At 46.8% G+C, this 278,579-nt stretch overlaps 1 protein-coding gene across 3 annotated transcripts; it reads right to left on the bottom strand.

Moving 5' to 3' along the window:
* Nucleotides 1-47,817: 47,817 nt before the first annotated feature.
* On the bottom strand, nt 47,818-222,000 carry LOC146839625 (membrane-spanning 4-domains subfamily A member 4A-like). 3 transcript variants are annotated; one of them, XM_085651709.1, is made up of 7 exons: nt 221,865-222,000; nt 126,010-126,154; nt 110,993-111,106; nt 101,857-101,913; nt 81,378-81,554; nt 78,560-78,688; nt 47,818-48,708 (listed from the first exon to the last, which is right to left on the bottom strand). In XM_085651709.1, the coding sequence occupies exons 2-7, from the start codon at nt 126,139-126,141 to the stop codon at nt 48,586-48,588; spliced, it is 732 nt and encodes a 243-aa protein (XP_085507835.1). In that variant the 5' UTR covers nt 126,142-126,154; nt 221,865-222,000; the 3' UTR covers nt 47,818-48,585. The 3 variants fall into 3 exon arrangements, with proteins under 3 accessions (XP_085507835.1, XP_085507834.1, XP_085507836.1); XM_085651708.1 differs by lacking the exon at nt 221,865-222,000 and adding an exon at nt 200,672-200,815; XM_085651710.1 differs by lacking the exons at nt 47,818-48,708; nt 221,865-222,000 and adding exons at nt 60,669-60,786; nt 200,672-200,807.
* Nucleotides 222,001-278,579: the final 56,579 nt, after the last annotated feature.

Raw genomic sequence — 278,579 nt, 5'->3', positions numbered from 1 at the left:
CTAGAACAGTGAGGGGCCGGACTGGCAGTGTTACATCTTTAAAACCCAAGGGAGGTCCTACCTTGATTGACTCGATTGGCTCGGACACTGACTTATCCCTGTCACCCCCAGCATCAAAAGGGCCCACGACTCTGGAGCAGTTTCAGCCCGTGGGGGAGGCTAAGGGGGAGGACGATATCCTCATAGAGAGACTGGGGTCCTTATTAAAGATAGCGCTTGATCCGCTAGATCAGAGACTAGCTCGCATGGAATCTCAGCTCTCCCAGATACAACAGGCTATGGCTAGGAATGGGGTAAAAAGAAAGAAAAAAATGCAGTCGGCGGAAACAGCCCAAACCAGCTCTGTGCCCATTGGGGCCGCGAGTCTTGTTCATTCTCCTACTGCCGGGCCTTCTATCACAGCTGCAAACATGATAGCTGCGGCCGCAGGAGTCGGTGCTGGGGTAGTACCGGCAGTTAATTTGAGTACGTCCACCTTAGACGCGATAGCACCAGAGGAGGGAGAGTCTCTATCTAATTTTACATCCCAGGTTGTGAAAAGAATTGATTTACCGCCTGAAACCAGCCCGTATGTAGTGGTATTGACAGGTATACTTGAAATTAGCAATCCATGCCAGGAATCATTTATGTCCCTAAAAAATAAAGTGACCCACTGGCTCAATCATAATAGGCCCCTACCCCACAATGTCAAAAGTGAAGTACTGATGCTACGTAGGATAGCTTGGGTGGGACGCAGTAGAAAAACCATCCCAGGCGATTGTGTTCTGGTTAACTTTAGGGACCCGCGCATAGTAGAACACATTTGCAATTGGACTCACGACAGTGCAGCCTCAAGGATCAAACCCTATCCCCTGTCCTTCTTTTACCCCCGACCTGTAACGCCAGTTTGCGCATCGGATTGGTCACTGGTAATGCAAAGGCTGAGCAGGGGCGGTCACAGAGACCTAATCACGCAAAATTACCGTGTGACCTATTATAGGTTTAGTTCCCTCGAAATGGTGGATTGACTCCATGCGGATAGGGAACTGAGGGTGGGTAACTCCCAGATTATGGATCCTAAAAAGTCTATTGAAAGCGCAGAGGAATTTGAGGGTGGTCCAGAAAGTGCGTTTTCAATTATCCAGACCCGGGCACCTAAAACGGCAGAGGGGCTTGTGACCCAAGAAAATGTGGTGCTACAGCACCAAGCTCAACCTGATTGTGGGGCACAGAGTATAGGTGAGACACTAGGAAGTGCTGTAGCAACCAAAGCAGCCACGGTACTGTCATCAATTAATATACTGTCTTGGAACGTGGCGGGTATAACAAATAAGCTGCATTGCACAGAGTGGGGTGCCCTGGTTGATCAGATGGATTTATGTTTGTTCCAGGAGACTTGGGCCAGGGAGGAACACTCAAGAGTGGGATTTGCAACTTATCATGTACCTGCAAGGTGGGGAGGGAAAGGAAGACCTTCTGGGGGATTGGCTATATGGGTTGCATGGTGGAAAATATGCACACTCATTCAGAGGACGTGCAGTGTCTAGTGCTAAAATGGCCCAATGGGTATGGACTGGCGGTTGTGAATGTTTACTCGCGGCCAGTTCGGACAGGGTCGGAGTCATCCACAATTGATGATTTATCCCAATTCTTGAATACGTTGCCAGGGGATTCTAGGCTTTTGGTGGCAGGGGATGTGAATTGCCAATATGAGCCTTTTCTAGGAAGTAGCGAAGGTGCGCTTATGGGAGAGGATGATTACTAGGCGATCCCCCAATGTCAGTCCCCACGTCCTAAGGTGTGGTCCCCATTGGCTACTCAGATTACAGCCCTTGCATTAAATAATTCCCTTAGGGCTTGTAATGGCCGTTCAGCGTCCGATAGCCCGTCAGTATGCACCTATAACAAGAAGGGGCAAGAGTCCCGAATCGATTACATCATGGTGGAAACCCAGATTTGGCCGATGCTCATTGATTTCAGGTTAGTTGAGAGGGCTGATAGTGACCACAACGCGTTACGCCTGGAGTTGGTGAATCCAGGGCAACAAGATACAGACTTACTTAATGCAGGAGGAGATGGCGAGGGTACTGGTCTGATCTTAACAAGTAACAGCCGTAGGGTAAAGTGGGGGAGAATAGTGGGTTCGGAAGAGAACTTAGCTAAAGTCTATAACATAGTTCTATCACGACTCCTGGAGGTCGAAACTTTAATCTCCCAAGATGCTCCCAGTGACTTCAATGGAGTACTTAGTGTAATCCATTCAGATTTGGCCATTAATTGGGCTGAAGTCTTCTACCCCCAGGCACCCACGAGAAGGCCCAGACAACCTGTCTCATCCTGGTATAATTCAGCATGCAGGAGAGCAAACCGCAATCTTGTTATTGCAATTAAGGCAGGGCAAGGCAAAATGGCGATTTGAGATTGCAGATTGCAGTACAAAGAGGTCATGGGGCATGCAAGAAAAGAATGGGATATGGAAAGGTGGTTGAATTTAAAGCTAGCCCTGGACACAAAAGATGCGCGCAGATTTTGGTCACTTGTTAACTATGGTTCGGGTGACCCAAAATCTGCCATAGAACCGAATATTGTGGCATCAGCATGGGAGGCCCATTTTAAAGGTTTATATGGGGGGGAAACCGCGTTGTGTAGTTTGCCCGACTCACAAGTCCCAGAAGATCAGCAGGAGCCCCTGGAGTTTACCTTGGGGCAGGTGATAAGCGTAATAGGCAAACTTTCAGTGGGAAAGGCCCCGGGACTTGATAAACTACCGGGGGATCTCTTTAGACATCAACCTGGAATCTGGGGCCCCTATCTCCATGTCGTATTTAACGCTATCTCGAGAGGCATGGAAATTCCCAGTACTTGGCTGGGGGCAGAGATAGTCCCGATATTTAAGAAGGGGTCACCTCTGCTCCCAGTCAACTATAGGCCAATCAGTTTAATTGACGTTCAACAAAAAATATTTGCAAGACTGGTCTTTGACCATTTGTTGACGTGGATGGAGGATCATGACGTACTGAGCCCCTTCCAGGCGGGATTCAGAAGGAATACGTCCACTATGGACCAAATTTTCCAACTGATCCTATTGTACTGGAAGACGGTAAAGGTAGAGGGTGGCAGCCTCTATATGGTCTTCGTGGACCTCCGGTCCGCGTTTGACCTAGTTCCTAGGGGGAAACTGTGGGCTGTCCTTCAGGTTCTGGGCCTCCCGCATCAGATTTTAGTGCTACTCATGAGACTGCATGAGGGGAACTTCGCCCAGGTTCGTTGTGGTAAGAATGGGACGCTGTCACCAAGGTTCCCCGTTGCCAGAGGGGTGAGACAGGGTTGTGTCTTAGCACCGACCCTGTTCTGTCTTTATGTCAATGGGGTAATCTCACATCTGGACAGTGTCCCTGACAATGACGCACCAAGGCTGGCTGGTAGGAGGGTGCCGGCGATCATGTTCGCGGACGACACCCTCTTACTTTCCAAATCTCCCATGGGGATCGAGAGGATATTGAACGGCTTTGGGGAATTCTGTCGGAGCAGAGGCCTTGAGATCAACGCCGACAAGACCAAATTCATGATTTTCAACCCGCTAGTGTATACTCACGCAAATCCATCACTGGGCGATGTATGTCTGGAAAGGGTTATGACTTTCCAGTATCTGGGTGTTACAATTCATGAAAATTTGTCATGGGGTCCGCAAAAGGCCAAATCCCACATGAGACTTTCACAGCTGTCGGGTGCTATCTCAAAGGTTTCCAATTCATCTACCTTTGGACCGTTGAGTCCTGCCCTGGAGGTCTACAAGACTCAAGCAAGGGCAGCTGCTCTGGATGTATGACGTTACAACGCATACTTTTACAACGCATGCACTTACAACGCAATTTTTAAAACGCAACATCCACTACAACGCATTCCATTACATCGCATGACACTACAACGCATTTTTAAAAACTACCTTTACATCGCATACTACCTTTACAACGCATACCATTACAACGCATAATGTTACATTGCATTTAAGGTAAGTATTGGATAGTATAGGGGTAAAAATTACTATTCTTACTCCAGGGGGTGCAACAGTAGATTAAGTGTTGGATAGTATAGGGGTAAAAATTACTATTCTTACTCCAGGGGGTGCAACAGTAGGGTAAGTGTTGGATAGTATAGGGGTAAAAAATTACTATTCTAACTCCAGGGGGTGCAACAGTAGGGTAAGTGTTGGATAGTATAGGGGTAAAAATTACTATTCTAACTCCAGGGGGTGCAACAGTAGGGTAAGTGTTGGATAGTATAGGGGTAAAAATTACTATTCTAACTCCAGGGGGTGCAACAGTAGGGTAAGTGTTGGATAGTGTAGGGGTTAAAAATTACTATTCTAACTCCAGGTGGTGCAACAGTAGGGTAAGTGTTGGATAGTGTAGGGGTTAAAAATTAATATTCTAACTCCAATGGTATGCATTGTAATGGTATGCGTTGTAATGGTATGCGTTGTAATGCCTGCGTTGTAGTGACATGCGATGTAGTGTCTGCGTTGTAATGGTATGCGTTGTAAAGGTATGCGTTGTAGTGTCATGCGTTGTAAAGGATGTTCCGTTGTAATGCCTGCGTTGTAAGTGTAGTGCGTTGTAATAGTTGCGTTGTAAAGGTTGTTCCCCGCTGCTCTCTATGGGGGTGAGCTTTGGGGTCGTGTGCTGCCACTGAAATCACTAAAGTTGAGTCCAAATTTGTAAGGCGATTACTATCGCTTCCTCAGAGTACTCCACTAACACCGCTGAGGTTAGACCTGGCATTGACGCCTATTGCAAACAAGCTAGCAGTAAAACCCCTAAGGTTCTGGCACAGACTATGGACTACTCCAGATCTTCTAAACTACAGGGATGAACTTAAACAGATCCTTTTTTAAATTTTTTTTTGTTTATTCAGGTTAGCAAATCAATGACATTACAGTTGCGTACGTTCACGGCGTCATCAAACACATGTGAGCTCAAAACCAATTTGACGCTGTAAAATATCATGTACACAAGTATCGGTTTTCTTTTACACCCAAATTCACTTTTAGATGAACAGAAACAAAACAAACGATGGTACGAACGGAAAGCAGCATAGGATAAACCAAACTGATTTGTCTAGCAATAGAGGGTCAACACTTACAAAGGAGATATCCCAGAGTTAGTATGTGGACATGGATGCAAAGAAAAGAATACACATATAGACCTGACTGCGGTACATTTCAGGAGGCGCAGGACTACGCACAGTTGAATCCGGACTCCGAGTCAGGCCTGTCTTGGCAGTGCACCCCCCAGACAACGAGGCACGAGCTTAGTCCCACCGCCCTCAGCGGGTGTCAATGAAATGTGGAAGTGCACTGGGCTCAGCGGCACAGCAACCCCCCGCCTAACAGCGTCAACCCATGTCATCAGAGACCTCCCCAGACCCCAAATGTGTGGACTTAGGGGAGCCCGCTCTTTCTCGCGACCACTGCAGGAAGGGCTCCCAGATATCCCTGGGCCGGGAGGCAGCTGGCATCAAGTCCCAATATCGCTCGAGTTGTGTGTTACCATAAGTCACATACTTCACCCACTCAGAGAACTTAGGCAGCGATCTACGACCCCAGCGCACCGCCACCTGTCTCTTAGCATAAAGGAGCAATAGTGCATGTCATTTCCTATTCTTCGGTGCAGTATCTTAAACGTACTCCAATAACCCGCGGTGTGGAGTTGGCGTATCGGCTCTGAGTAAAATTTGATTAATAGCCACAAAAATGTTTGACCAGTACTCCTCGAGCCTCAGGCAACTCCATGCAACATGCATAAAAGAGGCATTTTCGGATCCGCATTTCCAGCACGTATCGTCTTCCCTAAGACCCATGCGGTGCAACGACTTTGGTGTACGATAGTATCTGTGTAAAAACTTGAAATGCACCAGTCGCAACCTGTAATTAGGCGATAGTTCCGTTAGCTGTCTGCAGCAGAAGGTCCACTGGTCTTCCGACAAGGGATCTTCCAATTCCGCATTCCATGCGTGCATGGAAGAAGGTACAACAACGGGGGACTGTTCCTGCATACAGTTATATAGCCGGGACACAAGTTTTTTGGGAGATGCCTTTGAGAGCAAGTTTTGTAACGCCAGTAACTGTGGGGGTTCTTCTGGAAACTGAGGCCACAGTGCTTTACAGGATTCTTTGAGCTTATAGTAAGTGAAGAGGTCAGAAAAGGACTCAGGTGGGTCCGCCCCTCCAGAACCGGGCTCCCTGAAGGTGCCCTTGGGGTAGATGTCTGCAAAAGTGTGTAGGGGCTTCCCCCTGATAGTGACGTCACCCCCGCTGTCCTGTAGGCAGGGCATCATTGGATTGCCTCGCAGGGGAATGGCCGGCGCGTAAAGAAGTGGGAGTTTTGCCCTCCTCTGCAGTTCCCGCCATGTCCATCGGAGTGTTAGAATCCGGGGTCTCTGGTTGGCGCAGGTATGCACTTGCGACAAGCAGGGACCCTTTCCTCTAAGTCAGGGCAAAGGGTCACCTCTTTAAAAATAACCCCTGCTCACCCTCTAGGTAACGTGGCGCGAGCAGTCAGGCTAAATTTCCAGAGGGCATAAGGTTAAGCGTTCAAGTTGTCCCACACAATAATCACCTCCCCACCACACAAAGACACAAGGCTGTATTTATAGTAAAATATATTTCTTTATATAAAAGGTTTTCTTTCAGGCAGGTTGCATAAATACAGTTCTCTTGGGGAAATAATCCAGTTACTCTTTAAATGCTCAAAGGTAGTCCACAGGTCTTAATAATGGCAAAGTTCTGATTAAAATCAAGTTCTTTAGGTCTTCTGCGCACTTCGTAGCGCCTTTGGGATGCTCTGGGCAAGGTTTTTGCAGTGCCTTGCCGTTTCTCACGCTTCTCGCGTGAGCCGGAATACGCTTGCCGAGTCTCACGCTTCTCGCGTGAGCACCGGCAATGGTTTTCAATGTAGTACGGCTCAAACAGTACGGCGCGAACCCCGAGCCTTCAACAGCCGTACCAGGCAACAATACGGTGCGAACCCAGGCTATTTGCAGGTCAATACGGTGCGAACAGGGAGCAGTAGGGGTGAACTACGCACCAGACACCCATATGCCAAAGGCAGGTACGGTTCCAAAGTAAACACAAGCTCCTCCAGATGTAAGTACGGTCGGTACGGCTCGTACTATGATGCACACAGTACGATTTAAACAGGATGCCTGTGTGTACACGGGCAGTATGATGCAATCCCAGGATATTGGCAAAGGCAGTACGGCTCAGTAGTACGTGCCAATAGTCCGGTGCAAACAGTGCGTGAAAACAGTACGGGCCAACAGTACGGTGCAATCCCAGGATACTGGCAAGGCAGGACGGCTCAAAACACGTCAGATGTAAGTACGGTCCGTACAAGGCAGGCACGGGCCGTACAAACAGCGCACTAAATCACAAATACTTCTAATGCTGGCACGGTTCGTACAAAGGCTAGTACGGGCCGGGATTTAGCGCGCGAAGCCACCAATACCTTTTTGTTCGCACGGGGATGGCCCCAGCGGCCTCGGGTTTCGACGGAGCGGTGTCCCACGTCGCGGTGTCGTCCCTCGCAGTCAGAGGGCGGCGGTGCTTCGTGGGGCACCCGAAAAAGGTCTCAGCCACACGACCAAGGGCAGAGGAGGGGGAAGCAGCTCCGGGGCAATCCACAGCGCTGTTGCAGCGCGATCAGCTTTTCAGGGGATCACAAGTGTGCACAGGGCCTCGCGGTGATCTTGACGGCGCAGGGTCGCCAGGGCTCGGTGCGCAGGCCTTCAGGTGCCTTTCTCCGCGTTGCGAGCAACGGCTCGGAGGGGCTGGTACTTGCGGTGCTTGGACCAGGTAGGTAGGTCCTTGCGGTGCTCGTGGTAGTCCCAGGTGGCAGATGTCGCGGTGTAGAGAAAGGGGGAGAGGCACACAGGTTCTCTGGGGATCAGCGTCACGGGATGGCGTCCAGCGACTTCTCCTCTTCTGGGGGTAGGTTGCGCCCACTGTTCCTGGGGCGCAGATCAGGGGGCAAGTTCACAAGCAAGCCCTTGGAGATTGTTCAGCACAAGTTGATTCAAAGTCTTTTTCCTTCAGTCTTTTCCTCTCCTTCCAGCAGACAGGCACCCACTGCAGGCCAGTCTCTCAGGCAGAGAGACAGTATTCCTCCTTCAGCTTCTCCAGGTCCTTCTCCTTCAGGCAGAGGTTCGTCGTTGCGTAAACAGGATCTGATTTCTTAGTAGCCAGGCTCCTACTTTTATACACCAATTCTTTTGTTCTTTAGCGCCAGGGGGCCTGGGCCTGGCTCAGTCCAGTTTTGGAGCACTTTGTTGTGGTGACTCTGCGCTTTCCTTTCAGCAGCAGGGCAGAGACATCAGCCGCTCCACAGGGGGCGGCGCCGGCTTTGTGCTGGCAGAGCACAGGTCTATTCAAGAGTCAGGGTGTACTCCTCCCACCCATCCTGGTGTAATCTCTCTACCCACCACCTGGCAGCCAACCTGTCTCTGGGGTTTCCCCAACCCTGCTCCTTACTGTTGCTAGGCAGAACACACACACACACAGCGCAGAGGCGGACTGAATGGCCAGATCAGTAAATACTAACTTTCTAAAAGTAGTATTTACAAACGCAGGATATTAAAATAAACTTTACTAAAAGAAGTATTTTATTATTCTGAGTTCAGGCATACTAAACATGACTTTCTACCATGCTCTATGAGTCCACTGGGGTCACAGCGTGTAGTGACTCCAGCAGCCCATACTGGCCTATGGAGAGCAGGTAGCCTTCAATAGTGAAAAACGAAAATGGCTGTAATTCACTATTAAGACATGCCACACACATCAGGGCATGTCCTACCTTATGCCTACAATGCACCCTGCCCCTGGGGCCTACCAGAGGGGTGACTAATATGTAGTTAAGGGAAGGTTTAGGGACTGGCAAGTGGGTGCACTTGCGCAGTCAGCGCGACGGTACCAGACCGCGCGCAGGTTCTGCAGTGGCAGACCCTAGACACATTTTACTAGGCCGCTTCTGTGGGTGGCACAACCAGTGCTGCAGGCCCACCAGCAGCATTTGTATTTACCAGCCCTGGCACTCCTGGTGCACTTTACTAGGGGCTGACAGTAAACCAAATAAACCAATCATGGACACCAATCAATGTATACACTTTACAAAAGGGAGCACTTGCACTGTGGCACTGATTAGCAGTGGCACAGTGCCCTGAGCAGCTAACACCAACAAAACACAATGAGGCACATCAGCAAAAAGTGGAAGGGAAACTCACGCCAAGGTGCCAGGTCTAACACGGAGCATGGCCACTGTGTCCACATCTTTTGATGGACGAGGCGCCCTCCCGTACAACGCCACACTCAGCGGTAACGGAGCCGCGGCAGCCAGTTCCACCGCAACATGCGGTTGACAAGGGGTGGGAAAAGCCCATAAATGTAGAAATTGTGCTTGCGCACATAGCGACTATAGTTGCATATCTGGGGCTCCCAGTCCACCCTGCCTCAACGGGAGTGTAAGCAGAGCCCAAGATGCTCTCGCCTGACCACCAGCCCAGACCAGCGTCACCAGCAGTGCCCGCACCCGGGCGTGAAAGTGCACAGTCAGGGGTATTGGAAGGTTTACAAATAGATATAAGAATTTGGGAAGGACCACCATTTTTGCTAGGGCTATTCTAGCGACCAAAGACAGGGGGAGCCTGTTCCACAGTTCTATCTTCCCTTCCAACCAGTCCACCGCCCTGCCAAAATCCAGAGTCCAGAGATCATTTAGGTTGCGGCTGATCCAGACCCCCTAGTATTTGACGACGTCAGCTTCCCAGCGCAGGGGATAATCAGACAGCACCTCCGATGTGGTATCTGTCAAAGGGAACGCGACAGACTTGGACCAGTTGATGGATACCCCTGCTAGACCTTCGAAACGGACAAACTCCCTCAACAATGGGTTTAAGTTCTCGGCGGGGTTGGTGACATACAGTGTGACATCATCCGCATATAGGGAAATCAGCAAGCTGCGAGAGCTGAATCCAATGCCCATTGCCGTGTGATGTTGTCTGACCCTGGCCGCAAGAGGCTCCATGGCAATGGCAAAGAGTAATGGGGATAAGGGGCAGCCCTGCCTAGTCCCGCGGGAGATAGCAAATGGCTGGGATATCAGACCGTTCACACACACCCGCGCCCTGGGCGCATCGTACAACAGTCTAATCGAGTTGATGAAGAGGGGGCTGAAACCCATCCTACCGAGGATCCTAAAAAGGTAGGGCCATTCCAGTGAGTCAAACGCTTTCGTAGCGTCTAAAAAATTGACCGCCGCCTGTATGGAAGGATGTAGATAGTTTAATATTGAAAATATCGTTCTAAGGTTGTGCGACGTGGCTCGGCCAGGGATAAACCCAGATTGATCGGGCAGTGCCACCATGGGGAGCAGGGGCTGCAGTCGGTCCTAGATGATTTTAGCGTAGATTTTAACATCAACGTTAATTAGTGATAAGGGGCGGTACGAGTCCAACACCTGGCTATCCTTGTCCGGTTTTAGCAGCGTTATTATTAATGCTTCGCGCATCGAGTCGGGCAGGGAGCCAGACTCCAGGGCCTCGGCAAAGACAGAGTGAAGTCTGGGGGCCAGTTCTTCAACATAGGCCTTATAAAAGGCCGTCGTCAGACCATCCGGACCCGGGGCCTTGTTTGCGGGCATACTCATTATTACCTGAGCTATATCCTTGGCAGTAAATGGGGCATCCATATACCGGCGATGGAAGTCGTTAAACCATAATATGGCTATTGAGTCCAGGAAACCTTCTAGGGATTCCGGAGCGGTAGCCTGTCTTGAGGTATATAGAATCGAGTAAAATTCTGTAAATGTGTTAAGAACCGCTTCCTGTCCAACAATGAGTGTCCCCTCTTTGCTTCTAATGAAGTGAATATAGTTTGATTGTGCGCGTGGAGATAGGAGCCTCGCTAGGGTTCTGCTCGGTCTGTCCCCCTCCCCGTATGTACGCGCCTCTGCGTGCTTGCCCAGGAATATCACCTCGCGCTGTGCCTCTTCGCTGAACGTCAGCAGTTTGGCCTTCATCTGTACCGCCAATTCGGGTGAAGGATCATTGCAGAAGTGCATGTCTAACTCTTGTAGCTCCCTCTCCAATTTGCCGAGGGTCTGGTGGAGTGCTTTTAGGACACCCGCCTGTCTCGAGATGCACTGGCCACGGATCACCACCTTAAACGCGTCCCACAGGACGGCCTCGGTGGACACTGACCCCGCGTTGTCTGCAAAATATTTCTCAATGTCTGCCCTGATCTCTTCAGTGAAGGCGGAGTCGGTAAGCGCATGAGGGGGTAACCGCCAGGAGAAAGCGCGTGTAGGGGCATCTGGCGCTTTTATCTCCAATAAGCAGGGGGCGTGATCTGAGAGCGACCTGGCCTGAATGTCCACCCCCACCACCCAGGAAGCCACATCTGGCGACACCAGCCAGTAGTCCAGGCGAGACCAAGCTGCATGTTGACTCGTTATGCATGTCCCCACAGTGACATTGGGGTGTCTGGATCTCCACACATCCGCCAACAGGCCCTCTTCCATAATATCTAAGATAGCCTGACGGGCTCTAGTGTGCGTGGGCCCCCCAGTGCCTCTATGATCCAACGCATCATTGAGCACCACATTGAAGTCCCCACCCAGGATAACTGTCGAACAATCCAGTAGCGTGATCTGGGCCCATGAAGCTCTGAAGAATTCTGGGTCATCTACATTAGGGCCGTATACGGCCACCAGCACCAGTGGTCTCCCCTGGAGTGTGCCATGTGTTATAACGTATCTACCCTCTTTGTCCAATATAGTGCGGTGTTCTGTCCAGTCCAGCCCACTGCGAATGAGGATCGCCACCCCTCTAGCGTAGTTAGAATAAATGGCGGAGTATACCCGTGCCCACCGTGAGTGTTTCAATCTAGGCGATGGAACGGAGCTAATATGCGTTTCCTGGAGGAAGCATATATCTACCTTATGTCTGGAGAGGAACCCATGCATTAATCTAGCCTTTTTGTAGTCCCCGAGACCTCTAATGTTCCATGTCAATATCCTAACGCCCATCATCACACCTCCCGCTCCGCGTAGTATGTATAGTGCTGCTGTACATCATAGTGTCCACCAACTGGGATGTGTACCCTGTGCAAGGATAAAGCGTAACCCTGACTCGTTGTAAGAAACCATTTCCATCGTACCAATACATGAGTAACTTGAAACTTCTCAACTTCCCCCCCCACCCGCACCAACCCCCCAATCAGGTTGTGGCAAATCCCTTCCAAATACATGCACCCTAAACACAAAAACAGTGGGAGACACCCCATGGGGGCGTGGTGCTCCTAGCGTACACCCCCGTTTGCACAGGGTGGCTGCACTATAACAGTCCATTCACAGCATCAGCGTTGGTCATTACACCCAGTTCACAACCCGCACCCCGGCAGAGCCTCACACTGTTAACCTAGTCCAGCAAGAGATCACCAAGAACAGCAGCATCATCTCCGCGCCCACCCGGAATCAAAAACAGGCCGTATGGGCAGCCTATGGGTATATTGCACACCACACATTCACAATGTGATCAGTCATTGTCACTCAGATGTCCGTCTCCTTCCTCTACTCTTGGTGACTTCCTTCTCGCCCCAGCACCCCCAATATGTTTTGCAAACTTCAGCGCCGATTTGGCGTCTGTGAAATGATGTGTGGTGCCTTTATGCGACACCCTCAATTTTGCAGGATAGAGCAGTGAGTACTGAACGCCTGCTTGAATTAACAGCTTTTTGGCAGGCAAGAATTCTTTCCGGGCGGCCTGCACCAGAGGCGTAAAGTCAGGGTAGAAGGAGATGCTGTTGCCCCTGTGCGTTATCTTTCCTTTCTCTCGGGCTAGGCGTAAGATAAGGTCTCTGTCCTGGAAATTCAGAATCTTAACAAGAATGGGGCGCGGCGCCGCTCCCACCGGTGGCTTCTTCCCAAGCGATCTGTGCGCCCTTTCGACCGTGAAGACCTGTGAGAGCGCAGGGTCAAAGAGTTCGTGAAGCAGGTCGGACACATACACCTCCATTTTGCCAGTGTTCGTTGTCTCCGGAATGCCTGTTATGCGGATGTTGGATCGACGAGAGCGTGCTTCCAAATCATCTGTCTTAGCCCGGAGGAACTCCAGCTCCTTCTCGACAGCGGTAAGAGTTCTTTTGGTATCTTGTTGGAACTCGCAGCACTCGGTGTGTCTGTTTTCCAGGCAGTCCAGTCTGGTTTCGTGAGTGTCCACCTGCTTTTTAACCGATTCCAGTTGTGAGGACATGGCGTCCAGCTTGGTATCGATGCTCTTGAGGCTCGATCGGACCTCCAGCATCAGAGCCCTGGAGTCCACATCCGAGTCAGTGCCCTGCGAGGAGGACTCCGCCGACTCCAGTTCCGCCGCGTGTTGTTTGGCATGGCGCTTGTGGTCAAAAGTGAGTTTGGGCTGCCTGGCATCGTTTCCCCCCCCCGTCGCGGCGCCTCAGGCGTGCCCACTGGCCGGATTACACTTTAGTTTCAGCTGTGCACCCAAGCTCGAGTGTCGCCTATCTCGGTGGCACTAGGCCCCTCAATGGGATGTGTGGCAGCGGGAGGTCGCCCCCTCTCTCGGCCACCAGGCCCGGTCAATAAGATGCAGATGACTCAGCACCCAGTGCCACAGGCTCGACTCTGTGTGCCACGGCAGGTCAGCCACGTCCGCGTCGCTGCAGGATCAATTATCAGTGTGCAGTATCGCAGCGCCGTCCCCGGAGCACCCGCACACAGGCGCCCCTCGAGGCCCGTGTCCCAGCCCCGCTGCTCCCTGGTCATACAACTCACATTCGTGTCCGCAACTTCGGCCAGCCTGCAGTTGATGTATATGCCTGCCGTGTCTCCCGCATCCAGTAGAATGATGCTGCGCCGCACAGCACTCGCGCTACATGGCGTAGGCGCCGTTCTCAGGAGGGAATCAGGGGTGCCTCCGTGTCATCCCGCCTATGTTAGGCATTCGCAAGGCATCGCCCCCAGCCAATGTACCGTAGGTATCAGAGACGCGCGTCTGTCATGGTGGGTACACCAGTGATGTCTCCAACGATAGGGCAGACGGAGCACAGTCAGCAGAGATCAACAGTATGCCCAGCCCAGGCCGCTAACAGGAGCACGTTACAGAGGGGACTCGATCTCACCCACAGCGGGGCGGGGATGGGCACCGCGCGGTCCCCCCCGCACAGGCGCCGCTCCCCACAGCCAGTCGCTAAGCCAGGGGGAATGTCGCACCCGCACCCCCCGCCCTCACCGTCAGGTCGCAGATCTCGGGAAGGCACCCGCCTACGGCAACCGTCTGTCCGGGTCCACAACAGCGCTTTACAGGCTTTCCCCGCCATGCGTGTGCTTCATTTTGGGGCCGTTCCTAGGCCTGACAGGGCAGATCGCCTCCGCGTGCAGCCGCCATCCTACCTCCGAGCTCCCACTTCAAATGGCGGCCTCGCCTGCAGGGCTCCACCAGATTAGGCCCGCTGGAAATCTCCGATGTCCGCGCCCGCGTTGGATGGGTGTAGCACTCTAGTGGCCCGCCAGTGCTGGTCCGGGGTGCTTCGCATACGCAGCTCGGCTGGTGAGTCGCGCTCCGGCGCCTGCCCTCAGGCCTCGCCTCCCGCGGGCCACAGTAGCCGCACACTCCCGCCTCGGGCTCCAAGGTGGCGGGCCGCCGACTCTATGAAGACTCGGCCCGGGCGTCCAGGCACATAGCTCAGCTCCCTCTCGTCCGGCAGCCGCCAGAGTCCGCTCGATGAGGCACCGGGGCGTCCGCCGCCAACTGGTGTGCAGAACGGAACGCAGAATTCACGATTTCTAAAGCCAAAAATTGCTTTATTTTTGCTGTCTCCCGCCTAAAATTGTCTCTGTTTCAATGTTAGTCAAAGAGGAAAATAAATTCTCTGATTTATTTCCATTATCTCCCTTTTTCTTGTTTCGAAATGTTGACATGTATGAAGCACATACATGAATGCAGATGTATGTGTATTAGTCTACCTATATTTAGATTCTCTTACAACAGAGTTAAAGTTTTGAACCCGTCTAAGAATCACATTATTGGGAATAGTTCAAAGTTATAATTATAAAATAAACCAAAAAAATGACTGAAATTCCCCAGTTAAGAATAGCTCTGCAAACCATAGCTCATACACCTGTCATGCAAATTACGATGCACCCACTGACTGATACTGATGCAACAGTTATAAGCTAATTACCACTTGGCCCTCCTTGACTGATCTGCAGAAAAGACAATATACTAAGAGGAAGCGAAACATGACAAGCGTCTGTTAAATATTATGCAAATTCATCAAAAGGTGCTAAGGTTCTAAGCAAAACCAAAAAAAACTATCAACTCTCACAATGTGTCAACAAAATATTGTGTGTTGTAATTCTTTATTGTAAAATCAAAGAAGCATTAAAGAGAACTAATACAGAATGGGGTAGAGAGGGGGCAGATGGGAGAGAACAGTGCAGTACATACATTGCATTCAGTGACCTCATAATCGCTATACATTGACATTTGATGAGGGTGTATTCGACTGGTGTTGAAGGGCTAGAAATACACAGTGCATGTCATACAGGGAGGTCACATATTCCCTAACCAGTGTGGGAGGGGTGCCCAATGTTGTCAGAGGTCGTGGTGTGTGTTGTGAGACAGGCAGTATGACTAGTAGAACTAGTAGATTAATTAGAATAAGTTGAATAAGCAGCATAGTGGGGCATGTCTGGCGAGACAGAGGGATATGAGAAAGGAGTGAAAGGAGGGGGGCAGCGTCCATAATATTAGGGGGGAGAGGGGAGGAGTGCGCAGGTTGTGGACATACCTTCTACCGTGGTGAGCTAGTCTCGGTGCCACCATCCGGTAGAACATCAAGGGGGGGGTGTGCTGTGCCCGTGTTCAATTCGCGGTGTCACGGAAAAAGGGCACCCAAGTCTTCAGGAATATCTCCACTTTGTCCTGGAGTTTGGATATTGTGTATTTGTGGGAAGCCGCCTGAAACATCGCCACTAGCCATTCCTCATGTGATGTTGGTCGGGGGAATGCCACTGGTGGAAAATTAATATCTTGTCTGTTGCCAGGGCCTTGTGCAAGAGGTGGTACTGAGGGTTGGAGAGGTCCAGGGATGTCCCACTGTCATGCAAAAGAATCTGAGTGTGGGGGAGAGGGGTCCTCAGTGACAGGGTCTGGATTGAGGGACATTCACATATGACATGCACAAGGTCGCAATGGGTAGCCAGGCTCCACCAGCAGATTGTGTGCTGCAGTAATCCCGCCTTATGCAGCTTCACCGGGGTCCAGTGCCGGTCATTCAGTATTTTAAGTAGGCCTCCTACGCCCCTCGATCAAGTGCCTCCAGGAGCTCTGTCCAGTCGTTCACCTTGTGCTCTGTCTGGAGGCAGGTTTGCCATCTGTTTCGGAAGTTGTTGAGAGGAAGCAAGAATGGGTGAATATCCATTAGGTCGTAGAGTTCCAACATGACCACCCCAGAAGCAGCCCCATGGTCAAGTAGGATATTACAGGTTGATGAGGGCTGAAAGCCCGAAACCGGTCCTAGGATGCTTATTTCCAGTCCAAGGAGGACCTGGCCTGGCAGTTCAGGCTGGACTGTTTCCATTGGGCGCAGGGTCAAGACTGATTTACATATGGCTAGGTCCAAACTGGAATGGCATAGTGAGCAAAAAAACTATGGATTTAGGCCCAGAGCTCTGTACTGGAGTGAATGTATGACTTTGTTCTGCATTCTGTCCATCAATTGTTCTTTTTGCATTTGTCACCCCGAGTGGGACAGGTATGCCCAGATGTGGGTCCCGTGCTCTCCATGCCCCCGGAGTCAAGCTATCCTGGCTGATGAGGGCTGAAAGCCAGAAACCAGTCCTAGGATGCTTGTTTACAGGTCCAGGGAGGATCTAGCCTGGCAGTTCGGGTTGGACTGTTTCCATTGGGTGCAGAGTTCCAACATGACCACCCCAGAAGCAGCCCCATGGTCAAGTAGAATATTACAGGTTGATGAGGGCTGAAAGCCCAAAACCGGTCCTAGGATGCTTATTTTCAGTCCAAGGAGGACCTGGCCTGGCAGTTCGGGCTGGACTGTTTCCATTGGGCGCAGGGTCAAGACTGATTTGCATATGGCTTGGTCCAAACTGGAATGGCATGGTGAGCAAAAAAAACGATTGATTTAGGCCAAGATCTCTGTACTGGAGTGCATGTATGACATTGTTCTGCATTCTGTCCATCAATTGTTCTTTTTGCATTTGTCACCCTGCGAGGGATGGGTATGGCCAGACGTGGGTCCCCTCCTCTCCATGCCACTGGAGTCAGGCTATCCTGGCTGATGAGGGCTGAAAGCTCGAAACCGGTCCTTGGATGCATGTTTCCAGTCCAGAGAGGACCAGGCCTGGCAGTTTGGGCTGGACTGTTCCCATTGGGGGCAGGGTCAAGACTGATTTGCATATGGCTGGGTCCAAACTGGAATGGCATGGTGAGCATAAAAACGATGGATTTAGGCCCAGATCTCTGTACTGGAGTGAATGTATGACATTGTTCTGCATTCTGTCCATCAATTTTTCTTTTTACATTACAGGTGAGGCCAGCAGGTCCCATGGCCACGCTCCCAGACTGCGTCGGAGGCAGCGCTGCAATTGGAGATGCTGCCATGACTTTTGAGGTTTGAGACCGTACTCCTTGCGGATCTTTTCGAAGAATTTGAGGTTCCCATCAGCAATGGCTTGACCTAGGGAGTGTATGCCTCCTGCTTGCCACTGTTTCCAGTTAAGGACCTCCCCTTCAATAGGTAGGCGAGTGTTGCCCCATAAGGGCATGTGCACATGAAGAAGGGCATTCACTCCAAAGAAACAATGCACCCCACTCCAGGATTTCAGCATGGCTGCAGCATCGGGTTGACTGAGGCAGCTGAGGGTCAAGTTCATGTCGACTTGACAATAGCGAGCATTCTGCCGACACCCACTGTGGCGGATCCGAAGTCCTAGGGATCACAGACTATCGGAGAGAGATGAAGGGCATGACGTAGTGTTCGACCAATAGTAGTCCAAGACCTCCACACGAGCTGCACGCCAGAGGTTTGGCGTATGCTATGCGTTGTGATAGAACCTCCAGACAAAGAACCGGATCTCGGCGTCCACTGAATTTAGCGTTGATAGGGGGACCAAAAGACGTAATTTGGCAAGGGCATAGGTAAACCACGGGAATTTGACCAGCCGTACTGCTTGCACTTCCTCCGCATACGGCTACGAAGTGAGCTATGAAGTCCAGCAGAGCCAGCAGTTAGCTTTGGATGTCCGTAAGAGTGAAGAGTATTTAATCCGCATATAAATAGATCCTGGATGCCCACATCTGGCATAGGTACATCAGTGAGGAGCAGCGTTTGGTGGATGGTGGCAGCAAGGGACTCAATGGCCAGTAGGAACAGCAGGAACAACAACGGGCTGCCCTGCTGTGTTCCTTTCTGGATTGGGAAAGGGTCTGAAAAGAATCCGCCTCAAGTGACCTGTGCAGTGCGGCAGCCGTAAAGCCTTTGGATCTTGGGGATAAAATGATCCCTGAAGCCAAATCTTTTTGAGGCAGTGAAAGGGTACTCGGTGTCGAGGGAGAGGGCAAGGGCCTCGTTCAATAGGTCTTTGGTCTTCCATAGGACATGAGCGATGGTAGGAAGGTGGTTCGTGAGGGGGTGAACAGGGATGAAATCTATCTGTATGTGGTGTATCAGGGAAGGGATCACCTTCCGGAGGCAGGCCACTGTTGGAGGGAGGACCACCGGGGAGTCAGGGGGCTCACTCCGGGGCACCTTCCTACCGCAAAGTTATAGCCGAGCACCGCTGAGAAGCCTCCTAGGAGAGGTCTTTCTCCTATGATCATACTAGGCCCAGTAACACCACCACACAGGACTCCGTATCAGTTGCTTATCTAGGTACTTTATCAACAGTAGCACATTCGAAATATTTACAGGGGGGTCGAGAGATCCAGAAAGAGTCTCAATGTCTTTGTAGGGACAGGGTAGCGGGACAGTCTTAGTACCAGCCTGGTACGGGGAAGCTCTGCGCCAGACCTTGCGTTAGGCCGAAGGTGGCTCCGGGGATTGGAGCGGCAGGTGCTGGTCTCAAAGCAGCTCGGACGTGGAGAGCCGCGACGGTGTCTGCAGGGCTCGGGTGGTAGTTCCGCTTGGGTCGAGCCGCGACACAGTCAGCAGGGCTCCGGTGGTAGGTCCGCTTCGGTCGAGCCACGACGAGGTCAGCTGGGCTCTGATGGCAAGTTCAACAAGGTTGGGCCGCGACAGCGTCAGCAGTGCCCCAAAGGTTCGTGAAGGTCTTTAAGCACGGTGGAGCCGCGACGTAGTCAGCAGGGCTCAGAGCGTGGTTCCAGGATGAGTCTTTCTCCGTAGGGTCAGCCGCGATCCGATCAGCAGGGCTCTTGACTCCGGGATACAACTGCAGTCCTGTTGCAGGGTCGCCCCAGATATAGGTCTGGAGCCCTTTGATGTCCGGACCCTTGCGCCCGGGGGAGTGGAGAGGCCGGGTCGGGAGCGGCCAGACGCTCAGCAGGAGAGGCGCCAGGCCCAGGAGAGCTGTGGGGCGATCGCACCTAGGTGTGGGAGGACGGTTGGGGGTCCCATCGATACTGCCCTCCACTGGGAGTGGGGGAGTGTTCACGTGGTACCCCCTGGCCAGTTGTTGGTGCCTTGATGTTGGGGCTTGCTGGGGCCGAGGCCGGGTTGAGCGGGGTCACGTAGGCTGGTGCGCAGAGTCACGTACAATCCAAAATGGAGGAGCCCCGAGGCGCAGGGGACCTCGTGCGGCTTGGCGAGAGGGAACAGGACCACGCCACGAGGCCGGCTCCAACAAGCGTCCCTCCCAGCTGAAGGCAGGGAGAGTCACCCAACTCCTTGGGGGTTCTCCTCGCCGAGGCGGAAGAATCTGGATAGGCCGTCGGCATTGGCGTGGTCGTTGCCAGGCCGGTGCTCTACGGTGAAGTCCATCCCTTGCAGCGAGATGGACCATCGCAACAATTTGGGGTTCTCGCCCCGCATCTGCATTAGCCACCGCAGGGGCCGGTGGTCAGTCTGGACTCGGAAGTGGGTGCCGAAAAGGTAGGGCCGGAGCTTTTTGAGAGCCCATACCACGGTGAAGGCCTCCCGCTCGATGGTGCTCCACCTCTGTTCTCGGGGCAGCAGTCGGCGGCTGATGAAGGCCACAGGTCTGTCGAGGCCCTCGGTGTCCATATGGGAGAGGACCGCCCCAACCCCGTACTCCGAGGCATCTGTCTGAACCACGAATTCCTTGCCGTAGTCAGGGGCCTGTAGTACAGGGGCAGCGCACATTGCCGCCTTGAGGGTTTCAAAAGCGGTCTGACAGCGGGGTATCCAGTGCACCGTCTTGGGCTGCTTTTTGGAAGTGAGCTCCGTGAGGGGGCCCACAATACTGCCATAGTCTTTGATAAATCACCGGTAGTAGCCTGTGAGGCCTAAGAAGGCCCGGACAGCTGTTTGGGTGGCGGGGGGCTCCCACGCCTGGATGGCATCGACCTTCAACTGGAGGGGCGCCACCTCGCCACTCCCCAACAGATGGCCCAGATAGGTCACTGATCCTTGACCGATCTGGCACTTGCTGGCCTTAATCGTGAGCCCGGCCCTTTGGAGAGCGGCCAGGACTTCTCTGAGGTGTCCTAGGTGCGCGGCCCAGTGGTTGCTGAAGACTGCAATGTCGTCTAAGTAGGCCGCGCTGAAGGCTTCTAGTCCGGCCAGGACCTTGTTCACCAGTCTCTGGAAGGTCGCTGGCACGTTCTTCATACCGAAGGGCATCACCCGAAAGTGGTAGTGCCCATCGGGGGTGGAGAAGGCGGATCGTTCCTGGGCGCCGGGGGGTGAGCCTGATCTGCCAGTACCCAGCGGTGAGATCAAAAGTGCTTAGGTAGCGGGCGGCCCCTAAGCGGTCGATCAGCTCGTCTGCCCGTGGCAGGGGGTGGGCATCGGTCTTGGTGACTGCGTTTAGGCCCCTGTAGTCCATACAAAATCTGAGTTCCGGGGGGGTGCCGGGGGCGGCGGCCTTCGGCACCAAGACCACAGGGCTGGCCCACGGGCTGTCGGATGGCTCGATGACTCCGAGGGCGAGCATCTTGGAGACCTCCGTTTGTATGCAGGCTCGGACCCGGTCGGGCACTCTGTAGGCGCGGTGTCGCACAGGGGGGCTGTCCCCGGTATCCACGTCGTGGACGCACCAGGGGGTCACCCCGGGCGTGAGAGAGAAGAGGGCAGCGAAGGGTAGCAGCAGCTGCCGGCAGTCATGGCGCTGTTCTGGGGTCAGGGTGGTGGAGAGTTTGACGCCCTCCAAGGAGACGTCTTGGTCCGAGGACCCCAGGGGGTCGGGTAGGGGCTCGGAGTCGCTTTCGCCCCCATCGTCGGTAGCCAGCAGCAGGCTTAGTTCGGTTCGGGCAAAGTGGGGCTTGAGCCGGTTGGCGTGTAGGACCCGGAGGGGGTTCCTTGGGGACTCCATGTCGACCAAGTAGGTGACGGGGCTCTTCTTCTCAACCACCTTGAAGGGCCCGGTCCATTTGTCCAGAAGGGCGCAGGGGTCCACGGGCGACATGACCCAGACTTGCTGGCCCGGCTCGAACTCGATGGTCGAGGCATTTTCGTCATACCAGCGTTTCATGTCTTCTTGGCTGGCTTCGAGGTTGGCTTTTGCCAGGGCCCGGAACTTCCGAGTCTGGTTCCGCAGGGTCAAGAGGTACCTGTAGACGTCGGGGGGGGGGCATCTTGGACGCTCGCCTCCCAGCCCTCTTTGACCAGGCTGAGGGGCCCTCGGACGGGGTGCCCATACAAGAGTTCGAAGGGGCTGAAGCCCAGGGATTTCTGTGGAACCTCTCGCTAGGCGAACAGGAGGCATGGCAGCAGGATGTCCCATCTCCTCCTCAGGGGCTCCTCCAGGCCCTTGATCATTCCTTTCAAGGTTCTGTTGAACCGCTCGACCAGTCCGTTCCCCTGGGGGTGGTAAGGGGTGGTGAACCTGTAGGTGACCCCACATTGTTGCCAGAGGGATCTCATGTATTTCGAGATGAAGTTCGTACCCCTGCCGCTCACCACTTCTCGGGGGAACCCCACCCTGGAGAAGATGCCCATCAGGGCCCGGCCCACCACTGGAGCTGTCACAGTTCGGACGGGTATGGCCTCTGGGTATCGGGTGGCGTGGTCGACCAGTACCAGGATGAAGCGGTGACCCAGGGCGGTTCGGGGGTCGAGGGGCCCCACGATGTCGATCCCTACCCGTTCGAACGGGGTGTGGACGGCTGGAAATGGTTGGAGGGGGGCCTTGACTCGACCCCCAGTCTTCCCGCTGGCTTGGCAGGTCTGGCAGGACCGGCAGTGGTGGTCCACGTCTCTCCGCATTCGGGGCCAATAAAAATGGGTCACCAAGCGGCTGTAGGTCTTGTCTCGCCCGAGGTGTCCGGCGAGGGGCACGTCATGCGCCAGGTTCAGGAGGAACTCTCGGAATCGGAGGGGAACCACCAACACACGGCCGGCTCCTAGTTCGGCGACTTTCTGTTCGCTATATAACAAGTCATTGTCCCAATAGATCCAGTGGGTTCCCGTGGGGTCCCCCGTGGCCTGGGCGGCCGCTTGCTGTCGTGCCCCCTCGAGGGACGAGCAGGCCTTCTGTTCTTGTTGGAACTGTTCGCGGGTGGGGCCCCCGTCGTGGCGCCACTGGGCCAGCTCGGGGATCTCGCTGAGGGAGGCGGCCTCGTCGGGGGAAAGTTCGGATGGCCCGGCCTCATCGTCAGGCTCCTCCGTGCCGGAGGAGGGTGGCAGTTCTGGACCCGCAGGCTCGACGGGGGCCGCTGCAGTGGCTGGTTGGGCGGTCATGGACCGGGTGGTGGCGCAGGCCCATTCGGGCAGCCCTAGCATCCCCAGATGCTCTCGGCGCTCCACCTGGGCCCAGGGGGAGCTCTCCAGGTCGTTCCCCAGGAGGCAGTCCACTGGAGCATCGTCGCGGACAGTTACTTTCAGGGTGCCTGACACTCCTCCCCACTCGAAGGGGATCCGGGCAATCCGGCACATGCTTTCGGTGTTGTCCGCGGTCCGGACAGGGCATAGGACATGCGGCAGGATCTGTTTGGGGGTCACCAGGTGGCAGCGGACAGCGGTCACACTGGTCCCAGTGTCACGGAGGGCTTCGGCCCATTGCCCATTGATGGTGACCCACTGCTGGTACTTCTGGGTGTTGCTCGGGATGGGGGCTCGGGGCACCATTTCTCGGGTGCCCAGGCATACGAGTGACATGGCAGCCGGTTCCCACTCGGGGGACCCAACGTCGCGGTTTTCCTCCTCTTCTTCTCCTTTCCCCAGGGCTGCGGCGGCTATTTGTCGGGGAGGGGGCCCAGCGGTCCCGTTTCGTCGGTTCACGGGGCAGGCCGGGTCGCTCACATAGTGGCCTGTCTGTTGGCAGCCGAAGCAGGTCACTGTTGGTCGGGGTCCAGGCCTGGCGATGGGGGTCCCCCTACGGACCAGGGTCGGGGACGTGTGGTTGGCGGCTTGGCCTCGTGGCGGGCTTCGGGGCGGCCCGGCTGGGAATTCTCTACTGTGGTGGGACCCTCCTCCTCCGCCCCGCTGGCGAGGAGGTCTCGTGGTACTCCGTTGGTAGTCCCCCACGGGGTTCCGGGGGACCCGGGTGTTGACCCATCGGTCGGCTTCGGCGGCGAGCTTCCGGGGCTCGGTCAGTTTGCTGTCAAGGAGGTGTTGCCTTAGTTCGACAAAGCAGTTGTTGGCGAGGTGCTCCCAGACAATGAGGTCGAACAGTTCGTTGTACGAGGTGACCTTGCTCCCTCTTATCCACCCTTCAAAGGCTCTGCTGAAGAAGTCCACGTATTCGACCCATGTGGTACCGGGGAGCTTCTTGCAGTCCCGGAAGCGCTGCCGGTACTTCTCGGCTGATAGTCCGTAGCGGGTGAGTAGGGCCTCTTTCATGTGGTCGTACGAGGTCATCACCACATCGGGGAGTTGCAGCAGGGTATCCCGGCCCTCGCTGAGGAACCTCCCCCATAGGCCGGCACCCCAGTCCTTCCGGGGTACCCGATGGGAGGTCATGGCTACCTCGTATGCTCGGAACCATTGCTGGATGTCGTCGTTTTTATAGTACTCCTTGACGACATACTTGGGGATATGAACCTTTGGCTGGGTCAGTGGCAGAGCGTCCCCGGATCCGGGGGTGCTGGTCTGCCCCGTTTTGGATTTCAGTTCGAGTTCCTTGAGGCCCCTCTCGTGCTTGAGGGTTAGCCGTTTCTCTTCTAGTTCTCAATGCCGTTTCTTTTCTTCGATTTCCTCCTGCAGCCGTAGTTGCTCCAAGGCCAACTTTTTCTCCGCCAGCAGGAGTTCACCGTCCAGCCGGAGTCGTGCGAGTTCCAATTCGTGTGTCCGGACCCTCTCCCGTTCTCGCATTTCTTCGTGGGATAGGCCGGCTTCCGGGATGCTTCGTCCCCCATCTGCCGGGGTCATGGTCGGCGGCAGGTTTTCGTCCCGGGCCGAGGTCCCTTCGCCTTGGGGTGGAGTGGCCTCGGATTCTGCCCAGGCTTTCAGGGCTTTCTGCATTTCTTCCTTGGTGCCCAATCCTGTGGTTGGGATCCCTTTGTCCTTGCAGAATTGTTTCAATTCTTTGTGGGTGTATTCTTCCAACCTTTCTTGCTGGAAGGTTGCGGCCACGGTTGTTTCTTGGCTGCTCATGGTTCTCTTTCTTTTTACGTCTGGTTAGGCAGCGGGTGCGTTACTTGCCTGTACGATTGCGTCTGGCTCGGATCCCGTCGCTGGCCACCAAATGTTGGAGGGAGGACCACCGGGGAGTCAGGGGGCTCACTCCGGGGCACCTTCCTACCGCAAAGTTATAGCCAAGCGCCGCTGAGAAGCCTCCTAGGAGAGGTCTTTCTCCTATGATCGTACTAGGCCCAGTAACACCACCACACAGGACTCCGTATCAGTTGCTTATCTAGGTACTTTATCAACAGTAGCACATTAGAAATATTTACAGGGGGATCGAGAGATCCAGAAAGAGTCTCAATGTCTTTGTAGGGACAGGGTAGCGGGACAGTCTTAGTACCAGCCTGGTACGGGGAAGCTCTGCGCCAGACCTTGCGTTAGGCCGAAGGTGGCTCCGGGGATCGGAGCGGCAGGTGCTGGTCTCAAAGCAGCTCGGACGTGGAGAGCCGCGACGGTGTCTGCAGGGCTCGGGTGGTAGTTCCGCTTGGGTCGAGCCGCGACACAGTCAGCAGGGCTCCAGTGGTAGGTCCGCTTCGGTTGAGCCACGACGAGGTCAGCTGGGCTCTGATGGCAAGTTCAACAAGGTCGGGCCGTGACAGCGTCAGCAGGGCCCCAAAGGTTCGTGAAGGTCTTTAAGCACGGTGGAGCCGCGACGTAGTCAGCAGGGCTCAGAGCGTGGTTCCAGGATGAGTCTTTCTCCGTAGGGTCAGCCGCGATCCGATCAGCAGGGCTCTTGACTCCGGGATACAACTGCAGTCCTGTTGCAGGGTCGCCCCAGATATAGGTCTGGAGCCCTTTGATGTCCGGACCCTTGCGCACGGGGGGGGCGGAGAGGCCGGGTCGGGAGCGGCCAGACGCTCAGCAGGAGAGGCGCCAGGCCCAGGAGAGCTGTGGGGCGATCGCACCTAGGTGTGGGAGGACGGTTGGGGGTCCCATCGATACTGCCCTCTGCCGGGAGTGGGGGAGTGCTCACGTGGTACCCCCTGGCCAGTTGTTGGTGCCTTGATGTCGGGGCTTGCTGGAGCCGAGGCCGGGTTGAGCGGGGTCACGTAGGCTGGTGCGCAGAGTCACGTACAATCCAAAATGGAGGAGCCCCGAGGCGCAGGGGACCTCGTGCGGCTTGGTGAGGGGGAACAGGACCACGCCACGAGGCCAGCTCCAACAGCCACTAATACATATTGGTGAGGATTCTTATGTCCCCTTCAAGTCAGAAGCTAGACCTGTAGCTGCCACACATGAGGGAGTCCTTCCTGGTTTGGGGAGGACAGCTATAACTCCCTGTCAGATATGGAGCATAGTGAACCTGTCTCATCAGCCTCATGGAAGGCGACATGTGGGGAGTCAACAATATCCTTGCCCTCCATTTGTAGAACTTCGAGGGGAAGCTGTCTTCCTCTGGAGCCTTGTAGTAGGGGAGTTTGTAGATATCTTGTGCTATCGCGGTCTTGCTGATTCCCCATCAAGTATGGCCCGGCCATCCTCGGTAAGACTAGGAAGGTGCATGCCCTCGAAGAAGGCCTACAATCCATCAGCGCAAGCCATCGTGTCTGGGGTATAAGGTGTCCAATAAAAGGCTGCAATTTCATTGACTATGTCTTGTGGGTGCATGAGGACCTTACCCCCTGTGGAGTGGATGACGTGGAAGGGAGGGCCAATGCAGCCTCCTGGTGATATAGTTGGGCAGGCAAGAGGTGGCCTGCCTTTTTTTACCCTGCTCATAGTGGCGACCTTTAAGTCTCTGTAATGCATATTCAGGCTTGGATGTGTATAATGCGTTGAGGTCCATGTAAGCCTTCTCTAGTGGATGGCACATGGAAGGTAAGGGTTTCGCGGTGCAGAGGCACGAGAGGACGTGATCGCCCCCTTTAATACCCTCTGATGAGTCACTTTCTGCACATTTGTTGGAACAGCTCCCTTCATGAGCTGACCATGGCTGGTCACCTTTGAGCTGCCCACAGGATCCTATTGGAGGATACCAATCACCTGTTGTCTTCTAGGTATGTAGAAATGTGCATCCGTATTTGGTCTTTACTCTGAGGGGTGCGGTAGCACAATATGTTCAGGCACCATGGCTTGCGGTCTGGAGAGGCGAGGACTAGGTCCAGGGAGAGCAAGACCGGTGCATGGTCGAAGAGTGCAGCTTCCATGTTCTGAGATTCCAGAGTGGTGGGAGACAAGAAAGTAGTCCAGTCTGGATTAGGTGCCATGTATCGGCGAAAAGGAAGGTATATTCCCTGGCCGCCAGGAGGTAAAGACACCAGTGATCTACCAGCCCATGGTCAGAGAGCATGTCTTCCAGAAGGGCCCTGTCTGCATTGTTGCCTGCCCTCAATGGCCCAGTTCAGTCCGGTGCTGTGTCCCACGCTAGCTTCCAGTCACCTCTGATTAATTAGTGGGAGGTCCTGATCTCGGTTAGGAGGCAGTTGAGCTGGAGGAGAAAGGGGCGCTTGTCACCTGTAGAGGCATCCACAAACCCACACGGAGCGTCTCTTCCCCGAGCTTCAGCTTGGCAAAAAAATACCGGCCTTCGGGGTCGGACCAAGACTTGACCACAGTGACAGGTAGCGACTTGCGCAGAATTTAAACTCTACATTTCCTGGCAGCCATCCCCAATCTCCATCGATGCTGGGCAAGTCCTGGAGACCATGCTTCTCACCACTCTTCAGAACCAATCCCAGCGTGGCTTTTCATATTCTAGTCCTGAGCGGTGCGTCCCTTTTAACAAGGCCTAATCCACCTGTTTGGACTGCAAGTAGGACAGCACCTTCTTGTACATTATAGTGCATTAGTCTGTTGACATTCCACGAGTTGGCATGTGGAAAGGACTCGGCAGGGGCTCATGCGGGCATTAGGTAGATCATGGGTCTGTCGGTGACATGGGTAGTGAAGTCCTAATAGGAGAGGTCTGGGAAGTGCGCTATAGCCTGGAGAGGGTGATGGGAGGAGGAGAGAAGAAAGGGATATACAAGAGGGAATGAGTCAGCAGCCGGAACGCACGGCCCCCTTGGACGCGTCCTGAGATAGGATGCTATGATGAAGAGAAGAGGGTCAAAAAAGTACGAAGCGGAGTGAGGGGAGATTAACTAATCAGCACTAAGCTGAGGTAAGACCTCAAGGGCTGGAGACTAGAGACGGTGGGACTAGGCATGTAGCGCTGACGCGCCGTGTGGGGCCTACAGGGAGGGGCAGGGCAGAAAGTGGATAGAAAATAACCAAGATGGGGACAGGGCTACAGCAGGAAGCAGCAGGCTAGATCACACCCCCGATGTCTATTAAACGGTCAAGGGCGTATTCCAGAATTGGTAATACATGTACTAGTAGTGTCTCCCTTCCAATGAGGGCACAGTGTTCGGCTGCAGGCTAACAGGCCAAATAATGGAGAATATCATAATACATCAAAATACATAAAAAAACTCCACAGTGTGTAATGGTAAAGACGCTTGCAGGTAGACAACAAGCAATGCAATGCAACGAAGAACAAAACGGCGCAGTTGCACATGAACAATCCTCCAATAACTGCCATTCTCAGGACAATCAAAAGAACTACAGGCATGCAACAGAGTACTCTTCCATCTGCTGCTGACAGGTCACGACCCCCAGTCGTCAGCGCTTAACCCACGTCTCGGCCATCAGGATGGGTAGACTTCGACAGTGACCAGGATTTGTCTCGGCCCTGGTCCTGATTGATGGCTGCCCCCTCTTTGAGGGCCAGATCTCTGTCATCCTGGTAGCGGTCCACCCTCTCTGGATCTCTGCCCCTATCTTGCTTCCCGCTGTTGCGCCATCGGCCACTAGATGCGGTGGAAGGAGGCTGCGTGGTGGGGGAAAGGGAGGCTGATTGTGAATCCATGAGTGAGTGTTCATAGCCTGAACAGTGAATCCTACCAGAAAAAGGTACAGAGCTTCCGGATCAAGAAAGCCTTTGGACCTGCCGTCTTTCGTGATATTTATTCGGGCTGGTTCAAACAGTCCATACTAGCTGTCCATGCAACGAAGTTGGGGTCGAAGAGTTAGGAATGCCTTTCTTTGGTCATTGTTTTCCCATGAAAAATCTGCGCTTATGTGGAATTCTTTGGCGCTCATGATCATAAGGGTAGTGTGAATTGACTGTGGTTAGGAGCTACCGCACATGTTCATGTTGGCGGAAGCAGGCTGTCATTGGGCGGGGCCATCCAATTTGGTTCTGGCTCACGGGGCACATTCGATGTGTCTGCTGGAGTTTCAGGTTTGGGGTGAAGGACCGGCTGGTGAGGGTGGGAAGAAACCTCTTGAGGAAACCCCTGATGTCTGCACCGTCGCATGCGCAGGAAAGCTGGTTGTCTCTGCGACTTCTGTCCCCCAGATCTGTGATCTTGTTCCTAAGGTATAGTAGCTTTTACTCACTTTCTGGAATGGTGTTGAGGGGATCCTGTACTGCTGTGAGCCATTGTTTTATCCCATACAACCTGTTCTGGAAGCCTGCTATGTCTGAGCAGATTGATTTAGTTTCGGCGCTAGGTCTGAGTCCACACCTTCCAGGCGGTGACCTACAGGCACAGCCACCTGCAGAATGCTCTCCATGTGGCCTCCTGCTGTGAGCTCGTAGGAGCCGCATCTGGTATGGCGGTCAGTATATGGTTCCTCATGGTGCAGCCATAGTGCAATTTTGGGTAACAGCTTCCGAGAAGAGCAGCTGTCTAGTGGATTTGCTGGTCATCTTGTCTGGGGTTATCCCCAGATCAGGGGTCCCAGGCGGAGGAGGGGGACCGTTCCCCCTTGCGGGAGGGGGAGTGAGTCGGGTGCCTCCTCTTGTTGGCTACCAGCCGGCGGTGCGGACCCAAGGAGGTGTAGGGCTCACCCTCAGTCCTAGCCGATACTGCAGCTGTTGTTGTGCGGTGCGGTAGATGGTCCCTGGCTCTGGTCTTTTGATCCACATCTCCCCTAGCTAGCCAAGGATACTGCAGTGTGGGTCTGGAAAAGGGCACCACTTCTCTGCAAGGAACCAGTTCATTAGCGTGGCATAGACGGTGTGGATTGCGCAGTCGATCAGGGCATCACCCCCCCAGCGTTGTCAGGGGGGAGGGGATGGCTGTATTGGGTCCTCCACCAGAAGCTCTACTCTACTCTAGGGCCCTAGACGGTGGTCGATGTGCAGGTCTTGGACGCGCAACGTGGTCCTAAGGGGTCACTAGTGAGATTAGGCCTCCTTCCCCCAGCCGCTTGTCACCAGTGCCAGCCTTTTGCTGAAGGTGGGAATTGGTGTGGCAGGCCCTGTGGGCACACATGGCCCCATGTGTGGCAGTGGAGCAGGTCTAATGTGGGCCACCAGTCTTCATGCACCTGGGCTGCTTTAGGGCGTGCCCCCAGTGTCTGCATTCTTCCACTCTGCTGCCAAGTGCAAGGAGTTTAAAGGCAGTGCAAGTGGGGGTGCCTCCAAGGACCGCATCCTAGAGGGGGTCATTAGTGAGGCTTCAGGTGTGATGATGGGCAACTGTAGGGCTCCTTTATGTAGTTGAAGCAGCCTCCATGCGCCTCACTCACTGTTGCCCGTATTGGATTTCTTGTCTTTCGACACAGGGCCTTCTGATCCACTTCAAAATGGCAGCCAGGAATTTTAAATCTGCTCTGTCAGCCCCAGCAGACCCATGTCTGCCGGTAAATAGTGGGCCTTGCAAGGCCAAGGGTGCATTGTGAAACGACAGCCAGTTTCCTACCGGCTGCTCAGCCTCCGCCTCCAGGCGTTGTGGCTCTGGGACGCCAAGTAGGGGTCAAAAGATGTTTCTGGAGACAGGGCTCTCAATGGGGGAAGAAAGCAGCCCAATGTGTCTCAGGCCTAGGGGTGGGGGCCTCGGCTGGGCTCCTGCACTGAATAACGGTAGGCCCCATGTACCTCGTGTGTGTGGGGGGAGGGTGCAGACGGCACACTACTCACTGGCATCCTTGTATGGGGTGGAGACTGGTCTCTTGCCGGGCTGCGGCGGGTGAGGTACCTCTGACCCATTGCTACAATGGCGGCCGGCTCTCTTCAGGCTGCTCGGCCTGACTCCACTTGTCCGCGTGTGAGCGGGCGGAGGAAGCCGTTCCCCCTCTGCTGGATCAGGCAATGAACTGTGCAGCTTTTGTGCCCTGTGCATCCACTTTGGGCAGGGATGCCAGGTCCGGCAGGGGGCAACCCTAGGGAAGTTGAGGAGAGGTGCCACCTGCCCTCACTCAAGGCTAGTGCTTCACCTCTTCCTGCAGGCCCAGCTCTTTAGCTCCAGCCCGGCTAGTCACCCCACTACTGATGCGTTAACAGCTACGGAAACTGGTCACTTACCGATTTACCAATGCAGTGGGCTATGTGTGGTGTCCCCCAGCGGCCTCCAATGGTCTGCCTCCTCCCTCAGGGCCCGCCGGCGCACAGAGCTCGGTATTCAAGCAGTCATATTCATACGTGACCAGACCATGCCCGATGTGTCTAAACTCTAACTCCATCAGTCAGTGTTGTCAGTTCTGCAGCCTCCAGCTTTGTCCATGTACCTGCAGTGTTTGATGAGAGCAAAAAGCTCCGTTGAGGAATAGGAGGCCTCCACTTTTAAAAAATAATTTTAGACCCCCTGCAGTGTGGACTAAAACAGACAAAATATATAAAATGTTAACTCTTCCATGCCCACCCAGCACCTTTTCTAATGCTTATCTCAGAAACTAGTCAACAGATTAACATCAAACCACTCTCTGAGTAAAGTTCTGCTTTGATGGGTGAATGTATGACATTGTTCTGCATTCTGTCCATCAACTGTTGTTTTTGCATTTGTCACCCCGAGTGGGACGGGTATGCTCAGGCGTGAGTCCCGTGCTCTCCATGCCACTGGAATCAAGCTATCCTGGCTGAAGAGGGGTGAAACCCCGAAACCGGTCCTAGGATGCTTGATTCCAGTCCAGGGAGGACATGGCCTGGTAGTTCGGGCTGGACTGTTCACTTGAGGCACAGGGTCAAGACTGATTTGCATATGGCTGGGTTCAAACTGGAATGGCATGGTGAGCAAAAAAACGATGGATTTAGGCCCAGATCTCTGTACTGGGGTGAATGTATGACATTGTTCTGCATTCTGTCCATCAATTGTTGTTTTTGCATTTGATGCAAAGCTTGGCACAAATCTCTTCACTATTTTATTGCTGTAGGTGCAAATGTTCCTATCGGAGCTAAAATAGAAAAACACATCTTTGCTTTCTTTTTGAAAACATTTTTCCTCCCGCACACATTTACACAAACATTATTATGTTGGTTCTTAGCTGACTATACTAAGCGATTGATGACTATTATCCACAACCTTCTATGTGGTACAAATTCATAAGCTAATAAAAACATTTCTTTTCAATAGAGTTCTTCTTAAACATAACTACACTGTTGCAACTGCCACTGTGCAGTACATAGCTGTTATGTACAGCTCTCACTAAGCAGATCCCACATATGGGTATTCACTGCTATGATGCAGCCACCCCACTAGCGCTGTGTCATAAAGGAATTCCAGTATGCTCGAAGAGGGCTCTCGGAAGGTCTGGCAGGGCAGCACTGGCTGCCTGCTCTGATAGAGTGGAGAGGGCACAGCTTCAGGCAGCCAGCGGGGTGGGACAATAAGGCACTGAAGGTTGTTGCCTTGGGTGGCGAATATGGGCAGCAGGAGGCATACTTTATTTACAATACAATTGGCACTGGGTGGAGTGGCCATGTTTTGTACGGCTCCCCCGTTACTCTGGGTTCTAAGTGATATTATTGACAGCTTGAACTTCACTCTCATCAATTTTATTTCATTCAGGACCCCAGTTTTAAAAACAAACCTTTTATTTACAGTTTCCAACCTATAATCTGTGTAATATAACAGTTTTGTTTGGCTCAGCGTTGAAAAGACAATTTTTATTTTGCTAAAATCTTTTGCACCATTTGATGAATCTTCACAAAACTTTAAAAAAAGATTTGTACAGTTTGGGGTTGTTATACCACGTTTCTTGCAAACATCTCAAAGGGACATGACAATAAAGTGGGGTGGCAATAGAAACTGAACAGAAACATACCACGTTTGTCATGAAACTAGGGGCCTTATTTACAAGAAGTATCGCATCGCTGCACTGCAGCAGCAATGCGTCAAAATCACGAAACGCTACATTAGTTGTTTATGACATGGATGTGCCATATTTATGGTATGGTGCCCCATGTCGTAAGCAGCACGCAACATGAAATAAAAGTGACAGTGACCCCGGCGTTATGGTGCAGATGAAACTGACGGATCTGCAGTAAAAGTGTTGTAAGGCAGATTTGCGTCACTTAAAGCAAACCAAACCACCTTAGCGTCACTTTACACTTTGTATAACGTGAAAGAAGCTACAAAAAACAACAGATATTCCACACAAAAAAAACATTTCTGAAGGCTGCCATGGAGGAGGGAGAAGAGCCCAGATGCCAGGGCAACAACCCCAACAACCCCAGGACCAGACAGGCTCCCAGGGGAAGGAGAAGTGCAACTTCAGTGAGGAGGAGAATGAAATCCTGAATACAGAGATGTCAGACCACCAACACCAGCTATTTGTCACTTCAAATATGCCTTTAGGTAAGAAAGAGGCTATTTGGCAGTCTATATTGGCCAAAGTCAACAGTGTGGGACAAGCGAAGAGGACTGTCACCAACTTGAAAAAATGCTGGCATGAAATAAAGCGCAAGATGGTAGAGAAAATGGCAAGCAACCTTTAGGCAGCAATGCAGACTGGAGGAAGGAGTCCAGTGCCCCAGGAGGAGCTGGATGCTCTGGAGGAGCGGGTGGCAGGACTCCCAAGGCAAGACAGTGCAGACCATGAGGGACATCAAGACCTACAGGGTAAGTCGCATCAAGGGGCAATGTGGGCAAAAAGGTCATGTTGTGCAGTGTAGTGAGCTAAGTACTAGCGCTCCCCTGCACTTTGTGCAGGGAAAAGGGCAGGTATGTGGGTCATGTACTGTTAAGCATCATATAAATGTAAGTCACACTGCCCAGTTCCAGTTGCACAGCTCACTAGTCCACGGTCACCTCTGTAAAGTTTCACTTGTAGTCATATGTACAACATATGTCACCAGTACGAGTACTTTTAATTACACTCTGGTGGTGTAGGCCTCTCAGTCATATTTGTGATGCGACGCTAAGCCAGCTTGTATGGCTTTGATAATCTTCATAGGTATGGTTTGAGGCAAAACAGAGCAAAGTGCAGCCATGCCTCACTCTACGTCCATCTTACTTAGCCTGGCCTCCCAGAGATGTGCCTGCACTGTGAGCCTCAGTAACATCATGAAAAGTGCTGTATAGAGGAGATGTGTGAAATACAGCCCCCCTGGCCACATGAAAGCACAATGTGCATGCAAGACAATACAACAAGACAGAATGCTGTGGTGTACTGTGTGAAAGGCCGACTAAAGGTACATAACTAATTACTTTTCAAAGCAACATCACTTCCACAGGAGCAAAGGGCTGAGCACAAGTCACGGGCAATGCAGGCTTCCTTGGGATTACGGTGAAATGTGCTTAGTAGTGGTGTCAAATCGTCTAAATACATGGGGGCATATTTACAATCCCAGTGGGCCGATGGGTCTTCACTTATAAAGACGTTGCTGCTATGCACTGGGCTTATCCATATCTATAATGCCACATTAAGTCACCCTGTGTGGCTTTTCACAGTCTTGTAGATATGGAGAGAGGCAACGCAGCGCATGTTGCTGATTGCCTCACACTACAATGGGGAGCTGTGCCATGGGCCGCATGGTGGGTGTACCCAGGTAACAGCCATGGTACTTCAGACATTCCCAGATTTGCAACAAGCTGGAAACCTGGGAATGTGCCAATATATGACACCTCCCCAGGGAGGAGTAGCGGAGGCGCCACAAGGAGAAATAACATAATTTATCCACAATGTTTCCTCTTCCTAAGTATGCTGCATTCAGCAGCACAAGCAGAAAGAGGACATTGCATTCATATCTTGTTTTTGTTCAGGAAAGTGCCCCTTCCTGTACAAAAACAACACAGGCACCCTTGCACCATGGTGCAAGGGTGCCTGCATTGGTGCATGTTAGCCATTTGTGCACCAGCTCTGTGGAAGAGGACAGGAATGTGTCTCATAGATGTGGGGCATTCATGCCCTTTTCTGTTTGATATAAGTCAGCGCAGCAGGAGGCCGTAAAATATATAAAAACACTAAAACTACCATAACCTACCACTATGCTAATAACTATAGTAAGCTATTGTAAAGTCTATACTATAAAAACACATAAAAAGGACTGGGGAGGATATGAAAGTTGGTGGGAAGGCCTACATCTTATAGTCTATGCAATCCGCAGTCTGCTGCAAAGTCTTGAACATTTGCATTAGTGTTGCAACTTGCAATTGAAGTCCTGTCAGCTTTAAATTATTGTCTTGCTGGCCCTTCTGCAACTGTTGTACAATACCCATTCATTGCTGTGCCTGTGTGGCACCTTGCTGTGGTGCCACTGCTGGTGGGGCTGTAGAGGGTCCTGGTAGTAGGGCTGAGAAGGGTCATGATAGTAGAGCTGGGGAGGGTCCTGCAACAGGTCCAGGAACCCCACCATTCAAGTGATCCCCAGGACAGATATGTCTTGCCCTGTTTGAAACTTCATGTCCCTGAGGTGGCAACATCCAGGTACCTGCTTCCCTGGCTCTTAAGTGTCCCTCATTTGCCTGAAGGCCTTTGCCACATATTGGATGTGCCTGCATCTCTCCAAGCAGAGCCAATAGGCATTTTCCTTTGCTGGGGTGATGTTGACTGTTGGAAAGGAAGGACACATGAATCAGGCCAAGCTTATTTGTCAGAATTGACCACATTTTCATGCATCAATCATTATTATTAACACAAGTGGCATGGGCTGCCTACAACACTTACTTACATTCACCTAACATCCAGTGATTAACCATCTTGAGAGGCAGGTACTTCAACTAAGATAACAATGATAACAATGGTAAATAACCTGGGTTTTGGCTGTGTGGATGCAGAAAAGGGCATTGATTGGCCTCATTAACATGTACCCATGTTTATTTGAGGACAGACTTTAATTTATGCTATTATGTACACATGGAATGGTGCACATAGTCCATCTATGTGGTTCCTGGGGACTGACATGAAACATTCCAGAGGGTTCAATCTATGGCTATTTAGCTAAGTGAAATGAATGATGTGTAGCAAGTACACGTATTGTGCCCCAGCAATGCTTCACTATTATGGCATATACACAGGCCACACACATAGCAGCATCGATTGCTTCCATGCCAGTACACGTATTGTGACCCAGCAATGCTTCATTGTTATAGCATATTCACAGGTCACACACATAGCAGCATCGATTGACTCAGTGCCATATAGCTGAAACAGACAGAGTGTTGCAATCTACCCCATATTCAACAGACCTGTTTTAAAATGTTATATGATTTACACATGGATATACCGGAACACTATACCATTGATAACCTATGGATATCTTTCTGGTAATTGACAAGAAATTGATGAATAGAGAGAAATCTAGGGGATAAAATATGGATACCCACAGCATTTAGAGGAATGTGGAAGGGCCTGTATGATGACAACACAGTGCAGACATGCCTGTGGTAATTTACAAATTGACCTTTTGTCTCACAAAACCCCACAAAGTTATGGAAATTACAGGCTGTTTGATCTGTAGGGTAGGAGTCAGGCATGTTACAGTATTGCCATGTGTGGACTGGTGACATGTCCCACATACACTCATACCTATTCAGGGCCTCATTTACATATATTTAGCATAGTGCAGTGCCGCAAGCTTTCATGCTGCACTGCCCTACAGCAAAGGAAAAGGGCAGGAATGTGCCCTATCTGTCAGATACTGTGCATTACTGTCCTTTTCCCCTGCACTGGCGCACAATGGGCTGCCGTGGATCAACACAGGCACCCTTGCATCATGATGCAAGGATGCCTGCATTGCAGGGATGAATGTTTTGGTGAAGCTGTCTTAAATGACAAAGTGTATTGTCTCATACACTCTCTCTTTTGTCTTTTATTGTGTGATATATTGTTATGATTGATGAATTAGTGTAATATTATCTTGTGATTGTTAGATAAACTTGTTTACAAACCAATGTACCAAGGCAGGGGTACTTTGACTGGTTTTTAATATAAAAAATCTTTTTGTAACAAAGTATCTGCATAGTGGCACTATATACATACAGGTTCATACATATATTTGGGGTTATGTTTGAGAATGAGTGGAAGCATGATGAATGTGGATTAGGGTGAATACATTTGCCAGAGGGAAAATATATATATACACTTACTGAATACTGGCGACGATCGGTGTACACTCCCTTCTTGCTTTTCGGATTTAGATATTGACCTCCCTTTTCATCTGAGATTTTGATCGGGACTGTGAAATCGTTTCAGACTTCTGTACATTTATAAATGAGAGTGTATGGATTCACATCAACAATATATTATAAGTGTGGCGGACCAATAAACACACATTTTTGTATGCAATTACATGTTTAGGCCCTGAGGAAGTCGCCGGGCAACTTACCCGAGACGAAACACGTGTTGGCTACTGTTCTTATCTTGGTGCTTTTAATGAGAACAAAGAAGACTAAAGGAATAAAAGAAGAAAACCTGTTTGTTCGAGTTACTGGACTCTAAATTACTTTTAGGATTGTTGCTTATAGGCTTAACTGCCTTGTTTTTGCTCGGAAACGTCTATTTGTTTTTTTCAGTTTTTCCTTTTGTCGCCTCTGTGACGGAGGAATATTGGGGCATCGGTGGCTGCTCCTCTTGATGTTCCCTAGAGCACTTTTCTAATATTGAGTTATACTATTGACAGGAATTTGGATGTGCGCAAGGCTGTAACCCTGCCATGGTTTGAGGTTATATTATATATATATACTGTTTCACAAAAAATATGACCCGCCCAAACATACTGTGTCAGGGAATTCACAGCCTATACCATGCAACGTTTGTGTCACATACTTGGAGTAACATTTTTGCAATTTTGGCCCATAGTGTGGGTCAGAGACACATAATTAAATTCCATCATTAGATTTTTAGGGTAGGTGATGGTACATGTGCCATAAGTCTCAACACCATAGCTGACACTACATTAGAACAGCATATTAAGAGGTATCCATCATGTGGGCCTGCATATAGTGCTAATCATTCCTGATGTCAATTTCACCCTGTCATTTGCACATGGAACTTTGTCCTACAACATGTAAGGTGCAGCCTGTTTAAGCAGACTGATGATGCCCCTTGCACATCTCATTGCAACCCATTTTAGCAAACATGCACAGTCCTTTCAGATCACAGAAACAGTGATGTGACACTCACTGGTAGCATTGCGATCTCAGAAGGTCACCACCTCAGCATGGTACATAGCTCTGTGAATGTTGAACATGTATACTGTGTACATATGAAGCACAGCACATTGTCTTCACAAATGCCAGGTATTGTCGGTACGTTGGAATTGTAGCAAGAGGCACAGTTTGAATGGCCTCATGATGGACATATGTATGTCCTGTTGCAGTGTATACAGATGATAGTAGGCTCATCACTTATGAGGTGCAGACAAGGTACAAGACCAGCCTAGCTTGCAACAGGGTGCAAGAGTGCCTGGCTTTGACGCCTATGTGAACAGTCCAAATTGATTGACCACACAATGTATGGCTGCGTTGGAGCCTTATCAAGTTAATACGTGTACTTTAGCAGGCTACACTCATCAGACAACAGTCATGCTTGTATGTTTCCTTTACTTAGCTCCTTACATGTGACCGGTGCACTGTAAATGAACAAGGATCAATCAAGGCCCATACAGGCTCATAAAGGTAAGAGGATGTTGATATATAAGAGAGACGTATTTGTAACTATTTTGGTGGGTCACAAACATCCTGTCCAACCTGTGGCCTGATGACATGTGGGTGCACTCCTGTGCAACAAAAATGGCAGGTGGCCCACACAGTGCAGAGTCAGTAATGACTTAGCAGGCTGGGTGACAATACTCCCTGCACAGTGAAGGATGGGACCTACATCACCTATGGGCCTCCCCTGTACTGCATGGTCTGCTTTGGCTATTGTAATAACGCTGTGAATAGGTCCCTGTGTCATGTGCAGTGTCTGTAATTGAGGTAGCACGTATCATGGTATAGTCACCGATATACAGACCTGGCCCTTACAAGTTCAAAAGTGTTCAGAGTATTTTACTACAGTCAAGTAGCTACAAGCTCATGGTATAAGGTAACTTACAGATATTAAAACTCACAACAAAGCCCATGGGTCCTATTTCAAAGTGTACTGTGCGTGTAGAGACTACTTCCCATGCTCACGGGGGATCCCCTTTAAAGGACGGTTCCCCTCACACACCAGAGGTGTCATGCTTCATCATAGGGGTGCCTCCTCACGTCAAGAACATAGTCGTGACGTGGGCTGCAACCCCGCGCTACAAGGGAGGAGCTCAGGGATGTTTTCGTAAGAGAGGTTGGTCCTAAAGCCCTACATGAGCATGGTGTGTTTGAAGTAAAGTGCAGTGCTGTGGTGAGTGGTGATTAAAACTGCCAAAAGGGTTAGCTAAGGCAAACTTTATTCTACTACCCTGTGACAGGATTAAAAACGAATGGAGCTGCCGATATTAGAGACAGCTGCATCTGAAAGCGATCGACATGTTTCGGCCTATAGACCTCTAAAAGTGTTGCGGCCTTTGTCAGGATCAGTCAAAAGCTACTGCAAAGAGGTGAAAATGTGGAACAACAATTTTAATAAAAAACAATGGACACCGTATGGGATACTACACCAGTTGTCCTGTTGTTTTGAAGATTCGTCGATGGAACATACAACTATATGCATGCGTCATTTCTCTGAACAAAGCGGGTTTTTTTACGCTTCGCTATATGAATATCCAAGTTGCTAGTTGCATTATGTACAAAGCATTGTTTTTGACAGTTTGCCCTTGGTGCGTGGCTTCCAGCCGATGCTCATCACTCAGACATCACGTTTAGTAAAGCGGCAGTTTAGCTACTAAAGCATCAAAGGTACTACATAAAAGTCAGCTTCCATACCAAGGAGTGACTTTTCCTAGTCCAATGTCACTTTTAGTGTTTATTGCATGACTTTCCATGCCAAAGACTCACATTTGCTAGAGTCACTTTTAATACCATTGCGTCACTTTTACCATTGCAATGTCACTTTTACCATTAAATCACTTTTTCTAGTCTAATGTCACTTTTAGTGTTATTGTGTGACTTTCCATGCCAAAGAGAAGCATTTACTAGTGGCACTTTCCTCACAGTTGAGTCACTTTTCATAGTTTAATATCAGTTTTACCTTTGAGACAATTTTTTTAGGCCAATGTAATTCTTAGAGTTTTGTCACTTTTTCTCATTCAATGTCACTTTTAGTGTTATTGCGTGACTTTCAATGTCACATTCATACCATTGAATCACTTATCCTAGTACAATGTCACTTTAACCATTGAGTCTCATTTCCTAGTCCAGTATCATTTTTACCATTGAGTCACTTTTTCTAGTCCAATGTCACTTTTAGAGTTATTTCAGAACTTTCTATGCCAAGGAGTCACATTTACTACAGTCACTCTTCATACCATTGAGTCACTTTTCCTAGTTCAATGTAACTTTTACCATTGAGTCACTTTTTCTGGTCCAATTTCACTTTTACCATTGAGTCACTTTTCCCAGTCAAAGGTACCCTCCCTCTCTAAGGGGACTAAGGCTACAGGTTTTGTGGTGATTTTACCTGTGGCTACCCTGACTCTTCCGGTTTCTCCTTTTTAGAGTTATTGGGTACTGAAGGAGTCTCTGGGCTCACCACCTCCTTCCTTAGGCTTCTGTGGGCCTAACCCCCCTTTCTTGGAGTCTCTCCTCTGGTGCTGATTGAAAACCTGGGTTCTCGCCCACTCATCAGCTGTCTGCCCTAGGACCAGACAGCTTAGAGACTATTAGATACTGGCATAACTTCTCTTTTACACAATGAGTCAGAATGTGCTTCTTAAGAATTAAGTTGTGCAGCCCCTCATAAGTACTCACTTGATTACATTGAATTCTGCCCTCTTGTGCCTTCACTGAGAAATTTACAAAGTCCACCCAGCATTGGGTGCCGACTTTCTGGGTGTCTCTGAACTTCACCCCATACCGCTTCGGGATAAGACAAAATTTCCTGACTTGTCATTTCCTAATGAGTGGGTAGGATTATGCCTCATCCCCCTCTAGGGCCAGGAGCCTATCCATCCCAGCTACTGGGATCAGCTCCCACAGGAGTGGACCCAAATATTTAGAATGCACCCTTCTCATCCTAAGGGCCCTTTCAAATACAGTCAGCCATTTGTCAACTATTCCCTTGGGAAGCCTGGGATCAAACCCACCACCTGGACATCTCAGCATCTTCCTCATTGTCGCTGCCACCATTTCTTCTCTCTTTCACTCTTGCTCATTTCTACTTAGCTAGGTCAAGCTTCTTCTGCTCTACAGCTGTTAAAGCTAGTTGAAGCTAGAGCTGTCTCTCTGCAAGTGGCAACTCTGGTTACTCTCTGGGGAAGTCTCCCCTCCTTCTACCAACTAGAAACCTGAACCTAGTACTCAAAGTGATTTAATCCAATCAATCAAGTGACTTGTAAAGCACGACTCCTCACCCCTAAGGGTCTGAAGGTGCTGGGGGGCGGGGGGACAGGGACAGCTGATCTGTCACAGGCACTGTTGTTCAGTCAAAGAGCCAGGTCTTGAGTTCCTTCCTGAATTGGGTAGTGACAGTGATTGCCTTAGGTGGAGAGGCAGGGTCTTTGCTGCGAGGTAGGGGAAGTTGGGTGGAGCGGAGGTCTCTAGTGGGTACGTGGAATGCTAGGCGGTAGTTGAGATGTGCAGGCACTCTGTCCTGTAGGGCTTTGGAATAGCTTGAAGGTGATTCTTTTGTTCACTGGGAGCCAGTGGAGGTCTCTCGGGTGTCTGGTGATGTGACTGCGGCAGGGGATATTGAGGAATAGTCTGGTGGAGTCGTTCTGGATGCTCTGCAGTTTCTTGAGGAGTTTCTGGGTGATGCCGGCGTAGAGTGCGTTCTCGAAGTCGAGTCTTCTGCCGATGAGTGCATGGGTGACTGTCTTTCTGGAGTTGGTGGGGATCCACTTGAAGATGTTTCAGAGCAGGAGCAGTGTGTGGAAGCAGGATGATGAGACTGCGTTGATCTGGTGGTTCATGGTGAGCGAGGAGCCCAAGATAATGCATAGATTTCATGCATGGTCTGTGGGTGTGGAGGGGATCCAGGATCTGTGGGACACCAGGAGACGTCCTAGGCAGAGGGGTGGAGCCCTGGATGAGGGCTTAGGTCTTTGCTGAGTTTAGCTTGAGGAGGCTGTCCTTCATCCAGGTGGAGCCATTCCGTTGTGGAAGTTGTTCTTGGTGACTGTGGGTTCATTGATAAGTGTTGTCGGCGTAGGAGAGGGTGTTGAGTCTGTGGTTCCCGACGGCTGCGAGCGGGGCCATATAGATTTTGAAGAGAGAGGAGCACAGGGAGGAGCCCTGAGGCACTCCACAGCTGATTTCTGTGGGTTCAGAGTGAAACGGAGGTACCCCGACTCTCTGTGTTGGGCTAGTGAGGAAGGAACGGGTCCATTCCAGGGCTTTTTCAGGGATGCCGTCATTGTGGAGTCTTGTGCATTGGGTGCAGTGTGAGGCGGTGTCCAAGGCAGTCAAGAGGTCCAGGAGGAAGAGGGCTGCAGATTCGCCTCAGTCGAGGAGGGTGTGGACATCGTCTGGGGTGGCAAGGTGGGCCGTCTTGTTACTATGATTGCTTCAGAAGCAGGATGGGGGAGGTCCAAGGTGTGGTTTGTTTCAATGGACTGGGAAAGTTGGGCGTTGATGGCCTTCTCGATTACCTTGACTGGGAAGGTGGAGCAGAGAGATGGGTCTGAGGTTCTTGAGGTCCTTCGGTTCAGCAGATGGTTTCTTCAACAAGGCGTTGATTTCTGCATGTTTTCCAGTCTTCTGGGAATGTGGCAGAGTTGATGGAGCAGATGATGGTGCAGCAGAGCTGGGGGGCGAAGAAGGTGCCGGCTCTGTAGAAGATGTGGGGCAAGCAGGGGTCCATGGGTGATCCGGATATGATGCTCTTCATGATCTTGAGGGTGTCGTCAGTGGTGAGGGGTTCCTGCTGAACAGGGTCAGCTGGGGTCCACTATTGTTGGGTCTGGTGGTTGCGAGTGGGGTGAGAGGATCTTGGGTATCAAGGCCTTTGAAGCTGTCATAGATCTCCTTAATCTTGTGGTGGGAGAAGGTGCTGAGGTTGTTGCAGAGGTCTTGGGAGGGTGGGATAACTGCTCTCCATTTCCTGCGTTTGGTGAATTCTTTGTCCACAGCGAAAAGGTTTTTGCTATTGAGGGCATTGGGGTTAATCCTTTCTTGTAGGGCTGCTTTCTTTGTTGTTCTAATGAGATGATGATGTGTGGAGACAGCGGTTTTACAAGGTATCATCACACTCCTCCTGGAGGTTGTTGGAGGGGCCATCTTCCTCCTCCCCTTCATTCCTTCATTGGTGCAATTAAAAAAAATGAGTAGAGATTTCAAAAATTCAAAAATCCATTTTGTCCTTGGTCTCTTTATATACATGTTGTGGTTAAACAAAAGCACTATCCCACCGCTGTAACCAAATGTTGGAATATGGTTTACTTATTACCACCAGTAATAAGGCCACAATCACAATTTAAATTCCAGTGAAAGTCTCAATAGATTATTTTCTTGCTCAGCCCTTGGTAGCTGGATATGAACAGCTAGGCTTAACTTAGGAGACAGGTGTGTAAATCATTTAAAAACATCAATACATTAAATAAGTAAGACACAACCCACAATAAAAATCCAAAACAAATTTATAAAAATAAGAAATAGGAATTTTGTTTTTGATTAAAATGACACCAAAAAGACAAAAATTCAATGTAGGCAACCACAGATATAAATGCTTAAAGAATATACACTTTCTAGTGCCTAAAAGTCAAAAGCGCCACTTTAGGACATCTGGTTGCACTTGACCGGTACAAAGTAAAACTTTCAGGCCAACTGCAGTGGAGTGCGGGTCGGATACAATGAGCGGTAGGCCTCGTTCAAGTTTTTACTTTCTGACCTAGTCGCTTCTGTGGAGCTTTTTCTCTCAACATTGAGAGAGGCTCTGCTTCAGGCTGGGCTTTTTTTATCCTTTCCTAGGTTTGCCACCTTTCCAAGAGAAAAATACTGACTTTTGTTTGTTGTTTAAAGAGTCTGCAAAGGCCTAGACATGATACTAAATAAGAATGTAAGCAAAATCGTATGATTTCACTGCTAATGATTTCTGCTCTTCCAGGCATCCATCCAGGCACTTGATTCATTCAAACAGCAGAGCTATCATTTGACTAAGTGAGTCAATTAGTGCAGTCTTGTAACTACGGCCTTCTTTTAAGAAGTCTGAAAAATCTGGGGACTCAAGATCCTTTCACACATGTAATAACAAACATACTAATGTGCCCAGACACAAACACACCTTAACTCAACAGTGATCATTTTATAGATCTTAGAAGGATGAAGAGCGTAGTTGGCTGCAAAAAAGTTCAAGCTCAAACCTTCAAGCTGCCCGCATATACCCACATAATAAACATGAATGCACTGCTCTGCTGGCATTGAGTGGGAACAAGACAAATTCAGATTCCAGCAGCTACTATTAAGCTGGAACCATATTACATTTCAGCCCCTGCAATTTTGCCTGCCTGTGTTCCTGTGCATTGTACCAACATCAGGACACAAGTACAAGTGCTAGCACATTAAGGACCTGATTTGAAAAGGGCCTCATCACTCATAGGGAAGGTGCCGCAGATGAGGGAGAGTCTACGCAGTCGGGCGCAATCTCCGCAATGAGAATTCTCAATGTGGAGAATCCACCCCCGAGAGCAGAGACTCCCTAACGACTGCGGGACCTCCACCTCGATGCGGAGGCCCTTGATGAATAAGGCCCTTAGTATTTTTGTGTTGTGCACATCAGCTGTCTGCAGGGAGGCACTTGGGCTCTTTTTCCCCACCCAGAATAGTTTGACAGCAGGTACCCGACTACAATGACTAACAGTAGTTATTTTTGTCTTTAGTAGTTCTTGGACGTGGAACAGGTGTTGGAAGTCAAGGAAAGCCCAGCTAGATGTTCACACCTAGGGCCAAACTTGCGACCTGCAGATTACATCATGTTTTACCACTGGACCATTGCAGCAGCTTACCTGTTCTTTGTCTTTCAATAGTATGTGTTAAAATTACACCAAACAATAAATGAATGAATAGGTGATCATCAGGTGCACCATTACCCCAAACTGGGCATTCTGGCACTAATAGGGAAAGAAGTAAGTACTGTCACAATGCACTTTTTTTTTTATAAAGCGGAGACACACCTAGGGTAAGGAGAAGAACCAGGTCTTAAGATGTTTTGGGAAGTTTGTATAATTTTCCAGTTGTCTCTAATTCTAAATAATTTTTGTCTCTAATTTTAAATTATGTTACCAATCAGAGGATTATGAAATATTGCGTCTATTGCTGATTACGTGCAGTGGACCCATCCATAACACACTAAACTACTTAACTAGGAATGTAACTTGTGACTAGTGTGTTGGACAATTAACTGCTAAGCAGGATTACATCCAATATGAATCTGAGACCTACAGTTTATGCACAATGTTATACACATTAAACATTGTGTACATTAATTCTCCTTAATGCTTATAAACTATCTCCGATTGTCGGAGACCGACTTTTTTACCTGTGAGTTACCAGTATAAAATCCATATAAGAAAGTTCTGTGGGGAAGAAAAAGCAAGTAGGGCAAGAGTGTGTGATGCAGGCAGCATGGGACGAAGGCTACCAAGGGGTTTGTAGCAGTAGCGCGCTCACATAAATTTGCAGGGAGGCCTCTTCATGTTTTGTTACATCACTGGAGGCCTGATTAATGGGATTTTGGCATAGAGCAGCGCAGAAAGGCACCTTGCTGCGCTGCCCTACACCAAAGTGAAAGGGCAGCGATGCACTGTACTTGAGCAATAATGTGCATTCCTATCCTTGTTCCCTGCACTGGCACTGTTACGGCAGCGTAGCATCAACGCAGCAACTTTGCCCCACGGTGCAAGGGTGTCTATGTTGTCTTGGTGGCAAGAATGATTTTGTGCAGGAAGGGGCACCTTGCGCATCCATTGAGGCGTTTTCCTCTTTCTATCTGTGCTGCAGAATGCAGCACTCATAGAAAGGGAATTTTGAGGCCTTCTGGAGAAATTAAATAACACAAAAAGATGCAATGTGGATATACCACTGAAGGAGGACAGTCAGTACCCAAGCTCACACTTTTGAAATGCATCCCAGCTATGCCTGAAGGACAGACCAGTGCTGATATTTTGTAGCCATAACAACACAAAAATTATCTGCGAGGAAAGATTTTTGGCCAACAGGAACACTTACTCAAACGGGGAGGGGGGGGGGGAGGGGCGGGATGCGTCTGCAGTTCAGTTGAGGAGCCAGGTCTTGAGGTGCTTCCTGAATAGAGCTGGATAACAAATACAAGTTTATTTGTAATTACAACTACAGTAGGCACGTATGCACAATGTGCAGTAGGCCCTGGATAAGATAACACAATACTTGCCAACAATTGCTTTTTATGCTACATCTGGCATTAAGAGGTTCCTTATGCACCACACACTAGGAGGCTAGAATTATTGCGAATACCACCGAGTGAGGAGGGGGCTCATGCCCCAGATGGTGACCTTTCAATGCCTTCCCAGAGGAGCTAAGGGATGACCTTGGGACTTAAAAATCCATGTTTCAGTGCAGTGAGTATTTGTGCCATTCATCCGAAATCAGCTCCACACTCATTTTTGGTCTCAGATTAAGGCAAGTTTATCTGATTCTCCTCATAGGGCTCTGATCACTGGCATCTAAGTTGCAACACTCTCCAAGACAAAGGGCCTGACTTAAATGTTGATGGAGAAAGTACTCTGTCGCAATGGCGACGCAGTTCCCTCCCCGCCAACGTGATGGTGCGCCCACCCGATTTAGAGTCTGGCAAACCATAAGTTTAAAGCCGGAGGTGAATACTCCATCTGGGCCATGGTCAAACCCCTCTGACGGCCTAACGGGGTAAGGGCTGTCGGAAGTTTGGCAATGTCAGCCCACCTAATTTAAATGGGCAGACATACAGGCGATTTTCAATCCCTGTCACCACTGGGAAAAACCTGGTGGCATTGAAAAGTGCTCAATACCCCTTGCCATGAGAGAAAACTCCCTTGGCAAGGGGGCATTAAAAAAAAATATTAAAAAAAAGGAAAGTTTGCTGTATGTCTCCATCAGGTTAATAGAGTTTTCTGTCAAACTTACAATGCATTGACAGGAACCGCCATTATGGCAATTCTTCCAAATGCTAGAAATACCCGCTGCACCAGCGAATATTTCTAAATAAGTTGGGCAGCACCTCTATCAGGGCGATGGAGTAATTACAAAGTTTAAATCTGAATGCAAATGGATCATAGGCAGCAGAATGCCTTAACTATATCTAACTACTCAAAAGGGTGGCAATGCAATGACAGCAATATGGGGGAAGGGTGGTTTACAGCCCACTTCAGACAGCAATATTCCATTCCATTATTGTCATACTTTTAGGAATGTGGTCTATTTAGAGAGTAAAAAAATACATTTCTTACAGCAGAGTTAAAAACAGTATGCTGCTTTGGAGGGAAGTCACTGGCTCTTGAGGTTTTTGTGGACTTTGTGGCCAAATGACACTGCCTAACACTGGGCGGGGCCTTTACTCTGTGTATAGCGTATCTACGTAACTTGCCTTCTTGTATACTGGCATTAAGGACCTTCTTCAGGTCAAGCAGCAAAGAATAGTAGATCAAGTTTGCGAGGCACCATGCTGCGTCTTCCAGTGATCTGAATGCATACGCTTAGTGGTGAGCATTGAGGGGAGCATTGCTGTTACTCCCTTTTCTTTTGCTGATTTTATAGAATAAAACAAGTTGGTACATTGCTTGACTGAAGCCCTGAACACATCTCATCAGATAGGTGTTCACTCAAACAACACTTTTTATTTAAAGGCTTCACATAAATTCTGTAGAATTAACACACTGATGCAAGAGTGCCTGGGCCCACCATTATGACATTACCTTCTCTCCATATTACAAGTGAGACCACGGCATTGGGTGCATCATTTTGTGCTCATGAGTTCTCAAATGACCCGCATTTGCCTTCTTCAACATGGCCTCTCCATTGAAGGAAACATAGATGCCACGGCATTGGGTGCATCATTTTGTGTTGATGAGTTCTCAAATGACCCACATTTGCCTTCTTCAACATGGCCTCTCCATTGAAGGAAACATAGATGCCATGGCATTGGGTGCATCATTTTGTGCTGATGTGTTCTCAAATGACCCACATTTGCCTTCTTCAACATGGCCTCTCCATTGAAGGAAACATAGATGCCATGGCATTGGGTGCATCATTTTGTGCTGATGAGTTCTCAAAATAAACCACATTTGCATTCTCTCAAGATGGCATCTCCATGGAAGGAAACGTAAATGCTGGAGGGACTCTCGATGGTTCTGGTCAAGATTCCAACAGGGAGCTTGCTGTCTGATGTCACTACAGTTTGAATTACACTTATAAAATGTGCAGGGTTTTAATTGGAATTTTGCATATATGTTCCATAGCCGTGAAAATTAGCACTGGCAGCCACTGTGCTTTAGGATGGTGGCTCAAATCTTGTAAGCATATCATTAACAAATACTTCTGAAATGATCTGAGAATTTGTAGAGATGTGTAATCTGCACCCAGACCTCACTGACGTTTCACATTGGTCACAGGGTTCGCACCATAAGGCGGTGGGTAAACTGCTGATGGCTCTTGTACAGGAGGGAATCCCAGTTCCTGTCCATAGGTGTTCTGCACAACAAACATGGGCTGAGAATATTAAGGGAAGATTTTTAGCAAAATAAATTTCAAAGTACACTGTCCATCAACCACTGACAACAGAAGAGCTGTGTCAAAACAGCATAACTATTAATTGAACTACATAATAAACCCAGCACAAAACCCAAAAGCTCAGATCACCATATTTTCTATTAATCATAACATGTATTATACATATACATCAACCACCATGCATAAGCATCCCACTTACATCATCAAATACAGATGAGCCGTCAGCAGGCAGCAAAATACAGAAGCCATTGGAGATCACCTATCAACATCCAGCATGCATTACACATCAGCCATCATACTTCATTAAGCATAAGCCATCACAGATATTCTGTTACATTTAATTACAAAGCGCATGTCTGTAGACCTTCATGGCACTGTGAATACTCACAAAACTAAGCACCAGTTTTATCAACAGTTTGCACTAGTGCAAAGTCACAAAAAGTTATGCAAACTGGAGGAAAATGTTCATTTGTTATTTACTTTCTAGTTCAAAAACATTTTTCCATTGGAAACTTGCCTAAAAGTAACACAAAGTAGCACGTTGAGCTACTTTGTGTTATGTCGCATCAAGGGGGTGGCCCACTGTTGGTACATGGGTGTTCTCTCACTAACACCCATTGTTTCTGATGCAATGCCATCTCTACTAACATTCGTAGACAGGGCTTAGCACCTCATTGAGGCAGGTGTTAACTCGGAGAACTATTTTTATTTTTCCAACCTTTTCAAACTTGTCATGTGTGCTGTATTATTCATCACTTATACAATGTTTGAAAAGTCTGAAAGTCTATCATAAAAGTTTCTGGGCTACAATGTGTCAAAGGGAGAGAACAGAAAAGTACCATAACTACTAAGATACAGTGCAGTTTCTCTGCACTGGAGCACTTTTGGCTGCCACGGGCCATGCACTCATCCTTGCACCATAGTGGAAGCGTGTGTGCATGATGCCTAGTATAGATTTTGTACTGGAAGGATACTTTTATGACGCAATCCACTGCAAAGTGTTAGTAAATCTGTCATATTGTTTGGACCATAAGTAATATGCTATTGGACGTTTTCGGCCAGCAATCTGGGCAGTTACCATAAATTGGCTTTTATACAACTTTTTCAGCTTTCAAAAGTGGTCTTTGTGGGATCATGATACAGTGCAGGGCTCTGAAAAGCGGTCTGATGTGCTCAGAGAGCAAAAGGCAACTGATCAATCTGACTGCTGAATTTGTAACTCTGACCTTTGACACAGTTTTAGATTTCTTTTTAATCATATAACTAAACATGCTTATAAGGACTTGTGAGAAATTGGGTTGTTGGTGAGTGGGAGTGAAACCCTACTCACGCAACAGCCACAATCCTTGTCAGGGTGAACCACAAAAAGTTACTAAATTAACCCGTGCATAACCCTGTGGTTCCTTGGCACAAAAGCAGACAGGCTTAACTTCGTGTGCTACTTTACACATTGCCTCTAACAGTAATAAAGTGAAAACACAGCACAAGAAAAATTCTAAACCAATTTAGAAAAATAGAGTGAAATGTAATAAACTATTTGACCACACAAAGACAAAAATCCAATTAGTAGAACCGGAGATGTGCAAATTTAAAGATTTCCGGTACGTATAGCACCTAAAAGCACAAAGAGCCACTCATGACTTTCATGTCATGCGAGACCAGGAGAAAGTCACAAGTTCAGGCTGATGGTAATGGAGTGCAGACCGGATACATGGATCAGGTTAGTCCAGCTGAAAAAGGTATATTCTGAAGTTCAGATCGAGGAGTTCCGTTAAATGGGGGAGGAGGTCACGAGAAGCAGGGAGAGTATTTGTGGTATCTTCTATTTCTATTGTGGTAACCGTGTATGACATACTGGTGCTGTTGCCAGGTGTGACATACTGAGGTTCTGTGGAATGTGGGGACTGAGGTGGTTCTTGGGAAAAGCGGTTGGAGCTGAGCTTGTGGACGGCTGGATAGGATCTTCTGTGAAGAATAAAATCATCTTCAACTTGATTCCTTGGCAGCCTGCTTTATTTACAACACTGGCGTAGTCGGCAGCCTTTCAAGGAGAAGATCCTAACACGTGTTTTTAATCGAGCTGAGGGTGAGACTGAGCACAACTTCCATCTATTGACTTTCTTTGAAGAAAAACGCGAGTCATTTAAGGCAACGTTACAGTGTTTGATTAGAATTAACTAGGGAAGCTTGGCGGTTGAGTTGAGGGCCATCGGTGTGTATTGCTTATCTGCCTGTGCCCGAAAACTTTTACAAATTAAAAGTGGTAGCAGTTTTCGACACACAGTGCTCACTTTAATACCAAAGGAAGGCTGGTCTGTGAGTTGGGAGCCATCGGTGTGTTCTGCTTTTCTGCCTGTGCTGTTTGGGAGTCAAATTGGAGGACAGCTAGGGTCCCAGTTTTTGCTCTTTAGGCGAGGCATTCCTGTGAGCTGCTTTCCCTGCATGCGACAATTGCGTTTTATTCTGAGTTTGGATTTCCATTGGGTTTCTGACATTTGGAAGTGTGTTTCTTCACTGGCTTGAGCTGCACTAACGGGTGTAATGGATTAGTGGTTTGAAAGAAACCAGAGAACCGCTCACCCTGCATGCGGGATTCCAGCTCCTTGGTAACGTCTTCTTCGCGTGGTGTAAGAGTCGGGGAAGCGTGGATCTCATCTTCGATGTCATGCGTCAGTGCGTGACGAGCTACACTGACGTGGTTGCTTAGCTACGTGTGTGGCATTCCATTCCCTTGGCAACGTCTTTTGCGTGAAAAGGAAGATTGAAGGAAGCGAAGAACGTGAAATTGTTGTTACGTGACTGTGCGTGATGAGCTGCACCGACGTGGTTTCTTAGCTACGGGCGTTTGTATTCTGTCCTAGCATCAGGAACAAGGAAGTGCTTTGCAGGATCACTGCAGTTTCGCTACGATCAGAGAAATTTCACATGCGGGATGCGCTTTCTTCAGCGATGCGCACGCAACAGAATGGTCCTCGCAGTAGTACCAAGATCCTGTTGGTCGTCGCTGGCGGATGCCGTACCGCAAAGAATGAGGATCACCAGAGCTTTGCGTTGGTGGTCGGCAAGACCTTGGCACAAATGGGCCTGTTTGCGGTCAGAAAGAGCCTGAAACTTCAGGATTTAGCCTACACTTCAAGGGGAGTTCAACAGATATTCCAACAAGGGTCCAGGACCTAAGGGGTACCTCTTGGGGATTAGGAACTCACTCCAGCAGAGGCCAACAGGGCTCGCGCATGTCCAGTTACAGGTCCAGGCAGCAAGGCAGCTGGGCAAATGCAGGGAGGCCTCCAGAGCTTGTTATGTGCCTGTAGCTCTAACAGGAGGTCAGTCAGCTGCCACTTGGAGTCACTCAGTTTAGGATGAAGGGATCAGCTCCAGTCTGCCTTCTTAGCAAGCAGCCAGGCCTCAAGCAGCAGAGCAGCAGGGTGTCCTTCTTCTTTAGTATCTGCAGGTCAAGGAGGGTACTGAATAGTGGGGCCCGAGGATACCCTTTTAATACCTGGTGCCTTCTTTGAAGGGGGAGAAGTTTCTGGTGTTTCCCTCTACAGAGGTGTCGGGAATATCCTGCCTCCCTGCCTTGGTCAATCAATCAATCTATCAATTTTATTTTGATTTAGACCTTTACAGAGATCAACAAAAATAATTACAGATTCAATTCATTATTATTTTTAATACATATCATATATATAATAATTCTTTAAAATAATTTTTAAAAGGATTAAAAAAAATAAAAATACAAATTGTAGCATACAAACTCATTAGGAGGATATCGTAATAACTCAATTAAGTCTGTAGCAGCACTTATATTATATCGAAAACATAAGGGGTTGACTCACTGTAGTTATTTTACGAAGTAGCTTCTCTTCATACAAGTTTAATTTATGCCATTTGTTTTTCTGTATATATTTTTGCACGATATTCTTCTAAGAGAGAGTAGAAATGTCTCTCTCCAGAGGAAAAGTAGAATCTCTTCAAGGCACTTGTGTTAGCTACCGCCTTGACTTCTATATGCTGGAAATGGGAGGAAGTTTGGAGTATCTGCAAGAATATTCTCCCCAGACAGAATATGGTACTTCAATAGAGCTCCCACCCAATTTCCAATCATGCGAGATATGATTTTTTTCCCGCTACATATTGCTACTTTTGTTTTTGAGATATTCACTTTTAAATAATTTTCTTCTGTATAATTGAGTAATGAATCTATAGTTTGCAGTAGACTGATCTGTGTAAGGCCAAAAATGACCACATCATTGGCGGCGTTACTGTATGAGGCTAATTTGGGAGGAGAATTAGTGATGTTTAAAAATCAGTCTGGTAAATCACTTAAGTATAGGGACAATTAAAGATGTGCTAATAAACATCCCTGCTTCAGACCGTTTGTTGTGGCGATCTTATGAGTCAGACCCTCCCCCCCAATTTGCACTCAAAAACACCATGTTGAAGAATGAAGAGCCTTCGAAGACCTTTTGGTATCTCAATTTTTGTGAGTTTCCTGTTGAAGGCTGTTGAGAAATCTACAAACACACTATAGACTCCCTGAGATTTAAATGTTAGATACTTATCAATGATCATTTGTAAAATTGCTATATTCTCCATTATAGAGTGCTTTCACTGAAAGCTAGCTTGGACCATGGGAATCACACCTCTGGCAAAAGACCAGTCTTTCAAATTGTCCAAGATGCTGGCCACAAAAATCTTCCCTGTTGAGTCCAGAAGTGCGATTTGACGTTAGTTCCTGGGTAAGAGATGGGAGCCTTTTTTTAACAGTGGAATGATGATGTTGCCTTTCCAAGAACTTGGGATAGTGCCAGTTTCGTAACTATAAGTAACAAGCATTGGAAATGCAACTGGTCTTGCATTTGTTTGAGTTAGAGCTATTGGCATTGTAAATACCAATTGAGACCAGCAACCTCTAGCTCAAATTCAGCACTGTCTAAAACTCAGCATAACTCTTATGTGCCCTAGTAAATGTATTGTTTTATAACTGTGAAATCTGTTCATTAACACTGCTGTACATGATGTTTTCTTTATGACATACTTTCATTAAACTTATCTTTTGAAACTTAAAAACACTGCTGTATTGTATTTAGTTGTCTCAGTGACATGCTGCAGTATTTTGTAGTTGATTTTCGAGGTTGCCTACACTCAATTCCACCTTGTTCCTCTTTTTCCACCATCTTGCACTTTCTTGAAGATTTATTTCTATTCCTACCTTTTCCCTTATATGCGCTTGTTCTATCTTTCCCTTGCACCATTCTTCCTTTTCTGCCTTTCTCTTTCTCTCGGTCAAAGTCGGATGATGAAAAATAGGTCCTGTTGATCTGAATTGATGTCCACCACAAGTAGCCACCGGCATAAATAAAACACTGAAGACGAGAGTGCCACAAGGAGAAGCACTGAAAATATTGATGTAGAAGGAAAATGAAAGAAGAAACAGGAAAATACAGCAGGAAAAGAGGAAAAAGAAAGGCACCAAGGCTGGAAGGCTAAGAAAAATGGAGGTGGAAAGAAAGAAAAAAGACCAAGGGAAGACAAGGGTAAAATCGAATTGAAATAAATAGGTTGAGAAAAAGAAATTAGGATAAGTCATAGGACAATGACAGAAAGAGTGAAAATGCACGAAAAAGATCATAAGTGACCGAGCGAATGATTGGGTGAGTGGATACTGAGAATAAAACACGAATGAGGGAGAAGAACTGCGTGAAAAAGGGGGGTACAAGGCTGAGAAAACGAAAACAATAGGGGAACAAAGACAGTAAGGGTGCAAGATATATGTGTATGTAAAGGTGTTTTATGTCAAACGTATTTGGAGACCGTGCGGTACAGAATTGTTTGCCCGTCATGTTTTTTACAGGCCATAATAAAAGGTGGCAATCCACAAATGTGCACAGACTACGACAATCAAATGCCACAGTATTTTTTTCCAAAAAAGCTGGGACATGACATTATAATAAAGAGGAAGAACTACTAGTGGAGGGCAGGACAGAATCACAAGCTTGAAGTTCAAGCAGTCAGTCTGCACAAACAAATCAGTCTTGTTGACCTCTGCCAAGGGGCACAAGGAGCTTTCTGTGGTAGAGAGAAGTCACTTCAAATGTGAAAAGTAGGGCAGCACTGCAGGGGGAGTTCACCACTGAAAGATGTGTGATGGTGAATTTCACTGCATTAGGGACTAGCTGCTTTCGCACCTGTTTTACATATGCACACTTTGCTGGGGAACATTTAGGGGCATATCAGCAACAGACGGAGATAAATATCGCAAAGCGCGCTTAGTGCTTTAATATTTATCGCCGTCTGTCTCTGGGATTTATCGCCCAGTTAGCGCGTTATCAACAGTGCGTATCACCGAAATGATAAAAAATCCTGCAAAAGCGGCGATATGCGGGAATATCGCTGGAAATCCAGCGATATTCCTGCAGCGACAGGGGAAAGCTTGATGATAGGGAGATGTGGATTCAGCCATAGAATCCACTTCCCATGATATGCATAGCTAAGTCTGTTTTTTTGCAGACGTTAGCTTACGGCGGTAATCGCGGTTAGCTCTCCTTTCCCGGACGCTACGCGGGCATTGATAATAGGGAGAACTTGTCTTTGCCACTGTTTCCCTTTACTGTTAGTGAGAAACGCCTACTTTGCATGTCACTAGCGATAAGTATTGCTGACATGCAAAGCGGCAAGAAAACGGGCGCTATTACCAGTGAACTGTCGCTAACAGCTGTTAGCGACAGCTTGCTAATAGGGCGATAATAATATCGTCGCTTTAGCGGCAAAAAGTGCCGCTAAAGCGGCGATATTGCCCTTGATAATATGCCCCTAAGTCTTTCATTCTTCAGATGCCAAAGCATGAACAACAACTGAGTTGTGTTTGAAAAATGTGTAGATCCTTAGTATTATACATCTAGCCTGTGATTGGGTAATGACAACACTTTCGAATGTTTGACAAGACACCATCCTCTTCGCACTATTACTGTCACTGATACTTACAATCATAATATTTTAAATAATGTATTTTTAAGACAATGACATGTTCCAGATTGACTACGCAACATGCTGATAAATGACAACAGCACAGCTGCATAAAGCGATCGGTAAATTGCGAAATACTTGTTTAGGAAAAGGGACAGACACAATTAATACGAAACACGTTTATTTTATTCCTCATTGTATTTCTTTTTAATTATATAGGTGTTTTTTTTCTGCGTTGACACACCCTTAGTTGTTACATTTTACCCTGCATTTGTCATGTGTCGCAGGTACATTTTAATCACGACGAAGCACGATTCCTTCAGGTTTTATGTTTTTACAAGTCACTGGATGACACCCTTGAATTCCATTTTTCATGTGGATTCGCCCTTGTCATACATTTAATAAGCACTTGCGTTGAACAGTGCATTACGTGGTGGATAGTGCTCACTTTTTAAAAACGTTTTGAGCACTCCAGATGATGTCCCTTTTCATGTCTAGGGTTACTGTAGCTACATTGCAACAACATTTAAGGGATGCATACAAACAACGGTTCCTTAAGGCTTTTCTCTCTTGTGTTTAGAGCGGGTAGAAACATGTCTGCCGCCAGAGGGAAGCAAAACTATGTGTACGGCAAGGAGAGGACTTTTTATTGTCCATCCCGAATAAGTAAAGCAGAACAAGCGCTGATGAGCGACGGCTGAAAATAAACATTTTAACAAGCCAGTGTGCTTGGTTGTCAGTGATAGCTTCAACCAGTCTCTGAGCATGTGTGTGGTATCCTGGTTTAGGTGCTATGTATCTTCCCCACTTACCTGTCTTGCTGCTCAGCCAGTGTGGATGAATAGTGAAATGTTGGTGTGTGTGATGTAACGATAGAATGTGGAGGATGCCTGGTGGATGGATGTCAGTTGAGAGATTGGGCTGAGCAGCAAGGGAGCTGCTCCTGGTGGGGCTTTCTATATTCCTATACTTAAGACCTGATTCTTCTGTTCATGTCTCCATGCTCATTTCTTCCTGACTGTTCTCACCTAGTTTTACAACAGTAAATAGTATTGTGGGGATAATTTCAGTCATTTCATTTTGTTGCAGTTTTTAGTTACCAGTTCAACGGCGCTTTCAAGTTAAGAATGTGAAATATGTATAAGCTTCGGCAAAGTAGGTTCTAATTTAATGTAGTGGAAGCCACCTATGTTATTTATACTGTGGTTAGTCCGCCATCTACTGGGCACGTTAATTAATAGCTAAGTTGTATTTCTAACAAGCATTTAATTCCACAGGGAGATAATTCTCTCAGGTTTGCCTTTCAAATGTATTGCATTTAATCCACATTGAAAATGCATATCTTGTTTATGCTAATGTCCACTTTAAATTTAATTGTTTACATTCACACCTTCACATGAATATTTGTAGGTGGAATTGTATTCACTGTTTCTGTTTAGAGTTAAAGGTGTAACATTCATTTTATTGTTTCCACTTGGGCATTTATGCATATTTAATGTGCGTGGATTGGTTAAATGTTTAGATCGTAATAGCTTCATGGCTATGTGACATGCCACCGTTACGGGAATTTGTCCCCTATTCTGTTTTAATGGATATTCTTACAGCGTTTTTGTTTCGCAAATTTTAGTAAGGACAGTGTTATGAATTTAGTATACATTTTAATAGTCGTCTGACTATGTGACCTTTAGTGCATGATATTACATTTATTTAATTTACAGTGCTATGCGTTTGCATATGAGCATGTGACCTTCCCTTCCACCTTTCTTCAATTTAGTGCCCGTGGATTCGTCACCCACATGTTTCCTACATATTATTTATTCCATAGTTCTTTGCATGTGACTTTCCACTTTTACTTAAAGTACCGCACGTGGATTAGTCACCTACATGATTCTTACATGTTTGTTCACAAGTTTCTTCATAGGAATTGTTATTAGGTTAAGTAGGTGTTGGGGTAGCTTTTAGCTATCATTTTCTATAGGTGTTTTTTCACTTTCACATGGTACCTGTGAGTGACTTCACACCTACTTATTTACTATCTATGGATTTATTTTAATGTGAGTAACCCCTTGTGCTTTTAAATTTCTATTTTCTCTGTTACCATCACCATGCTGGTCTGGCCAACTAGTATGTCATGTAGGTGACATAGAAATCAAGTTCTTGTTATTGTTTAAAAACAATTTGGTGCAAGATTTATGTATTGACAGTTTGACAATTACATTCCTTTATTTGATCCATAAAGGGGGAAGAGGTGGTCATGTGTTGTGACATTCTTTGTTTATTTGTAGTGGATTCATTTATGGTTTTACTGTAAGTTTCAGTTTTTACAATGACCATGCTCTATGCTTGTATTATTCATTTGTTTGCGTTCCTTTAAGGGGGAAGGTGTGTGGTATCTTGGTTTAGGTGCTATGTATCTTCCCCGCTTACCTGTCTTGCTGCTTAGCCAGTGTGGATGAATAGTGGGATGTTGGTATGTGTGATGTAACGATAGAATGTGGAGGATGCCTGGTGGATGGATGTCAGTTGGGAGATTGGGCTGAGCAGCAAGGGAGCTGCTCCTGGTGGGGCTTTCTATATTACTATACTTAAGACCTGATTCTTCTGTGATCCTGTGCTAAAGATCCAATAAACCTACTTTAATCATCATACTTCGGCTACCTCTATGCTTATTACAATGTGAAATAAGTTCACCTGAAGCCCTTTGCTATGAGTCTTTCATGCAGACTAGTGGGACAAACCCTAGCTAAACCCCTTTCAGTAACTGTCTTGAACATGCCACCATCAGACCAACGTCATGCACCTAACGAGTGTGCTCTATTTAGCAACGTGGGGCGGTCTTTAATATGCCTCATAGATGACGGCAGATGCAGGACTCATGAATACACATCACTGCGCCTCGCACGGAGAGAAACATTGATCACATCCAGGGCAGGCTGTAACTCACCGGCTGCTGGATTATCTACACGGCGGCGACGGGCTTTGAGCCCCCAACTGGTGATGACAGAAAATGCTCTCCCCCCACCACGCAAACAGCATGATTCCTTTCCAAATGTTTCTTTCGTCAGCGGATAAAAATATACATTACATTTAATTCAAGGTATCCAAAAAAGCAGGAAGCAGGAACTGTGCCACAAACATCACATGCGTAGCCATAGGTGTTGCTATGCCTGCAGCTTGTAAACAGGACTGGAGAGGGACGCATTCTCTTATTATCACAAAGGCTACACAAAAACAAGCATTTGCAATGCAATAAGACTCGCATTTAAGCGAGACCTATTGCATTGCAAACAGGAGCAAGGGGGGTGCGAGAAGGCAAGGACAATGGAGTGCGGGCGGGGGAGCGGAGAAAATAGTGCTTCGTAGGGTACAGTGTAACACTCGAGGTAAAGGGCTTGTAGCTATGGAAGGATACAAATGACAACATGACACAATAAGGCAGGACTTACATACCTCATTATCAATCAGAAGACAGAATTTACGAAGGACAAACACAGAGTGAGGGCAGCTTGTCTCCCTATACTGGACTATTGCATGCCTCGCTGAGCGAGCAGCGCATGCGCTCCAAAGCTAGGCTCCACCTAAAAAGGGGGGCTAGGAACTTGCTCCAGTCTTCTGGATTCATCTGCAGGACTTTCACAGGGATCTTATCTGGTCCAATTTCTGCTGAAGCTCTGGCCTTCATTATGTATTTGGCAATTTGTTGTTCAGTTGGAGCTATTGTCTGCTGGTGATTTTCAATCAGGAGCACCTGCCCTAGTCCCAGTTTGTCTCGGGCACAATAGGTTAGTGTGAAGTTGTTTGGGGTGTGCTGAGGCAGCCCCATTGAACTGCAAGTGTGGCAGGTGCCAGTTCTGCCCCTACATCCTGGCAGAGATGGCCCATCCTGCCAACACTCAGACTCCCTATTGTGTGGCTGTCTAGGAAGAATACACAAAGGCCAACTGTGTTCTACTCCTAGTCATGTGACCGAGGAACAGGCTGCAGGCATCAAATAGTTTGGACAAAAAAGAAAGTGGCATTTTCAGAATTGTGACTTAAGATGTCTGACTTTAGCATTAAGGAGAGTTTTAAATTATAATTCCTCAGACACTAAACACGACTTTCCAACCTGCTTCCAATCTAGTTATCACTTATTAGGTGCAATAAGGTCATACAATGTTATCCTATAGTAGAGTTTGGTCATGCAGTAGTGAAGAATGAATTTATGAGTTTTTCAATACCTGGACATATACAACTTTAAAGTACATGCCCAGCTTGGTAAATACACTATCCTATGGGCTGTTTAGGGTCTGCCTTAGGGGTGCCATATATGTATTAAACAGGAAAGGTTCGGCCTGGCAAAAGGTCTGTTTTCCTAGGTCAAAATGGCAGTTTAAAACTGCACACATACGCTGCAATGTAACTATATTGCTTTTAATACTTTCACAGCGCCTAATTTGTAATCGAATAATTGCTGGCATCCAATGTTTTCTTCTGAAACCTGGCGTTAGTGCTGCCGAATGTCATGAATGTCAAATATCAAGGATACCCAGTCCAAATCCACCACATGCCCCTCTCATCCACCACCATAGACTACCTTGATTCTTTATTTAATTCTTGCTGGTTATTTTTCATCCCATACTTTCTCTCCTTCTGTTTACTCATCTTTCTCTTTCTCCTTTTTTCTTACTTTTCACCCTTTATACTCATTTATTTCTGGTTGACAGTCTGATGATGCAAGTTCCTAAAATTAGTGGCATTGGGCCACACCAGCAACCACCAGCTAAAATGAAGCACTGACTTTCAAATTAAGCTACTTAAAACATTGATGAATAAGTAAAGTAAAATCAGGGTATGTCACGCCTTTGGGACCTGACAGAGACTTTTTGAATGCAAAAATCTGCTGTTTTAAAATAGCACAAACTAGATAAAGGTATTGGAAGGCTTTAGACGAGTACCAGTTACATTACACAAGGTTACATACATTTTTTTAAGCACAGGAAGATTAAGTGATTTATCCAGGACCACAGGATGTTGAGCCAATGCCGAGACTTGCTCCCCAGTTCAAAGGTCGGCAGCTCTGATCATAAATCTCTTGCTTTAAGAACTATGCTAGAATGGAATATTGGAAAATAAAAAGGTGCAAAAAAGCTGTTTACAATCTGTAGGGTCACAAAGAATGATCATGCATTCTTGTACAGAAAGACAACAAAACCTGAAGAAAACACATTTCTTTATATAATGCAGTATTGTGCTACACAGGTTGTTGGTAAGAGTGTGAAACAACCTGCATACAATTGATGAGGGTGAATAAAGTAAAAAACACAATATATATTAAAGAAACAGAACAGACAAGCCCGTCCTCCAGCCTGCCTCAGAGCTTACGCATTTGTTTTTCATAAAGCATCAGGATGAAAGGCAGATGTAAACTCCTTCCTTTCCATGGGGCCCAAGTTGCGGACGTCAGAGAGAGGTAAACCGTGGAACAGCCACGGTGAGTTACCGGCCCCTGTCCTGTCGTCCCCCTTACATCCACCTTCCCTAACTTTTTTGCCAGCAAGAAATGAATCTAGGGGTATCGGGAAAGATAGTCCGCATTTCTTTGGTCTTTTCCTTTTCTGTGGAGAGTGGTGAATTGAAAGGGTTGTAGAGCAAGAAACCATCTCATGATACTGTCATTGTGTCCCTTGTTCTTTGAGAGCCACTCCAATGGAGCATGATCGGTAAACAGGACAAATTCCAGACCAAGGGATTCAATGGCCCACTTTATGGCTAATGCTTCCTTCTCAAATACTGCATGTCGTTTTTCATGAGGGAAAAGTTTGTGGCTGATAAACAAGATGGGTCTTCCCTGTCCATAGGGATCTATCTGTGATAGGATGGCACCTAACCCATGTTCTGTGGCCTCTGTCTGTAAAAAATAGGGTTTGGTGTAATCGGGACTGAGGAGGACGGGTTTCGAGGTTAGGGCCTCTTTCAACTGACGGAAGGCTTGAAGAGACAATAGGGAGGGTTATTTCAGCTTTTTAGTTTTTGCTTCCTTTTTAGGGAGGTCGGTCAGGGGGTTGCTATCTTGGAGAAGTTGGGTATAAACCAACTTTAGTAGCCTAAGACGCCCAAAAACGCTCTCTGGTCTTTTTTTCTGGGGGAAGGGTATGTTGGTTATGGCCGCTACCTTTTCTTTCTGTGGTTTTATGAGACCCTCCCCCAAAAGTCATCCAAGGTATTTCACTAACTTAGCTGCTAGTTTACTCTTAGAGGGGTTTATGGTCAGACCGCTTTGTCTTAGGGTTTGGATAACTTTCTTCAAATGGTATATATGTGTTGCTCCCAGGAAGTACTGTGAATAACTATATCGTCTATATAAGCTGCTGCAAATGCAGCACAGGGCCTGAGGACGGTGTTCATTAGCCTTTGGAAAGTGGCTGGAGCCCCATGTAGTCTCCCGGAGTAGAGAAGGCAGTCTTTTCCCTGTCTTGTTGTTTCAAATGTACTTGCCAGTAGCCCTTACACAGGTCTAGGGTGCTTATATTGCGGGCTTTTCAAAGCCTCTCAATCATCTCATCGACCCGTGGTAACGGGTAGGAGTCAAACTGGAAGATCTTGTTAACTTCCCTGAAGTCTATGCCGAACCCGATAGACCCACCAGGTTTTGGTACCAGAACAATAGGGGAATTCCATTCACTGTTCTATTATACCCATTCGGAGCATCTGTTGCACTTCGTTCTTGATTGCTTACCTATGGGATGCAGGGATGCAATATTGATGTAACTTTATCTTTTTCCCTGGTGGTGTAGAGATCGCATGTTCCACTAGGGAAGTTTTACCTGGGGTGAGGGAGAACACCTCCTGAATGGGTTGTAAATGTGTACTCAACTCTTGTTTTTGTGTTTCAGGCAATTCAGGATCTATGCTCTGGTGGTATAACAGGTCTGGACATTCTGTCAGTCTTAAGAAAGTGGGTATAGCCCCTTCCCACATTTTTAACAGATTGATATGAAATATCTGCATGTTGGTCCTTTTTTCGGGGTCCATCTCAAGATGCTATGTCACAGGGGTTACTTTTTCTATTACCCTGAACGGGTCCTGCCACTCGCCTAACATCTTGTGATCAGATGTGGGCATCATTAATATTGTGAAATCACCTATTTCAAGGGTACGTTCTTTTGTCATACTGTATCTTGTTAGAGCCTGTGCCTGTTCTAGGTGGCTTCTTACGATATTCTGTATTTGTTGTAAGTGTTTTTTTAAGCTAAGAACAAATTCAGGAAGGGGTTTAGCTCTGTCTTGCTCCTCCTCCTATTCTTCCTTTATGATTTCCAGTAGGGTACGGGGTTGCCTGCCAGGCAACAACTCTAAGGCTGCTTTTTGTTGTTTACAGCGGATGGAGAAAAGGGCTAGGGGTAGCATGTCTTGCCGTTTGAGAGTTTCCAGATCAAGTAGTTTTTTTTAGGGTGGTCTTATGGGTGGCATTGTATCGCTCTTCCAATCAGTCAGTTTGAGGATGATAGGCCGCCGTTCGGATTCGTTTGATGTTTAACTGTTGGCATACCTGTTTCATCAGCCTGGAAATGAAGGAAGTACCTTGGTCTGTTATAATTTCTCGAAGAAACCCCACCCGGGAAAATATGGTTATCATGGCTTTGGCAATTTGAAGAGCGTTGGGTTGCCGTAATGCCACTGCCTCTGTAAATTGAGTGACATAGTCCTCAAGGACGAGTACATACTGACACCCGCTGCGGGAGGGAAGAAGGGGTCCCATCATGTCCATCCCTACTCTTGTGAATGGTTCCTGGATGACGGGCAAGGGTTGCAAGGGTACCTTTAGGGGAAGGGACCTACTATTTTTCTAACATATGGAACACTCTTTACATTATCTACTGCCCTGTTGATATATTCCGGGGTAGTAGAACTTTTCGAGAGTCGCTTTTTTAGTTTTCTCACTCCCAAAGTGACCTCTCAGCAAGTGACTAAGGGCGAGGAATAGTATTTTCTCCCTATACTTTTGGGGCACTAATAACTGTGGGACTTGGGTCTTCTCCCCTTTCTGTATATCCACTCTTCTTGATAAAGAACTGGGGACCTACTTGTTCTGGGTCCTAAGCATCTGTGGCTCTGTTCCAGGCCTCCCTTAGGGTGGGTCATCTCTTTGGGCTGCTTGAAATCCCCGATCATACTGCCACATGGCATCGTCCTTGGGTTGCGTTAAAGCCACTTGCATCCAGTCGCTTTTTTCTTTCCTCATTTGGTTCTTGCTCTTCCTGGACTTTCCATGGGGAAAGCCGGGATTCTGCTCTGGTGCAAAGAGAGCCGTTTTTCTCCATTCTTCTCCATCATCCCGGGTTTCCTGTAGTACCATCTTCATCTAAGGATAATCAGTCCCCAGGACAAATGGCTCAGGTAACTTAGGGATAAGTCCTACTTGCAGAGGAACTGGCCTTAAGGAGGGTTCATGTTGTACCTGTACTTCTGCTGTGGGATATTGTCTTTTATCAGTATGAACGCATTGAATGTTTACGAACCTGGTAGGTTATGGGACCCCTCCTGGGATGGCCTGTGGTCGCATCACACTATGAAAACAGCCGGTGTCAATCAAGGCTGGTCTATTCTCGCCATTTACCACCACCGTTCTGTGATAAGGAGGAACCCGTCCTGTGGGGGTACAGTAGAAGGAACGAGGAAGCCCTACCTTCATTGGTTCTTCCTTCTGAGGACATACACGGGCTATGAGACCAAATGCCCCGCCCGCAATTGTAACATTAGGGTCCGGGAAGGGGTGGAGTTTGGATAGGTACCGGTAAGGGTCCAGGGATTAATGTGACTGTGTCTGGTTTTCTCGGGGTTAGCTGTCTTAGGACTTTTGCTGTGGTTCCCCCTGGTTGCTTCCAATGGGTTTCTTCCCTCCCGTTTTGCAGTTCCAAGTCGGATACGGTAGGTCTCTTCGTCCACCCCCAGTCTTTCTAGAACATTTTTCTTTACTTCTTCGTAGGGGGTGATCCTGAGTGGGTTGGCTGCCTGATAAGTGGCCTGTAGATCCCCGGAAAGGAGCTGCCCCAAATACTGTCCCCATTTGTCCAGAGGCCACCCTGCTGCTCTGGCCATCCTCTCAAAGTTTGAGAAGAAAAAAATCGGGGTCATCCCCACTGACATACTTCTGTGGGACTACTGAAGGGAGGGTGGTATGGCTCCATTGCTGACTAAGGGTGTCCATCAGTTTACCAATCACTGTCTCTTGTGTTTTGCTCTGTTCTGTCAAAGTCTCATGGAGCTTCTCTCTGTCCTCTTCAGCGACTGCCAGGAACTTATCCATAATGTGCCCCAATTTCTCCTGGTTGTCCGCCATTTTCTGCACTGTAGCCTCCATTTCCTTGGATCCCACTTCTAACACCACATGTGGGAGGGTCAGGTAGGAACAGAATATAGGAGGTGTGATGTGTGGCTTAATCTTGGCGTTGTTTTATTGTTATGATACAGAGCAATACTTCAGAACAGAAATGGTAGGGGTATTCCTTGAGGTTCTAAACAGTCATTCTCTCCTTCTCTTTCCTCTTCAGGTATCGTCTGTCAGGCAGTCAGGATGACGTCCCCCAGAGTCTCCAAAAAATGGAAAGCAGTGGTAAGTATGTTGGCCCCCTGCTTGGGTTTCTAAGGAAGATACCGTCACCACACCAAAAGTGTTTTTCCCTCCCTCTTTGCCTGGTTCTACCTATCCCTTAGTCCCAAGGAATAGGCCGTGTACCCCAAGAAGAAAAGGAATAAAGTATAGATCCACTTGCGTGGGTTTAGAGGGTGATTTTAGTCTCCCAAAGCAAGTTCCAGCCTCCCTCTCAGAAGGTTAGGGTTAATCGAGGCGTAAGGGAACGGATTCAAGCAGTGCACACTCTCCGTCCGGTGTCCCTTCGTGACCCCTCTCCTCCTCCCCTATTGTGGTTATTCTGTGCCTGACCCTTCAATTTCCTTCCCCCTGGCTGAGTCACCTGCAGCAACTCTCTTGAGTTGCGGCGGCTTGAAGGCAATTCCTGGGGGAGTCCATCAGTCTTCGCACCAGTCGTCAAGGTGGTTGTCTTCACAGGTGTCCTTGTCCTCCCTCCTCGCGTCAGCTGGGTTCTCTTCTTCCGTCTTCTTGGCATCTCTGTTCTCTGCCACAGCTGGGCCCCTCCAACACTCAGCGTCTTCTGGGTTTCCTCTCTCGGCTTCCTCATATTCCCTCTTCTTACATCCTGATGGTCCTTCCTCTTCCATCCTCATCGCTTCCATCCATTCGTCGACCTGCCGTGGAGAACGCCCCTCTTCCTGTGTGGAGGAGGCGTTGGTTAAGGTTAACTCCTTCCTTTTCATGGGGCCCAAGTTGTGGACCTCGCAGAGTGGTGGACCGTGGAACAGGCACGGTGAGTTACCAGCCCCTGTCCTGTCATCCCCCTTACAGCCTAATAATCTTCCAATCATCACTTGTGGACACCCCTGAGCTGGAGCAAAAAAGTCCCCAATTTTAAAAATGGAAGTCTCTTAGACCCTGCGAATTACAGGCCATTTAGCCTAATTGACACCTCCCAATTTATTTTTAGTACAGTTATTTCCCTTCGGCTCCAACACTGGCTAGATGACCAACAGGTTTTATGCCCCTTTCAGGCTGGTTTTCACATGAATACATTAACCATAGACCAAATCTCTTGGCTTCTGGTTAATTTTCTGGAAGATGGTAACAATTTATAAAGGAAGACTCTACTCTGTATTTGGGGACCTCAGAATGGCTTTTGATCTGGTGCTGACAGCCACTTTATGGAGGAACTCAGTCAAGATGGGAGTACTAGACCACATATGTAGAATCTTAGAGAGACTCAATGAGTCTAATTTTGCTGAGGTCCGGAGTAGCAAACTACGCAAACTTGAAGAACGTTTTTCTGTAAATACGGGTGTGCGTCAGGGGTTTGTGCTTGCCCCCACCCTATTTCCACTGTTTATACATGGTCAGGTTATTTAGCTAAATGAATGGGACAACGAGGCTACTAAATTTGCACAGAAGAAGGTTCTGGCCCTCACATTTGCAGACAACACTCTTCTTTTGGCCATGTCACCGATGGGGATCCAGAAATTACTGAAACAGTTCAGCAGGCTCTGTCTAGCTATGGAGCTAGAAGTTAATGTGTCAAAGGCCAAGTTTATGGTCTTTAACCAATGCCACTTGATCTAATCCAACTATAAATGGGGTCTCTATAGAACAGGTCCAATTGTTTGAATATCTGGATGTCACCCTTAGTGGAATGATGGAATAGGCACACCATATTAGTAAACGAAGGATCAAATTAGAACAACAAATAGGAGGGTTGCTAAAGATTCATCGGGGACTCCATTATAAACCATTCTCTCCAGTTGAGCAGCTCTGCACTAGTCAGGCTCTGGGGGTGGCCCTATATGGAGCGGAGCAATAGAACACAAAAATCTCAAAACCCTAGAGCTTGAGGAAAATAGATTCTTGAGGGAGGTGTTGAACCTTCCAGCTAGTACCTCTTTGATCCCGCCAAAAATTGGAAACCGGCATTCGATGAATTGTGGAAAAAGCAGCAGTCAGACCCTTGACATTCTGGATGAAAGTCTAGGCTACTCCAGAATTATTATACTATCGCAAGGGTCTTGAGAATATTCTTAGATAACCTGCCGCAGTTGAAATACCATGGCTAAACTTTATTAGGGTTTCTTTAAATTAATTGGGTTTATCTAAATTGTGGTATCATTTGGGGGGATCTCTGACATATTATCGACAGACACATTATCGAACTACACAAATATCGCATCAAATATATCGACATCAAAAATATCGACATTGTATACTTATTTAAAAAACGACACTAATATCGACACTACAATATCGTAATACAATTATATCGATCACACAAAAATCGCACACATAAATATCGCAATACTAAATATCGACATGAGTAAATAAATATGACACCTGTCACAAATATCGATAACCAAAATATAGACATCAATAATATCGTTTTTTTTAAATATATCGACAATTCTAATACTAATAAAACCAATACTTTAAACAACATAAAGACAATATTTTCCCAAAACATACATTTTCAAATGAGATTCTACTTAAACATAAACATAACATTTATAGCGATCTCAATATTTAACAACATAATAAAAAAACACTGAAATAATTATCACATTGGCATTTCGAACATATTTAAAAAAAATTACTACACATTATAAACAATCTTTTTATATATAATGATTTAAAACTCTCCTCCTTTAAAACTAAATATACTCTTACTTAGCATTTTCCATAAAAGGAAACCAATTAACTAAAAAAAATTCAAACCATCCAATAGAAAGGCCACATACAGAAAACAACCAATAACATTCAAGAAACAATTTAAAACCACTATATAAACCAATTAAAACAAGTCTTCTACTGTGCCTTAAACCAAAGCATTGAACGAAGAAGAAACTCTGCTAAACAGAAGAAACCTACATCCTACTACTATTCTAAAAACGTAAGTAAATATTATTTTCTAACTAAACTGCCAAATTAAACTAAAACACTAATTTATCTTTACTCAAATAAATAACTAACTTATATATTCCATCTCTTTATGTTTCCACTACAGATATTACTCCAAACAGCTAAAGAAAATATTGAAGATTGCCAGAAAAGACTCACTAAAAAGTAAGTATACTATCAAAATACTTTATAAAATATTAATTAAATCCTACTCAAACCCCAAAACATCCTAAACCCCTAAACAAATCCATGTTCTCTTTTTTAAGTTTTAAAAAACCTGTATAAATTAACACCTATAGTCTATACCACTGGGCATGAGGGAAGGCTCTGTTTGCTTAGGGAGAGGTTGGGCTACTGCATCTTATTTATTAGGGAGGAGGGGTACATAGTAAGAGGGGTAGGGGACGGGGGTACATTGACATGTGGTGGGGGAGGGGGGGGGGGTAGAGAACTGGGTGGGAAGGTTGTTCCTTCTCCTGAATAATTGGTCTTGATGATAAATGTGTGGTACTTCCGGGACAGGTGAAGGCGGGGGAATGTTTTTTGAGTTGTTGATTTGTAAAACAATAAAATACGTTTCAACAAAAAAAATATAGTCTATACCAAACAGCAATACCACCCCACTTAAAAAACTAAACCAACCAAAACAATATATGTTCTTTAACTTTCAGAGACTACATCAACTAAACAGCATTTTGTCTACAAACAACATCTTCATTCAAATACAACCAAAAACACTTGGTAAGTATATATAAAAAAAATGCTTTTTTGCTATTTTCATTTCAATATATAAAGTACTATTACATATATTTTCATATACATTTTTTCCAGATTTCTAACACATCACGATGACAGAAGAAGCTCAATTTATAACTTCGCAGAAAGGAAAATTCCTATTGTGTTACATGGGTTACACATACACCCAAGAAAAGCAGACGGACCGAAAAGTGAACTGGAAGTGTTCTAAATATTATTCTAACAAATGCTACGGACGAGCAACAACAAGAGAAACAACTGTACTATATACAAGAGAGCATAACCATCTACCCAATCTCTCTGAAATAGAAGTCAGATCAACCCTTGAAAATATCAAAGAATTAAGCACTGGTTCACAAACTGCTACAAGTGTAATCCTAAAAGAACTATTACCTAGAGTGCCCAAAGAAGCAAGAGGCCAATTACCATCAATTGCTTCTATAAAAAGAACTATTGCTAGGACCAAAAAAGCAACCACGACAACTATACCATCCCCTAAAACTTTTCAAGAGATCATCATTCCACCAGAATTAACTATCACCCATAATAATGAACCTTTTATTTTTTTTGATAACAAAAGCACAGAAAAAAGAATCATAATGTTTGCTACTGCAAACAATATAACTAAACTGCAACAATGCCAAACATGGATGATGGATGGCACCTTTACAATATGCCCAAAACCATTCTACCAGCTTTACACAATACACGGTCAATATCACAACACTTCCATACCTTTAATTTATGCACTATTACCTAACAAACAAAACACAACATATAATGAAATGCTAGGAAAACTAAAACAAGAATCGAATGATTTTTACCCTCAAAGAATTATCATAGACTTTGAGCAAGCCATGATAAATTGCATTCTAAAACTGTACCCCCATACAGCTATCCAAGGATGTTACTTCCATCTAAACCAATGTATATGGAGACATTTACAAAAATCTTCACTAAGTGTAGAATATGCCACTAACATAAGTTTTGCACATCAAATAAAACTTCTAACAGCCCTAGCTTATGTACCAACCACAGATGTTGCAGAACACTACAATCTTTTATTAGAAAGTCCATTCTACAAACAAAATGAAGTAAAGTTATCTCCCCTCTTAGATTATTTTGAGGATACCTGGGTGGGGAGACTACACAGATCAGGCCATAGACGTCAGCCCAAGTTCCAAATACCTTGGTGGAATGTATATGTAAGTACACTCAACCAACAAGCCAAAACTAACAACGCCGTCGAGGGCTGGCATAACGCATTCCTAACTTCTACTGGGAGAACAACTCCCACACTACAAAAACTACTAATTGCCATACAAAAGGAACAAAGTTTCCAAGAATTAAGAATGCAACAATCTGTCCTACAATTAAAACCAAAACAATCTAGACAAACTACTCAAATGTATAATTACCTACAACAACAGGTACAGCTATACCCATCCACAAGAGGACTTGAGTACTTAAATATAATAGCTCAAACTCTCTTCTAAACCCTTTCCTAAATATTAACCCACAATTCTACTAAAACAACTATCACAACATAAATAAACCACTTTATTATATCACATATTTAATTATGTGGTCTAAAATATATAAATCAATTATATCGACATATATTTAGACAACATAATTAAACAAACCAAGTACACAACAACAATATTAAATATATAAGGTTTGGCCACCAACAATTAAAATATTTAAATGAATTTACCTGTGTAGTTGCTCCAATGGGATAATAACATTCCTTCCAAATAAATCCAGGTAGTTCAAAATCCATAGGTATCAAAAAAAAATCCAAATAAAATGTAAAAATACAACTGTTTATCGAAAACGTCTACGCAAAAAAACGACTATCCATTAACCATAAAAATCCCGAAAAATATTAAAAAGGTAAATAACCGCTCCTGGAAACCCGAACAATAAAGGAAGTGTAAAATAAAGATTAGTAAACACAACTAATACACACTTCCTTTAAACAAAATAAGGTGTTTGAAACCGACGAAAATATCTTCTCCGTAAAACCTACAAAAGAGAAACAAACATTCCCACCCACACACAAACACACATAAGGCACCTAAAAACATCACTACAAACGTTATTCAAACACTATAAAACTTTAACACACCGAAATAACAAAACACTAACAAAGCCACAAACACGGAACACAACGTAAATTATAAAACCGTATACAAACTATTACTAACACCCTAACTTCTAAAACATCAATCCATACACACTTATTACAACATTACTACTTCCACAAAACACTTAAAAGTATTTAATAATAAAGAAAATAACTCTTACCTTCTCAAACGCGAAACAGCTCCCGACCGCGACCTGGATTCGACCAAAATAACCCAAAACAACAGCGAGCGGTTACAAAATAAAAGACCCAAACAAACATAACAACTAAAAAAATACCAATAAATGCCCTAACTATTTATTTAACATTACACATTACTTTAAAAATTAGTAAAACATTAGAATAAAATACTCAAAAAGAATACCTATTTTTTTTATCTATGTGAAAATTATTTAACGTATTAAAATAAATATAATAAATAAAATATTTTTATTAATATATCAATAAAACTGTATATATTACCAAAATAAATAGATGAACATGATATAATTAATATATTGTATCTACAACATACCAAAAAAAAATAAAAAAATACATATTCTAAAATGTAAACAATTTCAATATTAACTATGTAATATAAATATTAATAATTAAAATATATTAATCATATATTTCAAAACAAACAATTTCTTATAAATTCAAATAAAGTCTAAAAATTTTGAGAGTACACAATATCAATTTATAAATATTAAACAGCTATAAAAATCAGATTTTTTTATTTTTAATTATTTTGTGTGTTCATATATTCATGTCCAAAATATACATTAAACAAATATATATCCATTATACAAAAATTATGACTATAATACAAATGTTAAATATTAATTATTTTATTACATGTTTATTTCAATGATTTAATTATTAGAATATGCGTAATAATAAACAATATTTTCTCTCTAATGAATATACATTCCAACAACTATAAAACAAATCTTATTTTCCTTTCTACTATTTTATAAAAAAAATTGGAATTTGCATTCTGATATAACTTCTATCTTTTATCCAACCAAAACTAAAATCTACAGATTTTTTGTAAATTAAAACAAATTAATTTAACTTTTCCTATTCAACTCTATATTTAATTCTAATATTTGCTATTTACCAAACCTAATTAACATACTACTCCCACTACAGACTGAACTTAATTAATTTACTATTCTCACTCCAACCTATATTAAATTATAGTAGGTGCTGGACACTGAAATAAATTAATTTACTATTCCCACTCCAGTCTATATTTAATTAAGATAAGTGCTGGACACTGAACATAATTAATTAACTATTCTCACTCCAACCTATATTTAATTAGAGTATGTGCTAGACACAAAACTTAATTAATTTACTATTCCCACTCCAATCTATATTTAATTAAGATAAGTGCTGGACACTGAACTTAATTAATTTACTATTCTCACTCCAATCTATATTTAATTAGGGTAGATGCTGGACACTGAACTTAATTAATTTACTATTCCCACTCTAGTCTATATTTAATTAAGATAAGTGCTGGACACTGAACATAATTAATTTACTATTCTCACTCCAACCTATATTAAATTAGAGTAGGTGCTGGACACTGAACTTAATTAATTTACTATTCCCACTCCAGTCTATATTTAATTAAGATAACTGCTGGACACTGAACTTAACTAATTTACTATTCTGACTCCAACCTATATTAAATTAGGGTAGGTGCTGGACACTGAACTAAAATAATTTACTATTCCCACTCCAGTCTATATTAAATTAAGATAAGTGCTGGACACTGAACTTAATTAATTTACTATTCTCACTCCAACCTATATTATATTAGAGTAGGTGCTGGACACTGAACTTAATTAATTAACTATTCCCACTCCAACCTATATTACATTAGAGTAGGTGCTGGACACTGAACTTAATTAATTAACTATTCCCACTCCAGTCTATATTTAATTAAGATAAGTGCTGGACACTGAACTTAATTAATTGACTATTCTCACTCCAACCTATATTTTATTAGAGTATGTGCTGGACACAGAACTTAATTAATTTACTATTCCCACTCCAATCTATATTTAATTAAGATAAGTGCTGGACACTGAACTTAATTAATTTACTATTTTCACTCCAATCTATATTTAATTAGGGTAGATGCTGGACACTGAACTTAATTAATTTACTATTCCCACTCTAGTCTATATTTAATTAAGATAAGTGCTGGACACTGAACATAATTAATTTACTATTCTCACTCCAACCTATATTAAATTAGAGTAGGTGCTGGACACTGAACTTAATTAATTTACTATTCCCACTCTATATTTAATTAAGATAACTGCTGGACACTGAACTTAATTAATTTACTATTCTCACTCCAATCTATATTTAATTAGGGTAGATGCTGGACACTGAACTTAATTAATTTACTATTCCCACTCCACTCTATATTTAATTAAGATAACTGCTGGACACTGAACTTAATTAATTTACTATTCTCACTCCAATCTATATTTAATTAGGGTAGATGCTGGACACTGAACTTAATTAATTTACTATTCCCACTCTAGTCTATATTTAATTAAGATAAGTGCTGGACACTGAACATAATTAATTTACTATTCTCACTCCAACCTATATTAAATTAGAGTAGGTGCTGGACACTGAACTTAATTAATTTACTATTCCCACTCCACTCTATATTTTATTAAGATAACTGCTGGACACTGAACTTAATTAATTTACTATTCTCACTCCAACCTATATTAAATTAGGGTAGGTGCTGGACACTGAACTAAAATAATTTACTATTCCCACTCCAGTCTATATTAAATTAAGATAAGTGCTGGACACTGAACTTAATAAATTTACTATTCTCACTCCAACCTATATTTAATTAGAGTATGTGCTGGACACTGAACTGAATTAATTTACTATTCCCACTCCAGTCTATATTTAATTAAGATAAGTGCTGGACACTGAACTTAATTAATTTACTATTCTCACTCCAACCTATATTACATTAGAGTAGGTGCTGGACACTGAACTTAATTAATTAACTATTCCCACTCCAGTCTATATTTAATTAAGATAAGTGCTGGACACTGAACTTAATTAATTTACTATTCTCACTCCAACCTATATATTATTAGAGTATGTGCTGGACACAGAACTTAATTAATTTACTATTCCCACTCCAATCTATATTTAATTAAGATAAGTGCTGGACACTGAACTTAATTAATTTACTATTCTCACTCCAATCTATATTTAAATAGGGTAGATGCTGGACACTGAACTTAATTAATTTACTATTCCCACTCTAGTCTATATTTAATTAAGATAAGTGCTGGACACTGAACATAATTAATTTACTATTCTCACTCCAACCTATATTAAATTAGAGTAGGTGCTGGACACTGAACTTAATTAATTTACTATTCCCACTCCACTCTATATTTAATTAAAATAAGTGCTGGACACTGAACTTAATAAATTTCCTATTCTCACTCCAACCTATATTTAATTATAGTATGTGCTGGACACTGAACTGAATTAATTTACTATTCCCACTCCAATCTATATTTAATTAAGATAAGTGCTGGACACTGAACTTAATTAATTTACTATTCTCACTCCAAACTATATTAAATTACAGTAGGTGCTGGACACTGAACTAAAATAATTTACTATTCCCACTCCAGTCTATATTAAATTAAGATAAGTGCTGGACACTGAACTTAATAAATTTACTATTCTCACTCCAACCTATATTTAATTAGAGTATGTGCTGGACACTGACCTGAATTAATTTACTATTCCCACTCCAGTCTATATTTAATTAAGATAAGTGCTGGACACTGAACTTAATTAATTTACTATTCTCACTCCAACCTATATTACATTAGAGTAGGTGCTGGACACTGAACTTAATTTATTTACTATTCTCACTCCAATCTATATTTAATTAGGGTAGATGCTGGACACTGAACTTAATTAATTTACTATTCCCACTCTAGTCTATATTTAATTAAGATAAGTGCTGGACACTGAACATAATTAATTTACTATTCTCACTCCAACCTATATTAAATTAGAGTAGGTGCTGGACACTGAACTTAATTAATTTACTATTCCCACTCCACTCTATATTTTATTAAGATAACTGCTGGACACTGAACTTAATTAATTTACTATTCTCACTCCAACCTATATTAAATTAGGGTAGGTGCTGGACACTGAACTAAATTAATTTACTATTCCCACTCCAGTCTATATTAAATTAAAATAAGTGCTGGACACTGAACTTAATTAATTTCCTATTCTCACTCCCACCTATATTTAATTATAGTATGTGCTGGACACTGAACTGAATTCATTTACTATTCCCACTCCAATCTATATTTAATTAAGATAAGTGCTGGACACTGAACTTAATTAATTTACTATTCTCACTCCAAACTATATTAAATTACAGTAGGTGCTGGACACTGAACTTAATTAATTTACTATTCTGACTGAAATCTATATTTAATTATGGGATTTGTAAAATTCTAAATTATATTTAAATTTTCTAAATAATTATTTTTTAAATTAAAAATATATAAACATTTTAAATTAACTTCCCACCCTTATCCCCTATAACCCAACATTCCGCTCCTAAAATTATTTGTAAAATTCTAAATTTAATTTACAATTTCTAAATAATTTTTATAAAAAATTAACAAATATATAAACATTTTTAAAACACTTCCCACCCTTATCCCCTATCAACCAACATCCCGCTCCTAAAATTATTTGTAAATTTCGAAATTTAATTTACAATTTCTAAATACATTTTTACAAAAATTAAACAATATATAAACATTTTTAAAACACTTCCTACCCTTATCCCCTATAAACCAACATCCCGCTCCTAAAAATATTTGTAAAATTCGAAATTTAATTTACAATTTCTAAATAAATTTTTACAAAAATTAAAAAATATATAAACATTTTTAAAACACTTCCCACCCTTATCCCCTATAAACCAACATCCCGCTCCTAAACATATTTGTAAAATTCGAAATTTAATTTACAATTTCTAAATAATTTTAATACAAAATTAACAAATATATAAACATTTTTTAAACACTTCCCACCCTTATCCCCTATAAACCAACATCCCGCTCCTAAAATTATTAGTAAAATTCTAAATTTCATTTACAATTTCTAAATAAATTTTTAAAATTTTTTAACAATATCTAAACATTTTTAAAACACTTCCCACCCTTATCCCCTATAAACCAACCAAAATTTTTGTACAATTCTAAATTTAATTTACAATTTCTAAAAAAATTATTTTTTAAATTAACAAATATATAAACATTTTTAAAACACTTCCCACCCTTATCCCCTATAAACCAACATCCCGCTCCTAAAAGTATTTGTAAAATTCTAAATTTAATTTACAATTTCTAAATTTTTTTTTTTTTTAAATTAAACAATATATAAACATTTTTAAAACACTTCCCACCCTTATCCCCTATGAACCAACATCCCGCTCCTAAAATTAAATATACATTTCACATTTTAAATAAAATTTACTAATTAAATGTTACAATATATTTAAAAAATGTATTAACTTTTTTAAAACACTCCCCACCCTTATCCCCTATAACCCAACATCCCGCCCCTAAAACAATATAAATATTTCTCATATTATATACATTTTAACTATTTATACAAACAACTTCAAAATATTTACTAAACACACAATGACGATATTTTCACATGTCGATATTATTACTAACGATATTACTTACATCGACATATAAGTAAAAAAAAAAACTATATTTTTCACATCGATATTATCTATTTCGATATTTTGTACATTCGATATTTTTGACTCGATATTTATGTCCCTCGATATTAAAAAGTCGATATATAGACTGCTCACCATTTGGGGACTAGTTGTACCATTTCAGCCAGAGAAATAAAAACTTGATTTAAATCTCACAGACAAATTGTATTATAAAATTTGTTGACTCTGGGTAAATTAACAGATATCTTTTTAAGGACCAAAGACACATAGAGAATCAAACCCTTTCTATATGACATCAAGCACACCCTGGCCAGGAAACTGTATATGCACTTTAGATACAGGACTTTGCCACTTCGCACATTTACCTCAAGATGAGCCAAAACACTAGATCCTGCTGGTTAGAGTTGCCCAACTTGTGGCAATGATAAGGAAACTGTAGCACACATGTTGTTTTTCTGTCAGACATATAGCAGGGCTAGGGCGAAATGGATAATCCCAATATGCAGACGCATAGGCACCATTAGACAGCTGGAGGCTTGTAGAATTATCCAGACTGATTTGGCGCCCTCAAAAGTGTTTGATGTCTCCAGATTTTTACTGTGTATGGTTTACGCAAGGAAGGAATTTATGATAACTGTTGACCCCATGTAATCTACTGCTTATTTTACTACATTTATAATTAGTGCACGTTATGATGTTGGCATGTTAGTAGGCAAACTGACCATTCTATTTTTAACCGTAACTGTGTTTTTAACATACATGGAGTTGCTCCCTTTTTAAATTAAAATGTTTCATGTTTTTTTTTAATGTTTGTATCTTTTATGGTATTTTACCAAAATAAAGAGTTTTTGAATCGAAAGAATGAACAAGGAAAAGAAAAAAAAAAAAAACAAACAAAAGAAGAAATAATGCAAGAAAGGACTGGAAGGATGGGATAATATGATGGCAATGGAAATATTAGAACAAACAGCACGCTGAAGAACATAGGAGGAAAGCGAACTTGAGCTCTCACAAACAAATTTGAAAACAAAGCTAAGACATTTGAAAAAATACCACTGCAGACTGAAAGTGAAAAAAGAAAATTTTAAGTGAAGATGAAACGGACAGTAGAATTCTGAAGAACTTGGAGATTTAGAATGGATGGAAAGCCCGGGGAACTGAGAATGACACTAACTGAGAGACGAGAAAATAAGGCTTTGAGAGGAAACCAAGAAAACAGTAAATGAGGCACGAGAAAATTAGGTGGGACAAAAGCCCTATGAAAGTGAATGGTAATAATCATAGCAAAAGTACATAAAAGCATGGGAGAGAATGATAGCAAGGTGAACTAAAGGTGTGGGTGAACAAAAAGAAGGCAAATATGACAGTAGCCTATATAACAAGAAATAAATGCATGGTAGACAAGATCAAGAGACACAATGACAGTAACAGAAACCAGAGAAAGTGAAAGCAAAATACGGAAGACCAAGGTGGGGGAGAAAATTAGTTTGTGGGAGAGAGGTTTATCATGTATAATACACGAAAGATTCAGTAGGTTAAAGGGTATGGAGACTGGTGAAAAGAAGGACAAAGAACACTTCAGCAGACTGAGAAAAGCAATAAGATTATACATGAAGGATGTGAGATAAAATATTCTAAGCAGGAGGGTGCAGGCAACAGTTTTTTTTTCATAATGTTTATTTACCTGTGCTACTTTGTGGGCACCACAGCATTGACACACAGCCTTGCAAGCAAAAATGGAGGTTGATAATGTGATGCAGAGTTCCAGCATGTTGAGTATTAGAGCCAATGCCGCAACGCCTCGCTCCTGCGCCTGAAACAGAATCCAAATGGTGTAGTGGCAATACTTCACATACAAGTACAATTTGGAGCTACCACAGAAGAATGTCTGTTGAAAGACTGCATCCATAGATACTGGTGTCTCATATATTTTGACCATATAGTCTTAAGAGCCATCAGAATGTGGGGTCTACCTTGAAGAGGAATAAACATAAACAAGAAAGATGAGAGCTCACTGCTTAATCCATGTAACAGAGGCTACTTCACTGTAAGCGTAATGTTCAACATGAGACAGTCCGAAGGTGGGCCTTGCACTGTAAGTTACCTCGATAGAAATTATATTAATGACCGCTAATCTATAGCACATTATCCACTGTTCACGATGATATGTCAATGCTGTGAATGTGTAAGATTATGTTGAATTGACCTAACCGGAGCGTGCTACTAGGAATTAGGGCGTGTGGCCCTTACCTGCAACCAGTGCCTGTGTATATGTACCACTAGGATACCTGTACTCATGTATTGTACCATTTATATCACACTATCGGCCTGATCCACCACATATGTAGCATGGTACATCATGAAGGGTGTTGTCTCTGTTTTGAACCTATGTGGGTTGTGTTTCCAGGTAGTGTCAGTTGACCACTGAGGGGCAGAGATCGTATTATGGGGTGCAGTAGTTAATGCGATGGATGAAGAAGTGTGAGGGACTGGCACGCTGTTTATGGTTTGCATAGCTGGCAGCTTTGATCAACTCAGGATTTCTTATGATCAGAGGACATGATTCACAGAAGTAAAGTTACTCTGTTGTGTAATTTTATGATTATATGTTATTCACAAAGGAATTTTAGAGGTAATATCTTTACGACTGTGAAGTCTCCGCACATAAATAAATAGGACTGTCCTTTGTGAATAGAAACAATCCTAAACTCACATAAAAGTATAAGTTACCTTCGTGAATCAAGCCCACAGTCCGTTCATCTGTTTACCACACCTGGTTGCCCATTGTGAGTTTTTTTAGTTTGTAAATGGTACTAAGTAGGCATAATTTGGAGCAAGAGATGGGTTTGTAAATCTGCTGGAATGGACTTTATGACAGTCATCCCCTAAAAGATTGTCATTGTGAGAAGTCAAGAAGCGGTGATCGCATGTAGCGCGTTGGGACCCGCAGTGGTGGATTTTAACTAAAGACACAGAGCAATAAGGACAATAGCATCAGGTCTATAGCACAGCGATTGTTACACAAAATATTGCATAGCACAGTCACTGATTGGGAATACTGAAGAAGCACCGAGAAGCTGAGCATCAAGAGCTAATGCTGAGGCACTGACATGTAAAAACACAATCAAGGCGCGGAGCGTGTCGGCAGGCCCTAAATAGACAATATTGTTTATTTTTCGAAGCAACACTTAAACAGTAGTTTCTTGTTTTTAAATGGTTGCTAAAGGTAACTATTAGTTGAAGGGAAAACACAAACACTATGGAAAATACCCTTGACAACTGTGGTATCCGAGCTTGTACTTAAAGTTTATCTGGCTAAGTTGGACGAGTTCCTATAGATTCATTGCAATGACAGTAATCTGTATTTTTGTAGAACTATTCGGAAATGATTGATCTAGTCTTTACCTAGATTGTGATGTTTGGAGTCAATAATATATAGGATTTGTCTTTCCTTAAATGTGTACAACTTTATTTTAGAAGTGTTCACTTCTAACCAAAATCTGTCTACATTCTTAGAAATAGCAGTGGGTTCAATCAACTTGGTTGGTTTACCATTTTTTATTAAGGGGGCCAGCAACAATTTTCAGTAAATGAGTAATGTACTTTATTCTACTCAGAACAGGGCATGTGGCCAACATAAACCCCCCCATGCGCCAGATTCACCCCTTGCCTTTGTATGCTTCGGTTGTAACTGGTGAGCATGCAGTGGTAATCGGCACAGGCACGTGATAGGCTGTGGTTAAAGGCCGTTCAAAGGGTGGCGGAAGGATATTTATGGATATGCAAATTTTATTTTAGGTATGAGGTAGTCTATTTCAGGGGCCAACATTGGGGGTGGTGGGATCCTTCTGAATGTAGGGATCGGGTGTGAACATTTACAGGCAGGCTGCCCACCTTAGGATCCTGGACTCCTACTCATGTGGCACAACTTCAGACAAATCACTTCAGTGTTTCACCTACCATTGCAACAGGACACAGGAGCTTTGCAAACTTCTGCCCCATTATCTACCAACAACCCTTAGTAATTCCGGGCTCTAGTGTGACGACTACAATATGGGGACTAATGGAAGAGGCTACTTATGACTCCCAGCCAACATACATGACAACCTCTGGCTGAACCTGCCTAGTCACACACCCCTTCAGCTTAAGGGACCTAAACTCTGCTGCTACTGCTGTACTGCAAATGCACCTCATGAGGCATAAGGTTAGGTTATCTATGAATTCCAAAAGACACCGTCTCTCAGGAACAGGTATTTAGAGATTTTTACATTTCTGACTGATGTTACAGGATGAGCATATTGTTCTAAATCTCATTTCCACATCAATCACTATTTAAGAAAAACAAACTACTTATTGGGAATGCCTCTGAAGTTCAGCCTGAGATATGTTTTCTAATGGGGGGTGAGGAAGAAGGACCATTATGTCGCTGGTTGAGGAGGCAACATCATCTTGGGCGAGGCCACTGTATGGGGAGGAAGTTTCGTGAAGGACTCCACACTTACCACCAAGCCGTCCTGGTAGCTGCGACAAGACTGGCCATCGTTGCCAGGGAAGAACATGTCACAAGCAGAAGATTCGGACAGGTTGAGAGACACAAGAAGGATATCAAGGGAGGTAATGATTATCGCCGGGAGAGTAATGATGCTGCTGACAATATTCATAGCCATACTTCCACGCACCTGAAAGCAAACACATTTCTTGGAATTAACAAATGGAGTCAGTGATACAACTGGCAATACATTGGCAAGAAAATAAAACTGGAGCAATAAGTGCAGAAAACTGTCAATCAGGGTTTTCCGAATATTTCCTGCTTTGGTAGATATCAAGTAGTGCTCAGAACTTGGTTGTGGCAGCAAGGGTGTGGCTTTCTGATTGCTGAGCTGAGGTCACACCTTGGCAGAAGTAAGTCTAGCTCTAGGCAAGATGTCAGCTCGGGCGTTCAGATCCCTCAGGTGGAAGTCACAACCTGGCACAGTAACCCCACCTTTGACACATGGGCCAGCTCTAGCGTTCTGATCTCTGAGCCCTGAGTCGTAGCTTTAGTCCTGGAGGAAAGTGAACAGTGCCTTCTCATTCTTTGAGCTGGATGTCAGTCCAGGCTGCAGTAGCTCACTGGGGTAGAGGTGAGCGCTATCATTCTTATCGCTGATCTGGGATTCATTACTTAGCAGCGGTATCTCTTGCTCGGGGACAGAGGTGACCGCTAGCTTTCTTATCTCTGATCTGGAATCCATTATCTAGCAGCAGGGGTGAGCTCTAGCTTTCTTATTTGTGTGCTTGGATTCATTGCTTGGAAAAGTATCTCTAGCGCTGGGGCAGAGGTGAGCTCTAGCTTTCTTATATCTAATCTGTGATTCATTACCTGGCAGCAGATGTGAGCTCTATCTTTCTTATCTGTGTGCTGGGATTCATTACCTATCAGCAGTATCTTTAGCTCAGGGACAGAGGTGAGCTCTAGCTTTCTTATATCTAATCTGTGATTCATTACCTAGCAGCAGAGGTGAGCTCTAGCTTTCTTATCTGTGTGCTGGGATTCATTACCTATCAGCAGTATCTTTAGCTCAGGGACAGCGGTGAGCTCTAGCTTTCTTATCAGTGTGCTGGGATTCATTACCTATCAGCAGTATCTTTAGCTCAGGGACAGAGGTGAGCTCTAGCTTTCTTATATCTAATCTGTGATTCATTACCTAGCAGCAGAGGTGAGCTCTAGCTTTCTTATCTGTGTGCTGGGATTCATTACCTATCAGCAGTATCTTTAGCTCAGGGACAGAGGTGAGCTCTAGCTTTCTTATATCTAATCTATGATTCATTACCTAGCAGCAGAGGTGAACTCTAGCTTTCTTATCTGTGTGCTGGGATTCATTACCTATCAGCAGTATCTTTAGCTCAGGGACAGAGGTGAGCTCTATCTTTCTTATATCTAATCTGTGATTCATTACCTAGCAGTAGATGTGAGCTCTATCTTTCTTATCTGTGTGCTGGGATTCATTACCTATCAGCAGTATCTTTAGCTCAGGGACAGAGGTGAGCTCTAGCTTTCATATATCTAATCTGTGATTCATTACCTGGCAGCAGAGGTGATCTCTAGCTTTCTTATCTGTGTGCTGGCATTCATTACATAGCAGCAGTATCTCTAGCTTGGGGACACAGGTGAGCTCTAGCTTTCTTAACTCTCCAGTGGTATTCATTACCTAGCAGCAGTAGCTCTAGCTCTGGGACATAGTGGAAGTCTTTCTTTTTTATCTCTGATCTGGGATTCATTATCTAGCAGCGGTATCTCTATGTTTATACATGTATGGACATAGTGGTAGTATCAGCTTGCCTGCCTCTCTCCACCTGTTTAGTATGTTATAATGAAGGTAAGGTCGGCAGTCTAGTTTCACACACAAGTTCAATGGTTCAATGTGTTAAACAGAAAGGCTGCGTATTCATGTAGCAAGCTAGCGCTTGGCGCGCCAAAGACAAGCCAGTATTTGCCCATCTGCAACCCTGAAGAGTAGGCTGCCAGGAATGCTGCCATTTGGTTTACTCAAGAAAGTCTCTACTGGAGCTGCAAATGAACTGGATGAGGAATATGCAACAATAAACCTTCTTAACTAGTGAAGTGGATGGAAATCAAGAATCAACTGTGGTCAGAGGGAAGAGTTATATAATAATCATAGTCAATAAGGTTAGGCGCTTGACACGGTGGTCAAATGCATGTTGTTGATGGTGCGCTCAGTTCCACTCCCAGCCCAAAAATAGCATTGCCGACGAGATGGACCAGATAAATATATTGGTGATCACTTAATCATGGCTTAAGGAGTCTTCTGGTACAGATGTTACCATGGTAGTCCCTGAGTTGTACAGGATGCTCACAAGGAATAGAGAGGGTAGACTGGGAGGTAGGAAAGTGATAATCCACAGCTCAAATTTAAAACTGATCACGGAGGAGGAGGTGAGAAATTGCTGCATTTCAAATGACATGCTGTAGTCTCTCTGTCAGTGATACGCTGTTGCTGATTCAGTCCCAGGGACAGCGAATACTTCCAGACAGTCTTTGAAGTACGTTACTTCGCATGTGTTCCATAAACACTGGTATGTATTGTATTGTATTGTAATTGCATTTATATAGCGCTTACTACCCCTGACGAGGCGTCGAAGCGCTTTTTTGGTGAGTAGCACGCTACTCCGGGACCCATAGAGGATTAGTGTTGAATTAGTTTAGTGAAACATGCAAGTAAATTTTAAGTGGTGGATAGGTTAGTCATTTATAGGTTAGTCAGTTATTTGGATTCAGAAAGATAGCAGAATCTTGAAGCACGCTACTCCGGAAACCCATAAAGGATTAGTGCTGATTTAGTATGGTGAAATATGAAAGTAATTTGAGTGGTGGATATTAGTCAGTTATTTGGAATGAGAAGGGTAGCGGAGGGATAAAAGGTTTGCATTCATGTAGCACCTGTTACCCCTGATGGGTGTTGAAGCGCTTTTCTGGCGAGTAGGACGCTACTCTGGAACACATAAAGGATTAGTGTTGAAAAAATTTGTATAGTTAAGTATGAAGTAATTTGAGTGGTGGATATGTTATTCGGTTATTTGGATAGAGAAGGGTAGGTTGCGGGACAGAAGAGGGAAAGAGGTTTGTATTTATACAGCACTTGCTACCCCTTGATGGGGTTTTGAGGCGCTTCATTGGCAAGTAGCACGCTACTCTGGAACCCATAAAGGATTAGTGGTGAATTAGTATAGTGGAATATGGAAATTGAGAAGTGAACATGTTAATCTGTTATTTTGATTGAAAAGGATAGTGGAGGGACAGAAGTGTGAGATTTTGTTGTTTTTTTGGAGGTCATAGCAGTAAGAGGAGGATTTTGGCTATGTAAAAGGGGTTTTTGAGGGGAAGAGTTTATAAAGGTTTGTTTTACGGGATCGATATAGTAAAAAGAGGTGTCAGATGATGCAAGATGGGGTAGAGTAGGAGAGAGTCTAAGAAAGGGTTATTTTGGGGATCATAGTAGTGATATGGGGTTTGGGATAAATGAGAGAGTGGGTGTATAAGATATATTGATATATGTATAGGGTGAGAGATAGGGTAGTGCTTTGGAAATAGTAGTAGAAAGAAGTTTGAGATGAGTCAGAAGGTCTGGCCAGAGGATATATTGAGAGAAGTATAGGCTGAGAAATAGGGTAGTGCATTTGAAATGCTAAATTAGAAGAAAGTGATAAATATATAGATCCAGAAGTACATTGAACGTATATAGATGCATAGAGGAGGTAAGTATATATAGATTCACTTAAAAAACCATAGGTTTCACACATGTTATAGTTAGCTGTACATTTCACTCGTAAAAAACCAATGAAATTCCACGTTATAGTTAGATCAGGTAACTATAACTTGCGCGCCCACAATAAACTGCTGATGACGTCACATATTACATCACTCATGACATGGTCAGTGACATCACTCTTCACATCAATGATGACATCTGAAATGACACATTGTGGATTGCGGTTGCGCAAGTTATAGTTACCTGATCTAACTATAACGTGGAATTTCATTGGTTTTTTACGAGTGAAATGTACAGCTAACTATAACATGTGTGAAACCTATGGTTTTTTAAGTGAATTTGCAAGGTTTTTTAAATGCTAATTCCTAACTATAACGTGTGTGAAACCTATGGTTTTTTTCAGTGAATTTGTACGGTTTTTTAAATGCTAAGTTCTGTATTTATTTGTTATTTTTTTTTCTGGTTTTTCACCGTGCGCACACCCTGCGCGCACGGTGGGCTTTGCGCACCGTGTGTAACAATTTTTTTTTCTCCCTTGCGGGTCCTTCAATTTATTTAATGAATGTGATTGTTATTTCGTTTTTTTTTTTATTTTATTTTTTTGCCGTGCGCGTACGGTAAGCTTACCGTACGCGCACTCCGCGATTTTTTTAAAAAATTATTAAATGTATTTTTCGTACTTTTTGGTCCTTCGTGGACCCCCTGACAAAGGCTAGGGGGTCTGCAACTCTCTTCGTTGCCCCCTTTTCACGTTATCCACCTTTGTTTTTCAGTGCGAGAGACAGAAAATGGCGGCCGACACTTTCTGATTTCGACTGATTCAAATGTTTACAGTCATGTAACCACCAATCAGAATTGAGCTCGCGCACGGCACCGTACGCGTACGGTAAGCTTACCGTAAGCGCACGGAGCGCGCTTACAGATATATATATTGATTTAAATGCTATTTTCTCAGGACCTACTGAACAGATTTACACCAGACCTGCAAAAGGCACATCTCTGACCTGAGGATTACCTCTCTGCCAAATTTCAAGTAATTCTGTTCAGCCGTTCGGGCTGTAGCTCGGACTAAAGGTCCTATGGGAAAATGCATGGGGAAAACGCGTTTTGGGACCCCCCTTTTTTCTCAGCCCCCGCTTGACGAATTCCCCCGAGACTTTCAGGGTAGGAGCGGAGCGGAGCCCCCCACCTATTTTGAAAATGTCGCGAGGATTCGTCAACCGGCGCCAAAGTTATTCCAAATAGAATGTTGCGGATTTCCTATGGAAACACGGTCCTAACTATAACTATCTACTGGCGACCGCCAGTAGATAATTAAAGATATTGATAGAGGTACAGGATGAGAAATAGGGTAGTGCATTGGATATGCTTTCAGGAGAAAGGTAACAGACACACAGATCCAAGTACATGGAAGGTATATAGATGCACAATGGAAGTAAGTACATGTAGACCAAAGATGATGTTTATACAAAGCAATACACAAAGATAGGTACATATCTATAGTGAAAATAAATGCTTATATACAGAGGAATATGCTGTACATTTCTGTTTGCTTATGGTGCTTATGTGGGGAAGAGCCAATTCTTGAGTCGTTTTCTGAAGATAAGGTGGTTGTCGGTGGATCTTATGTTGGAGGGGTAAAGAGTTCCATAGTTTGGCTGCTTGAACAGAGAAGGATGTGCCACCCATGGTTAGGTCTCGCGAGCGAAAGGCTCGAAGAGACATTTTATATCTGGGCTTTTCAAAGTGCTGCCGTGGCCTAAAGCTACAGTGCATGTGAACGTGCACGCGCGCAGCGCCATGTGTCTTTCCTCCGTAGCGATCGTAATCACGATCACTTTCACTTTCGCGGGCTCCTCTGTTGCTGGCATTCCCCCCTCCCTTCTCGCCCAGCCCTTCTTGTTCTCTCTTCGTTTCCCTTTCGCTCCTCATTCTGCTTTCTATATATTTGTATTCTTAACCAGGAACACGGAGGACATCTGCCTGCGTTACAAGTTAATAAGCAATGTTGTGTCATGAGAACCTAATTCCATATATTTCCAATGCATTGCACTTACGAATGTCAGAGGCACCAAGTCTCACTAATAGTGAATGGGACTAAAAAAAACGGACGTTGTCTTTCTCTCACTGACAGATGCTAAATATCACACATAGTGAGGAGGTGTCGAACCTAAGACCTTAATCGTAAATGCGACTCCTTGTACAGCTCCTTTGTGTCCACTCGGCTCGATGATTACCGTGCACTGATGTTTGCCACGGGGCCGCGTGCGCACCGGAGCTGCACTCAATAGGTGAGTGCCAGCTGCTCATGCGTAATGTAGTCAGTGTTGTGCACACTCGCTGCTGCTGGCCACTCTCACAGTGACTTCCCTTCAGTGAGAAGGTAGGAAAGTGTGCTGTGTGCATCGTAATTCCTACAGCGCTGCAGCTTCTGAGCTCATCTGGCCACTGTCGTGCTTCCTCCAAGGCAGCTTTACTTTCACAGATAGCATCAGAGAAGTCTGTAGGCGAGAAGGCAGGGGTGTCCAATCTCCTCTTTTGAAGGGTCCAGTGTTTGTTTAAAATTTTAAAAGGGATGTTTGTATTGCTGTAACGTTACTGTTTTTCAGAAGTGTGCAAGCCGCAGAGTTTTCTTTCTCTCGATTTCCTCTATAGTCAGTTCGGCTTCTTTGAGAAACAAGGCTGTTGCTGATCATAAAACAAGTTGCAATGACTGCAGAAAACGCCTCTCTATTAAAACGCGGTGTCGCTTAAATATAATAAAGTGAAAACGTTACAGCCGCAGCAATACGAAAAGACGTCATGCAGTGAAAAAACCAAAACACAAGACTTCTGGCACGAGTTGTCTGGGCATCCCTTCACTTCAGACTTCTCCTGTCCTCCTCATCTGCTCACAAACCTTGATAGTGTTGTCATATTTCTTAGAAGAGCTCGGGAGGAGATGTGGCCTAAAGGTCAGAACTGCCAACTTTGCAATCGGGGAACCAGCTTTGCTGCGAATTCTGGCGTCAGCTCAACATCCGGTGAATCTGGGTAATTGGCACACAAATGAGCCTGCTTTGTAGATGCTCAGCGACATCACGTGGTGCACAGGTCTTCATGGTTTAATCATTTTCCTGCTCTTACTTTCTTAGCCCTAGAAATATGTGCCAGGTATTCAAGGTAATCAATACTAGTGGCAGTAGCTGTACCAGCGAGCAGTTTAGCATAATTATGTGGACGCATGCCTCTTTTTCTTCCACCACTGAAGTTTAGTAAAAAAAAAGGAATTTGGTTATGGTTCACAGATCATGCATATGTACGCCCATAAATTATCCCCTTTGTATTGTAAAGCAGCAACCTCTAGTTGTCCCATGACAGATGTGAGTCCTGTTTGTATCCGGTGTTTGTAGTTTTGCTTTTCCTATTGTAGATGCACAACTACAAGTCCCATAATACAACACTTAATGATTGGCTAGACTCACCAAACAATGCAAGGTCAATCTAGAGGTGTAATGAATGATTTTATTGTTCACTTAAGTGGCCCAGGATCCTTCTTCAATGCATCCATTGGGTATATTTCTCTTTTCATATTGGTAGCTCTCCCAAAACAGAAATATACAGACCTATTTGTTATTGGAGTCTTTGGTGGTTCCCAAATAGGGTTTCCAACTGAAGTACTATGATTCGGCCAGGGACATCCAAGCATGCAGAGCCTAGGGGTCTCTGGGGTTTGGGGGATGGGTGGTAAAATGCACAAGTTTTAATTAGGCAGACGGTGGCGCTAGGTGACCTTATGGGAATTATTGCAAACAGATGAATTGTGATCAGGTCAAAGGCAACAGTGTAGGCAGTTTGTGCCGCTGGGGATGGCCATTGGTTTTAGGGCATTTACACTCGTTAATTTAATTGATTATATTACCTGGAAGAAATACTGCTGTTGTTGAATGACATTTCTCTGCTTGGATGGGTGACTATGCTTGTGATAAAAGGTCACAAGAAAATGAAAATGTCACACATGGAAATGTGACCCCTAAGCAGACCGGAATGACTACATTTGCCATCTTTATTCGAAAAACACTAGCCATTTGTTCATATTATGAGACTATGGAAGGGTCTGTAACTGGTACTTGAATATCAGCAGGTGTAAAACCCACTGTTCTCTAACTTGGCAATTTTGATTATGTTTGCTTTAACAATTATTTAAGAGTAACTTAGACGACTGTAAAGTAACTTAAAAGTGATTTTTCTTCCTGTACGTGATGTTTTAAATTTATATTTTCAAAGGGAAAAAAATTCTAGCTTTTAGCCTTTCACTGATATTCCCAATTTTCATTTCAGTTATGCCAGTAAAATACTAGCCAGGTGCCTTGCTACCTTTTACTTCCCCTCCTTATATCTCAACGCTTATCTTTAAAGAGTGCCCAAAACCTTCTGCCATCTGCGCTACCTGAGGATAGTAACAGATAATGAAACTACTTTACTGACTTACCGAAAGCAGTCTTGGAACGATAAAGAACTTGCCAGTGGGCTTGTACAGTAGCCTCATTGTCCGGTGAAAAGTAAGATGTGGGAAGGAAAGAGCTGAGGGGAGGGAAAGATGCTCTTTATTGGGGCCCCTTGTCAAGTAAGTATCCAGTCTTGGGATTTATGCTGCTTCCTGGTATGTAAAGGTTTGCATAATGAATGGGTCTGACTATACCTACAAGTGCAACAGTGAACTTGAACTGGAGCATCCGCTGACACAGGCACACGCACAGTTGCAGAATCTGAGCTACCAGTTCTGTATAGAGATGCCTCAAATACATGCTGTCAAATCGCATCAAGCAAACATTAAGTTCACCACCTTAGTCATTTGCCGCACTTGATTTCTTAAACTCCAACTGCACTTTAACACATTAAAAAAATTAACAAATCCGATCCGCCTTAGCTCCCTGGACCTTCTAGCAATGTGATGGGTGATTTGTACTTCATAACACAAAAAATTCCATGAATTAATTAGGAAATTTTATCGAGGATACCCCGAACGCACTCACATATAATTGTACTTCAAGTGTATTCATATTTTTCTTTTTTGAAAAATTCTGTATTTTGTAGTCCCTTTAAAAAAAGGTTCTTGAGGAGGCATGCCCTCAGAACCCCAAAGTTGTATACAATGAAGTCAGTCTTTGTGTGTTTATTGTATTATATTCCTCTCTTTTGCTGAATGACCCCACGTCTCACAACCGGACCATCAGTGCGACCCTTCATCATACCCCAGATTGTCCTTTTTTACCCCGAGCAAATGTTTGTGAGCGCCCGTGCTTTAACGCATGTCGCACAGCAGCCTGTGCTGCTGTGCAACATGTTTAAACAAGCATTGGCATAGCCAATCGGTCTCGCCCAAGGTAGTTCTGTTGGCTTTGTCAATGTTTTTAGGCATGTTATACAGTGGCGTGGCTGCTGTGCAGCATCGTTGAAAGTAAAACAACAAGCATTTGCAATGCAATAGGTCTCGCATTTACGCAAGTTTAAACTATTGGCATTGTACATCACAATACCTTTTATTTATGTTTTGGTTTTTTACAACATAAATTAAAGGCATTTCATTTACAATACCATTTACAATAGCAATAGCTCAAAAACTCGCAGTTGCGAGACCTATTGCATTGCAAATGCTTGTTTTTTCTTGTATCTTGGGATTTTGAGGCGAGATGCCCCTTTAGAGCGTAGGTTCCTTTGTTGAATGTGTTTGGTGATTTTATTCCTGATGAAGAGTGGTCCTATTCCATGTATTGCTTTGTGGGTGATACAAAGTAGCTTGAACGTGGATCTTCTGGCAACCGGTAACCAATGCAGGGCTTTCAAGGCAGGTGAGATGTGGTCTCGCGGTTTGATATGCAAGAGTAGTCTAGCAGTGGGGTCCTGAATCCGTTGTAGTCTTTTCATGGTCGTTAAAGGTGATCCGTGGTAGAGGCTATTGGCGTAATCGAGTTTGGGCAGAATAAGGGAGATGGTAGCTTGGACCCTGTGTGGAAATCCCAAATGACGTAAAATTAGTCGCAGCGTTTTTATAGTGACAAAGCTTGATCTTGCTAGTTTGCCCACTTGGGCATTCATCGACAGCTTGGAGTCCATGGTCATTCCGAGGTTTCTTACTTCCTTCGATACTTTAGGCGGTGATACCAGTTCATCAGGCCAGGCGGCAAGCGGGTCGTAATGTTTCCAATCACCACCGTTTTTGAAGCATTCAATTTGAGATGGCTCCAAGTCATCCACTGATCCACGGCTCTGAGACAACTGAAAATTGGGGATTTTTCAATGTCTTTGGGGCATTCCAGTTGAGGGAGTATTTGCGTCTCATCTGCATGGTTATAGCACGTGAGGTGAAATTGATTGATCAGTACCGGTAATGACTTCATGTAGGTGTTGAAAAGCATGAGCGAGATGATAGAACCTTGAGGGACCCCTGCTTTTGTGGAGTATGGTTTGGACGAGAAAGGTGGGGTATGGATGACATTAGTTCTGTTTTGAGGTAGGACGCGATCCAGTCTAGAGCAGTTCCATATATGCCGGCTTCATAGAGTCTTTGTTTCAGAGTGTCATGGTCAACCGTGTCAAAGGCAGCCGAGAGGTCCAAGAGGAGTAGTGCAGCAACCCTGCTGCGGTCAACTGTATTCTTCAGGTCATCCCAGATGGCAAGGAGGGCAGATACAGTGCCTCTTCCCGGACGGAATCCTGTTTGGAAGTCTGAGAGTATGTCATTCTCTTCAATGAATTGTGACATCTAGGCGAACGCTGCTATTTCTATCAGTTTGCCCAGGAAAGGTCCATTTTTAATGGGTCTGTAGTTGTCAAGGTTCAGCAGGTCCAAGTTTGTTTTCTTCAGTAAAGGGTGTATGTGTGATTTTTTGAGTTCTTCTGGAAATATTCAGGTAGTTAAGGAATCGTTGATGATTCTTCTTACTGGAGTGGCAGCAGAGGTTGTTAAAAGAATTGTCTTGAAAGTTTGTGGTGGACAGGGGTCAGAAGGGCTGCCGACATGCCTGCTTACTTTGACCAGGTCCATAAATTCATTGTTCGAGATGTGTTGGAAGGAACGGAGAGGCTGGGTTAGAGTATTCTTGGATTGTTGTTTTGTACAGGGGTTAGTGCTGATGCTTTGTTTCTGTTCCAATGTGTCTGCTTTGTCTGTGTAATGATTTGCCAGTTTGTCTGTGAAATCTTGAGTAACAGGATGAGTTCCTTCTAGGCAATTTGGTTTGCGAAATTCATTGAGTATTTTATAGAATTCTTTATTTGCACATTTGGCATTTTGAATTCTGTCTGAGTAGTGCCTTTTCTTAGCTTTTTTGATAGTTGACTTGTATAATGTGTTAATTTTTTGTAGGTGAAGTTTGTCTTGTTTGGCGTTTGTTTTGAGCCAAGTACGTTGCAGCTTCCTAATTTGTTGTTTTATGTCTTTTATTTCTAAGTTTCTCCAAGGCGCTTTTTTTCTTTTGTGCTGTTGTGTGGTTTTGAGTGGTATCAGGATGTCAAAAGCTTCCTGTAGCCACTCATATAGATTTTGAACCGAAGTTATTGTTTCCAGATTTGTACTTGATGTTAGTTGTGTTTCTAAGTGTTCCAAAGTGAGTTTGTTCCCCAGCTGATAGGTGGATGGTTTTAGATGACTTCAACCTTTGAGGCAGAGGAAAGATCAGAGGTAGAAAAATTAAGCACCACGAAATTAAGACGGCTTGTCTGGAGGTCTACCCACCATGCAGGTCATCAATTCAATGGAATATTTGCCTTTTCAGAAATCATCTTTTATTTGCCTTTTCAGAAATCATAAGGGTAGTTAAACAGTCAGTCTTTCAATGGACTGATTACTGAGGGATGCCTTTGTTGAGAAGTCACCAAACACTCAAATGTTCACATGAGGTAGAAGAAAAGAGGACAGAAAGGACAACTAGCGGATGGGCAAAATTATGGAACTTACCTTTAATATATTTATTGTAATTTACTTTAATGTTGGTACTAACCAAGGGCATGCAAGAGTGTAGGTGATGGGAGATAAAAACTAACAAGACTCAATTTGAGGGGTAGATTACTTCGGCATTAGATGTAGTAGCACCAGTAAAGCGAATGCCCCAAAACAGGCTGTCCCCATCAGAACATGGTATTCTTCTGCATTGGCGGAGGCAAAATGCTATTACAAAAATTTAGAGGAGTCCTGAAGAAGATTTGAAAACCATCATACCCGAGTGAGTTGAAATCCTATAAAAATCTGTGTAAACTAAAAAAGCATTGTACTATTCTACAACTATACAGACTGGAGGAAATTCCTTATGTAAAGTCTTTAAAATTGTCATGCACCTTTTTTCACTTCCAAGTAAAATACAGTGCTAGGGGCCTTCTTTGAGCCCTACAACTCTCTTTCTTCCTCTTTTGAAGAAAAGAATACATTATGAGCATTCACTAGTGATTGATAGGAACATCGAAGCAATGCAGCTCTGCAACTAAAGAGGTGAACTGGAGACAGAAAGCAGTTCTAGTTCGATCCATTTCAGGAATTTAGCCTAGATGAAGAGGCATATGGGAAGGACCAAATCTGGATCCCCAGATCACCGATGCCCAGCTTCAATGTTCAATCTGGGAGGCCATTCCACCCCAGCTTAGGAATCTTTGTAAAGCCTCCTTGGAGAGGGTAATGCTGCCTACATTATGGAAAGAAGCATGGTGAATTATCTACTGAAAAAATCTACAGTGGACCCAAAAGTACTGTGAAACTACTGCTCTCTATTTTTGCTATCATTTCCTGCATAGGTGCAGGAATGCTGTGTTAGCGGGAAATTATAATCTTACCCAATACCAAACTGCGAACTAGAAGTATTCTAAGCAGGAGTCCGGGACAGAAGCCACACTATTGGCACTAACGGATCATATCCGGATGACCTTGGTATGTGTGGCAGCGAAACACCTACTCTGCTAGATTTGTGGCTTTTGATTCCATCTCACAATTACCTATTTGCCAGATTTGTGAAGATCGGATTCTGCAACCAGGTGTTAAAATGGAGGATATCTTACCTAACTAACAGGTCACAAGCTGTATTATTAATGCCATATTGATCCGTGTCAAAAATGTTAGGGTGTGGGTTTCCCCAAGAGTCAGCCTTGCCTGACTCTATTTAACATATATGACACCCATAGCGGAGCTCTTCGGAGCCCTGAGTTTACATTGATGTGTTATGAAATTGATCCCAAATAGTGGTGTTACTTGTACATGATTCCATGGCACCTTGAGAGAGCTTCCAGACTTGTATGAGCGCTGTGGCAGAATGGACGTGGTCCCACTCACTTACGTTACATGGAGACAAAGCAGAGGTACTAGTGTTTGTAGGAGCATCTCTGATGCAGTCCCCTGAATGTTGGCCTGATGACTTTGGGCCCACACCCACTCCACAAACTCAGTAAGGAACTCAGTTGTGTTAATGGATGAGTTGTTTACTTTTACTCACTAATTAATTCAGGTTTTTATTATCTGAAGATGCTATGCAAGGTACTAACTTTGCTACTGAAGAGTACTAGAAAATCAGTGGTTTATGTTATAATACTGTCATGAACCGACTATTGGTATGAGCTATATCTTGGACTGCCAAGGAGAGCAATTCAAAGCCTTAAAAAGTTCTGGCTGCTCTGTCCAGGGTTCTGTTAGGGATACCATCGGAAAACTCAATGTGGCAGCATCTAAGAAGGCTTCACGAGGCTTCCAGTCCAGCAACGTTTTTTTTTCAAAACCTTGTATACGTGTCACAGAAGTTATAAAAAAATTAATCCATTGTTCTTGCAGTACAGACTGAAATAACATGTGCCAAATTGTGACCTTCAATCTGGGGACAGCAGGCTAATGAAAGTACCTAGTTTCAGGTACACAAAGCTAGGTGGTAGGGCTAGCTCGATACTAGCACCTAAGTTATGGAAATTCCTACTGGAGTCTATGAGGGAAAAGGAACATTTTGTAAAGTTTTGAGAGAACGTAAAAGTCAAGTTGTTTCTTAACTAAGAGCGCATATTGCTGCTCTGGAAGAGGTGCTTACGAATTCTAGCACCAGGTCACCAATTTACACTTATCAAATATTGCCCTGCTTCATCATCATCAGTGAGAGGAGGTGGAGGAGAAGGAGTTATATATTTGATTATTAACATCTTGAACGGCTAAGAAATTGAAAGATAACTAAGGAGCAAATGGGGGAAGATATTATGCTCATACAAGTACATTTTCAGTAGGATTTAGTTCAAGTAGAGTTCAAACAAGAAGGTTTCTGTTTTTCTTATAAAAGGAAGAAAGATAGACATTGGCTCAGTCAGATTTTCATTACCTTGTGCCTAATCTTTTTTTTTTTATAGTAAAAGTCTTAGTGCCCCTCAAAAATGTATAGCAGCTGGATCTCTTGACCTTACAGTTTCTGTAGGAAGCACTAAACCTTGAGTAGAATCTAGCATAAGAATGTCCTTCTCAGTAGGGATGACAATAGAGGAAATTCAACCTGAGGACGTTGTATTGTATTTAGAGATTCCTCCAGATTTTGGGGATATTCAGTCACCAATGCACCTGAAGTCTACCAAGACCTTAACGTAACCCTACCCTCACCCAATCCAAATTAACCAACCCTCAAGTGCATCCACAGCCTCCCTTGAATAACCAATATGGTCGAACTAGCCCCAGCATTAGTAGGTAAGGCCGACAGCAACCCGATGCATGCCCCAAAGAGGGGAGCCTCTGCCCGCCAACAATAGCCTCTCACCCGCCCAAGCACCAGATAGTCGTAACAAACAGCCTCCCCAAGACACCTATTAGTAAAAACATGCCTGGTCATCCCCACGTGTCTTCCTCATACACCACCTACAACCAATGGAGCTCCCGGAGGGACCCACGTGCATCTAGGCCTATCACCCACTGACTTGTTCAAGCCATCACCTCGGCTCAATCACCGCTACTCCTCTCATACCTTCAGTCTGGGGTGTCCAGTGAGGGTTACCCACTCAGACTCAACCAAGACCAGGGAACTCAGAACATTGCCGTGATTGTAGATCACATAGTGCCTACAAGAAACAGCAGGTCCTGGAAATAGCCCAAAAGCCTGAGATGAGTTTAGAGGAGCCATCCTCCCATCCAGCTAACACAAAATGACATCTGCCACCACAGTTCCCCTCAGCCCCTCTACATCAATTTACCTCAAACCACATGGCCCTAACTCCTTCTCCATCACTTTCCCCCGCCACTCTTCGAAAGCGAAAAGAAACTTCAAACACAGACTAATTAGACAACACTCAGAAACACTAGTCATGGACTTTTATCACTGCTCCTCCAAGGGTCAGCTGAAAATGGATCTCATTTCCACTCGATAAGACCAGAAAACTGGAATTTCATTCTCAGATCTCAGCTCCACATATCCAAATCAACCAACACTCCCTACAGCTGCAAGCTGACGTTCTCTATCCCCAACTGCCCTAGGCATAAGGGCAACACCTCTGCGACCATCTAGTCCAACGGCACAGTCTTGATTCAAGCCAACAATGACAACCTAGAAGCATTCGACGCCCTCTTCCCTTCGCTGCGAAACGCCCCCTCTCACACACACTGCCAATGCCCGACCTACTCCCCATCCCTTGACAGACTAACACGCCAGGAGATCCCACAAACCAATCCCACGCCCTCCGTCAACTTCTCCATCCTTTCCCCCTGGACAACAACCTCCCCATCATCCTCCCAGTACAAAACACGCACAATACACACTTCCTTTCCAACACATACAGGAGGTACGACACCAAGGATGCTACGCATCCCCTGGACGATTGCCACCTACCCCCTCCCTCCTCATTCCACTTCACCCAACTAATAACTAACGACCCCATCCCGCTATCTACGACACCCAACTCTCTTACCACATGCAAGAGGACGATGGAATCACGACGCGATCCCTCATGCCCCTTGTCCACGGCTCCACACAGAGACAACACCGGCATCATGAACGCCAAAAGCCAACATATCAACACCCCCTCCTCTGAGAAGACGACGCAACGTCTCGCTCTGCTGGGAAGCCAGCTAGAAACCATAATACGGAGCCTTAACGTAATCTTATTAAACCTTACCACACTGCAAGAGCCTGGCCAACGCCCTCACTCGACTCCCCCTTTTCCCATCACTAGACAACAACGGCCTCCCAAGGCTCTATAGCCCAGTTGGATCTCAACTCTCATCTAAAACAAATCACAGAGACCCAAAAGAACAGATAGGGTATGTCCCTGAATGGGACACTCCCACTTCTTCCACCCGAAAATCCAGGATCCAGGTTATCACTGGATTCAGAAGAGACCGCTCCCCTCCGAGACCATTAAGACTCCTTGCCTTCCTCACCAAAATTCCCAGGGCCCCCCTAATGGAAAAACACAAAAAACGGGGGGACCTCCACCAAATGCATGCTCATAAACTGCAGTTCAGCCACCAAACATGCAACTGAGCTGCAGAAACCATCCTCACCCATAACATAGACATCACCTTCATCACTGAAACCTGGTTGAATGAACTTTCTTCCCCAATATTGGACATGCTTGTGACACCGGGCTTTGCACTCATCAACAAAGACAGAGGGCTTTGCACTCATCAACAAAGACAGAAAAGACCAACGAGGAGGGGGCATAGCAATCATACACAAGATCAACATCTCCGTGACGGAAACTGACACCTTCAAATGCAACACTTTTGAATGCCTAACTGCCAACATTAAGACAAGTGACAACAAATCTCTACTCTCCCACCTTCTCTATCATCCGCCAGGCAACACCACAGCATTCGTGGAACACCTATTTGATTACTCACTGCTCACTCTGAGACTCAAACTATTTAGTTTTAGGTGACCTCAACCTACACTGGAATGAGAAAAACAACCCGCTAATCCAATCCCTGAAAACGATCTCTTAAATAACACACGACAGAGGATCTATCCTGAATGCCATTATTGCCCAACGTGACACAGTCCTTATCGACCACATCCTGCCCGTTAACTGGTCAGACCACCACATCATCCTATTCCGCATCAGCCAACCGATCCTATGCCAACCCCCATGCTGGACCCCCCCCCCCTCCCAAATGGACAAGACATCTAACTCAGATCCCCCTGGCAAACCTGGAGGAAAAGGTGAGATCTCTCCTTCCCATATCCACAGATGATATCTCCACAACAGAACTCACCTCTCACTATAACAGAACTATGACGTCCTTGCTGGACCAACTAGCCCCCTTAAAACTAAAAAAAGTCAGAAACAATCCATCTTGATCTAAGTTCAATACAGACATAAACTCCGAAAGAAGACAACTAAGAGCCATAGAAAGACTCTGGCGGAACAACCCATCCTCAATCCTACGCGAGCAACTCAAATCAGCTTGCAAGAAGTACAAAAAACACATCATAAACGAAAAAAACTTCATTTTCTGCACTGCTCTTGACAACGCAGAAAACAGGCCCAAAGAACTCTTCAACCTCATTAGGCAACAAACTTCCAAGCCCCCCTCATCCTCAGTCTTGGCCTCCAAAGACCTGTGCGATAACTTCGCCAACTTCTTCAACGACAAAATCACCAAGATAGAGCTCTCCTTGGATGTCAACCGCAGTCCTCCCCACAGAAGCCCGTCCCCAAGGTCAGAATATATCGCACCTAATCACCCACCTAAACTCTGGAAATCCCTCAACCCCATCTCTGAATCGGTGATAGTTAAACTAATCCCCACCTCCAAACCCTCATCACACGCCTTTGATCCTATACCTACCCAACTGGCCAAAAAACTCAGCCAGGTCATAAACAGCTCCCTGAGAACCTGAACCATACCAGATTGCCTCAAAGTCGGCCAAGTCACGCCACTTCTGAAAAAAAACGGGCTTCGACACTAACGATCTGAATAACTTCAGACCCGTCTCCAATCTTCCTCTCCTATCTAAAATCCAGGAAAGGTGTGTTCTTCTACAACTGACTCAACACATGGACAGCATCAACCTCCTGGACCCCCACCAATCGGGCTTCTGTAAAGGCTGCACTACAGAGACAGCAATCCTTAATGTCATAGACGATATCCACAAGTCACTAGATATGGACCAATGCTGCTTACTCATACTTCTGAACTTATCGGCAGCCTTCGACACGGTTGACCACAAGCTACTCATCAAAGTACTTCAAGAAAGGCTAGGTGCAGAAGAGGTGGTCCTACAGTGGTTCTCCTCCTTTCTCCAGAACCGTACATAAAAAATCAAAATCAAAAACTTCTCGTCAGACCTACGCCCCGTCAGCAGGGGTGTCCCCCAAGGGTCAGTTCTTTCCCCGCAACTTTTCAACATCTACATGGAACCCCTCTCCACCATACTCAAACAAAACCAACATCCCCTTTCACCTATATGCAGACAACACTCCAATCTATCTCAAAACCTCCTCCATATATGACATTCAAAGTCTCAACGACACTCTTAGTGAAGTCCAACACTGGCTGTCACTAAATCACCTGAAGCTCAACCAAGACAAAACGGAATTCCTTCTCATTTCTAACAAAGAAGAGAACCCCCAAATCATAGAATGGCTAAAAGCTACAGATGCTCTCAACGGCAATATCACCCTGGCTGACTCCGTAAAATCGCTGGGATTCACTCTCGACCCAAAACTAGACATGGCCAAGCACATCAAGAACTCCGCAAAGAGCGCCTTCCTCAACCTGAAGTTACTCAAAAAAATAAAACTCTTCATCCTGCCTAAGGACCTCAAACAAGCTACTCAATCACTGGTGTCGTCCAGACTCAACTACGGGAATGCTGCCCTCACAAGTACAGCTAAATCCCACTTAGCTCCCCTCAGAATGACACTCAATGCAGCAGCCAGAATGATCACAGGAGTAAAGGAATACGATCACATATCACCCACACTCAGAGAGCTAAAATGGCTCCAAGTTGAAATGCCTGCCAACTTCTGAACTGCCTGCCACACGCACAAAGCCCTGCACACAGGGAAACCCGCCTACCTGGGCTCCAAACTTAAGAAGGCCGGTCAGACAAGGACTCTCAGGAGTTCCAATACGCTTCTCCTCATCCCGCCGAAAACTCGTAAACAAAAAACTGCAGCCCGTTCCTTCTCTGGAAGTGTGCCCAAAATCTGGAATTCCATCCCAGTCCATATTAGGACTACCCCACCCTTCTCAAAATATAAAAGATAGCTCAAAGACCTCTTCCTCAATCATTCGCTCCCGAATCGATAGCTGCTGCCGGAGCACACAAGCTGGCACATAGCAGCATTCCAATACTTTGACATTAAGACTTCTACCTCATCCAAGCCACAGTACCTCTCCCTCTATCCCCACTCCCTGAAGGAGGTTGGCTTGAGCAACATGCACACTGCTAAAATTATAACTGACTTCCTTACCTTAATGCTGTACAGCGCGGTCAGATCTCCGAAGCGCCAATGAGCCATTATGTATACTACTGCGTTACTGTGTGATTTCCTTGATACGTATGTTGTAAAGCACTCCGATACCCTCGGGTCTAGCCAGCGCTATATAAAACTCTTAAATAAATAAATGAATAAATCATAGCATTAACTCTAACCCAGAACCTGAACCAAAGCCTAGGCCTGGGCGTAGTTCGCAGAGTTTTGCTTCACGGAACTCCGCGTAGTTACAAAAAACTCAGCGAAGTTCCGTGAGTGGCGGAGTGCAGTGCCAACTGCAGTTTGTGCTGGTATTCCTGCCGCTTGGGTAGACACTCTACCCGAGAGGTAGCTCGCGCTCACAAACTTACTACCGCTCGCAAACTTACCATTCGCGATCGCGTGCGGGGAAAAAACTCCGCTGCACATCGTGAAGCAACGTTTTCTGCACTCCGCAAGCTCTGCAGAGTGCAGAAAATTCCGCAAACTCCGCGAACGGAGCAAAGTTCACCACCCAGGCCTACTAACAGTAAGCATTCCCCTTGCCCTAAGCCCAACCATTAGCTTAAGCACACCTCTTACCCTAGAATATACTCTTAACTAAACCTAACCAGTCTAATGCTAAGCATCAACTTCACCCTAAGCCTAAGTCTTAGCATAAGCTTAAGCCTACCTCTTACCGTGGCATTTATGCTAACTGAAACCTAACCCCGAACCTAAGCTTAACCCTAAGCCTCACCCTAAGCATAACTAGAAGCCTAAGCCTAGATCTTATCCTAAAATTTACCCTAACCTATCCTAAGTCTAATACTAAACAATTCTCTCACCGTCAGCCCAACCCTAAGCATAGCCCTAGCCCTTACTCTGAGCACAATCCTAAACCATATCCTAAGAATAATCCTTCTTAAGCACTAACACTAAATCCTTATAAACCCATATCTCTAACATAGTAAATGAAGCGCTTTTTATGTAGTGGTTATGCAGATGTTTTTTAATAAGTAGGAGTGCACTGCTGAGTAACCATACTGATGTCCTACAATTGTTTTACTGAGGCAACCCCCAACTATGCCTACCAATAAAAAAGTCAACTGATAATCCTTGGCCCACCTAATCTTGTGGTAACCTGAGGAGTACGCATTTACAGTCACTTGTCAACAGAGCTCCTATTTAAAAAAAAAAAAGTGCAAAACATTTTCAAAAAGCATTTCCATTGTCAGAATAGAAACAAAACCTGTTGCCAGAACCATTTGCCTTTAATCATAGAAACCTCTCCAGGCAGAATTGAGCTTCTTGTCAACATCAAATTTACCAGTCCTGATGTCCCTTTCTTCTCAGCTGCCACCGACACTGCTCCAGAAATAATGTACTGTGAAACAAAGGAAAGTCAATTAGATTTATCCATCCATCCATCCACCCATATACATCCATCCACCCTTTACTTTAGATATTTACAGAGCAGAGCTGTTACACCAGACAAACTGGAGAACTTTGCAGAAAACAAAAGAGAAAAAAACGATAATTATCCAGTAGGAAAGGTTGTATGTCATAAAACTGAGTTCTTATATCGGCACACAAAAATATTATCAAATATGTTTTCAATCTTATGTGAAAATCTGTGTTTTGTAAAATTACCCAAGATCTATTGGGATCCACATTTATTCCTTTGTCTCTTCGGTTTGGGGTATTCATGTGCAATAATGTCTAAAGAATTTGGTTGATGAGCCCATGTGGCAGCTACTAGGATGAGGGTGAAAGACAACTGCCTGAGCTTCCAAACCAGGAATGGAAGAAGAGGGAGGGTTGGAAAAGCATAGGCAAATATTCCTGACCAATACATCCATAGGGCATTGCCTCAGGATAGCGGGTGTGGGACCTGGAGGCGAAGTTTAGGCATTTTGAGTTCTGGCCCATCGCAAAAAAGGTCTATTTGTAGAATTATGGGAGTAGGACTGTGGGGTAGAGTTCCCACTTATGGACGTGTCATTACATCCTGCTGAGGAGATCGGCAAAGTTGTTGTCCATCCCTGGGAGGTGTTCTGCTAGTAGATGGATATTGTGATGTATTGCCCAATGCAAAATGGTCTGAGAGAGGCATGACAACTGTAGAGAGTTTCCCCCCCCTGTTTTTGTACATAGTATGGCTGTCATACTGTCCGTCTGGACGAGAACAACCATGTCTGTAAGGTGAGGAAAAATGCTTTCAATGCTAGGTGAATAGCTTGAAGCTATACGTAGTTGATGTGGAGATTCTGGTGTTTGTTGTTCCAGAGACCCTGAATTGTTGAATGTTGTAGATGAGCTACCCATCCTGTAAGGATTGCATCTACTGTTAGGGCAACGGGTCGACTAACGGCCGCTACTTCGACATGTTTTTGTGTGTTCTACCACTGCAGAGAGTCATGGTTGCATCTGTCTACAAACACTAGTTTGTGTGGAGAATGACCTTTACAACGCTGTCTTTACACCGCGGTATGTTTACATCGCGGTCATTACAACGCAAGTCATAATAGTATGATTTACTATTCCAACACTTTCCCTACTGTTACGTAGGCTGGAGTTGGAATAGTAAATCATACTGCGCAAGTTGTTGTAACGACTTGAGTTGTAACGTACGCGATGTAAAATACCACATTGTGAATGTGTGCGATGTAACATCATACATTCGATCGTGCCATTAACCCTGTGATTGAATCCACTGTCATGCTAAACATTATTGGAGAGGGCGCATGTTTATTCTTCCATAAGACACTATATCAATGTATGATGCCATCATCCCTAAGAAACACATGAATGTTTTGACTGTTAAATACTGATTGAGTTGAAATTGTGGAAGCAGTGTTTGAAAATGTTGAAAATGTCGAATTCTGGCTGCATTTGGATAGGCTAGGCCTGTTTGAGTGTTGATTATAGCTCCTAGACACGGTTGCAGTTGTGAGGGTTGAAAAAGGGATTTCTGAACATTGACTGTGAATCCCAGTTGATGTAGGAGATTTATAGTTATTTGAATGTATTTTTGACATAGAAGGTGTGTGTTGGCTTTGATAAGCCGATCCTCTAGATATGGGAAGACATGAATTTGTTGTCTTCTTAGATGGGTTGCTACCACTGCTAAGCATTTGGGGCCAGATGTATGACCATTCCATTTTGCAAGTCGCAAATCGAAATATTTTGCGACTCGCAAAATGGAATGTACAAAAACGTCTGAGACAATGTTTGCTTTTCTCAAATAAGTCGCAAGGGACCTGCATCATCACTATTTATGAGGCAGGTCTCAATTTGCGACCCATTTGGAATGGTCGGCACTCACAGGGATGGTGGCCTGCTGGGGTCAGCAGACCACCATATCTGTGACTGCCATTTCAATAAAACAGTATTTTTTTTAAATGCAGCCATCCACCCCTATAAATGAAACCGTTTTCGATAATTAAGCCCTTAGAGTGTTTATACTATAGAGTGTTTCCAAAAAGAAGTATTTGTGCAGTTGCTAATGCCGCCTTAAAAAGGCCCTAGCGCAGTCTGTTCCCCCGCTGATGCATACTTCCATCAACAAGCACAGTACATCTAGTATGAACTCATAATAACACTTATACCTGATGCAACTACCCCCCTGAAAAAAAGACTAAATATCAATCTCCGCAATAAATAGAGTTAGAAATAAAGTAGACCTAGTATCTAGTATATGTAGAATTTCCAGTAGTTCTGAAAATACCTTGAACTGCAATAAAGTTTGAGCTTTGGATCCCATTGCTATACCTAACACTCCTACCCTGAACATACAAGGGAGGGTGAAGCTGTCCTAGTGCTTTAGCCCAATTGATAGAAGTAGCATCCTTCCCCCTCACCCAAATGAGGAGGTAAAGTAAAGTGCAATAGTGCCATAGTGCCATAGTGCAATACTGCAGATTTTTAGCCAAAAACACAGTACAAAAGCACTTCAATTTTCCAATACACCAGGGCTCGTAAGAAACAGCACCTCCATAGAGGGAGAACAACAAAAAAAGTACAATTTGTGCAATTTATGCAATAGTGCAAATTTTTACTTTCTTTTTGATAAGTAATCATCTCACGAGGGGGGACCCTTGATTTTTTTCTAATCCCTTCTCAGATCACTCTCTGGTCTCCTTGATAATACATTTGCCCGCCCTCAAGACAAAAAATAGTAGGTGGCATTTTGATAAAATATTGATATCTGATCAAAAATGGATCGATGAAACCCGAGATTTTATAATGTGTTTTTTTAAGGAAAATGTGAACACGGCACCAGGTTTTATGGTGTGGGGAGCTTTCAAGGCCACTTTTAGGGGACGGGTTGTGGCATATAGGGCCAATCTTTATAAATTAAGGAAACTTCAATCAATCAATCAATCAGTACATTTATAGAGCACACTACTCACCCGCGAGGGTTTCAAGGTGCTGAGGGTGGGGGGGGAAGATTGCTGGATTCCAGAAGGCAGTGGAGCGGGCTAGTAAGGAACTCTCGTGTAGGTCAACTGAGGATCTGGAGGTAGAGGCACTGCAGCAGGAATTATTAAGGGCAAAGGAGGAGCTAACAAGTTTTTTTATGCTCGAGGAAATTTTCGGAAGCAAAGCTTCTTAACAAAAGGTGTACAAAGAGAGGCAGCACATCGGCACATTTTTAGCCTGGTCCACAAAAATGCATCAGAGCATGCAGTCTATTCCACAAATTAGAGATCCCAGTACTAGGTGTCTTGTGAATATTAAAGACGAAATTGCTGAAATGTTTGTGTCCCATTTTAGTAAGATATATGCGGAAGTCCAGATAGTTAACCCTCGAGCTCTTGCAGAATATTTTATGACACTCCAGTTACCTACGATCTGTGAGGAGGACTGCATGCTCCTAAGTGAACCAATTACAATCGCAGAATTAAGTGAAATTATTTAAAAAAATGGCAAATGAGAAGGCAAATGACAATGATGGGATCCCTGTTTAAGTGTATAAATTGTTTTTAGACAAACTCGCCCCGTTCTTGTTATCACTATACAATCAAATTATGGCCGGAAAGGCGATCTCAGATAGATTTATGGAGTCAGTCGTGATCTCAATTTTAAAGAAGGATAGGGACCAAAAAGACCTAAGTTCTTATCGTCCAATAAGTCTACTAAACGTAGACTACAAGCTTTTTAAGAAAATCTGGGCAAATAGAATCAAGGGCCATGTGAAATATCTGGTACACGCAGATCAAACAGGGTTTCTGCCTGGGAGATCCATGGTTGCAAATACTTTTTATCTGATCTAGGCCATCGACTACTTCTCTGCTAGAAAGGAGGATGCAGCCATCTTAATGATGGACATGGAAAAGGCATTCAATTTGGTGGATTGGCAGGACCTTTTTTTTATTTTGGGAGAGTTTGGCTTTCCACGCCATCTGATTGAGATGCTAAAGAGAATTTATAGGGGAGCCACTGCAAAAATAATTATAAACCCTGAGGAGGAGGGAGAAGTAGTGGTAAGGTGGGGTACTAGGCATGGATGCCCTCTTTCCCCCCTTTTATTTTCACTTTTTATTGAGCCACTAGCGATAAAAATTCGATCTAATGTATCAATCCGAACCCCCCTAGTAGGAATGGCTAAAATCAAGTTGATTGCCGACGACTTGATCTTGTACCTGAATACAGAGAAACATCCAGAGAGCGCTGGAAGAAATCCAGGCATTTACAGAACTGGGTCGATACAGGATTAATCAGTCTAAAATGGAGCTTCTCCTATTCAATGCACCAGGATTAGAGCTGTCGGAAGGGTTAAAGTTTTTGCCACTTAAACCTATTAGATATCTGGGCCTGTACGTGACAGTGGACTTCCTTCAACTTTTTCATCTCAACTATGATAGAACACTGGATAAAATAAAAAGTCTGCTAGAAAGATGGACACTTTTACCCCTGTCGATAATAGGACGAGTCTCTCTGATAAAGATGTCGATCCTCCCCTTGTTGATATTTTTATTTTTAAATCATCCTCTAAAGATTCCATTCTCGTATTTTAACGAAGTGGACAAGGTGATCCAAGAGTTCATCTGGGCTAAGAAAAAAACTCAGATTAAGCTATCTATTTTACACTTGGATGTAGAAAAGGGGGGTCTAGCATTACCTCATTTGACTACCTATTATCAAGCTGCGTTACTTAGCTTAACAACTCAGCTATTGGCCCCTATTTCTAATTTCGATAATTTTTTTCTTGATCTTATGTTAATGGAGAGTGCAATTAAGCTACGAGCATTCCTGCGCACTGCAAAGTTACCAAAAAAGACAAGATACAAGGTTGTGAGTACAATCTCTAGCCGCATGCAGTGGCTTAATAAAAACTACAATATCCCATCATGCCATGCATATTCCTCTCTACCCAACTGTGAGGTATGGGGCCTTAAGCTGTCGCAAAAGGGGGTTCAGCCCTATACAATGCTAGGTTTTTGTAAACTAGGCGACTTTTACAACGAGGCTAACTTGATGACGTGGGATGTTTTCACAAAACAATTTTTATACTCAGAGCTGTGATGTTTGGCTAAGCTTCAGACAGATTACATGCTTTCTCCTGACCAACGATAGAGGAATCAGTGAGAGAGTTAGATTAATTTTAAAAGCAGCCTTTGAGGTAAATCTAACTGGTATTGGCAATTGGTATAGGTTATTACGCCACGAGACGAATAAGAACGTTATTGGAGCAATGCTCCCAAAAATTGCTCAGGAAACCAATTGCTGGTTTAATAGACAGGAATGATCCTATGTAATTTATTTTGCTGATCTTTTGTATAAATCTTAACAGCAGCAGTTATTGTCCTCTGGATGGTACGGTAATAGTTAAAATGACGGAAGTCCCCCGGAGAGAGCCAAGGAGGTAGAAGTAAACTAATTATGAAGTACCACTTCTCAAAGGAAAGACTATAATCACTTGGGTCATCAAGGTCGGGGGCACATGTTATCACTGAGCTGCTCTTTAGAATGCTGGTATTGCACACCATGCAAAATGGGTTATTAATTTGCGCTTTTTATTAGTGTACATTTTAAATATGTGACCCTATATTTTATAGGTTTTTATCCTTCTTTTTCTGTATATTTTGTGTATCACATTATTTATAAAATGAGATTGCGGAGTTTGCAAATTTGTCTGCTTTATGTAACATGCTATACTTTTTACACTCAATAAAAAAAAGTTATTAAAAAAAGTTACAGTCTTCCTCTAAAGACATAAGATAAGAATGTCTTAGAGAACCGATTTCATGAGAGCTTGGGTTCTCGTCTACGAATGTGTAGCTGGACTAACAATTGATGCATTGGTCAGCAAATGTAACTTAATTGGAATTCATAGGGTGGAAAGAGATTGTTGACAGGCACAGTTTCTTGTAGTATTGTTACAGTCTGTTAGCTGATCAAATGGACTGTGAATTATTAGGCTGGACCACTGATGTTCCTAAGAAGAGTTGGTAATATTGTTAACAGAGCTGACCATATACTTGATACATTGCTCCTGTTGGAGTCTCCCAATTTCTCTGCATTGGCTTCCAACAGGGGAGAAAGAGAAGGGCCAAAAACAGTCTCCAAAAGTGATACCTTGCCATCCAAATGGTCAGTGACAGATGGATGAACCTAGGCATAGATGAACCCCCCCTCATTACCGCTTGGCTTGCTTGACTTCAAATAATCCGTGATCTTATATCGCTTTTGGTGGAGGGGGGCCTCTATGGCGGTACCTACAGGCAGTGCTCTATCCAATTAACACCTCTTCTTACTCGGAAAGGAGTCGCCAGGAAACATGGTAAAAAAAATGTATATATATATCTATATATATATTTATATATATATATATATATAGATAGATATATATATATAAACACACACACTAAATTGGTCTAGACTCCAGAGGCTTGAGAAATAAATCACAACTTGCAGGGAATATAGGCACCCACAGATGGTTCCAACAGTTCCAGCAACGTAGTAAGGTCTAAGGTGGTATGCCAGTCTGATATCCAAATAAGCTTTGAGGTTAGAGTCATATGATGCAGCAGACCAGCCTACCCGGGCACCAGACTGGTCAAAACACGCAAAGATATAGCCAAGGATGGGGAAAAAGAACCTGCATGCCATTTGCAGGTCTCTCGACCCCAGAGGCACAGGCCGCACCGACCTAAGGGACCTGCGGCCTACCAGCATGCAGTCTCCACCACTCTCCAGACATTCACGAGCTGTTCAAGAGCTGTTCGGGAGCCAGCGGTGAAACCCACCAGGCAAGGCTGCGCAACTAACCTGCTGCATCAATGGGCATCACCGCCGCGTCTCTGCTGCGGCGCCCAGCGAAGTGCCAAGGCCCTGTGCCTGCCAAGTCTTCTTGGTCTGTAGCGAGCTGTCCTTAGAAGGCTTCAGCTGCCTCTTGGCCTGCTCCTCTACCCACAGCTGCGAGGGATGCGAGGCGTGCTGAAAACACGCTGGAGCTGCTCCCCCGCCCTGCTTGCTTGGCTCACGCTCATGATTGCATTGAGTACTCTCTCCAAGCCACATTCAGACATCATTGTTGTCTCTGATGGGACATTTTCCTATTAGTAGGGTTTGATCTGTAAAGTGGTAGATGGCTGTTGTGTGCTTGTAGTTATTAATTGTGGTCTGGATGCTTTGAATAAAAACAGATGATGATTGCTAAGTAGTTATTACATCCCAGGTGGCTGCTGAGAACAGCGACCCAACAGAATTGCGTAATAGCACACAGATAAAACCCAAGATCAGATGCAGTCACTAACAGTTCCAAGTGAGCTGTCTATTCTTGCGGTATCTTAGTTGGTGAATGACAGAAGATTTATGGGACTTTAATGGTTTTTGTCTTCCCCTGACCTGCCCCCTCCTTCCTAACCCCATTCCTTCATCCCTCCCTTCCAGCCTTCCCTCCTGGCCTCCTTTCTTACTTCTTTCCGTGGTAGGCACCATGCTTGCCCCACTGTCCCCCGGTTAAACATGGTACTTTCTGCCAGGGGATGACTTACACAAAATGACACGTTCTATATGATGACAGATTGTGTTATGAAGTGTGATATATACATTTCAACACGTATCATGTCCACATGCTTAACAGCGCCTTTGTGTTTCAATGTGCACCCTTTCTGCCTCTGGTCCAGCAAGCCTGGCTCTATGGCGAAGCGCACACCCGACCACGAGGGAGGGAGGACACGAGAGCAGCCACGAGTGATGGAGGACACGAGCGCAGCCACGCTCGATCACAAGTCATGCAGGAGGACAGCGGGTTTGCGGGCTCGAAGTTGTGTCACTCTCAGGCATGCCAGAATAAGATTTGTTTAAATCATACAATACTAAAGGGTTAAGTGAGACTGAAACCGCCGATGTACCCAGTACACACCCTTGGATGTATCCGCCCACCTTTATTCAGACGTTTCTTGAGCCCCCCTCCAACCTCTGCCCTGTAATTGGGGTTTCATCCATTTCAATGCTGAGAGTGGGATAATTCATGTTTTTTCTAAATAGGTAAAATTTAGGCCTCGTTGTCCATGTGACGTTGCTGTCTGATATGTGAAGTGAAATGCTGCTTAATCTGTGTCATAATAAAGACTCGCACACTACAGTAGATGAGAAAATGATCTCCAATAGCTACCTGAACAGAGGAACTGTCCCAAGGACAGGGGAACTGTCCCAAGGACAGAGGAACTGTCCCAGGCTGAATAAGGAACTGTGCACCATTTCTCGTGCTCAGACAGATGCCGCGAGCCCTGGGACGCCGCGCAGGACAATAGAGAGACATGTTCGAATGTATTTTATTGCAACCGTTTCTCTTTGCTCAGCCTCTATCAGTTATGAGCATGGGAAACACGTTCCAATGAAGTGAATCCGTAAAGTTTTTGCTTAAAGGCCCATAAAAGAGTGTACCTTTTCCATGCCGACTGAAACCCCTTTCCCCATTCTTTGAAGATGAATCTATGCTGGGTTTTGAACTCTTCCGAGCTTTGCTGTATATTTTATTGAATTGAATGCGGATTGATCCAGCATTGATAATGTAGCCTATGGCCTTCTGTACTTGAATTGAGTCAAGGTTGAAATGGAGATCCCCGTCTGTCGCTCTTCACCAGAAGCGCTTTATTCTTGCCTTCTGTAAATTCGCTTCCTAGCTCACAAAGAGGGTCTGGGCGAGTGGGACGCATCAAGGTTTATCAGGGACTACACAGCTCCCGGTCCAGTGCCCTGGAAGGGAAACGTAATGTACGGGTCTGCACGTTGACAGATCCCAGGTACATACAAGAAAGCACCACTCACACTGTCCTTTACATGCTTCCCCCACCCCACCAATAATGAATCGATATATTTGACTTCGCAGTGCATCATCTTAGCCACGCAGGCGTGCTGCCCTCCATCCTCAGCTCATCTTTCATTCCATCGTCTATTCATCGCCTCATGTAGTCAAATATCCTTGCAGTCTGCCTGGTACCCCTACTTACAAATGTTGCCCCCCAGAATGGAAGACCGCTGTAAGGGTAAACACCAGTAAATGGATTGTTTAGCAGGAGTGCCCCCAACGTGATCAGCATCATGCCCACAAGAATCTGCACCACCTGGAATTAGAAGGAATGAAAAATGAGTTAACAAATGACATTATTCTCTAGATACCAAAATTGATATTTGCAGTATGTTTGTGCTGTTAGTTGTGGCACTGCGCATGTGGAGCAGGTATGGGTGCTGTACCTCAGACCCGGGGTGCGATGCAGAGGGTGCTTACCATGCATGTGGAGCAGGTATGGGTGCTGTACCTCAGAACCTGGGTGCAATGCAGTGGGGGTTCACTGCGCATGTGGAGCAGGTATTTTGCTGTACCTCAGACCCGGGGTGCGATGCAGAGGGTGCTTACCATGCATGTGGAGCAGGTATGGGTGCTGTACCTCAGAACCTGGGTGCAATGCAGTGGGTGTTAACTGTGCATGTGGAGCAGGTATTTTGCTGTACCTCAGACCCGGGGTGCGATGCAGAGGGTGCTTACCGTGCATGTGGAGCAGGTATGGGTGCTGTACCTCAGAACCTGGGTGCGATGCAGTGGGTGTTCACTGCGCATGTGGGGCAGGTATGGGTGCTGTACCTCAGAACCTGGGTGCAATGCAGAGGGTGCTCACCGTGCATGTGTAGCAGGTATGGGTGCTGTACCTCAGAACCTGGGTGCGATGCAGTGGGGGTTCACTGCGCATGTGGAGCAGGTATTTTGCTGTACCTCAGACCCGGGGTGCGATGCAGAGGGTGCTTACCGTGCATGTGGAGCAGGTATGGGTGCTGTACCTCAGAACCTGGGTGCAATGCGGTGGGTGTTAACTGCGCACGTGGAGCAGGTATGGTGCTGTACCTCAGACCCGGGGTGTGATGCAGAGGGTGCTCACCGTGCATGTGGAGCAGGTATGGGTGCTGTACCTCAGACCCAGGGTGCGATGCAGAGGGTGCTTTCCGTGCATGTGGGGCAGGTATGGGTGCTGTACCTCAGAACCTGGGTGCGATGCAGAGGGTGCTCACCATGCATGTGGAGCAGGTATGGGTGCTGTACCTCAGAACCTGGGTGCGATGCAGTGGGTGTTCACTGCACATGTGGAGCAGGTATGGGTGCTGTACCTCAGAACCTTGGTGCGATGCAGTGGGTGTTCACCGTGCATGTGGAGCAGGTATGGTGCTTTACCTAAGAACCCTGGGTGCGATGAAGTGGGTGTTCACTGCGAATGTGGAGCTGGTATGGGTGCTGTACCTCAGGACCTGGGTGCGATGCAGTGGTTGTTCACCGTGCATGTGGAGCAGGTATGGGTGCTATACCTCAGGACCTGGGTGAGATGCAGTGGGTGTTCACTGCGCATGTGGAGCAGGTATGGGTGCTGCACCTCGGAACCTTGGTGCGATGCAGTGGGTGTTCACCATGCATGTGGAGCAGGTATGGTGCTGTACCTCAGACCCAGGGTGTGATGCAGAGGGTGCTCACCGTGCATGTGGAGCAGGTATGGGTGCTGTACCTCAGAACCAGCGTGCGATGCAGTGGGGGTTGACTGCGCATGTGGAGCAGGTATGGTGCTGTTGCGATGCTGTGGGTGTTCACTGTGCATGTGGAGCAGGTAAGGTGCTGTACCTCAGAACCTGGGAATGATGCAGTGGGTGTTCACCGTGCATGTGGAGGAAGTTTGGGTGCTGTACCTCAGAACCTGGGTGCGATGCAGTTGGTGTTCACCATGCATGTTGAGCAGGTATGGGTACTGTACTTCAGAACCTGGGTGCGATGCAGTGGGTGTTAACTGTGCATGTGGAGCAGGTATTTTGCTGTACCTCAGACCCGGAGTGCGATGCAGAGGGTGCTTACCGTGCATGTGGAGCAGGTATGGGTGCTGTACCTCAGAACCTGGGTGCAATGCAGTGGGTGTTAACTGCGCATGTGGAGCAGGTATGGTGCTGTACCTCAGACCCGGGGTGCGATGCAGAGGGTGCTCACCGTGCATGTGGAGCAGGTATGGGTGCTGTACCTCAGACCCAGGGTGCGATGCAGAGGGTGCTTTCCGTGCATGTGGAGCAGGTATGGGTGCTGTACCTCAGAACCTGGGTGCGATGTAGAGGGTGCTCACCGTGCATGTGGAGCAGGTATTGGTGCTGTACCTCAGAACCTGGGTGCGATGCAGTGGGTGTTCACTGCACATGTGGAGCAGGTATGGGTGCTGTACCGCAGAACCTTGGTGCGATGCAGTGGGTGTTCACCGTGCATGTGGAGCAGGTATGGTGCTTTACCTAAGAACCCTGGGTGCGATGAAGTGGGTGTTCACTGCGAATGTGGAGCTGGTATGGGTGCTGTACCTCAGGACCTGGGTGCGATGCAGTGGTTGTTCACCGTGCATGTGGAGCAGGTATGGGTGCTATACCTCAGGACCTGGGTGAGATGCAGTGGGTGTTCACTGCGCATGTGGAGCAGGTATGGGTGCTGCACCTCGGAACCTTGGTGGGATGCAGTGGGTGTTCACCATGCATGTGGAGCAGGTATGGTGCTGTACCTTAGACCCGGGGTGTGATGCAGAGGGTGCTCACCGTGCATGTGGAGCAGGTATGGGTGCTGTACCTCAGGACTAAGGTGCGATGCAGTGGGTGTTCACTGCGCATGTAGAGCAGGTATGGGTGCTGTACCTCAGAACCAGCGTGCGATGCAGTGGGGGTTGACTGCGCATGTGGAGCAGGTATGGAGCTGTACCTCAGAACCAGGGTGCGATGCTGTGGGTGTTCACTGTGCATGTGGAGCAGGTAAGGTGCTGTACCTCAGAACCTGGGAACGATGCAGTGGGTGTTCACCGTGCATGTGGAGGAAGTTTGGGTGCTGTACCTCAGAACCTGGGTGCGATGCAGTGGGTGTTCACCATGCATGTTGAGCAGGTATGGGTACTGTACTTCAGAACCTGGGTGCGATGCAGTGGGTGTTCACTGCGCATGTGGAGCAGGTATGGTGCTGTACTTCAGAACCTGGGTGCGATGCAGTGGGTGTTCACCATGCATGTTGAGCAGGTATGGGTACTGTACTTCAGAACCTGGGTGCGATGCAGTGGGTGTTCACTGCACATATGGAGCAGGTATGGGTGCTGTACCTCAGGACCTGGGTGCGATGCAGTGGGCGTTCACCATGGGTCACCATGGCTGTCCAAGGGTGTAAAGCGACAGGAGGGTGTATGGTGCAGTGGCGCCTCACCAGGAAGAACCATTTGAGCTGGGTCCTCAGCTGCATGGCACACCGGAGAAACACAGTTAGGCCACCCCTTTCAGGCCATGGTGGCTGGCAGTGAAGCACAGGTGCGGCATGCTTGGGCGCCAAGACAGGAGCCACAAGGGGGCTTAAGGAGCCAGATAATTTCTGTTGCAGAGCCTGTAGCAGAGGACAGATGCCGGTACGGCCCAAACCAGAGAGAGGGCGAGGCACCGACACAGGCCGGAGGTCCGTGGCCAGTATGCAGTCCAGGGCCAGTGCGTGGGATGTGCCATAAGGGTGGTGCCACGGAGAGTGGCAGCGAAGGGCAAGGCTAAAACAGAGGTGGCGACAGGCCCGAGGTGTGTCCTCGTCGCCAATATGGTGCTGCGCAGGCCTGGGGTCGACAATGCAACAGGATGACGGAACCTAAGGCTCAATACAGCAGACTCAGTGGATGGGCAGAGACTGCAAGATGTCTTATGCCCCGTTTATTTAAATCCTTAGCTGCACCCGGCCTTGAGTGTGGAGGTGTATTGCATCCAGGTCGGGGCATATTAGCCGCGTAGCTCGCTACGGTTTGTACCCAAATTAAGATTTCCCTCGCTTGTCACTTTAACTTGTTGGCTTTCCCTCTACCCACCTCTTCTCAAATGGTGAGTAGACTCATAAATAGCCATAATATTTCCCTTACTTTACCCTGTGTACTGTTGCTGCTATTTTAAGGTGACCAGATCGTGCAACCCAAAAACCGGGACTAAGATGGGAATAAAATGACACAAAGGGACAAAGCAGGAATGTGCGGGAGTGAGATTGTACTTGTATTTATATTGCACATACTACCCCTGAAGCGCTTTTCGGTTAGCAGCACGTTACTCCAGAACCCAAAGATTTAGAATTGGATTAGTATAGGGACAGATAAGCTGTAAATTTGAGTGGTGGGCATGTGTGTCTGTCTTTTGATTGAGCAGGATAAAGGAGGGGCTAGAGGAGGAAAGAATCTTGATAGTGTTATTTGGGAGATCATATTAGTAAAACGAGGTCTGGAGTGAGTCAAAGGAGGGATAAAGAATTGAAGAGCCTAAGTAGAGGTATTTTGGAGATCATGGTACTAAAATTCAATTTGTGGTGAGTCAAGGAGGAGTAGAGGAGAGAAGTGTCTAGAAAGGGTTATATAGGAGATCACAGTAGTAGAATGAGATTCGGAGTGAGTAAAGGGGGAATAGAGGAGCTAATAGTAGTAGAATGAGGTTTGGGATGAGTCAGAGAGTGGATTTAGAGGATATACTGAGAGAGGTATAGGCTGAGACTGAGTAGTGCATTAGATGGAGTTGAAGGCTTTTTCTCTCTTTCTAGAGTAAGAGTAAAATAATAAATATATAGAAACATAACATAGAAAGGATATACATGTAGAAGGAAAATGACAAACAGATATAAAATTGTACTGTATAAAGGTCTATATAAATTGTATTGTATAAAGTTCTATATGTACATGTATGGATAGATAGTTAGAAATTCAGACTTACAGATGTTGCTGTACATAAAGCTAATTTTATTATTTTAATATATTTTTTGAAAGTTATATTTATTTAAGCATACAATAAACATATATGTATATATTTTATTTTTTCACTAAAAAAACAAAGGTTACAGGGACGTTATAGTTAGGAATTAGCATTTAAAAAACCTTAGAAATTAACTGAAAAAACAGAGGTTACAGGGACATTATAGTTAGCAAATAGAATTTAAAAAAACCTCAGATATTCACAAAAAAAAACCCAAAGATTACAGGGATGTTATAGTTAGGGTCAGATTTTACTCATACAAAACCAGAGAAATTCATCCGTTATAGTTACCTCATTTGAGAAGTCATCAGTGATGTTTTTGACCATGCCATGAGTGATGTAATATGGGAGGTCCTAAGCAGTGCATTGTGGGGGCACAAGTTATAGTTAACTCAGGTTACTATAAAGGTTGTATTTCTCTGGTTTTTTATCAGTAAGATCTGACCCTAACTATAACGTCCCTGTAACCTTTGTTTTTTTAGTGAATTGCAAAGGTTTTTCAACTAGCAATTACTTTTGAAGAGTGGTAGAGACAGGGGGCTGGGCCTCGGACCAGCTCTCAGAAATTCCGTTGTGTAGGACTTACAGGAGGTACCAGGAGGACTTCTTGGTCCCCACCATCCCTCTGGAGCCAAGGGGACTTTATCCCCAAACTAGTAGTGTGCCGGGAGGCTGTATGCAGAGTGGTGGAGAACGGGGGCATGGCCTCTGACAACTTCTCAGCAATCCTACTTTGTGGGACTTAATGGAGGTAACAGGAGGTGTGGCTGGCACCCAAGGACGTCCTTGGGGCTAACTAGGAGTTGGCCTAATGGCTAGGGCGGTCGACTTTGAATCTGGGGAACTGGGTTTGAGTCTCGGCAATGACGCTGAACATTCTGTGATTCTGGGCAAATCACTTAATCTCCACGTGCCTAACCAAAAATGAATGTGCGTCCTCATATAATGTAACTGGTGCTAAGTAAATCGCTCTGATACCCGATTCGGGTCAAGTTCGCGCTATATAAAACTCTGCAAAAAAAAAAAAAATACCCCTGCTATTACCTTCAGTAGGTCTCAAACAGCAGGATTGCTTAGATCTGATAGCAGGCCTTTATCCACCACTCTGCAAACGCACCTCCTGATGCACTATTAGTAGGGGAATGAACTACCATTGAGTATTGAGGGTCCTTGGGGGTCGACTACCCCTCCTTTTGCCTCCAGCAAGAGATTTTGGGTGGCCACGCCCTCTTTCGCCTCTATTCAGCAAACATGCCTCCTGGTGCACACCTATTTGGGGGATGAAGCTCTTGAGGGTCCTTGGGGGCCAACTAGCCCTCCTGTTACCTCCATTAAGCCCCACACAGCTGGATTGCTGGTAGGTGGACAGAGGCCATGACCCCTTTCTCCACCCCTTTGCAAATGCGGCTCCTGGTGCACTGCTGCTTGGGGGATGTAGTCCACTTTAGTGCTAAGGCCCTCAGGAGGCAAGGGGACCTCATCACCCCACCAGCAGTGCACCGAGATGTGTGTTTGTGGAGTGGTGAAGAAAAGGGTGTGGACTGCGATCACCTCTCAGAAATCCCACTGTGGTGGGCTTACTGGAGGTAGCAGGTGGGCTAGTTGGCCCCTAAGTACCTTCAGCAGCAAAGGGGACTTCATCCTCCAACTAAGAGTGTGCCAGGAGGTGCGTTTGCAGAGTAGTGGAGAAAGGGGGTGGGCCCTCTGCCAAGTTGCTGGCTTGGGATTTTTTGTTTTTATTTTAGGAAGGGGTCTCTGTGGTCCACATTCCCTTGACCCTTTTGGGCCCCGAGGACCCGCTCCCCTGGGGCCTGAGCCATTCTTTCAGCTTTTTATTAAATAAAAAGAGAGGGGGGGCACGCAGCCCTCCTGCCTGAGGTTGATTTTGGCCCCGGGAACCCCATCCCCGGGGCTATGCCTTTATTTATATTTGATTTTTAGGGGAGGAGGGCCGTCTCCCCAGGCTGATTTTGGCCCTGGGGACACCATCCGCCAAGGCCTGGTCATTTAAAAAAAATATATATTTTGAGGGGGGAGAGGGCTGCGCAGCCCCCCTTCTCAGGCCGATTTCGGAGCATACATATCTGGCGGCGTTCCGGCCGTCGAGCAGCACCCCCCGCGAAGTGAGGGGGCCACATGGCGGGCGATATGCCTGGAGCCGACAAGTGGATCACAGACCTGGGATGAGAGCTGACACAGCGGACAGTGGCCCATCTATGGGCTTTTCATTGGTGACAGAAATTAGTGCACCATACATGGATTTATTACGGGACTCTGAGTACCATGATGCCTTGGGCCAACTGACCCGCCCATCTGGGGGCGTATACAGGCTTTTATGGACCGAGACCGGAGCACGTATTCACAAACGCGACTGCCTTTGAGAAAGAGGGATGATCCTCGAAACGCGTCAGGCGTATCGCGTGCATGACTGTCTGATTGCAACTCCCTGCTACGTCTTGCTCATACCCTGAATTAAAAGGCTTGCCACCTTGGTCTGTTCTTGAGTGCTCTCAATCGAGTGGAAACGGCAAAAGGAGCATACATATCTGGCGGCGTTCCGGCCGTCGAGCAGCACCACCCCGCGAAGTGAGGGGGCCACATGGCGGGCGATATGCCTGGAGCCGACAAGTGGATCACAGACCTGGGATGAGAGCTGACACAGCGGACAGCGGCACCACACGACAAAGAGACACCACACCGAGGGTTCTTAGGATTCAAGCTTTATCAAATCGAAGTGGTAGGATCTTTATGATCAGCAAGGCAGATATTTACAAGCAGAGCGTGGGCTCACAGAGTCTTGGCGGGGGTAGGAGGTAGCGGGACAGTCTTTGGGGGGATATGCATCAAATGCAGGAGCGTACCCGGCGCACAGCTCACAATCCTCGAGCTGGGGGATACGCTTGTCGTCGTGGGGTCCGGCGGGACCAAAGAGAGTCTGGGGGAGCCGCGAGTCACTCAGCAGGCTCAAGCACAAGTTCGGAGGTCTTACGATCTTCAGGGAGCCGCGAGTCACTCAGCAGGGCTCAAGCACAAGTTCGGAGGTCTTACGATCTTCAGGGAGCCGCGAGTCACTCAGCAGGGCTCAAGCACAAGTTCGGAGGTCTTACGATCTTCAGGGAGCCGCGAGTCACTCAGCAGGGCTCAAGCACAAGTTTGGAGGTTTTACGATCTTCGGGGAGCCGCGAGTCACTCAGCAGGGCTCAGATGTTCCAAGGCGGATCTGCCGGACAGTCCCAGAGCACCCCTTGTTATAGGTCGACCCCTCTTTGATGTCCGGAGTCTGTGCAGGCAGGGGTCTTGTCACCTGGGGGTCGCTTGTCGAGGTTTCCTGCCATTGTCTTTTGATCCTTTCAGGGCCGGGTCGGGAGGAGTCCCAGACACCCAGCAGGCGTGGAGCCAGCCCTCAGGGAGGCCGGAGGGCCGATCGAAACCCATCGTCCCAGGGGAGTTCAGAGGTGCGATCGAAACTGCTCCTCCCTCTCTCATCCCCTGGAAGCGTGATGTCCTCCAGCCGGAGTGGCGCCTCTAGGCCCGGGTTGTGCTGGGGCCGGGCGGCCATCTTGGTGCATGAAGTGGGCACGCGTGCCCGGGGTGGCCGAAAGGAGAGAGGCCATGGACGGGGAGGCCCGGGTCGCGTGTGTGTGTTCTGGTGGGAAGGATCGGCTGGGCCGTGTGCTTGGGGTCCCAGGTACCAGGTTAGGTAGTGCGAGGACAGGAAGAGCCATGCTACGAGGCCGGGTCTAACACGCATCCCCCCCAGCTGAAAGCCGGAGAGAACTACCCATCATCTTGGGGGGTTCTCTTCGCTGAGGCGGAAGAACCGGGAGAGGCCGTCAGCGTTGGCGTGGTCCGTACCAGGGCGATGTTCTACGGTGAAATCCATCCCCTGGAGGGAGATTGACCACCGCAGTAGCTTGGGGTTTTCTCCTCGCATTTGCATGAGCCATCGCAAGGGCCGATGGTCGGTTTGGACTTTGAAATGGGTGCCAAACAGGTAAGGGCGCAGCTTCTTAAGGGCCCAGACTACGGCAAATGCTTCGCGCTCAATGGTGCTCCACCTCTGTTCTCTGGGCAACAGCCGCCGGCTGAGGAAGGCGATGGGCTGGTCTAGGCCTTGGTCATTCACCTGGGACAGGACGGCTCCAATGCCATGCTCGGAGGCATCGGTCTGGACTACAAACTCCTTGGAGTAGTCGGGAGCCTGGAGGACGGGGGCCGTGCACATGGCCTTCTTTAGGGCATCGAACGCTTCCTGGCAGGCAGTCGTCCACTGCACCCTCTTGGGCTGTTTTTTTGATGTGAGTTCGGTGAGGGGGCCAACCAGGCTGCCATACCCCCGGATGAATCTTCGGTAGTAGCCAGTGAGGCCCAGGAAGGCTCGGACCTCCGTTTGGGTGGTGGGTGGTTCCCAGGCTAGGATGGCGTCGATCTTTGGCTGTAGAGGGGCGACCTGACCGCTCCCGACCTGGTGCCCCAGGTAGACTACTGATCCTTGCCCAATCTGGCACTTGCTGGCTTTTACTGTGAGGCCTGCCTGGCGCAGGGCGGTTAGCACTCTCCGGAGGTGCTGGAGGTGCTCACTCCATCCGGAACTGAAAACGGCGATGTCGTCTAGATAGGCCGCACTGAACTGTTCCATCCCGGCCAGGACCCTATTCACCAGTCGCTGGAAGGTAGCCGGGGCATTTTTCATTCCGAAGGGCATTGCGCGGAAGCGATAATGCCCATCTGGGGTGGAGAAGGCGGACCGCTCCTTGGCTTCCTCTGTGAGCGCGATCTGCCAGTAGCCGCAGGTGAGGTCGAATGTGCTGAGGAACCAGGCCGCCCCGAGTCGGTCAATGAGCTCGTCGGCTCGGGGGATGGGGTGGGAATCGGCCCGGGTGACGTCATTGAGCCCCCGGTAGTCCACGCAGAATCGGAGCTCGGGGGCGACACCGGGGGCCGCTGCCTTCGGAACTAGGACCACGGGGCTGGCCCAGGGACTGTCGGATGGCTCGATCGCCCCCAGGGTCAACATCTTCGAGACTTCAGCTTGAATGCAGGACCGGACTCGGTCAGGGACACGGTAGGCTCGGTGTCTTACTGGCGGGCTGTCCCCGGTGTCCACGTCATGGACACACCAGTCGGTGACTCGGGGGATCAGGGAGAAGAGGTCGGAGAATTGTCCTAGGAGCTGGCGACAGTCCGCTTGTTGCTGGTCAGTGAGGGATGGGGAGAGGTTCACTCCTTCCACGGAGCCATCCTTCTCCTTGACACACAGGAGGTCCGGGAGGGGATCGGACTCATCTTCGGCCCTGTCATCGGTGGCCAGCAGGAGGCTCAGTTCTGTCCGCACAAAGTGAGGCTTGAGGCGGTTCACGTGTAGGACCCGCAGGGGATCCCGGGGCGACTGGACGTCCACCAAGTACGTGACTGGACTCTTCCGCTCAATCACTTTGAAGGGCCCGGTCCACTTGTCCTGGAGGGCGCCAGGCTTCACGGGGGCCATGACCCATACCTGCTGGCCCGGCTGGAACTCGACCAGAGTGGCATTCTGGTCGTACCAGCGCTTCATCTCTTCTTGGCTTGCCTCCAGGTTGGCCTCGGCCAGCTCTCGGAACTTCCTGGTCTGGTTCCGGAGGGCCAGAACGTATTGGAACACATCTCGTGGGGTGGTCTGGGGTGCTGCCTCCCACCCTTCCTTAACCAAGCTGAGGGGACCTCGGACGGGGTGTCCATATAGTAATTCAAACGGGCTGAACCCCAAGGACTTCTGTGGGACTTCCCGGTAAGCGAACAGGAGGCAGGGGAGCAGGACGTCCCACTTACGCCGGAGGGGTTCTTCTAGGCCGTTGATCATCCCTTTCAGAGTCCGGTTAAACCTTTCTACTAGGCCGTTCCCTTGGGGATGGTACGGGGTGGTGAACTTATAGGACACCCCACATTGTTGCCACAGGGACGTCATGTATTTTGAGATAAAATTAGTGCTGCGATCGCTCACGACCTCGCGGGGAAAACCCACCCGGGAAAAGATCCCCATCAGGGCTCGGCCCACCACGGGAGCCGTGACGGTGCGTAGGGGGATTGCCTCAGGGTATCGGGTGGCGTGATCCACTAGGACCAGGATGAAACGGTGACCTTGGGAGGTGGGGGGATCCAGGGGCCCCACGATGTCGATTCCGACTCGTTCGAATGGGGTACTGACGACCGGGAAGGGTTGGAGGGGAGCCTTGCGCTTCTCCCCACTCTTCCCACTAGCCTGGCACGTGGGACAGGACTTGCAGTGGGCTTCTACAGCTACTCTCATCCTAGGCCAGTAAAAGTGAGTCACGAGACGACTGTAGGTTTTGTCTTGACCCAGGTGGCCGGCGAGGGGGACGTCGTGGGCCAAGCCCAGGAGGAAGTCTCGGAAGCGTAGGGGTACCACCAGCACCCGGCCGGATCCTAGCTCCACCGACTTCTGCTCACTGTACAAGAGGTTATTCTCCCAATAAACTCGGTGCGTTCCGGTTTGGTCGCCTGCGGCTTGGCCCTCGGCCTGGTGCCGCAGTCCGACCAGGGAAGGACAGGTGGCTTGCTCCGCGCAGAACTCCTCCCGGGTGGGCCCGCCCTCGTGGCGCCACGGGGCCAATTCGGCCAGATCACCTAACTCGGGGACCGGGGTGGTGTCGGACGGTGAGGGTTCGTCGCTGGTGACTGACCCTCCCGATGGGGGGACGGGAGGACCCTCGGCGGGGACTGCTCTGACTCCCTCGGTCGGGGGGTCCTCGACTTCCCCCAGGGGGGTGAGTCGGGCGGACATAGATCGGGTGGTGGCGCACACCCACTCGGGGAGTCCCATCATCCCTAGGTGGGCCTTGCGCTCGACGTACTTCCAGGGAGAGCTCCCCAGGTCGTTCCCTAAGAGGCAGTCGACCGGCTGGGAGGTTCTTACGGCAACCCTCAGTTTACCTATCACCCCTCCCCACTCAAACGGCACCAGGGCTACCTGACACATACTGTCTCTATTATCTGCGGAAATTACGGGGCAAAATACGTTGGGTAGGATCTGCTCCTCGGGGACTAAGTGCCTGAGGACACCGGTGATGCTGGCCCCGGTGTCTCGCAGGGCTTCTATTTGGTAGCCATTGATGTTGACGAGCTGCCCGTACTTCTTCGTGTTGGAGGGCAGGAGGCTACCAGGGACCATCTCTCTATCTCCCAGGGATACTAGGGCCATAGCTGCGGGTTCCCACTCCCCGGTGTCCTCAACCTCCTCCCCCAGGGCTACGTTGGCTATCTGTCTAGCAGGGTTGGCAGCAGGGGGGACCTGGGGGGCCATGGGGCACTCCGGGTCATTGGCGTAGTGCCCGGGCCTCTGACAACGGAAACAAGTGATGGTTACCCGGTGCCCCCGTCTCCCGGGGGTCCGGAGACTGGTGGGGGGGGCGCCGGGAAAGGTGGAGGTTGGGCCTTCGGGGGACTCGACTGGGACTCCCTCTGCCCTCCCTGGTTCCCTCCCCCTCTCTGGCGGGGTGGTCCCTGACTGGCTCGGGGGTATTCTCCTACAATGCTCCGGGTGACCCGGGTGTTGGTCCAGCGGTCTGCTTCCACAGCCAGCTTCCGGGGATCGGTGAGTTTGCTGTCGAGCAGATGCTGGCGTAGTTCCACAAGGCAGTTCGCCGCCAGGTGTTCCCACAACATGAGGTCGGTGAGTTCCTCGAGGGTGGTGACCTTGCTGCCCTTGATCCACCCATCGAAGGCCCGACTGAAAAAGTTTACATACTCCACCCAGGTGGTGCCCGGGATCTTCCTGCAGTCCCGGAATCGCTGACGGTACATCTCTGGGGTGAGGCCGTACCTGGTGAGGAGAGCCTCTTCCATGTGGCTGTAGGAGGTCTGCAGGGAGAGGGGTAGGTCGAGCAGGGTGTCCCTTCCTTCGCTCAGAAACCGTCCCCACAGCCCTGCCCCCCAGTCCTTCTGCGGGACCCGATGAGAGGTCATGGCGACCTCGTAGGCCCTGAACCATTGTTGAATGTCATCATTTTTATAATATTCTTTGACCACGTCCTTGGGGATGTGGACCTTCTGTTCCGCCGGGGAGGCCGCCTCTCGGTTCCCCGGGGGCCTCCCTTCCTCGTTTCTGGCTTTGAGCTCGATCTCCTTCAAGCTGCGTTCGTGCTCTAGTTGGAGCTTCCTTCCTTCGTGCTCCCGTTGGAGCTTCTTCTCTTCCAATTCGCCTTGTACGCGCATTTGTTCTACTGGTAGCTTTTTTTCCGCTAATTTCAATTCGCCTTCGATTTTGAGTTTGGCTAACTCGAGTTCGTGATTGCGACTTCTCTCTCTGTCTGCGAGCTCTTCCGGGGAAAGGCCCCCGTCTGGCACGAAGCCTCGCACCTGATTGCTGCTGCTTTCGCCTTGGGTGGGTTCTGCTTCGTCGTGTTGCTCCCCCATGCCTTCTGGGCGGGAGGCCCCGGCATCCACCCAAGCTTTCAGTGCTTTCTGCAAATCTTTTTTGGTGTTGAGACCGGTGGTAGCGATTTTAAGTTCTTTGCAGAATTGCTTCAGTTCTTTGTGCGTGTATTCTTCTAGTTGTTCCACCTGGAAAACCCTGTTGGTGTTGGTTTCTGCGGGGCTCATGGCGCTTCCTTCTGCCATCTTTGTCGGTAGTGTGTCAGTCGTTCACGGTACGATCTCTAGGTTATGGGCCCGAATCCCGTCGCTTGCCACCAATGTTAGAAGGCGACCTCAGAGGGGCCCGGAGGGGGCCCTGACTGTCCTGAGACCCACCCTCAAAGTATCGTAGCCGGGCACTGGCGGGAGATTCCGCAGGGGAGGAATCTCGTATCTAGGATCGTACACTCGGCACCACACGACACCGAGGGTTCTTAGGATTCAAGCTTTATCAAATCGAAGTGGTAGGATCTTTATGATCAGCAAGGCAGATATTTACAAGCAGAGCGTGGGCTCACAGAGTCTTGGCGGGGGTAGGAGGTAGCGGGACAGTCTTTGGGGGGATATGGATCAAATGCAGGAGCGTACCCGGCGCACAGCTCACAATCCTCGAGCTGGGGGATACGCTTGTCGTCGTGGGGTCCGGCGGGACCAAAGAGAGTCTGGGGGAGCCGCGAGTCACTCAGCAGGCTCAAGCACAAGTTCGGAGGTCTTACGATCTTCAGGGAGCCGCGAGTCACTCAGCAGGGCTCAAGCACAAGTTCGGAGGTCTTACGATCTTCAGGGAGCCGCGAGTCACTCAGCAGGGCTCAAGCACAAGTTCGGAGGTCTTACGATCTTCAGGGAGCCGCGAGTCACTCAGCAGGGCTCAAGCACAAGTTCGGAGGTTTTACGATCTTCGGGGAGCCGCGAGTCACTCAGCAGGGCTCAGATGTTCCAAGGCGAATCTGCCGGACAGTCCCAGAGCACCCTTTGTTATAGGTCGACCCCTCTTTGATGTCCGGAGTCTGTGCAGGCAGGGGTCTTGTCACCTGGGGGTCGCTTGTCGAGGTTTCCTGCCATTGTCTTTTGATCCTTTCAGGGCCGGGTCGGGAGGAGTCCCAGACACCCAGCAGGTGTGGAGCCAGCCCTCAGGGAGGCCGGAGGGCCGATCGAAACCCATCGTCCCAGGGGAGTTCAGAGGTGCGATCGAAACTGCTCCTCCCTCTCTCATCCCCTGGAAGCGTGATGTCCTCCAGCCGGAGTGGCGCCTCTAGGCCCGGGTTGTGCTGGGGCCGGGCGGCCATCTTGGTGCATGAAGTGGGCACGCGTGCCCGGGGTGGCCGAAAGGACGGGGAGGCCCGGGTCGCGTGTGTGTGTTCTGGTGGGAAGGATCGGCTGGGCCGTGTGCTTGGGGTCCCAGGTACCAGGTTAGGTAGTGCGAGGACAGGAAGAGCCATGCTACGAGGCCGGGTCTAACAATATATATATATATATATATATATTAAAATCGAAGAAAGCCTTGTCGCACACTTCATAGCACAGAAAGGCTCGCACAATGGGATTTGGTAATGAAAGAAAATGCATCTGGGAACCCCTTTCAATTAGGGCAGTCTTCTTCATAGCTAAATAATATGGTTGAACTTTCACATCATTGTTTCTAGTTATACTAGTCCAACGGGCTCAATTTAAATAAGACTACAAGTCCCAGAACGCACTGAAATTATAGAAAGCCTACGCCTGGAAGTATTCTCTCTGATTTCTTACTTCCTCCCACATGTACCATCCTTTTCCTTCCCCTGAAGATACAGAAGCAATAACTTACCCCAAGTGCCTTTGGTTCCCCCCTGAGGAATCGCGTCTGAATCTCTGAAATTGGGCCTGGAAGCTGGATGACAGTGGAGGCTGGAACAGTTGTTAGTAGGACCCCACTGGGCAGCATCACAGACGACGCCATTTTACTTCAGGATCTGGAAGGAAAGATTCTGCAGTGAGGTCATATGCTGTCTACTACCAATCTCTGCAGACATCATAAGAACAGGGTGTTGGACTTCATACTTGGAGAAATAAACTTGGGGTTCAGTCCATCTGCACTCTAGTGGCTATTCCTGACTGTAAGCAGTTTTCACCCTCCTCGTAAAATACAGTTTGCGCATGTGCATTAGTGTTTAGAACACAGACCTCCCCAGAGTTCAATAAGGCACCATAAATTAACAGAGTTTGAGAGAGTATACCTCAGACATATTAAACAGTGTTTTAATCATTTAAATTACTTAAAGTATATTTCTACAAATTTACATTTACATTAAATTTCACTAAAGTACATTTTATGTGCACATGGAGGCAGTGATTTGCCCAGAATCAGACAATTTTTGTGTCAAGTGTTCAAGCCTATAATCAACATAAGCATTGACATAATCAATAGGATGCGCCTATTTAAAAATGATTTTTCCAGTATCTTGTATTCATCTTGTACAGCAACTTGGCTTTGCAGCATGAATAAAAGTTCTTTTTTATAAAGCGGTTTGACTCTGCATTGGCTTTGGTGCACTGGGAATGGTGTCATCGAGGGGGAGCCGCTGCTAGTAACTGCTGTGCAGAGCTGTCTGTGAGACTGGAGTCCAAGTCCACTGGTCTAAGTGTTTTTGGAGGGATGCAGTGAGCAGAGCCGCAGGCCCCTCAGCTTCCTGTTTCATGGATGGAGGCATCCAGGAACTTCCACTTGTAAGCCAGCCCTGTTGGCTTTGGCAGTGTTTGTCTCAATTAGTGTTGTGGGGGTATCAGTAAACTGAAAGTTTCTCTTACCATGACACATTTTTTATTAAGTTTGGTCATATTCCCTGACTATTGTTTAGGAAAATTCCTCATAAGAATGGAATCAAACTTTCTTTTATCATGGGGTACCAATTTGACTACACTTCCCCCTTTTTAATGCAGTTTGCACTAGAGTGTTTTACATGAGAACCAGGCTACTTTACACAAGGTCAGATTCTTTTTTGAATTTTTTTTTTTATGAAAAATGAGATTACGTGATTTTCCCAAGGTCACAGAATGTTGAGCCAAAGCAGAAACTAGAGCATGGATCCTCAGTTTCAAAGCCGGCAGACCTGCCCATTAGATCACATCTCTCCTCCCTAACAGCTTCTCCAGAGCCTGTCATAGATGCAAGCAGGCCACCATACTGAGGTGCAGATCCCAAACTGAGGCATTCAACCTCCATAGGTGAAGGCATTTTCATCCTTTTAACTTAATGAGTCCAGCAACATCAACATCTAGAGTGGTGGACTTTGGGCACCAGCCTCCAATGTGACAGGGACAAATTATGTGCGTCTGGGGCTTTAGCATCTTGCAGGTCCTATATAAATGAGCCAGGAGGGATTTACGCCAAGGACCCTCAAAAGGAATATCAGGCTTTAGTTAGTTAACTTTTAGTCCGACTTTGTGGACTTTTCCCCCTTTTATGTCTACACACCTGTTACCCCTAAAATCACCTTTACCGCCTTTACCTCTACACACATCTAAACCATAAAATAACCCTTACCCCCTTACCTATACCCACCCCTAAAACCGACATTACTTTGACCCCCTTTACCTCTACCCACCCCTTAATCCTAAATCTATTGCCACTGTATCATTTAAAACTTCTTTACATTTATTCAGAGAAATAGGTCGTCCATCCTTGTATACCATTGGTGGTGAATCAAATTGCATGTTTACAGTTGGAGGCCAGGAGAACGTGTTGGTAAGTAGCAATGACAATAACACAGCCAGATGAGGCAGAGTGTGGCAGCTGGCTTATATGATCTAAGACATAGACAACATAAATTACCCTAATGCCCTGGCAAGAACTGAGGCCAACAGTATTTTATTATCACTGCTTGCAGCGTAGTTCCACTGAAAATATCCCTTACTGTATCCAGTCAGTGTAAAATCCACACAGAATAAATGTACCCCCCTAAGCGACACTTGCGAGGCTGGATCGTCCATACACTACCCGTGAAGGAGAGGAAAAAAAACTTTTTGGGAACGCTGATAGCAAGGAACCGCCCCCGCAGCCTTACCCACTCCACTCCTTTAATTCAATGGAGACGATGGCTGATCAAATTGGGCAAGTTCGGCTTCCAAGACTCCACACAGGATTGGCGTGTGTGCCGCAATGCACCTCCCTGAACTCCACCCAAAACTTCCAGTCAGAGGCAAGTGGGGAATAGCTTGGCATGAGTCCCAGGGATGGCGCACACCCCCAGGAGACTCTAAGGAACATGATGGCCGCCACCACCAGGACACAGTGGCAACATGGGATCCAGTATCCCAGAAAGAGATGTTTAAGGGTGACAGAGATTGTTTTTCTGGATGCGGCTCCATCTTGTCAGATGTAATTATTTATCAGCTTAAATAAAATGAAGACTTTGCTAACTTGAGTTTTTTTTATCAAAGGCTTTACAACATAGTCCTTTTCATTTCAAATATTTTATATCATAGAAGAAATGAATCACTATACAGTAAATTGATAATGGCATATACAGTAAGTTAACTACATAAAGCCACTGGTCAAATCATTTGGAAAGATACGTAGATATATTATGCTGAGACCCTTATAGCCCAGGAAAAAGAAGAAGGAATATGAAAGAGAAACCAAGAAAAAAGAAAGAAGTAGAAAAAAGAGAGGAGGATGCAGAATCATGTAAGCGAGCTCCACTAGAACCTTGAGAGCTCAAGGCGGATTCATGTTTTGTAAGTGTCTAATTTCAATCAAAAAAGACGAAAGGACTTATTGTTAAAAGTAGCATTGTGTACAGTATTATCCGCACTCCTAATAAAACAGACCCATGCCCACCATGTAAGATAGCAAATGTTACTGTAGTTTTTCCACTTGAAGATTAGGGTCTTTATACCAATTGAGAGCATAAAAACACTCTACCAAAGACGTGCCAGAACAGGCATGTAGTCCTAATATGACTTACAAATGGTGTAGAGACAATTTAATATTAAAAATGGCAAACAGTGTTGTTAGACCTGGCACCTTGGCGTGGGTCTCCCTTCCATTTTTTGCTGTAGCCTCATGTTTTTTGGTGGTGTTAGATGCTTTCAGCACTGTGCCACTGCTATCCAGAGCCACAGTGCAAGTGCTCCCTATTGTAAATTGATGTATGGATTAGTGATTCCATGATTGGCTGATTTGGTTTACTTGTCAGACCCTAGTACAGTGCACCAGGAGTGCCCAGGGCTGGTAATCCAAATGCTGCTAGTGGGCTTGCAGCACTGGTTGTGCCACCCACAGAAGCAGCCTGTCAAAGTGTGTCTAAGGCTTGCCATTCAGAGCCTGTGTGCAGGCTGGTACTGCCATGCTGACTGGGCAAGTGCACCCACTTGCCAGTCCCTAAACCTTCCCTTTTCTGCATATTAGTCACCCCTATGGTAGGCCCATGGGCAGGGTGTATTGTAAGTACAAGGTAGGACATGCCCTGGTGTGTGTGGCATGTCCTAATAGTGAATTACAGCCATTTTAGTTTTTCACTATTGCAAGGCTAACTGTTCCCCATGCCAGAATGGGCAGTTTGATTATTACATCCTATAATCCTAACTGACTCAGGGAACTAGGTAGAAATTCAAGTTTAGTATGCCTGAACTCAGAATGATAAAATACATCTTTTAGTGAAGTTAGTTTTAACATTCTGTGTTTGAAAATACCACTTTTAGAAAGTAGGTATTTTCTTGTCTAACCATCCAAGCCTGCCTCTGCTAGGTTGTGTATTTCTTGTCTGGAGTTTGAGTGACAGGGGCTGGGGGATTCCAGGAGACAGGGTGAGTCAGCACAGGGCTGAATAGAGAGATCTGCATGTAGATGGGTGGGAGGAGTTGCACCTGGGACTTGAATAGGGCTTCCCTCCACAATGCTGGCTCCACCTCCTGTGGTGCGTTTGATGTCTGTGCCCTGCACTGTGAAAGGAAAGAAGGAATCATGTAAACAGAGTGCTCCAGGACTGACCAGAACTGGTTTGGACTAGGCAAAGGCCTCTCTGCATTCAGAGAACAAAGAGAAACTGTTCATAAAAAGGGGGACCCAGACCCCAGAACTTTAGATCACTTTTGGGAAACAAGAAGAAACCTTTGCTGAGGTGAGGAACCAGAGAGACTGAGGAGAGACTATCCCTAAGCTTGAGGGATTGGCTTGCAGTGGTTGCCTGACTGCCAAAGAGAGGAGAAAGGAACTTTGTGTGTACTTTATTCAACTTGTGAAGGATCTCCAAGGGCTCGAGAAAAAGTTTGCCTCCTGCTGACGTCTCAGGGACAACAGACTTCAACCACCAGCTCCCCAAGAGTTCTGTGGAAGTGCCTGAAGTTGTGTTGGGCTTTCTGAGGGACTGCGTGTCACAAGGACCTGGAAGAACGACTCACGAAGAAGCGTGTCGCCGCCGCAGCCGCTGTTGTCGCATCACTGAACAAGGGTGTAGCCGCTGCAGTTGTCTCATCGCCTCGTCGAAGCATCTCGCATCACCGGGCAACCGGGCAACCGTGTCGCAGGGCCTGTTGCGGCTCAGAAGAATCGTTGAGTGGCCGCACGGCTGTCGGGTGTGCACGCATCGTGTCGCATCAAGAAGAAGACGCCATCTTTGTTTCATTGCACCGGATTTTCATCGCATCAAGGCATTGTGAGCCGCATCGCCACGGAAGCGCAGTAAGAAACCAACGCATCACCTTCCCGGCAACACTTTCGTTGTATAGCGTTACACATCCAAAGGTACATTGAACTCAAAGTGTCGCATTTTAGCATCTAAAGAGAACTAGGCTAATTCTACCATTTTAAGTACAGTATTGTGGATTTTTGTCGCTTGTGGTCTTGTGTTAAGTCTATATAAAGAATACTTATATTTAATATACAACTTCTGTGCTGTCCATCAGTTTTGTTGTCACTGGGTTACTGTATGTGTTCACAAATGCTTTACACACTGCCTCTGAGATAAGCCTGTCTGCTCGTGCCAAGCTACCAAGGGGGTGAGCAGGGGTTATTTTAGGAGTGTACCTCCTTACCCTGACTAGACGCAAGGGTCTCTATTTGCCAAAGGTACCAACCTCTGCCAACTAGAGACCTCCAAATCTAACAAGTGTGGACTCCTACCGTAGAGGCCGTATATGTTTTCAATAAAATATTAAGTGGTCCATGTCACAGTGCCAGCAAGCAGCTGATAGTGAGAGCCCTTGTTTGTGTAATCGCTCAGGGGTCTAATAAGATCTATAAGCAGCCCAGAACTTACATTGAAGTATAAGGGGGAACATCCGTGACGCAAAAGAGAGTCCCAAATGTTGTCCCACGATGTAGAGGGAATAAATTCAGTATTATGTTTGAAGCACGAATCCTCTCCTACGCGCTGAATCTGAGCCATCTCCGGTTCGGAATTTTTTTTTAGGGTTCTGTAAATTATTGACACAGTATGAGTCTTAGAAAAACGTTTCTCAAGAAAGTGTAAGTAGGTGCGGGTGTCTGATGTCCCTTAAAGAGACTTTCAGTTTTAAGAAATTATAGAAATCCAGAGGCTGTAGGCTGCATCTTTCATTTACCATTGCAAAAGATATAGGGTTATCAGGTTGATGCTGGGTCTGGTGGCTCAGTGGACTAATGCGTCCACTGCAGGGGCCATGTCTCAAACAGAGAGAATACCCAGGGATGCCCATTCTCTCCAGAAGGACAAGTTAGGATCTATATGTATGGCATTATTAAACTATAAGGAGGCACATTCTGAGCCCTAATTTTGTGAAGAAAACACTGGTTCAGGTATTTTATAGCTATAACAGAGTCCTTAATAATCTGTAAGGATGAAAGACTTTAAATTGTTTAATTGTAAAAGTGTTAATAAGCAAAATATGGTTTACCAGATCCGATTCGATATCAACCCATGCCAGTACATCCATGTCAGGTTTACAGGCTAGGAACATTGAGGACAATGGGTGCAAGGAGTTGTGCAGGTGGTCTGACTAACCATTGGAATCAGAGTCACATACCAGGCCAGAGTAGACTTCCTTCACTTCTCTGCTGCAGACGAAGTGACAACATAGCAATCACTTCGACTGATAACTCTTCTTTGTGGGCTTTCCCTTCATCTCTTCAATGTATTGCATTGTGGTTGTTGTTTCCTGAAGCCTCCAGGCTCTTTTGCAGACCTATGCCTTGCGCTTTGCGAAAATATCTAAGGGAGTAGGAGCAAGAGTTCCACTAGCCTTTCCACTGTGCAAGATATGGAAACTCAGGTCAAGTCCGGGTAAGTGTTATAGTAAGGTTACTGCAGGCAGCTCTCTTACAGCTCCACCCTTAGAAATCACAAGAGGGGGATTGTATGAAAGTGTGTCTCTGTTGCAGTAACCCCCCCCCCCCACCTTTTGCCAGTTTTCTGATGCACTTGTTGTGCCCGGGGTCCCTGCCAATCAGGTTCCCAGGGCCTGTGTTCTTTCTCACTACTGTACCTTTGTACCCCCAATCGGCACCTCTCTGGCCACATGCAAGTCCCTTGTAAAAGGTAGCATGGGTACCAAGGGTACTGTGAGCAGGGAAGGGATCTAAGGGCTGCAGCACATATTGTGCCACCCTTAAAGGTCCTGTACCTTAACACACACACACACTCTATCATTGCAGGCTGTGTGTTTTAGTGCAGACAAAAGTGAAGAGTCGACATGGCACACATACCTGTGTGCCATGCCTGCAACCCACTGCCTAAGGTATAGCTAAGACACCCCCGTAGCTGGGTGCACTATACCACTGGTGAGGGTACAGTTGCAAGACCCCTGTACCCCTATGTGTCTAAGTCCATGCTTAGACATTGTAGGTGCAGTAAAGCCATAAAGACTATATGGTATGGGAGTTTGTCATTATGAACTCCACAGCACCATAATGGCTTTACTGAGTTCTGGGAAGTTTGGTAACAAACTTCATAGCATAATAAACCCACACTGATGCCAGTGTGGGATTTATTATACAACACACTCAGATGGTATCTTAGAGATGCCCCCTGAAAAACAACCAGCCTCTGGTGGGTTCCCTGACTGGTACACACCTGCCTGCCACCACAAGACATGTTTCTGGACCCCTAGGGTGGGAGCCTTCACTCCCTGAGCCCAGAAACAAAGCCTTTCCTGGGTGGAGGTTTTCACACCTCCCCCAGGTCAGGAAGAACCATCTGTGGCAGGGGAGCTTCAAAAGCCTTCCCACCTTTGTATCGCCACCCCCAGCCTCTCCTGCTATCAGGAGCTGGCCTCCTTCCTGTCTCGCCCCCTTTTCGGCAGGAAAAATTAGAACAGCCTAGAAGGTGTGCTCACCTCTGCCAATCCCATCCCCAAGGTGGGGGAGGAGAGGTGAAGGCCACCCTTCAGTGCCCGCCAATCTTGCAGATGGCAGGCACTCTCCAATCAGGATTAGGGATAGTGCCCACTTCCCCACGTGGGGTGAGCACACCCAGGGTGTAGTCACCTTAAGGTCAGTAGGCCATTGACTACTAACCTGAGACCCCTAAAACGCCCCTAAATACAGTATTTAGGGGGCAGCCCTGAACCCAGAAGGCAGATTCCGACAACCCACGAAGAAGAAGGATGAACGATGCCCAGCAGAGGAGACTGCAGCGAAGAACTGACTTGTTCCCAGCCCTACTGGCCCGTCTGCAGTTTCCAGAGATCCTGTGCCAAAAATGCCTTGTCCTGCAGCCAGCGACCTCCAGAACCCCTGGGAGGACTGAATGCCTTCAACAAAGACCAGATCTTCTGTAAAAAGCAGTTCTGTTCAAAAGAATCACCAAAAGAAGACACCAAGCCTGCTGAGGACAAAGAAACCTGATTCCTGGAACTAACACTGCACCCGATGCCTACGGTCCGAGTCTGAGCGGCCTACCGGTCCCAGCAAGGTCCCCCGGCACTCCAGAGTCCAAATCCACCGTGGATTGACCCCTGCAGGACTCCCCGACATCGCAAGCAGTCTCTGCACGGAGACCCCTCCATCCGCGAGTGAGCCGGTAAGGTGGAACCTGACCTCAAAAGGCACCCCTGCATCCAGCCGCCCTGAGCCCTGGAAGCCCTCCAACTTCCCTGTCCAGCTGTGGGTTCCTCCCAGAAGACTTCCTGGACCGAGCCTGCAACCAAAACCCAAAACGGGCAACCCACAATGAAAACAACAGGGCACTCGACGCCAGATCAGCACCCTGCACCCAGCTAGCTGCCCCTGTGCTGCTGTGGGTGCACCTTGTGTGCTAAATCGGATCACCTTTGCCCTGAGCTAATCCTTAGGAGCTTTGCTCCCCCATCCAAGAGGCGTTCCTGTGAGCAAACACCAACCGGAGGCCCCAAACCACCATTGGATAAAATTGGGCCTCAGCACTCTGCACCCGGCCACCCTAGTGCCGCTAAGGGTGATCTTTGAGTGCATCCTTGACCCTGGGGGAACCCTTGTTCTAACCCCAGAAACTCAACCCTTAAGACCATTTACTTACCTGCAAATGATAACCCTATTTTCCGCCATATGATTGCATTGACTGTTTTCCTCTGATAAAGTTCTAAGGGCCATATGTAGGTAGCCCAATACCGGTCGGTAACGGCCGATTTTCGGTAATTATACCGTTACCGACCGGTATTTAGGCTTTTGATATGTAGGGGGATCATTTCTGTATTCGGTAATTTACCGAATCGGTAAAATTACCGAATCGGTAATTTTACCGATTCGGTAAATACCGAATACAGAAATGAGATGTAGGGGGAAAGTGTGGTGGGTGTGGGGATTCGTTATTTACCACCAACTGAAAGTTGGTGGTAAATGACGAATGTCTCAGTTAAGGCATTATTTGGCCCTTAGATGTGTGCAATGTGGCAGACACACATGCCCTCAGGGCATGTATGTGTGCCACATGTGCACACATGCAGGAATCAGGGGTGCAACAGGGTGTCAATGTGACACCCTGCCACCCTTTATTGAGCTCCCCCCATTACCGATTCGGTATTTACCGATTCGGTAATGGTAACTGGCTTCCCATTGATTCCTATGGGCCTCCTGGCCCATAGGAATCAATAAGATACAGGTTACCATTACCGAATCGGTAAATACCGACACTTACCGAATCAGTATTTTTTTACCTACATTACATTTACCGATTCAGAAATACCGAATCGGTAAAATTCGGTATTTAAGAATCGGTAAATGTAATTTACCTACATAAGGCCCCACGTGTTGATGGTGTTTTATATGGAAGCCTAAGAAACTGTATTTTGATAAAAACTGTTTTACTTACCTTTTATCCAGGAAATGCCCCAGTGTGATATCCATGCATATCACACTGAGTAGAAAAAGTAATCTCAAAGGTAATCTAAAAGGTAATAACAAAATAGTTGCACAGTAAATTCAACTATGTTCGAACATTTGACCTACCTGTAACCAATTCAGTTGCATTCTTCTTGAAAAGTATTACTTCGCTTACCTGCACCAAGTCTGGCTTGGTTCTAAAAATCAAATACAACAAAGAAATATTTTTGATACAAACAATTGGTCTGTGTCAAGTCTTTGAGTATCATTTCTTATCCGGAGTGTGTACAATAAATGCGTAACACTACCCTCTGATAAAGCCTTACTGCTCACCCACACTACCACAAATAGAGAGTAAAGTATTATCTGCCTACCTTTGGGGATCCACTGGACTCTGTGCACACTATACTTTACTCTGGGTTAGTATATTCAGAGCCAGCTTCCTACAGGAACAGATTGCAACAAAATGGCCCCAAGAAAGGCCTTTGCTGTTGGAGAAAATGGAACGCCTGAGCAGCAAAATGTCAATTTGTGGGGGTTCACCTCAATGCAGAGACAAATTATACAAATTGAAACATTACTAAGCCAAATAACCATCTTCATATCATAGACAATTTTCATACGGTGTGGAAGATAGCACTGTCATTTCATGCAAAAAAAACAGTTTATTTCAAAGTTCTCACTAAGTAAGGATAAAATGGTACCTATTATTTGTAATTAAATCCATAACTCTGCCTAAGATTGTTTCAAGGGTGATATGGTAGCAGCACTGTGGGATATGCTGGTAGTTATTCAAATGGAGTGCAGTGTTCTGTCCCTACTTCGAAGTATCAGCTCACCACTAGGTGATTCTAGAGGAGGAGAATGGATTTCAATGTGAGTTATAAAATTGTGTGCTGCTTCATCTTTGTGAGATGGCAGAGTTAGCACACTTTAGTCCCTCATGCACTCATGTTACTGGCTTCACTGCTCCTCTCTGAAAATGTTCAGGTAAGCAGGCTTGAAGGAGAGTAGACAAAATCAGTGAATGGGTGAGTTGAGGAGGGCTCAAGGGGTGAGTGGACAAAAAAGCCATTAGCGGGAAGTGTCAAGTATGGCTGGAAAGTACAGTGAGAAAAACTCAATGAATGGAAGAGAGTTAAAGGGGGGCTGAGGAGAGTGGCTCAATCAATCAATCAATTAACCAATCAATTCATTTGTAAAGCGCACTACATACCCGTGAGGGTCTCAAGGCGCTGGGGGGGGGGGGGGGGAGCCACTACTGTTCGAAGAGCCAAGTCTTGAGAAGTCTTCTGAAGGTCAGAAGGTCTTCGGTCTGCCGTAGGTGGATGGGGAGTGTGTTCCATGTCTTGGCGGTGAGGTGGGAGAATGATCTGCCGCCGGCGGTCACTCTTTGAATGGGTGGGACGGTGGCGAGGGCACGGTCTGCGGAGCGGAACTGGCGGGTGGGGGTGTAGAGGCTGAGTCGGCTGTTGAGATACGCTGGTCCGGTGTTGTGGAGTGCCTTGTGTGCGTGGGTGAGGAGTTTGAATGTTATCCTCCTGTTGACAGGGAGCCAGTGCAGGTCTCTCAGGTGGGGTGTGATGTGGCTGCGGTGAGGGATGTTGAGGATCAGGCGTGTGGAGGCGTTCTGGATGCGTTGGAGCCATTTCAGGAGTTTGGCCTGGGCTCCAGCGTAGACTGCGTTCCCGTAGTTCAGTCTACTGCTGACGAGGGCCTGGGTGACCGTCCTTCTCGTTTCGGTGGGGATCCACTTGAAGATCCTGCAAAGCATGCGGATGGTGTTGAAGCAGGAGGAGGAGACGGCGTTGACCTGCTTCGTCATGGAGAGGGTAGAGTCGAGGATGACCCCTAAGTTGCCTGCGTGGTCGGTGGGTGTTGGGGTTGTTCCTAGTGCAGTCGGCCACCAGGAGTCGTCCCAGGCCGAGGGGGTGGATCCGAGGATGAGGACCTCCGTCTTGTCCGAGATCAGCTTCAGCCAGCTGTTCTTCATCCAGTCGGCGACAGCCTTCATTCCTTCATGGAGGTTGGTTTTGGCTGTGTGGGGGTCCTTGGTGAGGGAGAGGATCAGCTGGGTGTCGTCGGCGTAGGAGATGATGTTGAGGTCGTGCCGTTGTGCGACATGGGCGAGCGGTGCCATGTAGACGTTGAACAACGTTGGGCTGAGTAATGAGCCTTGGGGTACGCCGCAGATGATCCCTGTGGCTTCAGAGCGGAAGGGGGGGAGTCGGACGCTCTGTGTTCTGCCGGAGAGGAAGGAGGAGGTCCAGTCCATGGCCTTCTCTTTTATTCCAGCGTCGGAGAGGCGTGTTCGTAGTGTGCGGTGGCAGACCGTGTCAAAGGCGGCTGACAGGTCCAGGAGGATGAGGGCCGCAGTTTCTCCGTTGTCTAGCAGGGTCCTGATGTCATCGGTGGCGACGATGAGGGCAGTTTCTGTGCTGTGGTTGCAGCGGAACCCGGACTGGGACGGGTCCAGGATGCTGTTCTCCTCGAGGAAGCTGGTCAGTTGTTTGTTGACGGCCTTTTCGATGACCTTTGCCGGGAACGGGAGCAGGGAGATGGGTCGGACGGTCTTGAGGTCCGCCATGGGTTTCTTGAGGAAGGCGTTCATCTCTGCATGCTTCCAGCTCTCCGGGAAGGTCGCTGTCTCGAAGGAGTTGTTGATGGTTTTCCGGAGATGGGGTGCGATGGTGCTGCTGGCTTTGTTGAAGATGTGGTGTGGGCAGGGGTCTTCTGGGGATTCGGGGATCCGGAGTGGACGGTGTTCATGATCTTGATGGTGTCGTCGTCGTTGATGTTGGTCGAGGTGAGCATGCGGTTGGTGCGGGTGGTGGACGTGGGAGTAGGGGGTCTCAGTGGTTGCCAGGGTGGTGACGGCATTGAAGCTGTCGTGGATGTCCGCGATTTTGCGATGGAAGAAGGTGGCCAGCGAGTCGCACAGGTCTTGTGAGGGTAGGATGTCGTTGGTGTGGGAGCTGGGGTTGGTGAGTTCCTTCACGATGTTGAAGAGCTCTTTGCTGTTGTGTGCGTTGTTGTCTAGGCGGTCTTTGAAGGAGGTCCTTTTGGTGGATCTGATGAGGTGGTGGTGTCTGTGGGTGGCGTTCTTGTGGGTTGTGCGGCTTTCCGGAGTTCGTTCATAGATCCAGTTTTTTTCGAGTTTTCTGCAGGTTCACTTGGAGGCCTGGGGGTCTTCGGTGAACCAGGTGGCTTTCTTGCTGGTGTGGGTGTTGAAGGGCTTCCTGAGCGGGGCTAGGATGTTGGCGCGGTTGTTGATCGATTGTCTGAGGTTGCGAGCGGCGGTGTCAGGGTCGGTCGGGTCTCGGGTGGGCTCAGGGAGAGGGTGGTGGAGAGCTGGTCTTTGGTGACTTTGCTCCAACAGCGGCGCAGCATCTGTTGGGTACGGTGGTGCGCGGTGGGTTTCCGGAAGGTGAAGTGGATGCAGCGGTGATCGGTCCAGTGGAGCTCGGTGGTGCAGTTGAAGGAGACATGGGAGCTTGCGGAGAAGATGGGGTCTTAGCGTGTGGCCGGCGGAGTGGGTAGGTGTAGTGACGAGTTGTCTGAGTCCGAGGTTGTCGATCAGGGTGGTGGAGTTGGTGTTGTTGTTGTTCTCGAGGTGGAAGTTCAGGTCCCCGAGGAGGATGTAGTCCGTGGAGGCTAGGGCGTGTGTGCTGATGAGGTCGGTGATGGAGTCGCTGAACTGTGCTCGGGTCTGGGGGGTCTGTAGATGAGGGTTCCTCTGAGTGTGGTGTTGGGATCTGTGTGAATCTGGAAGTGCAGGTGTTCGGCGGTGCTGAGGGTGTCGTCGGTGGTGGTTGAGACTTTGAGAGTGTTCCTGTGAACGATGGCGATTCCTCCTCCTACTCCATTGGTGCGGTCCCTGCGGGTGATCTTGTAGCCTTACGGGATGGCTATGGCGATGTCGGGTGCCGAGGAGGGGTTCAGCCAGGTCTCCGTCAGGAATGCGACGTCTGGGGAGGTTGCGTTGAGTAGGTCCCAGAGTTCAACGGCGTGTTTGCGGGCGGAGCGGGTGTTGAGGAGGATCAAAATCAGAGAAGGTGAGAGATTAAGAAAGGCGAAGGTTGAGAGGACAAACAGAAGTGAGGGTTGATAGTTCAGGGTTGCTAGTGATAATTTGAGGAGAGCATGAGAGATAAGTAGACAAAAGACCAAGGAGAAAAATTGTAGGAAAGTAGGATCTGCTTCTTATGGTTACCCCCACTTTTTACTTGATGTTACAGTGTTTATGACTAGTCTGACTGGGATCCTGCTAATCAGAACCCAAGTCTATCTGCTTTCTCCTTAAAATGTTATGCTGTACTTAGGTACACTCCAGAATGGATACTGGGGTAAGCTCGTCAGTCCCTAGTATATGATACACATGTACCCAGGGCATGAAACTGCTAGAGGTCCCCTCGCGACTCCTGTGCCTTCGGCCTGTGGGTCCATTTGAGGGACAACACTGATTTTCTTGGGCTCCCCTTGTTGCTCCAGGCCTGCCCTGACTCCCCTTGCTGTGGTGAGTCTTCTGGTCCTTGCTGGGTCAGACCGTGACCTTCCTCAACCTTCTTCGTGGGTTGCCGCTGCAAAGGCTTGTTGGTGCTCCCGCCGGACAACGACCCCTCAGCACTCAACATCCTTCGTGGGACAACTCGTATCCAACTCCTGGTCATCCTCAACATCTCCTGGTCCCCATGGGTGCAGAGTCAAGGTCTCCCTCTTCACACCTGATGCACCAGACATCGGTGGGCATTTGTCTACCGATTCCCTGGTCACTCCTGAGTGACCCAGACTCTGTCCTCTCTGCTTTGTGGTTTCTTCCTTCAAGGATCCACCTGTGGGTTCCACCGGACACTTTTCTTCTTTCCAGCAGTGGCATTTCTTTGAAGGCTCCCATTGAGAACAACTGCGGTTTCCGACGCCACTTAGACCCTATGCACCCGGCTTCCTTGGGATAGGTAACTTTGTACTTAAGTATCAACGGGTTGGGTGGCTCTCCAACCTTCTATGTTCTAAAGGGTTTCTTCGTAATCCACTGGGAAGGGTCCTTAAACACTAAAACTGCAACCGTGACATTAAATTGTATGTAACCTGCGGTCATGTTCTCACACTGCACCCGTCCTCCATGGGGTCCCTCCTTACTCACCTTGGGTGGTTCCTTGGGGTCCCAGCGATTGTACAACCACTAGACACTGTCTTGACTTGAGTCGTGGTTCTTATACCACTATTTTAGCATATGGTTTGGTCTCCCCCTGGAAGCCACTGTGTATTAGTGCTACTTATGTTTGTTTGTGTGCTACAGTATTGTGTGCTTTGTGTTTCTCTGCATGTAGTAGATACTGTAAGGTATTTAAGGTGTGTTATAATAATAAATACAAATTTGTATAACTACTGTGTGGTTCTCCTTTCATTTAACCAATACAATAATGTTGCATTCTGGTAAACCAATCTGCTTAACATTCCTTCAAGACTAAGCCAGAAGGCTGCTCTCCACAGCTACCACTTGGGTAGCTTTCTAAGGTTATCTTTGACCTCTTAAATCACCATAAGGGTTGTTTGGACTGGTGAAGGTGCCCACTTTAAATAGTGGATATCCTATACCAGGCCAACTTCTCACAAAAATATTTGAAAAAGGAATAGCAGTGAAAGTTACCAAATAGATTGTATGCTGGATGGGAAGGAGAAATGGGGATCAGAGTGGAGAAAAAGCAGGTGTGTGGCTGCAGGGAAGAAGACAAACATTTGAGAGACAATATTCAAGGAAGACTCAATATTATATCGAACAAAAGACATGCATGCAGGGAAAAGCTGAGGTTGGCTGGAGAAGCGAATATATATATGAAAATATGAGAGTGAGTATAGGGTGGCTCGCATGGGGAAGAGTAAACAATGGCCATGGACTGTATGGTATTCACTTATTATTTGTGGCAAATGGAGTATAATAAAAATGCATACCCCGTTTCTTGGCTTTAAATGTGCCTTTCCAGCATTAGTTATGCTCGGAAGAGACACGGCACAGTGAATGATTGCGTCAGCTACACACATCATTCGGTTTTTACTTAGGGAAATAAAACTGTATAGTGCTTGTGCCTGCCGTGCACAAAGGTCTTTCTAGTGCCTAGTTTTGACTTTGTCACATCTAGTGGTTGATTTCCTAGCTATAAAGAAAGCAAACAGATTGAGGCTTTGTAAGGAAACCTCACAACGGTTGCACATGGAGTCCACCCTCACATATGATTTTATGATATGTAGTTTTTAATGACATGCTGTCGGGCTGCAACATTTGGTACTTTTACCTGCTCAGTAGCACTCATGTTATCAGTCTTGAGAAGCTGCAGGTCTCAGTCAGTCATGAAGGGATTCGGACTGCGGCCTGTAGGTGTCATACTGTTTTTAATGATACTTCAACCTATTCAGGGGCTACTCACAGGTGAGAAGCTGTGCTTTACAACACGTAAATGATACGGACTTCAGTTATCCTACAAGAAGAACAAGGTACATCCGACATTCTGATGACGCCTATCTCAAGATGGAGCCAATATGTCTGTAGTATTACATAAGCTTTCACTTGGAAGGCAATCATGGAGTGTTACATGGCACCATCTAATACATTTTTAATAGAACACATATCAAAACTAGAAAATGTGTGCCATTGGGGGGATATTGCAGATTCAGTGTGAAATGCTTTTCAGTCCAGGAAAGAACTCAATACAGCCCGTGGTTTGGCAGATGGAGGGGAGGAGGAGGTTCCACATGCCAAAGACTGAGGGTGGAAGGTGATGAGAAATGGGACAGGAGGGAGACCTGTGGTTCCTGGATTTTCACTTATGGAGTCCAGGCAGCTCCCTTCTGAAATGCACACTCACGCACAGGTGCTACACCATCAGCATATCTGCATGGGGGAGAGTTTAAGAAAGTCTAGCAGAATCTATGAGTTTGCTACATGTATTTTAAAAAACGCTGGGCTTTCGCAGATTATTCCAACTCACAATCTCCACAAAGCAAGACAGCCTTTTAATTGTGAATAATGTTCGATGTGGCTAACTGTTCAATATTCCAGACCTTTAGTAACTTTGCAGTATTCCAAAGCCCTGGACATTTTAAGCATTCCCTAATTAAAGTATTCATGGCATCCAAGAAACACTTACCGGGTTGCAAGCATTGCAATGGTAAATTTCTTCCACTTGTTTCAGTAACTCTACACTTTATTCCAATTTAGGGAAGTGAAGACTTACAGCACAGCCCTTCTCAGGTAATGCAATTACAATTTGGAACTCGCCACCTCAAGTTCCTCGGGCCACCGCCTCTTTCCGGATTTTCAAAACAGATCTTAAAACTCTTCTCTTCCAAAGACACTTCTATGAATAATTCGCCTCATCCCAGATCATGACCCCGATTGCCGCAGGACACTCATGAGAGCTCAGTTTTGTAAATTGTTATTCTGTACTTGTATACTCCTAATCACAACACCTTTTCGTATTTTGTTATCTTGAATGCATCAGTAACTTGTTAATATGTAACTTTCACCACGAGTACCTATAATTAGTTTTACCTACTTCCATGCTACTCTCGTTCTTTTTGTAATTTACTTTGCTTTATTGTAAGGCGATCTGACACCTCTGGGTAAAGTTTGCGCTATAGAAAAATTCCTAAATAAATAATAAATAAATACACTCTTCTGCTCATAGGAAAGGCTGCAGGGAAGAGCACGGAGCTTCATTTTCACGGGGTGCACAGTTGCTGGCTGAGAAAGGCACGCCATACCAGAATGGGAGCTGTCCTCATCAATCCTAGGTAACACAACAGGGCCTCCTGCACCATTCCCAGCACTGGGGAGCTGAACTGAGCCCACAGCATCGAGGTGAGAGTTCAAGATAGGTCACACCCTGAACTCTCAACTAGAAAGAAGCTGATCAGGTCAGATACCTCGGATTGCTTCAGTGCGCTATGAGCCATGCGTTTGCAGCGTTTGACTGGCGTTCGATATGAGGCCAGTCATGTGGACACTGATTTCCCTTTCGCCTCCCCAAGGGAGGTGTATTCGGACTTAAGGAAGCAGCAGGTTAATGGGGAGACTCGCCCTCTGACACCCTAGCTGATTGACACATAGTTTGGGCAGCAAAGGGCTTAAGCCTAATGTGCCCACACTGTGTTCAATCAGCGAGGCATGCCTTTCATCATAGAGAGGTGTGACTCTATAGTGTTGAAGCCCCAGAGGACCAGGGCTAGAAGAACGCAAGCCCTATATATCCTGCGACGAGTGGCACATGCGCACTAGCGCAAGTGTCAATGAAACTTGCCTGACTCTGCCTGATTATCCCCAAACACAAAGATAAATGAACCAGTGCCGCACTGTACCATATACACAGCTGCCAGGTTTCCAGTTTGCTTATGAGTGACATTTCCATGTTTTCAGCGTGCTTATGTGTCACACTTCAGGGCATTATGTGTGACACTTTGAGTGACATTTTATCATGAGCAGATCAAAGCAATCATTCATTTCATAAACTGCTTTTCTCTGAAATTCACTGGACCGAAAAATGCCTTAAAATTGCAGTTTAAAGGTAGAAAATCTATAGTGCTCAGATGAAGCACATATCCGTTCATGAAAGCTCACTCACAGTATTCTCAGCCTGCAACAGTTAGACTTGGGTGATTACTGTATTAGTACAACAGAGCCACATGTGGTAAATATTTAAATTACTTGTACTATTTTTTATGCGGTAAAGTCTAGTAAGAATAACTCAGTCAAAATAAGAGGCAGAATCCGTGGTATTAGAGGTTCTGAAAAGGGCTTTATTCCTTACAAAGGAATTATGGTTCGAACCAGGCAATCTTATTCCATCACCACGAAGGTTCAGGAAGGGATAGGCAATACATTATTGACAAGTAACAATATATATATGAAAAGCATTGCATTAAGACAGATGCAGGAGGCGTAACAGCTGATAGTACAGATAAGAATACACATACGTAATGAAAATGGGCGTAATAACAGGCGTATACTAGAAACGTCATTTAAAATGATGTCACAAGTGGGTGGATCCATAAGAGAATCCTGCAGTGTCAGCAGAAATATTTGGCAGAGATGCGCGCGCAGCCGCATGACGTGTGATTGACGTGCAACTAGAGGGTGAAGGGGAATTGACATTTAGCTCTACATGTGGAGACAGAAGTCTGGGGGGTCAGGTCAACCTAATCCCAAATCGTATCTAATATCTTTGTTTAGGGAACTGTTTTATCCAAAAGGGAAGGTCTCTCGGACGGAATCTATTCTATACTGACTGTTAGTGCATGTACAAGCGTCTATGTGTCTACATGAGATGCGAGGGGGCAGGAATCTTCCATGGTAACAGGGGCTATGAATTACTTGCATAAAGACAGCGAGGCCGAACTCTTTGCTCGGTAGCTGGAAGGATGTTTACCTAAACTACTAGACAGGAATGCATTGGATGAGGAGCGGAGCAGATAACTTGAAGGCTGAATACAGCTTTTGGCAGGCAACAGGCCGCGTCAGGCACCGTTAGCCGCGCAGGGAGTAGGACAAAGTTCATGGATACGGATGCAGGTCCAAGCTGGAGCATTTCAGAGGCAGAAGCAGGAAAAGGCTTGATGGCAGAATTCAGGGCCTACTTGTCTGAACTGTAAAACTAGAAAAGTGAACCATATAAAGTCGGTGGCCAATCATACTTAGGAATGGAATATTCGACCCATTCATGGCGGATCTGAAAGAGGACATGTTGGCGTTGGACGCACATGTATTTGCGTCTTCATAGCTGGAACTGGAGGGAACATACATGTACTTGTAGCATGTACATGGAGTCGTTGGGGTCTGAGATAGGGGACACAATTGACCATAAAAATTCATATTTCCTCATTCCCTCCTTGTCCCCTACGGACCCTTATGAAATATCCATCTTCATCAATCCATCAATCTGTTCATATAGCATCATTTGTTCTTCTTTCTTCTTCCGGGATCTTGAATGAAAATTCGAAGGCGGGATACACGATGTGGCACACAGACCACAAATCGCTGGCCCACATTGTAGACACAAGCAGCAACTGAATAGAATGAGAAAGCCAATACCTAGGAAGGATAGGATCCTCCATCCCCAGGCTGACAACACGCTCCAGAACCAACCGGACCAAGTCCAGGTGCCTGGATTCTGGTGTATCTGGCTTACGATCTTATGAAGTCGAGTTATGGCTTTATATACTGACGGCGCGTTTTCTGGTATGAAAACACAGCAACTTGATCCGATGATCCTACAAGCTCCGCCCCTATCGGCCAGGATGACGTCAAGGACAAGACGATTTTGAAGAACAACAATCCGCATCGCAGACTGCTCCTCTGTTAAGTTGCCTAAGGCGGAAGTAGTTTCATTCACTACTGCTTCAAGGGTTCTAGTTAATCTACGTATCAACTTACTATTAGTGACTGTACCTATGTAGGGAAAGAAACCTTTATTGAAATCTGTGTATTGCTCCCATGCTGTTTCGGTGTAGTCGACAATCGGGAGATCTCTCTGCTGTCTATTGTGTACTAAATGGGTATTCCTATGGTAATCAGGCGGGGCTAGGAAAACAGGTGGCAGAAGGAATGCAATGTAACAGGTACCATCCCAATCTAGGGGTAGGCGTATGTATGCGGTGTGACCACAGATGAAGTAGGAGTGACGAGAAGCTCTAAATGTAGATTTGCCTTTATCACTGAATTCTATTACAGTGGTACATTTACTATGGCCCATGTGTATTGAACCATTCTTTCTTACACATAATTCGCCTCTAACTGGAAATACTGACATAGCGGGCAAGATTGGTGTAGCTTCGGATTCAACATTCAGGATCATGAGATTAAGTGTAAAGTTACCTAATCCATATACTTCATTTTCTAGATCAGTTCCTGTTCTTTTGGGAAGTCCCTCCTTGTTAGGGTAGCAGACTTTAAGTAAAACTAGGTTCAGGTTTCCCCAAACCCAGTTGTCTTGATAAACTACTGAATTTGAATCTAGGGAATTAATCAAACTAAACCATGCTCCACAGGAGCCATTGTGTGTGAATGGATACGGAAAGAGAGGCAGAACTCCCTTGTATTTCTGATAGGGAGGGAGTCGGCCACATATCCAACAATTTGTAGCATTGCTGGTCTGATGAGAATGATGTAACATACTAATGAATGTGTTGTTGCGCAGCGCAAATCTATAGGACAACTCATGCGGGGGTAATTCGCTAAAAGAATGTTCGGCAGTAGCATTGAAAGCACGCTTGGAAATAGGGTAATACATGTGTAATAATATACTGGCAATGATAATCAGAAGACTTAGAAAAAACATAATTAACAATGTCACTATGCAGTGACTACGAAGTGATTTACAGTACGCATGTTTCTTGAGCTGTTTCTGTCTATTTCTCTCTCTATTTCGGTCTAGAGGATACATGTCAGAGACAAATTCAACCGATTCACCTTGGAGAGGACTTAAACAATCAAATTGTCTGACTTGCTAGACCTTAGTTTCAGTTTATAGTTTTCCTTTTCTGTCTTGTCAACCAGGGGGAGTTTTGAGTCAGTCTGTGAGGGAATGCAGGGCTGATAATTCAAGTCGGATGATAGTCCATGAAATTTTTTGATATGGCTCGAGTGCAACCACCCTTTACGTCCCTCAATCTTCACAGCTGTCCTTGTAGTCAATAAGACGAGTTTAGGCGACTGCCAGCGAGGCTCCAGCGGGTTCCTTCTGTCGAAGTTCCTTATAAGTACAAGATCTCCCGGAACCACGTCATGGGGCTTCACCTCAGTGTTATCGGGAAAAGCTGCAGCTACCTGTGAACGACAAGATTGTAGTGCAGACATCAAGGAAGCCAGGTAATCTGTCAGCATATTACAATCAACATCAGTTATTTTACGGGGTATAGGCGTCCCCCACATATTTGGTGGTCTACCGAAGATCACCTCATACGGGGATAGCCCTGTTCGAGAGTGTGCTACCATTCTCATGTAAAAGATCGCAACTGGTAAAGCTACTATCCAGTCGACACCTTTTTCTCTACATACTTTGGACAGTCTAATTTTCAAAGTTTGATTATGCCGCTCCACGAGACCTGCTGCCTCGGGATGTCGGACACAGTGGAATTTCCATTGATAGCCTAACAAAAGTGAAACATGTTTCATAAGCTCGGATGAGAACGGTTGGCCATTATCTGAGTACACGACACGGGGCAAACCATACCGTGGGAAGAATTCTCGAACTAACTGTTTGGCAGTAGTCGGGGCAGTGTAATCTGAGACGGGATACGCCTCTGTCCACCGGGAAAGAGCGCATACAACTACGAGGACATATTTGAATCCTCGACAACGTTCCATCTGGATATAATCCATCTGGAGGACTTCAAAAGGGTGATCGGGGGGTTGAAATCCACCCTGTTCTACAGGTACGCCTTTTCCTGGATTGAACTGACAACAAATCATACAGGTACGTACTTTCTGTTTAGCTGCTGCTCGCAAGTGTTTATTGAACCAAATGTGTTGAATACTGTCTAGCATAGCTTTCTCTCCTAGGTGCGCTGGACTATGTATTGTGTTAATGATGACTTGAACCATTGAGTCGGGGAGAAACCATATAGATTTTCCCTTCGTCATCCATCCTTGATCCGTTTGGATCCCTCCTAATTCAGTCCATCTCTTTATTTCTTCTGGTGTAGCATGTGTCTGTATGTCAATTACATCAAGGGCGGGATCCTTAACTGTCATGCAGTGTGTTGGTGTCGGAACTATTGTCTTTGTCGTGTCAGTTGTATGAGTCTGATTCTGAGCAGTCTGTTTAGCTGTTCTGTCAGCTAGGTCGTTACCCTGAGAAATAATGTCACTCACTTTTGTATGGGCTTTACACTTCATAATCGATATTGCAGTCGGCAGATGTATTGCATCTAACAGAGCTTGAATAAGGGGACCGTGCTGGATGTGGGCACCGTGAGAAGTTAAATAACCTCTCTCTCGCCAAAGCACGCCGAAGTCATGGACGACTCCGAATGCATAACGTGAATCTGTGTATATGTTGACTTTCTTATTTTTGGCTTGAATACAGGCTTGTGTCAGAGCGATGAGCTCTGCTGCTTGAGCTGACAAGGTATCGATACAATTTGTTTCAATAATTTCAGTGTCTGTTGTGACTGCATAAGCGGCCACTAACTCTCCTGTACTTGTTCTCATGCATGAACCATCTACATACAATGTCAGGTCTGGATCTGATAATGGAATATCTGTCAAGTCTTGTCTGGGTTTCGTCGTAATAGTGATAACTTCAATATAATCATGTGCCAATGGGTCTGTTCCACTTAATGGCAAAAGTGTGGCAGGATTTAATGTACTACAACGTCTGATTTCTATGTGTGGCTGGAACAATGTCAATTCATAACCCGTCAGTCTTGCTATAGTCAAGTGTTGTGTTTGGGTCCGGTTCAAGAGAACCTCTACTGCGTGTGGTACTTGTACTGTCAATTGATGTCCTAACACTATGGCATCGCTTTGTCTGATTGCTAAAGCTGTTGCTGCGACTGATTTCAGGCACGCAGGAAGAGCCTGAGCTACGGGATCTAATGTACTGGAAAAATAAGCACATGGCTTGTGTGATCCTGCTTGTTCCTGCGTGAGTACTGACAAAGCAGTACCTTCACGTTCTGTAACAAAGAGTGTAAAACGTTTGCTGTAACATGGTGTTGCTAAAACAGGTGCTTGGCATAAAGCTTTCTTTAAGCTTTCAAAAGCTTGCGTATGTTCCTGAGTCCAAGGGAGGACAGTCGATGTCGCTGCCTCCTGTGTTGTCAACTGAATGAGTGGTTTCGCTAGAAATGCATATTGAGGGATCCACTGCCTACAGTACGAAGTGAGGCCTATGAATGCCCGTACCTCCTTTTGTGTCTTGGGTGGTGGCATGTTAACAATTAACTGGATACGGTCGGGTGTAAGCTGTCTTCCCCCCTTGGACAGCAAGTGCCCAAGGTACACAACTTGCTGGACACAGAATTGCAGCTTTGAAGGGGACACTTTGTGCCCCTTGTCGGCTAGGAAATGTAAAACCGTCAGTGATGCTTTTTCACATTCAGGTTCGCTTCGGGCGGTGATCAGCAGATCATCGACGTATTGAAGCAGGGCAGTGTTAGCAGGCATGTGGATACTGTCAAGTTCTCTTTTCAGTGCTTGGCTATAGATGCTGGGGCTTTCTGTGAATCCTTGAGGTACGCGTGCGAATTTAAAACTTCGTCCATTTAAACTGAATCCGAACAAATATTGGCTTTCCGGATCGATTGGGACGCTAAAGAAAGCGTTCTTGAGATCAATTACAGTAAAGAACGTTGCTTCTGAATCTATGGCTGTTAGCAATGAAGAGATATCTGGGACCACGGGGTATTGTGGTACAATGCATTTATTTAATTCTCGCAGATCAATAACTAATCGATATACTGGTGGTGCTTTTGGATCAGTTCGTTTAAGAATCGGAATTATCAGGGAATTACATACATTGGAGTCGGTTTCCACAACCCCTCCTTGTGCAATGAGCTCGTCAATGATTTGCAGTAAAGCCACTACAGCATCGGGGGGTAACTTGTATTGTCGTATTCGTGGTAGTACCACTCCTGTTTTGAGTGTGACTCGATATGGTGTAATGTGCATGCAACCTACATCAGTGGGGCCTTGCGCCCATAAATGTGTGGGTAAATTCTGTAACCGGTGATCCATGTCTCTGGACACATAGTGACCTTTGAAGTCACGCAAAAATAGTCGTACTCCTTCCGGAGAACAACATATTATAGCTCCTAGAGCCTTCAATGTTTTTATACCTAACAAGTTTTCTGGACATGATTTAGTAAGTAATAGATCTGTAGTCCGTGTTAATGGACCGACTGTGAATGCAAGTGGTTGCGATACTTCGTTAATAGTAGGCTTTCCTGAAAAACCAAGGGAAATATTCTGTGAGCCTGAGAGGGGTGCCCCTGGGACTTCGCTGTGACTGATAGTGGTTCTGCTTGCCCCTGTATCGAGTAGAAACTTTCTGTCTTTCCCTAATACGTGACTCTGTACGTAAGGACCTTCTTGATCTACGGGAACCTCAATAAGGGGTAGGCCAACTTCCCTCTCTAGGCTATTTCATGTGTAGCGCTGATACTCTGGATAGTCATTTTGTGCATACTGGTACATCTGTTGTGTCGTGTTTTGTGTTGCAGCAATAGGCTGTGGCTGTTGTTGTTGTTGTGGTTGTGGTGCGGTCTGTTGTGGAACTGGCATAGGTTGTGCATGCTGAGGGACTTGTTGTTGAATCTGATCCTGTCTAGGCGGACGTGGTCTCTCTTTCGTTATACCCGTAGAGATATTATGTTTTAGAACTGCGCAATCGTGTATATAATGACCTGGCTGTTTACAATAGTTGCATGTCCCTCTAACAGGACCTACTGAATCATTGGACTGTGTCGTACCCTTTTTATGACCGTCAGCTGGAACTGACTGAGCAACAAGCATTTTCATTTTCGTGTCTTTCATACGTCTTTGTTCATGTTCTTACTCGGATACCTTCCTCAACTAATACGTTTTCTCGGGCTTTATTTGAGTTCTCCCTACTTTTCTCTTCCAGTCTGAGCGTTTTCTCTGTGCGCCTATGCGATTCTTTACGCCATAATTCAATGGCATCTTTCTGTGACTGTCTGGCTTTCTTTTTCCATAATTCTTCTTCTACTCGCATGATGCAATCTGCATCCCATGTCCCAGCTGCGGGCCATCTCTGACTTTCTGCTAGATCCTTGGTGTAGTCCACCCATAAATCAAGATATAATACGGCATCTAGGCCATGTTTATGATACATAAAGTACCCTGGAGTGTCCCTAGATGGAATGGGAACAGCTTCTTCGAGTACTCCTTTTCTAGTTCTGATCTGTCTTAATTTTGAAAAGAACGGCATCTTTAAACCTTGCTCCTTGATTCTTACTTGAACTGGACTTGAACACAATGGATACAATAAACACAATAATGAACACTCATTCATACCACAATTTTAAACACATTAAAACATTTTGACATTTAACATTTAACGAACAATGATAATTAGGAGAAAACTAACTACTGACATAATACTAATACTGAATTATATACAAAACATACTGGATATACTGCTAAACAGTACAGATACACTGCTAAAACAGTGCAGACCGGATTTGTGTACCCAAACCCGTCAGGACCGGCACAAACCAATGTGCACGTCTAAATGCCTCCTCAGCAACGGTACTCACCGGGTAGCACGGAACGGAAGGCCTCGGAACTGAACTGAACTGGACCGGACTGGACTCGACTGGACTCGGAACTTCGGAACCTGGTGGGCCTCTGTATACCTCGGATCTTGCTCTCTCAGCTAGGCTCTGGTCGGGATACTTCGCACTTCTCACCGCCTCGTCTGGGTGTTGATCGCAGCCTCAGTCACCCCCGCTTGGCCAGAGGGAGATACAGGAAATCCTGCGGGTACGCGTTTTTGTCCATTCAGCTGTGGCAGGGGACCGGGCCTGCAACGCACCTCCGGCGCGTGAGATGAGAAAGTGTCCCTGTTCGGGCGCCAATTTATGTGGTAAATATTTAAATTACCTGTACTATTTTTTATGCGGTAAAGTCTAGTAAGAATAACTCAGTCAAAATAAGAGGCAGAATCCGTGGTATTAGAGGTTCTGAAAAGGGCTTTATTCCTTACAAAGGAATTATGGTTCGAACCAGGCAATCTTATTCCATCACCACGAAGGTTCAGGAAGGGATAGGCAATACATTATTGACAAGTAACAATATATATATGAAAAGCATTGCATTAAGACAGATGCAGGAGGCGTAACAGCTGATAGTACAGATAAGAATACACATACGTAATGAAAATGGGCGTAATAACAGGCGTATACTAGAAACGTCATTTAAAATGATGTCACAAGTGGGTGGATCCATAAGAGAATCCTGCAGTGTCAGCAGAAATATTTGGCAGAGATGCGCGCGCAGCCGCATGACGTGTGATTGACGTGCAACTAGAGGGTGAAGGGGAATTGACATTTAGCTCTACATGTGGAGACAGAAGTCTGGGGGGTCAGGTCAACCTAATCCCAAATCGTATCTAATATCTTTGTTTAGGGAACTGTTTTATCCAAAAGGGAAGGTCTCTCGGACGGAATCTATTCTATACTGACTGTTAGTGCATGTACAAGCGTCTATGTGTCTACATGAGATGCGAGGGGGCAGGAATCTTCCATGGTAACAGGGGCTATGAATTACTTGCATAAAGACAGCGAGGCCGAACTCTTTGCTCGGTAGCTGGAAGGATGTTTACCTAAACTACTAGACAGGAATGCATTGGATGAGGAGCGGAGCAGATAACGTGAAGGCTGAATACAGTTTTTGGCAGGCAACAGGCCGCGTCAGGCACCGTTAGCCGCGCAGGGAGTAGGACAAAGTTCATGGATACGGATGCAGGTCCAAGCTGGAGCATTTCAGAGGCAGAAGCAGGAAAAGGCTTGATGGCAGAATTCAGGGCCTACTTGTCTGAACTGTAAAACTAGAAAAGTGAACCATATAAAGTCGGTGGCCAATCATACTTAGGAATGGAATATTCGACCCATTCATGGCGGATCTGAAAGAGGACATGTTGGCGTTGGACGCACATGTATTTGCGTCTTCATAGCTGGAACCGGAGGGAACATACATGTACTTGTAGCATGTACATGGAGTCGTTGGGGTCTGAGATAGGGGACACAATTGACCATAAAAATTCATATTTCCTCACACAGGGTGCAAAAATCTAGTACTTATGGCCACAGGTAGGCACAGTGTGCAGGAAAATAATCTGGGCGTCTTTTCTGCTGAAGCTCAGTCTTTCAAGAGTCAAAAACAGGTGAAGAGTTAAAGGTATAGCAAGGAACCATGGGCCCTAGTGCAGGCAAAGAAAATGGGCATCCTTGAATAGTAATATATCACAAAAATCAAGTTTCAGTTGCACACTCAGGCCCAACCAGTGCAACCATGCCTGCTGCACCATTGATACCTATGCCCTTGGGAAGGGCATGTGGCAGTTCCTGACACTGAGAGAATGGTATGACCAAATGTAAGAATCCATTATACCAAATAAGGATTAAATATTTTAATGTAAATACATCGCAGCACAGCAACAGTGAGATCCGTCCTGGAGAGCACAACAGCGCAACTGAGTACTTGCAAGCCTAACATTCTAAAACAGTGTTCTAATGAAATCAGAACAAGGACTAAACAATAACAAGTTAAAGCACAGAGTATATAGAAAATGTAACATATCTCCCTTATATAAAATGAAGACAAAGAGAAGAACTAAATAAGATAACTAAACACATAACAAACGTAACAACTAATCCTAAGTAACATAATCAGAGAATTTTGCAGGTACAAATCTTGAACGTGTAGAGTCCTTGACCCTATTGGCAACAGAATCATTACATAAATATGTGGAATCATGACTATTAATTTGAACATCATGGGACGTGCTTGGAACTAACAAATCTTCATTCAAATCATCATAGTTGGTGTATGGTAATGTGAACTTGGCTCTATACTTTTTAGGACACTTAGAAACTCGTCTGATGTTCCATAACTTACCATCTTGTGTTAGAAGAGAGTTTCTAAAGATTTTAGTGATCTTAATGGGTCTAGAAAATGTACTCGTGCACTTACCCAACAAACGTGATTTTTTAATTCTCGCCCATTCTCCTACCCTAAAATTATGTTGTTTAGTGTTCCACCTCTTGTCATACCACAATTGGTTCTTCTTTTGTTTATTTTTAACTTTTGAACTGATATCCCTTTTATTATGGTCAGTCCTTATGTTATTTTTACATTTTTCTTTAAGCCACCACGGACAAATATCAGAAGCTGGATCTCTGCCCTCATGCAAACTAAATGGACTAACCTTTGTGGTAGAATGTGGTATGATTCTATACATCCACAATCTTTCCCTTAACAAATTTTTCCAATCCTCTTTCTCCTTAGTCACTTCAGAAATGTAGCTCTTCAAAACGCGATTAAAGCGTTCCACCTGACCATTCAAAACGCGATTAAAGCGTTCCACCTGACCATTCTCGTGTGGTGAATATAAGGATGTGGTGATGTGTTTTATACCATGACATTTGAGGTATTCTTCCATATCGTTAGAAATAAGTTGAACCCCATTGTCTGTAACAATTTCTGAAGGACAACCTTCCCTAGCAAAAACTTCTTTAAAGAAATCCAAAACTTTATTAGTGGTAGCCATCTGAACCAACTTGACCTCTGGCCATTTAGAATGATAATCCACTAATACAAAAGCATAGCGTGAATCCAAAGGTAGGTTTAAAAACGGACCAGATATATCAAATGCCAATTTCTTCCAAGGTTCCTCTGGCCAATCCATACTCTTAAGTGGAGGTACAACAACCCTAAGCATCTTATCACTAGAACAACAATTCTCACATTCCCTAACTACACGATCTACCATCCGATCCATTCCTGGCCACCAAAAGTAACTTCTTATCAAGCGTTTCATTGCAGACATGCCTGGATGAGAGCTATGAGCCAATTTGAGGATAGTCTCTCTCACACCAAAAGGTGGTACACACTTCCCCTCCTTGTAAATAAAGTCGCCATCCAACTTTAACTCTTCTAAAACCTTAAAAATAGGCATAAGTTCTTCAGAAACATTTTTTTTTAGGCCATCCTTCAACCATAAACCTTTTGACAGTTTGCCATACCAAATCATTTTTTTCACTGTCTTTCCATGTCTCCTCTGAAATATCTGAAAAAGCTCCAACAACAACATCCTGAATGGTGGTGACAATATTGAAATCGTCCTCCTTCTCTTTATCATGTGATACACAAGGATGACGTGACATAAAGTCCGCAGAAACATTTTTTTTTCCTGGTACAAATTCTGCAACAAAACAATATTCCTGTAACCTAGAAGTTAACCTAGCAATTCTTGCGGTCGAATTCCAGCCTCCACCAGCTGAAAGTATATTAACTAAGGGTTTATGATCAGTCCTCAGCGTGAAACTTGTACCCCAAATGTAATTTCTATAATGTTCTATTGCCCAAACGCAAGCAAGTAACTCTTTTTCTATAACTGCAATGCGCCTTTCAGTCTCATTTAGAGTTCTTGATGCAAAACAGATATTCCACTCTTCATTACCACTTTTTTGCGACAACACTCCCCCTATACCATACAGACTGGCGTCTACAGTGATAATGCAGTGTTTCTTCATACAAAACGGTCTTAAGGTGGTTGTATTTAAAATATCCTGTTTGATATCCGAAAATGCACATTGTTGCAGTTCTGAACATTCAAATACAGCATTCTGCCTTAACAGTTTTCTCAATGGCTCCATTTTTGTAGCAAAATTGGTCACAAACTTAGAATAATATTCACACATGCCCGCAAAGGATAGTAATTGCTCTTTGTTTTTTGGAGCTGGGGCATTTAAAATACCCTCCACGTTAGATTTTTTAGGTACAGCACCATCACCAGTCAGAGTATGGCCCAAATATTCTACACTCTTTTTAAACATTTTGCATTTGTGAGCTTTCAGTGTCAATCCATTTTCTCATAATCTACCACACACTTCAGACAAATGTTTGAGGTGATCCTGATCATTTGCTGAAAAAAAATCAGAATATCGTCCTGGAACCATTTTACGAAATTATCCAGGTCTCTAAAAATATTGAACATAATTCTTTGAAAAACAGAAGCCAGAGAGGCTAAACCAAAGGGCATTCTATTGTATTGATACAGGCCCTGTGGATTTATAAACGCTGTTAACATTTTTGAATCCTCTGTCAAATGAACCTGATGGTATGCTGATCTTAAATCCAATGTTGAAAAAACTTTTGCGCCTTCCAACATAGAAACAACCTCATTTATGTTCGGCAATGGGTGACAGTCTACAATTATGCCAGCACTTAATGCTCTTAAATCCACACATAGTCTCAATTTTTTATCAGGTTTTCGGACCAAAACTATGGGTGAAACCCATTCAGCTGACTCAATAGGCTCGATGATACCTTCCTCCACCAGATTGTTAACATTTCCTTGAGTTCTTCCCTTATATTGATTGGCACTGGTCTGATTTTCTGTCTTATTGGTGTAACATTATTTTTGAGTTTGATCTGATGAGCGTAGTCTTTAAGTTTTCCCAAAGATTCAGAAAAGACATCCTTGAAGGAGTTTTTTTAACACACTCTCCATGTCCTCAGTACCTGTAACTGAAATGTGATTAATGCAAACTGACTCATCTAATACAACAGGATCTTTAAGTCTAGGATTCAACATTATACCAAGCTTCCATTGGTCCCTCCAACCCAGAACATTAATTCCTTTTACTGCGACATATAGATATATGTTTGCACATCTTTTTTTAAAGTACAATAACGTTTCAAAATAACCCACCATGTCAATACGTGAGCCATCTTAGCTTAACGGATTTATATCAGACGGTGAAATTTTATTTATGTCAAATTTTCCGCTAAGTTTTTCTTCAAAATATTTTTTTGAAATAATAGTCCATGGTGAACCCGAGTCCGCCATGAGACTAAGATCCATATTAGCTACTTGAACAATGCACATCGGCTGATAAGCACAGTGTGCGTTATCGGATACTCCAACCTTTCCTATGGTATCCATCACCGACACCACAAATCCAGCATTTTCTGAGTTGTCCACGAGAGCTCCCCTTCTTAGTGAACACACCTCTTTGTCTGAACCTTCTAGCATGCATGAAATTCTTGGGTGAAATTGAGTCGCATTTTTCCTTTGATCTCTACACATACTTCCAAAATGTCCAATTCTTCCGCAGTTATTACACTCTCTCTTGATCGCTGGACATCCACCAAAAGAAGCCATGTGGTTTCTATTTCAACATCTGTAGCAGGCCAAACTTTTTTCATTACCCATAAACTTCTTTTTTTCCTTGAACATTGAATTAAAAGAGAAAACTTGACTTACACCTTGTGAATCATTTTTTTCCTCATCTTGACGCTTTATTGTGCATACCTCTTCTGCTTTATCATTTTTATTATTAATGTTCTTAACCGTAAGCATCCATTTTTCAGTTCGTTTAAAAGCTTTCGCTGTTGAAATGGCTTCTGATAGCTTAGGGTCGCCCATCACCCATAGTTGCTCCTGCGTTTTTTTACATCTAACATGAACTACTATTTGATCCCTTATCATTTCATCTGAAATGTTTCCAAAATTACAATGTAAACTTAGGGAGCGTAATGCTGTTAGAAAGACATCAAATGATTCATTTTCTTCTTGTTTCCTTGTGTAAAATTTGACCCAATTCAGCTATATTACTCGTAGGTTTAAATCTTTTCTCCATTCTCATTAACGCTTCTTTGTACACGTTAGTGGCTTCTGCATTCTCCGCAATGGTAATCTCTGGCAATGCCCCAAAAACCATCTGTCCTTCTGATTCCAGACAATGCAGTAATATGCTTTTTTTCCTTTCTGCCCCCATCCTTTCTCCGTCAATTGCCTTCATATAGTTTATAAATGCCTCCTTCCATCTTGCCCATGGTAATGGTGTTTCTCCCTTACTTTGTAAAAATTTTGCCGGAGGATCAAACTGCATTTTTTTAAATGTATTTATTTTTTTTAAATTAAAAAAAAATGTATTTCCTATTTTCACTTACTTTGTAAAAATTACATTGAGTTTTGATATCAAGAAAGACAATTCTGAACTTAGTCTGGGGAGGTAACACTATTTTTCCATACTTCAAAGACTATCCTGTTTATTTATTATATATATTTTCTATAGTTATGCTAAAAAAAAAAACAGAATCTTCTTTGTGACCAATTTAATGTGTGGAACTTTTTCCTTTCCTTTTTTTTTTAACTCCAATGTAAAGGTCAATCCAAAAACGAAATAATAAACTTACTTGTTCCAACCTCCTTCAGAAGATAGTATTATGTTTTCCAACTGCACCGGTTGTTTACTTTACAGCTAGCGTTTTGGTTGCACATTGTTACTTGCTTATCTCATTCCTTCCCACAAACCATTGCGCTTCCCAGAATTCAGTTTTGTTAACCCAGAATTCAGTGCGCTTGAAGAGTTCCGTTCGGAGGCACACAAATGTTGTCTTCATGGAGATCGACTCGCGGCAATTTAACGGTGCAGCTGACTTTCAAAACAGTTTGCGCGCGTACAACGGTAAGCGCTTATGTTTACCTTTAATATTCAGACAGTTTATCCGGTATCAAAACATCGACAGTACTTTTATGCAAATGACAAATCCATTATGCGTTCCTCCTGTAAGACCACATCTCGTCTTATTTCTGTATAAGCGATTACACAATACTTCTAAATTGGTTCCTTTTAAAACAAACACGCAATATTCAATTAGTCACTCGCCTGAGGAATGCCGATTTCTAATTTTCGTCAGCATCCGTCATACACACCTTCTTCTTTTTTTTTATATTAAACTGTAAATAACTCCAATTCTTCAGTCGATCATTGTAGGGTTCAGGTAAACTTCTCATCTGTGCTGCTACTCATTGTTGTGAGTAGTTTTCCTCCACTCGTCGCCATTGCAAGAATCCATTATACCAAATAAGGATTAAATATTTTAATGTAAATACATTGCAGCACAGAAACAGTCAGATCCGTCCTGCAGAGCACAACAGCGCAACTGAGTACTTGCAAGCCTAACATTCTAAAACAGTGTTCTAATGGAATCAGAACAAGGACTAAAAAATAACAAGTTAAAGCAAAGAGTATATTGAAAATGTAACATCAAACTATCTCTGTTGTGAAGGAAATCCCCCTGGTCGACTAAAAACTACTCCTCAGATTTAACAATTATTATAAATTAAGTTTCTAAACAACTAGTCCTCAAAGGGACTAAGATAATACGTATCAGGCACTATTTAGCCTTCCCTTCTTGTTAACGATGAAAAGTGTGGTCCTGCCTCACCCTTCACCATAAGATGCCTTATCACCCACCCCTGCAATGGCACCTTCTTTCTGACCACTTTAATGTCTTACATTCCTCTTTTCGCTGTCTCTCTAAATATTCACTTTTTCCAAATCAATCAATAAGAACATTTGTAAAGCGCACCACTCACCCGTGAGGGTCTCAAGGCGCTGGGGGGAGGACAAATAGGTCACTCTTCTTTCACTCAAACTAACCTTTCATTTGTCTCCATTTCCTCTTTGTTACTCTCTTCCAGTCTCCTTCAACTCTACTTCTCATCTCCTCCCTCCTCACCATTCTCCTCGTGCCTTCAACAGCCCACCTCCACCATCTCGTCTCATCCCTCTTTCTCTCCTTCCCTCTCTGCCTCCAATTTCCATTGCTCTTCTCGAACATTCAACGTCACCTTCCACCCATCGTTTCTTTTGACTTCTCTCACACTTTCCTTCTCCAGCTCTGTCTCCCCTTCTTGTTTAGCGTCTCTTGACCCACCTCTCATTCGTGTCCCTCCAGTCTCCCTTTCCGGCCCCACACTCTCCAGTTTGTTTGCCTTTTACTTCCCTTCCCATCTTTTACATTCCGCTGTTTTTGTTTCTCTTTCCCCCAGCCCTAGTGACTCCAGTGCAAACGTGGTACCCACTTGTATCTCAGAAGAGTGCTTGTGAGAATGGATGGTCAGACAGCCTTATGCCAATTCCTACCAGAGGCCAGAATAGCGGCTGCATTCTTACAAGTCTGTGCGTGTAAGAAAATAGGGAGGTGACTAACAACTGGACTGGAGCAGCGTTTGGCAGCAAGGACCTTCCCCAACAAGGCATGCCCCCTCTCCAAGCGAGGCCACAGACTGGGCAGAACAGGGAGAGGTGGGGGCTTAAAGTGAACGGAGGAATGTGCAACTTGCTAAAAGAAGCAGAGGCAAGGAACTATTTGTAACAAGTGACCACGAGCCTGGCGCAGTAGAGAGGAAGTGTTCATTATCCTTCAGGCCGTGCCCGTTGGATAGAGAGAAGGCTCACGGGAGTGTGGGACAAAAACAGCTGGCTCAAGTAGAAGTTACGTTCAGTACCATGAGCCCAGGGCATGGCCGAGTTTGCCAAGAGGCCCCTGGAGGCGTTGTTGTGGTCCGGAGTCTGTATCATCACAGGCGTGTGTTTTGTTATTCATTTTTGGCCGACCCCGCATCACCGCAAGTTTACGCACGTCACGCACTCAGCTGAGCTCATGATGAGCCGCAGATTGTTTCCCTACGTCAACGTCATGCTGTGCTCCGCCGATTACTTCAATCCGTTCGCAGGCGGAGCGAACAGGCTTGATTGGCTGAGCTAACCGATGACGTAAGTGTTACAACCGCACAGGGTGGTTCTGCTCGTCCTCCCATTGGCTTAAGTACTGCGTCGCTTCTCATGCTCTGTTCAGCGTGACCAGTGACCACGCCCGTTGCCTCCATGGGTGCGACCTGTTGCGTCTCTCTGACTTCGGAATCTCAGCAGCCGGGCGGTCTTTGCTTCACCCGCCATCCCTCACGTCGCCCGCGATAGAGGGCTTCCTAATGGAATACCATTTGAAATGGATGCAGCAGGTTAGAGTAGGGCTCGAGTCGGGGTACCACGCAGGTGGACGGCGTCCCCCCACTTATTTTACCGGGAGCTTGATAACTGGAGCAAATGGAGCCACACATTCATATTAAGTTTCAAACAAGTCTTTGTTGCTTTTCAGATTATTTATTCGTGACAGCACGGGAATACATCTTCAGGGCAGACAGTTCCAGGCACAACTGCAAATACGCTAGAACTTCTCACTAACCCGCCAATAGAACTTCGAACTATAAACAAAAGGTAACTTGGTGCATGCAGCAGCTTGACTAAACATGTACATGAGCATTTAAAGTGACAGTAACTTAACTCATAAGAATAAAACAATTCACTCTTTGGCCTCTCTGGGGCAGCCACGGCCCGTGGAGGGAGTTCTGTGGGGTGGTAAGGCGGGGAGGGGCAGGGTGGGGGGGGTTCTAAAAACCGGAATATGGATAATTGCAGGTAAGTAAACAATTAAATAAATAAAACAAATTTTGTAGCGCACGCTGCATCGCAAAATGCAATGCAGCGCGCGCTACGAAATTCGTTTTATTTATTTAATTGTTTACTTACCTGTAATTTTCAATATTCCGGTTTTTAGAACCCCCCCCACCCTGCCCCTCCCCCGCCACCCCTCTTACTGCCCCACGGAACTCCCTCCACGGGCCGCAGCTGCTCTGGGGCGAGATCAGAGCTCATTCAGAACGCTGCTCACACGCTGGCTTCTCTGATGCAATCGCATCTAAGGGGTGAGCGAGGGGAGGCAATGAGTATGATGGTGCAAGCCACCTTTCACGAGGTCACTTCCTGTTAGGGTGACCAACTGGCATTGGTGCAAATTCAGGACGGTGAGTGTAAGAATTCAGGACAAAGGGTCAAAATTCAGGACACAAATTCAGGACAGGAGGTCAAAATTCAGGACAAAACTTCAGGATAATAGTTACGTTTTACAGACACATCAGAGGAGGTCACGCAATTGTATATAAGTAAGCCCGGCCATATCCAAACCTATTCAACCATTTGCAAACCTAACCATCATGTATCCTTCCATCTCATTTCACTCATCCATGCCTTCATCCATCCTTTCACTCATCCATCCATTATCCATCCATCCACCCTTTCACCCTATCCATCTGTACACTCATCCATCCACTCTTCTACCCATCCATCCATTCACTCATCCATCCAACCATTTACCCTTTCACCCATCCAGCCATCCTTTCACTTACTCATCCATCCACCCAGTCACTCATTCTTCCACCCATCCACACTTTCAGTCATCCATCCATCCTCCCTTTCTCTCTCCATCGACCCTTTCACTTGGCCACCCTTCCTTCCACCCACCCACCCACCCATCCATCTACTCATCCACTCATGAATCCATTCATTGCCCCTATCACTCATCCATCCTTTCTCTCATCCATTTATCCTTTCACTCCTTCACTCATCTATTCATCCTTTTGTCCACCTACCCTCCCTTTCACTCACTCATCCATCCTTACATCCACCCTTTCACTCATCCGTCCATTTATTCACCCTTGCACTTATCAATTCATCCATCATTTCACTCATCCATCCACCCACTCACTCATCATCCACCTTTTCACTCATCCATCCACTCTTTTACCCATCCAGCTACCCTTCCACCCATACATCCAGCTATTTACCTTTTCTCTCTCTCATCCATCCTTCCAATCACTCATCAATCCATCCATCCTCTCTCATTATCCATCTATTCAATCTTTAATTCATCCATTCACCCTTTCACTAATTCATCCAGCCATCCACCCATCCCTTCACTTACTCACTCGCTCACCTCTTCATATTAATTTTGAGCTGAGCCTTTTTGAGAAGAGGCCCATCAAGAACTTCACTCTCACTGCAGGAGCCATTCCAGGACTGGGACAGAAGCCACCCAGGGCGGAGACAGGATCCACCACGGGGGGGACAGGAGCCATCACAGGCGGGGGGGAGACAGGAGCCACCACATGGGGGGACAGGAGCCATCACGGGTGGGGGGGGTCGCGTCCACATCCTGTGATTGTGGGCAAATCATTTAATCTCCCCGTGCCTGAATGTGTTCTTGTGTAACATGACCGGTGCTCATGTAAAGCGCTACAATACCTTCGGGTTGAGTTTGCGCTATATAAAAAAAAAAAAGGTGCCACCCAAAGCAGTGATTGGCGAGGTCTTGCTGAGCAACACAATACCTTAGCCAATGGGAGCACAAGCAGAATCATTCTGTGAGCATGTAACCCTCTGTCCTCGTTTAGCTCTGCCAATCAGGCCAGGTATCTGTTTGCATTGCTTGTAACCAGAGTGAAATAATTGGCAGAGCACAACCATGATGTATGGAAACATTGGAAATGCAATCGGTTTCGCATTTGTTTGTGTTGAAGCTATTGGCATTTGTGGGAGCCGGCCTCGTGGCGTGGTCCTGTTCCCCCTCGCTAAGCCGCACGAGGTCCCATGCACCTCGGGGCTCCTCCATTTTGGATTATACGTCACTCCACGTGACCACCTGCGTGACCCCGCTTCACCCGGCCTCTGTCCCAGCGAGGCCCGACATCGAGGCGCCAACCCCTGGCCCGGGGGATACCACGTGAACCCTTCCCACTCCCGGCGGAGGGCAGTATCGATGGGACCCCCAACCGTCCTTCCACACCTAGGTGCGATCGCCCCACAGCTCTCTGGGGCCGGGCGCCTCTCCTGCTGGGCGTCTGGCCGCTCCCTACCCGGCCTCTCCGCCCCCTCCGGGCGCAAGGGTCCGGACATCAAAGGGCTCCAGTCCTATGTCTGGGGCGACCCGACAACAGGACGACAGTTGTATCCCGGAGTCAAGAGCCCTGCTGATCGGATCGCGGCTGACCCTACGGAAGAAGACTCATCCTGAACCCCCACTCTGAGCCCTGCTGACGACGTCGCGGCTCCACCGTGCTTAAAGACCTTCACGAACCTTTGGGGCCCTGCTGACGCTGTCGCGGCCCGACCTTGTTGAACCTTACCATCAGAGCCCAGCTGACCTCGTCGCGGCTCGACCGAAGCGGACCTACCACCGGAGCCCTGCTGACTGTGTCGCGGCTCGACCCAAGCGGAACTACCACCCGAGCCCTGCAGACGCCGTCGCGGCTCCCCACGTCCGAGCCGCTCAGAGACCAGCACTCAAGGTCTGGCGCAGAGCCCTCCCGTACCTGGTTGGTACAAAGACTGTCCCGCTACCCTATCCCTCTAACAGACATTGAGACTCTTACTGGATCCCTCGATCCCACTGTAAATATTGAACGTACTACTTCTGATAAAGAACCAAGTCAAGCAACTGAAATTGAGTCCTGTGTGGTGGTGTTACTGGGCCTAGTACGATCATAGGAGAAGGACCTCCCCGAAGGGGGCTTCTCAGCGGCGCTCGGCTATACTTTTGCGGTAGGAAGGTGCCCCGGAATAGTCTCCCCGACTCCCCGGTGGTCCTCCCTCCAACAGCATTGTAAATGGCAATGTATTTTACTTGCGTGTTATGGAGTGTATGTATGTGGTGTGTAGTGGTACTATGTGGGTTGGATTGTATTAGTTGTGTAATTGTGTGGAGTGTAGATGTGTGGTGTGGATTTGTGAAGTGGCATGTGGCATGATTTGCTGTGGAAATATATGGTTAGCATTGTAGTGGAATTATGTGTTATGGGAGTGTGTGGAGTGGTATCTTGTACAATTATATTATGTGGTGTGCAGTTACATTTTGCAGCACGATATGGAATTGTGTGGTGTGAGAATGTAATGGAGTGTAAGTATGTGGAGTGGTATTTTCTGTTGAGTGTTATGTAGTGGAGTTTAAAAAAGACATTGTGTACAACTGAATGACTTAAATAAGAGTTATCAAAACATTTCTTCTATTTTTTTTGTCCTTGCCGTGCTGGCAATCTCCTGCTGCCTGTTGTAATGCTTGTTTGTTATAGCTTTTTTTGTTATGCAGGGACATAAACAATAGGAGGGTGGAGATTGTGAAATGCTACCTGAATTACAGCATAAGCAGCGGACGGACACTAGGAGAGAATCAACAGATGCCATATTCTGAGGTGGTGCTGAGTAATGCTGAAGTGGTGCTGAGGTGGTAGTGTGCTGGTACAGATGTGATGCCGAATGAAACTCGGGTATTGCTAAGTGGTGCTGAGGTAGTTGTGTGCTGGTGTGGAGGTGATACTGAATGTTACTGAGGTGGTGCTGAGTGATGCTGAGGTGGTGCTGAGTGACGCTGTGGCACTGTCATGCTGAGGTGGTGGTGCAGAGGTGGTGCTGTGTTGAGGTGATAATCTGCTGATGCTTAGGTGGTGCTGCATGGGTGCTGAATTGCTGCTGAGGTTGTGGTGGTGCACTGATGCAGAAATGGTGCTATGCTGATGTTTATGTTGTGCTGTGTTGGTGCTGAGGTGGTGGTGCACTGATGAGGTGGTAGTGCTGTGTTGATGCTGAGATGGTGCTCAGGTGTTGTTAAGGTAGGGCTGAGTGATAAGGATTCCCTCACCACCACTCTTTAACAGTGTCCCTTAAGGCTCCATAACAACTAATGTTCAGATGCATTTAATTAGTTATGAAGCGCCACACATACCAGTTTATGGTGTCAAAGCACTTTGCATCACACACAAATTACACAGAGACAATCATAAGTGTATACATTAGTGTAAAGGAAATGTTACATAACACAGAGGACTACAGGGCGTAGGAGTCACAAGTCATGCATATTGGTAGGCAGCATTGCTTGGGCCCCAGAAGCACAAATTCAGAATTAAAAACAGAACACCATAGTTGGAGGTTCTCTTAAATAAAAACAACCAATTTCCATTCAGATGAACCTTTTTTGTAACTTATTATCTCCTCTAATCTTTACTTTGCAGTGCATGCGGTTCTTTGATGACAGTTATAAATTCACTGTTCTGTTAGGATTTTAATTTATACGCTGCAAGTAACAGAAGCTCAGTAACCCATTGACCTATTTACATTTTATGCACTTTGTAATCTGCATGGTACACTTTCTTCTCAGCTGGCATATTAGCCCTCTAGCTACCTTGCAACAAATTAAAACTTTTCCCACTAGACAACTCTGATCTCTCCAGCAAGAACATCAATCACCAGACTTATCTTGAAATTTTTATTGTCTAAAAATTGCTTGAGGCCAGAAATGTGTGGAAGGCATTTAAAAGTCAATCAATCAATCAATCAATCAGGGGTTTGAGCGCGACTACTCACCCGTAAGGGTCTCAAGGCGCTGTGTGTGAGGGGGTTGCAGGTTCCAGTCCATCAAGGAGGGCGTCTGTCAAAGAGCCAGGTTTTGAGGTTTCTTGTGAAGATGGGGTGCAATGTTGTCTGTCTGAGGTGGAGCAGAAGGGTGTTCCAGGCTCTGGCTGCAAGGAAGGAGAAGGAGCGGCCTCCTGATCTGGTCTTTCTGGTGCGGGGGACCACGGCGTAGGAGAGCTGGGCTGATCGTAGGGTCCTTTGGGGTGCGTGGAATTTGAGTCGGCTGTTCAGGTATTCTGGTCCGGTGTCGTGGAGGGCCTTGTGTGCGTGGGTGAGCATCTTGAAGGTGACACTAGCCTCGATGGGGAGCCAGTGGAGTGTGAGCAGGTGGTGGGAGATGTGGCAGTGTCTTGGCAGGTTGAGGTCCAGTCTTGCGGCGGCATTCTGGATGTTCTGTAGATTGCGGGTGAGGTTTTTGTATATTCCGGGTGCGTTGCCGTAGTCGAGTCTGCTGGTGAACAGGGCGTGAGTGACAGTCTTTCTGCGTTCGAGGGGTATCCATTTGAAGGTCTTGCGTAGGAGGCGGATGGTGCGGAAGCAGGAGGACAAGACAGAGTTGATCTTGCAGTCCATTTTGAGCTCGGAGTCCAGGATGATTCCCAGGTTTCGTGTGTGGTCTGTGGGGGTGGGCGGGCTTCTAAAGGCGGGGGGGCCACCAGGTGTTGTTCCAGGCATCGGTGTTTGGGCACATGATGAGTAATTCTGTTTGGTTAGTGTTTAGTTGTAGGCAGCTGTTTTTCATCCATTTGGCGTTGTCTTCCATGCCTTCTCGAAAGTTGTGTCTGGTGGTGTTGGGTTCGTTGGAAAGGGAGAGCATGAGTTGGGTGTCGTCTGCGCATGACACAATGTTGAGTCCATAGGTTCTGACAATGGGGGTGAGCGGAGCCATGTAGACGTTGAAGAGTGTAGGGATGAGGGAGGACCCCTGGGGTCTCCGCAGGTGGTTGGAGTAGGGTCCGAGAGGAAAGGGGGGAGTATGACCCACTGCGTTCTGCCGGAGAGGAAGGAGCAGATGCAGTCGAGGGCCTTGTCCTGGATCCCTGCGTCGTGGAGTCTGCGTATTAGGGTGCGGTGAGAGACTGTCAAACGCCGCTGAGAGGTCAAGGAGGATGAGGACTACTGTTTCTCTTTTGCCAGTAGGGTGCAGATGTCGTCTGTTGCGGCGAGGAGGGCGGTTTCCGTACTGTGTTTTTTTCTGAAGCCAGATTGGGAGGAGTCGAGGATGTTGTGCTCTTTGATGAATGTGGCGAGTTGGGTGTTGATAGCTTCCTTAATGACTTTCGCTGGGAACGGGAGCAGGGAGATGGGTCTGTAGTTTTTGAGGTCGGTGGGGTCCACCGAGGGCTTCTTCAGGAGGGGGTTGACCTCGGCGTGTTTCCAGTCATCGGGGAACGAGGGGGTCGCCAGGGAGTGGTTGATGGTGTGGCGGACCATGGGTGCATTTGTGTTGGCGGCTCTGTTGAAGATGTGGTGGGGGCAGGGGTCCGTGGGGGCCCGGAGTGGATTGATTTCATTGTCTTCAGTTTGTCTTTGGTGGTGAGTTGTCAATCGCTGGCTTCAGGGTGTCGGGGGAAGTTAGTGAGGGTTCAGTGTGTTGGTTGTCTTCGTCGAAGTTGTCGTAGATGCTCTTGATTTTGTGGTGGAAAAAGGAGTTTGTCGCAGAGGACTTGTGAGGGAGGGATGTCAATAGACTCGCTGGTGGGTTGGGCGAACTCCTTGATGACGTTGAAGAGTTCTTTGCTGTTGTGCGCGTGTTTGGAGATTCTGTCTTCAATCGCTTTTTTCCTCTTTTTTTTTTTGATGGTTAAAGATGAAGAAAAACATCTTTATTATAATTGCTACACAAGGAACAAAACTGAACAAGTCCAGAACTTCCGAAATCTCAAACAATCATAGTGTTCTGTGAAGGTAACCGCACCTTGAAGCCAACTGAAAGTCTTTCTGATGAATTGGTGGTGGGCGTTGGTGGCGGCTCTGAAGTTGTTGTGGGATTCTGTGGATTTGGTGTTCCTCCAGGCCTTTTTGAGGCGGCGGCAAGTGCGTCTGGACTCTCGAAGTTCGGTGGTAAACCATCTGGTTTCTTGGTGTGGGTGTTGTTGTTTTTCTTGAGCGGGGATATGGTGTTGGCGCTGTCGGAGATCCATCTGGGCAGGGTTCGGGCAGCGGTGTTGGGGTCGTCGTTTTCTGCGATGGTTGGAGTGGAGTTGCTGAGTGAGGAGGTGAGCTGGTCATCGGTGATTCTGGTGCAGTTTCTTCGTGGGCGCAGGTGCTGGTGTCTGTGGATGGTGGGTGATCTGAAGGTGAAGTGGACGCATCGGTGGCCAGTCCATGGGAGTTCGGTGGTGTGGCTGAATGTGATGGAGTTTCCTATTGTGAAGAGGGGGTCGAGGGTGTTTCCTGCTGAGTGCGTGGGTTTGGTCACGATCTGGCAGAGTCCAATGTTGTGGAGGTTTGCCAGGAGGGATGTGGTGTTGGGGTCCAGTTGGTTGTCGAGGTGGAAGTTGAGGTCTCCCAGCAGGGTGTTGCTGAAGAGACTGGGCGGAACGGTTTCTGCAATTATATTAATACTTGACCTGCTACATCATTCCTAAATTCACGAGTACAATCCTCATAACACTTCAAGCACTGAACAACGCATAACTTGCTGTGGTGTGGAAAAGCAGAATATGTCACACATCTCAAATTAGTCTTTGTCCTTTTTGAGATTGTAAATGAGACTCCTGAAGGAGTAAATATTCTACCTGCCAAATCTAATGCATGAACATCCAAGACTCACCTACATGAGATTAGACACAATAAGAGAGTAAGTTTCATCGACAACTGCTTGCGGAAAAGACCCCCATTCGCTGGCCAGTTCCACAGAATGCGTAGAACCACATCCACATCCCACAAAGTGGAATATCTGGGCTTAGGTGGTTTCACCAATCTAATACCTCTCACTACTTTGCATATTAAGGGATGTTCCCCCACTGGTTTCCCATCCACATATGGATGACCAGCTGCGATCGCGAAGCGAGTTATTCACCGTCCAGTAAGCCTTGCCTTTATTAGCCATTTCAGATAAGAATTTAGCAATCATATGTATTCAGGATCCCATGGGATCCCCCTGCCGTTCAGAACACCAACTAACCCATCTATGCCAAGCTGACTCGTATCACTTGTGCGTAAAGGGAGCCCAACACTGTGACAGAAAAAACATTGCTTCCTGCAAAACTCCTGGCACTTGCCAGCGCCATGAAGGATAATTGACCCTGTACAACTAATGAATGAGGTTGACCCATCAGCTACAGATGTATTTCTTGGAACAAGAGCAGACGTACTGGAAGACCACATGCCAAAGACAAAGCCACCAGAAACCATGCTTGTGCTTTCCAGCACAGAGAAAAATGTATTATTACCGCAGTCTGTCTGCGAACCTGTGCCAACACTCTCTGTATCATGACGAATGGGGGAAAAGCATAATGCATGCCCATCGTCCAGGATTGAAGGAATGTGTCCAAGTTTAGCGCCTGAGGCTCTGGCCGCCAACTGTAAAACTGGGGAAGCTGAGTGTTCAGCCTGGACCCAAAGAGATCTATGGTGCATGGACCCCACTTCCTGTTAGACTGTTGGAACACTTTGGGATGCAGTCTCCAATCGGTGGAGTCCAGTAGGAATCATTTGTTCCAGTCTGCCACCACATTGGAGATGCCCAGAATATACTCCGTTGTCACTGAGATGTGGTGTTGCAGGCAATAATGCCAGAAGTCCTTGGTTATTTCTACCAAAAGTTGAGACCTTGTGCCACCCAAATGATTGATGTATCTCACTACTGAGACATAGTCTGTCTGCAGGAGAATACAACAACTTGCCTTTTGTGGAGAAACGGTCCGGATAGCAAAGGACCCGGCCAACAGCTCCAGGCAATTTATGTGCAACTTCAGTTCCTCAGGAGACTATCAGCCCCCCGCATCTACTGAACAGCACCGGGCTCCCCAGCCCCATCGGCTGACATCGGACTCTATTACGACCTCTGAGACTGACGCAAAAATGGCCTTGTCATTCCACGTGTCCATGTGTTCCATCCACCAGGATATCTCTGTCCTGGCCTCCGTGGATAGTAGAATCTGCTCTGCATGACTCAGACCATTGCGCAAATGCATTATTTTGAGTCTTTGGATAGCCCGGTAGTGGAGAGGGCCTGGGAAAATCGCTTGAATAGAGGAAGCCAGGAGGCCCACCAATCGCAACAAAATCCTCAAGGATATAGTCAGAGAGGCAAGCGCTCTCTTGAACTCTTTCTTGATCGAAATCCTCTTTTTCAGTGGTAGTAACAATTGTGCAAGGACCAAATCCACCTGAAACCCCAGAATTTCATCGATTGGGCAGGGGTCAATATGGACTTGTTCAAATTGATGACGAATCCCAAGTCCTGTAACAGTTGGGCTGTCCAAGTTAAATTCAGTAGTACTGTTTCCACACTCTGAGCCATAATAAGTACGTTATCCAGATAAATGATGAGTCTCACCCCTCTCTCTCTCAGATACTGCACCACCGGTTTGAGGAGAGGTCTGAAACACCACGGGGCGAACGAAAGTCCGAAGGGCATGGCTGAAAATTCAAACCATCGGAGTCCCCACTGGAATTGTTGGAATCTCCGATGAGGCGGAAAAATCGGCACCCCCAAATAAGCGTCTTTTTTAAATCGAGACGCATCATCTAATCTTTCTCTAACAGGTCTCTCAGTAAGTGTATGCCCTCCATTTTGAAATGGAGATACACCACTCAGGAATTGAATTCTGGGAGGTTCAAAGCAAGTTGAAATCCCTGATCTTTCTTCGGTACCAAACATATTGTACTTATGAAACCGTGAGGATGGGGTAAAATCTCTACAATTGCCCCTTTTTTCATCAGTGACCTCACTTCGTTCTCTTTGAAAGACTTCTCTACTAGGGAAAAATTTAGAGGTTTGGGTCTGCAATTCTGCTGTGAGGATGAATAAAACTCATTCAGAAATCCCTGTACTGTTTGAAGAACCCAATTGTCTTGTGTTAATATCTCCTGCATGTGACGGAACAACCCAATTCGGCCTCCCACCAACACCTCCCCAGCCTGAATAAGGCTTACCTGCATAGGAGGATTCGCCTGTGTTGTTTTGTCCTATAAAACCACCTCTGTTTTGTCTGCCTCTGCCCCCTCTATTACGTGTGGGGTAGAAATTTGAGCGGGTGGCTCCGCCGCGACCTGATTCTCAAACCTCTGAAGGCCTGGTTGTATGCATGGCAGATTGCTCGAACCATGAAGCGTCCGGCCCTGGTAAAAAGGTCACTGTGAAACGCTTTACTAATTGAAGATTGGGCCTTGTCTAGGGCCAGAAAGGTGGCTGCATATTTTCCAAGTTCTTTGACAAACTTGTATCTTAACAACAGTCCGTTAGCCAGCGTGCTTGCCTCTGTAGTGGCCATATTCACCAGTTACGGGTTAATTCTCATGAGAAAGGATCTTCTACATTCCGTAGATCATTCACAATTTGCATTTCCCAAAAAGCATAAGCTCGCTGTGCCCATTGCAGGATTTTGGTCGGGTCAAGGGGGGAGTTAGAATCTTTAGCTTTGACCACAATGTTGAGTTGTTTTTACAAGGGGCCCGAAACATCCAGTAACTTGTCCTGGCATCCCCTCCATGCCCTATTCAATCCTTTCTTGGGATCTTTGGTGAATTTCTTAAGGAATGTTGCCATGATGGGGTTTAGCACCGGGATGTCTGTTACCTTGCCCAGTAGGGAGGGTCTAGGGCACTCTGATTTGAGTGTAGTGCGTACTTCACAATCGAAACTCTGTCTGATGTTATCTTGGACATAATGCACCACCTCTACGCAAGGAACCCATTCCGATGGCCTCGGGTGTATAATGTTCTTTGGGTCGAAAAAGAGATTTTTATTCATGGCCTTTAAACTGACATGCTTGGTCTTGTGTTTATGTTTTACTACTTTGTGCGCTAATTCAGTGTCCTGGTCAGAGTCTGGTAAGTCTTGCGCAACAGGTGAGGACTCTTCCGCGTCCCCCGTATTCGAGAGGGAAGAGTTACCTGCTGGGCCAGATGGTATGGGACTGCCTCACCGATGTTCCTTAAGGACTCATGATGCCACCTGAGACAACACCTCTGCAGAGGATTTAAATGAGGGTTTACCCAACAAGCTACTCAGAACTCTTTTCCCGTAATTTTTTAGGGGTTTCTTAAAGGGTTGAAGTGCCCTGATCAAAGTCCTGTCCAGCGAACCCTGCATGTGACAGTCCAGGGCCTCTACTAACTGCTCCTCCATTTGGTGCTCGTAAGGCACTTCTTTAAATTCTGCATAATCATCATAATCAGCTTATTTCCCAATCTCTTCGGTGTAGTACGCCATCCCTGCACAGAGGTGTGGAAGAGGTTCAGGGGAAGAGCAACCCAGGGGGGAAGTATCTGTTCTCCGACTCTCACTGGCCTAAAGCCTCAAGTCCTTAGGCTTAGATTCAATTAGAAAATACACCAAAATTATACCAAAATTGCCTGAATTAGTGTGTCAAGTGGAAGGAGCCACCCCTTTCTGCTCTCCTCAGGCAGAATCCTTCAACGTTTTTGCGCCCCGTCGGGCGTTCCAGGGACTGAGGTTGCAAGGCACAGCACTAGCGTTGAAACAAGGAGCTGGCCGGAAGCAATTAACTCCGATGCGGCTGCTCGCGCATGGCTGTTGGCAATAGAAATAGGACTGCCTCCCTCGAGCGGGCAAGACACGCATCTGTCCCGCTCCACAATTAATTGCCAGCAACACATCAACAGATCTGCCAAGCGTCGCTATGGGCACAGTAACATCGCGTCAATATCCACATTCAATTAAATCAAGAAATCACATTAACAATCGTATAAAAATGAAATTATATGTTCCTAACTCGCTGCTGCAGCAGCAAAGAAAGAGGACGGACTTTGAGGTTATGGCATTATATACCCTGGTGGGGGGACCCTGTGATTGGTGCAGTGATGTCCTACTAAGCATCATGGTTTTTGTAGTTTAAAGTTTTATTGCTGCTGATTTGGCTTCTATAAAGAAAGAGAAGCATAATCAGAAGCCTCTGTGCCCTAACATAGAATCAGCTTATGAGCTTAGCTGAGTACGTGACAATGTCACATACTAGCAGTGGGCGGTCAGAAATGCGTTATTTTAACGTCCGAGGTGACCCACCTAGCAGAACAGCATATGCATAATATAACAACAAAATATAACGGAGGAAATATGGCCTGGATGGACCACCTACGCCCTCATTAAAAAAACGCCCACGACTGATAAATACATGACAACATTTTGGAAGAGGAAAGTGGGCGATTAAAAAGAAAGAATCGAGAGAATATATTTCTTCCATTGACTTCTGTTACGGCCTGCATTGGGTCTATCCGCGTGTATGGGACTTGCACGTGTGCTGCTGCAGGATTGGAAATCAGAAATTCAAATATGTTTTTTCCATACCCGTCATGAGCACAGAGATATTGCTAAGACAGGCAGCAAAAATGTGACAAAGATGTTGTTCACTTGCTTGTAGGAGCAAGTTTCTGCCAGTGCATAATCTGAGTCATACAAGACCAGCCCCTGCTATCTGTAGCCCGCCAAGGAATTGGGTATTGCATGTAGAAAGTCGTAGGTGGGAGACTAGCCTTAAAATCGGTAGTCTCCTGCCTAAATCAGAAGGGCTGGCATATATGTTAATATGTTTGAAGGTTAACAGTCACATAGCTGCCAAGGTTTCAGATTGCCTATGTGTGACATTTTCATAATTTCAGTGTAATTATGAGTGAAATTCAACACCTATGAGTGACACTTTCTCGCGAACGAAATCAAGCAATGAAGACGAGAGGTACTTATAAATATCAGAAATTGCACCCATTTGAGCAACAAGAAGCTCTTAAGAAGATCTTTAAACTGCTGCAAAGCAACAGAAATGACGTGGGGGTGTAGGTGGGTTAACTCGAGTGGCCCCAGCAGTGCATCCCCTTTAGTTCTCTCTTTCCTCAAGGGAAGGGTTGTGCAGTGGGGAGATGTAGCGTAGGCTGCCTGGGAGCTACAGAGACATTGAAAGGGCATGCCCTGTAGGCCACAAGGCTCTCCAGGTGGCAGCACGCGCTCAAGCCAGCTGTGATCGGCCGTGCAGATCTCAGTAGGGTGTGGTTCACAACAGGCACTACTGTCGTCAGCAGGAGCTAACATTTCAAAAGTAAGTTGCGTGGCTGACTCATCACTGACAACTACATGTGACCAGAAAGAATGAGACTCTGTGACTGTTAGATTTGGGGGTCTCTAGTTGGCAGAGGCAGGTACCTTTGACCAAGTAGGGGCCCTTGCGTCTAGTCAGGGTAAGGGGGTACACTCCTAAAATAACCCCTGCTCACCCCCTTGGTAGCTTGGCACGACCAGACAGGCTTGTCTCAGAGGCAGTGTGTAAAGCATTTGTGAACACATACAGTAACCCAGTGACAACACTACAGATGGACACCACACAAGTTGTATATTAAAAATAAGTAACTTTTATATAGACTTAACGACAAAAATCCACAATACTGTACTTAAAATGGTAGAATTAGCTTAGTTCTCTTTAGATGTTAAAATGCAACACTTTGAATTCAATGTACCTTTGGATGCGTAACGCTATACAACGAAAGTGTTGCAGGGAAGGTGATGCATCGGTCCCTTACATGCAGGAACGGTAATGCGTTGGTTTCTTATTGTGCTTCCGTGGCGATGCAGCCCGCAACGCCGTGATGCGATGAAGATCCGGTGCAATGAAACAAAGAGGGCCTCTTCTTGATGTGACACTATGCGTGCACCCCCGACGGCCGTGCGGCCACTCAACGATTTTTCTGAGCCGCGACAGGCCCTGCAACACGCTTCTCCTGTGATGCGAGACGGTTCGGTGAGGCAATGTGACCACTGCAGCGGCGACACCCTTGTTCAGTGATGCGACGACAGCGGCTGCTGCGGTGACCCTCTTCTCAGGTAATGCGAGACGCTTCTGCGAGGCGATGTGACATCTGCACTGGCGACATCCTTGTTCAGTGATACGGCGACTGCGGCGGCGACACGCTTTTTCGGTGTTGCGAGACGCTTCTGCGATGCGACAGCTACAGCGGCGACACCCTTCTTCAGTGATACGACGACAGCGGCTGCGGCGGCAACACGCTTCTTTGGTGTTGCGAGACGCTTCTGCGATGCGACAGCTAAGGTGGCGACACCCTTGTTCAGTGATGCAACAACAGCGGCGGCGACACGCTTCTTCTTCATGAGTCGCGCTTCCAGCTCCTTGCCACATGCAGTCCCTCAGAAAGCCCAACACAGCTGCAGGCACTTCCAAAGAACTCTTGGGGAGCTGGTTGTTGTTGAAGTCTGTTGTCCCTGAGACTTTAGCTGGAGGCAAGCTCTTTCTCAAGCCCTTGGAGATCCTTCACAAGTTGAATAAAGTACACACAAAGTTCCTTTCTCCTCTCTTTGGCAGTCAGGCAACCACTGCAGGCCAATCTCTCAAGTTTAGGGATAGTCTCTCCTCAGTCTTTCTGGTTGCTGTCCTCAGCAAAGGTTTCTTTTTGTTTCCCAAAAGTGATCTAAAGGTTCCGGGGTCTGGGTCCCCCCCATTTATACACAGTTTCTCTTTGTTCTCTGAAGGCAGAGAGGCCTTTGCCTAGTCCAAACCAGTTCTGGTCAGTCCTGGAGCACTCTGTTTACATGACTCCTTCTTTCCTTTCACAGTGCAGGGCAGGGACATCAGACGCACCACAGGAGGTGGAGCCGGCATTGTGGAGGGAAGGCTCAGCCTTATTCAGGTCCCAGGTGCAACTCCTTCCACCCATCTACATGCAGATAGCTCTATTCAGCCCTGTGCTGACTCACCCTGCCTCCTGGAATCCCCCAGCCCCTGTCACTCAAACTGCAGACAAGGAATACACAACCTAGCAGAGGCAGGCTAGGATGGTTAGACAAGAAAATACCTACTTTCTAAAAGTGGTATTTTCAAACACAGAATGTTAAAACCAACTCCACTAAAATATGTATTTTATCATTCGGATATCAGGCATACTAAACTCAAATTTCTTCCTAGTTCCCTGAGTCAGTTAGGATTATAAGATGTAGGGGGGCGTGGCTTGGCGCCTGCGGGAGATGGCGGCGCATCGGTGAGGCTCCGCGGCGGCGTTGGAAGGCATGCCGGTTTCTGCCCAGTTCTCCGGATGACGAACGGCGGGTGAAGTGTGGGAACATGCCCTGACCCTACTCGCTGTTTTCAACTACATTTTGGAGGCTCCATGACGCTACAAAATGCTTCTGTAAGTCCTGTCAGGCTGCGGCCGCCATTTTGAATTTGTAGCGCGACACGCATTATGAGGCTACGGCGGTGATACCAGTTCAGCATTCTCCATGCTTAGAACTCCAAGCCCTTAACGACTCTCAGAATGCCTGTTTTCCTGTTTTCTTATCTTGTCATGAAGCGTCAGCATTACTGCACTGCCCACTTCTTTTAAGGACGACGTTCCTCCATGAAAGGCTCTTTTCTCAGTCATGAACTTTTCACTGTCCCTCTCATCTGCTTTCATTTGCAGCAGCAAATTATTTCACTACATCGCACCTGGAGGCCCTTTGTTGTCGACGCTCTTTTTGCGCTGCGGATTTTTGTGAAGTACGTGAGAGGACTTTTCTTTTCATCTTTCCGTTTTTCTGATTGAGTCCACTTTGAATTACGAAGTGAGTTGGTGCCACCTCTCCACTTTACATTGACGCATGGATGATATTTTGATCTTTCTCCGGACGGCTTCACTCACTTTTTTATGTGCGCTCAGATGAAGGTTTTCGTTGTGGTGCTTTGAAGCTAGCTGTACTCCTTTCTGGTGATATTCAGACGTCGTCGCTCCCCTGATGTGCTCTTTCTTGTGCTGTTTTCATTTTTGCCTCCTGTGATCTCCAATGAGTTAGCCATTCCACGGATTCGCCACATGGGCAGACTTAAATCAATGTCGCGCCTGCCTCGTTCTACTACGCCCCAAATTGTGAAGAATTCTAAGGTTTTCTCCGCTCTGTCGCAATTGGAAGACTCTCTCAACTCATCTGGTTCAGATACACCAATGGAGCCATCTAGGATCCCGCAGGATACCTCTAAATCTAACACAAAGAGACTCAAGTCAAACTCTCTTTCGCCTCCAAAACATTCGGGGCCTGTATCTATGGAACTGTTGTTAGAAGAGATAAGATCCCTGCGTCCCTTTATGGAAGAGACTAATGTTAAGCTCCAGGTCCTTACTGATAACTGGTCGCAAATGGAAACGAGAGTAACTTTAGTTGAAAAATCTGTTCAGTCGTTCCAAGAAACATCTTCTGTGGTCTCCAACTTAAAATCTCAAGTCTCTGATCTTCAACAACAAGTGGAACAGTTGGAAAACAGAAACAGGCGCAACAACCTTTGTATTTATGGCCTGGCCGAGGGACTTGAGGGATCTGACCCAATCACTTTCTTCAAGTCGTTCCTTCCTAAACTCTTGCATCTGACACAGGACAGGTCCCTCAACATTCAGCGAGCTCACAGGTTGGGTCGACCACCTTCCTCAACTTCTCCATCTCAGAGACCCAGAGGGGTCATCATCTAATTTTTGGAGTACACTGACCTTTTGATGGTTTTGGCGGCGGCCAAAGCCTCTCCGAATCTTACCTGGTCTGGATCTCCCCTGTTTTTTGCGCAAGACTATGCCAAGGCTACGGCTGCCCGGCGGAAGGCTTTTCTAAATCTGAGAGCGGATTTGCGGGCGATGGGGGCTCGATACGGCCTCTATCACCCATGTTTATTTAAAGTCACCCACAATAACAAGACTACAACTTATGAGGACCCAATACGCTTGCAAAGTTTCATTAATGCACATAAATCCTCTGCTATGGATGCCTCCAGACCGTCATCCTCTGCTTTCGGATGAATACTGTTTTTATAATTCTTATATGGCTATGCATGTTATGCTGTGTTTCTTTAGTGTTTTTCATTGTCATAGCTCGCCTGAATTTCTCTGTTCCTTTATATGGCTCCGTTGATGTTTCTTTTATTGTTTAACCCCTTCGACGCTTATGACGGAACGGTTCCGTCATGCACGTCGGTTGGGCTGTGCTTATGACGGAACCGTTCCGTCATGGCCCCGCCCGCGCTCAGAACCTTCAGCACTGCGCGGAAATCCGCGCAGCGCTGAAGGGGTTAAACATTATGGCTGTTCCCTGTTTTCCGTGTTCAGTCATGGTTTCATCCTGACTTCCCAGCACATTTTAACCCTTTGTTTTTCTTTTTTCATCTTACAGGAGTTTGTCCTCGTGTTTTGATGATGTCTCCTGACCCCAGTCTCGCTGCTCCTCGATGTGCTGCCTCACCCTTGTGGTTCCTTCCTCCCTCCACCCTTTCTCGTATCTTCCCTCTGTAGGTATGTTTTTCCCCCATTTCCTTATTCATCTTCCTGGCTTATCCGTTGGTTTTTCTTCTTTCCCTTCCCTTTTATCTCTTCTCATGTTTGTGTTCTCGTCCGCATATTTTCACGTTGATTTATTATTATTGTTCGAAACTCCTTGCACCTTTGAGGATTGCATTCTTCTTTTTTCATGCTACACTCGCTTCTCAACCTCTTTCCCCTTTCTGGCTCCTTACTCCAATGTCTTTATTTTTCTCTTATATTCTCTGCCTCCTGCTACTGCTTTTGCACTTGTCTTTTGTAAGAAATTTATTTCCTCTCCTCCTGACTCCATGTCTCTCTCTACTTCTTCCTTACCTCTAGCTTTTTGGGTTATTTCCGACGCTGTTGCATTTTATTCTCCTTTTCTTCATACGGCTCATACTTATGACCACTTGTTTTCTTTCCTTTTCTTCAATATGTCTCCACTACTCCTTCTTTTTTCCTTTTGTACTCTCTACTGTTTATGGGCTTTTCTCTCATTGGATCTGTCACTTACATTTTTTATAAATAAATTGCTATTATGTCGTTGAATGTATTATCATGGAATGTGAAGGGTATTAATTCCCCAATTAAGCGTCAACGGATTCTGTCACATCTTGCCAAATTGAATGTTGATATTGCATTCCTCCAAGAAACGCATTTAACTGAGGTTGAATCTGTTAAGCTTAAGCGTGGTTGGGTGGGCAAATTGTTTTTTTCACAAGGTGATGGCAAACGCAATGGTGTGGCAGTTCTTTGTCGCAAGTCTCTTCCCCTCCAGGTTATCTCCCATGAGTCGGATACCTCTGGTCGTTGGGTCTATGCTAAGTTGTCAATTAGAGGTGTTCCAGTTTCTCTTCTCAATGTATATGGGCCTACCACAGGCGAACCTTCTTTTTGGGCTGACTTTTCTTCACTTTTAACTAAATTTATGGACCACAATTTTATCCTGGCGGGGGATTGTAATCAACCTCTTGATCCCTTTATTGACAGGGTGTCCAAAGCCCCTTATGTCCCCAACAAACCCCACAAGCTGTTTAGTCATGCTATTTCACAGCATAAACTAATAGATTCCTGGCGCCTCTCCAATCCAAAGTTGCGGGAGTACACTTTTTACTCTCCCTGTCATCGATCCCAGTCACGACTTGACTACATCTTTCTTTCACACAACCTCGCTCAGTCACTCCTACACTCTGAGATAGGCCCGATACTGCTTTCTGACCATGCTCCCGTCCTTACATGTGTCGATGTACTCCCTAAAAATGATGGCCCTAGGAGATGGCGTTTTAATAATTCCCTTCTCACAGACCCCAAATTTACAGCCACCTTTACTTCCTTTTTTGATGAATTTTTTCTCCTTAACGATGACGCTACCCTCCCTGGCCACACTATTTGGGATGCTTTTAAGGCAGCAGCACGTGACTTTATTATTAGTTATGTTGCGAACAAACGTAAGAACGCCCGAAGGTTTACTAAAAATCTCCTTTCTGACATTAAAACACTGGAACATGCGTATTTTACCTCGCATTCTGCTGATAGCCTGACAGCCCTCATTGCAGCAAAAATGAAGTTTAATGAGAAGTCTACAGAAGATGCCTCCTTGTACCTGCTGAAATCTACTGCTAAATTTTATGGGGGTAGGAATAAGGCTGGGAAGCTCCTAGCCAATTATTTGAAGATTAAGCACAATAAGTTAAATATTGAATCTATTTATGACTCTGATGATAATTTAAAGCATATGGATGTTGATATTCTTGCTAAATTTTCACGTTTCTATGAAACCCTGTATACCTCTGAAACCCAGTCTACCCCCAGCTCCCTTGCCCGTTTCTTTTCCACCATTAATACACCAGCTGACTTCCCTCCAGATCTTTCCTCCCTAGAATCAGAAATCACACAACAGGAACTATTGACTGCACTGCAACGTCTCAAACCCAACAAAGCCCCCGGTCCTGATGGCTTTACTGTCGAATTCTACCTTCACTTTTCTAAACTACTGATCCCACGACTTCACTCTCTACTTCATACTTTTATTTCTTGCGGTGCCTCCTCAGGGACTTTCTCCGATGCCCATATTTGCCTCATACCTAAACCCGGAAAGGATACACAATACTGCAAAAACTACAGGCCCATATCTCTAGTCAATATTGATTACAAACTTTTCGCTAAAACATTAGCGATTCGACTGGACCACCTTCTCCCCGATCTACTAGGCGAGGAGCAATCTGGGTTTGTTAAGGGCCGGTATATTACGGACAACACTAGACTCTTATTTAATATCCTGTCAAAGTCTTCACGCTTCCAACACTCACTTGCAGCGATTGCCCTTGACGCCGAAAAGGCTTTTGATCGTGTTGAGTGGCGCTATCTCTTCCACACTCTTACTTGGTTTGGTTTTGGTCCTAGATTTATCTCTTTGGTCTCCCTATTATATTCCCATCCCAGAGCGGCAGTTTTTGCTAATGGTCAAATTTCCTCATATTTTGACCTAGGTAGAGGCGTTCGTCAATGTTGCCCCTTATCCCCTTTTCTTTTCAACCTTTCTTTGGAGCCCTTCCTCTCCAGGTTGCGTCAAAACCCTGCCATCCATGGTTTCCAGATTGCAGATTCGCATGTTAAACTCGCTGCATATGCAGATGACATATTACTTTTTCTCTCTAAACCTGCAGAATCCATCCCTGCTTTCATTACTGAAGTAAGGAATTTTTCCTCTATCTCTGGATATAAACTTAATCATGATAAATGTGAGATCCTTCCCCTAACCAAATTTACTTTCAAGCAAGAATTTATTGAATCTCGGTTTACTTGGAGTCCGTCCCACATTAAATATCTAGGTCTATATATCACCCCCTCAATTTCAGACACTATTTCTTTATGTATGTCCAAATGCTCGCAGAAGATTGCAGATCTCACGACAAGATGGCATCCTTTATACCTCTCTTGGTGGGGTCGTCTTGACACTATTAAAATGATGTTATCTCCTATTGTTCTATACACACTCTCCAATATTCCAGTCCCCATTCCAGTAAAATTCTTTACCAAGATTAACTCAACGTTATCCTCGTTTTTATGGAACTCCAAAAAACCCAGAATGTCTCGGGCTAGGCTCATACGTTCGGCTTCTGAAGGTGGTGTCAATTTTCCTGACTTCCCTGCATACCAGAAGGCCTTTTTATTACGTCAAGCCTCCCTCTGGTTACAAGATTCCACTTCCCCTTGCCCTTTATGGCTTAAGGTTGAGCGTACTTTACTCTCCCCATTCTCCTTTGCAGAATTTCTCGCTTTTTCCCGTAAGCCATCATCGATTCCCACTCCTATTCATAAGTATACTCTTAAGCTCTTATTGTCAGTTGCTCCTGGCCCTCCTATGACTGTGGCTGATTTCATTTCTTCCACTATCTGGCATAATAAATATCTCCTAATTGGCAATAAGCCCTTTTACTGGAAATCATGGAGAACCCGTGGTTTGATTTGGATTTCGCAGCTCTTTTCCGGCTCCACCTTTGTTTCTTTTCCTGACCTGTGTTCCTCCTTTGGCCTACCTCAATCCTTTTTCTCCAAGTACCTTCTCCTCAAGGCTGCTGTTCTGGAGACTTATCTACGACTTTCGGCTTCTTCTCCTTCCCCTATTTCTACCACCCCTATTGTTCAACTTCATTCTCTTCTCCGCACTGCTCCCAAGGCATCTCTTCTTTATAAATACCTTCACGCACCCGAGTCACTTAGACCCAAATCCAAGGTTGAACTTCATTGGGAGGATGACCTTGGGACAGACTGGCCGATATCCTTATGGGATAAAGTTTGGACAAAACTACGCAAGACTTCCAGAGCGGCTTCGTTGACACAATCTCTATTTTTTATTTACAATAGGCTACTTCATACTCCTTCTACACTACATAAGCGATTTCCTACCACCCCAGACAACTGTTGGTCATGTGATGCTCCCAATGCTACCTTACCACACATGCTATTTCTTTGCAAACATGTACATGATTTTTGGTTACAGGTGTGGGCCCAAATCAATGTTATTTTTCACACTTGCATTCCTTTCTCTCTTACTCACCTCTTCCTGGGTAGTTTGTCCACTAGCTGGAATAACGTAGACATGTCTACTCGCATTGTTGATTTGCTATTGGCTGTTGCTTTTCAGCAGATTACTGTCAATTGGAAAAATGCGTCCAACATTTCTTTTAAAGCGTGGTGGTATAATGTCTGTTACAACCAAAGACTTGATAATGCATTTGTCTTTCCTGTTCAACTAGCAGCTAAACGTGCAGAATTGTGGCTCCCCATTACGCTATACTTAGATAATTGTGCTGCTCGCTCTTCCCTTCCATCGCCTGCTCAACAAGAAGTTCCCAAGCCCCCATGATACCCTTTTCACGTTCTGCATATTTTATTTTATCCTGCTGTTTTATTTTTATGCTCTTTGTAATTTATTGTTTAGTCAGGATTGATACAATTTCTTTATTTCATTTCAATGCCCATGTTCATCGCTTTTCTGTGCAATTTCTCTTATACGTTTCATTTGCAATCCCCTTCCTCTCCCCTTTTCCTACCCCCCTTTTATTTCTCCCTCTCTTTCCCAATTGATATTTTGTACTGCATTTACCGGTTCATTGTTCAATAAAACTCTTTTGAACTAAAAAAAAAAAAAAGGATTATAAGATGTAATAATCAAACTGCCCATTCTGGCCTATGGGGAACAGGTAGCCTTGCAATAGTAATTCACTATTGGGACATGCCACACACACCAGGGCATGTCCTACCTTATACTTACAATGCACCCTGGACTTGGGCCTACCATAGGGGTGTCTGATATGAAGAAAAGGGAAGGTTTAGGGACTGGCAAGTGGGTGCACTTGCCCAGTCAGCATGGCAGTACCAGACTGCACATAGGCTCTGCAATGGCAGACCTGAGACACACTTTTACAGGCTGCTTCTGTGGGTGCCACAACCAGTGTTGCAAGCCCAATAGCAGCATTTGGTTTACAAGCCCTGGGCACTCCTGGTGCACTGTTATAGGGTCTGACAGGTAAACCAAACTAGCCAATCATGGAATCGCTAATCCATACATCAATTTACAACAAGGAGAGCATATGCACTTTAGCACTGATCAGCAGTGGTAAAGTGCCCAGAGTCATAAAACCAACAATAACAGGTCAGAGAAAATACAGGAGGAAGGCAAAAAGTTCAGGGATGACCCTGCAAAAAGGGCCAAGTCCAACAGTGACTCAGGGATGTGGAATTCCTATAGCCCGACGCCCAGGATATATAGTTTGGGGTCAAGGGAAACCATTTTTCATGTGTATTTTGTCCTTGGGACACGTAGGACCATTCCCTGATAGCACATTATGGATCAGGGAAGGGCAATGTCTAGAGTTAAGGTAATATCTTTGTGCCCATTTGTTAATACTGTTCAAACTTGTATTTATGGTTCATTAATGCAAAGCTTTTATTATATGGGTAAGCGTTCAAAGTAAATGTTGTAAGCTCGGACTGCACTACTGACAATGGTACTAGTATAAAAATATGAACACATGTTTTCAAAGTTTAGCAATATGAGGCTATGTATAATACTCCCTGAATGACCCCCTATTAGATGCAAAAATTTGCAGGACCCTGAAAGCAAGATTGATGATTCTTTGCTTTCAAAATAAAATGTTCACAAAAAATGCAAGTAGGAAAAAAAACACTTCGTTAAACTACTGAGATTTTAGGTAACATATTGTTGCAGCATCATTTAGTAAAATGTGTTGATGTATGCTAGCATTTCCCTAAAATATTCATAATGGAAAATCAGTGTAACCATTTTCAATACGATTTTGGGAAACAAAAATAAACAAGCATTGGCAAAGTCAGTAGGTATGAAATTGGTGGTCTGCCTTTTGGTTTTTTCAATGCATGACTTGTTTAAGCATGGTTTTTGTAAAACCTTATTGGTGTGGAAGCTGCTGGACCATCACCATTATAACAAACACTGGCAAAAGCAAAAATTATTTTCGGTCTCAAGAAGCACACATTGCTACAGTAGTTCCTAGCACTGACCAAAACTACTTTGTGTGCCGATATTCTCCTTGTGAAAAAGCAGAATGCTGTCACTCAAAGTGAAGCCAGCTGATAGACAGTGAGAGAAACTACATTTTAATAAACGCCAAAGGTCAGGGTTAATGCCAGACCTAATTAGAGGCCCAATTAATAAAGGAATTCTCAAAAGTGCACCCAAGGTAAATGTCCTTGCATTATGTGCAGATATACAGCTTCTGTGAATAAACATGAATTTACAGAAGCAGGCCAAGAAATAGTACTCCTAGAAGATATTTGTGATTTCTGCATTTTAGGATTAGCCAATATGCATGTGTAGATTTGCCCATGTGAAAATCTGAGTGTTTTCAAGTTCACTTTTCCTCCAACAACTTTTTTTCCAACCCCGGAAGAAGAACTTTTTTCCCAACCCTAGAAGGAGTAAGTTTCCAAATGTTTTCAGTATGGGAAAAGATTAGAGAAGAGTTGTTGAAAACCTTTAAAACATGCAAGTTAGTAGGTTTGCACAGACTCAAGAGGGCATTCCAACCCTGGAAATATTACTTACCACTACCTTCAGTCCCAGTATGTAGATCTGCAGAAACGTGACAACATAAGGGGATTGCTAACATTCAAACCCTACTATTGTATGAGCCCTGGCATAATGAGAGAGGCTATATCAGAAATCTTATATAATGAGATTGCTGCCGTAATTTGTCGTTACATTACATGGCACAAAAGTGACAAGTGGATTTTGTTAAAGGTCAAGTAGATTTATGAGGCAACCTGCCCCATGGCCAAGTAGACATTTTGTTAAATTCCACACCCCTGGTGACTCTAAAATTCACTTAAAGCACATTTTTATTATCATTGGAGTCAGTGACAGATTATAAACTCCAGGCTGCTGTTTGACTCATTTCTTTGCGAGGCGAGCCGCCCGCATCAATTCAAATCTGTTTTCGAGCCACCTCTTCAGAGTCCTGGCCTCAATGACTCCCACGGCAAACGCGCTGTGACAAGTTGGCCTGATATATGCTGTCCACTAGTTATAGTGGGCACCGTGTATCAGTCCAAACAACCCCTTATTGGCTATAGGTTAAAGACAACCTTTATTGAAAGCTATCCTAGTGGTAGCTATGGAGAGCAGCCTTCAGGCTAAGTCTTGAAGGAATGTAAAACAGCTTGTTTTACCAGTCTATAATCAGTACCAGAAGGCATTGAGCTGACACACCCATGGGCAGGACTCTGGAACAATTCAAAAGTCACCTGCTTGTTGCTCCTCCCTATTGGCCATCCCTGTCAGCAAGGGCGGAAGATGCCTGAAACATGTTAAGGGATTGATGGCAGAATTACGCTGTGTCTACAAGTTTGTTTGCTGCACTGCCTGACAGAATAAAGGAATGAACGCACGTAGTCTGTGGGTCTCCAATTGTGGGTGCTTTGCGATTGGAATATATATATGTGTGTGTATATATATATATATATATATATATATATATATATATATATATATATAAAATATATGTATTTATTACTAAACACACCCTCCTAGTCTCTTTATGAGACTAGAGGTCAAAACACATAAGTTACACTTCAATAATCACAGTAAAATAGCACCAATACACGTCAGGCCCTAAGGGCGAGCCAAACCGTATACTAAAATAGTGGTATAAGAACCACGACTTAACTAGACTCAAGGCTTAGAGCCTGTAGAATTGCTGGGACCCCAAGGAACCACTCCAGGTAGTGACACAGGGGACCCACGGGGGCCGTGTGCAGTGTGTGAACACAGCCGCGAGCTCCCGTTAGCTTCTCTGGGAAAAGTCGCGGTTAGATTTTTAAAGATTAGGGACACTTAGAAATGGGTCAGGACCAAATCCTTTTGGACTTAGGAAGTTCTAGGGCTAGCATCCACGGGAGCACCCGAGTACTTGTGTTACCTCACCCAGGGAAGCCGGGTGCATAGGTGTCTTTTGGTGTTGGGTCGCGTAGTCGATTTCAATGGGAGCTGGCAAAGAAGTGCTGCTGCCGCGAAGATGCAAAATGTCCGAAGAGATCCAAGCCTGGATCAAGGATGAGAAGAACCTGAAAGCAGAGGGGACAAAGTCTGGGTCACTTGCCAGTGACCAGGAAGGCGATGAGCAGATGTCCACCGATGCCGCTTGATTTCAGGTGAAAGAGGTGAAGCTTGACTCTTCAGCCACGAGGTCCAGGAGGCGTCGAGGACAACCAGGAGCTGTCCCACAAAGGATGTCGAGTGCTGCAGCGTCGGTGCCTGGATTGGACACAACAAGCCTTGGCAACAGCAATCCACGCAGAAACGAGAAAGATGCTTCGGTGCTGACCGGCAAGGTCTGTGGGACTCACCACTTGGATGGGAGTCAGGGCATGTCTGGTGCAACCAGGAAAGCCCAAGGAAATGCAAAGTAACCCCCTCAGGGACCCACCAGTCAACGGACCAGGGATCGCGAAGGGACCTCGAGACGAAACACAAAATGGCGGCCCACGGGTCACTCGGAATGACCAGGCTGACAATCTGCGGTGGATTCAGTGCTCGAGGAGGGAGCTACAAGTTAGCCCAAGCATGACTTCAAGAGACGTTGAGAAGTCAATGCACTTGCAGAAATGCACGGTGACCAGGAGTTCCGGTTCCACGCTACTCACGAGGGCTGTGGGTCTCAGCTTTGCTGGGTACTCGGGTCGGCCTCTGAGATATCTATAAATCCTCTTCCTGGGCTGCAATTACTTCGGAGTCCGGTGGGAGCGTCGATGATGCAGACCGGCAAATTGCTTCGTTGGTGCCTGCCAAGCAGGGGAGTCACTCCTTGACCCCAAGGGAGATTTCTTCAGTCCTCTGATCTTGAGCAGAGCATCGAAGGTCCAGGACTCAGCTTCAGAGTTTCGTCCAGGGTAATCCTAAGTCCTAAGGACAGGGGTCCCATACTTATACTAAGGTAGGGGGTTGGACATACTCTGGGGACCCACCTTTGGGAGGGTTTGGAAAGAGGGGTGGCTACACCCATTTCCTTTGTCCAGTTTGGCGTCAGAGCAGGGGCTAGAAGCCCCTGAACCGGTTTGAGATGGACTATGCACAGGGACACCAAATGTGCCCCCAGTGCAGGACTTCAAAGCACTCAGAGATTGCTCCCACCCAGCCCCAATACACATAAGTCTGTCTAAGAGGTGGTCACACCTCCCTGTGACAGGAAACCTATTGTCCAGGCCTCTCCTGACAGAGTTTCGGTCAGCAGCAGGAAGCCAGACCCGTGTCTGTGGCTGCAGCATCCATTTTGTGATGCCAGGGCTCTATTAAGTTTCTACCGGGAATACCAGTGCTGTCATGTCTCCCCCTCTAGAAGGGTGGGATCATACTCCCTCACCAGTTACTGGTGTGGGGGTATGATTCCAAGGTGTTTGCCACCAAACACGACATGTTTCCGTGCAGCCAGTCTAAAGTTAGCATTTACCGTTTGGTTATAATGCACTTAAGAGTATATGGTCAGGCTGCACTACCAACAGCATCAGAGAAGGGTCTCCGAACGCTGCAGAAGGGCTCTGGTCATGCAGGGGCACCCTCTCACATAGGAACCAAGCATTCTGCCTTCAGGATTGATAAGGCCTGCCATAGGAGTGACTTATAGGTTTATATGCGGGTATATGGTGAGATATAGTGAACCTATATCTCTGTAAGGGGTTCATGCACCACCTTACCCAGGCTGCAGTAGCAGACCTGTGGTGTCATTTTGGGTGGCTTTCCAGGGGTGGCATAATACATGCTTCAGCCCCTGGTAGGCCTCTGGTGTACCTATGCCCTGGGTACATAGTATACCATATACTTATGGCTTACAGGGGCACCTCAGTTCCAATCTGAACTGTACCTAAAGTACATGGAATTATTTTAGAGAGGAAGCAGCTAGTCTGGGGCCCTGAATAGCAAGGTCTCCGCCAGACTAAAGTCGAAAAACAGTGAAATACCAGCAATAAGTGGGGGTAAACATGTGAAGCAGATCCTACTCTCCTACACAACCCCCCACCCAAACGCAGGGACATTAAACTAACCTTGACCAGTTGAGTCTTCATGTTCTAAGTGGAAATATCTGGCGAGTCCTTCTGCTTTGGCATGGTTACTCCCAGGTCTATGTTCCAGTGTATAGTCCATCCCCTGTAGGGAAATGGACCACCTGAGCAATTTAGGATTTTCTCCCTTCATCTGTTTTAGCCATAAGAGGGGCTTATGGTCTGTCTGAACAATGAAGTGAGTACCAAGTAAGTATGGCCTCAACTTCTTCAGAGCCAAAACCACAGCAAAGGCCTCCCTCTCAATGGCTGACCAACGTTTCTCTCTGGGGGTCAACCTTCTGCTTATGAAAGCTACTGGTTGATCCTGACCTTCATCATTCAACTGTGACAGTACAGCCCCTAGCCCCAACTCAGATGCATCTGTTTAGATAATTAACTTTTTGGAGTAGTCAGGACTTTGCAGAATGGGAGCAGTGCACATGGCCTGCTTCAGGTCATTGAATGCCTTTTTGACAGCTAGCTGTCCACTGAACCTTTTTGGGCATTTTCTTAGAGGTTAAGTCATTCAGGGGTGTCACTATTGATCCATACCCCTTGACAAATCTTCTATAGTACCCAGTCAGGCTTAAGAAGGCTCTCACCTGAATCTGGGTAGTTGGAGCATCCCAGTCCATTATGGTCTGGATTTTGCTCTGTAATGGTTGAACCTGGCCTCCACCTACAAGGTGACCCAGGTACACAACTTGACTCTGCCCTATCTGGCACTTGGTAGCCTTGATAGTTAGGCCCGCTTTTTGCAGGGCCTCCAAAACATTCCTCAGGTGGACCAGGTGATCCTCCCAGGTGAAGCTAAAGACAGCAATATCATCTAAATATACTGCACTATAGTCTTCCAGGCCTCTAAGGACTTGATTCACCAACCTTTGGAAAGTGGCAGGTGCATTCTTCAAACCAAAGGGCATTACCACAAATTGATAGTCCACTAGGGGTAGAAAATGTTGTCTTTGGCTTTGCATCATCAACTAGTCTGATCTGCCAGTAGCCAGCTGTCAGGTCAAATGTGCTTAGAAACTTAGCTGAGGCCAAAGTATCTATTAGCTCATCTGCCATGGGGATGGGAGGGGCATCAGTCCTAGTGACTGCATTGAGAACCCTGTAGTCTACACAAAACCTCATTTCTCTCTTGCCATCTGTGGTGTGAGGTTTAGGTACCAGGACTACTGGACTAGCCCAAGGGCTAACTGAGGGTTCAATCACTCCCAAATCCAACATCTTTTGGACCTCTCTCCTTATACAGTCCCTGAGATGGTTAGGTTGCCTGTAGATCTTATTCTTCACAGGCAGAATGTCCCCAGTGTCCACATCATGAGTGCACCAGGTGGTCTGACTTGGAGTCAGAGAAAACATATGTCTGAACTGGCTGAGAAGTTTTCTGCAGTCAGTTTGCTGCTGTGCAGTAAGGCTGCCTGCCAAGGCTACACCATCAACTGACCCATCATCAGGGTTCTGAGAAAGCAGGTCAGGGAGTGGGTCACTCTCTTCCTCCTGTCCTTCATCAGTAGCCATGAGCAAGCCCATGTCTGCCCTGTCAGCATATGGTTTTAGTCTGTTGACATGAAGTACCCTGTGGGGACTCCTAGGGGTTCCAAGGTCCACCAAGTAGGTGACCTCCCCTTTCTGTTCACCAATTGTATGGGGGCCACTCCATTTGTCCTGGAGGGCTGCTGGGGCCACAGGTTCCAACACCCACACTTTCTGTCCTGGCTGGTACACAGTCAGTACAGCCTTTTGGTCATGCCAGGAATTTTGTAATTCTTGGCTAGCCTCAAGGTTTTTGGTTTCCTTTTTCATGTACTCAGCCATCCTGGAGCGGAGACCAAGTACATAGTCCACTATGTCCTGTTTGGGGGCTTGAGAGGTAACTCCCATCCTTCCTTAACCAGACACAATGGACCCCTGACAGGGTGACCAAACAAAAGTTCAAAGGGGCTGTATCCAACCCCTTTTGAGGCACCTCCCTGTATGCACATAAAAGGCAGGGTAAGAGTATGTCCCATCTTCGCCTAAGCTTTTCTGGGAGTCCTTTAATCATGCCCTTTAAGGTTTTGTTGAACCTTTCAACTAAACCATTGCATTGTGGGTGATAGGGTGTGGTGAACTTGTAGTTCACTCCACACTCCTTCCACATAGCAGTCACGTAACTAGACATGAAGTGTGCAACCCTGTCAGATACTACCTCCTTAGGAAAGCCTACTCTTGAGAATACACTCAAGAGAGCTCCTGCCACCACAGGTGTTGTAGTGGTCCTTAGGGGAATGGCTTCTGGGTACCTGGTGGCATGATCCACCACCACCAGTATAAATTTGTGCCCAGCTGCTGTTTGAGGATCCATGGTTCCAATAATGTCAATCCCAACCCTCTCAAAGGGAACCCCCACCACAGGTAAAGGTATCGGGGGCCTTTGTGGTTCCACCTACCTTTCCACTGGCTTGGCAGGTCACACAGGAGCGACACAACTCCTTAGTGTCTTCAGACATGTGGAGACAGTGAAAGTGAGGGACAATTCTGTCCCAAGTCTTGTTCTGGCCCAGGTGTCCTGCTAGAGGAATATCATGGGCTAGTGTTAATAGGAAGTCCCTAAACTTCAGAGGTATAACCAACCTCCTGGATGCACCAGGCTTGGGGTCTCTACACTCTGAACAAAGGAGTCCATCATCCCAATAAACTTTATGGGTGCCACTAGCATTCCCAGCAGCCTCATCAGCAGCTTGTTTTCTGAGGGGTTCAAGAGAGGGGCAGGGTTTCTGTTCCTGGCTCAGATCAGACCTGGAAGGGCACCCTGTCCCCAAGAACTCCACCTGGTCAGGTTCAAGCTCCTCTGGGACAGTTCCTTCTTCAGGCTCAAGATCATCTCCCTGAGGAGACTGATCTGCAATCTGAGTCAGGTGGGAAGGCACTGCCTTAACACTACTGCTCCTCCTCTTGGGAGACACCTGGTCCATTATTCCAGAATTCAGGCCCTGTCCAGCTTTAGACATTTTGGCCTGTGACCTACTCACAGCAAAGACATGAGAAGGGATCCCTAAAATGTCTGCATGTGTCCTGAGCTGCACTTCAGCCCAAGCTGAAGATTCTAGATCATTGCCAAGCAGGCACTGTACTAGTGGGTCTGTACTTACCACAACCTTCTTAAGGCCAGTTACCCTTCCCCAGGAGAAGTTAACAACGGCCAGAGAATGGTCTGTTCTGACATTGCTAGCATTGGTCACTTGGTACATTTCACCAAGTATAATCTGCCCAGGATCCACAATATCTTTTGTCACCATTGTGACACTTGATCCTGTATCCCTGAATGCCCAAGCTTCTACTCCATTTATTAAAGGCTGTTGCCTGTATTTGCCCAGATTACTGGGACTCACAGAGGGGGACATATCCATGCCCCCATCTCAGACCAACACAGCCTGAGTTGGAGCTCTGACTAGGCCAGAGTCTACCTCAGAACCCAGGGTCAACCCTACTACACCCTTATTCTGGACATTGCCACCACCTATTGTAGCTGTACTAGGGGGAACAGTTGCCTTAGGGGCAATGGTGGCTGAAGTAGATTCTTTGGACTTGGTGCAGTCACTGGTCCAGTGAGTTTTCTGTTTACAGATTTTGCACCCAGGTTTCTTTTGGCCTTTTCCCTTGTTAAACTGTGAATCCCCACCTGAAGAAGATTTTTGGGGGCCTTGTGAAGACGTCTGGTCTTTACCCTTCTCACCACCCTTATCAGAGTTTTTAGGATCTTGCTTCTTGGGTTCACCACTTTGGTTCTGTACCTTCTGCCTCACCCTGGTTCTGACCCACTTGTCTGCCTTCTTTCCCAGTTCTTGGGGAGTGGTCAGATCTGAGTCCACCAGGTACCGGTGCAACAGCTGGTTTTGACAATTATTAAGGATCTGCTCCCTCATAATTAAATTGTACAATCCTTGATAGTCATGCACTTTACTGCCAAGTAGCCAACCTTCCAGAGCCTTAGTAGCACAATCTACAAAGTCTACCCAGTCCCGAGTCTGTGCTTTTTGGGAATCCCTGAACTTTAACCTGTATTGTTCAGTGGTTAGGCCGGACCCATCAATTAAGGCACTCTTCAGACTGTTGTAATCATCTGACTCCTCTTCTCTAACAGTGAGGAGTTTATCTCTACCTTTGTCTGCAAAGGAGAGCCATAAGATTGCTGCCCACTGCTCCTGGGGGACCCTTTGTACTTTACAAGCCCTTTACAGTGCAGTTATCCATTTGTGGATGTCATCCCCACTCTGGTAGGGAGGGACAATCGTATTCAGGTTTCTATGGTCATGAGACCTCTCCCTATCTCTAGGGATGTTGCTGCCACCATGGGACTCTATTCCCAACTGTTTTCTAGCTCTGTAGAGCTCTAGGGCCTTATCTAGGGCTACTTGCTTTCTTCCGATTTCAAGCTGAGCTTCCTCATACTTAAGCAGTTTCTCCCTTCTCTCCTGAGAGGTGTCCCTCCTATGAGAGGAGATTGAGGTCCCTATTGATGAGTTAGAATGGTTAGACTCCACTGAGGGAGATCGTGACCTTCTTGGCCTACCACCAACTCTCCCAGGAGGGACAAAGAGGGGTCCATTTTGGTCCTCTCCATCACTGTCTTGGGGAGCTGGATTTTCCAGGTCCAGATCATTGTCATCTGCCTGGCCAGCCTCAGAGGTCAGGTCATGGGGAATTTCACCCCTAGGCCTTTCCTCAGGTGCTGTCCCACCCACTCTGCCTACCCCACCAGATCCAAAAGATCTGCTAAGGTCATCCAGCCTGAGTACCTCTATGAGATGCTGGGTGGTTGGACTTTTGCCTGTCTTCCGTTTCCTAGTTGTACATAATGCTCTCAGTTCCATGAATGGGTGTCTATCATGCTGGGAATCTTGAAGTCCATTGGCTTCTGGCAAGGATCTTCTGGTTCCTGGCCTTGAAGACATTACTAGTGTGGTGTGGTGTATCGCACCACCTACTCTAGTGTGGCCTACTAAACTCTCTTGAGTTGTAGAAAGTGTGTGCTATCCCTTAACACACAACTCTAAGTTCAGTAGATCTTACTGTATTCTAAAGCTTGTATTATATGTACCTAGGGTACCTTTAGTGGTTTTCAGTTAGTTACTAGTTACAGTGGGCACCTTGTATCAGTCCAAACAACCCCTTATTGGTTATAAGTTAAAGACAACCTTTATTGAAAGCTATCCTAGTGGTAGCTATGGAGAGCAGCCTTCAGGCTAAGTCTTGAAGGAATGTAGAGCAGCTTGTTTTACCAGTCTATAATCTCTTGAGTCACTAAATGCTAGATATCCACACCAGGTATATATATAAAATATATGTATTTATTACTAAACACACCCTCCTAGTCTCTTTATGAGACTAGAGGTCAAAACACATAAATTACAGTTCAATAATCACAGTAAAATAGCACCAATACACGTCAGGCCCTATGGGCGAGCCAAACCATATACTAAAATAGTGGTATAAAAACCACGACTTAACTAGACACAAGGCCTAGAGCCTGTAGAATATCTGGGACTCCAAGGTAGTGACACAGGGGCCCCACAGGGGCCGTGTGCAGTGTGTGAACACAGCCGCGAGCTCCCGTTAGCTTCTATGGGGAAAGTCACGGTTAGATTTTTAAAGATCAGGGACACTTAGAAATGAGTCGGGACCAAACCCTTTTGGACTTAGGAAGTTCTAGGGTTAGCACCCACAAGAGCTCCGGAGTACTCGTGTTAATACCACCCAGGGAAGGCGGGTGCATAGGTGCCTTTTGGTGTCGGGTCTCGTCATCGATTTCAATGGGAGCTGGCGAAGAAGTGCTGCTGCTGTGAAGATGCAAAGTGTACGAAGAGATCCAAGCCTGGATCGAGGATGAGAAAAACCTGAACACAGAGGGGACAGAGTTTGGGTCACTTGCCAGTGACCAGGAAGGCGATGAGCAGATGCCCACCGATGTCGGTGATTTCAGGTGAAAGAGGTGAAGCTTCACTCTTCAGCCACGAGGTCCAGGAGGCATCGAGGATGACCAGGAGCTGGATTCGAGCTGTCCCACGAAGGATGTCGAGTGCTGCAGCATCAGTGCCCGGATTGGACACAACAAGCCTTGGCAACAGCAACCCACATAGAAACGACCGGCAAGGTCTGTGGGACTCACCACTTGGATGGGAGTCAGGGTGCGTCTGGAGCAACCAGAAAAGCCCAAGGAAATGCAAAGTTACCCCCTCAGGGACCCACCAGTCAACGGACCAGGGATCGCGAAGGGACCTTGAGATGAAACACAAAATGGTGGCCCACGGGTCACTCGGAATGACCAGGACGACAATCTTTGGTGGATTCAGTGCTCGAGGTGGGGGCTACAAGTTAGTCCAAGCATGACTTTAAGAGACGTCGAGAAGTCAATGCACTTGCAGAAATGCACGGTGACCAGGAGTTCCGGTTCCACGCTACTCTCGAGGGCTGCGGGTCTCAGCTTTGCTGGGGACTCGGGTCGGCCTCTGAGATGTCTGGAAATCCTCTTCCTGGGCTGCAATTACTTCAAAGTTCGGCAGGGGCTTCGATGATGCAGACTGGCAAATTGCTTCGTTGGTGCCTGCCAAGCAGGGGAGTCACTCCTTGACCCCAAGGGAGATTTCTTCAGTCCTCTGATCTTGAGCAGAGCGTCGAAGGTCCAGGATTCAGCTTCAGAATTTCGTCCAGGGTAATCTAAAGTCCTAAGGACAGGGGTCCCATACTTTTACTAACGTAGGGGGTTGGACATACTCTGGAGACCCACCTATGGGAGGGTTTGGAAAGAGGGGTGGCTACACCCATTTCCTTTGTCCAGTTTCGCGCCAGAGCAGGGGCTGGAAGCCCCTGAACCGGTTTGAGCTGGACTATGCACAGGGACACCAAATGTGCCCCGCAGGACTTCAAAGCACTCAGAGAGTGCTCCCACCCAGCCCCAATACACATAAGCTTGTCTAGGAGGTGGTTACACCTCCCTGTGACAGGAAACCTTTGTCCAGGCCTCCCCTGCCGGAGTTTCGGTCAGCAGCAGGAGGCCAGACCCGTGTCTGTGGCTGCAGCATTAATTTTGTGATGCCAGTGCTCTATTAAGTTTCTACCGGGTATACCAATGCTGTCATGTCTCCCCCTCTAGAAGGGTGGGATCATACTCCCACACCAGTTACTGGTGTGGGGGTATGGCTTCAAGGGGTTTGACACCAAACACGACATGTTTCCATGCAGCCAGTCCAAAGTTAGCATTTACCGTTTGGTTATAATGCACTTGGTCAGGCTGCACTACCAACAGCATCAGAGAAGGGTCTCCGAACGCTGCAGAGGGGCTCTGCTCATGCAGGGGCACCCTCTCACATATGAACCAAGCACTCTGCCTTCAGGATTGATAAGGCCTGCCATAGGAGTGACTTATAGGTTTATATGTGGGTATATGGTGAGATATAGTGAACCTATATCTCTGTAAGGGGTGCATGCACCACCTTACCCAGGCTGCAGTAGAAGTCCAGTGGTGTCATTCTGGGTGGCTTTCCAGGGGTTTCATAATACATGCTTCAGCCCCTGGTAGGCCTCTGGGGTACCTATGCCCTGGGTACATAGTATACCATATACTAGGGGCTTACAGGGGCACCTCAGTTCCAATCTGAACTGTACCTAAAGTACATGGAATAATTTTAGAGAGGCAGCAGCTAGGCTGGGGCCCTGAATAGCAGGGTCCCAACCAGACTAAAGTCGAAAAACAGTGAAACACCTGCAAAAATTGGGGGTAAACATGTGAAGCAGATCCTACTCTCCTACACGCGCCGCCCAGTGTTTAAATTGAGTCAGCCTCAGCACAGCAGTAGCTGCACACAGTGGGGTTGGGTACAGTTGCGGAGGTGATCATTTTGATGACTTTACCACACAGCAGTGCAAACAGGGCTGCCATTGCCGCAGCCTCCCATAATATTTTCCTCATTATGCAGCCACCTGCTTGCACTGCCACATATATGCCATATGTATGTTATGCAGACACAATCTGAGGCACGAACAACACATTTATCAGACAACGGATGCATATTAAAGGCCTGCATATTGTTTACAAGCCAGAGGCTGTGAACCCTTTGCAAATATCAGAGACCTGCTGAATATATTGAACATATATTAAAAGCTGTTAACTGTTTTTTTCAGAGACTATACGAACTTGAATACCTTGCCAACATGCACACTGTTCACGTTGTAGGGAGCTTCCTGCACACTATGCATATCTGACTGTGTAGCATGCACATATGATGCAGATTGATGGAGTTAAAGCTTGATACTCATCCATTGACAGCAACTCTGTTGGCTGTACGCCCAGAGAGCTCTTAACTCGTCAAGTTCCAAATACGTACCATACAAAATGTATGCCATTTTGTATATCTCAAGTGTTCGTTTTTGAGTGAAGAGCAGCAGAGAGCTATGCAATGAAAATGTTTTATGTTGTAGGTGCATCTCAAAAATGAGATCCTGTACTTGATGTGATGGGGTCAAGAGGAGACCAGATTACAGAGCCAGAAAGTTGTGAATGGGTGCATCGTGATTTTTACAGTACCATGTGCATCTCCTATTTTCACATTTCCTAATCCATTTGCAAAGGATCAAATTCAAAGCCCTCTGCCTGGCCTACAAGGCTCTCGATGGAATTGGCCCAGAGTTGTCTGCCAAAATCTTTCAAGTGAGACCTTCCAGGCAGGAACCTCAGGTCCACTGGCTCTGGGCAAGTGGTACTCCAGAGATATAAATGGGCAAACTGGGGAGGCAGAGTTTTTGTCATCACCACAGCCAAGGAATAGAATAAGCTTTCTCCCCACATCAGATCCATTCCTAACCTACGTATTTCCAGAAAAGCCTTAAAAACATGGCTCTTTCCTAAATAATCACTAATAGGGTTCCTTGATTTCCTCAGCCGCAGTGATAGCGCCTTGGCACCTTCGAGCAATTGTTTGTGCTTTATAGATTCAGGTAACATAACATGATATACATTTACAATTTAAGTCACTGGAACAAAAAAGTGATTCACCCGAAGCAAACTGTGTTAGTCAAGCAGTGAATCTACAATCCCATGCCACCCCAATGCACCCTTATCTTTAAGATGCATCACATTCATATTTGGCAAGTTTGCTTACAATTCAACAATTTGCATGAATTTCCCTAAATATCTGCAGGGAAGAAAATATCTAAATCTGTAAATGCAATAACAAATAATTGATATGCGTTAAAACTTTGTCAGAATTTCCATGTCCTCAGGAGAATAATATCACAATTGAAATATACAATAGAAAATGCAGTGCGCAGCAGTATATCTTAAAAAATATCCCTATATGTTGAAGTCCACGTCTATGTGACCCCAATCAAGTTTGCTTGTGAACCCTTTGTTTACTACTTTTCTGCTGTTTTGTTCACGGGAGCTAGGCCCACCAAAATGTATGCTCCTGGCTACAGCCCTGGTTGCACTACAGGGAGGGAAATTACGCGGCACAGTCTGCACTTGATTCCTTGTGTAAAGTTACATTTTATCATTTGCTGATTGCACTTTGTGTGTGGCAGATTATGTATTCAGTTTTCTAGTGGCGCCTGTCTCTCCTTCCTCTCTAATGCCTATGATTCCTTAAACTCAGACAGGTGAACTCAGTGCAAGCTCCCGCACTTAATTGTCAACACCGGCACTTATGACAGCCTGCCACATGGTGGCGCAGTTTGTTTTATTAAGAGATGAACACAACAACAGTTGTTTATTAATTGAATACACATTAAAAATGACTAATACCTGCCACCCAAGCCATTCATATAGCTCTGGGAGTCTGGGATAGTCTGAAGTGATGCACTTGTAGGAATGTGATGTGAGTAGATGTGTTTGTAATGTCACCTGCAGCACTGGCTGGGCAATGGGTGGTGCAAACTACAGTGGCCTCCTGACGAGGGGCCCTGGCACTTATCTTTTTTTTACAAATGTGGCACTCTCTCACTGAGTTTAAGGAGCCACACATAATATAGCCTGAGAGCCCGCCATAGCGGGCTGTACTGGCCATTAAAGGCCAAAGCTGGCCTTTAATGGCTGGTAGAGCCCGCTACCGAGCGCTCTTAGGCTATTAGAACATTTTGCCCCTAGAAGGCAGAATGTTCACATTTTTAAAACAAAAACCTCACCGAGCCCAAGGGGGAAATCCCCTCAGGCTTCGTGAGGCGTTTGTTAAACATTGGAATATTGAAGCTCTGGGCTTCTACTGCAAAAGACACACATTAGATGGACAGAATGCAGAACAAATCAAAACATTCACCCCCAGTCAAGATCTGGGTTAAATCCATTATTCTTTTGCTCACCATGCCACCCCAGTTTAGACCTGGCCATATGCAAATCAGTCTTGACCCTGGGCCTCATGGGAACAGTCCAGCCTGAACTGCCAAGCCAGGTCCTCCTTGGACCGGAAACAAGCATCCTAGGACCGGTTTCGGGGTTTCACTCCTCTTTAGCCAAGATAGGTTGATTCTACCGGCCATTCGAAGCCAGGAGCACTCCATTGTTTTTAATTGAACTCCCAACATTCCAGTGTTCTAATGAAGAATCCATAACGGAACCATTCTCCCTGAGGTTTTTGCTTCCCCGAAGGGGCAATCCTGTCTCTTGTCACATTATTGCAGAAAGCACTATCTGCACGTACTTAGCAGGACCGTCAAGGTCCTTCTTGGAGGCAGAGGCTCTTGTTTACTTCAAATCAAATCAAATCAAGGGCATTTGTATCGCGCACAAATCACTCTTGGCGCTTGCAGACAGCTCTGGAAGGAAACGGACTTGAAACTTAATTTTGAAAAAGCCAGGTCTTCAGCTTTTTGCGGAAACTGCTGTGGTCTGACATACTGCGGAGATAGTGAGGCATTTTGTTCCAAGATGCTGGGGCCAAGGAGGAAAACGCACGGCCCCCTTGCCTAGCAGTATGAATTCTGAGGGGGGTGAGCAGAGCCGAATCACTAGAGCGCAGCATCCTGGATGGTTGACACCATCGTAACTTTGACAGCCAATATTTTGGGCCGACTCCGTACATATGTTTATGAGTTAGACATAGAGTTTTAAAGAGGGTTCGTTTTTTCACTGGAAGCCAGTGGAGAGTATTTAAACATTTGCCGACGGGGATCTGTATGGGCGGTCAAGGACTAATCTAGCGGCCGTGTTCTGAAGAGCCTGAAGTCTGTTTTTGAGGTCAACATTTATTGACACAATAAGGCATTGCCATAATCCATTCTATTAATGATCAGTCCTTGTATTATGGGTCTGCGTGCCTCTAAGGGAAGCCATTGAAAAACCTTACGAAGGCTCCGCATAACACCAAAACAGGTGCCAATGACATGATTAACGTGCCCCCTCATGGATAGACAGTTGTCTTGAAGTCTATCCATTGCAGTATACTTGCTAAATTTATTTTCTAAAATCCTTTTTTAAGGTTAAGTAAAGCTCTTGGAACTTGAAAACCAGTGATTAAATTGTAAATAATGAATGCTGGAGCCCATGTTCAGTGCAATTAAATGTCGGTGCACCGAATACCAAGGCTGGTAATCTTGAATCCCCCTTGTTCCTTTTTAATTGACTACCAACCCTCCGGCGCCATTTAGCTCACAATTGCAGGTTTCTGCTTTCTCCCTTGGTGACGGTTTTTCCATCTTACTCTTCCTTCTTCTATCCTCACTAAGTATTGTCCCTCTCTTGCTCTTGATAAATGTCTAGTGAGGAAAACTAAGTGCCAGTCCCCAGAAATGAGCGCTGGTGGACCCCACCAGGAGCCACCGGCTCAAATTAAGCACTGACAGAAACTAATGAGAGATAAAGGAAGCACTGCACCTGATCAGAGGCTCCAGTTTGTACCAATGTTCGTCCGCGGCAGATCCAGCTGCAGGAAGGAACAGCACGGAGGTTGTTGCGACACTTGCAATCAACAACTACCCGGTGCTAAAGTGCACTCCCGCCTCCCGTCATCTTCAGTGCAGTCATCTGAAGGCAGGGCTTTCAGATAAAGCCACACCTGTCATTTTCCACTGGACCGTGACCTGCTGGCCAGACTGAGACACATGACTGTAGAAGCACCAATGGTTACTGTATTCTGGATGCTGTAGACTTGGTTTCTTTGTGTTAAACTAATTATACTGATACACCTGACGACTTTGATTTGTAGGTGAAAATTTCAGGTCAGGAAAAAGTGTCTGTGTATGGTCTCCCTAAGGTGACATTACCTCCACATCCCTCTTCCTCATCCCAGTCCAACACGAGCTCTGACCCATCTAACTGACAGTATTTACTTTCCCCAGCCAAACAATTTCTCAAAAAATGAAAGTTCGGTAACTTTGATGCTGTGCCCAGGGCACAAGTCCTAAAAAAAGAAGTGAGGGGGGGGACTAACCAAGTTAGGAAGTATGAAGCTGACATTATGGCACATGACATAACAGTGCGTGACCGTGACATCGCATGTGCCATCACAGGAAGTGCATCACAACTCATGACCTCACATGAAGTAGCATCACAAGAAGTGACATCAGATCTTAAGACCTCACAAATATGTTTAGCAGGTCTATCATGAGTGCATTTGAGTGCATCTGATGCATTTGCTTCTTGCAACAGCAAAGCTGGAGAAGCTGATTAAGTGGTCCAAGGAGGTCCATAAATGGATGGCTCCTATAAAGAACATTGTGACCCCAGCATGCAGGGGTCAGAATAAGCCCTTTAGAGAAAGGAGTCAGAGCCAGGATGCCCCCCTATCTGACAAAGCCTAGCTCCAGTCCTCCTTTAAAGCTTGACCTACTCTCCCAAAGACATGACTACCCATTTCCAAAGTCAGTCACAATAGTGTCCTGCAGAAGGAGGTCTACAGAACTTTTTGAAGAGCTGGAGTTCCTCAGTATTGGAGCCCTGGGGTCTCATTTACGATGCTCCTAGCGACACTTTTGTGCCGCCAGGTCGTCAATTTTTCACACCTAGTTGCCACAATGTGTCGCAGCATATTTATAAGGCCAGGCAAAGCCACTTTACGTGGCTTTTCATGGTCTTGTAAATATGTGCTCCTTTCATGCAGAACACTGTGTTAAAAGAGCATTGCATGGATGTTGTTGTGGGTGTTCTCTTGCAACACCAATATAATCTGAAGCATTCCCAGATTTACGAAGGATTGTGAACCTGGAAATGTGTCAGATTCTAATGCCACCCCAGGGGAGGCGTTAGGGAGGTACAACGAGGAGAAATACCCTCCTTTTCTCCTCGTTTTTGCTTCTTTCTATGTGTGTTGCATCCTGCAGCACACATAGAAAGAGGAAAACACCTCTTGTGTTTATTTTTGTGTAGGAATTTGTCCATTCCTATACAAAAACAAACATTCCTACAATGTAGACACCCTTGCTCCATGGTGCACGGGTGCCTGCATTACCGCATGGCAGCCCATTGTACACCAGCGCTGGGGAAAAGGCCAATAATGTGCTGTATCTCATAGATAAGTCTCATTCCTGTCCTTTTCTTTTGACACAAGGCAGCGTAGCACGATTCCTTGCGGCTCTGCCCTGCGCCAAAACCTTGCATATGAGGTCCCTAGTTTCTATAGGCTTCAAGATTCAGTTCACAGACCCTCCACTCGCAATCTTCTATTCCACTACTGCCCTTCAAAGCCCTCTTCAGTGTCAGGCTCCCCTTCATGGAATTCAGGATCTGCTGGCAAAAGCTGTTATTGCTCCTGTTCCAGAACAAGAGTTTTAGCACGGAGGCTACTCTATTCTCTTTCTGCTGCAAAAGAAGTCAGAAGAGCTGTTGAAGCAGGTTCTATCAAAAAGGAGAACATTGAGGCTTGCCACTCAGGAACAGTTTAGGTTTAATTAAACAATAACGACCAAGATTAGCAACCACAACTCTTACAGCTGTGTGCTGGACTTCAACTTGCATTAGGTACATGGCATGCTTTATACTGTACAGCGGGTGCAATAAAGAGAAGCTTGCCGCCCTTCGGGCAGGAAATACTGGTACAATGGGCCATAACTTGTGTGTTTAGATGCATGATCCCAACCTGATAGAAGGGGCCATAAATAGGATAGGATAGGATATCATTTATAAAGTGCACTAATACCAGAGCGTGACAAGGCGCTATAGCAGACCAAGTGGACACAGGATTAAAGGCAAACAAGCAGCAAACCTAAGATGAAAAAAACCCACCAGGTCACATTCTTAGGTGGTCATGTGTATCGTGGGGGCTATCTAGGCAGATGCTTACAATTGGGCATTGTTTGGCCTTATCTGATGAATGTAACTGACTGGTTGTTCTGGTACTGCGCCCCTGGGCCAAATGCAGACCCTCTGCTGTGCATTTGTTTGTGTTTATGAGTGTGTGCATCTGACTTGTTTCTTTAGGTATTACATCCTGGGGCCATATGTGATTTATTGCTGCAATCTTCCAGGTGTGTTTGAGGCTTGCTCGATATCTGGTGTTTCCATCATGGGAAACTCCAGGGGTGGAAAAAGGGCGTCTGGGTTATGCTGATCTAATAAAGGGTCACTCTGAAACTGTAACAAGTGTTTTATATTTAATTTGGGTAGTGCAGGTAACAGTTTCTCTGCAGTGTGCTGGACTCCTAAAAGTGGGACCTTTTTATAAATTGATCTGATGCTAACATTACTTTTATCTTAAGCGAATCAATGTTTCCATTCCCCATATTACTTTTAAAAAGTAATGCTTCAATCCTTACTTCTTTTAGTTGCTCAAGGGTTTTTTTGGACTTTGATGGACCTCAAAGAGCCTGATTTACTTATTACAATATAGCCAGACTCTTCAAGGTGCCTGTGTATTTGCACCCTCTGTCACCATAATCAACTTTGAGTGTTACCTTTTGGGTGGACATCCGCCCCAAGGATATTCACAAAAGTCCTGGCACCTTTGATGGGTATTCCACATTCTAAGTGCATCAAAATAGTAATCTAGATGACTGATTAATTTTTGCCTTTTATTTTACCAAGCGGTCTAAAGGCATATCACTTGGTTTAGTCTTATGGGTTCATAATTAATTGGTAGAATTCTTGTCTACTCCCCACTCAGCATCTTCAATTCATCAGGGCAATGTTTTGCTCCAGTGCGGGACACAATGTTCTTCCCTAGTCTGAGAGCAATGCAGTAAAAAACACAGGAAACAGCTAGGGCTTGTTTGAGGGTGTGGGGAAATGGCTGCCTCCATAGTGGATGTTACCTTGGTCTGAATCACTCCAATCCTTAGTTTGATACTCTCATGCTCAATGGAGTCCATTTTCCCAGAAAAATGAGACCTTGGTTCCTGTGACTCCTCAGATCCATAAGGCTCTCCAATAATGGTTTTTTCCAGAGCACCTAGGCAGAGGAAGTATCTTTCCCCTACTCCACTCCTGATATTAACCATGTATGCCAGCAGCACAGTTTGTGGATCAATCCTGCGTGAATTCTATGTTAAGGGTCGATGGTCCCCAAAAGAGAAGCTGAATTCTGGAGAGATTTGTCTGCCACCTTCTGGGCTCTGTTGCATTTTCAGTTGAGGTTTTGTGGTGACATAGTTCAAATAAGGATTAACAACCATGTGGCACCATCTCTTGTAACTCACCAAGGCAGCACGAGGAGTTCTCGTCTGGTTTCTGTAGTCCCCAAAACTATTCTTTTGAGTCCAACTTTCTCTCTCTGATTGAAGTATATCTACCAGGTAGGGAGAATGGGCTTGCTTAATATTTCCAACCTTGATGATGTTGAGCTTGTGCTCCAATCTGTCCCAGAAGAGTACGACTGGGCTCAGACAACAGTAACTTTCACACTGCAGAGCAACACTCTCCATTCCAACTTTTGTTCTATCTCCAAATTGATACTTGTATAGCGCACTACTCACCCGCAAGGGTCTCAAGGCGCTTGTATCTCCAAGGGCCTGGAGGCTAGATTCCCTTTCTCTGCCATGGCCTTGCAGCCTTATTTATGCACTCTTTCTAATTCCAGTGATAACCAGAATATTGTGAAAGATTTAGGCCCAACAGGTATGACTTCTTCAAATAGTACTGTGTTGGCCTAGATAACTCTCTTACTCTCTGCTCAATCTCAGTCATCAGTGAAGCCCATCCAACCTTTCTCGTATGTATTTCTGCACTCCCTTAGGAAGTCTCACACATCTTTGGATTGGGGTCTGGAACTTGAGAGGTTAACTTTGTAAACATAAAGCTGTTTTCCTAAGGATGCACTATGCATTCAACTGTCTTGCATACCTGATACTTTCAGAGTTTATGCTAGGCAATAGCCACATTTTGAGTTTCGGTATTCTTCCAGAGGACTACTTGCTTCTCCTTGTGGGCCTATGAAGATTCCAAACTTTCTTGGAAACAGTGTTTGTTAGGTTTAGCCATGTCCAATTTAAGGAGCCTATGGGCTACAATCAAAGCTTTTAGTAGATCAGAAGTTCTTCTTCCTAATTGTTAATTTACCATCTCACATCTTCCAGAGTTTTTTCACCGGCATCCAGTGGTTTACTTACCTGTCCCTTCTTGGATTTTTTCTGGCTCAGCAGTTTTGCAGGAGTCTCCTTTTGAACATCTTCACTTCATAGATTTGAAATTTCTCTCAAAGTTCCATTTATAGTTATTTCTTCATATTGTCAAGGTTAGGTTGATTACATGCCTTTTTCCCTACTGTTCCTGCTCTTTTTCACTGTTCACAAGACTTAGGGCCTGATTTCGATCTCGGCGGATGTATTACTCCATCACAACGGATGTGTTACTCCATCATAACGGTGACAGTGATCCCGTCCGCCAAAATATAAATCCTAAAGGATATAATGGGAGTAATATTTTGGCAGAAGGGATATCCGTCACCATTGTGATGGAGTAACCCGCCTCCCAGATTTAATTCACACCCTTAGTGCTCTCAGTAGTTTTTCCAACTCCCTCCCTGGACTCTGAAAGTGTTTACATACCTTGAATGTGCATGGGGCTCTAGCCATTTGTGTAAATAGGACAGCAATGATTTTGTTCACCCCCCTTGGTCTTTTAGGTCAGGGTAAATGCCTAAATTCTGACCTTAGTCGATGGACCCATTTTTCCATCACTGGGGCTTAGGATTTTGCACACTCTGCCATACCAGATTCTGTTTAAAGTCGCCGTCAGGGTGGCAGCATCCTGGGCAGCCACATTGTAAAGCTGCTACATGGTCTTCTTCTCCCACCTTCATGCCACATTGCCACTTGCAGTTGGGATAAGGGTTCTCCGTAGATTCCGCTTCACGTGTGTTGAGTTCTGTTAACTCACAAATTGTCTTCGTTAAAACTGCAGTGTGTGGAGCAAGCATTTTTGTCTGCTATGTTTCATAAAACTATTTCCAGTGGGTACTTGTGGTGGTTTGGATATTTCCTCATGTTGGGATGAATGGGACGAGGAAGACAGGCAAGGAGGTAATGACCTGGTTACTTTCCAGTAATCTTCATTACAGTAATCTCTATTGCTCGGAGTACTAGTCTTCTTCATCACAATCCCTGATTTCCCAACACTCCAAACCCAATTGTGGCTGCCACAGTGCCTCTACTGTTCTTCGTATTGCAAGAAGTATTGAAGATGACCTTTGAAAGGGCAGTTTGCAGATGCTAACATCTGGGAACTAAAAGGAGATTTGTTAAATTCCCCAGGTTCATTTCTTTTTTAAAATATGTTTTTATTAAAGTATTTTGAATATGCAACCACAACTCCCCCCCACTACACAGAGAATATCATAAATATATAAATCCAATTATCCTGCTCAGTTAAACCGTTACCCAGAGTCCCTCCCCACTCCTTCTATTGCTCTTGTATCCATATTGTTAATGGGGCCCATATCCTCAAGCCTCTTTGCTTTTCGGTCCTTCTGCTGGTATAAAGCTCTTTCAAGATTTTATATGGCCAAGAGCCGAGTCAAGTCTGAAGGGAGTGTGCAGTTCCTGGCTGGGCGTGGGGGACAGGCAGGTCTTTCTTCGTTATGCCCTCACACACCCCGGGGGATGTCATGCTTCATCTTAGGGCGTTTGCCCCTCGTCAGGCCAGTGCTGCAATGCCTGACGGGCTCCCGTAAACGGGGCTCTTTATCGGGGATCTTTTTGAAGAAGCCGTTAGGTGCGTGCAGGTGTGGGGGCTGGGTAGTGCACAGGAGAGTGAGATAAAGTAAAATAGGTCTGGAACAGTCCTATTTAGGTCGAGTTTTAATGGTTTAGGTAGCTCTAGCCTGGTTAAAAACGGCGCGAGTGCCCCTATGTGGGAGTAATGTTCCTAAAGGGCTGTCAAGGTGAAGTTGGTCAACATATTTCGTGCCCAGTTTGCCCCTAACGGGACAGTTGGCACTTAATCAGGGCCGAAGTAACTAAATGTGAATGGTGCCGAGCCAGCCATTACCGAAAAGCAGGAGCCTTGGGATCAATCTAAGCAGTGGCAACACATAAACGATATGCCAAGGCTATAAACAGAAATGCTTGCACGTTCTTATCTGTCCCAAAAAGTTTACATCTTGGGCAGCTCCCCAGCGTGCAATCTTTGCCGGCATGCAAAGCAAATCAAATCATGTTTTATAATGCTGAGCTCGCAAATTTATGGACAAGAGGACATAATAAGCAAGACGGAGAGACTCCGGGAGGGTAGGGTTTAAGCAACAGAGTATTTACTGCCATCTCTGAGAGTGCTTATCGAGATCATCCTTCAGAGATATATTCAAATATCCATATATTTCTCCAAGTGGGCACGGTTTTCCCTTTAATAATCAATCCACCAAGTCCACACTAGGGAACCCAGCTGGCCCTCCACCCTTCCAGCTGAGGAAATTTCGGATTTGAAGAAATTAAAAAAATTCCCTATGACCAAAATATTATTCCCTACTAAATTCATCAAAAGAGACAATACCAGTATAGGAATAAAAGTCCCAAACCTCATAAGGGCGAGCTCTTTCAAGCAGGATATACGTGGATCTTGAAATATCTCTGGTAGTAAAAAATGATTACACAGTGTAGTATAACAATTCAGTCGGCCAATGCCCAAGTTCTTACGTAAAGCTGACCATACCTTAAACACGCATAACAGAGATTTGAATCAAACTTTCTTGTAATACCAAAATTCGACCTGTCTCCACAGACACCCCCAGGCCTCTTTCCCCAATAATATTTCAAAGGGAAAAGGAACATTTATTTATGCCTCAGGAGCGTTGTATTTATCTTGAAATAGAATTAGACTTTGCTGAAGTATAGTAGCCCAGTAATACATCTTGAGATTTGGTACCTACCATCCAGTCCTCTCCCACGGGTGTGTGAGATATTTCAAAGCCCTTCTAGTCTTTGCATAGGCCCATAGAAATCATATCATGATATCCTCAAGTTTCTTAAACCATATATTCTCCACCTCCATAGTAATGGCCCGAAAAAAGTATAAAATGTTTGGAAGAAACAACATTTCCAAAATGTTATCCTTACCCAACAAGGAGAGATACCTGCAATAGTCCCCTCTGGTTTTCCTGATTAAAGGATCAAGATTATTGCCAACAATCTTATCGACCTTGGTGGAGATATTGACTTCTAGATAAACTGCACTATCCACAACTCGAGCATCAGTCAAAAAGATATTACTATTAATCACAACTTGTGTCTTGTCATCGTTCAGCCGATATCTCGAGAATCTCCCGAATCTACAAGCGTCCTTTGCAACCTCTTTTAACGTCACATGGGGATCTGTGATGACCAATGACACGTCATCAGCATATGCCAAAACCTTTGTGTCCCACCCATTGATGTGAATTGTTAGTATTACGGGGTTGAGGTCTAGTGTCCGTATATATGGATCAATATAAATGACAAAGAGTAAAGGAGATCAGGGACATCCCTGCCTTGTCCCCCTTTGAATCGGTACTGTGCCCGAGTGGCTACCCATTACAATGACACTAGCCACCGGGTCTTTTGTATAATGCACTGACTGCTTTGATAAATCTGGGTGCAAAACTGACTCTGCGCATATATCCTACCGCCAAGAGCCCCTGTCAAATGCTTTTTAAGCATCGAATAAAATTAAAGCCATAGGGTCTCCAGGTATGGCAGAAGCATCAAAGAGGGAAACCACCCAATGAGTATGATCTGTCGTGCCCCTCCCAGTTATAAACCCGTGCTGTCTAGGGGACACAATTATACCTATCACCCTAGAGAGGTAGGGAATCAAAATGTTAGAGTAAATTTTAGTGTCCGCATCAATCAGTCTTATAGGACAATGTGACACCAGTTCCTGTACTGGTTTGGTATTTTTAGGAAAGACCACAGTATTGGCCATAGACTGCGACTTTGGGCGAACATCTCCAAGATACATTTCATTAAATAGGTCCATCAAATAGATCTTTAACGTGGCAGAGAAAACCCGATCAAATTCAGGAGGGATATTATCCGTCCCCACTCCTTTACCCAATGGTACGCTGGAAATAGCAAGAAGGATTTCTTCCCAGGAAAAGTGACTCACAATCCTCACGTTAAGAAAGTCAAGTGAAATATCTCCCCAGTACTATTGTACCCAGACCTCAGTTTCAGTATACAGGTTTGAATACAACCCCTGAAAAGCGCCACGGGTATCCTCAGGATCTCAAACTGGCCCCAGTAAGGATCCCCCACTCCTGTATTTCCTCTTGCGGCTGTTTTTGCTGAGTATGTTCATTGCTAGTTGATGACTGACCTGCTCACTAAGCGCATACACATTTTCATGCCATGCCAAATATTTATCGACTGCGCTTTTTATCAGTAATTTCAGAAATCAAAGCCTTGGCAATAGCCACCCCTTGCTGTGCCTCTTGACAGTTGTCCCCCTTCGAGACTGTTGTATTGGTTTCGGCAGTCACCAGAGTCTCGTGAAGCTTTAACAAGCCAAGCTTCTCTTTCTTCCAATGATTCACGCTATAGCGTAAGGTCTCCCCATGGATACTGGCCTTTAAAGCATCCCACACAGACCCTGCCGGGGCGCTCCCAATATTTTTGTTTCATAACAGTCGGTATCCAATTATTAATGACCTTTATGAACACCTCATCCAATAAAAGTGCAGGCTCGAAGCTCCAATTCGAGAGCTTCCTTAGCCCCCCTTTAACTACTCATTCCAATACTAATGGACTGTGGTCTGACATTATATGGGGGAAATTTCTCAAATTTGCAATCTTGACGGAGAGTGTGAGAGACAAAAAAATAATCAAGACGTCCATGTGTCTGGTGTGAGGCCAAAAATATGTATACACAACCTCTTAGGGTCAAAGGAGCACAAGTCTGCTGACTCAAAACAACACCGTATGTTGTTTAAGGAGAAAAAACCTGAATGTATGGTATACAGGCTTTCGTCAGGACCAGAGTGGGGGTGCAGAGTCCCGGTGGTATGAGCGCGCTAAGGCTAAGGCTCACCCTGCCGAGGACTGCGAGTGTGAAAAATTATATTAAAAATGACCCGCCAACAATTATAGTGGTGGAGAGAAAAGAGTTTATCCTTGTGATCGGAGGCATATCCGTATGAAGCCTCAGGGATCCCGGGAGAAGGGTGGGAGCATATGGCACACCGCCCTCATTGCTCGGCACCCGTTCGGTACCTATAGAACGCCTCTCGTGCCCGGACCGATCCGGGTCCGATCACAAGGATAAACTCTTTTCTCTCCACCACTATAATTGTTGGCGGGTAATTTTTAATATAATTTTTCACACTCGCAGTCCTCGGCAGGGTGAGCCTTAGCGCGCTCATACCACCGGGACTCTGCACCCCCACTCTGGTCCTGACGAAAGCCTGTATACCATACATTAAGGCAGAAACATGTTGACCGCCACAGAGTGAATCTGGTCTTCTAATTTTTGACCCTCACTCTTCTCCTTTTTTTTAATATTTCCAATTAGCAAAACAAATAAAATTGCCTTTTTGACTCAATTGGAAGCTTTTAAATTCACTGTCACCTCACACGAACCCCGCTCTGCAGTAACCTGGCGTTGCAGCACACTGGGATGGCATTCGGCCATACCCAGTGGAGCCCGATGATGAAGCATGTCACCAACCAGGTTGGCGAGTGAGGGCTTTATATAAAACCTATTCAGGTTTTTTCTCCTTAAACAACATATAGTGTTGTTTTGAGTCAGCAGACTTGTGCTCCTTTGACCCTAAGAGGTTGTGTATAAACCACACGGACTTCGTTGTTTTTTTAGATTTATCCCTCGAGGGGAGTAGTCGTGTTGTGTTCCCTTCCTCTCTCGTTGTTTTTGTGCAAAAATATGTATACCCATGATCCCAGGGCCTTTTGTCCTGCCAAACATCCACTTATGCATGGTCCTGAACCAAGTTACATAGTGAACAATACACAATCAGTTTTCTACCCAAGTACTTTTTACCGCCATCAAGCAACCAGTCCCCTGTGGCATTTATATGAAAGTCACCACAAATATTAATAGTTGCTGGCCACAAGGCCTGCACATTAATTAACCACTCAAAAAGCACAGGGTCATACATACTGTCCCGTACACAGCGCAAAGCATAAAGAAAGACTTTCTCTCCTAGATTTAGGCCTTGGCAGGGCATGCGCTGCTCTGCACGGCATGCTGTATTGGAGTATAGACTTGAAGCTCCGCCCACTCTCTGCCCATATTTTTCATTGGCTTGTGTCATTGTCCTTTTTAAATGCTGGCTTCTTAGTCATTAATAGGCTTGTTAGTCCCTCCTTAGTACCACCTTGTCTTCATTTGTATTCTCCCATGAGGACATATCCTTTTACCTCTGTTGTTACACAGTATGTCTTATTCAGTCTATAAGCACTATTTACTTTAATGAGTTTCTCCCTCTGCAGCCACACATGTTTTCCTGCAACATTCAGTGCGCCATGCGCGCTTTCACTTTCCGGCAGCCGGAACGATGATGGCCACTTCTTGTAATAGGTCATGCATTTACAAGAGTTTGTGCTATTGGAATTTTAAATAACAATGTCTTTTATTTATGTGTTAATTATGAAAACAGATAAATAAAAGGCATTGCCAAGGCTGCCCGGGGGGGCCACGTAGGGGACTCTCCAACAGGGCGGCCGCCTTAGTACCACAGGAAGGCACAGGAGTCAGCAGACTAGGCTCCCTGGTCTAGGGGCCAGGAGGTGAGCTGGCCGCGTCACTTCCGGCTGTGGGGGGGAGGGGGGGACAAGGGTACAAATGCCTTCCCCCCGCCCACTCTGCAGCCTCTTGACCGCTGCCCGTCTCACTGTTTGGGTCGTGCCATGAGCTGCCAAAAATGTTAAGGTTAGTCGTTACCTGCATCCTCTCACCCCCCCACCTGGCCCGCCTTTTCCCTAAAAAAGGTGTCTCTCCCGCTGCATGGTGGGGAGCCCAGGTGGGGCACTGTCCAGGGCTCCTCCTGCGTGGTGGGGCCGGGTACTGAGGGGTGGTGGTGCTGGGTGCGAGGGGTCGTAGACCACGAGACAGCTCCCACGAGGCTGAGGCCTATAGTGCCGGGGCGTACCCGCTGCCGGTTCTATGCATTTACCAAGGGCCTAACGGATCCTTCAGCCTCCATGAGGCTGATGCCCCTCTTGCAGTGCGTCCCGTGCTCACGGCATCTCCCCAGGGCCTCCCATTCCTGGCGGGCCCTGATCGACTCTTGTGGCCTGCGCCACATGGTATTGAGCAAGGGTGCGGGCGGGCCTTGCTTCCCGGGGGACTAGTCTTGGGCCAGGGGTAGCAGCGAATCTCGGCGTCACGTTTGCACCCCATACTTGGCGGAAGATTGCTGGGCCAGGCTGCAGGCCCGATCGTCCCTGGTTCACGGCGGCACGAGGCTCTTGCTGGGTGGACAGTGATCCTCCGAGGCACCCCTGGGGGGGAGGGGTAGCAGCGACTCTCTACAGAGTGCCCCCCCGTGGGTGGTGGTTGCCTCGGGCCATGCGAGCTTACGGAGCCCTACCAGGTCCTCCCCGCCACTCTAACGATCATGCTGCTCCTCCGGAGGGAATCTGGCCCGGCCAACGCGGTTGCCGCCTACCTCCGAGCATTGTGGCTGTTAAACTCAGGCTGCTGAGCAAGCATTAAGCGCTGTACAAAAAGCATCACTCTTGGTGCCTTTTGAAACATTGGTCCTCAAAGAAGGTAGACAACTATGCTGGAGCACTCGCGAGCGTGTCCGTGTGAGCCAGTGCACACTGGCAGCTCCCTGGGGGTTTAGCCACGGCGTCTCACACGGGCCACCCCGGGCACCGAGTGGTCCTGGGGGCCTGGGGGGGCGCTAGCTGGTCCTCAGCATGCCTTTTGCCCGTCCTGCATTTGGCAGCAGGCCGCAGCAGCAGGGAAGGAGGTCGATACGTCAGCTTTCCCGCGGGCTGCCCCTGGCCCAGAGGTGGTGGGAGGGGGCGCCAACTGTCTTCAGCACCCGCTCTCAGCCTGTCCCAGGTGGGGGCACGGAGCCTCCCCCCCCCCCTATGTTTAGGGGGGAGCCAGGGCCTTGGCAGCAGGGTCGGGGGTAGGCCTGGGCTGCGACGGGTAGGAAGAGTGGGTTGAGCAACAATGCATGCCGCCTGGCGGCAGGATTCCCGCCCCAGGGGCATGCAGAGGCTTCGGTCCACGGCTGGGGCGCCACGCGGCAACCTCTGCCCCAGCCGTGGACCGAAGCCTCAGCAGGTCGGTAGGAGCGCCAAGGCTTGGGTCCCTCGCGTAGGGCCCTGTCTCTCCGGCGATCAGGCCGCACAGGGGGACGTAGGCTTTGTGTGGGCCGAGAGGGTGAGTGACACTGTGGGTTTGACCCCTGTCAGGGGAGCCGATGGCCAGGCAGACCCAGCGACTTGGGGGTGCCCCGGCGATGTGTGCCTAGGCCGACGCCGCCTGTCCCCCCCCCCTGCACGCCCAGAGACAATGACGGGGAACTCCGAAACTGGATCCAGATGGAGCCAGGAATGGCTGGTTGGCATACTACCAGTGTGGGTGGGACAGAGATCACCAGTAGGGGGCTTGCTCCTGTCCAGGGTATTCCGACACCTTGTGCATTGTCTTGTGTTGGGGCACAGTGCAGGTGCACTCCCCACTGGCCGATATTAGTGTAACTGTAGCTGAGGGCAAGTAGTGTATGTTCACCAATTTCCCTCTGCACTGTGGCAGCACCTTGAGATCCTCACGGGTCAATCCTGATTGATTGTCAGGAATGTAATGACTGCGGATCGTGTAGTGCGAGGAGAGGGCAAAGGGTGCGTAACCAATGAGAGATCGCAGTGGTGGAAGGCACAGAGTACAGCGGCACCACTGTGATCTGAGGTGCGGAGAGGCGCACTGACTTCCAGTGTCCTACTCCAGACACAAACTGATCTCGGTGGCAGCTGATAACGAACAGCACAGCAGCACCCATGTGTCTTCATATTTAAGGAGCCGAGGACCCCGTAGCTTTTCTCCGGGGAGTATTTACTTACAAGCGTTCAGAGTATTAGTAAGCACCTCTTTCCCCCTGGGTGGTAGTTTTGAGTAACTGATCTCAAACAGCATCTACACCCCAGCAGTCGGGCACAATTTTCAGTTATTGAGACTCAAGTTGTCTCGTCGTGTGAAGACAAAAATAAACACAACGCGTCTTTGGTCAGTGCATGCTGCACCAATGCATGTCTTTAACCAAAGCAGGCCATCCGCAAGAGATCGCCCAATGGATTCCCTGGTACGCACTGTGCCGTCCCTGAGTCCTTGGAGCGCCCAGACAGCGCGGTTTGCCTAGGAAGCAGCTTCGCACCCGGTGAAATTATGTCACATATTTGGCAAGAAAACATCGCGGGCACCATAAAAAAACTTGAAAATTACCATCCCCAAGAGCCACCCTGGCATATTTCAGCCTTGGTGAAGACAGTGCATTTGGGGGCAAGGGTAATGTTTTGCATGGGTAGGCTGGCAAGTTCTCATGAAAAATATGCACCCACCGTCAGCAGACCAAGCCCGGATGAACAGTATTCCCTCCTGCTTGGCACGCGTATGAACTCGTTCGTTAGGGTTGTGGTTTGTGTGAGGTTGGACTAAGGGGTTGCCCTTCAGTGAGGTAATAGGAGACGTTTTAAGTCATGCCACTTGCAACCACCGCAAGGGCCCTGGCTTGCTGTAGGTGCAAGGCCAGGGGTGGGTTTATATATATGGCTGCAATGACAGAGAAGGGTGAACCATGCGGCGCGAATTGGGAAACATTCAGCATAATGTTTCAACCCAATGACCATGACAGAGAAACTGTTCAGGTCTGAATCATTAGGCCACAGGGGGGCACGCCAGAATAATTCTAAACCTGCAGGGGCACATTTGTATAGGTGCATGCAAATCATGCCGTCTTACATTATGGTATCCCGGGCCCTGACAGATTAATGTATAAGCAAGGACCAATAAATCAAGCCCTCTCGTTTGATTTGATTTCCTCCAATCGTCTGGAGAGGAAAACTTTGATGTTAAACAATAGGCCCAGGTACTAGTCGGCATCTTTGATGGTCTTGTTTATGCGCCAACCACCCTTCCAGTTGATCCTTTTGCCAGTGTGGTGAGGCTGGCTGGCCTTTCAGGATTCATTCTTACATTATTGGCTGCGCATTAGGGAGTCCAGCTGGATGCAGTGTATGTTGCAGGCCAATTCCAATTTGATCAAATATCCTCTGAGTTTGGAGGGGCACTGTCTGTTGTAAAGGTTGGGGGCCATGTCAGCCACATAGAGATTAAAAGTTGTGGGCAAGGACACAACACAGTTTAGACCTATTGTTGGGGAGGGTAGAAACACAGATGTGTAGCGTATTTGAAAATCCTATGAAGGTACTACTTCCTTGGCTCAGTCTGATCGGTTCAGAATGGCGGAATGTCCCTAGTGAATTATTATGATCCAACGCCTAAGTGAGAGCCTCTAGTGCAGGGCCAGAATCATTAGGCGACTGCAGCACGGCAAAGGTCTTTTAAGGCACTGGTGAAAATGGTGCATGCTAAGTAGTTCTTTAGGCCCACCCCCTGGCAAGGATGGCAAGCAGGGGTCACACTGGGGAACGAGCTATTACCGGCCAGTCTTTTGAGCAACTAACCAGCATGAAATTTTGAGAGAGGCTGCTGAGTGGCCCTAGGATTGTTTGCCTCGTTTCGGGGCCAGTGATGGTTACTTTTCAGGGTAAGGTTCGAATCTTAGTTGCGTTTGGATACTTTGACAGGTTGCCCTTACTCATGCTACACGGCGATAAAGTTGTAATTTTTTGGAGTGTTGAACTAGGTTGTACCTTTCAAGGAACTCATTAGTTCTTGCAGTCCCTTTATTGCAGAACATAGGAATTTTTAACATTCAAGGAAGCCATTATTAGCAGGAAGGTATTGAACCACGGAGAGCCAATGGTTGTGGGTTCTTGCACAACAGTAGTAATGGAACTACATTTCTTTCGACAGGCCCGAGCACATACACTTGTAATAAAGGTTAGCAGCAACTTCAGCCAGTGGGGTGTTTATATGGTATGAAGCTGCCCCTCCCGAAGCCTGAGACACAAACACGGCGCTCCTATAGAATGAAGACTTGGGGGTTCTATGTTTATGCCTAGGAAATCAATATTTTCCCCTAGTACTTAGCTTTGCATAAGAGGAGAATTTTCATGCAACAGCACTTTGTTAAATTAGGAACCGTGGAGAGCGTGCTTCAGCTATATCTGACAATAGACTCATCCCCATACTCAGGCCCATGACGAGGTGCACGGGTAACATTTTGTTCCCTTATACAGTATTTATTTAGTGGTTAAACAGGACTAAGGGGGATACCTTTGGCAGTATTTCCATGCCTGAACGTACGTAGGGATGAAGTAACAGTGTCCCAGGTTGCGCAACATGATATACTTTTGTACAGGAAGTTTGTTAAAAGGTTCATTTGGTCTAACAGTGCCAGGTTAACGGGGACGACTTGTACAAGAAACAAACATGAGTGGTTCCCAACACTGTTGGTTAAAAGGGATGTTGTCAAGAGCAGAACTCAAACTAATTAGCATTAAACACATGATGGAGATTATTTAAGCGACATGCATAAAGCTGTAAATGTGCTGCTAAAGGGATGGCATGCCAAGGGAGATATCTTCCATATTTCATTGGATCCCCTCAATCCAACACGCCTAAAGTAAACGGAGGATGCCTGATGAAGTTGTTAGACCTGCTATTAGTTAATAAAAACACCAGGTACTGTGAATTAGTCATTTGTACTCAAATCATAGGTACTTCCAGGGCACATGTTGTTCAATACATACACCTTTGGACAGGACTGCCCCCTCCCCCCTCGAGCAAAGGGAAGTAAAACGCTATATGGGTTGGCATGCTTTTGCAGACGTTGGTGGTTAGCTCGCACACATGGGTGTTCGGCTGAGTTTGGGGGCAGGTTAGCATGCTTCATCTTGTCACTTCTTTGTCAGAGCCAGCAGACCCCCCCCTAGGGTGACTGCGCGCTCAAATACACGTCATGTTGGAGGTAGGTCCAGGATGAAAGGTTGTGCTGGGTATCTTTCCAAGGGGCACGTCGGGTTGAGCAGTACATAATTTTAAAGTACAACCGGGGATCCCCTCATTTATGTCAAATCCTGCTTATTTGTTGTTTCCGCAAAGTTTGGGACAGGTTAACTAGCCGCATCTTGTCGCGGTGGGTTTGATGTTTGGTCGGGTCCATTGACTGATTACAGCCATTTTTGCTTGTTATATCTGGGCATGCAGGAATGCCAGGCAAGATTCTAGCAAAGGCAGTTAGCGGTACTTATGGGGTATGTGATATTTTATCTCACTGGCAGGCCGCCATGCAAGGGGACCATGTACCTAGGTCACACACATCAGACAGAGGTGCCCAGTGGAAGCATGGGGGGACTGCACAGAACAGGACACTGCACAGGTTAGATGCCGGTGAACTGTGGCTGCACTGCTGCACATGGCAAAGTAAACCTAGACTGATTCACATGCGGGTTATGGTGGTGGTGGTCACTACCTCTTTTCTCAGGATCACTCCCTGTTGGGCTTATCTAACGATCACCTTAATAGGCTTTAAATTTACAGCCTTTCTGGTCTCTGCCATACTGTGAGTAGGTTAGCAATGGACTTTAATAAGTGCTGCAACGGCCCTCTAATGCGATAGTACTGCATCTAGTTTACCGGTGCTATTTGTACCATCATTAGCACCAGCAGCGGCTCACAGGGGTAGCACTAAAGCTTCCTTTTATTTCGCCTGGGATTGGAGCTGGCAATGTCATCAAACTTTGCAGCCAGAAACGGATTAGGCAAAGACATACCACTGATGGTGCAACGGGCACTCAGCGTTAGAACCAGCTTAGTTTCAACATAATCCTGGTATACCGTCAGTGATAAATGTAAGGTCGTGGGCTACACACAAATAGGCACTTTCTGTCATTTGGGGCGTGAGTGTGCCATTCCCAAGAGAGTGCGGGTTGCCTGGTTAGTGCTGATATGGATGGAGCACTTATACGGACAACTACCAGAGCACATTTTGCAGTCATAGTTAAGGTTAAATTGATTATATCGTTGGCATGCTAGCAGTTGCTTCAGTTAAACGAATTTACCTTGGGAGTTGTCAGACAACATTCGGACTGCAATGGTGGTGGTTAGCCGGTTGGCAGGCCTTTTAGATGTGGGTTTCTAGCTCAGGCATGTCCAAGTATGGGTTATGGCGCCTCAAGTCTGCCCTGGGATACAAGTTCACAGGCAGGTGGAGCGGCGGAACTGAAAGGGGCTTGGGTTCGATTGCTGGTCACAGGTTCAGATCCTGGGAAGTCCACTTAGCAGTTCATCCTTCTGAGGTCGATGAAACGAGTACCATTGAGTTGAGTAACAATAACATGTGCAAATTCTCCCACGCTTTAGCCTTAGCTGGCAGCCATGCAGGTTGTGGAAATGGTCATCCAACAAGTGTGCTATGGGCCATAAGATTGGGGGAAACCCCTGGGTTAAGCACAAATGGGCTACAAAGTATTAAAGAACACTTGCATTCCCAGTGTTCAAAAAAGGGCATGTATTTAGACATATGGTTCCCCTCTGGTTCACACGGTCCTGTCTGCTCCCTGGTATACTAGCAGAAGTTTGGGAGGATAAGGTGTCACCTAGGGTGGTGACTGGCTGAATGCCATCCTGGGCGCATATACATGTAGGGCTGGGTGAGACAGGTACCACGGATACTGGTTCCCCCTGCGAGTTGCAGACTCAGCAGGACATGCTAACAGGTGGGGCGATGGGAATCCCAAGGCATTTAAAGGGACAGCCGGCCGTAAGCCACCCTGGGAGGGGTGGTGTAATTGTGCAGGCACTGGAACAGCTTCTGTAGAAGGAGCGGCCCGGGCGGGGTGTGTGTCTCCCCTCTCACCACTGGGGTCTGACAGCTGGGAAGCAATGATTTGACTTTCCAGGGTAGGAGGGCCCTGCTGCCAGAATTGAATTCTCCCTGGTGTAAGTTATGCATCCATCCCTGAACAGAGGGGTTTTGGGTTTTATCAGTCTAAAGTCCACATGGAGTTTAGAAAGGATGGGGGCACCTGTCCAGAAGGGGCATGCTGGCCTCCGTTTCTGTATGGGCTTGGACTTGTTTTGGCTGGACCTGGAAGAGGCCCAGTAATCAGCAGGGTGTAGGTAAAGATGCCTACCTTGGTGGGTGGCCCTGGTTGTGACGGTGGCCACCCCCAGAGATGTGGAGGAGTTACAGGGCGATCCAGAGTCTGCAAGGTACAGAAGGGTACTATATGCAGCAGCACAACAAGGGTGCTAGCCAAGGATACCCAGGGATGTCTTAGCATTGTCCCCTAGAAGAACGACGGCGCCCCGTTAGTTCTACGGGCGGTTGTGGGTCTGAGCAACCGGGGGCTGCCTGGAACGCTCTGCCCACCATTTGGGGGGCGTGAGTAAGGGCGTGGACTGGCGGTCCACTGATGGAAGGGGTGGCCCCTCCCAAATTTGGTAACCACCGATTGGCAACAGCCACGGTGTCATTTGGCTCATCAAGTGGGCAGGCGGCATAGGGGCTGGCCTGCCCTTGGATCGCCCGTAATATAACCCACCATGTTGGCATATCTGTTATGCAAATAAACCTGCAGCAATTTTCTCCACTAACAAGGTGTCTTGTGGTTTATTTATGTATGTTGCTCTATTAGAACTGAGGAGTGCTGCCGATATTGGGACTATGTCCTTTACAGTGGCAATAGCTTAAACTCTTGAAAATGCAAGACCTGTTGCATTTCAAATGCTTGTTTAAATGGGCTGAAAAGTTGTCTGATCCGCCAACGATGCTCCACGGTGGTGTGACCGAAGTTAGCTCTAGCAAAAAAAAAGACTGCCCATTAAACTCTCTCTTAGAATTAGGTTAGGCTTTTTCATAAATTGCTTGTCGAAGGAGTAAACTATCAAAATATACAAAAATAACTCTAGGGTTATCAGGCTCTGTAGCTCGCTGTTCTTTTTATTATGAAGGGGAAACGGTGAACTCGTTGAATCTCGAAGTCCCAGGGCCATTGAGCAATCTGGGGGAATGCCCCTTTCAGTAGATTCACCATGAAGGATTGGACATCACTGCCCTTTGACCCTTCTGCAAAACCAAGGAATCAGGAGGTTGTTCCTTGCTGTCCATGCCTCACTGGGCGGGAGCTAATTCCCCGGGTCCAATGGTCTACTGTGCAGTCCAGTCCAGTACAGACACTTCCTGTTAATGTTGGGACATGTCTCGCTGACGTGTAGTGGCACCAACAGCCCTGCACATCCCAGACTGCAAAGAAAAACATGGCTTGGGTGAGCTGCTCGCTCATGGAACTAGGGCACAAATGTACGAAACACTGATCTGCCACCCCTGTTGGAAGCAGAGACGTTTTAAGGCATGGGCGAAGTGGGCCAAGGCCCCCAATTTTTCGGGGGGAGGGCTGATAGATGCAGCTCTGTTCTGCGGAGAGTCTTGCCCTGAATACCTTGAATAATTCTTATACAAATGGTTTTAAATACCATTTTTCTTGAATTTACTTTTAATGTGGGTGATGTGAGAGAATCTATTTGAAGACATTTTGCAGAAAAATGTGTTTATGTTTCATGCTTCATCCATAAAAAACGCTTTTTTAGGTCAAAACAGGACCTCACATATGAGTAATGGGAGGTGTCACGGAAATTATTTGCAGTAATATTAGTCGGCCGCTGCTGTGTTACAATATTGAAAACACACGTCACTATACCTGATTATTAGATGTAAACACATTAAAAATTTGGACAAGTGTCTATCTGCACAGCCAGTGAGGTGGCCACAGAGGGTATGAAAGAGCTGACACTGGACCATAAATTCAAAGCTGAACAAGGGCCCCCAAAACACATTGAGCCCAGGGCCCCTAAAATCCTTAAGATGTCCCTGGTTGGAAGCGGATACAATTGTGCTGCCTTTCAACCAGATTTTGGTGGCAAAACATTGACACATACGTAAGAAAGCCATCCTTGCTAATCGCAAATCTTGCGCCCTTCAAAAGCCACTCAGCGATTCTGTAACCTGTGCCCAAATGGCAAAAAAAGGGTTCAGAGCATCCGAAAAACCACTGAGCGGAAGCAAACCCGGCGGCTTAACGAGTTGCAGGCTGTGCGACCACCTAATGGCTTTGTGCCGCTGGCCCCCTGGAAACCTGTGTGCTCGGGTTTAGCACACGTTTGGGGTAAATTAATTTCCACAATAACTTGCATTTAAGTGGAGAAAGATTTGTGTGAGACAGTGCTGCAGGTAAGCCATTGTGGCCCTCCTGATGCCACTGATGGCATGGTCACGCGCTGGCACCGGGGTCACTCGGGGTGGTACTTCTGCAAGGGCAGGACTGGTGGCATGGCCGGGCTGGGCAAGTATTTCCCGATGGGCTGTGGACTCGAATAGTGTGCGTCCGGTTTGATGGTTCGGACCTGAAGTTTTTTGGTTTCTATCCCTGCATCACCAGGACGGCTATGAGGCACACCTCCGGGCTCAGGCTGCAAGAGCCAAGCCACAGTCCGTCCGCTGTCTCTGGAAGGCTGGTGGGGCTGGGAGCTACAACCACGTTGGCTAAGAGACAACCTGCCAACCTCTTACCTGCCAGACCCGTGCACGAGCCCCGAGGTCTCCTGATGCTGGTGCAGCCCCAGTCGTCCCACGGATAACTCAAACCTGGGCATTGACGCTACAGCTGTGCGCACCCTCCTATCCACGTCTGCCGGGGCACGTGACTGGAAGGCCTGGGCGGGGAGAACGTGGTGCGTGCGGCTGCTAGGGTAGGGCCGGCCAGGTATTCCCTGGATGCTGTCGGGTCCTGTGCGCTGCATGCGTCGGTACCAGCTGAGACACGCTGCCAAGGCTGTGCCATGTGTCCCAGCACTGCAGGGGTTGGTAACAGCTGAGACACGCTGCCAAGGCGTCGCCATGTGTCCCAGCACTGCAGGGGTTGGTAACAGCTGAGACACGCTGCCATGTGTTCCTGCACTGCATACGTTGGTACCAGCTGAGACACGCTGCCAAGGCTGCACCATGTGTCCGAGCACTGCAGGGGTTGGTAACAGCTGAGACACGCTGCCATGTGTTCCTGCACTGCATACGTTGGTACCAGCTGAGATACGCTGCAGGACTGTGTCGTGTCCCTGCACTGCAAGGGCTAGTACCAGATGAGGCACGCTGCAGGACTGTGTCGTGTCCCTGCACTGCAAGGGTTAGTACCAGATGAGGCACGCTACAGGACTGTGTCGTGCCCCTGCACTGCAAGGGTTGGTACCAGCTGAGACACGCTGCCAAGGCTGCGCCATGTGTCTCTGCACTGCAAGGGTTGGTAACAGCTGAGACACGTTGCCAAGGCTGCGCCATGTGTCCCAGCACTGCAGGGGTTGGTAACAGCTGAGACACGCTGCCAAGGCTGCACCATGTCTCCCAGCACTGCAGGGGTTGGTAACAGCTGAGACACGCTGCCATGTGTTCCTGCACTGCATAAGTTGGTACCAGCTGAGACACGCTGCAGGACTGTGTCGTGTCCCTGCACTGCAAGGGCTAGTACCAGATGAGGCACGCTGCAGGACTGTGTCGTGTCCCTGCACTGCAAGGGTTAGTACCAGCTGAGACACGCTGCCAAGGCTGCGCCATGTGCCCCTGCACTGCAAGGGTTGGTACCAGCTGAGACACGCTGCCATGTGTTCACCACACGGTGCAGGTGTTGAGTGCAGCTGAGACACGCTGCAGGGCTGTGTCATATGTTCCCTGCACTGCAAGGGTTGGCACCGGCTGAGATACACTGCCAAGTGTTCACTGCACGCTGCAGGTGTTGAGTGCAGCTGAGACACGCTGCAGGGCTGTGTCATGTGTTCCCTGCACTGCAAGGGTTGGCTCCAGCTGAGACACGCTGCAGGGCTGCGCCATGTGTCCCTGCGCTACATAGGTTAGCACTGCTAACCTATGTAGCGCATAGTGCCTCAGCTGCTGCTAACTTAGCAGCAGCTGAGGCACGCCGTCACGTGTTCACTGCACGCTGCAGGTGTTGGGAGCAGCTGAGACACGCTGCAGGGCTGTGTCCTGTTCCCTGCAGTGCATGCGTTAGTACCAGCTTAGACACGATGTCCGGGCTGTGCCACGTGTTCCCTGCACTGCACACGTTGTTGCCAGCTGAGACATGCTGCAGTGCTGCGCCATCTGTCCCTGCACTGCAAGGGTTAGTACCAGCTGAGACTCGCTGTCATATGTTCACTGCACGCTGCAGGTGTTGAGAGCAGCTGAGACACGGTGCAGGTCTGTGCCATGTGTTCCCTGCACTGCATGCGCTAGTACCAGCTCAGACACGATGTCAGGGCTGTTCCATGTGTTCCCTGCACTGCACACGTTGGCAACAGCTGAGACACGATGCAGGGCTGCGCCATGTGTACCTCCACTGCAAGGGTTGGCAGAAGCTGAGACAGGGCTGCGCCATCTGTACCTGCACTGCAAGGGTTGGTACCAGCTGAGACACGCTGTCATGTGTTCACTGCACGCTGCAGGTGTTGAGAGCAGATGAGGTACGCTGCTGGGCTGCGCCATGTGTCCCTGCACTGTAAAGGTTGGCAGCAGCTGAGGTACGCTGTCACGTGATCACTGCACACTGCAGGCTGTTGAGAGCAGCTGGGACACGCTGCAGGGCTGCGCCACGTGTCCCTGCACGGGAGCTGTGTCACTGTTTGCTGTGGCGCCGTATGCAGTGAAGGACAGCGCAAGACTCATACACTGACGCACAGCATGCCATGGAACCAGCTGGCGCCGATGCAGCATTACCAGCACTGCTTTGAGATCACAGTGTATAACTGTGAGATTTGGGAGACAAGGGCCCCCCTCATCCCTTTCTGCAGGAGTGTCTAATTTTGGGAGTGCTCCCCAGCTCCAACCCCCATTCTTGGAAAGTGCACCTCGGGTCCACCAGCTGCCCCCCAGGCACCAAGGTCCACAATATATGTAGATTTTGGATTTCTGAAATATTTGAGGTTTGTCTGAACGCTTCAAAACAGGGTTTGGAGTCCATATATGGGTCCATGTGCCAAGAAGGAGGCGCAATGGTGTTTGTGCGAATTCTAGCACTTGTATCAATAAAGGGAGAAGTACAAACGGCGCTCAATACTGCACCACAAGGTGCCCTATAACAGAAACTGCAAGGGGGCGCAATAAGCAGTTGTGTTTTTTTAAACACTGGGGCATTTTGGTACTGCAGAAGCGGCACCAGACGATTGTACTTCCCCTTCTATATTATGGGTTGCACTCCCTCCCAAGGAGGGATTCCCTCATTGGTATCGATCGGAGTGCAGGCTCGCTCTGGGTACTACAATTTTCAAGAAAGTATTCCAATCCACCACAGAACCAGCAAAATCTTCACAAACAGATCACCCTGCATGTACTATTCAACTGGCTTTTCTCTAAATTTGGGAAAATCATTAGTGAATGACACAAGATCACCTAAGCTCGAAAGTACATAGACATAACCTCCATCAGGTACTTGCGGCTGTCACGGGCCTGCCACCACGTGGTGCTGACTGGGGTTGCACAGGGTTAGTGGCACCTGGAGTATTGCGGCCGGCACAGGCACCCCGCCACGGGACGGTGACTTTGGGTGCACTGAGTCAGTGGCACCTTAAGCTGCTGAGCGGGTGGGCACCCTGCGATGATGCCCCGTCCCGGCGGTCCGGACAGCTCAGGTTTTGTATGCCCTGCTGGACCGCAGTGTAGGCCAGAGCCAGCGGGAGCGCGGGCCTACCGCCACTTGACGTCGCTCCCGGGATCCCAGAATTAGTGGCACCCATTGGGCTAAGCAGGTGTGCAGCCTGTGATGAGGCAGGGTGCCCTGGTATGTCCTCTGCCATGGAGTAATCAAGACCTAGCACCAAACGTGAGACCTGGTGGCCTGCGGAGCGGGACAACATGGTGTGGAGTGTGCCATGTCCGCGGGCCCCGGGCTTGTGGCCTGCAATGGCACGTGGTGGGACCTCCTGTCTGCACGCCGGTGGCGGAAGGTGAGCAGTGAGGCCTGGGTGTGCATGGGCGGGCATGCTCCAATGGGCGGCGGGAAGGGCTGGGGTGCCTCTGCCTGGATGTGCATGGGTGGGCAGGCGATGTTGTCTTGTGCAATTGTGTGTACTGTGTCAAACATGTATCTGGACTCTGTTTCCGATGACGGCTCTGTCTCAGATGTGTGACCTAATGGACTGCACTAAATGCCTGCAAGTGGTTTGAAACACACTAGTGGCAGCAGGTGAGCTGTGTTGCCTGGGTGCGCAGGGGCGGTGCTCTCTCTCTCTCCCACTCTCTTCTTCTTCCCTCTCTCTCTCTCCCTCTCTTCCTCTCTCTATCTCTCTCTCCCACTCTCTTTTTCTTCTCTCTCTCTCCCTCTCTTCCTCTCTCTCTCTCTCCCACTCTCTTCTTATTCTCTCTCGCTCTCTTCCTCTCTCTCTCCTTCGCTCTCTCTCTATCCATTGATGTGCGCAGGACACACCTTCTAATCATGATTTTTGTCTTTCAGTCTGTGACCTACGCATTGGCCCGAGGGGAGCCGCAATGTGTATTCATGTTATTTCTGTGTTCATTTTAATAAAGTTTGATTTGTTGCTTCAGAAATGACTGTGTGATGCTCATTTTTGTGACGACACATGCATGTCTCCAGTTGTGATTCTGCGACATCATGCGGATAATTTTGTATGGGATCGAGTGTAGCTGATGTGGCATGTCTTTGGTCGGGGGGGCCGGGGATGGGGGGTCCTGGGGGTGGTGGCTGCGGGTGTTGTTGCCCTTTCAGCCCTCCGAGCTGCATGTTCAGTTGCCCGGGTGCATCTGTTGTTCTTCAGGTGTGGGTCTGGGCTGGTCTCCCTTTTGTGGTGCAGGCTGCGGTCCGACTTAGCACCAGGTCAGAGCAGGTGTTATTTTTCTGCTGCTAACGCGCCTTAAGCTGGTTTTGTGTTCTTATCGCAGTTCTGTCTGGTCGTTGTGAATGTTGTGGAGTTGTCACAGCTTTTTGCATGGGAACGCCTACTCTGCATCTCATTAGCGATAGTTGCGGGGGTCATCCGTGGCGATGTTTTTTGCGGCTGCTATCTCAGGTAAACTGGTGCTGTGGGCTATTAACACCAGCTTGTGAATGAGGCGATACATTTATCACAACTTTAGCTGCGATAAAGTGGCATTAACTCGGCAATAGTTCCTTGTGAATATGGCCAATAGATTATAGTGTCAGATATGCATATATGTTGCTTCTGTGACGTGCATGGGTGATGCCTAAATTACACTGCTTGGCCTCTGGACTGACACCACAGTTTCCAGCAGTAGTTTGTTACTTGAGAGCTTGGGCAGTCACAGGCAGTGAGGTAATGGGAAATCAGTGCCGGACAGGCTGTAGAAAGACATATTCTGTCAAACATGACTCTGAAATGGAAGTCAGATGCTCTGTTATTACCATTAGAAGCTGTTACTATTGGACAAAGTCAATGTTAATATTAAAAACCATACATTTATGTATAAGAACGAATTCTCATCTTCATTAACAAATTCAACCGTTGTGAACTCCATATCAACCCCAGCTCGCAAATACATAGTCTGGCAGGCTCTGAGACCTAGGCCCGAAGTCACTGATTTACAGATTCCAGGTGGGGTGCTCCGTGGCCATCAAACAAATCTACAACAGATGTATCTCACAGATAGGCATAGCAACACCGCAATGGTTTAAGGAGATTGGCCCCAATAAAGCACACATGGCTGGAGGTGTATGTGCGCTCCCAAAAACACCATAAAGTAAGATGCAAGATGAGTTAGGAACAGACAGCCAATCATGACACAGCACACGCAGTGATCACGCACTCCCCATGCCGGACATCTGGACACGTTATCAACTGGCCACATTGTGTCCACGCAAGTTTGAGGCCCACCTCTACTTTTCATTTGAAATAATTAATTTACGACTCCAAGGCAGCAGCTTACATTCCTTACCACCATTGACCTGTGGAAATACTTCATTGCCCACAATGAACTGTATAAAAAGAGGCCGTAGACCGAAGTAAATTGAGATAGTCCTCAGACCTTGCACCTGTAACTGTTCTCACGGCCGCTCTATTTAATTAAACAAACTGTTCCTGTTTTGCCAAACACCTCCTGTCTCTTGTTTTTTTCAAGGTATTTCATCTTCAAGCAACATTTTGGCAAGCCAGCCAGTAGCTGATTGGTACTTCGACGCCGACTGCAGCCAAACGAAGGGACCCAGCCAGCATGGATTCACATTTGTGGATCAAGGAAGGTGAGTGAACACAGCAATTGATTGAAAGTTCTGATTAATCCACGGGGCAGAGGTCCGTCCAGAAGCAGCCGTAAGAGGGTAGGAAACTACATCAGATCTTAATTTACATTATTTGGCATATGGCAAACTAGGGAGAAGCGTAAAAAGATGACCATAGCACCCTGCCAGTGACAGAATCGGGTATAGTACTTATTTTATATTTCCTAGTTGAGTAGTCACAAAATATTTCGATAGTTAGCATGCTAGGAAATGAGAACATTTATTGTATAGCCCTTTATGGCTCCCTGGATGCTATTTAGAACGAGCCTAAGCAGCGTTTGCGCTGTACGTGATCTGTTGTATGTGCTTTGTGGGGTCTGTAGGAAGGTGGATATCTGACTATGGTTACCCCCAATTTTTTTGCCTAGTGTCTAGCTGGTTTTTCGACTTAGTTGGCCTGAGATCCTGCCATTCAGGATCTCAGCCTAGCTGCTCTCTCTTTAAAATGGACTCCATGTACCCTAGGTACATACCCAATTGGTTGGATAACCCTGTGAGCCCTTGTACCAGTGTACACTAGGTACCCAGGGCATTGGTGTATCTAAGGCCTACCAGGGGCTGAAGCATGTATTATGCCACCCCAGGCTTGGCCTAACAAATTTGACACAACTGGCTGATCACTCAGCTGGGGTAAGTTGGTGTAACCACCTCTTACTTAGGTATAGTATACCTGTACCTAACCTTAAATGGGACACATGTTAACCTATAAGTCACTCCTATGGCAGGCCTTAACAATCCTGAAGGCAGAGTGCTTGGTTTCATGTGAGATGGTGCTCTGGCATGAGCTGAGCCTGTCTGCAGTGATCGGAACCACTTCCTTTTACTGTTTCCAGATATCGCCATACCATATACTCTTAAGTGCATTATGAACCTCGCGGTTAAATGCTATCTTTGGTTTGGCTTTATCAAAACATGTCGAGTAAGGTGTCATACGAATTGGAATACTAACCCCTCGCCAATTCTGGCGACGGGGTTAGCATTCCACCCTTCTAGAGGGACACGACATGTACAGTACCTGAAACCCGGGTAAAATCAGACATAGCCTCAGCTCCACAAAATGGATGCTGCCACCACAGACACAAGTCTGCCCTCCTGCTGCTGGGAGTCCTTCCAGCTTGGGAGGTGTGGACAAAGGGTTTCCTGCCAGGGGAGGTGCGAGCACCACCCCAGACAGGATTTTGTGTAGTGGTCAGGTAGGGCTTGAAAGAAACCAGACATGCCTGAGGCTCACAAGGAGCCTCGGTGCATATGCCAGTTCAAACCGGTCCTGGGGCACACCAGCCCCGGACCTGGGGCGAGCTGGACAAAGGATTGGGGGTGTAACCACCCCCTTTCCTGGTCCCACCCTTAGGGAGGGACCTAGCAGGTAGTCCGGCCCCTAGAATCCGCTTAAAGGTAGGAGCTGTGTCCTAAGACTTCAGACATCCTGGAATCAACTTAACCACAAGAAGAAGACGCGAACTTCGACGCTCTGCTGCACAGAGGACTGAAGGAAATCTCCCCTATGGTCAGGGAGTGACCATCTTGCTAACGCAAGCACCAACCAGCTATCCAGCATCTGCTTTGCCGCCGCCTCCTGCCGGAGGCCGAGCCCAGAGCCCGACAAGACCTGGACCTCCAGACCTCTCACAGCCCAATCCACAGTCCCTGCAAAGAAGGAACCCGTGGAGGCACCGAGACACGTGGAGCCAGCCATCTTGGAAGACCGACGACAAGCTGCAAGCGCAACGACAGAGGCTCCCTCGAAGTTGTGCTTTGGGTCCTGAGAAGCCCAACACCCGAGCAGCATCTGCACCAAAGGTGAGCCCTCCAGCATCTCCACGATCTGCGTGGGGCCCCTCTGCACTTTGCATCTCGACGCGCCTGCCCGGTCCCTGGCCCGTTGGCTAGTGGCCATTTTGGCGACCTATTTGAAAATCAACTATGGTGGTCTAGTTGCTCCAGACTGGCCCTAGCTGCTCTCCAAAAGAGCAGCCCCTCTGACCTTGCTGGTCAGAACAATCAGCTTTCCTCTCTTCCCACGACTCCTGCCTTTGCCAAGGCTTGTTTGCTTCTTTCGAGTTGCCGATGCTGCCGACAGCGAGGGCCTGCGTGGTACAGCTCGTGACTTGACTCCTGGACGTCGTCGACCTTCAGGGACCACGTGGCTGGGGAGACAAGCTACCCCTCATCACCTGTTTGCACCCGACATCGCCTGGTACCTACCTGGTGCCACGCCGGTCACTGGCTAGTGACTGTGAACACTGTCCCCTCTGCTTTCAGGTCTTCTACAACTCCGATCCACCCTTGGATCCAACGCATCTCTTCTGGACAGACCGCCTGCAGCATCTTTGTCATCAGGCTCCGTTGAATCGATAGAAGAAACCCGACGCACTTCGAGACCTATGCACCCGCTTCCTGTGGGTGAGGTAAAGCTGGCACTCCGGTGCCCAAGTGTAGAGAATCATCTCTAGTGTCTGTGTTTCAAATCTTAAGATCGTAGCCCACCCAGAAGACCCTTTCTACAGTAACTTTCTAACTTTTACGCACCCATTGAAAACCTATGGGAGCCCGCGTGTAACTTTACTCACTGCACACGCGACCCGTGGTCTTCCTGGTCACTAACTAAAGTTAGCTCCTTGTAGGCCCAGCGATTCTAGAGGCCCTAGGCCTTTTCCCTTTCCTGTTCGTGGTACTTATACCACTATTTTAGTATATGGTTTGAGTGGCCACCAGGGCCCATCCATATAAAGTGCAACTTCTGTATATTATAACATTGTCTTGTTTAACGATTTGTGCTCCTGTGCTCATAAAGAGTCTAGGGGATACTTTGAGAAATAAATACATATATATTTTGAATATATATCTGTGTGGTGTCCTTTCATTGGTATAAAATGGGGTTACATTTGGTAAAACAGCCTGCTTAACACGCTTTAACGAGTTTAGCCTCAAAGACTGCTTAGCCTACGCTACCACTAGGGCAGATAGTCCGAAAAGGTTGACTTACAACCACACCATAAGGGTTGCTTGGCATGGTACAAGGTGGTCACTTTAACTAGTGAACATCATATACCAGGCCAACTTCTCACATTGGTGAGCAGCGGTTGGATTTGAGCTTGCTGTGTTTTACCATTGTAATCTCTTGGTTACCAATTGAAAGATCACATAGGTACCTGTAGGTACATATAAAACAAGATAGATATACTTAAGTTCTACTGAACTTAGTTGTTGTAGAGCAAAGGGAGTAGCACACCCTGACTACAACTACTAGATAGGTTTAGTAGGTAAACCCAAGTGTAGGTAGATTGCAACACATCCACCCACACTTAAGAGCAATAGAGGGGGCAGAGGGGTCCAAGGTACCCATCTCTGTCGAGAGTGACCCCCAGAGGGCACCAACTCTCTTTGCTACCCTAAATCAAAATGAGCTCAGGCAGTTGGCAAATATCAGGGGCCTTAAACAGCCCAAGAACCCTACTTCTGCTGAACTCAGAGAGCTTTTGCAAGCTGATGAAGATCAGAAAGCTCTCAAGAAAGCCTCCCAGTTAGGCCCCTTAGGGACTGGAACAGGAGGCCCCCCTTCTGAAGATGCTACTGAGGTACCCCTTTCCAATAGTCACCCCTTAGATGAGATTCATACTACAGAGGATGAAAGTGATAGGGATACAGATGGTTGTGAGGATGAAGGGAGAAATAGCCCAGTGCCAAGTGTTATACTGGGCCCAGCTATTGGGGACTGACAATCGGATCACCCCATTGGATCTCCCCAGTGGACTTAACCAGGGGCTTGGGAGGCAAAGGAATCACTCAGGTGACTCTAATGCTTCTCATGCCTCTATAGGCTCTCAAGGTCACTCCAGGAGAAGGATGACCACCCCTCAGAGGAGGGAGCATGAGGCCAGAATGCAGGAAGCTCAGCTGAGAATCAGGAGACAGGAGCTAGAAGTAGCCCTGATGGAAGAGAAACTGAACAAGGCTAGGCAACCTAAAGAGAGTGGGTCTATACCCACTGGTGGCAGCATTGTCCCTAAGGACAAAGATAGGGTCTTTGACAATAGGAACCTGTCCAAGGTTGTGCCCCCCTACAAAAGTGGGGATGATATCCACAAGTGGATGACTGCTCTTGAGAGAGCCTGCAAAGTGCAGCAGGTTCCTGAAGACCAGTGGGCAGCAATCTTATGGCTCTCTGTGAGAAGTTGGCCTGGTATATGATGTTCACTAGTTAAAGTGACCACCTTGTACCATGCCAAGCAACCCTTATGGTGTGGTTGTAAGTCAACCTTTTCGGACAAGCTGCCCTAGTGGTAGCGTAGGCTAAGCAGTCTTTGAGGCTAAACTCGTGAAGCGTGTTAAGCAGGCTGTTTTACCAAATGTAACCCCCTTTTATACCAATGAAAGGACACCACACAGATATATATTGAAAATATATATGTATTTATTTCTCAAAGTATCCCCTAGACTCTTTATGAGCACAGGAGCACAAATCGTTAAACAAGAATACGTTAGAATACACAGAAGTTGTGCTTTATATGGATAGGCCCTGGTGGCCGCTCAAACCATATACTAAAATAGTGGTATAAGTACCACGAACAGAAAAGGGAAAAGGCCTAGGGCCTCTAGAATCGCTGGGCCTACAAGGAGCTAACTTCAGTTAGTGACCAGGAGGTCCACGGGTTGCGTGTGCAGAGCTAATAGTCACACGCGAGCTCCCATAGGTTTTCAATGGGTGCGTAAAAGTTACAAAGTTACTGCAAAAAGGATCTTCCGGATGGACTATGAACTCAAGATTGGAAACACAGACACTAGAGATGATACTCTACACTTGGGCACCGGAGTGCCAGCTTTACCTCACCCACAGGAAGCGGGTGCATAGGTCTCGAAGTGCGTCGGGTTTCTTCTATCTGTTCAATGGAGCCTGTAGTCAAAGATGCTGCAGGCGACCGGTCCGGAAGAGATGCGGTGGATCCAAGAGTGGATCGGAGTTGTAGAAGACCTGTAAGCAGAGGGGACAGTGTTCACAGTCACTAGCCAGTGACCAGCGTGGCACCAGGTGGGTACCAGGCGATGTCGGGTGCAAACAGGAAGAAAGGTGTAGCTTGTCTCTGCAGCCACGTGGTCCCTGAAGGTCGACGACGTCCAGGAGTCGGTTCACGAGCTGTCCCACGCAGGCTCTCGCTGTCGGCGGTGTCGGCGACTTGATCGAAGCAAACAAGCCTTGGCAAAAGCAATTGTTGTGGAAAACGAAATAAGCTGATGGTTCTGACCAGCAAGGTCAGAGGGGCTGCTCCTTTGGAGGGGAGCAAGGGCCTGTCTGGAGCAACCAGACCAGTAGTATAGTATTTGAAGTTCGTCGCCAAGATGGCCACTAGCCAGCGGGCCAGCAACCGGTTAGGCGTGTCGAGTGGCAAAATGCAGAAGGACCCCACGCAGATCGTGGAGATGCTGGAGGGCTCACCTTTGGTGCAGATTCTGCTCGGGTGTTGTGCTTCTCAGATTCCAAAGCACAACTTGGAGGGAGCCTCGGTTGTTGCGCTTGCAGCTTGTCGTGGTCTTTCCAAGATGGCTGGCTCCACGTGTCTCGGTGCCTCCACGGGTTCCTTCTTTTCAGGGACTGTGGATCGGGCGGTGAGAGGTCTGGAGGTCCAGGTCTTGTCAGTCTCTGGGCTCGGGCTCCGGCAGGAGGCGGCGGCAAAGCAGACGTTGATTCGCTGGATGGTGCTTGCGTTAGCAAGGTGGTCACTCCCTGACCACAGGGAGATTGGCTTCAGTCCTCTGTGCGGCAGAACGTCGAAGTTCCCGTCTTCTTCTTGTAGTTAAGTTGATTCCAGGATGTCTGAAGTCTTAGGACACAGCTCCTACCTTTAAGCGGATTCTAGGGGCCGGACTACCTGCTAGGTCCCTCCCTAAGGGTGGGACCAGGAAGGGGGGTGGTTACACCCCCAATCCTTTGTCCAGCTCACCCCAGGCCCGGGACTGGTGTGCCCCAGGACCGGATTGAACTGGCATATGCACCGAGGCTCCTTGTGAGCCTCAGGCATGTCTGGTTTCTTTCAAGCCCTACCTGACCAATACACAAAATCCTGTCTGGGGTGGTGCACGCACCTCCCCTGGCAGGAAACCCTTTGTCCACACCTCCCAAGCTGGAAGGACTCCCAGCAGCAGGAGGGCAGACTTGTGTCTGTGGTGGCAGCATCCATTTTGTGGAGCTGAGGCTATGTCTGATTTTACCCGGGTTTCAGGTACTGTACATGTCGTGTCCCTCTAGAAGGGTGGAATGCTAACCCCGTCGCCATAATTGGCGAGGGATTAGTATTCCAATTCGTATGACACCTTACTCGACATGTTTTGATAAAGCCAAACCAAAGTTAGCATTTAACCGCGAGGTTCATAATGCACTTAAGACTATATGGTATGACGATATCTGGAAACAGTAGAAGGAAGTTGTTCCGACCACTGCAGACAGGCTCAGCTCATGCCAGAGCACCATCTCACATGGAACCAAGCACTCTGCCTTCAGGATTGTTAAGGCCTGCCATAGGAGTGACTTATAGGTTAACATGTGCCCCACTTAAGGTTAGGTATAGGTATACTACACCTAAGTAAGAGGTGGTTACACCAACTTACCCCAGCTGAGTGATCAGCCAGTTTTGTCAAATTTGTTAGGCCAAGCCTGGGGTGGCATATTACATGTTTCAGCCCCTGGCAGGCCTTAGATACACCAATGCCCTGGGTACCTAGTGTACACTGGTACAGGGGCTCACAGGGTGATCCACTTCCAATTGGTTATGCACCTAGGGTGCATAGTGTAAATTTAGTAGAGAGAACAGCAGGCTGGGGGTCTGATTGGCAGGCCCACAGCCTCAATATGTCCAAAACCAGTGAAGCAAAAAGCAAAAATTTGGGGTGACCATAGGATAGCAGACCCTACTCTCCTACACCCCCCCCCCCCCCCAAACGCAGGGACATTAAACTAGCCTTGACCAGTCTCGTCTTCATGTCCTAAGTGGAAGTACCTGGAGAGACCATCTGCATTCCCATGGTCAGTACCTGGCCGGTGCTCCACTGTAAAGTCCATACCCTGTAGGGAAATGGACCACCTAAGCAGTTTGGGGTTTTCACCCTTCATCTGATTTAGCCACAAGAGGGGCTTATGGTCGGTCTGAATCTTGAAGTGAGTGCCAAACAAGTATGGCCTCAGCTTCTTCAGGGCCCACACCACAGCAAAGGCCTCCCTCTCAATAGCTGACCAATTCTTCTCTCTGGGGGTCAACCTTCTGCTAATAAAAGCAACGGGTTGGTCTTGACCATCTACATTAAGTTGTGACAGCACAGCTCCCACACCCAACTCAGAAGCATCTGTTTGGACAATAAACTCTTTGGAGTAGTCAGGACTTTTCAGGATAGGTGCAGAGCACATGGCCTCCTTCAGGTCATCAAATGCCTTTTGACAGCTTACTGTCCACTGAACCTTTTTGGGCATCTTCTTGGATGTCAGATCATTAAGAGGAGTCACAATGGACCCATAGTTCTTAAAAAACTTCCTGTAATACCCAGTCAAGCCCAAGAAAGCTCGAACGTGAGTCTGGGTGGTTGGAGGGGACCAGTCCTTGATGGATTGTATCTTACTCTCCAGTGGTTGAACTTGGCCTCCACCTACAAGGTGGCCCAAATATACAACCTTACTCTGCCCTATCTGGCACTTAGTAGCCTTGATAGTGAGGCCTGCCCTTTGAAGAGCCTTCTTCAGGTGGATCAGGTGATCCTCCCAGGTGGAGCTAAAGACAGCAATGTCATCAAGATATGCTGCACAAAAGTCATCCAACCCAGTAAGGACTTGGTTCACCAGCCTTTGGAAGGTGGCAGGTGCATTCTTCAGACCAAAGGGCATCACCACAAATTGGTAGTGCCCACCTGGGGTTGAGAATGCTGTTTTGGCCTTAGACTCCTCAGCTAATCTGATTTGCCAATAGCCAGCTGTCAAGTCAAATGTGCTCAAAAACTTAGCAGAAGCTAGTTTGTCTATGAGCTCATCTGCCCTTGGAATAGGGTGTGCATCTGTCCTGGTGACAGCATTGAGACCCCTGTAGTCCACACAGAACCTCATCTCTCTCTTGCCATCTTTGGTGTGAGGTTTGGGGACCAGAACCACTGGGCTAGCCCAGGGGCTCTCTGAGGGTTCAATGACACCTAATTCCAGCATTTTATGTACCTCAGCCTTTATACAGTCCCTGACGTGGTCAGGTTGTCTGTAAAGCTTGTTCTTTACAGGCAGACTGTCACCAGTGTCCACCACATGGGTACACCAGTCAGTTTGGCTAGGTATTAGGGAAAACATGTGTTGAAATGATTGTAGAACCTGTCTACATTCAGTCTGCTGATGGGCAGTGAGGTTGCCTCCAAGGGTCACTCCTTCAACTGAGCCATCTTCAGGGTTCTGAGACAACAGGTCTGGGAGAGGGTCACTCTCTTCCTCCTGTCCCTCATCTGTAGCCATGAGCAAGCCCATGTCTGCCCTGTCAACATATGCTTTTAACCTGTTAACATGGAGTACCCTGTGGGGACTCCTGGGAGTTCCTAGGTCCACCAAGTAGGTGACCTCTCCCTTCTTTTCCAGGATTGTATGGGGTCCAGACCATTTGTCTTGGAGTGCTGCTGGGGCCACTGGCTCCAACACCCATACCTTCTGTCCTGGCTGAAACTCAACCAAGACAGCCTTTTGGTCATGCCAAGCTTTCTGTAAGGCCTGGCTTGCCTCAAGGTTTTTGGATGCCTTCTCCATATACTCAGCCATCCTGGAGCGGAGACCAAGTACATAGTCCACTATGTCTTGTTTAGGCTTTTTGAGAGGTAACTCCCATCCTTCCTTCACTAAACACAGTGGGCCTCTTACAGGGTGCCCGAAACAACAATTCAAAGGGGCTGTAGCTAACTCCTTTTTGTGGGACCTCTCTGTAAGCAAACAGAAGGCAGGGTAGAAGGATGTCCCATCTTCGCCTGAGCTTTTCAGATAATCCTTTGATCATACCCTTTAGGGTCTTGTTGAATCTCTCAACAAGCCCATTGCATTGTGGGTGATAAGGGGTGGTGAACTTGTAGTTGACACCACATTCCTTACACATAGCTGTCAAGTATCCTGACATGAAGTTGGTACCTCTGTCAGAAACTACCTACTTAGGAAACCCCACTCTGGAGAATACTCCCAGCAGGGCCCTGGCCACAACAGGTGCTGTAGTGGTCCTAAGGGGAATTGCCTCTGGATACCTGGTGGCATGATCCACTACCACCAGTATAAATCTGTGCCCAGATGCAGTGGGAGGATCCATGGGACCCACTATATCTATTCCCACTCTGTCAAAGGGGACCCCCACCACAGGTAGTGGTATTAGGGGGGCCTTTGTTGTGCCACCTGATTTGCCACTGGCTTGGCAGGTTACACAGGAGCGACAAAACTCCTTTGTATCTTCATTCATGTGAGGCCAGTGAAAGTGAGGGACAAGTCTGTCCCAAGTCTTGTTCTGGCCTAAGTGTCCTGCTAAAGGAATATCATGGGCCAAGGTAAGAAGGAAGCCCCTAAATTGCAGAGGTATAACCAACCTCCTGGTTGCACCAGGCTTGGGGTCTCTAGCCTCTGAATAAAGGAGCCCATCATCCAATACACTTTATGGGTACCTTGAGCATTCCCAGCAGCCTCAGCAGCAGCCAGCTGTCTGAGGGGTTCAAGAGAGGGACAGGATAACTGAGCCTGCCTCAAGTCAGCCCTTGAAGGTCCCCCTGTCCCCAGAAACTCAACCTGATCAGGTTCAAGCTCTTCAGCGACAGTTCCTTCAGGGTTCTCTAGATCAGCTTCCTGGGAAGGTTGATCATCACTCTAAGGCAGGGGGGAAGGCACAGCCTTGACCCTCCTGTTCTTCTTCTTGGTAGGTGCTTGGTCCATTGTTCCAGGATCCAAGACCTGTGGTTCAGTAAGGCACTTTTTGGCCTGTGACCTGGTCACAGCAAGGACATGTGGTGATATACCTAACATCTCTGCATGTGTCCTGTACTCCACTTCAGACCATAGAGAACTCTCTAGGTCATTGCCCAACAAATATTCTACTGGGAGGTCTGCACTAACCACAACCCTTTTGAGGCCAGTTACCCCTCCCCATGAGAAGTTAACAACTGCCACACTATGTGAAGTAGTGGCATTGCTGGCATTGGTCACCAGGTAGTTCTCACCTGGTATGTACTGTCCAGGGTCCACAAAGCCCGGTGTCACCATAGTGACACTGGCACATGTGTCCCTGTAGGCTTGAGCCACTTTTTCATTAATTAAAGGAGTCTGTCTGTACTTGCCCAGGTTACTGGGGCTCACAGTCAGGGACAAATCTATGTCCCCATCACAGATCAAGACTGCCTGTGTCAGGGTTCTGTCTAAGTCAGAATCTCCTTCAGTTCCCATAGTGATTCCCACTACACCCTTTGTCTGGGGACCAACACTGCTAACAGTAGTACTGGGAGCAGATGCCTTAGGGGCAACAGTGTTGGGGGCTCCACCCTTTTTACAATCACTAGTCCAGTGAGTTGTATTCTTGCAAGAGTTGCACCAGGGTTTCTTTTGACCTTCTTTCTTCTTCCCTTTAGGCTGGGACCCACCCTCTTTAGTACTAGTTTGGGGCCCTGTTGAAGACTTCTGGTCTTTAGATTTCTGATCTCCACCCTTTTGGTCTGTTTTCTTCTGATCACCCCCTTGGCCCTGGTTCTGGTTCTTTTGCTTAACCCTGGTTCGGACCCATTTGTCTGCCTTCTTTCCCAATTCTTGGGGAGAGGTCAGATCAGAGTCAACCAAGTGTTGATGCAGTTGCTGGTTTTGACAGTTATTTAAAATCTGTTCTCTCATCATCAAATTGTACAATCCTGTATAATCAGATACCTTACTTCCCAGCAACCAACCCTCCAAAGCCTTAGTGGCACATTTAATGTATTCAGACCAGTCCTGAGTCTGTGTCTTCTGTGTGTCTCTGAACATTAACCTGTACTGTTCAGTGGTTAAGCCTAACCCATCAACTAGGACACTCTTCAGGACTCTGTAATTTCTGACATCCTCTTCTCTAACAGTGAGGAGTCTATCTCTGCCTCTCCCCTCAAAGGAGAGCCATAAGATTGCTGCCCACTGGTCTTCAGGAACCTGCTGCACTTTGCAGGCTCTCTCAAGAGCAGTCATCCATTTGTGGATGTCATCCCCACTTTTGTAGGGGGGCACAACCTTGGACAGGTTCCTATTATCAAAGACCCTATCTTTGTCCTTAGGGACAATGCTGCCACCAGTGGGTATAGACCCACTCTCTTTATGCTGCCTAGCCTTGCTCAGTTTCTCTTCCATCAGAGCTACTTCTAGCTCCTGCTTCCTGATCCTCAGCTGGGCTTCTTGCATTCTGGCCTCATGCTCCCTCCTCTGAGGGGTGATCATCCTTCTCCAGGAGTGACCTTGAGAGCCTCTAGCGGTATGAGAAGCATTAGATTCACCGGAGTGATTCCTTTGCCTCCCAGACCCCTGGTTAAGTCCACTGGGGAGATCCAATGGGGTGATCCCATTGTCAGTCCCCAATAGCCTTAAGTTAGCTGGGCCACGTATAACACTTGGCACTGGGCTAGGTCTCCCTTCATCCTCACTACCTTCTGTATCCCCACCACTTTCCTCCTCTGTAGTATGATTCTCATCTAAGGGATGGCTATTGGAAAGGGGTACTTCAGTAGCATCTTCAGAAGGGGGGCCTCCTGTTCCTGTCCCTAAGGGGCCTAACTGGGAGGCTTTCCTGAGAGCTTTCTGATCTTCATCAGCCTGTAAAAGCTCTCTGAGTTCAGCAGAAGTAGGATTCTTGGGCTGTTTAAGGCCCCTGATATTTGCCAACTGCCTGAGCTCATTTTGATTTAGGGTAGCAAAGATGGATGGTGCCCTCTGGGGGTCACTCTCAACAGAGATGGGTACATTGGACCCCTCTGCCCCAGCCATTGCTCTTAAGTGTGGGTGGATGTGTTGCAATCTACCTACACTTGGGTTTACCTACTAAACCTATCTAGTAGTTGTAGTCAGGGTGTGCTACTCCCTTTGCTCTACAACAACTAAGTTCAGTAGAACTTAAGTATATCTAATCTTGTTTTATATGTACCTACAGGTACCTATGTGATCTTTCAATTGGTAACCAAGAGATTACAATGGTAAAACACAGCAAGCTCAAATCCAACCGCTGCTCACCAATGTGAGAAGTTGGCCTGGTATATGATGTTCACTAGTTAAAGGGACCACCTTGTACCATGCCAAGCAACCCTTATGGTGTGGTTGTAAGTCAACCTTTTCGGACTAGCTGCCCTAGTGGTAGCGTAGGCTAAGCAGTCTTTGAGGCTAAACTCGTGAAGCGTGTAAAGCAGGCTGTTTTACCAAATGTAACCCCCTTTTATACCAATGACAGGACACCACACAGATATATATTGAAAATATATATGTATTTATTTCTCAAAGTATCCCCTAGACTCTTTATGAGCACAGGAGCACAAATCGTTAAACAAGAATACACAGAAGTTGCGCTTTATATGGATAGGCCCTGGTGGCCGCTCAAACCATATACTAAAATATAAGTACCACGAACAGAAAAGGGAAAAGGCCTAGGGCCTCTAGAATCGCTGGGCCTACAAGGAGCTAACTTCAGTTAGTGACCAGGAGGTCCACGGGTTGCGTGTGCAGAGCAAATAGTCACACGCGAGCTCCCATAGGTTTTCAATGGGTGCGTAAAAGTTACAAAGTTACTGCAAAAAGGATCTTCCGGATGGACTATGAACTCAAGATTGGAAACACAGACACTAGAGATGATACTCTACACTTGGGCACCGGAGTGCCAGCTTTACCTCACCCACAGGAAGCAGGTGCATAGGTCTCGAAGTGCGTCGGGTTTCTTCTATCTGTTCAATGGAGCCTGTAGTCAAAGATGCTGCAGGCGACCGGTCCGGAAGAGATGCAGTGGATCCAAGAGTGGATCGGAGTTGTAGAAGACCTGTAAGCAGAGGGGACAGTGTTCACAGTCACTAGCCAGTGACCAGCGTGGCACCAGGTGGGTACCAGTCGATGTCGGGTGCAAACAGGAAGAAAGGTGTAGCTTGTCTCTGCAGCCACGTGGTCCCTGAAGGTCGACGACATCCAGGAGTCCGTTTACGAGCTGTCCCACGCAGGCTCTCGCTGTCGGCGACTTGATCGAAGCAAACAAGCCTTGGCAAAAGCAATTGTTGTGGAAAACCAAATAAGCTGATGGTTCTGACCAGCAAGGTCAGAGGGGCTGCTCCTTTGGAGGGGAGCAAGGGCCAGTCTGGAGCAACCAGACCAGTGGTGTAGTTCTTGAAGTTCGTCGCCAATATGGCCACTAGCCAGCGGGCCAGCAACCGGTTAGGCGCGTCGAGTGGCAAAATGCAGAAGGGCCCCACGCAGATCGTGGAGATGCTGGAGGGCTCACCTTTGGTGCAGATGCTGCTCGGTTGTTGGGCTTCTCAGATCCCAAAGCACAACTTGAAGGGAGCCTCGGTTGTTGCGCTTGCAGCTTATCATGGTCTTTCCAAAATGGCTGGCTCCACGTGTCTCGGTGCCTCCACGGGTTCCTTCTTTTCAGGGACTGTGGATCGGGCGGTGAGAGGTCTGGAGGTCCAGGTCTTGTCAGTCTCTGGGCTCGGGCTCCGGCGGGAGGTGGCGGCAAAGCAGACGTTGATTCGCTGGATGGTGCTTGCGTTAGCAAGGTGGTCACTCCCTGACCACAGGGGAGATTGGCTTCAGTCCTCTGTGCGGCAGAGCGTTGAAGTTCCCGTCTTCTTCTTGTAGTTACGTTGATTCCAGGATGTCTGAAGTCTTAGGACACAGCTCCTACCTTTAAGCGGATTCTAGGGGCCGGACTACCTGCTAGGTCCCTCCCTAAGGGTGGGACCAGGAAGGGGGGTGGTTACACCCCCAATCCTTTGTCCAGCTCGCCCCAGGCCCGGGACTGGTGTGCCCCAGGACCGGATTGAACTGGCATATGCACCAAGGCTCCTTGTGAGCCTCAGGCATGTCTGGTTTCTTTCAAGCCCTACCTGACCAATACACAAAATCCTGTCTGGGGTGGTGCACGCACCTCCCCTGGCAGGAAACCCTTTGTCCACACCTCCCAAGCTGGAAGGACTCCCAGCAGCAGGAGGGCAGACTTGTGTCTGTGGTGGCAGCATCCATTTTGTGGAGCTGAGGCTATGTCTGATTTTACCCGGGTTTCAGGTACTGTACATGTCGTGTCCCTCTAGAAGGGTGGAATGCTAACCCCGTCGCCAGAATTGGCGAGGGGTTAGTATTCCAATTCGTATGACACCTTACTCGACATGTTTTGATAAAGCCAAACCAAAGATAGCATTTAACCGTGAGGTTCATAATGCACTTAAGAGTATATGGTATGGCGATATCTGGAAACAGTAGAAGGAAGTTGTTCCGACCACTGCAGACAGGCTCAGCTCATGCCAGAGCACCATCTCACATGGAACCAAGCACTCTGCCTTCAGGATTGTTAAAGCCTGCCATAGGAGTGACTTATAGGTTAACATGTGTCCCACTTAAGGTTAGGTATAGATATACTACACCTAAGTAAGAGGTGGTTACACCAACTTACCCCAGCTGAGTGATCAGCCAGTTGTGTCAAATTTGTTAGGCCAAGCCTGGGGTGGCATAATACATGCTTCAGCCCCTGGCAGGCCTTAGATACACCAATGCCCTGGGTACCTAGTGTACACTGGTACAGGGGCTCACAGGGTGATCCACTTCCAATTGGTTATGCACCTAGGGTGCATAGTGTAAATTTAGTAGAGAGAATAGCAGGCTGGGGGTCTGATTGGCAGGCCCACAGCCTCAATATGTCCAAAACCAGTGAAGCAAAAAGCAAAAATTTGGGGTGACCATAGGATAGCAGACCCTACTCTCCTACACTCTCCTTTGAAGGTAGAGGCAGAGATAGACTCCTCACTGTTAGAGAGGAGGATGTCAGAAACTACAGAGCCCTGAAGAGTGTCCTGATTGATGGGTTTGGCTTAACCACTGAACAGTACAGGTTAATGTTCAGAGATACCCAGAAGGCACAGACTCAGGACTGGTCTGAATATGTGGAATGTGCCACTAAGGCTTTGGAGGGTTGGTTGCTGGGAAGTAAGGTGTCTGATTATACAGGATTGTACAATTTGATGATGAGAGAGCAGATTTTAAGTAATTGTCAAAACCAGCTTCTCCATCAACACCTGGTAGACTCAGATTTGACCTCTCCCCAAGAATTGGGAAAGAGGGCAGATAAGTGGGTCAGGACCAGGATCAGGCCTAAAAACCAGGGTGGTGACCAAAAGAAAGATACCACCAAGCCTCAAGAGAAGGGTGGGGATAAAGCAAAAGAGAAATCTTCCTCAGGGCCCCAAAACTCCACACAGGGTGGTGGGTCCCAACCTCCCTCCTCTAACACAGCTAAAAAGCCTTACTGCCATGAATGTAAAATTCCTGGGCATTGGAAAACTGACAGCAGTTGCCCAAAGGCTAAAAACAAAACTGTTCCTCCAATTACTCCTGTCACACCACCTATTACTGTCAGCAGTAATCCCCCAGGTGGTGGGAGTGCCCCCAGAAATCTGTGTGGGTTCACTTGGGGAACACAGGGGGGACCCTGGCTTAGCCAATTCCCCTACAGCAACCACTCTTGTCTGTGATGGTGGCATGGGGTTTGCCAACTTCACTGCCTGTCCCAACACTTTGGGTAGGTACAGACAGGAGCCCTACATCAATGGTACCAAAGCTGAGGCCTACAGAGACACTGGAGCTAGCATCACTATGGTGGCCCATTGGCTAGTTCCCTCTGAGCAGCTTTTGCCTGGTTTCTCCTACCAGGTAACAAACATTGATGGCAAACAAAACAGTCATCCCATGGCAGAGGTATGTCTCAGCTGGGGAGGTGTCACTGGCCCTAAAAGGGTGGCAGTGTCCCCAACCTTGCCTGTAGACTGCTTACTGGGGAATGACTTAGAACTCTCAGCTTGGGCTGGAGTTGAACAAGACACCCATTCTAAAATGGTAGGCCTTTCACAAAAGGGTAGTGGGGTTGTGCCATTCACAACCCCTGTCCAAATAGATTTCCTCCCTGGAAAGGTTGGAAGGGCAGTGGTAGCCACAGCCCAGGCACAGACAGACTTCCCTGTAGAGACTGGCAGAGCTGTGACAGTCACAGCTCAAACACAAACTGAGTGCCCCCCTGAAAAGGTTGGCAAGGCTGTAATGGTCTCAGCCTATACTCAGACTGACATAGGTGTAGTGAAGCCTGAAACAATGGATCACTCCACACAAACAGAGAGTAGTGGGGAGGAAGAAAAGTCTCCCTCTCTCCAGACATTAGGAAAAGGTCAGCCTCCTCAGGGATCTGACCCCACCCCTTGTGAAGGAACTGCCCCAGAGGTAGCCAGGCCTGGCCTGGCAGAGCCTCTGATGTCAGTGGACCTTTCCAAGGTGGGACCCAGTCTGGTGCAGGTAGCCTGCCTCTCTCCACCCTGCCTCAGTCAGCCCAGGGCTGCTGAGGGCAGGGAGGCCAGTGGCCCCCAAGAGGGCCCCTGTCCACAAGAACCCCCCCATCAAAAGAATGAGGATTGCCTGGCTAGTAGCCCTAGCCAAGCGATGGTTAAAAACATTCCTGAGGGATCTCCTTTACAGGTAGTTAGGGACCTCCCCCAGAGGGATTCTGTTGGGCACAGGCAAACATGGGACCTTAGGGCCCCAAACCTGACCTGTCCCTCCAGTAAGCCCACAAAAGGGACCCAGCCTCCAGCTTTAGGTAGCCAGAGGCTGACCCTGAGAGCACACTGCAACTCAGTGAAAGAAAGAAAGGCATCCATGGTGGAGGACGATTGGAGGAAGCTGAGGCCTCACTTTGAGGACACTCACTTCAGTACTCCATCTCAACACCAGCCTTTTACTTTGCCAAGACACACCAAAGGTAGAGATTCCCTATGGTGGAGACCCTCTGATACCCTTAGGGTGAGGGATTGCTTAGTGGACCATGAGACAGGGGGTAACCATGCCAGTGCTGGTTCTTCCTTATATGGCCACTTGGGCAATAGAGGCTTACCTGGTCAAGGACAGCCTTATCTCCCTTCATTTGGGGGGGGGGGGGGGTTGTGTAAGAAGGTGGATATCTGACTATGGTTACCCCCAATTTTTTTGCCTAGTGTCTAGCTGGTTTTTCGACTTAGTTGGCCTGAGATCCTGCCATTCAGGATCTCAGCCTAGCTGCTCTCTCTTTAAAATGGACTCCATGTACCCTAGGTACATACCCAATTGGTTGGATCACCCTGTGAGCCCTTGTACCAGTGTACACTAGGTACCCAGGGCATTGGTGTATCTAAGGCCTGCCAGGGGCTGAAGCATGTATTATGCCACCCCAGGCTTGGCCTAACAAATTTGACACAACTGGCTGATCACTCAGCTGGGGTAAGTTGGTGTAACCACCTCTTACTTAGGTATAGTATACCTGTACCTAACCTTAAATGGGACACATGTTAACCTATAAGTCACTCCTATGGCAGGCCTTAACAATCCTGAAGGCAGAGTGCTTGGTTTCATGTGAGATGGTGCTCTGGCATGAGCTGAGCCTGTCTGCAGTGATCGGAACCACTTCCTTTTACTGTTTCCAGATATCGCCATGCCATATACTCTTAAGTGCATTATGAACCTCGCGGTTAAATGCTATCTTTGGTTTGGCTTTATCAAAACATGTCGAGTAAGGTGTCATACGAATTGGAATACTAACCCCTCGCCAATTCTGGTGACGGGGTTAGCATTCCACCCTTCTAGAGGGACACGACATGTACAGTACCTGAAACCCGGGTAAAATCCGACATAGCCTCAGCTCCACAAAATGGATGCTGCCACCACAGACACAAGTCTGCCCTCCTGCTGCTGGGAGTCCTTCCAGCTTGGGAGGTGTGGACAAAGGGTTTCCTGCCAGGGGAGGTGCGAGCACCACCCCAGACAGGATTTTGTGTAGTGGTCAGGTAGGGCTTGAAAGAAACCAGACATGCCTGAGGCTCACAAGGAGCCTCGGTGCATATGCCAGTTCAAACCGGTCCTGGGGCACACCAGCCCCGGACCTGGGGCGAGCTGGACAAAGGATTGGGGGTGTAACCACCCCCCTTCCTGGTCCCACCCTTAGGGAGGGACCTAGCAGGTAGTCCGGCCCCTAGAATCCGCTTAAAGGTAGGAGCTGTGTCCTAAGACTTCAGACATCCTGGAATCGACTTAACCACAAGAAGAAGACGGGAACTTCGATGCTCTGCTGCACAGAGGACTGAAGGAAATCTCCCCTATGGTCAGGGAGTGACCATCTTGCTAACGCAAGCACCAACCAGCTATCCAGCATCTGCTTTGCCGCCGCCTCCTGCCGGAGCCCGAGCCCAGAGCCCGACAAGACCTGGACCTCCAGACCTGTCACAGCCCAATCCACAGTCCCTGCAAAGAAGGAACCCATGGAGGCACCGAGACACTTGGAGCCAGCCATCTTGGAAGACCGACGACAAGCTGCAAGCGCAACGACAGAGGCTCCTTTCAAGTTGTGCTTTGGGTCCTGAGAAGCCCAACACCCGAGCAGCATCTGCACCAAAGGTGAGCCCTCCAGCATCTCCACGATCTGCGTGGGGCCCCTCTGCACTTTGCATCTCGACGCGCCTGCCCGGTCCCTGGCCCGTTGGCTAGTGGCCATTTTGGCGACCTATTTGAAAATCAATGATGCTGGTCTGGTTGCTCCAGACTGGCCCTAGCTGCTCTCCAAAAGAGCAGCCCCTCTGACCTTGCTGGTCAGAACAATCAGCTTTCCTCTCTTCCCACAACTCCTGCCTTTGCCAAGGCTTTTTTGCTTCTTTCGAGTCGCCGACGCCGCCGACAGCGAGGGCCTGCGTGGGACAGCTCGTGACTCAACTCCTGGACGTCGTCGACCTTCAGGGACCACGTGGCTGCGGAGACAAGCTACCCCTCATCACCTGTTTGCACCCGACATCGCCTGGTACCTACCTGGTGCCACGCCGGTCACTGGCTAGTGACTGTGAACACTGTCCCCTCTGCTTTCAGGTCTTCTACAACTCTGATCCACCCTTGGATCCAACGCATCTCTTCTGGACAGACCGCCTGCAGCATCTTTGTCATCAGGCTCCATTGAATCGATAGAAGAAACCCGACGCACATCGAGACCTATGCATCCGCTTCCTGTGGGTGAGGTAAAGCTGGCACTCCGGTGCCCAAGTGTAGAGAATCATCTCTAGTGTCTGTGTTTCAAATCTTAAGATCGTAGCCCACCCAGAAGACCCTTTCTGCAGTAACTTTCTAACTTTTACGCACCCATTGAAAACCTATGGGAGCCCGCGTGTAACTTTACTCACTGCACACGCGACCCGTGGACCTCCTGGTCACTAACTAAAGTTAGCTCCTTGTAGGCCCAGCGATTCTAGAGGCCCTAGGCCTTTTCCCTTTCCTGTTCGTGGTACTTATACCACTATTTTAGTATATGGTTTGAGTGGCCACCAGGGCCCATCCATATAAAGTGCAACTTCTGTATATTATAACATTGTCTTGTTTAACGATTTGTGCTCCTGTGCTCATAAAGAGTCTAGGGGATACTTTGAGAAATAAATACATATATATTTTGAATATATATCTGTGTGGTGTCCTTTCATTGGTATAAAAGGGGGTTACATTTGGTAAAACAGCCTGCTTAACACGCTTTAACGAGTTTAGCCTCAAAGACTGCTTAGCCTACGCTACCACTAGGGCAGCTAGTCCGAAAAGGTTGACTTACAACCACACCATAAGGGTTGTTTGGCATGGTACAAGGTGGTCACTTTAACTAGTGAACATCATATACCAGGCCAACTTCTCACAGGGTCTGACTCCTCCTTTACTTAGGATTGGCTTTTGTCTCTGTCATTAAAAAATTGTAGCTTGCAATTGGCTAGCATTTGCTGCATGTCCCACCTTTTCTCTCAAGTTAAAGCCCATGGAGTATTGGCTCGGGAACGAACAGCAACACGCACGCTGGCAAGGGGTGTGAAGCCATCCTTCACACCCCTTTCCAGGGAATGGAGTGCAGGCTAGCAGCTGCTGTGTGGTGCAGCCCCGACCAGTTTCTCTATGTAAACAGCAACCGGGAGAGTGCTAAGGGATTCCCATAACTTAGCACGTCGATGAGACCTACCTCAGGAATGCCGATAAACAGTCAAACGTGAACAAAAGCTTCTGCCCCGAGCGGAACTGTTAGACCTGGGATCATTGGCGTGGGTTTCCCCTGTATTTTTGCCTTTGCCTCCTGTGTTTTTGCTGTGTGTGTTGGACTTCGTTCTTGCTGGTCTAGATGCTTTGGGCCCTTGCCACTGCTGGTCAGTGCCAAAGTGCAAGTGCTCCTTTTGTAAATTAGTGTTAGGGATTAATGATTCCATGATTGGCATATTTGATTTACTAGTCAGTCCCTAGTACAGTGCATTTTGTGTGTCCAGGGTCTGTAAATCAAATGCTGCTAGTGGGCTGCAGCGCTGATTGTGCCACCCACATAAGCAGCCTGTAAAGGTAATTCAGGCCTGCCACTGCAGAGCCTGTGTGCACTCTAGTACTGCCATGTCAACCTGGCAAGTACACCCACTTGCCAGGCACTAACCTTCCCTTTTCCTACATGTTAGTCACCCCTAAGGTAGGCCCAAGGTACCCCTGTAGGCAGGGTGCAATCTTTGTGAAAGGTAGGACATGCCCTGATGTGTGTGGCATGTCTTGATAGTGAATTACTGCCAATATCGTTTTTCACTATTGTAAGGCTACCTGTTCCCATAGGGTACAATTGAGAGTTTGCTTAAAACATCTTATAAACATAACTACCCCTGGGAAAAGGTAGGAAAATAAAGTTTGATATGCCTGAACTCAGAATGTTAAGATGCGTCTTTTAGTGGGGGTGATTTTTGCATTCTGTGTTTCAAAATACCACTTTTAGAAAGTAGGTATTTTCTTGCCTAACCATCCAGTGTGACACTGCTAGGATGTGTATTGACTGTCTGGCTTTGAAGTGACAGGGGCTGGAGAGGAGCAGTGGCTCCAGAGAGTCTGATGAGGCAGAGCTGAGCTAAATAGAACTGGGCTGCATCTAGAGTAGTAGGGGATTTACTTTCACCTGAATGGGCCTGGTCTGCCTCCCACAATGCTGTCTCCATCTCATGCCACAAAGCTGCACCAGTGAGGACAGAACTGGTTTTGGCTGGGTACAGACACTCTCTGCTTTCAGGGAACAAAGGATGTTGCTGTATAAATACTGGGGCCCAGATCCCAGAACTTTAGATACTTTTTGACTTCAAGTGGAACCTCTGCCAAGGAGAAGAGATGGAGAACCTGTAGGAGAAGTACTGCCCCCTTGCTGTGTGCTGTCTGAGGTTGGCCTGCAGTGGCTGTTTCTGCCAAGGAGAGGAACTGTGTGTGCATCCTGCTTGAGAAAGTATCTCCAAACCTTGAAGTGGAGCTTGCCCCCTGCTCAAGAGGTCTCAGGAATAGCAAAGACCTCACCATCCTTCCGGGCACCGTCTCCGGTTCCGCTAGTTCCAGTTGCTGCAGAAGAAAAGGGCAACTGGCTCCGTCACTGAGACTCTGTGTCCTGAAGGCACCGCAGAGAGCACTGCCTCGCTTTGCAACACAACCCTGGTCTCACGTCTCCGTCAACGAGCTGCTGCTTGCACCGCGTCCTGGGCATCGCACTCCGCACCGCTTTGCTACACGCTGCACAGGCGTCACCAACTTCTTCGCTGCCCAACTCCAACATCAACCGGCTCTGTCGCCGCACCGTGACCTGCCAGTACCGCATCGAGCACCGCCTCACCCTGCAATGCAAGCCTTGGTCTCACCGACTCCATCAACGAGCCACTGCCTGCACCGAGTCATGAGGACACCACCCACTGCAACGCTTCCATTTCACTTTGCAACCCCGACGGTTGCCCCTGAATGGCTCATACCATTGTGATGGCCGCAAGAAGAATGGTAATGTTTTCTCTTTCGATGCTTTCGCTAACCCGTGCCGTCGCGGTTGGCTGGAATTGTTAGACTCTGTTGTGTTCAGTATCGTGGTAGCCCCGTACAGCGAGTCAGAGGAACTGTATTTTTCACATTATTCCTGCAATTTAAAGGATATCTTGCACAGTCACTATTTTGTACAGCATTGTATGTTGGATTGTTGTCGTTTCTGGTCTTGTTGGTTTAGATAAAGTATTACTTATTTTTCTAAACTGGTGTGGTGTCCATTTGTAGTGTTTTCACGGTGTTACTGTATACATGCACACATGCTTTACACACTGCCTCTGAGATAAACCTGTCTGCTTGTGCCAAGCTACCAAGGGGGTGGGTAGGGGTTATTTTAGAAGTGTATTCCCCTATACCTTGACTAGGAAGAAGGGTCTCTACTTGGACAAAGGTGCAAACCATTGCCAACTAGAGACTCCAATTTCTAACAGGAACGTTTATGGTCCAAATGCCATCCTGGGTCTCCTGAGGTGAAGGGTTGCCTTCACGTTGATTCGTGGCTGAAGATTGGCAGTTTTCCTGGGACCCTTTGACCAGGCAGCATGTGTTGACATCTCACCATCCGGGCTGTATCTCAGCACGTCCTCGTGCAGCATCTGGGCCTAGCGGTACGCGAATGGCGCAGCCTCTCCGAGTCAGATATTGAAACAAGCTCCGTCTTCAAACAGCCACGCTTGCTTACTTTGAATTTTTATCATATGTGCATTTCTTTTGCTGTTTTTTATGAGCACATGTTCTGGGTTTTTTTCAATCACTGTCCAGATGTAGATAATTGTTTTTAAAGTAACATAGGTGTTTGACACTGGTGACGCACGTATATAAATCATGTATTCTTACTTAACAATGAAGCACGTATTGAAGGGTCACTGTAATCTGCATATACATGTAACAGAGGTGAAGCATACATGTGATATGTACTATTACTGGTGACATGCTTTCGTGATTGACGCTTGTCATGTTCAGGTACAGAATGTGTCAGAGTGTAATGCATGTAACACAGAAATATATTATGTATGAGTGTAAACCGTTCTTGACACACTCATAGGTAGGTGTGTTGGGGAAAATAGACGCAAACATCACAGATGTAGATGGGAGACTCTCAATGTTTCGAGGTAGAATATATAGGCTTTCATTTAGCTGGTTTCAGCTCAAAACTGTCTGAAATTAAATGCAAATCAAGAAGACACCACATTTCTAAATTGTTTCTCTTTTCCCTCTTCCGAAGTGTTGAGTTATGTATTCTTTACTGCAATTGTCGCCCCGCCACACCTCCACCATTCAGACCTTCTTCATGGCCATTGGCTTGAAGCGGTGTGGGCGTCGCTGTGAGAGCCAGTGCCATTTATGGCCATCGGAGATCGCGGGTAAACTTTGGTCATCACAAAAGTTGGTGAGAAAGAATTCTGCGCTCGCGCAGAATCAGAAGTAGAAAATTTGTATTACCATTAAATCCTCCGGTAACATGGGGATTCCCGTGCACCCCGTGAGCAGAAAGACTAAAGCATATATAGGCACAGAATACAAAGGTATCTATTTTCATGCACAGGGCTCCAGTGCAGATCATGTGAGAAAATGGAAACAAAGGGGGTTCACAAGTGCAGAAAATGAAATCGTGCGATAGTGCACGCTCGACCTTCAAACTGAGGCAAAAATGACCATTTTCAGAACTGAACAAGTTATTTGAACATTTCCATCTACGATGCTGGGCATGAAAATGAGGCCTTGAATGTCAGAGAATGGCACAACTTGGTAGCATTGACTTAGCATTGCGTGAAGGCATGGCTGAAGGTTCCACAGTTACTCTGAGGCAATATTGTTAAGTTCCACATTGGTCTTGTGGAAACCTGGACACATGGCGAGGTCTTGGGAGGCTGGGCATCTCTTCACTTGATAAGGAATGGGATCAGGAAGTGGCTGAACTGGATACCAGCAATCCCATTTTTGGCATTTTGTGTCACCAAAGAGTTCATGCCAGTAGCTGTGCACAAAACTATCCTTATGTTACAGACAGTCCTAGTGCCTCAGGTGGCAATGAGCTTCGTGGCATCATCGTCCTGCGGTAGCCGTTGCCACAGGACTGACTGAGTAAAGGGCCCTGGAGGTGTGGGAGGTGCTGTGTTAATTATGGGTGCAGCAGTTCCCGAGTGAATATTGCTTTGCTCCTGCTGATGGAGCCACCTTGGTGAATGCATGGCTTTCACACAAAGAGAACATGTAATGATGTGTGCAGTGACCTTGTATATGGTGTTCTGGGAAAAGGAAGTCTTTCATGAGGCTGTGCTTTCTTCATTTCATTGCATACTGCTAGTTATGTACTTCATCCAGTTAACATGTGTCAGAATTTGTAAGCAAACGAACTCCTCTCTATCCGTGGATAGTATTGCTATGCGCCATGAGGCAGTCTCTGCACATCTGGTGGTTTGTGCTTTGTTGTGGCCCAAGCAGCACTGTGAGTCATGATGTCAGGAGACACGCTGCCTTGAAGCTCATGGGAACCAACACCCATTCTGTCTGCTAAGATAGCAGAGGCAGTATGGACTCACCATCCCGCGAACCCATGCAAGCCCACCAGATTATTGAACGAAGAGGTGATTGTTTGAGCCCAAGTGAAGGAGGCCTAGACCAAATAATAAAAGAACAGAACAAAATAAACGGAAACTTATTCTCAGCTGCAATCTTTCTCTTTTTAATTACATTATGGATGCAGTACCTTATGTGGCTAATAGAGGTACCTTTACAAGTCAACAGGGACACCTAGTAAGAGCCTGTGGTACGGCAATGCAATAGGTTTCGCATTTGCGAGAGTTTGAGTTATTGGCATTGTAAATGACAGCGCCTTTTATTTATGTGTTTTGAAAACCTGCAAGCTGTGCGTAAAATAGTCCCTGCTTATGAGAAGCAAGGCTGGCAGTAACTGAGGCGCAGTTACTGCCAGGCTTGCTTCTCGTGAGTAAGGACTATAAGTACAAAGTGCATGTTTACGCACCGCTTGTAGGTTTTCAAAACACATAAATAAAAGACATTGTCATATACAATGCAAATAGCTCAAACTCTCGCAAATGCAAGACCTATTGCATTGCAAATGCTTGTTTTGTGATAGAGCTATCCTGATTGGGTGGATTTGGCACCTCAATCTCATATTCTTTAGTCTAAAAAGGTTTCTCAATGCCACTAGTTTCTTAACACTGCTGGTATCTGAAAGGAGGGAGAGGAGTTAGTCGCTTTGACCGCTGGGCGTGATACAGATGGTACGCTGGGCCCTGGGTGTGATACAGGGTGCGATTCAGACATTTAGTGAAAATTAACTGGACCTGGCAAAGGAGGTGTAACTTGTGTGTAGCCAAGAAGGGCCTGTGGTTCTTGAGTTGTTCATTCTCCTGTATCTATAACCACTACCCTTGTCTCGGGAGCCGATATGGGCAGACTATCAGGACCACTTAGTACCGTGTCCCGCCAGAGCCCCTGGTCACAGAATAGCATGCGCTAGGAGCTGGCTAAGAGATTTTTGACAAAGCAACCATTTTTTCTCTCTCAGTTTTTTGTTGGTTTGGTAATGTACATATGATGCTTAATTTAATTTAATTTAATAGATTTGTTATTTACACAAATCATACCCAAGGGGATCTCTTGGTGCTTAAGGTAGTGTATGTGGTTATGGTGCTACTATGTATTGCAAATTGTATATAGTTGATATCATTCAGTTACTGTCCTAAAGTTTCATGTTTTGTCACCCATGTTTTTTTATACTTCATATGAGGGTTTTGTTATTCATTAGCAACTGTATTTTGTAAAAAGTTTACACTGGGTAGATACTGTTTCATTTCATCATTTTCACTTATGTTGCAACCCTTCATATGTATTTTCATCTGTGTTTTTGAAATGTTCATATTGAATTGTTTGATGTACATAATTGTAAGAGTGCACCCCATACATTTGTCCCCACGAATACATCAAAACCAAGACTCCCAAAAAGATTGAGTAGCATTTTTCTCCACAAAATCACTAGTGTTATCATGGACTCCCTCTTAAAACACATAGAAAACAGGTTCCCCATACAAGCACAGAGACTGAACACGTTTTGCCATGCATGGCACACACACAAAGGCACACATATTTCCCTGGCCTAAGGAGGGAACATTTGACACTAGCACCATTTAATGTATAAGAACACACATACAAATTAAATTCACAGGTCAAAAGAAAGACAGGAGAGAAGCAGTACTAGAATTATGGTCAATCTTCGAAGGTGCCCATATCGATAACCCTACACCACTGATAGCAAGGAAGGCGTCAGCACCTCCCCCACCATTTGCAGGAATGGAGGTGTTTATGCCAGCTCCCCCTGTGTTACGCTATTCTATCCCACTGATAGTAGAAGCCGGTGGCCCCCCAACAAAAGAAACACAGTTAGGCCCAATCATAAGAAACTAACGGGCCAATATGTCAAGAAAATTCTAGATCAACCCAAGTCCCTTGAAACAGTTCTCTGAATCTTTACTCCCCTCCCTCCTGTTTGCCACATCCAACACAGAGAACCTCAGCAGCTTGGACAATTCACACTCCCACTGGTTCGGACAAACATACACGAGTGACAGGGAGATTTGTGGCGGTTCGATACAGTGATACAGCAAGTGGCGGTGAGGAAGGGAGCCCCAGTCCCCTGGGAACTTCTTTTTTTTACACAAACTTTATTAGGCTTTTCAAGTGTTTCATGCAAAATATACCTTTCAAGATATTCGTTTTACATTTTGGAGAACACAGTGTACATGTCTGCCCACGGTTCCAGTTCTTGATATCCAATACAAACTTTTCAGTGATATGACACAGTTTACATCCAGGGTTGTTATGTATACTCAAAACGTTTGCATGTTACTGATCTATAGCAATGTGTTACTCTATTAAATTTATAACCTCTCAACCATCCCTCCCACTATAAAACCCACCCCACAAACAGTTAAAAGAGAAAAAAAAACAGTTGTGGTTTAATCACACCTTGTAGGTGTATAGTATTATACTCTGCACAGTCGACTATACAGAAAGGCTACCTCGTGCAATGCCATTCTACACGCAGAGAGCTCTCATCCTTCCCATCAGATACAGGCCATCCCGTTTGGGGAGTTCGTCAGGGCCAGGAGGAACTGTAGTGAAGAACCAGAATTCCAAGAGTGCATGTTGAACATGAAACACAGTTTCAAAGCTAGGGGTTACAATACAACACATAAACGATAAGTAAAGCACAGAAAAGAATAGACACCATGAAAAGACAGGAAACACTACATGAGAAACAAAAGAACTCTGAAAAAGAACAAACAGTGAGACTTATTACTGACTACAGCGACATGGGTCTAGCAATCAAGAGAAGCCTCAATAGACACTGGGGCATTCTAGTAGCAGATACATCCCTCAAGGGGATCATTCCAGCCAGACCACAAATCACCTACAGACGGGGTAGAACACTGAGAACAAGATTGAGTCCCAGCATACCGAGTACCCCGAATAAGCAGACATGGCTTACCACTCACACCTTGGGTTTCTTCAAATGTGCCTGCTGCGGCTTCTGCAGACTAGCCCAGAATGGTGTCAAGACCTTCACTGCTAACAACAAGAAGGAGTACACAATCAAGAACAACATCAATTGTAACACGAGATTCGTTGTTTACATCCTTGAGTGCACGTGTAAACAACGGTATATCGGAAGCACCATCAGACCGTTGAAAGACTGCATTGGGGAACACGTCAGGGCACTCCAAAACCAAGACAACAGATACCCCATGGCAATACATGTCATGAACTGCACGACCCAAAGCATCAATAAACGCTTCTCCCTTTTTGGCTTTGATGTGGCAGCTGCCAGTCCCAGAGGTGGCAACCGAGAACTTTGACTAAGGCGTCTGGAAGCCACATGGATTATGCGCCTACAGATGGTTTACACACACTGACCATGAACTTCATTACTTGGCAATTGAACATTCCAACACCGTACCTTCTGTGTTCTATTCTCGTGCTGATGACTGGTGACCCAAAGTACATCAAACCTGAGCCTGCTAATACCTTTTGATACCCGTACTACTTACTACTATCTACTGTATTAAACATAATTATTACCTTGCATAGTAATATTGAAACATTTTGTGTATTTTTTGACACTCATCCATTCCTCACTGCACCACCCCTACCACCCTAGTAGCTACCCCACCACATTTTCGAATCCTGGGACAGCACCCGGACTTGACTGGCGTCCATAGACTATTCCTGCTCTTTTTTAGATTCACCCATCCAGAACAGGCACACTTGTTGCATCCGCCCAGCACGCTGCTGGGTTCACTTCACAGTATCACATCGGCCTCCACCCTTTCCTTTGTTTAATATCCCGCTTACGGTCTCCAGGTCCTACACACTCCCCTTATAGTTCTCTCTCTTCCTTCCATCACATCACCTTGCGGTGGTGTTTTCCTTCTCGCCTCACTCGGGCATAGCCACGCCCGCAAGCGCAATTTTGTGCCCACTGGACTGTGTTGCCTGCATTCTCAGCGTGATGATCTGCACTATTTCCATAGCGGCCGGCGCAGCCCCTCACTTCCGGTTTGAAGACCCATTTCACCGGTCGCGGTCTAGTGTTTTGTTTTCATATCCCCATAAATACCTCGTCACTGGTGTCCGATCGCTTCCACATCCGGACAGCGATACGGCACCAGCGTTCCTCTCTACTTCTCCTCACTGACAGGGTAAGTTCAGATGGCGCTCCCAGTCCACGTTCATATCAGCACTTTGCATTCTTTCCAAGATCCCGCATTTACTTGCAGGTTTAGTTTATTTAGACTCGCTACGGCTTAGGCATATCCGCCTTTTCCAGGGCCGAACACTGGACTGCTCCACATAGCTTGACAACGGGTAAGCTCTCATTGTTATGTTATGTTATGTTAATTCCACTTGTAACGCGCTCGGCTACTCGAAAGTGTCCCGGCACGAAACCCAAGGGGAAAAGAGAGACAATCAAGCGAAAAGATGTGTTTTGAGCTTCCTTTTAAATGCTGTAAGCTCCTGAGTGAGACGAAGATCAAGGGGAAGAGCATTCCAGGCCCTGCTGGCTTTAACCACCAGAGAACAGCCCCCAGCCCTCTGGAGATTATAGCCTGGGACCGAGGCTAGACGTAGAGACAACGAGCGCAAGGCCCGTGCGGGGACATAGAGGGAAAAGCGCCTCTGAAGATAGAGGGGGCCCTGACCGTGTAAAGCACAATGGGCCATGACCAAGTATTTAAACTTGATCCTGGCCGCTATGGGTAGCCAATGAAGAGAGTGCAGGTGAGAAGTGACACTCTTCCTTGATGAAATACCCAGGAGCAATCTGGCCGCCGTGTTCTGGACCACCTGCAGTTTCTTAATCATATACCCAGGGGACCCCACGTATAGAGAGTTGGCGTAATCTAGCCGAGAGAGAATCAGAGCACAGGTGACTGTTTCTCTGGCTGCCTGCGGGAGAAGAGGAAAAAAATTCCTAAGGGTTTTGATAAGGCCAAAGCAGCAGCCAGCAGTTTTCCTGATATGGGTGGAAAAAGAAAGATTCTCCTCGAACCAGACACCCAAATTCTTAGCGGGCTGTCCCTCAGAAAGGGGAAGAGGAAGCTCCTGTGGCCACAGCTGTTCACGAAAATCGGTAGGAAAAGTGCCAAAAAGCAGGACCTCTGATTTTTGCTCATTACACTTGAGCTGAGCATCCACCAGCCAAGTGAAGATGGAGCGAAGGCACTGTTGGGCAGCGAGGACCGAACTAGAAGCCTTATCCCAAGTGAAGAGCAGCTGGGTATCATCCGCGTAGGCCAAAACCTTAGCACCAAGAGCTACAGCCAGATGGATCAGAGGCGTAACATAAATGTTAAAAAGCAAAGGGCTAAGGGAAGAGCCCTGCGGGACACTCGTGGTGACCGAGTGGAGGGAGGAATAAAAGGGAGGGAGCCAGATCTGCTCAACCCTTTCCTCCAAAAAGGACCTAAGCCAGCCCCACACGGCCCCTGACACACCAATCTCCGCGAGGTGGGTCAAGAGAAGATCGTGAGGGACCGTATCGAAGGCCGCCGAGAGGTCCAGCAGAATCAAAGCTGCCCTACCCCCGGCATCAAGGCACGTCCGAATGGCCTCCACAACCTCAACCAGGACCGTCTCAGTGCAGTGACCCGCTCGAAACCCTTATTGAGCTGAATGTAAAAGAGTCTCGGTCTCCACAAAATCGGACAATTGTTTGTGCACCACCTTCTCACAAACCTTGGCAATGGCTGGCAAGAGAGAGATCGGACGATAATTGCCTGGGTTAAGTGGATCCAAAGATGGCTTTTTAAGCAGGGGAAGAATCTTCGCCTGCTTCCAGTCCTGAGGTACCACCATTGACTGTAAAGACAGATTAATAATCAGATTAACTTCAAGGTGGATGCTCTCCGCTACATCGGCAAGAAGCCTGGCAGGCATCTGCCGGAGAACCAGATTTAAGACCTCTAAGGATTTTAAGAGTTTCCAGCAGGTGAACTGGACTAAAAGCAGACAGCCTAGCAAGGGGGGGCACGGCATGGCAAGTCCGCATCCCTACCTGTACGCCCCTGCCTGGAGAAAAAGAGGCCTGAATGGCCGTGATTTTATCTCTAAAGAACCCAGACAAGGTATTACACCAGTCAAACGAGGAAGGAGTAACACTCGCTTGGGCCAGCGGGGAGGTGAAGCTCTGCACTATGGCAAACATTTCTTTAGAGTTGTTCCTGACTGCGTCAATGCGGGCCGCATAGAAATGACCTTTAGCCAAAGAAATGGCGGCATAATAGGTTATTTGCATTGCTCTAAGTCTTGTTTTAGCCACAGGGCAGTAGTCGCTCTTACGCCACGCCCGCTCCAAGATTTTACACTCATGTTTAACTGCTTTAAGAGCGGGTGTAAATCAAGGTTTGGAGGGGGTAACTCTGGCCGGTCTAATGAGTCGAAGGGAGGTGATCGAGTTCAGTGCTCTGGAGACCCAGCCCGTAAACCCTAACAGGCACTCCTCCAGACCCCCAGACAGAACAGGCCTGGCGATATCCAAAGCTTGAGCAAGTTCCTGGGAATACAATTTCCCCAGAGCAGGCTTCAAAAAGCCATGCACCCGAGTCTCAGCCTTGGAGACAGTCCAAGAGAAGTAGGATATATAGTGGTCTGACCAGGTCACTGGGAGAGGATCCTTTACAAAAATAGAAAAATTAGAACAGATAGGGTCCAATATGTGTCCAGCCCGATGAGTGGGAAGGCCGACGTGCTGGCTAAGTTGAGCCATATGAAGAGTATCCAACAAGTCAGTCACCTCCCTATCCTCAGGTACATCCATATGAAAGTTCAGATCGCCCAACACCAGATAGTGGGAGAACCTGACCGCCCTAGAAGTAATCGCATCTCCCCAAGCCTGAAGGAAAGGACCAGCTGGTCCAGGTGGCTGATAAATCAGGGAAACACCAAGAGTGAAATGGGCTGACAAGCGGGCGCTAAAGTCGAGCACCTCGCAGCCAGCCCAGGCCGCGGAGTCTCCAAGACGGAGATCCCAAAGATCTTTATACATAACCGCGATTCCACCTCCCCTTGACCCCTGGCGATCGACTCTCAGGATCCTATAACCCACAGGAGTAGTCAATGCAACTATGGGGGCAGAAGAAGAATCAAGCCCGGTCTCTGTAAGGAACAGCATATCTAACGAGCCGTCCTCCAGCAGCCCATAGATGTCCACATGGTGTTTTTTAAGTGAGCGGACATTAATTAGCGCTGCCGAAAGCTGCACAGGTTTAGCCCGCTCATTAGGACTAGGGATCGCGTTAGAGAGAAAAACACAGCCCCCCCCCTAACTGAAAACCGCAGAAACTACAGGCCCCTAAAGGCCTCACTGCCACATCCAAAGAATGAGATTGCCACATCCAAGCCTCTAAGAACAGCGCTAGAGTAGGTGACATGTACTGTGGGTTCTTGAGGTTCTTGAGGCAGCAGAGTAGCGTGTCTGGCGCTGGTCGCTTTCGGGACGCTGATGGGCGCAGACGGGCTGCGCGTCCGTTCAGCGCCCATTAAATGCGCCCTGGTGCCGAAAAGCTAGAGCGCTGAGCAGCGCTGCCCGGCAAGATGGCATCGCGAGGATTGGATCAACCCTCCAACCCCTGCCGAAGTCGCCACAGCAATAAGGTAGGGAAGTAAGAATAATGTGCAAAATCAGCAATAGTAATTTTTTTATAGTGTGGGTATGTGGGTGGGAGCGGCGAGAATAGCAGCAAACAGAAGGCAATAATTTTTAAAACCAAAATCAATAAAAACAAAGCAAGGTTAAAACACGCTATCGCAATAGGTGTCTCACAGGACAATCCAGGTAAGCCCCTCAGGCGCTGCGCGTCCGTTCAGCGCGCATTAAATGTGCCCTGGTGCCGAAAAGCTAGAGCGCTAAGCAGCGCTAAGCAGCGCTGCCCGGCAAGATGGCGTCGCGAGGATTGGATCAACCCTCCAACCCCCGCCGAAGTCGCCACAGCAATAAGGTAGGGAAGTAAGAATAATGTGCAAAATCAGCAATAGTAATTTTTTTATAGTGTGGGTATGTGGGTGGGAGCGGCGAGAATAGCAGCAAACAGAAGGCAATATTTTTTAAAACCAAAATCAATAAAAACAAAGCAAGGTTAAAACACGCTATCGCAATAGGTGTCTCACTGGACAATCCAGGTAAGCCCCTCAGGCGCTGCGCGTCCGTTCAGCGTGCATCAAATGCGCCCTGGTGCCGAAAAGCTAGAGCGCTGAGCAGCTCTAGCTCATTAACCCAATTCCCATTTTTGCTTTATTACCGATTCCTGCATCCTCTTTACCATTCCAACCCACCCTTTTACCTTTCTCACCAGCGGAACAACTCCACGTTTTTGAACCGCCTAGATGCTTGCGCACGCTATTTAGGTAAGCAGTGCCTGCGCACATGACCCCGTCTCTCTTCTCAACCGTTTACCAGTCAGCTTCCTCATTGTAGACCTTTTCCCTCCAGGTTTTAAGTCAGCGCACCCGTTACCCTGGACTTCACCTAGTGCTTAATACTCCACATGGAAAGGGGGGGCTCTTGGCCCCCCCGCCTGCATGGCGGTAAGGTCATGACCGGTGAGCAACTATTTGAAGGTCTGAGGGGGCGGGCATCATCCTACGGAGGTGCCCGCCCAGGGGGAGGGGCCATTGGCCCCTCCTAGAACTTCAGGGGCAAGGTAACTGGTGCTTCAAAGGGGCACGGGTTGGGGAGTCACGCTTTCCTTAGGCTGGTAGCCACCCCGCGCGCGCATACTCATGACGTCACCGGATGGCGCAGAGGAAGGGCCCTCCTTTAGTGGGTAAATGAAGTTCACGGCGTGGACCGGGTAATTACCGGGCCCGGCTGCGCATGCGCACACCTGTAGGGGAGGCGCAGCTAGTAGGACCTGACACCGGTTAGCGACCTTGCCATATGGCCCAGAAATGTTAGTATACAAAAATGCAGAGGAGGATGTTAGAAAACAATCTGTATTAGAGTCTTTGTTAAGGATAGTCACTCACACCTGTTGACAATGATGTATCTAATGTCCTGCTGATTTTTGTATAACTGTTTATCACGAAAATTTAAAAATTTATTGTTTTTGTACTTAATAAATACGGCCGGGGGGTCTCGCGACCTCCCGCCTTCCAAAGATACCACGTCTATGTGCTGTGTCCGGGGGTGGTGTGGTCACAGGGGGAGGGCGGTAGCCAGTCACTGACCATGTGATTACCCAGCCGGGTTGGAATTATCACCGGCTTGCTGGTGAGTCACACGGGTATTTTATCCTGCTACACTTCTCCCAGTGTGCCATTTTCGTCTATAACTAGAGATTACTCCAATCTCTTTTTCTCCTCCTCCCCCTCATACCCATTCTCACTCTCTTTCCCTTCCCTCTCTCCTTCGCTTCCCTTCCAGTCATACTCACCCAACATTGCAGCTCTTTCAGTTACCGTCCCAATTTGCCTACAATTTTCACTTTCAATAATTCATGGTCCTGATTTTACTTACTCTCCACCGGCCCAATTAATCTATTTTATAAAACCCTACACCACGCCCTAGTCCTACACGGACATGTACTCTCACTTTCAAATAATCTCATGTTCCTCAGAGCCTCTTGTAGGGTAAATATCCCCATTTCACCCTTACTTACTTCTGTGTTTTTTTATGCTCTCATGATATCAAGATTTCGTTTTGAAACCTGTTTTATCAATGGCTGGTTGTCGCTATTGTAGCATGTACATGCATGCTAATAGAAGTTGATTTTTCACCTGTGTTATCCAGTTGCTGGTTGTCACTATCACAAGCATCTTTCACTAAGTGTCAGGATCATGTCACCTGTGCCTTTTTAAACATCTGCACTCCATGGAGTCACTTATCTGTTGCTCTTGTTTCAATTTTACTCTCACAGTATCCGCCTCACTTTTCACTTAGGGTTTCCACGCTACTACGGTGCCGTACCACTACATGACCAGCTGGTCATGTCGGATATCCCTGGCATCCCCCACTTTAAATAATTTAAGTTTATTTTTTAATTCATTGTTTTGTTTCGCCCCCCAGCCCTGAAGAAGTCACGGATCACTCCCTCACGTGACGAAACACGTGTCGGCTGGTTGCTTTCACACTATTTCATTCATTAAAACACACGTGAAATTACTCATCTGGTGTGGACCACGGATTCTGTTTTAGATACGAAACCTTGCAAAACCGCATTTTGATACCAATTACGTGTGCCCTGGACCTTGTTTTTCTTTAGTATTATGGGGTAATCATGTCCGATATCTTAGGGAAGGCAAGACGAGAGAGGGGAGGGGAAGAGGGAGGGAAGGCGAGGGGGGAGGGGGAAGAACGACAAGATGGGGGGGTGGGACGGAGATAGACCCCAAAAAAACAAGTACTGCGGTATTGGGAGTCAGGCAGTATCGATGTATACACCCTATGTATCTCGGGGGTCCACCCCCTCCTCCACCGTTTCTGATTTGAATTGTTCCACCAGCTTTGCCCAGTCCAGGGAGATTGGTCTTCTTCACAGCCCTCTATATTCCTCACGGTGTAGCACTTCCCTTTCCGCCACAGCCCATCGAATAACCTCCTCTCTCCATTTACCTGTTTGTGGCACTGTGCAGGATTTTAAGCACTGTGTGATCAATCTCTTGTCCCCTGGGAACTTATGACAAGGGTGTGACTATAGGATTTTGCCAGTTAACCATGGGGGAAGAGCAGGAACTGACGCTTGAAGAATAAAAGCACGCAACCACCCACACCTCATACTGTCAACCATGGGCCGACCCAAACAAGAACCTGTAGTCCTGGTACTCGTGAACAATATACTATACAGCTTCCTAATAGACACAGGGGCATCCAGATAATGCCTGAGGGAAGGGAAAGTCACCTTATGGTAAAATGCTATGGTTATGAAGGGATTTTCAGGTACAATGACAAGGGTCCCCTTCACGAAGCCCCTCGAAATTGATATAGGGGGTTGTTGTATAGGAGGACGGCTAGTACATTTTCCCTCATCCCGACCAATCTCTTAGAATGAGACTTGATGACCAAACTACAAATGAGCATGCAGTTTTCTGAAGATGGGACTATGGCCTACTCCTCCCCTAGAGCCCCTTCCCGGGGACGCATGTCATTGAAACACCCCCACATCACAGGTAGACAAGCAGCGATATCACCTGCCAACCAGACCACCTTCACTAAGGCAGTATTGGAGAAAATGAAACAATTTGGGGATGTTTGTGAGCTCGTTAGGCAGTGGGCATGTTACACCCACCGAAAGAGCCATGATGGGTGATCCGGCCTGTTATAGGCCTATTTCCCTAATTGACTCTGCCGTTAAAATCTTAGGCAGAGTCATTTTGGGTAGGTTGACCATATGGCTCGAGGGTAGTGGCATATTATCAGATGCTCAATATGGTTTTAGGGCCAACAGGAGCACGCAGGATCAATGTTTAAATCTTCATTTACTTATTTGCAAATATACTATCGCAAAGGAGGGGTCCTTGTATATGGCCTTCATGGACCTCTCCTCAGCTTTTGACCTGGTTAACAGGTCAAAACTGTGGAGTATCCTCTTGGACATAGGGGTTGATACCCCTCTGGTTGGATTTTTGGCAGACCTTCATCGTGGCTTATTAGCCTCGGTGAGAGTCACCCAAGGGGGAAGGTGTACCAGCTGCTTTAAGTCAGAGAGGGGTGTTAGGCAGGGGTGCATATTGGCACCTCTTCTTTTTACACTATATATAAATGCCCTGGACCCAGCCCTGGCCAATGCAGTGGCGGATGTACCACGTGCAGGAGATACTAAGATCCCAGTTCTCCTATACGCTGATGACGCCGTGCTTTTGGCACGTTCAGGGGTGGCTCTTGATAGACTATTGGCCTCTTTCGGTGATTTCATGACATCATTAGACCTGAAAATCAATACCCAAAAATCATAGGTCATGGTCACTTGTCAGGCCAGTAGGAAAAAGAAATCCAAATCTTTTTTTTGCCTAGGCCACAAGGTCAAAAGGGTCCCCATTTTTACTTACCTAGGGGTTATTTTCGATGAGAAAGGTACATGGGGCACGCAACATAAACAAAAAGGTAATTCTGTGGCAAGATCAGCCGCAGCTATACTTGGTTTTGCCAAACGGCTGGGAGCCTGCCCCCTGGAGGCCATCTTGAAAGTTTACAAAGCTAAATCTTTGGCTATAGCCACCTATGGCTCTGCCATTTGGGGCTACACTAATATCGATACCATACAGAGGGTGGAGAATACGTTTTTAAGATCCTTGCTGTCTGTTCCTCAGTCCACACCCACTTTTACAATACACTCAGAACTGGGTATGGGGTTTGTTGCAGACTCAATCAAAGTGGCACCTGTTATATGTTGGTTAAAAACCTGGCTTAATCAGGAAATTCCCTTAACCCATCTGATACTCAAGGATTGCCTTGCCCTGGATAGAGCCCATAGAATCCCATGGATGGCATATGTTAAAAAGATGCTGGCAATAGTAGGCAGACCAGAGCTATTTAATTCCCCTGATTGTATTAACAAGAAGGACATCACGGGGATTAAGACCGCACTAGCGACACGATTCATGGCCGAGAGGGAGGACTTGGAACTAAAAAAGCCATTAGTGAGAAGGAACTATGGGTTAATAACTGTCCCTGGTCTCGAACCCTACCTGGCATTTGTAACCAGCCCACTTCATAGGTCTCTCCTAATCAAATTTCGTTTAAACCTGATACATTTTGGGCTAGGTTTTTATCCCACATGGGTTACCCCTGATAATGCGACCCCATGTGATTGTGATAATTTTTCCACTCAGGACACACTACATTTTACTTTGTTCTGTGAACATTATGCACAGATTAGGAAAAAATACTTGTTACCTTTACTTAAAGGGGCTGGTTTCGTACAGGTTCGGCCAGCGCTTCTGTTCTTGCAACTTTTACCTAACACTACTATTGCTTTTTATGTAGCAAATTTCTTAGTTGCAGCTGTTCGCATTAATAAGAAGCGTGTCAGCACACGGCCTAGTCATAACATGACTGACGTGGTGTGAAGGATGGTGGTCTTTTGTCATGGAGTTTTCTATTCCTGTTAGATTTTTTAAATTGAAACTATACTACTGTATCTTATTTATTCTTAATAACTTAGAATTGAACTTATGAAATATGTTCTCTTCAAACCTTTTAAACTTTGATAATGTTATTTATAACTATTATTGTAATTGATTAACTTTTGCCCTGTATCTTATGTTATGTGATTATCGGTTTGTATTGTCTTTTTTTAATTTTCAATAATCGAATAAAAGTAACTGACTGACTGACTGACTGACTGAGCCATGATTATGCTACATACATGCTCGCTGGGCCCTCTGGGACAATTCAGGAAATTGGAGTAAGGCACACAGGGACAATGGCGGTAACAGCCAGAACCTACGCGCCTTTAAGACCACTCAGCTCAGCCTATGCCACCACCACAACGCCCCCATACACCTTGAGGCGGTGAAGACAAGGCTACCCTTTAAGCCATCAATTATTACTGTATCCGAACGCATAGCCATATCAAAGGGTGCTGTGCATTAAGGGACCAGAAACCCATCGCAAGAAAATGTCTCCACTCGGCAAGCCACAGGGACGATCCCCAAACAAGAGCAAGCCCAGAGAGACACTGCTAAACTGGTCCAACACAAATTGAAAAGGACCGCCATTGAGGGGGCTGCGTTGGCCATGACAGTGCAGATATCACCAGTCTCCAGACAGACTCCACCGCAGAACGCCAGAGGGTTATAACCCAGCTATGGTGGTAGAGACCAGGGAGGTTGGCAACAGCCAGATTCTAGGAAAGGTTACTTTTGCCACAGGCTGGGTCAGCTTGCAGACAATGCTGGTTAAAGGCCTGCCATGAGCAGAGATTGATGGGCCAAGGGAACCCACCACAAAACATTCTGACTTTACAAAATCTAGCCCAGGTGAATCAGAATGCACCCTATTCTCATCCTCAGGGAGGTCCGCCATCTGCCGCACCCCTACAGCAGGGATGAGATGGTTGGACGAACAGGTGGCAGCAACAACCGCATACAGGTAACTCAGCCCAACAGAGATCGGGACCGCAACCTCAGCAGGAAGGGGTAACTGTCTGGAGAGGGAGCGCCCTCACACAATCTCAGAACCAAAACTCACAATAGACTAGATAAATAATAACAAAAACCATAACAGATGCAACCAATATCCTCTTCCATCTGGAAAGTAAGACAAGCCTACAGCAATAAGAGATCCATAGATTTCATTGAGGCTCCAGAAGGTTTGGGCCGCTACATGTGTTCTATTGATCGGGAATCCTGACTAAAGTTTAACATCAAATGTGCCTCCGGCAGCCCAGGCCCCACTCTGCTGCTGGTCCCTCAGGGTGGTGGTGGTTGACCACACCCCAGGGGGAGGGCAGTCTGATGAGGCTCCAACTCTCCCCAAAACACCAAAAAGTCTTATGTAACATGAGTTATAAACATACAGCCAATCAGGACACAGCACACACAGTGACCACATGCTCCCTATGCCAGACATATGAACACATTACCCACTGGCTACATTGTGTCCTCGCAAGGTTGAGGCCCACCTGTACTCTCCATTTGACAATGAATTGACGACTCCAAGGCAGCAGCTTACATTCCTTACTATACATGGATCTCCAGAAATACTTTATTGTCCACAATGAAATGTAGAAAAAGAGGCCGCAGACCATGATAAATTGAAACAGTCCTCAGAACCTGTGTCTGTAACAGTTCTTCCAGCTACTCTGTTTAATTAAATAAACTGTTCCTGTTTTGCCAAATACCATACCACCTGTCTCGTGTTTTTTTCCAGGGTATTTCATGTTCAAGCAACAAACCCACACACCCCTTGTTGTGTATAGCCTTCCTCTAGCTGTAGAGTAGTGAGCAGCAGTGTTGGGGGGCGGATGCTGAAAGGAGTTCCTGCTATTTATGCCAACACTGAGGTTTTTTTTAAAAACATATTTTATTGATCAAGAACACGTATCATGCAGGTCTCTGTAACCCGGAGAGTACTGCCAAATCAATATCACATTACAACGTCTTGACATTTATCCTTTATACTAAAATAATGCAGTGCATTTCAAACCAAATACAGCCCTACTAAGTCTGTGGTTCCCCCCCAACTCCCGTATCCCTCCCCCCGACCGCTAACCTGCCAATGGAATAAAATCTTCTCCACCCATTCGCACATCTGAACCACCGCCTTCATTGTTTCGCCCGGGGGACATACCACCTCGGACCACTCACACCCGCTGTTCGTCCCGCCCATCCGCCGGTGGTTCCCAAAATATCCCTCTGTAGTCTGCCCAGCGCTTCCAGATTTTATAGTGCTTGCGGGGGCATCCCCTGGCCTCAAACACCGGGAGCTCTAGACCCATGTTAAGCCAGGCCCCTCTTCCATACATTAACTGAAGGGGCAACCGGCGCCTTCCATGACCTGGCCACGTCTCTTTTGGCCAGTGTCAGCCCTAATAATAACAAATGCCTCTTATATATGTTACCCCCAACGTCGTCCATCACATGGAGAAGAACCAATCTGGGGTCCGAGGGTATGTCCCAACCCAGCACTTCCGCGAGACACCCAAGGACCCCCCCCCCCAGAAGCGAGTGAGGCCCTGGCAAGCCACACCATGTGTAGGAAGGTTCCCTCGGCATGGCCACAGCGGAGACACTCTGGAGAGGCGATCAGACCCGCCCGCCAAAGCCGCTGCCTAGTATAATATACCCTGTGGAAAATTTTTAATTGTATCAGGCGGAGGCGTACCGCAAGTGCCGCCCCCCGGGGTGACGCCTGCGCCTCCATCCAGTCTGTTTCGTCCAGTGGGCCTACGTCCTCCACCCACCGGTCCCTAAGAGTCTGCAAGAACACTGAGTTTGATGCTGCAGCACCACCCCTTTATATGATTTCACTAACGTTTGTAGCAGAAAACATGTTTGGTGTGGTCAACAAACCACCAATAGGTTCTCAATAGAGAGTTCCCCTTGCCCATGTTTATGTCCTTCTGCTCCACCAGGTGACTCAAATAGTATAGATGTATGCCGGTGGAGAAGTTTTTATTTTCAGATTAAATATTTATATTAATACAACATTAACACCTAGACACGCTAATACAATTTAAGAGAAATGATGTTTATGCACGTTTAGATTGACTATAGCTAATGTCGGCCAGCATTTTAAAATGGTTAACTTTGTTTGCCATATTCTTTTATGGTACATGAACTTTTTGTTTCTGGGTAAGCTGGCATTCCAATTGTCGAACACAATGTTATTTTTTCTTCTTTCCCATGTACAGAAATGTTTTCTTTTCTTTGTGATTATTTTAGAATGCTGTTTTCAAGCACATTCAAGTAGACAACAGCAATGTACAGACTTGTACCTGTATCTTATCCTGTTACAGATAGTGTAAGTTTGAAGGACACATTCAGAAGTCTGTATTGTGAAAAACCTTGGGAACCTGAGTATGTAATTATATAATTTCACTTTAACCTGATTGGATAATCTTATGAGAACTGCGTGGTGGTGTTTAAAATCCAAGAGTTTGTGTGTTTTAGTTCAGTTCAGTTTAGAGAATAGAGTAGAGTGTGAGATCTAAGGGGCATATCAGCAAGGCAAGGCGATAGAATTATCGCCGCTTTTGCGGCCGTTGTCGGCCGAAAAGCGGCGATAATTTCATCGCCTAATTAGCAAGCTCACGCTAACGCGTGAAAACTTGCGTTAGCGTAGGAATTCCTAACACCCAGTTTTGCATCTCTAATGAGATGCAAAGTGGGCGTTCCTGACCCGACATGACAGAAGAAATGTCGCTAAGCGACATTTCTCCTATCATCAAGCCCCACGCTATGAAGCACAGCGGCAGGGAAAGTAGCGATAACCCCTGTTATCGCTACTTTCCTTACGCCTGCTTCAGGACTGACTTAGCCATGATATCCTATGGAAGGTGGATATCATGGCTAAGTTTGTGGTGCCCTATCAACAAGCTAACGCCGCATTTCTTGAGATTATCGCTGGGTTTCCAGCGATAATTTCACATTAGGCAGTTAGCGCTAGGATTTTTATCGCTTTTGAGATAAGCTTTGCTAATAGCACGCTATCTCAGCGATAAAAATCCACGTTATCCGGCGATAATTATCCTAGCGCTAAGTGCGCTTAGCGATAATTATCGCCGGTTGTTGCTGATATGCCCCATAGAGTGCTATCGCAGGGATAGGTTTGACTTTTCTATGTCTTTTCTGGAGGTGACCCCATGCTGGATCGTCCTCCGTTTTATAAAAGTTTGATTTAAAATAACTTTTATATTAATCCAAGCAGACACAGTTTGATTATTAATTGATGCTAACCTGATTTTTACCTCCTGTAATGGTTTGAAAGTGAAACATTCTCTTTCCTTTTTGTGGAGCCCAATGTGCTTCATAAAATATTGGCTGTATTGATTTGCTGCTATTCTCAGGTGGGGTCCTTCATCCATCCAATAGCGTGTTTATGGTCCTTGATATTAGCACATAGTAATGCGCTAACACAGACATCAAAGGGGGAGCTGCAGTCAGCAGGTCCTCTTACCTGCGGAAAGTGCTGTCCCCGCTGGTTAACCATCTGACTTTGACTGCAGCCTCTTTCTCCCACCTCACTTGTCTCAAGAGATTGGGGTAAAAGGCTGTAGACCAACAGACCCTCTCTTATTAAGAGTGCCTCAAGACCCTCACAGATGATCTTTAAATGTTTGATTGATTGATTGTTCACTAATGTACCAATTTCAGAAACCTTTCAGTCACTCCAAGTTTGTCTTGCTTTTCAAATATCTGTACTTTTACTTGTGCTGAAAAGACCTCACCCCTGTATTCTTTTGTCTCCCTGCTTTTCTCCAGGATGGGCCCTACTTAAATGGGGTTTCCCTGACACCTAGCAAGTCAAACGCTGTTCCAGGAAAGTGTAAATTATTAATAACACATACCCTGTAAATTGCCAGTCCACGTACCAGAACGATCCCTCCCTGTCCTTGTGTTGTACATACTCAAGAAAGATGTGTAATATTTTTAACTATTAGCTAAATACTACACTACCAGGACTCACAACCAAGGCTGTTTTAAAATACAATTCCGCTTCATTTTAACTTTTAAAATGGGAAAACAATTAGTCTTTTTCTTTTAAGTACCTGTGCAATATAAATAAAATGCAGATGCACTCCTGTAGAAAGTATCTGCCTTTTTGCTCTCAATAACCTACACTTTATAGACGGCGGGGGGCAAGTGAGAGCAAGGTTTTCTTAGACAGCTTGCAGAACAAGTGAATGAGGTATGCAATAATCTACTAACATCTTACGGGCCTAACTGGCGGTGCGCGAGCAGACCGCCAAGCCGGTGGTCCGCTCCCACACCACCAAACCTGTGGTTGCACCAACCAACAGATTACAAGTTTCCTTGTGTCTGACAGGCTGTGTTTGGTGGTCCCACGGCGGTGCCTCTGAAAATGGCTACCGCAATGGGAATGCCAAAGACAGTTCCTGCATGGCATGGACTGAAACGTCCATGTCGTGAGAAACTGGGGTGCTTGAACACAGGGGGTCACATGTTGTGCCCCCCTGCATGCATCCCATTGCACATGGGCAACAGGTGGCCCTGTAGGGCCCCCTTTGTTTCAGGTCAACCAGCCTTTTCATGGAGGAAAGACCTCCATGACAAGTCTGGTGGTCCTGAAATTCGTAATATGCATGGTGATGCCTCAGCGGCACCACCAGCATATTACTAAGGCCCTGACCGCTGCACCACTGCCAGGAAACAGTGGTTCCCTGGTGACTTGCGAAGGCGATTCGACCGCTCAACTCATGGGGAGGTCGGACCGCAGATGCGGCAGTGGCTGGACTACCACCGTGTCGGGAGGAACCGGGAATGTCAGTATCGGAACTCCCTTCTGATCCCCGTCTTATGGCCACACAGGTACGGGATGAAGACGGTCCCTTTAACTCAAAGCCCAATCAGGAGGAGGCGGGACTGATGCACATGATGCCGCAGCTCGAGGGCCTATCAAGAGGGGAGGTGGTGCACAGCTGTGTGTGTGCCCAGGAAGGAGACGCGGAAGAAGGCACGGAAAAGCTGGGAGAGACGACACAAGAAGAAGGATCCTTGAAGCTTGCCGATACCGGGACCTTCCCAGGGAAGAAAGACCGGGAGACAGAGCGCCCGCCCTGCTGGGAAACTGCGTCGGCGAGGACCGATACCGCGCCATTGCCCGTCACCCCCCAGGAGGAGGGTGGCTTGAACAGGTACGGGGTCGACTCCGGGGGATTCTAACCACACCGGGAGGGAGTGCCTGATAGAGGGCAGACACTCCTGTAAATTCTCACCAGGCAGCACTTTTCTAAGTTGCGGTGGCACCTACCTCACGGCCTGTCGTCCCCTCCCGATAACCCCAGCGACAAAACTGTTTTACTGATCCCCGCTTTCTTTCTCTTTCTCTTTTGTTTTTCTTTCTTTCCTCTCCTCTATACCTTGGTTCTGGTTTTCCCTTGCAACGGAGACGGTTATCCACACGCCTCAACAGCAGCTCTGATGGAAGAGTGCCCTGTCAAGAGGACTAAACCTGTGGGAACTAACACAGTCCCTCAGAGCAGTAAAGGACTCAGGAGACTTCCCGCAGAGAGAGAGACATTACAAAGTTGTGGACTTATGGGAAGCCTGGCTTCAAAAGTTGTGAATTAATAAACAACTACGTTAACCACTCATACGCAGTATTTCTTCTGTCCTGGAGGGCTGGTTACCCCCCCTAGTAGTGTGACAGAATTTGTGGAGAATGCGAGCATAAACCTCCTCTGACACAAGATGGAGCAGCTAATAACCCAGATGCGGGAAGCCCAGACCAAGCTGGAATGGGCTATGGAAAAAAGTTCCACCCAAGCAGAAATGGATCGTACGGTATTCACCGCTGCCATTCAATTACAAGCAGATAACCTGACGAAATTAGCAGAAGGATAAACCCAGCTCCTGCAAACGCTGGGACAGAGCAGAGCACCTGCCTTACCAGGAACTGTCATACCCCTCCAGAAGTATGTCCCTGGGGACAATCCTGTCTCTTTTTTTTTTTATTTTGAGAGAGTTGCAAGGGTGAGTGGTTGGCCGGGGGATCGATGGCCTTTTTACTTAGCTCCCCTTCTCACCGGCGAAGCCCAGGCAGCATACCAGATTGCCAACCGCGATGGTACGGCAGCATACGGACATGTTAAACAGTACATCCTTGATTGACTCGGCATAGACGACGAAGCCCATCGTCTACGCTTTCGACAGGAAAGAGGGGTCACTGGTGATACCCCCAATACCCTCTTCTATAAGATCAAAGATGCGGCAGATAGATGGCTTAAACCTTTGGAATCCACTTGTGAAGCCATAATGGAAAAAATCTATTTGGAACAATATCTAGAAGCCCTTCCCTATGGGACCCAACGGTGGCTACGTCAGCATGCAGATCTCACCCTGGAACATGCAGTCGAAATGGCCACCTCCTATGCGAGGGCCCAGAACCGAGGGATCTCTAGAGAACCCGAGAAGAACCAGAAAACACCCCTCCTGGGGAAGACAGAGAGAAAACCCAGCAAACCGTTCTACGAGCAACCAAAGTCTAGGGTGGGACGCACCGAGCCGTCTCCTTCAACGGGCCCACAGTGTTATGAATGTGGGGAGTGGGGCCATATTGCCAAATTCTGTCAGATACGGAAGGAAAAACCCGACGACGAACCTATGGTCTTCAGGTAGCACCCACACTCCATCCTCTTTGCACAAGAAACCGGACCCGTATATTACGTGAGTTTGCTTTTGCACAACCAGTTCATTACTGCCCTCATAGACTCTGGGTGCAAACACTCTGTTATAAGGGAGGAGTTGGTACCCCCCTGCTTCCTTGTTACCGGGAAGTGTGTATAAGATGCGTGCATGGCGATACAAAAGAGTACCCCTTAGCCAGGATCACCCTCCAAAACCAAAAAGGCCTAAACATAGTGGTTGAAGTGGGGGTCTTACCCCAGCTCCCTGAACCTCCCATTATTGGTATCGACAACCCTTGGTTCTTTGACTTGTTATGGGGGATAGTAAGACAAGGACCTCAGCCAGCTCTTTTGGCCTCGGAACCGTGGGCTATGGATACACACTTCCGGACGGCTCAACTGAATGATAGCACCCTCAGTAACGCCTGACAAAGCGCTAGGGCTTCCCTTCAACAACCTCATAAAACATACCCTTGTTTCATTGAGCAGAAAGTTGTATAGAGTAGGCAAGGAGGGGGAGGAGCCACAACTACTGGTTCCTGCAGCTGTCAGGGAACAGATTCTTATTTTTGTCCATGCCCATCTTCTGGCAGGACACTGCGGCATAGAAAAAACCTCACACTCCATACTCCGCAGTTTCTTCTGGCCAGGTGTGCATGCACAAATAAAGAAGTATTGTCCCTTCCCTAAATCCACTAAGGGCCATCAGTATGTGCTGGTTCTTGTCGATTACTCCACCAGGTACCCTGAAGCCTTGCCTTTACGTGCTGCAAATACCACCACGATAGCACAGAGGGTGGTAGAGGTCTTCTCCAGATTGGGTTTTCCAATAGAGATTATAACGGACCAGGGAACCCCTTTCGATTCCCATTTAATGAAGCAGGTCTGTCAGCAACTGGCTATCAAATACATAAGAATGTCCGTTTATCATCCCCAGACCGATGGTCTGGTGGAAAGATATAATGGGAACCTTAAATTGACCCTAAAAAAATTGCTTACCAGCAATGGGAGAAGTTGGGATCAGCTTCTCCCCTTAGCCTTGTTTGTGCTTCGCTGCCAGGTCCAGAGCAGTTTGGGTGCCTCTCCTTTCGAACTGCTTTTCGGAAGGAGACCTCAAACCCTTCTAGAGATAACAAAAGAAAGCTGGGAAGCCGAAGGTGCCCAAGAAGCTCAGGCCCTCCTAGAGTATGCCAACCAGGTTAAAAGCCGCCTTCACAAACTAAGAACCCTTGCCCATACCTCTCTAGAAAAGGCCCAAGTAAAACAAAAACAAACCTACGATAAGGAAACGAAATTGAGAGAACTAAAAGTGGGAGACCTAGCCCTGGTTGTGCTTCCATCCTCCTCCCATAAACTCCGGAAAGAGTGGCAGGTCCCTTTTCCCGTAGTACGCAAAATCGGGAACACCACTTACTTGCTATGGCTTGGTACTAATAAAACACAAATGTACCACATAAACCTTCTGAAAAAGTGGTTAGGACCCCCGCCTAAGCCAACACAGACAATATCCTTAGTGGTCCCTAACCCTTCCACCGTCAAGTCCACCGTTCTTAACCAGGAGCTAACACCTGAGTACACCAAGGACATTCATGCCGTACTTGATACTTTCTGAGACATCTTTTCAGATCAGCCTGGTAGAACCCATCTTGCCCTATATTCCATACCCACACAGGAAGGCGTCATTGTGAAACAACGACCCTTTTGAGTACCCGAAGCCAGATGTCAGGCCCTACGTCAGGAAGTTAAACAGATGCTGGAGTCAGGAATAATCGTCCCCTCCCACAGCAATTGGTGTTCACCAATCGTACTCGTGCCTAAACCGGATGGCAGCATCCGGTTTTGCATCGACTTTCGGACAGTGAACCGCATTTCCAAACAAGACGGCTATCCCCTCCCCAGAGTGGATGAGTTGATTAAACGCCTTGGTGAGGCCCGATATATTTCCACCATCGACCTCACCAAGGGATATTGGCAAATCCCTCTGATCCCCAGGACCACGAGAAAATGGCTTTTTCCACCCCAGACGGGCTTTTTCACTTCACCGTTCTCCCGTTTGGGTTGCATGGTGCCCCAGCCACTTTTCAAAGGTTGATGGATACCCTCCTGCTACAGCATACGGGGTATTCATCAGCATACCTAGATGATATAGTCGTATTCAGCAGGACATGGGAAGACCATATGAAGCATCTGGCGGCCATCTTCCAGGAAATCTGGTCTGCACGCCTACACATTAATGCAAAGAAATCCCGTTTTGCCTTCCAAAAAGTCTGTTATCTAGGGTACCTACTGGGGAAAGGTATGATCGAACCACAAACAGAGAAGGTGAGGGCCATACAGGAAGCCGTGTTTCCTTCAACGAAAAGGGATTTACGAGCCTTTTTGAGGTTGGTGGGTTATTACCGAGGGTTCATTCCCCAATTCGCAGAGAAAGCGGCCCCTCTCACTGACCTCCCACAGTTGCCTCCCCAAGACTAATCTCCCCAACCCCCCTAGAAATAAACGCCTTTGTTACCCTAAAAACCGCCCTAACATCATTTCCGGTACTGCAGACCCCTGATTTCCAAAAACCCTTTATCCTCCAAACCAACACGATTCCTAACGAGGTCGCAATTTGCCTGCCTCATTAATATTCATAAGACAAGTGGAATTTGCGACGCCATTGGGAATGGCTAGCACTCCCAGGGATGGTGGCCTGCTGGGGTCAGCAAACCACCATGTCTGTTACTGCTTGTTAAATAAAGCAGTTTCCTTTTTTCAAATGCAGTCTGTTTTCCTTACAAAAGAAAAATGAAACGTTTCTGTTTCATATTTGTACTGCCAGTCACAAAGGGGAGGGTGTCCCCTAGGGACCCCTTCCCATTTGTGAGTGGCTTACCACCCTTTGGAAATGGGTGGTAAACTGTGTTTTGCGACCGCAATTGCGGTTGCAAAACATTCGTACATTGAAGTATGAGTTGCTATTGGGAAGGGATGCCCTTGGCACGCCCCTTCCTAATAGCGAGTCGCAAACCCTATTTTACGAGTCGGTAATAGGTTACTGACTTGTAAAATAGGGTTTGTACAAATGGCAAATGCATTTGGCAATTGCAAACGGGCCAATTTCCTGTTTGCAACTGCAGAAAACGGTTGTAAATCTGGCCCAAAATGACAAAACTTCACCGGGGCAAACCGTAGATATGAATGTTTAAAGGTATAAGTAGAAATGCCAAAATGCCCAAAGAGCCAATGATAGTGAATGTTTGCGATAGACTGGGACCTAGGCACAAGATGAGCTGACAGTGATGGATCGGATACACCAATCAGGTTTGTTCTGGTAAAAAAATCCTCCTTCTGCTTTGGGCATGATTTAGGTTTGTCAGATGACATAGTCCATCACAAATGTTATATTTGACGGATATCCTATCAACCGTATTACAAGTGCATTATATTCAATTGCACTTGAAATATGGTGCTAGACTTGTGACTGATTGCCTCATCCACCAAATTCTAAAGCAGTCCCTTAGTCTTCAAAGACCCAACTCACCACAGGAGTACAGTACACATCTAACGCCCCCCCATGAACTCAGGGGAGGCACATTGAGACTCACAGTGTTCCAGCAGAGGCTAATAGAGGGGTCCAGTCCAGGTCCAGTTGGCGCTGTTCTGCTGGCTACTTCAAGGAAAAGGCCTCTTGTAGCTTATTGTCTTGTTGGAGTCCACTTCTTTCTCCTGGGTACGAGAGGGTACAGGTCCAATCCTTCAAGGCTGCTCTCCGGTCACAGACACCAGGTTTCAGTCCACTTGTGATCTTCCGCAGATCAAGGAAGTGTTCTGAAGTGGGTGCCTAGATGTGCCACACTTATGCCCGGTATGAGATACTGGGTGGGAATGCCTCCTCGACATGCCCTAACCAAGGAGGTAAGAGTTCAAAGTGCCATCCCTGTTGCATCCTCTCAAGCTCTGGAGCACGCAAATGACCATACCACAGACAGAGTTCTGTAACATACGTCTTTATTCTTCGGCATGAAACCATTAACTGAACTCACTACATCATAAACCTTATTGACCACACTCACACACATCCAGGTACATCCCATCTGATTACGTTACTTTTTAAGGAGTCTCCAGATTGGGTTTTCCAATAGAGATTATAACGGACCAGGGAACCCCTTTCGATTCCCATTTAATGAAGCAGGTCTGTCAGCAACTGGCTATCATATACATAAGAATGTCCGTTTATCATCCCCAGACCGATGGTCTGGTGGAAAGATATAATGGGAACCTTAAATTGACCCTAAAAAAATTGCTTACCAGCAATGGGAGAAGTTGGGATCAGCTTCTCCCCTTAGCCTTGTTTGTGCTTCGCTGCCAGGTCCAGAGCAGTTTGGGTGCCTCTCCTTTCGAACTGCTTTTCGGAAGGAGACCTCAAACCCTTCTAGAGATAACAAAAGAAAGCTGGGAAGCCGAAGGTGCCCAAGAAGCTCAGGCCCTCCTAGAGTATGCCAACCAGGTTAAAAGCCGCCTTCACAAACTAAGAACCCTTGCCCATACCTCTCTAGAAAAGGCCCAAGTAAAACAAAAACAAACCTACGATAAGGAAACGAAATTGAGAGAACTAAAAGTGGGAGACCTAGCCCTGGTTCTGCTTCCATCCTCCTCCCATAAACTCCGGAAAGAGTGGCAGGTCCCTTTTCCCGTAGTACGCAAAATCGGGAACACCACTTACTTGCTATGGCTTGGTACTAATAAAACACAAATGTACCACATAAACCTTCTGAAAAAGTGGTTAGGACCCCCGCCTAAGCCAACACAGACAATATCCTTAGTGGTCCCTAACCCTTCCACCGTCAAGTCCACCGTTCTTAACCAGGAGCTAACACCTGAGTACACCAAGGACATTCATGCCGTACTTGATACTTTCTGAGACATCTTTTCAGATCAGCCTGGTAGAACCCATCTTGCCCTATATTCCATACCCACACAGGAAGGCGTCATTGTGAAACAACGACCCTATTGAGTACCCGAAGCCAGATGTCAGGCCCTACGTCAGGAAGTTAAACAGATGCTGGAGTCAGGAATAATCGTCCCCTCCCACAGCAATTGGTGTTCACCAATCGTACTCGTGCCTAAACCGGATGGCAGCATCCGGTTTTGCATCGACTTTCGGACAGTGAACCGCATTTCCAAACAAGACGGCTATCCCCTCCCCAGAGTGGATGAGTTGATTAAACGCCTTGGTGAGGCCCGATATATTTCCACCATCGACCTCACCAAGGGATATTGGCAAATCCCTCTGATCCCCAGGACCACGAGAAAATGGCTTTTTCCACCCCAGACGGGCTTTTTCACTTCACCGTTCTCCCGTTTGGGTTGCATGGTGCCCCAGCCACTTTTCAAAGGTTGATGGATACCCTCCTGCTACAGCATACGGGGTATTCATCAGCATACCTAGATGATATAGTCGTATTCAGCAGGACATGGGAAGACCATATGAAGCATCTGGCGGCCATCTTCCAGGAAATCTGGTCTGCACGCCTACACATTAATGCAAAGAAATCCCGTTTTGCCTTCCAAAAAGTCTGTTATCTAGGGTACCTACTGGGGAA

Source organism: Triturus cristatus, chromosome 4_1 (genome assembly GCF_964204655.1).
Source record: "Triturus cristatus chromosome 4_1, aTriCri1.1, whole genome shotgun sequence".
NCBI lineage: Eukaryota > Metazoa > Chordata > Amphibia > Caudata > Salamandridae > Triturus > Triturus cristatus.
Note: the sequence above shows the minus strand (reverse complement) of the source record. Positions and strands in the feature narration are given on the sequence as shown.

Bases quoted from the DNA above. Each gene is read 5' to 3' on its own strand.
- LOC146839625 (XM_085651709.1), bottom strand. From the start codon at position 126,141: ATGGCGTCGTCTGTGATGCTGCCCAGTGGGGTCCTACTAACAACTGTT. The intron at 78,689-81,377 runs GTAAGTGTGGAG...ATTCTGTTTCAG, and splicing joins GCTACCAGGACGGCTTGGTG to GCGCAGGAGCGAGGCGTTGC. The intron at 48,709-78,559 runs GTAAATAAACAT...TAATATTCTCAG, and splicing joins GTGCCCACAAAGTAGCACAG to CCCATGTTTGTTGTGCAGAA.